The sequence below is a fragment of the Perissodus microlepis genome, chromosome 19 (assembly GCF_051167445.1).
Source record: "Perissodus microlepis isolate ML-2025 ecotype Zambia chromosome 19, ASM5116744v1, whole genome shotgun sequence".
NCBI classification, from domain to species: Eukaryota; Metazoa; Chordata; class Actinopteri; order Cichliformes; family Cichlidae; genus Perissodus; species Perissodus microlepis.
The window spans coordinates 19044734-19303600 of NC_140479.1; the positions used below are offsets into that span (position 1 = coordinate 19044734).

Genomic DNA, 258867 nt, shown 5'->3' on the forward strand with positions numbered 1-258867 from the left:
ATATCCATCCATATTTTACTTGTTTAACAGGCTATTTTCTTTACATCTCAGTTACTGCTTGTTTCTCCAACCTTACACAAGTATTTCCAAGTTGCAGACACAAGAAAGTGTGAGTACCTTTGATTTTAATCTTTTGTGTGCGACCACCTTTTCAGCATCTTCTTTTAAACAAGAAGCAGAGAAACAGAATAACCCAGCAAAAAAATGTAACTCTAAATCAAAAAGAGTGTGGCCTTTTTCCCGATACGTCAGGCGTAGATCATATCAAAAGCTATGAAGCTGACATGAGGTCGGGACACTGTGACCTCTCAGTATCCTCCTCTTGGGGTTTCCACAAATAGACAAAGGGTGTCCACCAGCCAGCAGCCCGCTGCTTATGTCTGTAGGTCATGTGCCATCGTCTTGCTGCTGCTATCCTCAGATGAACCACTCAGTCCCAATGACACTATGAGAAAGAGGAGCCATTGCTACTTCCACATCAGTGAACCACATCTGCCTGCTACGCACACATGTCCTCTCTTCCTCATTGCCCATGAAAAGCCTTCAAGCTGCCCCAAAGGGATTTGTTCAGTGAACATTTAGCCTTCCTGGAATCTGGCATTGGGCGACTCCGTCTAGTGGCATGTACGGGTATAGATGGTTGTTTGCAATAGTGAGGTAATAAAATGAAAATTATAAAACCACACACATGGTGCCAGATGAAGAATTCTATATGGACTATAGTCCCAAACATTTTGATATACTGCATGTATTTTTGCACGTTTAATTTAAAATACATTTGAAATAAAGTGAATCTAGATAGAATGGATATTTCGGGTTTAGCTTAGACCTTTGCATTGGTTTTTTTTTTTTAAACTCATACCTATGTCCAGCTTCTCTTTTAATGTATTGTTTTGCCATCTTAATAAATCCTACTAATGTGACTCTTTACTGCCATATAAAGGATGCTAACTGTTCCCAGGGGGCAAATTAAACAAGGACTTAGAAGTTACTGAGTAAAACCGAGCAAAGATCTCAGATACTAAATGTTAATACCTTTAATATTGTGTATTGCCTTCAGCTGAGCCTTAAAAGCTCATCATGAATTATCCTACTCTTACATCTCTAAACTTGTTTTTCTTTCCTTTTGTTTGATGTTCTGTTCTTGTAATTTGCATTTAAAAGCCTTATTATTATTATTATTATGTATTAATGCATAATGTAAATGACTTTAAATTGTCTTTGTGTAAGTAAACTTTCTTTTACAGGAAACGTACCAAAGTTTTTTCACAGAAATTACTTTTGATTTGTCACAGCCTCCACTCCACTCCATCACAGTGAAACTTTGAACATTTTATTAGTCCCAACTGCGTTTCGCCAGTTGAACTGTCTGCTTCTCTAAAACTGTTGATTTGACCGAGAAAGGATTGAAGGATACTGTTGTCCTCCCATCCCTTATTAGATACCAGAGACAAAGCATCGCAGGTACCAATTAGCATACAGAATAAGAAATCTAGGATAAAAAAAAAGAATGAAAAAGGAATCATAAATGTCTAAATCTAACAAAGGCACATTCACGAGTAATTTGAAGGGTCTGAACAGGAATGAACAGACTGTACAGGGAATGTTACAATCCATAAATATGTAAAAAAAAAAGAAAAAAAAAAGTGGGGCATTAAAAGAAAAAGTCTACACCAGCGTCAAGAAGTAAAACACACATTGCAGTTTAATTAAAATAGGTATAGATGACACAAGTGTTACTTCACCAGACCCCAAAGCTGGCTTCAGGCATCAGCTAATTACATGGCTGCTTGGGGCCCCACAGCCACCAGGGGACCCATAAAAGAAACAAAATAAAAACTAGGAAGTCTCTCCAGGTTCCTGTGTGTGTGTGTTTTGTCATTATTTTGTATTACACATAATGCTACATTTGAACAAGTTCAAGCCTTTGTGTGTTTCAGTGCCAATTCTAAAAATCCAACAATCATTTTCAAACAGGTAACGGCTTTCATGCTTGGTTGTTTCATTTTTCTCAACTTAGTATTTGTGTATTTTGATACATTTAAGAACTTATCTTGCATATTTTGTCAGTGTGTCACTTTTACGTGCACGGAATTTCAACAGCTGCTGGTGATAGCTTTAAATGATCAGGTTCATCAGGTTTTTGACATGTGAGATTTGGACAATCTTTTGAATATGCAATGAGCAGAAAAGGAGATGGGGACTACACACGCACATAAAGGACAAAACCGCTCAGGACTGGTTATGACTGCAAGTACATATTGTCATTTGGCACAGGCACGCAGAGACTCTCTAAGGGGCAGTGGTAAAAATGTGGTTTGGTTTACTGCTTATTTTTACCCTAAGGTCACATCACTGGAGCCAACCAGAGCAGCACTTAGGGGACATCTGGACCATTAAAATGTATCTGGTGTAAAATCAGTTTAGAAACTAAGCATAGTATTGTTCCAATTGTGCAATAATGCGTAGACCTGTAAATAAAGTTATAGAGGCATCCCTGCAGCCTTGTGGTCTTCAGTGCACACAGTGTGGTAGCACACTCAAAAAAATAATTCATTGGATGAATGTAATTTTATCTTGCCACTTATATTCCATCTAAACAAATCATGTTATATTAATCCATCTTGATTGTGTTGTGTCAACACGATATATGTGTGTAGGTTTAACATAATATTAACATTAATTTGACTTTTGTTCAATCAACATGTTTGCACCACGTTAGTCTAATTAAATTTATTTAAATCCATCTTATATTGTTTAAACACTTTGGCACATCAAAAGTCAGTCTTGTTACATGAACTAGTAAAATATTTGTTTGTTACACCAATGATAACCTTGTTGAATGAATGAAATGTAACTTATGTCTGTAGTACATGTTGTATTCATATTAAGTAATGTTCAACAAAAAAAAAAAAATCAATGGATTTACAGCAACTTCCAATCCACCCATCTTCTTATCTTTATCTGGGCTGCAGAAGTGATAGGGCAAGACGGACACGGTACATCCTGGACAGGTCGCCAGTCTACAGAGACAAACAATCATTTGCACTTTAACATCTTTGGGCAATTTAGAATAACCAGTTATCCTTACAACTGCAACTGTGGAGGAAACCAGAGTACGCAGAGAGAACCCACTGCAAACTTCGCCATATCGTGGATTTGAACCCAGGATCCTCTTGCTCTGAGGCAACAGCACAAACCACCATGGCATTAATCTGTCAATACAGACTTAACAAAAGTAGGAAAGCTATGCTTGATGATGCTTTATGTTGTTGTCCTTGACAAGTTAAACCATAAGAAATAGTAACAGCATACACGTGGTGTGGTTGTCTGCCTCTTGTAACCCCACTGATTTTCCTGTGGTTTGACATCTAATGTGATCTTGTGAATTTCGTGAGTCGACTCACAAAAATGAAATTGGGTGGTTGTTACATGCATACAGGGAGTGCAGAATTATTAGGCAAATGAGTATTTTGTCCACATCATCCTCTTCATGCATGTTGTCTTACTCCAAGCTGTATATGCTTGAAAGCCTACTACCAATTAAACATATTAGGTGATGTGCATCTCTGTAATGAGAAGGGGTGTGGTCTAATGACATCAACACCCTATATCAGGTGTGCATAATTATTAGGCAACGTCCTTTCCTTTGGCAAAATGGGTCAAAAGAAGGACTTGACAGACACAGAAAAGTCAAAAATAGTGAGATATCTTGCAGAGGGAGGCAGCAGTCTCAAAATTGCAAAGCTTCTGAAGCGTGATCATCGAACAATCAGGCGTTTCATTCAAAATAGTCAACAGGGTCGCAAGAAGCGTGTGGAAAAACCAAGGCGCCAAATAACTGCCCATGAACTGAGAAAAGTCAAGCGTGCAGCTGCCAAGATGCCACTTGCCACCAGTTTGGCCATATTTCAGAGCTGCAACATCACTGGAGTGCCCAAAAGCACAAGGTGTGCAATACTCAGAGACATGGCCAAGGTAAGAAAGGCTGAAAGACGACCACCACTGAACAAGACACACAAGCTGAAACGTCAAGACTGGGCCAAGAAATATCTCAAGACTGATTTTTCTAAGGTTTTATGGACTGATGAAATGAGAGTGAGTCTTGATGGGCCAGATGGATGGGCCCGTGGCTGAATTGGTAAAGGGCAGAGAGCTCCAGTCCGACTCAGACGCCAGCAAGGTGGAGGTGGAGTACTGGTTTGGGCTGGTATCATCAAAGATGAGCTTGTGGGGCCTTTTCGGGTTGAGGATGGAGTCAAGCTCAACTCCCAGTCCTACTGCCAGTTTCTGGAAGACACCTTCTTCAAGCAGTGGTACAGGAAGAAGTCTGCATCCTTCAAGAAAAACATGATTTTCATGCAGGACAATGCTCCATCACACGCGTCCAAGTACTCCACAGCGTGGCTGGCAAGAAAGGGTATAAAAGAAGAAAAACTAATGACATGGCCTCCTTGTTCACCTGATCTGAACCCCATTGAGAACCTGTGGTCCATCATCAAATGTGAGATTTACAAGGAGGGAAAACAGTACACCTCTCTGAACAGTGTCTGGGAGGCTGTGGTTGCTGCTGCACGCAATGTTGATGGTGAACAGATCAAAACACTGACAGAATCCATGGATGGCAGGCTTTTGAGTGTCCTTGCAAAGAAAGGTGGCTATATTGGTCGCTGATTTGTTTTTGTTTTGTTTTTGAATGTCAGAAATGTATATTTGTGAATGTGGAGATGTTATATTGGTTTCACTGGTAAAAATAAATAATTGAAATGGGTATATATTTGTTTTTTGTTAAGTTGCCTAATAATTATGCACAGTAATAGTCACCTGCACACACAGATATCCCCCTAAAATAGCTAAAGCTAAAAACAAACTAAAAACTACTTCCAAAAACATTCAGCTTTGTTATTAATGAGTTTTTTGGGTTCATTGAGAACATGGTTGTTGTTCAATAATAAAATAATTCCTCAAAAATACAACTTGCCTGGATCCAGGCAACTAACCGCTCTTACTAGATTGTATGATGTCATCTCAACAAGAACAAATTAAGTTGCTGAATTTCATGCAGATGCTACATGATTTCATTACGTTCACCATAGAAACATGGAATTGTTTAGTTCAAATTACAAGTTTGGATCTTATGCATGTAACAACCACCCAATTTCATTTTTTTGAGTGCATGAGTCCCAGCCTGAATTATCTTTGTTATACAGGATTCCCCTTTACCTGTCTCATGTTAGAGTATAAGGTAAAGGCCAGAGTTACTAAAGACTTGCATTTCCATTTGAGCTTTTTTTTTTTTAATTTTACTTTGAGTGTTTGTTTTCAATTCAATTCAGCTTAGTTTCATTTATTTTCACAGTCATGCACACATTACAATGTACACAAATCTCAATAGACGCATTCCCCAAATATTCGTTTAGTTAATTATAATAGCTTTGGTAAATACTCAAAATAAACATATGAAGGCATCCCAAATGTTCGGGGGATACACATGGAGTAGGGCTGGGTTTCAATTATCGATTTTCTTATTAACACAAAGACGTAAACACAAAGTGCAGACTCAACGCAGAAAGCCGACACCTCATAGATTTTGATGGTGCAGGTTTTGTCACTCTCCGACCAAAATTCACTGAACCAGCAGCAAAAGAAGATCAAACTACGCTTTAAATTTGATAAATACGGTCATTAATTACTCTTATTTTTGCTGTTTTGCTTCCACCAGGATAAAATCACACTTCCTGCACAGCTCTCTCTCTCTGTCAGTGTAGTTCAAGAATAGTTTCCCATCTTAAATCTCAGTTTTCTGCATTATTTTCTTGCTTATTGCTTATTTCTGCTGTTTAGTACCGAAGAAATTATTTTTAAGCTGTTTATCTGAGGCAAAATTTCAATCGAAATCCAATCGAATCGGGACCTTGTGAATCGGAATCTAATCGATTATATAAATCAGTGACTATACCCAGCCCTATTATCGTGCAAAAATGTAGATATTTGCAAATGTGTTGAGTCCACGATATATGACTGTTTCTAGGACCCAGAGAAAAGCAGGCACACTTCAGGCCCCTGCAGTCAGAGCGGCGCATCTGGAAGAGAGCTGGCCGGCTGGGGAGGTGGAGGACGGGGAGAGAAGAGGAAGGAGGCTCCGGGAGCAAGCAAGACAAAAAGGGTCAGGCCTGGGACTTGGGAAAACCGGGTAATGACACACAGTGACTCACGCATGTAAATTTGTTTAACCCGCCACGAGCAACCACGCAGGAAGGGTAACCTTTATGTGAACAAAAAACGTGAACGACCGGAAGGCGCTCGATGGAAATGGGGAAATAGCGATTTAGGGTTCGCTTTTTGCAGATGTGCTGATTGGACGTCGAGATGTGAACTTGACCGGGTTTGGAGCACGGAACCAGCATCGCGGCTTCTCAAAGCTGTGGCCTCATTAAAGGAAATAACGGGGGGTTATCCTTCAGTGTCCGTGGCCTGTAAAAGATCCACAATCCCCTGGGTCATATTGCAGACTTCCCCTGCTGTAAAAAGATATCTAAAACTTTGCAATTTTTAACGCATAGCCGGTTGAATAATATATGCACATCAGTCGATCGTAGTATGGTGTAAGCGTGTGGCCTGATTGCAGGCTGATGGCATGGAAATGCGGTGACACTGAACGCCTGTGTGGCCTTATAATAAATTATTTTTTAACACGTTCTGGTTGTTGCCTACGTTTATTTTCCACGAGCGTGGACGTAAATCCGGCAGTGTGTTTTACATACAGCATGTTTTAAATAAATCACAACCGAGTGTCACCAGTCTCATTTTAGCCCTTAGATTCAACACATCCTGTACGAATATAGGTTGTTTTTGTTTTTTTTTTGTTGTTGTAAATTTCCACGAGTGCAAAACAGTGTAACTGTGGCTTCGCTTTGCGCGTTAGGCAGACCGCTGGAGTAACTTTAACCCAGACTCTCACGATGGAAATGAAATATTAATGAATTTTGAAAAATGTCCCCACAAAAATACAAGTATTTTTGCGCTTAGTTTGGAGCATCGCGCTCTTTATTTTCAGGCTGCACGATGCACCCAGTTCATGTCGTCTACTGCACAACACACATTCAAGGGGCCTGTAGGCTATAGTGGCCATACAGTATCTATAGAAGCCTGTGAGGGTCCTATAGCTACATGACGTGTACTCAGCAAAGAGAAAGCTGATGCTCGGGGTAAAACAACTTCATTTTAGAGAAGATACATAAAATATGTCACTGGATTATCTAGTCTGCATGGAACTAAATAATCAACACATTAAAGACAAACTTGCTGAACATATCTTACCATTGCTTTTCTTCTTTTAACTTCCAGGAGAGCAGGAAGAAGAGGGGATCATCCGTGATTGCTTTATTTTCTTTTAAACTTTTCAACTTCCTTTTAACGTGAAAGTCCATATCTACACTACCCATCATCAGACATTACCCATAAGCTCATAAGACTCTCAATGATGCCGTCCAACACTCTCACCAACACCACCACCACTGCTGATTCACCTGGAAATCCAATGGTAAGAAACATGTGCGTGATAACAACAAAAAATGCGTCACTTGACACGTTGCGGAACTTAACTCATGATCTGGTGATTTTAAAAAGATGTCAGGAGGGTTTCTGAATCACTTGACTTGAGCTCAAGATTGAATTGGATTTGATCGTCTATCACTGAAAAGTGCTTCTTTTAATGTCTTCGGAAGCACTGATTTAAAAAGACATTATTCACCCCTGAGCTCATCCTGCAGTGATGCACTGCCTGTTTGTATTTTCATATGATCTTGGCACGGAGTATGTGTACATGAATTATATTTTTTATAGTTTTATGACCGTGCTGTTACACAGATAGAGCCTTAAAAATGAAAGGAAGTGGATTGGATTGGTTTCTATAGTCACTTCAGGCCAAAACCAATTCAAATCTTCCTCAATTTTACGATTCCCGTTAATCATTAACCCACACTCACTAATCTGTGCAGTCCAAAGAATTGCTAGAGCAGACCTCATTGCAATGAATTCCTCTATTCAGTGAAGAAATAGGCAAATTTTTACAGTAGAATCCAACAGCACGTGACGTGCCTTGTCACCTTTCATGATGCAGACGCACTTGTAATTTCAGTCCCTGTGTAACTGCAGCATCACCTGTGTGGCAGCAATAGCAGCGGCACCAAAGAGGCTGTTGGGAGGTGCAGCTGTATTCTGTGACATTTACTGGTATAATGGTGGTTGGTGACGTGGGCGTTGGCTGGTGTAGGTTGAGATGGAGCTGGAATGGCTCGACAGCTCTTTTGCTGGGGGGATCTGTCCTCTTCTTCTGTGTTCCCATTACACAGTACTGCCCTTAGTCTTGTTGCCTGGCAACAGACATTGCCTTAAATAACTGGCTACCCAGACGGAAATAGTGCAGAGATATTGACAGTGTAGTAGGGTTCACTCCAGGCAAGAACAAATTATATTCCAGGCTTTTTTTGTTGTTTTTCTCAGAAAATATTAGGGCGAAGCTGAATGTGAAAATGGCGTGTTGTCCTCAGTCGGAGGACCTCAGCCTGAGCTCTCTAACAGAGAACTGGAGGAGCGGTGTGCTGTGCTGTGCTGTCCTTGCAGAGATAGCCAGGCACCACTGAATTGTGTCATCCATGTAAGTGGTTCCCAAATGAGCCTGCACACCAGGCTGCACTCAAAACGTGCTATTATCTATGCAAATTCTGCCGCCCTGGTAGGGAAAAACCGACGCACCAGGCACTCTATTAGTGATCGCACAATGAACTGGAACCATCATCAAAACACATTCCCTTACAAAAGGTTTCAAATCTACGTGTAAAATAACCGTTCAAATGCTTATCTCTACCAAAATGTCATTATTTTCACTTATTTTATAACCATTTCTTCCAGTTTTAATCCTCTGCCCATCAATCAGAGTATCATTTACCTTGATTATATCTATTTCCTTATGCAAATTAGTTTATCTCCCAGGAGCATTGATGGCTATGGCAGACACTGAGGGCGAAACGTGGCCAGACGGTTGAAATAACTGCCTATAATGATTAAAACCCCTTGCCCTTAAATTATTTAGTAGACCTTGTGGTACTTTTATGGTATTTTTTTAAACATATTATATAGTTATAGTATTTCATCAGCACAGAATCGGATGAGTTGCAGATTTTACTGTAGGACTGACTCAAACCCAGAATGTCACAGCTACCAGGTACTTCATGAAATATGCTCAACACTAAGGCTACTGTAAAAACTCACTTTGCATACTGCAAGTTTTTTTTTCACATGGCAAGATCATCGTCAAAGGGCGCATTTTGTACGGCTAAGATAAAATTGTTCCTGTTTAAATAATTTTCTGACAAAATGAAGGAAATCCCGTCCATTTTGGTTTAACATATGAGGTTAATTTTTGACTTTCGAGACAGCAGTTGAAAGAATAATTAACTCCAAGGCCCAGTTAGCAGCTTGTAATCTTTTTGCCCAAATCAAGAACCCCTTACCCCCTAAGTGTTTAAAATTTGAACATTTAATTGACTTTTGAACCCTTTGTGCTGATAAAAGGAAATGATTTAATTAGATCTGATGCTGAATGGATCCTGTGGCCTCATTTCCTGTTCTTTAATTCCATTAATTTAATTCAATTCAATTATGACACTAGAGTATAATCTAAAAGGTTAATGTTTTCATGTAACACCAGGGTGGAAGACCAGATGAAGTCATGCAGTGTAAGTAAAAGACGTGCACATGCACTTTGAAGCAGCTTGTTGATTTGTGGGCTGCTTAGTCTCATTTTACTGCTGCCATCTTGTTTAAAAAAAAATGTAACAGGAGCGTATATGGACTCAAATTGCTTTCTTATTTACTATAAGCAGTGTTGGGAAGGTTACTTTTCAAATGTATTCCACTACAGATTACAGAGTACATGCCTCAAAATGTATTTTGTAACGTATTCCGTTAAATTACTCAATGAGAGTAACGTATTCGGAATACTTTGGATTACTTAATATATTATCATGCTTTTTACAACTACATGAATGTACTATTGCTGTGTGATTTATTACTGTTACTGAAGGATACTCTCCATACCAATAGCAACTCGATTTTTAAATCTTAATATAAAATGAGTAACAGTAGGTGGACATTAGGTAAGGCTGCACTTTTTGCAGCGATCTCATATAGAAAACTATTCCGCGCGTGTATAGAACAGGTCAGCGGCTCCGAACCGTTGTAAAGGGACCTCTGGCTAATACGTCGGGTTCATGTTGGGCTCGTAGCTGAAAACTAGCTTTACTTTGTTGTCTGAGTCCGCTTTGCTAGCGAGAGACAGAGAGAGGCGTTGAAAGGCTGCTCCAACGGAACTTATTGTTTCAGAGGAAAATATGATCACAGTGTACAGTCAAGTCTTAATAGCTTACTTACAACTGGGCTCATCAGGCACTCTTTTTGGCTGCAGTGGTTATTATTATATTTACATGCTTTCATCGCCCGTTTCTGCTCTTTGACAGCTCGTACTTTTCCACTCTCCTTTTTAAACGGTAACTGTAACGGAATACAGTTACTCATATTTTGTATTTTAAATACGTAACGGCGGTACATGTATTCTGTTACTCCCCAACACTGACTATAAGCCTCACCCATTTACACGAACATTCATAGAAGTGGTTTTTTCTAGTCCTAAACACTTATGACCTAGCATTCATATACTCACTCTCCAAAGAATACATCGGGAGGAACCTGGGGTTCAGTATCTTGCCCAAGTATGCTTCGAGTTGGAGGAATCAGGGATTAAATTTTCCAAAAAATAGATGACTCACTCTACCTACTGAACCACAGCCAATCCCCCCCCAAAATACCACACTATGAGTCAAATCCTAAAGCATAACCTGCTTTATTGTTAATTTACTGTAAATGGAACCATAATTTAAAAAAATGAACGTCAAGCTGTGTTAAACAGCACGCGAAATGAGTGAATGAGGTCTTAAACTCAGTAGGAGAGTGTTTACTGAGGTCATAAATTGAGTGAGAAGTAGGCCCATTTACTCATAGATTATACAGCAAGTCTTCTTTTTGCAACTACATAAGTCGCCTCCTGCTGGTCATTGTGAAATAATTAAGGTTCAAGGCATTTCCACCTTGGATTCGCTTTTCAGTCCCACAGTTATCCTGCATTCTGTTGGAAGCAGGAAGTTCCCAGTCTCTGAAGTTTTAGCTGGAATGCCCATTCAAGTCAACGTGCCACTTGGAAAGTTGGAGAATTCATGCCAGCGCCACCTTTGCACACAAACAGTATTGAAATGGCAACATGTCATGTGTATTTATGACTCCCTAAATAAGCCATACATCGAAAACCCACCAGGCTCTATCCATGAACGCGTCGCAGCCTTCCACTCCATGTATTGCTGAAGGATTGTGTTCATGGCATCACCTTCTTGATGAAGCGCAGACAGCTCAGGTATGAAATAATTCCCAGCACATGAGATCCAACATCCAAGGTTAAAGGAATGCCATAATTGCTTTTATCTTTAATTGCAGTTTGATACTTCCAAGGGATGGATATGAATATGTCACTAATGGGTCCATAGTCTGCATAGCACAGTAATTCTGTGTCATATTGAAATACACTAAATCCGACGTAGTTTCATATGTTCATTGTTGTAATTTTTAGTTAAATGTCTTTAAGATGACAAATTAACTGTGGATGTGCACTGGAGACTGCTTTTACTCTGGTTTGCTGCTTCTTAAAGTTATTAATGTTTTATACCACTTTACCTCCGTAATTCAGTAACTCCTCTTGCTAGACTTAACTCCACCCATTATATATAGACAAAAGCTTGTACTATCTCATAGTAACATTTTATCATGTTGTACTACGCCATCTCACTAGAGATTAGACATACATACACTTATCAACATGTCAGCAGAGGTTGGAGAATGCCTACAGTGCAGAGACCTCGTTTATCTTTGATGGAATTTCACATTCAGTACTGAAGGAATTTAATAAGGACCCGGCCCTCCATCCTCCACCCCCCCACTGCAGCTGTCAGGAATGGCGTTGCACTCTCATTTGCATTCAAACCTGTTACTGGTGGTTCTATTCAGTCAATATTGAAACTCAAAGCATCTACATTAGGATCATCTTTTCTCCCGTCAACCCCAGGGGTACTTGGTGATGGCAGACATGGGGCTTTGTTCATGGGGTTAGACAGTTTTATTAATCAAAGGGAAATTGCAGCAGGGGAAGGTGGGGGCCGATCTATGTCTTTGTAACGGTGTCAAGAGGGAATTGTCTGTGGAAGGTCAGCACTGCGTCCGAGGAGCTTTCATTTCAGCCTAGTTCAAAGGAATGTGTCATTCAGTTTCTATCTGTCTCATTGTCCACTCAACCAAAGACACTGGAGGACCTGCTCCAGTCCTCCCAAATGTTCAAGTGTTTCACTGTAGTGCAGTTGTCTCTGTTTCCTATAGATCTAGTATCACTTGTGCTGCATCTTTGGTGGAGGTGAAACTGCCATCTAGCTGATTGTACACAAAAATGCACTAATTAAATCCTTCAGTGTTACGTGCATCTTTACCCAAACAGCTGCAGGTACTTTGTCTAAATTGTTGCATGCATTTTTTCTTGATAGGGTGAGAGAACAATACTGGACTCGGACCTGATGGAGGAGAAGTCACCTAAAAGTAGCAAGCCTGGAAGAAAACGCAAGCAGTTTTCAGTGAGTGTTGACATGTCTAAACAAATTACATTTATAGTAGTTTGAGTGCATGAGTGCAAGTATACACGCGTGCATACTTGTTTTGCAGTGATTAGGTCTGATTCAACAAACCCAAAAATAGGATTAGAAAAATATTTGCAGATGATGTGCCAGAGGGCTTGTGTAAGTAATTTAACCTCCTAAGACCCAAACTCTTCCACGGCATGCATTTTTAATTTCTCTTTGATATTTGGTCACATTGGGGCCTGATGAATGTAAAAACAAAGAATTACCAGATTTTTTTTTAAACTTATTTTTGTTTTTAAGAAAAATAAGAGCCACATATGAGGATATTCGTTTAAAATTTTTGATAGAACAGTAGCAGTATAATGTCCTCGTAAGTGGATATCAGGCCCTTGTAGAGCAAAACTGAGTATTTTGGTCTAAATAACACAAAATGTGATGTCCACATATGTGGACGCCAGGTCCTAGGAGGTTAAAGCAGCCTGGAGTTAGTATTAATACCTGGTATAGTAACACTCTACTTCGAATCAAGGCACCTTAGTAAGTGCTTTCACAGCTGCGTGGGGAATTGACCACATGTACCAAATGCTCAAATGTTCACTGTTGCTGTTGTTGTAATTCATCTCTGAGCGAGACAGCCACTTCACTTTGTCACATATCAGCCTCCTCGCTGACTTGCGTTGTTTCCTGCCTTCAGTGTCAAATATCAAAAGAAAAGAAAGTTGCAAAGAAATAAATTTAGAACTCAAAATGGGTACTTTAAAGGTTTAAGTTGTCCAACCACGACTGAAGGCTTGCTGTTTCAGAACTGAAACTACTGAACTGAAACCCTCCTGGAAGGCAGAAGGACAGATGGCTGCCTTTTCACCTTCACATACTGTAGCTGGCCAGTCATCGCGTGAAGTGCTTGTCAGACTGTTGGTTTCAAAATTCAGCCCTTTTCCAGCATTGTCAGAACGATGTGTTTAACCATCTGACCAGTTTCAACATGATTGTTCTTGTGAATCCCACCTGGCCATATTCGGTTTCATTCACTGGTATTTATAAGCCCGATGTACTGAGTGAATCTCATCATTCCATTCAAGCAGAAAGATTATAATGGCGGAAATGCCTGTAAGGAAAGCCCATCTAAAAATGTTTGATATTATTCTTCTCCTCGCCGTGTTTTTGCCTCATCGTCAAGTAATCGTTTATCTGTACGCCACATTATTTGAGGCATGTACCAGTTTATAATGAAAGCTCTTGTTTTGTCTTTGCACATGGCACCTATAAGCAGTTTCAGTAGAAAAATAAGTGTTATTTTAGCTGTTAACCTGTAAGACACAACGTGTACTCCTTTGTACTCATGAATAAACATGACATATTCTTGAACCTTGTTTCCAAGATACATGCATGCACTTCACTAACACCATTTGCAGTCTGTTTGTGATGCCTTGTGTAGTTAAAAGCTCCGATTTAATAATGACTCTAAGGGCCAACATGTTTCTGGGTATTTTTTCTTTCCCTGAGATGTTATCATTTGCATAAGCTTCTGTTGAAAATCATCTTAATTAACTCTCACTGTGAAATTAAACAAACCAAAAAGGAAAAAAAGGATTAGACAAATATTTACAGATAATGTATGGTTGGACGGGATATGCCAGAGGGTTTGTGCCCCTGTTTTTAAAGAAGCTGAGGAGTGGTATCAATAACTGATTAAGAAAAGCCGTACGCAGAATCGGGGCGCCTCACTGAGTGTTTTCACAGCTGTGGGGCATTGACCATGTGTACCAGGCGTTCTGCTCACATAGATGTTTCACAGTTGTTGTTGTTATTCTCTGAATAAAAGAGTCACTCAAATGCCCGATTGGCCAACTTCAAATGCTGTCAGAAAGCCACTTTTAATTCTTTTGTTTGACTCTTTTGAAAAGAGGCTGACATGGAACATTGGTTTTAAAATGTTGTTTTCCATGCAAACTGTCAAAAGCTGAGTGAAAACAGAAGGTAATTGTTGAAAAGGATAGCGTAAACAAGCCTCTAGCCCTCTTCGTATGTTGCGTTTACCCACATGGACAAAGACAGTGGAGAGAAATTCTCAGAAATGTCCTTTCTACAAAAGTGTATGTATTTTATCAATGCACACTATATGGGTGAAAGTATTGGGTCAAACCTCTTAATCTTTGAATCTTAGCCCCATTGCTTCAGGTCTATACTTTTGTCCTTATTGTGTACATACTCACTCATTCTGCTCTTTACATATATTTGCGTTCTTTTTAAGTGTTCAGTGACAAGATCAATATACTAGGTAACAAAGTGAGTATGAAACTAAAGCCATCAAGGATGTTAGCATAGCTTAGGAGCTGTACACAGATAGCCATTTATATACTGACTATATTATATGTATAGAATAAGTTTGTATAAGGTGTGTAAAGTCTTTTTGATAAAATACTTGCTACAGCTTAATTCTTATTGTACAGACATGAGAACGTAGCACTTGGCAGGAATATGAATAAACAGGTTTTGCTTGAAAAGATGTTGAACTAATCCTTTAGAAAACCTGCCTGAACAAAGTAACATGACTAAGCTCTTTTTTAGGGCACCCAGCTTCTTTATTGCTGCACTGCACTAGTCTCACTTGAACTGATGAATTTCTGAAGTTTCAGGCTAAAATATAAAAAATCCAAACAAAAACTTGCCTGCAAAAAAGCCCTGTTGCCTGTTAAATGTGATGATTAGTTTTCTGTTAAACAGATCAAACACTGGAGTGGTATTAAAAAAAACCCAGAAAATAAAGAAAAACTCCCATAAACATCTTAATATTTCCTGTTCGGCTAGCTTTCCAGAAACAGAAGATCTTCAGGGCTCGCAAAATTTCAAAATCCCTGGTAGCCCTTCGGGCTGGGACTCTTCAGTTTTTGGTAGCCCAAAATAAATTTAAGTAGCCCGAATAAAAAAGAGAGCAATTTTTTGATTGATGTTTTGTTTCCTGTTTTGTTTCCGTTACAATATTATACTTTAATGTATAATATTGTAACGGAAACAAAACATTAATCAAAAAATTCTTTAAACACAAATTACAACATTGTATAAAAATTACAATCATCAACTCAAATACTTGGTTCTAATTGAACAGAAATTTCTATGAACTTGTAAGAACTGTGTAGGACATGAATCAGTCTGTGTCAGATCCTGAATTTGAAATTTCCACTGAAGTCACAGGAAAGAGGCAAGTGGAACCAAGATCGAGGCCATTTGCTTTTTGAAGTTTGCAAAGACTGCTAAATTTTGCCAGTGGTAGTTCACTCTTTGCAACATAGTACGCTATTCTAAACTGATTTTCAGGTTTATTTTTAGTATGTTATTTGCAATTGGTGTTTGTTCTGGGAAAGATATTGCAGACTGAGCAATAATGCATTTCTTGCATTTCTCATGGGTTCTAATGGGGGCCTTTCTTAAAATGACTGGTCCCAGTAACAAAGGCGCTTGTCGACTCAGAAATCGAGGGAAAAGCAACAACACACCCGGCAGAACATTATGTTATTTACACGGGTGCACATAAGTGGTCCGCATGTGCGCATTCGCTGTCAAAATAAAAGACGCGCACCAGATAAGAAGTTGCAACGCACGTTTGCGTCCATATAAAAGGCACTGTTTTTGTCCGCTAGAGTGGGATTTTCACGGCACATTCTGCACCACACCTCTGTGCGTTCATCATTTGTTTGAAGCCAGCTCACCTCCTGCAAACACTTTTCCGAGAATACGTGCTTCTTTTGTGGTTCGGACTCCTTCTGACATTTCTTTGGAGGTGGAGGAAAACCAAAGTAATTGCTTAAAGGAGTTTGCTTCTTCGACATCTTTAAGAGTTCTAAACAAATGTCTGTCCTCCTCCAGAAAATCTTATGTACGCAAACACGCGGTGCAACTTCTTATCTTGTGCGCGTTTTTTATTTTGACAGCGAATGCGCACCTGCGGACCACTTATGTGCACCCCTGGTTATATAGCTCATCATATCGCAGCCACAGAAATTCTTTTGTCCATGAAACCATAAAGCTGCACTTTCTTTTTGCCTTATAGTCTGATTTGTCATAACCTTTCCGTTTTGTGGTAAGCTTTTCTTTGGCTGTCACTTCTTCACCCTGACCTGTCTTATTTGGCTCAGCAGAACTAAAATATATATCCTGCTGCTTTTACACACGCACTCACATAACGCTCAGCGATTCTCTGCGCGATCAACCTCTCACATGTTTAAGCTTGCTGCGGGAGATTTCACTTGTCATGTTTGCATAGTAAGCTAACGATTGATAAGACGATGTCAGAGGAATTGGTGCGCAAATTATCATCACTCACCAATCAGTACTGTCGCTCTCTATACACAGTTCCCGCGATTGCAAAGTGAAAGCAAAAAACAAGCGCAAATTCAAACACGATTTCAATATGTCACATATTGACAGTGGCTCACCGATGCCAATGACATAATTACCCAGCTACATTTCCGAAAGAATGCAAAAGCATTGAAATATATTTTCCTATGATAGCCCGACGGGCAGGGCAGAGACAGATTTTGGTAGCCCGACTGGAAAAATCGCTAGCCCCGGGACGTCGGGCTAGCGATTTTGCGAGCCCTGATCTTCAATCAATGACAATAACACGTAGAAAGGCAGCAAAATACCTCTATTTGTGTAACAGTTTCCAGTTGCTGTTAACTGAATAACGTAAGAAGTTATCAGGCAGTGTAATGAATTATTAGCTCATACATCTGCATTTAATTTTAATTTCAATGTGTATTTTTAGAAACCTTTATAATCATATTATTACTGAACCTAGTTCTATGAGGGTGTGTGAGTGTAATGTTGTAGCAGTAAGTTGGTTGAGGTAATTAGTCTTTATTTTTTCAACCTCTCTCTCTGTCTAAGCTGCCTGATTTACCAACTTTGACTTTTGACCTGTAGCAGGGGCTGCATGTTGTTAACTATGTCACAAATATGTTGCGTAATTCGTTCACTGTGAGTTCTGTGTGTTGCTAGCATGTGTGTCTGAGAATATGAGTTTTTTGGGTTTTCTCTTTGCTTACTTCTTTTTTTTGCATGTGTGTGATATTTGCGTAACCGGCCCCCCACACACACGCACACACACACACACACACACACACACACACACACACACACACACACACACACACGCACACACACATACTGTAGCCTCTTTTTCTAGTAGTAAACTGAGTCAGAATATTAATAATGTCTGAGCTCTGGGTTGTTTTCATTCATCGTGTCAAGGAGATTTACTGGAGAGCTGTTCTTTGTAGGAGTGCAATTGTTCAGTTTACAGTTAATTTGTTCTCAGTTACTACAGTGATGAAGTCGTTTAGAGTTCTGCGGCCTCTGAAGAATGCTTTGAAACCGACTTTAACTTGCTGTAGATTTGTTTTACGATTCAGAGCAACTTCCACTGGAGCTTTTTTTTTCTTTTGCATGTCTGCTACTCATAATTTGCATTGCATCCATTACACAGACATTAAAACTTGATTTAAGTTGTTAAGTTGTGTTTGCTTATTCAGACTGTAAGAATCAGATTACGGATTTGATCCTTACCTTCCTGGAGAGGATCTTTGCTCAACGTCGTCCGATGACAGACAAGCCTCCTGAGGCATTGCTTTCCCCCTTCCTCAAATGCAAACTTCTGTAAATACCTGCAGATAAAAGTTTCAGATACTGTCGTAACTGCTGACAGTCTAATCTCACAAGACACGTTCCACTTTCTCCCCTCAGTGACCCTGTAGTGGGACTGTCTCACTAACTCTGTTTTTAGGGCTATTTTTAGGCAGTAGCAAAGACACTATTACATTGCTTCAAACATTTAGGACTTTTCTAGGTCTTCTAAGATAGTTGGTGTTTTATTTAAGGATTGATGACTGAGTTCCTGCCATTGAAACTTTCAGCTTCAGGTCAACTCTATTTGAATTTACTCCGCTTTATAGAATGAAATACTTGACTGGGCGTTCCAAACTGGCCGGAGAAAAAGCCTTCCCATTGTCAAACAGCCAACATTCTCAACATATTTCCGTGCTGCTGTAATGATGAATACATGACTAGAAAAAGTGCACTAGTGTACCTGATGAACTGTAATGTAATCCCTTTCCTTCTTGCAAGTTAATGGCTGTACAGCACATTTACTGGCACAGCTTTGAAGTTTATAAGTTTGCCATAATTCACTGATTAATACGTGCGGAGCTGAGCTACATGTTTGATTCTGTCCAGATAGAGCTGAGGAAATTTAATTAGGCTTGTCTAATATGAAAGAGATGAATGCTTTCATTCACATTCTCTTTGAAAAAGGCCATTTAGCCACCGCTGAAAAGTGCTTATCCTGACACGGATTGTGCCAACTGTTTTATTGTGGGTCGTTCAGATCCACTGGATGATTTGTTGTAAATTCAGAAAGGTTGTGTTTATCTCACAGCCACCTATCCAGTCATATTTCATGACTGCTGAGGCACAACTCTGTTGTACACTTCAAAACATCAATTTGTAGCATACAGCTGTAAGAATCTTTAAGGATGGTCGATCATCAGGATGTTAACATTTCGACCTCCACTTTTCCTTTCAGCAGGTTGAGAGCTGTGGCTCTCTTAAAGACAGTGCGAGTGTAGGCCACAGCTACACTATGGCAATGGCACAGGTCTTCAATGGGGACATGGGCGGGATCAGAGACAGGATGCCCGATGCCTGCTTCCCAAAACAGGAGAAGCGGGAAGTCGAGAATGGGATTCCCAGAGACCCTTCCTCCTGCCGTGCGGAGGACAGCTCTCAGGGCCAGAGTCTGAGTCATCCTCAAGAGAACGGATTCCTGTCCAGCCGGGAAGAACAGGACTTGGAGAAAGCCAATGATGACTGCCTGATGACGCCGCGCAAGAAACGAGGGAGGCGGAAACTGGAGCGCCCAACTAAATGTAAGATTTTGGCCATTTTCATTTGGGGTTTTTTGTTTAGTTTTTAGTTGAGGTTTACTATCTTTTGATCAGTCTTGTGTAGCTCCAGGAAGAAAAAATCCTGGGCGTGTGACAAGTACAAAATGTTGAGTAATGAACTGTAAATGGATGTCAGACCAAGTAGGCCGACTGATGCTGCCAGGATTAGTAACACTGGGCTCGAAGAGGTGCCTTCATGCTGCTGCACAGACTAGTCTGCAAAGCAAATCGGTGATGATGATCTCCACTGTTAACATTTATGCGAGACACAGTATGCAGAATGTTATGCATGCAATATGTCACTTATTTTGCCTCAGTTTGGGCTACCAAATGCTTTCAGTATGCAGAAGCAGTTGACATTTAAAAGCTCAGCGTGCTCCATATGACAAAAATGAAATTGCAACTGTAATGAAAAAAGAAAGGGATAATTACCAGATAATGTAGTGAAAAGGAGAGTGGATCACTTTACATTTATTACGCTATCCTCTAAGTTAATTACAATGTGCCGTTTTAGTAGGGTATAAAAGAATACAAATTTAATTTACCCCAAAGGATTCGACTCATCCAGCAGTTCATTAAAACATCAAAACGCAGACTACATGTACCAGCAGCTCTGACAGTATGAATTCACAAACTAATCTTGAAGACAACACTTAATTAAAAATTTAGGGAAAATGCCCAGATGTTTAACTTTTTAATAAGACAAGAACAGGCTCTGCTCCCAGTGTGCAGTTTTAGATTAAAGAAGCGATTATTTATTAATCTGTCTGTTCAGTTTTTCTAATAATTTCTCCATGCACAAGTAGTTTCTGCTGCCAGCTTCTCGAATGCGAATGTTCGCTGCATTTATTGGACTTTGTACAACGTAACAGACAGATTGATTAGTGCATGTAATTTATTACTCTACTCATGTTCATTTTGAAAATATGGCCACATTAACAGTTAAAATTACCGGGATTAAATCGTTTATAATAGAGGGATGCAAGAAAATTAGGACAAAAAGAAATGTCGTACTGAAGAATGCCTCAAATATTTATTTTTCAGGAAATAATTTGACAACATAATTATGGCAAATATAATTATTTTGTATAGATCAGATTTTTGTTCTGTTGGACTAAATCAGCACCAGTCGCAGTGCACCAGGAGATAAAACAACCATGTAAAGCGATGTAAATCAGTGGGGCATTGTTGTGAGAAAATACTGCTGACAGGTAGGTTTTAGGCCAAGATAAAGATTAACCATATCACTTAGCCCCCCCAACACACCCATCACAGCACACATGCACTCCAGTTTTTGTCCTATCTCTCCCTCAGCCACGTGCCTCTCCTGCTCCGCTCTCAGTCGGCAGACACACTGGCTATGACCTTGATGAGTGCAATAAATAAATCGAGGGGAGGAGCAAGTTCTCTCTTGGCAACGGGCCTCTGTTGGGAGCTGGCAGGTCTCTGTTGTGGCCACCTCCCTGTCGGGGGTCCTGCCAGGTGGATGGCTTTGTGCCCAGAACTCTTTACAAACTGAGTCTGCACTCTGCATACACCTGATCTGTGCTTCTAGGATCTGTTACTTCACTTCCAAGCAAAAGGCAGGAATATGCATATTGGCTGCAGGTGAAAAAGGGTCAGATTTCTTAAAGCTCAGTCCAGTGCCGCTCACCATTAGCATGGGACGCAGATGGCATGGAAATCTGATTTCCACATTTCTACCTTAATGATGGTAATTCTGTGATAAATCATAAAAGTTTTTTGAGCCAACCATTTTCTTCCGCTTATTTGATTCAGGGTCATGGGGAGAACTAGCCTATCCCAGCTGTCATAGGGTGAGAGCCAAGGTACACCGTGGACGGGCTGCCAATTTGGTACAGGGCTAACACAGTGAGACAATTTAATTCCACTGATTTTTTAATATAGTGCCAAATCACAACAGTTGCTTTAAGGCGCCTTATATTGCAAGGTAAAGACCTTAGAATAATAGAGAGCAAACCCCAACAATTAGATGACCCCCTATGAGCAAGCACTTGGCAACAGTGGTAAGGAAAAACTCCCTTTTAACAGGAAAACAACTCCAGGGGTACCAGGCTCAGGGAGGGGCAGCTGTCTGCTGTGACCTGGACAAAAGACAGGATAAAAAACACAGTGGAAGAGACCCAGAGACGGACAACCATTTACACTCACAGCCACAGCTGATTTAGTATTACCGGTTAAACCTGAATGTGTAAACTTCACACAGAAAGATCCCAGCTGGGATTCACACCCAGGGCTTTCTTGCTGTGAGGTGACAGCGCTAATCAATGCACCACATCTAATTTTTACAGTAAGGAGAAGCCTTAGAAGTAGACTGTATGAAGTGAAAACTATTAAGGAGTATACTATTAGGGACTGCATGAAGTTAAAACTACTGAAAAGCACTTGACCAGTCTGTCAAAAGGCTAATATTACTGTCAGAAAAAGTGTTACTCGTGCCTCTATTCAAAGAATGTGTCTTTTTTGAGTACACCGATTTGAAACCAGTGGAAAGTGCAACATTAAAGCACTGTTTACAACTTTAGTCTAATATAGGAGCATGCTAACTCAGAAAATTAACAGCAGCTTTGTAAATTCCCAGTGTTTCAGTGGCAAATGTGTTTGTAATTATTTTTCAAACATAAAGACCACATAAAGAATGACCTAATCTCTAAAATTTTGAAAGGGTTGTCAGCACTCTTTTCCACGATAACCACTTTTAATGAGCCCTGCCGTGATAATCTAGAGTGAATTGTGGGAGTTTGCAGGAAACAACCTATAAGCATTCCTTTCCACTTTAGCTGTGTAACAGAAATGAAAGGTCTCAGCAAAGTTTCTCTCACAAGATAAGACCAGTTGTCGACATGTCACCCAGTTAGTCAGACAGAGGAACTAGGTAGTGTGATAAAGCACCGTTAGCCACAAAGTCAAACAAACAACCTTCACAATCAGATACTCAGAGTAGAGGTTTGCAAGCACTCTGCAAGTCCTTCAAAATCTGCCGCAGATGTTAGCGACATGGCTGCATCATGGTGTTCACCAGCAGCTATGTGGGATGATACTGCAGAAAGTTTGCTTGAGATTTTAAGATTTTTTTTAATCAACATGGAGAAAGGATGGTCACATTTTACAGAAATGTGAAAGCAGCAAGGCGCTATGCAAACACTCATGCATGCGCATGTATGATGTTAACATTTACCTTATTGCATTATACTCAACAGCATATCAGACTGCAAAAAAAATCCCAAAACAATCCATGCAGGGGGCTTATTAAGGTTTTAACTAAACATTTAAAATGTGTTGGTATATCCTTTTTAGAGTGGAGAGACCTTGGTGGGGGGCACTGCGGTCGATCAATAGTCAGCTAAACAGGGTTTCTGTTATCCATCTGGAGGGTACAGGAAGGACTTTAGCTCCAGCAGGAGTTGAACTGAGCTCCAGCAATACTAGAGCTGGAACCCACTCAAACTGGCAAAGTATACTCTCTGTGGGCAACATTAGCCAGCTCCTCATGCAAACCCAGTGACCTTGGCAGTATGCATGCCTCACCGATTTGTTATATAGTCACTTATTCCCGATGAGGACAAGGAGACCAGTAGAGAGGGGTGGGGTCAGGGTGTGTGTGTGTGGGGGGGTGGTGGTGGTGCAGCAAGTTCAGCCACACATGGAACCAACTTGAAGAGGCTGCTAAGAGAGCGGACTATTGTTTGGACAGGTTTGCAGGGTACTTCACTAACAATCCTGTGCAGAAAACACGCCATCAAAAGTTGTCCTTAACCTCTTAGGACTCAAGTGTTATGATAGTGTTTGGGCTTTAAAACAGCAGCTAGTTATGTGTACTCTGGCTGTGCCATCATGATAATTCAGGCCACAGTTGCCTCAATGTTGTGTGTATGCTGCCCCGGTGTAATATCACTGAGCCAGGGCACTTTTCGAAACACGTGCCTTCATTCAGATTAAACATAGTGAAAGTAATACACGAGCTTCTGGTTTGAGCTTCTGTGATGAAGCTGATTTTGGCTTGCTTATCAATGTTTCTGCAGCCACTGTGGCAGAAAAACTTTTCATAAATCATGAATCCCTGCTGCCAGGCTAGCGTTTCAGTTGGGTGATATCCATGCTCGCAGGCTAACCTCTCGCTGCTCCGCTGAACACAGGCAAACAATGCCTTTTAAGAATAAATAACATGCCGTTGTTGGTGTGCACCCCCAGACATTAAATCATGGCCAAGTTAATGGGAAATCCCAACTGGAGCTTTTACTGTGTTTGAAGCATTTTTATTAGACTGCGGTTTCAGTGCACGTTTCAGCAAATATTTTCAGTGCCATTTTTGACAGCTTTGCCCCGCTGCTGTACCTCTCACTTACGGTTTCGCAACTTCCTCTGTACAGTTAGGCACTCTTTCCTGTGCAAAACACTGGACTTGCTGGTACTCTTTAAGCGTCTTGAGCAGTAATAATATATCAGCGGTGGGTAAAGCATGATGATTTCATGTAATTGCGTGAATGTTTTTACAGATTTTTAAAAAGAAGAGTAGAATTTTTCCAGTAGTAATGTTGGGAGGTTTGCATTTCTGGATCAAAATGCCATAATACAGCGGTTAGAGCTTTTCTTATATGAATATCTCCTCATTTCTTGGCAAGAATAGCAAAAATTTAGCTTCTTACACTGAGTTTCTGCCCACTTAAACCCACACATATCCATGATTAGTTGTCTTTTTGTTTATAAATGAAGGACTATAGTTGTTAGATTGACTCATCCACTTAAAATCTAAACATTGCTCAAAATTCTTGAATGCTTGCTTGTTTACAAAGATTCTTATTACTATATTATTACTGCAGCTGGTTATAGTTTGACCTAAGGCTGGGCCTTAGGTCAAACTACCGTTCACGGTAATACCGGTATAATGTTGGGCAACGATAAGAAAATGAAATATCGCGATAGAATATGGGTAAAACGCGCATGCGCAGTGCCTTTCTTTTCATACGCACATGGCGGAAAAAGCATGGCGGAGAATGAGAAGGGCGAAAGCGGGTCGTTGAATGAAACGGATGAACCAGAATTGGTTTGTAAAAATGCTGCAACTTCAGTGGTGTGGAACTGGTTTAGCTTTCATCCGTCAGATACACAACAAAGTACTATTTTTGGTAGCGCATGCTAGCGAGCCGTCGTTATTACCGTGTTTTTTGGAAAATACGGCACACTTAAAATCAATCCTTTGATTTTTCTGAAAATCGACAGTGCCCCTTATAATCCCGTGTGCCTTATGTATGAATTCTGGTTGTGTTTACTGACCTCGAAACGATTTTATGTCGTACACGGCGCTCGAAAATCTGACAAATGTTTTAGTACGACTTTGCTAAGCTACGAACCCGCACCGCTTGATGGATTGTCGGAGCATTACGGCTATCATAGGCAGGAGCCTGGCAGAGTGATGCGTACTGTGCTTCAAGATAATATTACCGTATTGTGTGTGTATAACCTCTTTTTAAGTTTTGTGGATATTATACATGGTTATGCTGAGGATATGTCGGCCAATTTCCACTGAAATGGTTAAACTGTCAGCAAGGAATTTGCATTTGCACTGTTAAATTTTTATATAACTTTAATGCACATAAAAACAGCTGCTAGTTTAAGTAAAAATACATTGATGGGATTTTCTTTGCACTAATAAAGTTGTGGAGTTGTAAAGTATTTTGTCTAGTGTCAATTATATCGTCAGTTATATCGTTATCGCAAATTTTCAAATGTATATCGTGATAAATATTTTTGGTCATATCGCCCTGCTCTAGTTTGACCTACTACTTACATTTGAACTACTTTTGTGCTGTTGTATAATTTAACGTGTGATATCATATTCTAAAAGCTGTACAGTGGCAGTCAGACATTTTTAACTGCTGCATGAATGTAGTCTAGTAAACCGTACTAATAATCTGTAGGAAGTCCCTCAGAAATATTATATCAAAACTGGTGATACTCATTTTATCTCATCGCCATGGATGCATGCGGGATTTCTTCTCTATAGTGTTGGCAGTGTTAAAGCCAGCTTGCAATTTTGGGGTGTCCAAGATAATGGAAATCCCAAAACGGTGGTCTTGTGTTGTACAGCGAGAGGCGTTCAATGTTGGCCGCCGTAGAAGTCTTTTTGTCTTGGGACAAAAAAATTCTCACAGTGTCTAATATTTAGGACATTTCTAGCACAGCTTCACCTACTTCCAAGGTCTGTGGAGATAAACAGTAGTTTTAGAGAGGTTGACAATCCAGGAAAACCTGTGGTACTTCATTACCTATTGGTCAAGTAAGCACTGGAGCTTCAACCTCTTTAGTGTCTTCCAACCAGCCAGCAGGAATGCATCATGAAGTGATGTGTCTAAATGGTATCAGTGGATTTTAAAATGGGCTAAACCAAATGACTGGGACAACCAAGAAGGAAAACTAGTTGAGTTGTGGCAGCAGCAGCGTATTTGTATGAAGTGTCCCCCCAGCTGTTATCCTGACTCCATCATGAAGAGTGTAGTGTGGAAAGGAATAAAAAAAACAAACCCAAACAATATATTTAAAATGGACAACTGAAGATAGGCTTGGAAAGGCGTATCAAACAGAAGTCTAATAAACAGGTGTGTGCAGGTAACTGTGTAAGTGTGCATGTGTGTCTGTGTGTAGGTGTGTGTGTTTATATGTGTGGACAAAGATATGACACTGCAGTTATTTTTTGGATAATTTAAGATGTCATTTGGACTGTAGCCAGCTGGCCTCAGCTGTCAGGTTTTCTTTTTATTCTTTTTTATTTTTCCATTAAATTGATTCAGTGGGGTTTATTAAAACAGTTCCAAATGTGAAAATAAATCTTTTCAAACTAAGAAAAAAATAAAAATAAAATAAAAATAAAAACTCCTACTGAATGAACTGTGAGGTGAAACCCTCCTGTTAACTGTGAAGTCTGTGATCTTTGAATGCCCAAATTTAGCTTTGACAAAATTGTACTCAGCTAAGGAACAAAGTAAATTATTCACTCCTCAGCTTTAATACACAAAATAGGAGGCTGTTTTTTTCCTTCCAAAATAATGTTGACAAGTACTGGCTATTGTGTCTCCTCACTACATACATCTCCATCTACACAAGACAACTGCAGGGAAATGAGAATCATGTGTCGATCCTTTTCAGGCTTTGGAGATTGGCAGGGAGATCATATACAGCCCCAGAGTCACAGACGTGAAGCAGTGTACTGTTGCCTTCAAAACTCACTCTCAGTAGTTAGGGAGGGGCCATGTTAATGGCAGCCAGCTGTGTTTCTCATGAGGGGGGGATATCAGGTCAGAAACACAACATTTGCAAGTAATCCTGGCCACCCTCCATCTTCATCATCATTTGGGCAGGCCCGAATGTTCGGAGTGGCTATGGTATCTTTCAGAAGTTTATTAACTTGACTTTAATTTGATCAAACACGTCATTTATGGGGGTCAGATTAATATATGTATAATATGGCTCAGTGATGGACGAGAGCTCACTGAAGCTCAACATTGATACAGCGAAAGCCGATGCCAGCTCCCTCTCTCTTATGAATGATTCAGGCCATCCATTGTGTCACTGTCTTCTCTCTAGATGTGGAGCACAAGGAGGAGGATGGGAGTGATGCGGTAAAGACTGAGGTAAGATTTCTGTCCTGTTGTGTCTTTATTCTTTGGTTAATGTAGCTAAGGTGCCTGTCCCACGTTGCAGAAGTGTAGCTTTATTTATTGAAGTGGGTGAATTACCTTGCTCGTGTCAAACCAGAAGTCAGACCGGTTGGGTTCTGAACTGAACATGGCAAAAATGAGAAGCTATTCCTTTAAACTTACTCATTAAACTTTTGCCACATGCCTTCCCATAAACGGAGCAAAGAAGCCTACACTGTATCAGCACCATTACACAACTGGAGGCTATTAGTTTTCTTGCCTTTGGACTTATGAAAGAAATGGTACCTGATGGTGTATAAATTTGAAATATCAAATACACTTGGGAGCTTGTTGTATAAGTCGGTATTGTTGGCCTTGAGTCTGTTAGACATGGTGACATCATTTCTTCCTGCCTGACCAATCACCAGCATGCGAGACATCATATTTTTAGCAATGTAGTTAACCCCATCATTTTAAGTTTATTATTACCCAGTTGTTACCTAAATTGTTAATTTGCAGGTTGTAGCGACAGATCAGTCATTTTACTACAAATCTGGATGCTTCCTTATGACAGAAACTCTCAGAAGAAGAATCAAAAACAAATAGCTAACTTTTTTTTTTAACGCCTTAAACAGGGAGGTCGAGGCAGGCTGCGAGGGGGAGTTGGTTGGGAGATCAGCCTTCGTCAGAGGCCCATGCCCAGAATAACCTTCCAGGCTGGTGACCCTTATTACATTAGCAAGAGGACCAGAGAGGAGTTGCTGGCCAAGTGGAAGATGGAGGTGAGTACCCCAGCTCTGTCCCAGCCACCACAGACGGCAGGATGAGTGACAGGCGTTGACTAAAGCCGCCAGTGTAAAAGACAGAGCTCGTAGTGCATTCATGCTCTGCCAAGTGTATTTGATGGGTCATTTGATATCTCATGAAGGTACCATTTATTTCAGTGGATTTCCAGGCCTTTCTGGCTCAGTAGGCTCCTGTGTCTCCTGGCTTAGTTCTTGTGTCTTGCATTTGCAGAGAAGAAATCACACACAGCTGTGTAAATAGCATCCGTTTGGTGTGTTGATATGATTCATGCCTCCTGGATGAAAATGTGTTACATTTCGATTTGCATCATTCTGACTGCTTTTGGTGTGTTGAAGCTGAGCCAGCCAATGCAGTCTCCTAAGGACAGATTCTCCCTTTGTCTTTGTTAATATCGAATGTACTTTAATTGGCTAGATCAGACTAAGTTTAGATTTAAAAAATGGTGTTTAAAAATTAAAGAAGTCCAGTGTGAGGATGATCTTGTAAGAGTAGTATTTTCAAAGCTTTTGCAGATGCTTGTATATGGCACGGGTTCATAATTTAATGGGAAAGGATTCAGGAGTAAAAAAAGTAACTATCAGTATATTAACCCATTTTCTTCCTGTGTATTCAGTCAAATAGAAAAAAATAGTGTATTATAGATGCACTTAAAAAAAATTCTAGCAATGTATTTGTAAGGTTGTTAACAACTTGATGTGAAGACACTGCTCGACTCTGCCCACCATCTGCTCAGCTGTGCTGTGTACTTTGCTGTATGTGCTGCAGAACGTATTATAGACAAAGTCAGAGTTCCTCTGCTGGACAAACACCAGCCGACTTTACTGCTTTGAAACGTAATCACAGTAGCAATCATTTCATCTTTCAGCCCAACAGTTGCAGAGTAAACTTAATTTGTATATATAGCTATATGTAGCACTAAATCATAACAACAATCGCCTCAAGGTGCTTTGTATTTTAAAGTAAAGCCCCCCTGACAGTATTGCCAAATCAAACATACTGAGCAACCAGCTGTAGCAATCCCTATTGAATAATGGGGCTGCCAAAAGTAGCTTTTATAGTGGCATGTAAATGCATCATGAGTCGAAAAGAAGCACTCAGTGCATCATGGGAAGTCCCCCAGCAGCTTCAGTTGGTAGCAGCATAACTAAGGCCTCAGTTGCACAGGTCTTCAGACAGGTTGGCAACCCCCTGCCAATCTCCAGTCGGTAGAGAAAAATGTGTATGCCCTGACAGGTTGCTGAGTGGTTCCTCGAGGTTGCTGGCTGCTACTGGGTGAGATTGGATGCAAAGAAGGTGCTGCATCAAAAACCTAATTGGTTTGTTCAGCAGCAGATTTCTGTGGCTGTGGTTGCATGGATTTGCAAACATGTGGTTTCAAAAGTTGAAAAAGTTCTACTTTTGCAAAGTGCAAAAGTAGAACTTTTGCTATTCAAGTAAAAGTTGTCCCTTTTTGCTGAAACCAACACACTTCAAAAGATGCAACTTTTACTGTGAAAATGAATGGTTTCCTTTTTATTGTTTGCATTCCACTCTTCACAGACTCCCTATGGTTTAGCATGTAGTTGGAGTGCTTTTAGACAAGCTGACCTCTTCTGTATGGGCGACTGCAGCGAAATACTAGCAACCAAAGCAGTTGTAAGAAAGTTTTTTGCATGTCATCATCTTTTTGACTAATTACATATATATTTTTTCTGATCAGGCAGTCGCCATTCAGTCTCTAGGTGATTAAGGGAAGGTCCAGGGTCACAGAGTACAGCGCTAACTCTAAGCTTTATCAAATATGATAGCTAGAGAGCATGCTTGTTTACCAAATGCAAACTGGGAGGTTCCACAGGTGAAGTGCCTGAAAGCTGAAGGGTCTGCCTCCCATTCTACTTTTACTCTACACTCTGAGAGTGAACTGCTCTAATACAAAAAATATGTTGGAGGCTGATGATTCAGGACTTTGTCAGAATAAGGATTTCAAAGTCATTCCTGGATTAAGAAGGAAGCCAATAAAGAGAAGCTGAAATAGGAGAAATATGATCTGTTTTTATGGTCCCTGATAGTACTCTTGCTGAATCAAACAGCATTTGCAAACCAGGAATTTCCACTTGTCTAATTTTACTGTTGGATGATGTTGCATTGTGGTACAGTTGGCCTTCCTTTTTTTCTTATTTTTGCCAGAACCAGTGGCCACTTCCAAATAAAGGAGGGGATTTTTACGCAGGTTTTATGAAGACCTCTGTGCTACCTGTTAACAGATTTCAAACAATTTCAACAATTTTATATCCATTAACTACACTCAGAACAATCACACAGCTTGCTCTTTTATCTTCTGGCAAATATTTTAGCCTTGATTTTTCTTTTTAGAACATTTATCATCTGTGAATGATGATAGATCATCCTTCATCATTGTAAAATTGTCCACATTGCTTACTTAATCCTCATAGTAATGTGATGGCACCTACCTTCATCTGTTACATAATGGGGAGTCTTCCATTTCTTCTGTTGCTCGCTTCTCCCTCTCCCATCCTCGGGACCGTAAAAGTGTCTCCAGAGAGAAAATATTGCCAAATTAGTCCTACGAGTGAAATGTCATAAAATACAAAGTGGGTAGTTCACGTTTTCCAAACAGAGGTGGATACTCTTGAAGAAGTAGCTGTACAAGACAGGGATTTACGGGGATTTGCAAGATGCAAATTTTGAATGTACCTGCTCCCCCCCTTCCCCATCCTTTTCTTATCTGGCTTTTTGCAAGCTTTGAACTCATTTGCATAAAAGGGTGATTTGTTTTGACATAAAAGCCCTTTCTTGATATGATTCATATCCCGTAATTTTGGTTCTGCTCTTGCTACAAAGATCTTTGCTGTTGCATTCTGCTGCAACAGGGGCCATATGGTGTTGAAAGGCTGTCTTGCACTTTCTCCAGGATCCCTGTTTGTTTCATTTGCCCTGTGTTACAGTGGACTTCTCGATCTCTCCCTCTCCTTTTCCCTGCTCCATTCTTCCAAGGACCCCTCCCCCAGCTATGGAAATGAACTCTGTGCTATGGATATGAGGGTGAAGATGAGGTTTGCAGCAAATTTCCAACCCTGCTTGCAAGAGAGCCTCTTGGCTCCTTGCCAAAATTTTGCAAGTCCTCTCTAGCCAACCAGCGTTCCTGTCGGCAATCACCTGACCCTGAATTCCCAGACAAAGAAATGTTCATGCTTTCTTTTTTTAAGCGATCTCTCCTACGCCAAGAGTGGGGGTGGAAAAAAAACTTCAGCCCCACACTGGATTATGAGGGTTGCACGCTGGCGTGTATGGGTATGTGCACTGCATTGTTTGTTTGATAACACAGGGGGATAGTGTGCATGTCTGATTAGCCTGCTTACAGTGAGGGGAATATGCTGACTTCAGGTATTTCCACGAGAATTGTTGTGGACCATCTGCTCTGCACGGCTTAAAGGGAAACGTCTCTTTAAAAAGGAAGAGGGAGCAGGGAGCTTTAGCCGTGTTTGGGAAAAAGTTGATTGGCATGAAAAAAACTTTTTCCCGTGGGTTGAATACTTGCTCAAACTATTTCCTGCTTCAGAGCAGCAGCTAGAAATGTTAGAATAGCATTGTTTTTAGAGGTGAAGTATATTTAACTTTTAAAAAAAATGTTTGTTTTTTATTTCCTCAGTGCCGTATCCTTCACCTTACATAACATGCACCTAGAAAAAGGGTGAAGTGAAGTTGCTGTGTAGGCCTCAAAGCCCTTTTCTTCCTATCTTTGTGCACTTTGTTCTGTTTGACTCCTAACATAGATTACTGTAAAAACTCAATCCCTTAGAAATATTTTAAGTGGCTTTTTTTGTTAACAACTCCAGTTGTGGATTAATGGAGAACTTGATTTATGTATTCATGGGTAGCTCTGTAAAATTCCTAGTTATCTCTTAAAAGGATGTAATACAATGAGAAACAGATGGCCTTTTTTAAAATGTATTTTCTGGGCGATGTGACCCCCCGCACCCCCTCTTCCGAGGACACTCATGTTGTAGGGATCAGTGCTAAAATCAGCCTAATGAAAGCAGTAGCCACTGAACCTGACATTTGTGCATTTTTGCAAAGTATTTCCACGCTAAAAGCTTTTTCAAAGCTTAGGATCAGATTATTCTCCATTTGGAGTTAACTACACCTGTTGTGGCTTTAGTTTTTATTATTTTGCTGCAGTTCTGCTCAGCAGATAAGCTTAGGTCTTTGCACTGAAAAGACATCTCACTGCATTATCCATCACACAGTCACACAAATGAGTCCCCGCTGTGCCTCCCCTGCCTGTTGCGCATGACAGACTACTGCATTCAAAGGTCACACTCTTTTGTGTTGTTTCAAAGGCTCAGTGTAATTTTTGTGACAGTGTATTTCATCTAATGTTTAGGATACCTGATTGTTTTGACTAAATGGCATTTTTTCTTGAAGTTTTAACACGCTTCTCTCTGTTATCAGATTTGATTTTCTCTTTGTAGCTGGATCATATTATTTTTAACATGCACAGTGTTGTTTCATCTCAGCAACTGCACTTTTAAGTCTTTGACCCGTAAATACTGAGACGTCTATAACTTGTAAAGTTAATAACCATATAATAGACAGTTGCTGACTGCAGCTATGCAGTAAAAGTGACCTTTTTGTTAACAAGTGCTGCCAGATTTGATAGTAAAGTATCATCTGCACACCCCAGAGACCAATATCACTTCTCTTTTTTTTCTTCCTCCGTTGCAGTGCACTCTGTCACCCCTTGAGCCCTCAGGGTATCATGCAGCACAGCCTCTAAGTCCGATTATCCCTTATTGTGCGCCCAACATGTCTCCACAGTCTGCCAGGGGCCTGCAGAGCTTCTGTTTTCTCTCTGCTCATAACAAAGTCCACGATCACTGGAAGCTTAGTCTTGCATGATACTTTTTAACATTTAACATCGTTTTTTGGAGGGCGGGGGGAGGGGGATTGTGTAGTTGTTTTCAGCACATTTATTTTGCAGTGTTTTTACAACTACAGTATGTCTGCTATCATTTTTGGTATTGTTGTTCAGCACGGCGTGACAGCGGATATATGGTATTTCTGGTATCTGGTATTTCTAAGCTGTCAGTGACGGGCAGGCGTGTGTAAGTGATAAAGACCGCATTGTGTCTCTGCTACCTCCTTTCGTATTTTCCCCTTTAGACTCTGAGGGCCTGTCTTGCTGGTGGAGCTGCACACACACTGTGAGGCCCCCAAAAGGGGGCAAGACAAATATCTGGTTCTTATAGCCACTGTACTTTCTCTCCTCCCCCCACTGGCATTTTCAGCGTCACTTTCTCATTGGCTCCGAGGAGAAGGAGTCATGGAGACAGCCGAGTCCTAAAAACACAAAAACGAATGCAGGAAAAAGGTTCTTCATTGGCTTTTACAGATAACTCTGTATACCTGCAATTACCAGTCAACAAATATGAAGAAACTCACTGTGCCAGTTTAATTCATTAAACCCCCCTTCCAGTTAGTCTTAAGTCAGCTCATTTCGTCACAGCTACACCAGTGACTGCCCTCCTCACTTGCCCATAACAACACAGATTATTCCACCACAAACTATGTCAGCTTAACTGGCATTTGGTAGTTTTTGTATTTTACCAACTGGAACCGCACATTCACGCAGGGCTCTCGAACACTAACTTCAGTGTTCTTGTACTGGAGCCAAGAGGCCTAACACATATGGCCGAGGGCTTTGAACCATCCATCCCGCACTACAGTACAGATATTTATAAACCACAGCAGAGCCTCTTGATTGAAGAGCACATGTTTCTACTCTTCTGCGCCGACACCCCTCCCCATGCTCGGCACTACCTCCCCTTAAAGGCGCTATTGTTTACTAGTCACACTGGGGGAGAGGACGGAGCGTTGTGCTATACTCTCTCTCAGCCTCTCTGCTGTTTGACTCTTTTTTTTCTCCTCTTCCCACAGAGCCTCTGAGTGAGATATGAGAACCTGAGAAACACTTGAGCAAAAGTAAGCACAGCTGTGCAGCACTGCTCTCACGTGGAGCCTATAGTATGACCAACACGTGTTTACATATGGTACTGCATATATTCTGTGTGTGACAAAGGAAAGGAAAGAAAGGAAGAAGAAAGTTAGCACGTGTTTGCAGTACAGTTCTACTGGGTGTGTTTGAGAGAGAGAGAGAGAGAGAGACATCAGAATGAGTGCAGCTGTTGGGGATTTGCTGTGAGAGGCTTAAGTCCCGGCTGTGTCTTGTCCTCTCTGATCGACCTAGCGGTTCAGTGTCAGGTACCACAAACCAAGTGAACGATACACTGCAGGTCTGTACGCTATAGAGTTATTGTATTCAGTGCTGCTGATGAATAGGTCTCAAACGCAGAGATAAAGACACGTTTGCAAAGGCTACCATTCTGCATTAACACAGCAGAAATGAGGCGTACCTCTTATGTTCTATAGCTAAATACCGTCAGCCTCTGTACAGATATATCTATATCTGAGGGAAACATTTCATGCATGACCAGATTTATGGAAGACTGGGCTGCATAACAAATTGTTACCCTTGTGAGTAAAAAACTGTGTCCATAGAACTTGTTGGCAGTTTTACACTTTTTTTTTTTTTTACTTCTTTGATATATTGCGTCTATATTTCCTTGAGGTTAGTAAGACACCCCCCCAAAAAAACAACAAAAAACAAAAAGAAACATCACACCACCCCCTATAAGCGAGCACTTTGTGACAGTAGGAAGGAAATACACTCTTCTAACATGAGGAAACCTTTACCACAAGCAGGATCAGGAAGGGGCAGCCATCTGCTGTGACCGGTTGGGCATGACGGCAGGAAGACAGGACAAAAGATTCACGATGGGAGAGATATTTAATAATTAATAAAGATTAAATGTGATTTAGTGATGTATTAACAGAGGTAGTGAAAACAGACTGAATGAGCAACAGGAAGCCCCCCCTAGCAGCCTAAGCCTGTTGCAGCATTACTAAAGAAGGGTTCAGTGTCACCTGATCCATCCCTTGCAGCGTTCAGGATCAACTGAAGGCTCTTCAAGGAGTTTTTAAAGTAACCTGATTATAACGAATTACAGTAGCTCAGCCTAGAAGTGCGGCACAGGTGACACATCATTTATCTACCTTTGTTTATTTTCAATTACTTTTTTAACTTGAAAATGTCAAACTGTGCCTATTTTTGTGGTTTAAGAATGTTGCAAATTGATAAAGACTCACTTAAAGGACGTTGGTAAATGATTAAGCTTCAGTTTAACACTTCAGTAGGTTGTCCATCAAACACAAACCACACAGTGTTATCAGGCTAAAGGGTCGCACACCCATGTTTAGCTGCAAAGCGTGGGGGTTTCTGCTCTGATAGCCAAGAGGTATGTTATATGAGGATTTGGTTCAAATAAGCTAGATTTTTCACAGCGTTTTGAGAAATATTGTAGTAAATGAAGTTAAGACAGCAAATATTTGAAATCTTGATGTTTCATCATTGCTTGGCTGATTTATTTTTTTTTGCAAGTACCTGGGTTTCCTGTGCTTCATTACATATCTTGACAAGTTGGTGGGGTATTAGTTAAGTTATTAGCTAGTGCTAACATGCTGAAAAAGACGGCTGCTAATTAGCGCCAAGTAACATACAAACAAAGTATCACTCACCAAAACTGGTGCACAGAATTTTTGAAAAGGTACAATTATTTGCACAGCAAGTCAGTATTTGTCACACAGTTGTAGGGCTGGGCAATATGGCCTAAAATCCATATCATGGTATAATTTGAAGCATGTGCGGTAACGATATATATTGCGATATATTCTTTTCTTCTGTATAACGTATTTTACACAGTATAAAGCACACTTAAAATCCTTTAATTTTCTCAAAAATCGACAGTGTGCCTTATGTATGAATTCTGGTTGTGCTTACTGACCTCAAACAGATTTTATGTGGTACACGACGCTCAAAAATCTGTCAAAAATGTTTTAGTACGACTTTGGTAAGCTATGAAGCCGCACACCTGATGGATTCTCAAAGCATTACGGCTACCGTAGTCAGGATCCTGGCGGAGTAATCTGGGTCCAAAACGTCATCTCTTCAGGTCCCAACGTCAAACAAACGCTGCGGCATCACTGAGAGTTAAAAACTGTCTAAATTATTTCATCTTTAATAAAATGATCAGCATTGCTGCTTTACCAGGTGTAACAATTAAGTTTAACATCCAGGCATCCATGAAAACAGAATTTATTAAATTCAACGGAGTTAGAAGTTAGCAGGAAGTTAGCTCGCTAGTTTCCACCTAAACATGATATGCCATGTTCTGACTGAGAGAAGAAATTTAATGAAGAAATTCAAACGTACAGCTCTGCTATCACTTCCAACATAAATGAAGACAGAAAACTAAGCAGTGACGTTTGTAGGGTTACTGAAGTTGGACTAGCTGGTATATAATAATGTCCTACGTGATTGCTAGCAAAACAGCTACGTTAGCATAATATTAGCACAGTGAAGCTGAAGGATGAACGCTAACTTTTTTTTCCACTCGATAAAAGTTAACGTGAGGGCTTCTGCTGGTTAGGGACAAATGCAATTGCATAGCAGGATGCTATAAACGGACCAAACTTCAGTCAGGAGAACAACTGAGATAATCCATCCACAATACGAGGTTAGTCATTAATATACAGCAAGAACATGGGAATAGAGCGGCTGCGAGAGAATTCGGCATTAATGAATCAATGGTAGGGAAGTGGAGGAAGCGCAGTTTTTGACTTTCCTCATATTCCAGAAGTGCTTCGTCTCTTTGCTATTACTGTCGCCCGGCATAATTTGCAGATGATGTTGTTTGCAGCCGCTGCAATGCTTTCGACCAAAACAGGCGCAGCTTGATGATGACACCAACAACATGCGCTATCGTGGTAGAGCGGTATAGTAAAAATCTCTACCGCTGGCCAAATTTATATCGTTTCTACCGTATACCGTTTATACCGCCCACCCCTACACAGTTGCATGAAAAGACACAAAATGAGAGATGCAGATGAGGTCTGGAACATAGCTAGCTGTTACAGCTCCGTCCACCTGTGATTCGCACTGGCCACCTCCCTAATTTTAAGGCTTAATAGTATTTAAAACGGAGGTGTTAACAAATCAGATCCTGCACAGCTGGTGTGAGGGCAGTAATTTTTCTATAAATACCAAAACCATGTTTTAACATGGGAGGGTATGGTTATTGAGTTGCTATTGGAGCCAGCCTCAAATGGCCAATCCAGAAAGTGCAGCTTTGTGCTCTTACTGGTTAGCTTCATCACAAGTGGCTTCTTTTTCTTCTTTTTTCACAGTTATTCTTCAGCTATTTGTATTAATATACATAAGTCTGATTTGGTCACATTAATACATATTTTTTGTAAATTATATTTTTTTAAATCCTCTAATAGTGTAAATTCCTGATATCTTGATATCTAGCTTAAACTTACTTAAACTCAGTGACTGCACGCATCACGTCCTCATCTCTATTATCACTTGGCTTTGTTTCAGGCAGAGAAAAAGGCCAAACAGATGTCAGCAATGAACGCGATGAAGGATCACGAGGATAATGAAACAGAGACCCGGAATGAAGAGGTCTCAATAATCAAACACCCACAGCCTTCAAAGCAGCAGCAGCAGCCGCAGCAGCAGCTGCAGCCGCAGCCACACACTAAGTCTCAGTCACAGCCTCAGTATCAACAGCAATCACCGCTGGTGCTGCCACAGCAACAGCAACAACTGCAACATCAGCAGCCACCTCAGCAGCAGCAACAGCAGCAACAGCCTACTGACCCAGCTTCCCCCACTGTGGCCACGACCCCAGAGCCTGTCGCCATCGAAGGAGAAGACAAGACATCCCCCAAGACTCCAGACACTGAGTCTGAGTATGAGGTAAGATCATTTTGGGTTTCCCACTGACTCGTGTCTGGTTGTAAGCTAGTCTGTACTGGATAAAGGATCCAGTTGACGGTGAGGGTTCATCTTTATCATGCCGGTCACGTTCTGGGAATGTATTCATTTCAGATATTTACATAATTTCCTCTGGGATTGTTAAGAATTCTGATTGTGACATCTGCAAACTTTAAAGGGCAAACGAAGCATTCAAATAAATGACAGGTTTTTAAATATGCACTAATTTAACGGTTATTTGGAGTAGATATGTGTAAATCAATTACTTAATTTGCCAATTATTCAACCTATTTTCATAAGCTGTACTTTTTTCATAGTTTTCTCCCACATAAAAATCCCTGGCATTGTTAAGATATTTTATGGGAAAGTGAGTTTAGCTTTCTCAGAAAAAAAGGTGATTTGTGATGTTGCTACGGTCACCATTTTCATATAAACTTTTTTATCTAAGCGATCTAACCATCCAAAAAGTAAAAAATATCCCTAGACAGGCTGTTGAAAAAAGGTTTCACAACTCTGCCCACAAGTCATAGCAGAGGGGATGATTTGTCTTTTATTTTGGCTGCAGGACGGTCGTGGTTTTGGCATTGGCGAGCTGGTTTGGGGGAAGCTCCGAGGATTCTCTTGGTGGCCAGGCCGCATCGTATCCTGGTGGATGACGGGACGTAGCAGAGCTGCTGAGGGAACCAGATGGGTCATGTGGTTTGGAGATGGAAAATTCTCAGTGGTGAGTCTTTAGAGCCAACATTAATATTGCTGTTAGGTCATTTTTTTTTCTTCTTCAAGCAAAACAGCCGTCTGTTTATAGTGACAGCCACAGACTTTTTAATGAGCTTATTGGTTTTATTTACTCAGCCAGATGATCCTTTAGAATATAAACAGAAAACTCAATGTCCGGAAAGTTTTTTTTTACGTCAACATGATTCCTTTAAACATGCGGTGTAAATAATCGTTTATTTTTATGTGTATTTTCACAGGTTTGTGTAGAGAAACTATTGCCTTTAAGTTCCTTTAACAATGCCTTTCACCAACCAACTTACAACAAGCAGCCCATGTACAGGAAAGCCATCTACGAAGTCTTACAGGTGAGCATGGGAGAAGATTTTAGGGCACAGCTTTCATTGTAGTTAAACCTTTAAACTTACACAGCGAATGTATCTGACATTCATATTTTTTACATGTGTAAAGTAACAATTTACATTTTTATAACACGTTTTCAATCTTTCATGTAAAGATTTCAATATCTGCTGTGGTATTAAACCAAAGCCTACTGACACTTAGCTTGGCATAACATAAAGACTTGAAGCGGGGTTGAAGCAGCTGCAATGGTTCTTTAGAAAGGCCACGAATATTAACATGGCACGTCTTGTTTGTGTCTTTGTGTCTTTTTGCAGATATAGAATAAGAAGTAACTTTACTCCATGTTCCCCGGTCTTTTTTGAGCATCTCAGGAAGAGGGTGTTTAAGAAGCTTTATGAAAATTGCAGAAACATTCCTGCAATTACCATAATTTGGAAATCCAAATGCAAAAAAAAAAGAAGAAGTAATTTCAAAATAAGTGCTCTCAATGAGAAATTCAAGAGCAAAATTATCCAAGACGCCCCGCAGGCAGAGCCCTCTCAAATTATCCACCCATTTTAGGCATAGTATTAAACTGAATGGGACTAAAGGATCTTTACTGTAAATATCATAGAATAAGAATACATTTTTGGTGAAAAACGTTTTGAATGTGTTTGTAGGTGGCTAGCAGCCGGGGAGGAAAAGCCTTCATGGCCTGCCCTGACAGTGATGAGACAGAGACCTCAAAATCCGTGGAAATGTTAAACAAGCAGATGATTGAGTGGGCTATGACAGGATTTCAGCCCACTGGACCCAAAGGCTTGGAGCCACCAGAAGGTAAGATGACATCACTATTTTAACCCTATTTATGACCCATCTGGAAGAGTTAAAAATTGCTATATATAATGGCATAGCAGATGTATTCTATACACTTGGTAATTAAAAACATCCGTAACATTTGCTGCAATATTAATTTTTTGCTTCTGTTGTGCACCCCAGAGGAGCGTAACCCATACAAAGAAGTTTATCCTGAAATATGGGTAGAGCCAGAAGCAGCAGCCTATACACCTCCTCCAGCCAAAAAGCCTCGCAAAAGCACAGCAGAGAAACCTAAGGTCAAGGACATCATTGATGAGAGAACACGAGGTAAGGTGCCTCATTTATTGGGTTATATTGGAGTCATGAACTCTGTGTCCAGCTCCTTGGGGAGGTTGCGGCGGTGTTTTACATCACTATAGTGGTCTGGGAGGTAAGTATGGACAAGAGATCCATTAGCAAGTGACGTGAGAAGGCAAAAAGATTCAGGTTGCTCTAAAGACAATAAGTAGATGCTATCTAGAAAGACAGTGCCCTGTCTTTATTACAAGTATTACTCATCCTCCGTCTCTTCCAAATGACAAAAGAAGAAAAGAAGTGTAATTCAATTCAGTTTTATTTATGTAGTGTCAAATCACAACAACAGTTGCCTTAAGGTGCTTTATAATGTAAAATAAAGATCCTATAGTAATACAAGGAAAGCAGAGGAAACTCCAACAATAACATAACCAAATGTGTATTTTGACTGACCCATCAAATGATCTGTTAGTTACATTATTTCTTTATATATCATGAAAGCATTTGTGCTGTCAGGGATTATCATGATGACTGATACTTTAAGTGGTTTCTGACATGTTTGGCGAAGAAGTTTTATTTGCGTGATACCATCTTAAATATTATTTTTATTTATTTTTTCCTATATTTTTCTGAATTTACTTCTAAAAAAAATGAAGGAACTAACACAGATTTCTTTACCCTTCATTTCTCTGTGTCAGAGCGACTTGTTTATGAAGTGAGACAAAAGTGCCGCAGCTTAGAGGGTAAGTGAAACGTTCTCTGTGTGCTCTTGCTTGCAGCAACACCTAAGGGCCTCTCAGGAGGCACCGACACACCTCTTATTTGTACCTGTTGTTGACGGGCAAAGCCGATGAAATGCATGCATCTGTGTTCACAAAATAACAATGAGTAAGAAGGAGGAAATGGGTTTTCTGTAATTTCATCTACATTATTAGCAGATTTGTTTGTTTTCTCATAACCTGATAGCTAAACTAACTAGATCTAGACCTACAGTTGTGTTCAATGTTTACACACACTTATGGTCATGAATAATAATTTGGGGCTCAAACATATACATACACCCCACTAACATTTCATTCAGTCTCTCTTAGCAAGTTGCAGCTCAACCCTTCTGAGCCATCAGCAAGCTTCTGGAATAATTATGGCTGTATATCTGACTGGTCTTCTAGGTGGTATTAACAGAATTAATTTCAATTTGTTGGTTTTCTGGTACATAGTACACACATTTTCAATAAGGTTCAGGTTGAAGCCTTGGAAAGGCCATTCCAGAAGCTTAATTTTAGCCTGCTTTATTCATTTTAAAATCTGTTTTGATGTGTATTTGGGATCGTTGCCCTGCTGGGACATCCAATTATATCAAAGTTTCAACCAGCTGTTGATTTGAGGTGAAGTTAAAGGATTGGGTGACGCTACCACCTAGGGCTGCTCAATTAATCGAATTTTAATCTCGATTAAGATCTGGGCTTTCAACAATCATTAAAAATGACTGAGCCAATTATTAGCCCCTCCCTCGTGCTTTACTCTCGCGCTGCTCCGTGTGGCAAATCGAGCGCACCTCTCTGCATTTCGAACACGCGTCACAACAATTAAGAGGACCCGAGGGAAGCTCGGAAAGCTAAGCAGAAGTTATTTGGAGAGGAGAGTGACTGCCGTTGGTTGAAAAGAGAGGTAAAAAAAACTTCAGTGGTGTGGAAACATTATGGGTTCGCGGAGTCAGACGTGGATCAAGTAGACATAGTGTGTAAACTTTGCTACAGTGTGTAGCTGCACCACAGAGCAACACTGCAAAGTTCACTAAACATAGATGTTTACATTTTTCATTTATTTTTTATATTGCAAACATTTGCACTGTTATCAGTATTTGCACACTATTTTATATTATTTTTTGACAATCTTTAAAGTCATTATTCAATACATTGTTATTGTTAAATAAATATCGTCAAATAATCGAGATCTCAATTTCAGTGAAAATAATCGTGATTATCATTTTTGCCATAATCGAGCAGCCCTACTACCACCATGCTTGACAATTACCTGACAGCTGGACAGCGAAGTGTTTCTAGGTTGAAACACTCACCTTTACTACTCTAAACATGCTTCTTGGTGTTGTTGCCTATCCTCTTTAATGCTGGCAAAGAGAAACTACCAGTCATGATCACTAATGAGAAGCTAACAGGCCTTGTCAAGTTAAAAGACATTGCAGAACCTTCAGCACCAGTTATTCAAAGATTTAAGTAAGTATATGTATACTTCTGACCCTGTTTAGATAAGGGAAAATCCAAAATAAATTCAAACTTGTGCAAAGATGTATGCTGTACAATCATCCCACTCTGGAAAAATAACAGGAAATCATTGAAAGTACAAATTACCCTTCGTGTCCCATGATGAGCGTATGGAAACTTCTGACCACAACTGTATCTCATAGATATTCAAATTGTTTCACAGAGGTGTGAGTTCTGGGTGCTCACTCCTCTCAGAGCTCTGCCTGTTAAATACTAACACGGTGTTTCTCTTACTGCAGACATCTGTATCTCCTGTGGAAGTCTGAATGTTAGCCTTGAGCACCCTCTTTTTGCTGGAGGAATGTGTCAGAGTTGCAAGGTAAGCTGCGATAAAGGCTTAGACTTGGACTCAACTAGGGTGTTATTAAAAGTCACAGCAAATTTCAAAGCTCCTATAAACAACACATATTTTAAGCAGCAACTGATGTGACCCCGTGCCTTAGAGTATATTTTGGATATTTTTTGCAGAACTGCTTCCTAGAATGTGCTTATCAATACGACGACGACGGCTACCAGTCATACTGCACTATCTGCTGCGGGGGACGAGAGGTGCTCATGTGTGGGAACAACAATTGTTGTCGGTAAGGTTTCTACCATGAGAGCCTGTGTTGCAATTAGATGGATGTGCATGGAGTCTGGTAGAACTAGAATTAGTCTACATATACAGCTACACATTACCTGACCTGAGCACAGCCTTTTTTATAGTTTTGATATGCTAAGTGGTTAGACAACAGTTGGATTTTTAAAACCATAGCTATGAGGGATTTTCTTGGTGCAAAGTTGACAGAAAGGCAACAGTAACTGAAATAACTGCTCATTACAACCGAGGTATGTAGAAGAGCATCTCTAAATTTGCAACACGTCAAACCTTGAAGCATTAGAAGCCTACAGCAGCAGAAGACCACACCAAGTGGCACTCCTGTGAGCTAAGAACAAGAAACTAAAAATAACTGACCTTCCATAACCTAAATCTACTGTTAGTAGAGTATGAAAGGGTCTTTAAAAAAACTTGCAATCTTTGCAAAATTCTCATATGCTTTCTTCACACCTTTATTACAGGATATTCAGCCAATTGACTTGTCCTCAAATCTCTTTGTCATAAAAAATACTTGCTTAATAAAGAACATTGTGAAGCTGTGTAGCAAATAACAGCAATATTTTTTATTTTTGAATAGGACAGTACTTGCCTCTAAATTTACAGTTGTTTTTCCAGCACAGATAGCAGGATTGTGCGTTCACTGCTCATATTGGATGCACAATAAAGGCTTTGTGATGGGTCACTAATCTCGTAGCAGTGATGTAAGGCAACATCGCGGCAGCCCAGTGGAGAACTTGCTGATAGCAAATATTTTATAAAGTGTGGTTGCACTGTATTTCTGTTGAATAGAGCATTGTTAAACATAAAGAAACAGACTGGTGTTCTCACACAGTTAGATTGAAGTCTAGAAAAATACCATTGAGAACAGATTGAGCTTTGTCAGAGGCAATGCTGGACTGATCACAAACAATGCTATTTTTGGATGGTGGCGTTTGACATTTGGATGACATTGTTGACAATAACTTGCTGCTTCTCAAAACCCACAAACCCCATTAAAAACCTTTTTATCTACACCTTTTAAATACAAAACAAAGAGTGATAATGAAACTGTGCACCTTTTCTTGACCTATGACTGATAAACTGATTTAGAGAGGAGAGACATGTCGGTCATGGTCATATTGTATAATTTTATTCAAAGGACACAGATATTCTCCTACGATCATTACGGTCAGCAAACCCCCTCATACGAGTCCTTGGTACTAATTGGTTGATTTTCTTTTTGATCTCAGCCTGTAAATATTTGGATTTGTATCTTGCCTACTTGATGAAGTATTCAAACCACCTTTGTGGTTGTTCTTATTACAGCAGGTGACTCCAGGGCAACATTTGTCTGTCATAAAACACACACTGATAGCTGGTGACTTTGGAGGCCATGTGAGTACAGTGAAGATGCTGAAGACGCAATTTTGAGATTATTTGTGCTTTATATCAAGGTACATCAAAAGATGGGTACACTATGATCATAAAGGGGGTGGATGAGGTCAGCAAGAGTAATCAAACTGACTATAGTGTTAAGACCAAATTCTGACCTTACCATCTGAACGTAGCACAAGAAATTGAGACTCATCAGACCAGGCAACAGTTCTCCAGTCATCTAGTTTCCCATTTTGGTGAGCGTCAGTTTCCTGTTCTTAGCTGACAGAAGTGGCACGCGATGTGGTCTTCTACCACTCCAGCCCATTAACCTTCAAGGTTTTAAGTGTCACATGTTGAAAGATGCTCTTCAGCATACCTTGGTTGTAACAAGTGGTTATTTGAGTAACGGTTGGTTTCCTATTAGTGTGAAGCAGTCTGGCTGTTCTTCTTTGACCTCTGATATCAACAAGGCATCTTTACCCAGAAAACTGCTGCTCACTGGATATTTCATCTTTTATGGACCATCCTCTGTATTCCTTTCTAATCTGGTAGTAAACTATGCCAGATGCATCTGGCTTTGCTGTTGGCTAATAATTACCCTGGCAATCAAATTTTCAACAGAGGCATTGTACCACTCTGTCTTCTGTGTGTGGGGGGCTCTTTCAGTCACAACTTCCTGTTCCTCTTCTAGTTAAACCATTACTGCTAGACCAAACATTTCTCCTTACAGTTCTACTGGCACAAACGAAAGACTTAACAGACTTATTTGTTGAGTTTTTTTTAAACGATTTTTCCTAAAAATGCAAATAACCTGTGTAGTGGAGGTATCAGGGATAGACACGGTTATGGGACTGATTCACTCCTTAGCACTACGGTCACCCTGGTGTGTCAGCCAGAACACCACTTCACCAATTCTCCCAGAGCATGGAAAAAAAAGCTTAAGGTTTGGTTTGGTTAAGTGATAAATAAGGTGAATAGATCAGTGACATATCCAGATATATGCATAATACAATATAGTTAACATAACCCTACATAAAGAAAAGAGCACAGTACTGTAAGGTAGTAATGCTAAACACAAAAAGATGTATCTCCACATAAATCTATCCTTTAAATGAGCAGAGCAATGTAGTACACTTCTACTGCTTACACTATGCCAACTAAATAGCATTACTGCAAGGTTAAGTTAACGTCAGTACAGAGGAACTACTTCCGGTAGCTGTACAGGGAGTGCAGAATTATTAGGCAAGTTGTATTTTTGAGGAATAATGTTATTATTGAACAACAACCATGTTCTCAATGAACCCAAAAAACTCATTAATATCAAAGCTGAATGTTTTTGAAAGTAGTTTTTAGTTTGTTTTTAGTTTTAGCTATTTTAGGGGGATATCTGTGTGTGCAGGTGACTATTACTGTGCATAATTATTAGGCAACTTAACAAAAAACAAATATATACCCATTTCAATTATTTATTTTTACCAGTGAAACCAATATAACATCTCCACATTCACAAATATACATTTCTGACATTCAAAAACAAAACAAAAACAAATCAGCGACCAATATAGCCACCTTTCTTTGCAAGGACACTCAAAAGCCTGCCATCCATGGATTCTGTCAGTGTTGTGATCTGTTCACCATCAACATTGTGTGCAGCAGCAACCACAGCCTCCCAGACACTGTTCAGAGAGGTGTACTGTTGTCCCTCCTTGTAAATCTCACATTTGATGATGGACCACAGGTTCTCAATGGGGTTCAGATCAGGTGAACAAGGTGGCCATGTCATTAGTTTTTCTTCTTTTATACCCTTTCTTGCCAGCCACGCTGTGGAGTACTTGGACGCGTGTGATGGAGCATTGTCCTGCATGAAAATCATGTTTTTCTTGAAGGATGCAGACTTCTTCCTGTACCACTGCTTGAAGAAGGTGTCTTCCAGAAACTGGCAGTAGGACTGGGAGTTGAGCTTGACTCCATCCTCAACCCGAAAAGGCCCCACAAGCTCATCTTTGATGATACCAGCCCAAACCAGTACTCCACCTCCACCTTGCTGGCGTCTGAGTCGGACTGGAGCTCTCTGCCCTTTACCAATCCAGCCACGGGCCCATCCATCTGGCCCATCAAGACTCACTCTCATTTCATCAGTCCATAAAACCTTAGAAAAATCAGTCTTGAGATATTTCTTGGCCCAGTCTTGACGTTTCAGCTTGTGTGTCTTGTTCAGTGGTGGTCGTCTTTCAGCCTTTCTTACCTTGGCCATGTCTCTGAGTATTGCACACCTTGTGCTTTTGGGCACTCCAGTGATGTTGCAGCTCTGAAATATGGCCAAACTGGTGGCAAGTGGCATCTTGGCAGCTGCACGCTTGACTTTTCTCAGTTCATGGGCAGTTATTTTGCGCCTTGGTTTTTCCACACGCTTCTTGCGACCCTGTTGACTATTTTGAATGAAACGCGTGATTGTTCGATGATCATGCTTCAGAAGCTTTGCAATTTTGAGACTGCTGCATCCCTCTGCAAGATATCTCACTATTTTTGACTTTTCTGTGCCTGTCAAGTCCTTCTTTTGACCCATTTTGCCAAAGGAAAGGACGTTGCCTAATAATTATGCACACCTGATATAGGGTGTTGATGTCATTAGACCACACCCCTTCTCATTACAGAGATGCACATCACCTAATATGCTTAATTGGTAGTAGGCTTTCAAGCCTATACAGCTTGGAGTAAGACAACATGCATGAAGAGGATGATGTGGACAAAATACTCATTTGCCTAATAATTCTGCACTCCCTGTAGAAAATAAAGGCTTCTCCATTATAATCCGCCGTAATGCTTTTATTGCGAAGGGGAAGTAGGAACATGGTACTTCCGGTCGAACTACGATCTGCATTTTATCCGCTATAAACTCCGTATTTTAAATTAAAGAATCACGAGCACCACATATACCATACAGGGAAGCTCTGATAACACAGGAATTACGTTAGAAACATATTGAGGATCGTACATGTGGCAAACTAAAGCCAAACCAGGATGCTTACTGTACTTAACACTGTGACTGCTTTTAATAGGTAGGGTTAGTTATCATTTTAGAAGTAAATGTCCTTATCCTTGGCGCAGGTGCTTCTGTGTGGAGTGCGTGGACCTTCTTGTTGGTCAAGGAGCCGCTCACGCTGCCATCAAAGAAGACCCATGGAACTGCTACATGTGCGGTCAGAAGGGTGTGTTTGGTCTGCTGGAGCGTCGTAGCGATTGGCCCAGCCGTCTCCAGCACTTCTTTGCAAATAATCACGATCAAGATTTTGTAAGTAATTGACCTTTAGGCCATAAATCTCAATCACCATCTGACTGAGGAGTCTGTCTCCTTTGTGTCTCACTGTTGCCCCCTCTGCCAATAATTTCAGGATCCACCAAAGCTTTACGCCCCAGTCATGGCGGAGAAGAGGAAGCCCATTCGTGTCCTGTCACTATTTGATGGCATAGCCACAGGTTAGACAATTTTCCCCAGTTTGTGTTGTCAAAAATTAGATGGATTTACTTTCTTCCTTTATTGGTCGGAACGTTGCCATGTATCAGTCACTGCACATGAGAATTTTCATGCCATATATAACTAGCTATACTAGCTATATAGCTATTAGCTATATTTGTGTTAGTCATCATAGGATTTATTTATTAGGGATAGCTCCTGTCCTTTAGATCAGATCATTTAAGTGGACAGATTTTTATCTCCTTCTTTTCTTTTTTTAAAAAATCTTTAACTACACCCTGCCCAGGACTGCTGGTGCTCAAAGAACTTGGCATCCAAGTGGGTCGCTACATAGCTTCTGAAGTGTGTGAAGACTCCATCACTGTGGGTATCGTCCGGCATGAGGGTCGCATCATGTACGTTGGAGACGTGCGGAACATCACGCGCAAACATGTAAGTGAGAATAAGTTACTAAAAAGAGACACCAAACTTGCAAATGGCTATGTCTGATTACAAATATATCATTTCTCGCTTGTACTAAGTAGCATTGGATATCATTTTCTATTGTGGAAAATCAGAAATTAAATGCAGACTCTTCTAAACAGAAAATGTGGATATTTTTAAGGCTTAACAGTATGGTTGTTTACCAGATGTACAAATGACCGACAGTGAGACCATGCCTTTCTTTGACACTTTACCTTGTCATATTAAAAGTCAACAGTGGAGAGTAGAAGACAATAAAGACATTATAAAACATTCAAACTCTAGCATCTGTATAGCTTGTTTTATTAGTATTTACTTCTCACTAGGAGTACATTGCTGGTTCAGTTCATAACCCTAATCCTGACTCTGACTCTTTTCTCTATACAGATAAACGAGTGGGGTCCTTTTGATCTAGTTATAGGTGGAAGCCCATGCAATGACCTCTCAATAGTCAATCCTGCAAGGAAGGGTCTTTATGGTAAGTTTAAATGAGTCCACTGCTCTTTTGCTTTGCTAATGTATTAGTTGGGAAATTCATTCATATATATATAAAGTCACTGGCCTAAATAAATCACTAGAATATAAGGAGTTTATGTCTTTTGCTTTGCTTCAGCACCTGGTTTAATACCTCTTTCTGTCTCACAGAGGGCACCGGACGCCTGTTCTTTGAGTTTTACCGACTGCTCCATGAGGCTCGGCCGAAGCAGGGGGAAGACAGGCCTTTCTTCTGGCTCTTTGAAAATGTGGTTGCTATGGGCGTCAGTGACAAGAGGGACATATCTCGCTTTTTAGAGGTTAATTTCTTTACTGATACTTATAATCTCTACCTGCTGTAGGCGGTAGATGTATGATGTGCCGTTGGTGAAGTGGGTATTGTTGGGCTTTGAATGCCCCCTTGTGGCAATAATTCATTATCTTTAGGCAAAAATTATGAGAACAGAGCTCTGACCTCTTGATCTTCATTCAACAGTTTAATATGCTATCTTTAATGCGCTGCAATCTACTCCTAGATGGTGGTTCTGGTTATCTGTTAGGTGAAGCCCTCATTAGCTGTTAGAATACTCTTTTTTTTTAAACGACTGTCCACTGAGGAAACTGACAATTTTGGAGTTTAATTTTGACTCTTTTCTGTTATATTAACATTGTGCTATATAATAAAATTGTTGTTGTTGTGTGGTTACACTTTTATTATTCTGTATGCAATCACAAGCTTTTTACCTTTGTTGCTTCCTGATTGGTGCTTGTTCTTCCTCGTCTCTGTTTTCAGTGTAACCCAGTGATGATCGATGCCAAGGAAGTGTCAGCTGCCCACCGTGCCCGTTACTTCTGGGGTAACCTTCCTGGCATGAACAGGTTGGTGTATGAATGGTGAGAGAAGAAGTAGTATTTAACAAAAAAGTAACACTATAAAGGGACTGCATATGTAAAATTATATGGTGATGTTACAACAAAGTACAACCTAAATTCTTTAGTCCGTATCAAGTCTTAAAATAATGCAAAAACTGTTTTTAGAAAAGTAAGCCCAGAAGAAAAAGTTGTGTGTGAAAAACTAATCACACCCTGTGATTCATTATAACTTTTAGGTGCCGTAATTTAAAGTGTTTTGTTTTCTGCATGACTTAATTCGTCTCTCATGTTGCTGTGGAGGAACTTCCTCCAGTTCATTGAGATTTGCAGGCATTTATATGGTAAATTTATGTGGTATAGCATTTCAGCTATTTCCTTTTTTAGTTATTCTGTTTTTGATTTGCTGCTGTGCTTGGGATTATTATCGTGTTGCATGACATCATTTTGGCAAGCTTCAGTTGTCAAACAGATGGCCTCACATTTTGCTTTAGAAATCTTTGGTGTACAAAGACTCAATGACTTCAACATGCCAAGGTCCTGTGGCTGTAAAACAAACTCAAACCATCACCCCTCCACCACCATGCTGACAGTTAGTATGAGGTGTTTGTGCTGATGTGCTGTATTTGGTTTTGTGCATTATAGCCACACATGTCCACTTTGGTCTCATCTGTCCAAAGGACATTGTTCCAGAAGTCTTGTGGTTTGCTCAGATGCATCTTTGCAAATCTAAGCCATGCTGCCATATTATTTTTAGAGAGAAGAGGATGTCTCCTGACAACCCTTCCAAGTAAGCCACATTTGTTCAGTGTGTTTTGAACTGTAGCATTTAACTATCTAATTAAGGCCTGTTGAGGCTGAGACGTAGCTCTTATTTTTTTGTCATTTCTCTGAGCATTGCATGGCCGGCCACTGCTGAGATTGGCAGCCGTCGTGAATGTTTTCTGATTGTGAATAATATTTCTCACTGCAGAATGAGAGACCTCAGACTATTTGGAAATAGCTTCTCTGCTGAAAATAATTGCTGATGTTTTTCCTCTTTGGCATTGTGTTAACACACATGTGAATGTTCCTGATGAACAAACTGCCTAAACCTTTTGTTTTTTAGAGGCGCTCGCTTGCTGATGATCAATGAATCGAGTGAACTTGATTAGCAGCACCTGGCTGCTACTTATTCTCTTAATTCCTGTTGAAGCAGTGTGGAAGAAGAAGTGTGGCCTTAGTTTCTCACACACTGCTTCTGATTTTTGATTGTTAAATAGATTTGTAGGCCCTTTGAGGTTTTATGTATCATATTTTAAGACCTGCTGAAGACCAGATTATTTATATTTTTAGTTTATTTATGGGAAAACAGAATTTTAAGGATCATACTGTCTTTTTTACTATGACTATAGATAAGGTAGTGATAGTGATAGATTTTTTTTTTTAAGAAAACTATTCTTGTCCTGGCAGATTATCTTCTGTTTTCTCTCCAACAAAACATTATAATACTGCATTCAAAGCATGGAACAGCAAATTAGATTAGATTATCTCCAAAATCATTGTATCAAAATGAAGTGCCATTCTGGCATGGACTGAAACTGATTTCAGTGGCTAGATTAGAAGTAATTTCATACTTCCGGCAGAGATTTTTTTTCTTGTTTAAAATTGCAGATAAAGGCCGATGAAGTAGAGACTTGTAGTATAGCAGATCCAATTCAGTCTATTATGCCCTACTTTCACATTTGTAAATGGGACCTTTTACTACCTCCAGCTCCATATTTTTATTCTTGGACTCTATTAGTGTAGCTTTGCATGATTCACAGTTCAAATAATAATTTGTTATCTTTTTCTGGGCCCCAGTTCCTCCCTTGGCTCAATCCCAATGTCTACATTTACAGACTCAGAGACTTAGGCTATCCCACTGTGACATTATGAAATGCATGAAGAGCTCTCTGCTAGACATTATCCATAGTTTCACAAGTCTGCATTTCTGTAGACTTTGCTCAAGACAGTTACTCAGAGTTCGTAGCAATGTGGCATTAAATGCAAGGTTGTAGGGGAGGGCTTAGAAAAAGGTAGAGTAATCAGAGGAATGTAGCATGAGCTTTATTGCACACCTAGTAATGAGAAAATTGACTGTTTTTGACTGTTACGTTTTGTTCACAAAGATTTGAACTCACCAGGGTTACTTGTACATGCATTAACAATTTAGAATCACCAGTTCCTCCCACAGCCCGTGTCCATCTAGAAAGGTCTGTGGCGCCCAGCTGGTGAACTCAAACCCACATCCTTCTTGCTTTGAGGTGACGGTGCTGACAACCGTGTCACCATACCCTGACCTATTATGTAATTGTTTGAAACTTAGTCCAAGTTTAATGTGAGCATCCACTATTGTAAGTGTATATAGGGAACAGGAAAAAAATGAAATGCATGTTAGATTTAAATAACGTGTTAAAGTGTAAATTGTTCATTCTCTCTTTCAGGCCTTTGACTGCCATGTGCACTGATAGGCTGGAACTCCAGGACTGTTTAGAACATGGCAGAACGGCCAAGGTACTTGCAGCTTGTCTTTCAATACACATCATGTTCGCTCACCGGTGCACACAAAAACTCAGTCTGGCAGCTGTAATCTCTGTGATGAATCTGATTCATTCAATTTAAATACAGTAGAATATCAGAGTTGATGGTGTGTGTTTGTAGACACTAAAGCTGGTGTGGCAGAATGTCATACTAGAGGATGGTTCTTTACATACAGCAAGCGAGTCAGAAACCCAGGGCACAAAGATGAAGCAGGTCTGATCAGAAAGGGTTTATTCCAGGCCAGGGAGCAAGAATGACAAACAATTCTAAAAGCCATAAGCAATAAAATGTTGTCAAGGTACTAAAATTCCCAGGAATAAACAAACCCAATATCAAAAAAACCTTATAAAACGCAATGTTCTATGCGCTCTAAAATCCCACCCCGTCACACAATGTAACTGTCCCACAGCCAAGGACGAATGTTTGTTAGGTGTTCACAAGCAGGGCAGAAATCCCTCTTCCAGAGCGGGGTCCATGCCAGCCTCGTCCCAGGAAGACGAGGAGAAGCCTTCTATCCCCCTCTCGTACCATCACATCCCTGCCCAGCTCGAATTCTGCACTGGAGTCCGTTGCTCGATGCCACCACGGCTCCCCTTGCATCATCGCCCTGTAAGTAAACAAACAGGGGCCAGAACCATCGTCCCGGAAGCTGGCCTGGCTTATAGCCATGGCGACCGTCTCCCAACATGGCTGCACAACGGTGGAGACACTACTCACAAATGCAGCCAGAGGTACACCTCTGCCCTGCTGTCAATCACACACGTTGTCTCCTACTGTCGCCATTCCTGCTGTTGGGACTGGGTCGCCACGTCACGCTGACCAGACTGTCTTCAGATGAGGTGTCGCACCCCTATGATCAGGCAGCGGGTCCCTCTTTATCAGCTGGCCTTCATGCGTTCCTCTCCATATCTGGGGCGTCTTTCCTTCCAGTGCTCAGCTAGCTTCCTTTTAATAGGTCCTTTAAACAGCTGATAGGCTGCCTTTGGACACACCCATGCCTCAGGAGGTGACCGCTATCAGCTAATTTGTCCCATGCCCAGCCAGTTCACAGTGGATTAAAACATGATTGGAAGGTCGGGGGTTCAAATCCACCGAACGGCTACCCCGAGTTACCCCTGAGCAAGGTACCGTCCCTACACACTGCTCCCCGGGCGCTGGATTGGCTGCCCACTGCTTCACTGAGTGAACGGGTTAAATGCAGAGAGTAATTTTCTTACAGAGGATTAATAAAGTATAAAGCATACAGAAAAAAACATGCAATACAACCAGAATAAAATCATGCAAATAAAAACTACACTCACAAATAAACACTAGAATCAGAATAAGACCAATATAAAAGATAAATGCAAATTTCCACTGTGTGACATGTTCGGATTTCGTAATACAGTTCATTTGATTCAGGAGTGTAAAACTCTGCACACTGGTGGCTCCATGTGGCAGCTAGATGTAATAGTTTCAAATTGAATTCATCCAACAAAAAAATCAGCTTTGACATGACTCAGAAACTAAGTTTAAACTAAAAGACAACTATATTGCAGAGCTTAAACTTCAACAAAGAACAAAGTACTCCATGTCCAAAAAACTAGGAAACAAAACTTTAACGAAAGAAGACACAACCATGAGGGCGGTAAACAAACATGGAAACAATACTGGGCCAGAAAAGGAAACGAGAGGCGGGAATAACCAAGGATTCTTAAACCAGCCTAAAACCAAGAAACCAGAACACGAAAAACTCATAACAGAGGACTAAAACCAATACAGAATCATGAAATAAAGATCAAAAATACAAAGTTGAAGACTCAAAACTCTGGGACCAAGATCCAGGGACAGGTCTTCACACGGGAACCTCATGTTTACCAAATTATCTGATCACGATAACCTGAACATTTTAGAAAAGGTATCTCAGGTTTTGTAAGTTTGTTACGCAGCAAGGACATAAAAATGGCATAAACTAATTTTTTTTTAAATTGTCCTCCAGTTTGGCAAGGTGAGGACCATCACTACCAGGTCTAATTCCATCAAGCAGGGCAAGGACCAGCACTTCCCAGTCTACATGAATGAGAAGGAAGACATACTGTGGTGCACTGAGATGGAGAGGTATGTAAACATAATGATTTCAACTACTGTGTAGGCTTTTTTCAGAGGTCAGAATTTCAAGATTTTCTTCCTTTGTCTTCCCCTGTCTGCTCGCTGGTTGCACGTGTGGTGTGGATGGTTGCTCACATCAGGGTCTTTGGTTTTCCAGTCCACTATACAGACGTATCCAACATGAGCCGACTGGCGAGGCAGAGGCTGCTGGGCAGATCATGGAGCGTCCCAGTTATCCGCCACCTGTTTGCACCACTCAAAGAGTACTTTGCCTGTGACTGAGCAGTCAGAAAATTAGCTCAGAACCATTTAGTATGAAGTGCCGTAAGGGGCATTATTACTGAAACGCTCTCAAACACACTACTGAACACTAAGGCATTTCAGCTGAACAGGAAGGTGTTTCAGTGTTGCCAACTTAGCAACTTTGTCGCTATATTTAGCGAGTTTTCAGACCCCCTTAGTGACTTTTTTTCTCTAAAAAACGACTAGCGACAAATCTGCCGATTTTTGCTTTTGTTATTAGAAAGACCTATGACCACTTTTTGACCTGAAAGCACATATCTCTCTTACTTTCAACAAGCAGCGGGTGCTGCCGTGGGCACTTCGCCCATGCCAAAGCGCTCACAGGCAGCAGTCGCCCCCAGCTGCTGTCAGAGCAGGAGATGCTGATCTCCCTACCCATCCAAACTGCAAATGAATCACGCATTAGCAAAGCCGCTGCTCCCACCCTGACTTTGACGCAGTCAGTTCTTCTTTTACTTTTTGTAAATCACAAGGTTTAAAACTACTTAAACACACACAGTGTGTGTGTGTGTAACTCCGCCAGAGTGCCTTTTTTGGGTCACTTTTGCCGGTACCAAGCCCGGATAAAGGAGGAGGGTTAGAATTGTTACATTAAAAAAAAACAATAATTACTCAAAGAATTTAATTTGTAGTTCTAAATATATTCCTAATGCATTTAGGGTGTTTTTTTACCCACTTTATGTCTCTTCCACGATGTTATTTCTCTCTCCTACAACATAGGTTACAATTACATAAACATGACCAATTATGCAAATTAGGCGATGACGTTATTTAGCAACTTCTGGCGACTTTTAGGACCGCTAATAGCGACTTTCCTTACTAAGGATTTGGCAACACTGCCCTATCCAGCTGAAACGCCTTGGTTTTAAGTAGTGTGTGTGACTGCATTTCAGTAGCGTGTGTGAGTACATTTCAGTAGCGTTTGTTAGAGCGTTTCAGTAGTGTGTGTGAGAGATAAAATTTTAGTAGTGTGTGTGTGTGTGAGAGCATTTCAGTAATAATGTCCCTTACGGCACCTCATAATTTAGGAACCACAACTGTATGTTGTGACTAGAAACAAGAGCCTTGATCCTCAAATTATACTCTGGTATAATTTGTAAGCGAAACATAGATTTCACATTATTTCTTGTATTTGAATTGCAATTCTTATTCTATTTAATTTTATATATCATTTTACAGTAGGGCCGCTGCAGTGTTATCAAGTATTGTTTATTTGTTTGTGCAAGCTATACTTGAGACTATGCTTTCTTCTCAAGACACGAAGACAGAAGAGTGCTAAATACGTCTTGTAAGAGAGAGGGATAGGAATACATTGGGAAACATCAGAAAGACAGGAAGTAGGATATTTTTTTTCAAGATATGTGAAATGCTTCTGCTGTGTGAGCGTACTGCGAGACTCCCACCTGCAGTGCAGCCATGCTTCCAGCTACTGAGCCTCACAGGGATGTTTCCTTCAGTGTCAAGAGAGCTGTGTCTCTGAGAATCCAAAACACCAGATCACATATACCTCTTTGTTTACAGTTTCTATACACAACTGAAGGTAATAAAGGTACTACTGTAATATGGTTACAATACCATGGTGCTCCAAGATGATATGAAACATCATAGCCCATGTGGCAATGCATTTTTAGACAATACGGAGCGTTTTAACCTGTTGCTGGATGAACTTTTGTTTGACGTTTTTACATTTAACGAAAAAAAATAAAATAATGTTGTATGCCGTTCGGTTGACCGACGTTTGACTGCAAAATAGAGCTTATACTCTTTTCTGCGTTTTTACAGCTATTACACAAGTTTGTACTGGTGCTCTTCTAATCTCAGCCTTGCTACACTCAGGCTCACTGTCTGGATCTGCACAAACAGAAAGTGAAGCTAGCCACATGGGAGATGATGTTTTCTGTCATTCAAAAGAAAAAACTTAAGATCAAAGTCTGTGATGAGCTACTTTTTTCTAGTTTCATCATGAACAATGACGTTACTGTACAACTGTTAGTAAGCGTGGTCGCTGTGAAGGAGGGAGAGCGACCAGGCCGGGTAACTCTCCTCCTCGGCTTCCACCTCTCTAAACTGAATAACTGTCAGGTGCAAATACTCAACAATATGGTGCCGCTTCACAGAGTTCTTCTACCTTTTTATAGCAATTTTGTGCTGTTTTATCAACATTATCAAGCACTTTTATACGTACACTTTCTTTTTCTTTTAAAAACATTTTTTTTCTTGTGAATTGGTTTATTTTTCGTTTAGTTTAATGATGTGAACTGATCAATCCTCGTGTAATATTTTTTGTATACAGTAGGGCTGTGCCAATAGAAGTGAAAGAATGGATTTTTTTTAATATGTGAAACCATGTTATTTGACTCGGTGTACAGTAGATGGATTGTCATTTCTAACCTCCAACTCCTTTTCTCACCTTCCATCATCCATATTGTTCTCTGTTTCGAAGCAGCGATACAGTATGTTGCCACGTAAATTCAAGGAATGTCTGTTGCTATTAAGATTGTAAAAATGTAAGGCAGCGTCAAAGAGCTGTGTTTCCTGCTTTGTAAAATATTTTGTCCCCTGTGAAGGACAGTAGGGCCGCTGCCATTTGCTCGATAAATTGTAGTCGTCATGTTGGCAAATTGTAAGCGCCGATCCAAATTATGGATTACACGCGCAAACTAAATTCTCTTGATTGTAATCCTTAAGCTAAACACAGAGGATTTAGGCTGCAGTTTGTCAAAACAAAAGCCTGACACAGTGTTTGACACGGATGTCAGCACTCAAAGAGTAAAGAGTAAGAGCAGATGCTATCGCTTCTCTAAATCATATTTAAGATTTGAAATTTAATTTCTTAATGTAATTAATTTCTTAAGTGACCTTATTGCCATCCTTTTTGTCCATGCATGGTGGTTCAATATGAGCTCTCGTGCTTTGTATTTTATCAGATGTTATCCCCCTCTCCACCTTTAATACCTAACGTCACATTCATGGTTGTACATTCTGTACATAGAGTTTTCTGGTTGCTGTTTTCAATTTTTTTTCTTTTCTTTTTTTAATTACAAATGAGATGTACAAATATAATTCTTTGCTAATATATATCATCAAATAGAAAGAAAATCTTAGGTTGAAAATAAAAATCATTGACAAATTTCATTCAAAGCTTCAAGCATTAGATGTAGAGAGATTCCAATTCTGCTTTTTTTTTTTTTTTTTTTTTTTTCTTAATTTTGATTTGTTTGTTTCAAGTGAATCCAGATTGGATGTTTTGTGATCTTAACATTGGCCTAAAGACAGCTTTAAGATTGACGGTCTAAACTTCACTGCACAGCCCTACACGGTGGTGTTTTTTTAAACTTCTGTTTCTTTTTGTAAGACTTTAAAAAGAGGGATTGTAGGCGTTTCTGATGGTGCTAAACATTTTACCTAATCAAGAAAAATGTATTTGATTGGAAGACAAATAAACATGTCTTGACAATGACTGTTTTAAGTTCCTTGTAGTAATGAAAAATAACTATTATTTCACTCATATAAATATATTAACAAAGGCATTTTAACTTTGTACTTGAAAAAATAAGGATAACAAATAATGAAAGGTTTGCTATATTGTTTTAGACTAGAGATTGCTGTAGTCGGTGCTTATCTGTGGGAAAATTGTGTGAGAAAAAAAATGGTAATAACTTTTACTGTAGCATAATGTATGCTTAATGCGCATTGCTTCTTAATCCTACATTCCATGCCACAATATTCTCCATGTCTGTTTTCCGAATGTTGTTTTGAACTGACGCTTACTTGTTTCTTTGTTTTTAAAAAAAAGAAGAAAAAAAAAATCAGAAACAGCATTTCATTTTACTGGTCAAAGCAGGCCAATACTTCAGTGATACTGTTAACGCTCTGTGTGACTTTCTTTCTGTCATAGCTGTTTTATGGCCTGTTTTGGTTTTCCTCAAGACCAGTTCATACAGCAGATGTAGCAGTCATTCTCTGCCCCATACCTTTGTTTAGTGTTCAAAGAGAAGATAAAGGCTTCGTATGTACTTGTGCTGGAGAACACTTGAATAAATGTATTGTTTTTGTGCAAAAAAAAATTCACTATGGGTCTTTCTTCTTTTTTTTTAAATTTATTGATATCTTGTAAAATGTATCTTTTGACGTTACACTAAGAAAATATATTTCAGATGTTCAAATTAAGTGTTAGAGAAATATGTACCATCACCTTTTTTTTTTTTTAAAGTTAGACCGTTATCTGGCCAAAAACTGAAACTGACTGTGGCTAATTAATGACAAAGGTACTTTAAAATAATATCAGTGTCACATTACAGTCAAACCAGTAGATGTGTTTAGACTTTTAAGGTGTCCAAGTAAGTAAGTCACAGGCTGTTGGACATGACAGCCAAAGTGATTCAAAAGTATGAATGATTTTTATTAACCAGACATGGCTTCATTGCTTCATTTGCTAGCACTTGAAGACACACAACACATTTTAGTCTTCCATTGTTATTATTTGTCCATTGTGCTAAGTTTGAGAGTTTGAGTTTGAGAGCCATTGATGTATTTATTAATGGCTTTATACATGATGCAATATCTAAATCAGTACTTTTGATTTAGTGGGAACTCCTTGTATATGAGGTGATTCCTTTTATATTTTCATGTCATATCTGATGCAAATATTACTAAGAATGGTTCTGCATTAGTGAATTAATGTTATGATTTTCAGTATTTGTTCATTTGTAACTGTAATTAAGATATAGCCTACTATATCTTAATTATGCTGAATAAAATAATAAAAGTATAAATCATAGTATAATTATAATGTTGCATAATTAGACAGTTATAAGCTTGTGACTGTCAGGAGCCCGTGAACATTGATATTCAGCTCCAGTTTCCATGCTCCCCCAGCAGAGGATCTCTCAGTGTCTTGGCACCTGAGTTCACTACGACTCACTGCTTTAAATACAGGTGACAGCCTGCAGCTCCCCTTTGATCACATTAAACCTGAACATGTTGCCATTCTCCAGCTTCTAATTCAGCCACCAATCAGAGCTGATGAGTCGCCTGCAGTTACACTTTCTGCTAGTACCATATTCTTGCTTGCAATAGAATTTCTTCTTCTTTCCCCCCTTTACCTCATTTATAGCTGTGGCAGATGAAGCTGAAGTCGTTGAAAGATAACGCACAAAAGGTAAACGAGCTACTTATACCTCAAGGTCAACCTCATAAAGATACATAATCCTTTTAATCCGTTACATTAGTACTAACTATGAATCCTAAGGGTACTTCAATCAGCCTTGCTGTACTGCTGTCTTCATAATCACCCTCTTGATCTGCTAGTGGTACGGCCTCCTCAGAGTGAACACGCCCTAAGTCCAAATTAATTGGGTGCTTGGGCAACCAAGCCTTCACTGAACGCTGCTGATTGGAGCGTCACACAGTCGCACGGCCTGGATGCTGCGAGCTGCGTCAAGTTAATCAAAGAAACACCGGAAGTGTGGTGATTTTCCTACAAAATAAAATATAGTAGCTATACCATCATAGTTATAGCGTTTCGATATAGGTGCTGATATAAATTACACTGATCGTATAATTTAGGTAATTTTCATTGAGTTATTTTATGCAAAGACAATATTAGTGCAGCTATTGGTTAGTTATAACTCAAGAGTTTTTTGTGAATCAGTGACAAAAATAAATAAATAAAATAAACAAATATTGCTATTGAAAAATAATAAAGAAAGAATTACCTCAAATTATTGTCTTCCATCATATGTATCTAAAAATTACTAGATACAATGATTTTTTTATTTATTTGATAACATTTGATATAAAGCTATAAAACATGAGCTGCTCTAACATATATTCTAACACATTTTTAACATCAATAAGTTGTAGAAAACTCCCTTTCTTTCTTTCTTTCTTTCTTTATTGAGCTTGATGTTAGGTAGCAGCTGATCAATTATATACAAATCATGATGAAAATCTACTCTATATTCGCATTACTTTACTAGAAGTTGCATTGGTCTCAACAACTGTTTTATTTTGAAAGTCACAATAAGAAGTCTTCCTTGCATGTCATTGCTGACTTCACGGTGATGATGCTGCCCCTGATGGTCCCGGACCGGCCAGGAAGGTATCCATCTGGTGTGTGTGTGTGTGTATATCTCCTTGGGAAGTGCCATCCACGGATTGTGTTGAATTGTGTTGAGAAAGTATCCAGTGATCCGAGTGGAGCAGCAGCAGGCCCATAGAGGAGGTATGTGGTCCACGTCGTCAGAATTATTAGGTCTGCTAGGCTGCAGTGACTGTGTCTGGGGTGCAAATCCTCTCCTGGAGCACGGAGACTTTGTTTCCATGCCCCTTGGCTACACGTCTGGTCCCTACCTGGTGTTTCTCCCATCCTCCCCGTGATCTATACACACCCTACAAGTGCAGCTGCATCCGTTCACCGTGCATGAGGGCAGTGTGATGATAATGTGAGGCCACTTAGATAGCAAACTGGTGCTCATTGTGGAAGAGGAGAGGAGGGCGGACTGAGAGTTAGGAGGACGCTTTTCTAGGTCGGTAATGAACGCTGTGAAGCCGATCATGCCGGATGGAGACCGGTTTCTTTGTGTCAAGTCGCACAAGTGGAAGTGTCATCATTTCACTGTGTTCACAGCTAATCAGCAAAATTGCCATATTTATTGGAATAATCATTGTGGCTGGCGCCAATTTAAAAGCACGTTTGGTTTTTACGAGGGATTTATTACATTTATTTTATGGACGAACAAGAAAAATATCAAATAAAGAGCATTTGAGCAATGTAGCCACGAAAGAAGCCTTGCGTTATAAGTTTGTAATTACCTTTATTTTATATTAAAGATTTAGTGTATCCTTATTTATCGTGCAGTGATTTCATGCAACTCAAGCTCCTATGTTTAATAATAACTAACCGCCGACAACTTCCGTACTGGTAACTGAGCTATAGGCCTCCTGATATAGTAATGACTTTATTATGCCTGTAGCTGTCCCCTCAGGCTTTAGGAGGGTAAAAAAGCACCTGTGAGTATCAATAGATGTACAAGTAATAATGGGATATCCATCACATTATCAGCTATCAGATGTGGATGTGTAAGGAGTCCATGCCTTGCAGTAAAGTTGCCGCACCCTCATACGCACGCATCCTGCATGCACACATGTACGCAAGCACGCAAGGATGGAAACACACTCACACACTACATCACACCATTAATACAGTGGTGTGGAGGGAAGGGAGGGTGTAGGTCTTAGAGACTGCTTCTTTGTCACAGATGAGCCGTTAATTACTGACAGTAATTATATCTGTGCTACCCAACAGCTGATTTAAAGAAAATATTGTGTGTGTTTATTTGTGACTTTTATGAGTTAAAACGTGTTTAGGACAGAGCAGATAAGAGTAGAGGGGCCTTTGGGACCAAGAGGCCTCGGATGGCCTTACTCAATAAAATTGTCTTTGGAGTAATAATTTGTTACTTACTATAAATTAATTTAATTTTACATGAGAAATGCCTAAAACCTTTGGAAGTTTTCATACTGCCTGGAATAAAACTGTGGATTGGTCCAAAAATAACCTGGTTTAAACATGTAAAACTGGAGTTAGCTGTTAAAATGTGAGGGCTTGCTACACCATCCAATTCACATGTGTGTGTATTTTTATCACAGCATTCACACCTGTGAGCAGTTAAAATCTAAAGGTGACTATTTCAGGTGATAACATGATTTTAGATAATGTAAGTGGAAAATGTGTACGTACCAACCATCAGTTTAGGAAATGGAGTAGAGGCAATCAAAACCATTCTCAGTTTAAGCTAAACATATTTTTACATGTTTAGCGTAGATTCTTGTAATATAACAATACAGTGAGCGTAAGCAGTGTCCATGCTCCTTCGGTCCTTTCAAAAATAATAGTCCCATTGACCCTTGCTTGCCCTATTGTGACCCTTAACTGGACGCAGCTTCTTTCTATTTATTATGACGCCTCTGCACACTGAGCTGTCAGGTCTCAGGCAGTGACTGACACAGCCTACTCAGCCTTGTAGCTGATGTCAGTCACAGTGTGACAGACTGGTTCCAGAGCAGCATTACTGATCCTTCTCTCTCCTCCGTCATCTTATTCTACTGTAAAAATGAGGTACTGTAAATAAGGTTTTTTCATAGAAATACTGCAGATTCCTTTGTCAGGTGGTTATAACTTTTCTTCTGTTTTGATGTACACTGTGGTTGCTTTGAATCAGATTGCCACCCTTTAGTATCTACAAAAAGCAAAAAGTATTCAGCTGTATGTTTCCCTCTTCCTCGCAGATCAATAGCCATGTCTTCCAGCTCAGCGATGGTGCGGATCCTGATAAAGGGTGGCAAAGTGGTGAATGATGACTGTACCCAGGAGGCTGACGTTTACATCGAGAACGGCATCATCCAGCAGGTGGGGAAGGAGCTGATGATCCCAGGTGGGGCCAAAGTGATTGATGCCTCAGGGAAACTGGTGCTTCCTGGGGGCATCGACACTAGTGTCCACCTGGAGGAGAGCTTCATGAATGCCACCACAGTAGATGACTTCTACAGCGGTACCAAGGTAACAGTCTTTTCATATTGTTCCAAATTTAGAGAAGCAAAAGAGCAAACTTCATGTTTTATCACCTTTGTCACAACAGGAAAGATTAAGATTCAGAGACCATTGAATTATTGAAAAAAAGGCTTTTTACTGATGTTAATTTTAGTCACACTGTCAGTAATGCATCATTATTCTGTTTTGATGCTTCTTAATATTTGGAGATCAAATATTTAGGTTATTTTAGGCAGGAATACTTTTGCTGTCAAAGTTAGAACTAAGAAGTCAGACCTCAGACACAAATTTATAGGTCACTCCTCCTTCCCTTAAGAGAGCCAGAAGTAATATATCTATTACTTTGCAAATAAGCAGAGCACAGAACTTACGTCAAAAACTGGCACATAAAATAGTAACGAAGCATTTAATTTTAAGATCTAGCTGCAAGCAGAAAAAGCAGACAAACCAGCTGTACTAACATTAACAATAGCTGTTACTAAGGATATAAGAAGCATATATAAAAATAAATGTCACTGGGTTGCATCCAGAGTTTATTTCTCCAAAATTAGACAAAGGTGTTTTGGCAATTTTGCTCTTGGCATGGGTGAATGTTGGAGGCTGATACGACCGGGATACCCCACTCTGCTTCAGGGCACCGTGATGACTCATCACTCTGTAGTATTTTCAGCTTTCTAAGAGGTGACGGATGCTGGGAGCGAACCAGCCGGTAGATGCTGGTGACAGACACAATTCTTTGCTGCTTTCCATCTCCGCCAGTCATTCCTCTTCTCTGTCTCTCTCCTGGCCCCTCCCTGCCTGCTCCAGTATAAGTCCAGAGAAAAATGCAGATCAGTATCTGTTTCCATGGATACCGGGGTGCTGCTGCAAAGATTGCCGCAAAGCCTTTTCACTCACGCTATTGTGCTGGGAGACAATGGTTCCCAGACCCACGCCCCCCTAACACCCGTACTCCGTGCACGCCACTCGAGTCTCTAGGGTCAGCTGACAGATGCTCAGTGAAGCATGCGCTTATACACAAAACACTTGTTTGGGTTATTAAGATTTTCCTTAACTTGTGTCTGAAACATCTAAATCTGCTCGTAGGAGGTTAAAAAGTAAGAAGTGCTGATGCTGTAAAGAAATGATATAGTTTGTAGGTTTTAAAAAAACATGATTACACTGTAAGGAGCACTCAGTCTTGTGCTTTAACTGCTGAAGGATTTATATTTCCATCAGCAAGAATGTAAAGATAACCATTAGTATTAATGGTAATTGAAGCTATCACTTTTATGCTTGGAGTCGGGGCTGTGCTGATTAGTAGGTTAAAGTTGTTTTAGTAGTTATAGGCTTCATAAATCAATCCATTTTGTGCTATTTAATCATTTTTAAAGAAGCAAATGATTAAGTTTAAGGATTTAATTTAAGGTCGTGTCATATAGTCTCAAATTATTTAAGTCTTAAATTGCAGCTGATGATTCTAAACAAACTGAATAACAGCTTTTAAACTGAAACATCTCAGTGAAAAAAATCAACTATTATAGCAAATGAAAGAATGTCAGAGCAGGAAATACACCACATGTTTTTTGCAAATTATTTGACAGAATTAAATTAGACATTATAAGTGACTTCAGAGCTACTTTTTGTTGTTTTTCCAGGCTGCTTTGGCTGGTGGCACCACCATGGTGATCGGACATGTTCTCCCTGAGAGGAACGAATCTTTGCTGGAAGCCTACGAGAAGTGCCGCAACTCAGCCGACTCCAAGGCCTGCTGTGATTACGCTCTGCACATTGGAGTTACTTGGTGGGGACCCAAGGTACTGGAACACTGTCGCTCTATGTCCACGAACACTTCTTCTAAAGTAAAAACTTAACTTTGTATTTTGACTTAAATTATTATAAATGACCAGTGTGTATAAAGTATTGCAATGGGTTTCTAAGCCCCTCCCAAATGCAATATTAAGAACAGTTAGCAGCATTTTTCACATTTCCTTTCTCACAAAGTACCAGAATCTATTCGAAATACCTGGAATATGTTTTAAAATCCTTGTTAAATTTGACTACCTTTGTAATAATGAACTTGATGCTCTTTAGCTGCTAATATGTCAAAGTACAAATATATGCAAGAGACTCTTATTTTTAAAGAGGACCTGTTATGCTAATTTCCAGCTTCTTATTTTAATTCTAGTGTTCTGCTATGATAGCTTTGAATTTACAGCTCAGATTAATCCTTATTCATATTTTGCTTGCTCATGAACGTCTGAGCTCATCTTTTGTCAGAAACGAGCTGTTTTCGCTCCCTTACCCCACCCTTTAAGACGGCTTCTTTTGATCTGGTTGCCCCTTTACAACCAGTGGGTGGGGCTGTTGTGCTCATAGCTAGCTGTGTGCCTGAGATGATAATGCTGACCTCATTCTTTGAATCTTTAGCCATGTTTAATATGAGCCTCCACCACTACAGGACAGTCAAGGTAAAAAGAAAGAGCATCATTTGCCAATTCTAAGGTTTTACACATCAGCACAAAAAAACAAAACAAACCCCATAAAAACAAAATCAGGTCCTTAGCAGGCATTAAAATGAGGTAACTGTAATCTACAATATATTACACATTACACTGTGTCATTATTTATTATATCCTTGGTATTATATTTGACAATAATACGGAAAAGCATAACAGATCCTCTTTAAAATAACTATTTTTGCATTCTCCTTAAATCAGGCTGGATTTCATAACTGACTTAAATTAACAAGTAAGAAATGACCCATATGTGCTTTATGACTTCAAAGTTGTTAAAAATAATACTGGAACAAACTATTTAATTCAAAAATACCAAACTTTTTTTGTAAAGATAAGAAATCCACTTTGATCCCACCTACTTACAAGAATAAATACTGTAACGCAAATAACGGCATTAAACACTCAAATTAACTACTTCAGTTTAACCTTTTTTTTCTGGATAAGGATATTTTGGAGGTTGAGGCCACATTTGAGCTTGTGTCGTTGTTCCCCTTGTACAGGTTCGAGCTGAGATGGAGAAGCTGGTAAGAGACAAAGGAGTGAACTCCTTTCAGATGTTCATGGCTTATAAGGACATGTTCATGCTGCGGGACAGTGAACTCTTCCAGGTCCTGCAGCACTGTAAGGACATTGGAGCCATAGCGAGGGTCCACGCTGAGAATGGGGAACTTGTGTCAGAGGTAAGGGATTTACTGGGAATTACAGTGTGTGTACGCAAATGAAAAATATTGTTAAAGTTATTTAATTACATTTCCTATATATATATTTAAAAAAAAAAACATTATTACTTTTTTGTCAGGGTGCCAAGGAGGCATTGGATCTTGGCATTAGTGGCCCAGAAGGGATTGAAATCAGCAGGCCTGAAGAGGTATAAAGATTTATAATTATAACTCTTAATGATATCCAAACTCTGGTCAAGGATATGAGATATTTTTTCTATGATTGAATAAATTCCTTGCTTTGATTTACTGTGATTTCCTTGCAGTTGGAAGCAGAGGCAACCCACAGGGCGATTACCATCGCCAACAGGGTGAGTAGGATGTCAGAAAAAATGCAGTATAGAAATCAAAATAAGGTCATTATAAACTCTAGGGATGTTAAACATAAAACATTTTAATCACCAATCTTAGCACTGCTAACACTGCAATTTAACTCCAATGATTAATCTGCACAGAGCTGTTTTTGTTGGACAAAGATTGCCTTTGTGCACAACCACAGTTGATTTTAAACCAACAATCAGGATGTGATTAAAGGGCAGGCTTTAGGCTTTAATTTAAGGGCTCTAACAAAACCATTACATTAGTTGTTTAGCAACCATTTTCATACACAGTGCCCCATTTTCAGAGGCTGAAATCTAACTGGATGACTGACTGACAAACAGTTTAAGTAGGGATTTTTACCCTAAATCTAAAACACCTTAAGACTACAGTTATTATCATTTGGTAATATATAAATAAAACTGAAATGAATTTAATTGAATTGAATTTGAATTGAATCAGCGTGACAGCAAAACTCTGGAAGTGGTCAAATCAACAATCTGGCACTTTCTTGGAAATAATGAATGCGCGGGCCAGCTCAGGAACACCTAAAAGCCTGAAACACCACAAAAGACAGCTAAAGTGGATGATTGCACTGTTCTTTTCTTGGTTAAGAAAACAACAACCCTTCAAAACATCTAGCCAAGTCAACAACACTCTGGAGGAGGTAGGCGTATCATTGCCAAAGTCTGCAATCAAGAGACGCCTTTATGAATATAAATACACAGAGGCTTTAAAACAGGGTGCAAACCACTGCTTACACCCAGCAACAGGAAGGTCAGATTAGACTTTGCCATAAAACATCTCAAAGAGCCTGTATAGCTCTAAAAAAACACAGATTTAGCAGATAAAACTCTAAATTAACTTGTACTAGAATGATGGTAAGCGAAAAGTATGTAGAAATTATTTTCATCCATGTAGTTTGTCCAATTACTGTACTTTTGAGACTTTGAAAATGAGGATCTATGAATAAAAATAACTGTACTTCTTAAACAGTTAATGTAGTGCTTTTGTATTAAAAAGTCTGTACAAGCACTTGTGGACCTAACTATATAACCTTTTTGTTTTCTGTTAGGCCCACTGCCCAATTTATCTTGTGAATGTCTCCAGTATGTCTGCTGGAGATGTAGTGGCTACAGCCAAGATGCAAGGTGAGGCTCTTTATCTTTTATATTTAGTGTTACTATCTTTGAAGCAAGTGATGTGCATTAAGGGAATGTATTTCTTTGATGAGATGTGGTCTACTGTTACTTAAATGTCTGCTTTGATGATCCTAAAGCCAACTCAAAATCAGTGTTTGCTTGTCTTTTAAGCTCCTTGCACTATTATTCTAGCTAATATATGTCCTTATTGAAATGTCTGACCACAGGTAAGGTAGTCCACGGAGAAACAACAACTGCCCACACTGTCCTGAACGGTATGCAGTACTATCATCAGGACTGGTCTCATGCAGCTGCCCATGTGACTGTGCCTCCTCTCCGCCTGGACCCCAATACTCCAAATTTTCTAATGAGCCTGCTTGGAAAGTGAGAAAAAAAATACTATAACATCTGTCATTAAGTTTAATTTAATATGAATGTTTCTTGTTTCTTCCACTGATTAAATAATTAATAATAAATATGACTTCCTTTGTCCTGCTTTAGCGACACTCTAAATGTTGTGGGGTCTGACCATCGTCCATTCACCATCAAACAGAAAGCCATGGGCAAGGATGATTTCACAAAGATCCCTCATGGGCTTCCTGGCATTCAGGACCGTATGAGCGTCATCTGGGAGAAAGGGGTGGTATGTGTGGCTCTTTTGTTCCTGTGTGGCTGTCAGAGAACTTTCACAAATAGGACATCTGTTTTGGTGGTTATGAATGTGAGCTTTTAACAAACAGACAGAACGGGCAGAAGAGACACAAAAACGTCTTGGTCTCCTTTTACTGGGTCAAATGATTTAGTAGCAGTTTGTGTTTTGTGTTTCTCCCTTAGAAATGGATTCAAATGTGTGTGCGTGTTCTCATTTTCAGATTGGAGGTAAAATGGATGAGAATCGCTTTGTAGCAGTCACGAGCTCGAATGCAGCCAAGATCTACAACCTCTACCCGAGAAAAGGCAGGATCATCCCAGGAGCAGATGCTGATGTGGTGGTCTGGGACCCAGAGGGATCCAAGTATGAAACTCAATCCATCCATTTATCGACCGGCTCGTCTCAGTGCAGCTTTTATATCAAAGCTGTAAGGCTGATCCAGCTTTTGCTTTGCTAAACTGGGTCACTTCTGTTTTTCAATCTCTGCCTACAGGGTCATTTCTGTGGAAAACCAGGTGCAGGGAGGTGACATTAACCCGTATGAAGGTCTGCGCTGCCACGGTGTACCGATTGTCACCATCAGCCGTGGACGTCTGGTCTACGAAAATGGCATGTTCACGTGCGCCGAGGGCTCCGGAAAGTTTTGCCCACTGAGGACTTTCCCGGATTATCTCTACAAGAAGATGGTTCAGAGAGAAAAGGTATCAGCCTGACCTGAAATACACTTACAAAGCATTGGTTACAGTTTTATAAACTTACATTTTATAATAGGATGATACGGCACAGTTGTTTCATGTATTTTTCTCTATCACCGGTGCCGCACTCCCTACTGTAATGATTAAACTTCCCATTCATTATAAAAAAAAGTAGGATAATTGACAAAACAGTACTAAAAAGGCAAATATCATAGAAAAGGTTGAAGGTTGGTTAAAAATAAACCAGAGCTGCACTAATTTAAGTTAATTATATCATAATTTAGAAACATGTATTTTTCACACTATATTTCTCCTTAGTTATATGTATAATTGTAGTTTATTGTGATTTTATGTCTCATCCTCCATAGTGGAACTACAAAAGATGGAAAGCTAGAAAATCAAAAACGAATTTGTATATTTAAGCAGAGTTGGCCAAATAGCTCTTAATCAATTGGGATATTCTGTGAGAGGGAAAATGTTAGAGATTGTTGGAGCTTCCACTACAAAGCTCAGTGTTTCCCACTGATTAATCTTGATTCTGGAGGTGTAGTTAGCATCTAAGAAATTTTGCAGTGGGGTTGAGAAATATACTCAGTTGCTAAAACATGCATTGCTTTCAGTGCCCCCTGGTGGAACATAAAGCCCCTGCTAGGGGACAACAAGGGGAGTTTGCTGATCCTATCATCTTCATATTTTTTCCTTTAAAATAAAATAAAATAAAAAATCTCAATAATTGATAAGAATTTTTGGATCAGGGTGTGTGAACTTTGTTAGATTCTGAAAAGGGGAAATGTCAAACAAGATTAGAGGATTTGAAGACTGTAATGAGATTCATTTATAAAGTCAATAAATATGTGCTACTTCAGCTTATGTTCTCTACATTTTTACAGGAAGCCTGCAGCGTAGTTTGTTGAAAGTATTGTTTTTAAGGAATACTTATTGCTATATGTTTCTGCCAGTGCCAGGCGGTGAAAGCTGTGGAGCGGGAACCCTACACAGGTGAAGTTGTTGCCGTGGCAAATTCTGGAAAAAGAGACATTGGCTCTTCAGATCTGGACACTCCAACACGCCCCTGCACCCGGCATGGGGGCATGAGGGACCTCCATGAGTCCAGCTTCAGCCTGTCTGGTGAGGACCAGCTGATTCATACACATGGCATTGTGAATTTTATAAAAGGAGGAATTTCCATGTTAATGGAAGCTACGGGACACTGGTAGCTTGTGATTTGGTGGCGCTGCTGCTGGTTTTATAAAATGTCTAATGACTGGCCTGATGAGGGCGATATAGTCAAAGTAACTTTGAATAACAGCACTTTCAGTAAGCTGAAGACTATAGTTGTCCCATGTTTGGGATAAAACTTGTTTGTTTAGGCCTGCATCATCAGAGCAGTACTTACTGGCAAGCTGCTGAGGTAGAAATGATGAATGACAGGCAGCAAAAAGTCTCAGTAGAAACAGAGTAAAGGTTTCTGACAGAATCTCACCTGCTTTCAGGGTGCATGCTGCAGAACACGTCTGAAAAGGTTAAAACTCCAATAATGATTCTAACTGTGCAACAAGTGTTGCTTTATGCCTGGGAAGTCACTTCACCTGGGAAGATAATAATTGGAGTGTAGTTATAGTGAACATTTATGCTGAAGGAATCCTTGTATTTGTACCTTACATCAAATTACTTACCAATAGTTTTATCAAAACCATAAATGCTTTGATTAAATGGAAAGCAAACAAACACTTCCATCCTTTTAGTTATGCTCCATTTCCTAAATCTCCCTGGAACTTAACATAAGCTCTTTAGAGAAGCCTTTACTGTACTACTGCAAAGTATGACTGAGCTTCAAGTAAGTTCTTCAAGGCAATAGCAGTTGTTTGTTTTTTCGCTGCCTAATCCAACGTGATCTTGTCCCCGGTTGCTCCAGGTGCTCAAATCGATGACAACATTCCAAAGAGATCCTCAGCGAGGATCCTTGCTCCTCCTGGTGGAAGATCCAGCGGGATCTGGTAACCAGTCAGAATGCCGCTACGTAAAGCAGAAGAATGATAGTCGAGGAAAATGTATGGCCAAGCAAGAAGACTTGTTTTACTTTAGAACATGTGTGGAGTAACGGAGTCATGTTTTCATTTTGAACTCAGTGCTGTTATTTAGAATTGTAAAATTGTATGACGTGGCTGTAATTATACTGCAATACGGCCAGGGAAAAATGTTTGCTAAGTGGTTATTGCTACCAAATTCCAGTGAAATGTTAACCAAATATAAGCAGCAGATATAAATTGAGTTGCAGTTGAGTTACTTTGGTTATTGGATTCTGGTAGGGGAAAATGTTGAGTCTTATTAACAGTTTTAGAAATATGAAGGTGAGTCAAGGTTTTTATGATGCGATTGTGTTACCTCACTGTAAAATACGATTTTGCACTTGTATCATGTACTATTTAGATGCCTTTTTACATGATTTCATGTCACAAGTGTCACAAAATGTCTTTTTACTCAGAGCCACGATGAATGAAAAGTGACAAATTCCTACAAGGATGTCGACGTGACATTAAAAAATGTCAGTTGTGAAAGGAAGAGTTGCTATTGATCAAATGATGAGGAATATCATAATTCAAGCTTACTGTTTTTTGTTATAATTTTTTTATATTGCATTATTTGTTATGTTCTTTTGATGCTACTATGTTGGAATGATTACACAAATAAGAACATGAAGTCTTTGCTCACTGGTTCGTCAGGTTCAACAGCCTTATAGCAGAATAGACTTCTGTTCCACCTCCACCAAATGTGAATGAAGCTATGCTGTGAGTACTGTGCATGTTAGCATAGTTAGAGGAACTTTAACAAGCACTGATACGAAACATGTTAGCATCTTTTCTGATCATATTTATTTCCACAGAGAGCAAACAGTCTCACCCAAATGGCCTTTTTCTCACCTGAGAACACATCATCCCGTACCACTGGTGCACTTTTAACAACTTAACAACTTTGGTTCACTGTGGTCAGGATGTTATCGGTCATCTGACTGACACGTCTAATGTAGCACGCCACTGTGAAGCACATACAGTGCTCAACAAACCTATTAGACCACCACACAGTGTGAGTTACCACCGCTGCCCCAAATTAACTCCTGAACTTTCAAATGTACTTTTACAAAAAAAGAGACGAAATAGTTAAACACATGATCATTTTTTGATTCAGATGCCAAATTACAGCTATTTACTTACATTCCTCAGTAGAAACATTTATTTTAGTGGTTGAATGTTGTGCTTGAATAATTTCTGACCCAAATTTGTGCCTGCTCAAAATTTGGGTATAAAAAAGTATATTTTACTTGCCTAACAAACAATATAATTTTAGTTTTAAGTAAGTTTTTGACAGATTTATAAAATATTTGTGTTTTCTTCTTTTTATGACAGGTGGTCTGATAAAATTTGTTAAGCTCTGTATAGAAGCGGTGAAGGGATCCACTTTAGTGTTGAAATCTTCAGAGGATCAAATGCCTTCTTATGACACTGAAAGTTTGTATGTTTGTTTAGCAACTACAGAAAAGCACTGATACTTTTTCAAGTTCTCTAATACTGTATTTTTACTGTTCATTTTGTAGTTACTACTTGTGAATATTTGTCTCGGTAACCGATTCTCTCTCTTTTTTTGTATTTTGATCATGCATTCAGGATTTAGCTCATTTTAGAATCAGTTATGTTCACAAGATCTTCATGCATGTTCTAGTAAAACTCCTCCATCACTGTTTCTTTTTGGACAGAGTTCACATGTTTGCTCCAGTGCATTATGCTGTGTCTTTTCCCCACCTAACGTACACTGGTGCTGAACAATGTGTCGTCACATTGAATCCTTTTATCTCCTTTTTTCGCCCCTTGCAGCTCTCTATCACATGATGTGAGTGCAAATAAACAACAATGAAATCAAATCCTGTGTCTGATTCCTGGCTATACTCGATATACTGCACATTCTTTCACATGAAAATTACAATTTTATCCAGTTTTATGCTTTTACATTACATTTTTCATACTTCTCTATATTTCGCAGACATTTGCCATTGCTAGTAACTCTTTTGGCTTGTTAGGCTCCTTTGTCACATTTCACCAATAACAATTTTCACTTAATAGGGCAAATGTAAATAACTGAAAACAGATGGCATATATAAATAGACAAAAAATATAAGAGTGCTTTTTCTTCTTTTTCAAAAAGGGTCTGACCACTTGATTGGAAACTGTCAAACTAAATCCAATTTATACTGTAGATATAATAGATACAGATCACAACTAAAATACTGGACCCAGCAGTATTAACAGCAGTTTGCACATTAAATCAACCCGTAGAAATTCTAAAACAGTTCTTTTGTAAAAAATGATCACTCCACTTTGTCCATCGTTCACATATCTTATCCAGCAGCAGATAAAACAGCAACATGTGAAGCCTGACCCCACAAAAACCTTAGTCACTCGCAGGCCTAAGATCCAACCAGACACATCATGTGTCTCTTAGCTGGAACAGGCCAAAGTCCTATTTATAATGAACCTTTAACAGCATGGAGTCGGGCGCACGCGCAGTAGAGGCTGAATTGTTGCAGCCCCAGACAGGGCGGCCCGTTACCAAGCACTGCACCGCGCAGGGTCTGACAACGACGACAGCAACGGGCATTGACATAAGGAATACTGCCAGCGTGATAACAACACACTCCTGAATACAGTGAGTATCGCCGCATTTACGCCCGGCCGACCCACCCCGCCTCTTAAATCTCTCCTTTTTCTGCACGTAAAGGGGTTTAACGGGGAGCTGTGCTTTATTCCCATGCAGCGAGGATATTTCCCGTGTGCTGACAGTCCTGAGGTATTCGGGGAGGCCTGTAGAGGGGGCCGCTATGAGAGCAGCACCCAGCGTTGCGGCTTTTTTAACCAAAAGCACCCAGCAAACGAGCACATTTATTGTTCTCAGCTCGGGTTGAAATGTCAGACCCCCGCCCATTTGCTCTTGCTTGACTTCAGCGGTTTGCGCTCAGGATTTTATTTATTTATTTTTTGCTGCAGTCATTATGGGAGCTTTTTCCAAGGCCCGATAGATTTTTGGAGAATAGATAGACTTCCCTTCGTGCCCTTATTTAATAAATGTACGCCCACTGCGTGGTCCTTTGCTGCTCATGTAGCTGAAACATTGTGATTTTTTTCCTCATTCTGGCTAGTAGTTGCTCATGGGGTTAGACGCTACAGCCATGCAATTTCAGTATAGCCAATGGCCCGTGGGAGAATGCGTTGCTGAAGGTGCATTCACAATAGAAGTGTTATCATCAGAAATCACAGCACGATTCAGCATCAAACTAAAAACTGACAGACGTGGTTTCATTAGTCTTTGGCTGTCAGGTGCAGACAGAGCGGCGTGTGACCTTAAAAAGCATCATTTTAAAGTCGCCACGTTGCCCGTGTTAATATGCATATTGGTGCAGGAAAGGTCTGAGGTGTTACAAGATCATTTGGACATGACACCGCATTAACAGGCAAGCAAAGTGAGCACAGAGAAGGCTGGAGATGCCAGATGTGTAAAGCTGCTGACAAATACTCCGGATTTTTTTCCCTCTGTATAATCAGGGAGGATTATGCTTGAAACACATTTTTAGATTAGAACTGAGAATAAAGATGCTTCTTAGGGACTCTGTTTATGTCTGAAAGTCAAATTTCCTCCCTAAAAGCTTGATATCCCCATTCTCAGTGGGCTTTACAGCTGCAACAGACTGTGGCCCAGCCCCAAGATTTACAGTCAGACAGGGGGTGAAAAAATAATTCCTAAAAATTGAAGAAACTGCAGTGCAGTTTTGGAATCTGCCTGTATAGATTATAGGGTTTAATATTAACATGGCCCAACGAAGAAATCCAGGTCAGTACAGTAAAAAAAAAAAAAAAGGATTCAGTGAAAGTAGTGCAGTGATGTAGATTCACAAGTTAATGGAGTCAGAAGTCAGTTTAACATTTCCTAATTCCAGCTTCTTGAATGTGTTGCTATCTCTTTATGTTTAACTGAGATAAACATTGTTTATATAGCGCCAAACCCCCGGGTGCTTTGATATTGTAAGTTAAAGACCTTATAATATTAGAGAGAAAACGCCAACAATCAGTTGACACTCTATGAGCAAGTGCTTGGTGACAGTGGGAAGGAAAAACTCCCTTTTAACAGGAAGAAGCCTCTGGCAGGACTAGGATTAGGGAGGAGCAGTTGTAGCTGGTTGGGGGTGAGGGGAAAGACAAAAGAGCAGAGGGGAAAGGCACACATAGGAGAAAGCCACAGTTTAAAAACTAATTAATAATGATTGTTAATTGTTAGTGATAAAAAACCATAGTGGTGTAGTAGATAATGGCATAATAATCATGTATAGTAGGTTTATATGTTTTGCAGTGTTTGCATGAGAAATAGGCACATTGTTTTTAGCAAGTAATTAATTGCAATAATAATCATTATTAAAGGCCTAAATAAGTCCTGTTTCAGTCTTTCAAATCCAATATAAGAAGCTTGGTAAATGTTATGTACAGTAGTTGGTAGCTTGGTTAAGGAGCATGTAGAATGGTTACTTTGCCTAGATTATACTACATTTTTATACTCATACCTTGCACTGACCAATCAGAGAGATGAATCATTGACCAATATTCTTCCTTCAACTTCCATTTAAAGTTTTCAAGTCTTGCTAACAGGAAAATGTAGCTGAGTGGTTGTTTCTCTCTTTTCGACTCAGGGATGGCAGTGAATGTGTACGCAACATCTGTGTCCATTGACAACCTCAGCCGACATGACATGCTGGCGTGGGTCAACGACTCTTTGCATCTCACTTACACCAAGATTGAACAGCTCTGTTCAGGTGAGGCCTGAGGTTATTTTTTCCCCTGAAATAAGCTGCTGAGGTAATTTTGGGGAAACTCTTGACCGAAATAACGAGATCGATTTGTTGTGTCTTTATGTTTTCAAGGAGCGGCGTATTGCCAGTTCATGGACATGTTGTTTCCGGGGTGCATTCTTCTGAAGAAGGTCAAATTTCAAGCCAAGCTGGAGCATGAATTTATACACAACTTCAAAGTTCTTCAGGCAGCTTTTAAACGGATGAGTGTCGACAAAGTCAGAATCACTTTATTATGGTTTTATTATTTATTTCATTCATGATACCTGAGATAATTAATTGTTTTACCTTTCATACTGTTATACGTGTGTGTATCAAGTGGAGCTTTTCAACTATTTCCTGTTTTCATTGTCCAGATAATTCCTGTAGAAAAGCTTGTAAAAGGGAAATTCCAGGACAACTTTGAATTTGTGCAGTGGTTCAAGAAGTTCTTCGACGCCAACTATGACGGCAAGGAGTATGACCCTTTACTAGCCAGACAGGGGCAGGACGTGGCCCCTCCCCCCAATCCAGGTGATCACTTTATCCACAAACCAAAGAGAAACCAAGGTAAAGCCAAACATTTTGCCTTTGCTGCACGGTCTTGCTGAGCTTTGGATGGCTCAAAAGCGCTCCCTGCAAGCAAGTGGCGTGAGCAGCACGATTCACAGAATGACTTCTTTGATCCATCTCACTGCCCAGCATTCGCAAAACCATGACACTTTAGGTACAAGTGAGTCATTGGTAATATTCTAGTAATCGTCACAGTGCCTAGTAGGATGCAGCGTTAGTTTGGCAGAAAATCCACCTTTGTTCTGATCGATCATGATCAATAATGCCCAAACACCTGCAGAAACAGCAAATATAGTTATTTCCCCAGTGTCCTGCATCGAGCGACTGATGCAACACTGTTGCAGCTTTGTCTCTATTAAAGCTGGTTTGATAACAACAAATTTTTCCCTTTCTACTAACGAGAGTGGTGTCAGCCTGAACAGCCTCGCCCTGTCTCTGTGAAAGCTTTTTGCTTGAAGATCATGGCAAACAATCTAATTTAAGCTGTAGTATGTCATAAGCCTGCTTTGTGACTTTGTCACTAGCAAGCAGTGTGTTATAAATGGGAAGAATGATTGCACTTATTTTTAAAACTGAAAATACCATAGACTGTATATAAAAGATGGATGTCACTTATTGCATTGTGGGCTGCTGTTTCGAAGCCTCAAGTCTGGCATTTACCTTATTTGAACATTAGTGTCCGTTTTTTGCCTGTTGCACCCTGAAGAATAGCAATTATTTTACCATTACTAGGCCCATAATTTATAAAATGAATATCATTTGTAATGTATCGAAGCGACCAATACATTGTGAGAATTAAGGGCATTTTTTCACTGACTTGTGCACAGTCCCAAAATCTATTTGCAACCAGGAAAGCCACCCCATCCTGGCCAGTAAAAAGAAAACAATGATAAATAAAAATAAGTTTGGCACTACTTGATTAGCGTTACTTTTAAGACCTGGAAGCCGCTTCCATCTTTTATATACAGCCTGTGGATAATGTGTTCGCATGTTTTGTCTTTGAGTTTATCTGAAACACCTTTGCTTAAGCACTTATAGAGGTTTAGTAGGCAACAGGTCTTTTCTTTTTAAGATCTTGAGTCAAATCAAAACAACCTTTGGTCATTTATATAAATAAATCGATAATTTGGCTATTTAACCTCAGCACTCTAAATATGTGTCATTTCTATCAGTTTAGTTGTAAAACAATTTGAAACCTTTTACATGTCAAAGGCATAAAATTCTTCTACAAGATGATTGCATCAGCGCTCTATAATGTGCTATATCCATCGCCACAACTGCTAACAAGCCAAAATAAGTGCAATAAATCTGTCTTAAATGAAATGCTGAACCACTCCCACCATCTCTAACCACTCCAGGACCACAGAGGACATCCCCAACAGTTCCCAAAAACATGCCAACACCGCAGCGGGTCCAGCATAACACTCCAGCCTTGAGGAAGAATCCGACTTTGTCAAGAAATGGGGGCAGTGATGCTGAAATCATGGAGCTAAATCAACAGGTAGAGTTGAACGGGAAGAACAGAAGGCCGTGTGGCTCTTTTGTTCTGATTTCATCCTCCAGACTAGTTTTTGACTACCAGCTTGAGCACCTTTTTCTGTTTTTCTAAGTTGATGGAGTTGAAGTTGACTGTAGATGGCCTTGAGAAGGAAAGAGACTTCTACTTCAGCAAACTACGGGATATCGAGCTGATCTGCCAGGAGCACGAGAGTGAAAACAACCCCATTCTCAGCAGGATAATTGACATTCTCTACGCAACAGAGGTATCTAGCCATTATAACAGATATATAACAGATTGCCATACTCTCTCCACTGTTGACAGTTAAAAGCAAGAAGAGCAGAAGACCTGATAAAATATTATCAGGTTTTCTGCTCTCCTTGCTTTCAATTCAGTTCAGTTCAATTCAGTTCAATTCAATTCAATTCAATTTATACAACGCCAAATCACAACATCAGCTGTCTCAAGGTGCTTTTTTTAAATACATACAGAGAAAAACCCAACAATCATATGATCCCCCATTAGAATTAGAATCAGAATCAGAAAGGGTTTTATTGCCAAATGTTGAACAGATTTACGACATTAGGAAATTAGGTACTTTGTGCGAGACATACGATAAGACAAACACTTAAATAAAAATAAAAAGTTCTAAGCAGATTGATATATACATGAATGCAGGTGATGATCAGTGCAAAAATGTAACAGGTGTGGAGAACACAATACAGGGTCATGGGAATCCCCCAGCAGCCTACACCTATTGCAGCATAACTAAGGGAGGATTCAGGGTCACCTGATCCAGCCCTAATTATAGAAAGGAAAGTTTTAAGCCTAATCTTAAAAGTTGCAATAGTGTGTGTCTCCCGAATCCAAACTAGAAGCTGCTTCCATAGAAGAGGGGCCTGAAAACTGAAGGCTCACCTTCCATTCTACTTTAAATACTCTAGGAACAACAAGTAAGCCTGCAATGCAAGAGCAAAGTGCTCTAATATGGTGATCTGATAATATATATATATATATTTTTTTCTGTATCTTAGGAAGGCTTTGCACCTCCAGATGATGAAGACCTCGATGAGCAAGCTCACCTGGACCAGGATGAATACTGAACCCATCGTGTCCCTCCCCTCAAGCATCTCCATCTTTCTTCCCCTCTTCTTTTTTCCCTCATTTTTTTTCTCCTGTTTGCACGCTTTCTGTAAATACTCACCATCATCCCAGCTTTCTGTCTGTGTTTTCCTTTCTTTCTCATTTGCATATCTGTTGGTAACCTCCCCCTCCATCCTCTGGCCATCTACACACTCTTCACAACATCTCCGTATCATCATTTGCTGCTCCCCCCTGCCTCCATTTACACAGTAACAATAACAGTAATGTATGACACATCCCAGTTATTTCAGCATGAGTAATGCAGTCTGTAAATATTACCGACATTTTGATTACCGAAGGAACAACGTCTTTGCTCTTTATGGAGTAACTTATTTGCCTTTGGTGCGTTGTTAATACTACTGTTAGAGCACAGAACAACACTGCTCCCATGTGCAATCAGGACACTCCTTGAGCTACTAAAACTGTAACAAAACTGACTTTTTATTAACACTTTATTATTTATTATTTATATTTCATTTAACTTTCTGTAGCAAAATTGGTGCAGACCTACTGTACGTGAACTGAAAGCTGAGGCCATGTGTGTTACTCATATCGGTTTGTGCTTCAGTCAAGCTTTTGGTTTCTGTGACGGTGGGTCCATGGCATGTAGAAAGGCTGAAGGAAATTCTTTGGTGTAATGACTCAAGACTTATGATAAGTGCTCTGCAATTATTCATTATTGATCAGCAACATATCTGAGCACGAGAATGTTACACATTGACTGTGAATGAGTGATATTTTGTATGTGTATTCTGTGTGCAGATTTTCTTGGATGTCGCACGATCCTGGTTAATTGCCATTGTATCTTTTTAGGCTGACATACCGCAGTCTATTTAGGTGTAAAATGTAAAGGTGGAAAGGCACCTGGATTCTGGCAACTTGGTTATCGAGTGTAGCAGATCTAAAGGTTTAACTCTACAATATGAAGAAGCCTGACACTGAATTAAAAACAGAGACATTTTCACATGTTTTACTGCTAATCATGCTGTGTTTATACTTTAAATTTGCTGTAAAGGGTTGCCCAGGGTTTTAGAGGTGTCTCAGAGAAAGTCATTATTTAGAGATCTAAGACCAGTTGACTGGTCATCAAACAAGGAATTCTCCTTGTCCTTCCCTAGCTATTTTTACTTTGCAAACTGGCTGTTATCTACTCTGGAACTCGCATTCATCGACCATATAAACATCTACAGAACACTCATCTTTTGAGTTTTGAATAAATAAATTGTTGTGAAACAAGTTGTTTTTGGTGTATTTGGGGTGATGCATTGTGGTGAATGACTGGGATTGTATTAGGAAAGTTCAAATGTGTTAACGTAGCTAAATTAAACCTTGCAAACTATACGTTTTTTTAGACTTTACCTGAAATTAGAAACTAATCAGCCAAGCCGTTAAAGATGACTGATGAAGTGAATAAAATTGGTCACCTTTCTGTGCTGCTTCATGACCTGAAATACAGCCCAGGGAAATCACAGTATACGTGTCAGAGATAATTATACCGCAAACTGTGAATTGGTTGTATAACTATAAAGCAAGGGTGTTGCTAGGATCTTGAAATCTCCGTGCTTCACAAAGGTTGAATTCACAGAATGATCCTGAAATAAAAAAAATAATCAGTGCAATTTCATGTCTTGGGAGCTTGGAAAGAAAGTCACTGGACTTCTGTAAGTTTGTTGAAGATGAGTTTCCTCTCATCAAAGAAGCTTCTTCAGTTCTAAAACCAAATGGTGGAGAGCCCCAGGTATTTACACCCTAGTGGGAGTTGTCATGACCCACTATTGATCATGTGCCTCATCCTTTTGCCAGTTAATGGAATTATCCAAAATGTCAATATTATTTCTAATATGACATTTGCCATATTTCCAGTCTTTTTTTTTTAATCTAATATTTTTTTCCTCAAGTGTATTAAGTCATAAGATCAAATGTGTGTTAATAACAGTTAATGTTCATAAGATTATTTTTGCAACATTAAAATGGTAAAAATTGACCACCTTCCCATTGATACTTTTACCCCTAAAATAAAAGTTCAGTCATTAATTCTAATGCTTATAATCATGGAGTCATGAAGCTACAGTGCATGACAATACATTTACATTTAATAGAATTCAATGTATCATATAAAAACCAGTAGATGAACATTAGTGAATGTTTCAGAAAGATATAGGGACTCAAAACGGGCACTACCAAGACCACTAATGAACTGAAGTACAAATAAATTCAGGTATGAAAATATTGATAAATCACAGGTTGGCGGATGGAACATTCATATACGCATTATTTGTGTATATACAACTATTAGTAAATATGGTCCAGTGACACTATACATTCTTTTAATGGCAGGAAAGAAATCTGCCACATTGTGTTCTAGCTGGTACAAGGTACAAGGAGATATGATTGAGAAAATATGCACTTTTCACAGCAGATGACATTTCAGTGATTATTTTAACATTTATCATTCCTTTCATTTAGATGAGATAATTTCAGGATCCTGGAAGTCTGCAGAACTAACTTCTGAGGAATTCTGGTATAAAATGATAAAGTTAACCCTGTAAAGCCTGAACCACGAAACAATTGCCAGAAAATTCTAATTTGTTTATTTATTTTTGAAAATGGAGTGGTTATTGAATCTTCTGACAAAATAAATAAATAAATATGTATTTTCCAACAAGTGTTGCTACATTTGGTCATTACTTGAAGATATATTGTGCAATTTGTTTAGTTTTTTTTTTGGGGGGGGCGGGATCACTCTGAAGACGTAGCAATCTCGAAAACCCTAAGAAACCTGTGTATCAAATAGGATATTTTTGGCATTAGAGGGTGAAGGCTTGCTCAAATCATGTGATTTGTGAGTAGATGTCATAATACAGATGGAAACCAGAAAACTACTGATATCAGAAATCTTGCCTTTGACTACAGCTTCTGTGTATTTATATTGAGATATCAGTTTATACTGCTTAGGGTCCTTCTGCTTGGCATAATGGCTGTCACACTCATGGCTAACTAAGGTAAAACTGAGACATCACTAGTGAAATTTATCTCACTGTGCTTTAGTATCACATGCACCTCAATAAGGAGACATCATTTTGAAGGAACTGAACATGATTTATTGAAATACATCTATTTAGCAATTACGCCCCCATAGTGCTATGTAGAACAGGAAGTAGAACAGGACCCCTGGAGTCTAGATGCTGGTGGTGGAGATGATGCAATAAAAAGAGGTATAAAACAGGAAAAAATGACTACAAAACACTACAAACAAATATGAGGTGTGGAAAAAAAAACACCAAAAGGAAATTGTCATGTTAAGCAATGCAAAATACTGTAAAATAATGTATGTAGATGCAAAATTGCAAAGAAACACAAACTCTCGACAAAGATCATTATAGCAATTATTATTATTTTTGATATAGATCACTAGAAAGAGGCAGGGCATATTTTTTTTAAGTCACTCCTGTAATTTTGTGTCTCTTTCAGAATCGCTCCGATGTCCAGTTTGCTTTTTGTATCAATTTGGTGGATTTAATTTGATGTGTATTCTCTTTTTATGACACAAGAGGGCACTATTTGTTTTCATATAAACAGAGGGGTATAATTTCCCATGCAGACTCTCCAGGTGCAGGTGTGTTCACTGACCCATGCTGTAATTTGAATATTTGCTATATATCCCATATTATCATCCCAGAAAAAAACATTTTTGAAAAAAAGTTTTTATTATGCGATGATAAAAAAATTTCTTTAAAAATATATTTTTTAAATATTTTACTGGACTGACAGCTAACCTAGCTCTGATTCTGAGACACAATTATCAACGTCTATAAAACAAGGCGATACCGTCTCTCCGAGCTGTACAGTCAGCACAGGTACCTGTAAAGAAATCAGCTCAAACCTGTTGGGTTTTTATAGATTTATGCTGTCATGAGTTGTGTAGAACTGAACATCTTTCAGCACATAGAAAAAAGATAATATTACATCAGTTTAATATACCTTCCTTTTAATTGATGTTCATGTATTTGCATTTAAATATAGATTTGGTTTGTCAGAATGAGCAAAATGAACCAACCAGTATCTGCCGACCAACTAATATGGGCCCTGTTAATGAGACAAATATAATGGAAAGGTTGAATGAGCCTCTCCTCACATGACCTCTGTGTTTTCTGTTTCATTGGGAGAGGTGGGTGGTTTCCTCCTACAGTGTGTTTTGCACACTTTCATGCATCACTGCTCCTCACAGTTTAAGTTCTGCTGTCACACATGCTCTCATTCACTTCCACTGAAAACTGAGTCAGGATGGTGTTTCCAATGTTTGTGGTTCTTTTGTTAGGCTTTCTGAGTCAGGGTGAGAGTTTTGAAAACATTTCTGACATATAAAACAAATTTTATGTTTGGTGACATGTTATCTGCTCTTTCTGTGGACATTGAGTTTGAGAGTTTAAAATGCCTTACTGATGTTTACTATTTGAAAGTTAAAAGATGCTGTTAAAGTCTTTGTTTTATTTCTTCATTTCAGAGTCATTTGCCAATAACTTTCTGACTCAGACTGATGAAGCCAAGTCTGTCAGTCTTGGTGGGACCGTGACCATCAGCGCCACAGGGAGTTCAAATATTGGTCCTGATCTCAGTTGGTACCTTCAGAAACCTGGACAGCCTCCCAAACTACTTATATACAAAGCATCAACTCGCTCCTCAGGAACTCCGTCACGATTCAGTGGCAGTAGATCTGATTCTCAGTACACTTTAACCATCAGTGGTGTTCAGGCTGAAGATGCTGGAGATTATTATTGTCTGGGTGCCCATGGTGGTGGAGTGTTCACACAGTGATATATAGCTGTACAAAAACCTCCTTCAGCAAGACTGAAGGTGCAGATAGCTGGTGCAGAGGCTGTGATGAAAGTTACTGGCCCAGTGAACACAAAAAGAGCACAAACACAAGAACATAAATACAACTGAAGAAACTAAAAGCTTAAACATGCCGATTTAACTCTGCTAAAAAACAGTAAATATAGTTTTCTTCTTGAACTGATCAACTAATAGAATAGAAACATATTATTTACTGTTACAAAATACACTAAATCACAGCTAAATCACAACAGTTGCCTCAGAGAGCTTTACTGTACATTGAATGCAAAAGTCACAAAATGGCAACTGAGACACAGACAGACAAAACATGTATAAAAACCTTAACAGAAATGAATTAAAGAAAATTACAATTGGCCAGAAGGAGACAAAGAAAATGTGTTTTTTCATCGATGTCCAGTCTGCTCTTTAGATCTGTGTATCAGAGTCAATTTTATATGTATTCTCTTATTTTGACATAAGAGGGCACTATTTGTACAGCAGCAATGTACAATTTCCACCCAGACTCCATTGGTGCAGGTGTGTGCTCACTGACCCATGCATTAATTTGAATATCTGTCGCACACCCTGGATGCAAAATAGTTTTCTATAGTTTCAGTATGATACAGAATTTTTTTCCCTTCTGTAAAATGACAGTTTTTAATATTTTGCTGGATGGACAGCTGTCTATAAGTGTATAAGGCCGTCTCTCTGAGCTGCACAGCCAGCACAGAAATCTGTAATTACCTCAACTCAGAACTTATGAAGATCTAAATTACTGCTGTGTTGAAACATATGTGTGAGAACAAGCACATTAGTTATACTAATATCAAATTAAACTAGGGACTGATGTGCTGCAGCGATGATCTCTCGGAGGAGATTAGAGACAACACTGTTCCATAGAAACTCCCTGATACTCATTAAGGGGTAGTGAAATTGACATTTGCGCTCCTTTTTCAGCTTCACACTTCAGTTATGCAAACAGTTTCCTTCTGCAGAAACAAACATTGTTCACAGAATCTATAGTTCCAAAGCACAAGGTAAAATAAACTCCAGAATACAGATTTTTTTTCTTTTGGATTAGATTAGTTTCATACCATAGACAGAGACTTGACTTTATAAGTAAACATGCAGTAACATATACAACCTGCTAGATTAGTAGTTAGTATGTTAAAACAAAACAAGTTTTACTTTAGAGTCTGAGGGTCTGGTCTTATTGAGCTTCAATAATTATTATCAGATGAGTTTAAAATCAAAAAGCTCTGTGAGGTCTGAGCAAAAATGCCAGCATCATCATGTTAATGCAATAATAATGCAGTTATTTTCAGGAACTCAAAATGCATCTGAAACTGCAGAGTGTGTTATAAAAAAATATAAAATATTAAAATATGTTACTCATTCTTTCTCAGTAAAATTTGAGGTCAAAAAAGGTGGTTCTTTTGTTAGTTCGTTTTTATTTTTTTCTTCATTTCAGGCTCATTTGCCAATAACTTTTTGACTCAGACTGATGAAGCCAAGCAACATTTCAAGCATGATGTGGTGCTTTTCCCCTCATTTATTTTTGTTGATAAATGAATGATTTGTTTTCTAAGCTATTACCACTCAATTACCTGTGGTAGGTCCATGTAATAAGCATGCAAAATGCAAAGCTGCCTGTTTCTATATAATAACATATTATTAACCTATTAAAAAACTTAATTGAATGAACTGGAAAAACATATGCAGAATCCTAATAATTAAAATTGAATGAAGAATACACATGAATACATTAGATTCACATATGCATGTAGAGGATACTCTTTCACAGCATAATTAATATCTAGATGACAATACATAAAATGGTAAAAAATATTTCAGGTAGGAAAGAAAGTAGAACACATTCAAAATGTCCAATAAACAAAAATAAGATATATAAATTTCCTTCAGTGTGTTGAGAGCAGAGAAATGATTTCCATAGAGAGGAGGCTTTGCATCATCAGCCTCCAGAGAACTGAGAAGGTTTATAGTCCTGTGACTTCAACACTGCAGGACTCACATCTGTCAGTCAACACAGCAGAAAGCACAACCACCATGACTCTCATCACCATCCTCATCTGGACGCTGACCTGCTGCTGTTTTACAGGTTCATTCACTCAGCAACATTTCAAACACGATGTGCTGCTTTTTCTCTCATTGATTTCTGCTGATAAATGAATGATTTGTTTTTGTCTGCAGGATGCAGCGGTCAGGTGACTGTGACTCAACCTCCAGTACTGACATCTACTCCTGGATCCACTGTGACTCTGACCTGTAGGACCAGCCAAGCTGTTCAGAGATGGTCTGATGGTGACGCCATGTACTGGTATCAACAAAAATCTGGACAAAGTCCAAAGCTCATAATAAAATTTGTGAAAACACTTCAGTCAGGAACGCCAACTCGATTTAGTGGCAGTGGAAGCAGATCTGACTTCTCTATGACCATCAGTGGAGTTCAGGCTGAGGATGCAGCAGTTTACTACTGTCAGAGTCAACATAACAGTGCTTGGGTGTTCACACAGTGATTTGTAGTCGTACAAAAACCTCCCTCAGTCAGACTGCAGAGACACTGAGCTGTTACAGCAGGAACTGACTGCAGCTGCTGAAGAGGAAGAGACTCTGACACAGACCTCACAGTAACCTCCCTGAGCAATAAACACATTCAAGGGCATTTTAACACAAGGATTTAAATAAATAAATAATTACATTTTAATGAAAATATTACAACTACTTTTTGGTTAGATTTCCTGACTGTAGTCACAACAAGAGTAGTCGTTCATATGAACAAATGAAATATATATTTATTACCTTTGTATTCATATCAAGTTTGCTCATTATGACACAAGAAAACAACAAAAACCAAGTGTCAGTTTCAAGTTTTTTACTACTGTGTTATGTCACATCATTTTCATACAATTCCTCACCATTTTCAAGCTATTGACACTCTACCAGGAGAAATATCAACTGAAATCATCTAGTAGATAGTTTTAATTGTAAATTATAAATTTAACCCATTGTGCTTGTCATTATATTTACGAACCCCCCCAAACAAACAAAACCTAAGATATCATAAAGAGAATTTGTGGTTATTGCAAAAAGTTTGTGCTATGCTGACAAACATGAGTCAACCAGAGATTAAAGTGAAATTTTGAAGGAGGGGGAGCCCTAAGAGTGGGTGTTGAGGTGCAGTGTGGGGAAAATAATTACTTAGAAATAAGTCACATCATGATTTGTGTTGTGAGCTCCAGTAAATTGCTTTTGCTTGTGTGTATGTGTGTGTAGCTGTGGTCAGCTGACCTGAACAAAATGTAAGTAGAGAGCTATATGACTGATTTCCAACAATGCAGAGACTATAAAGATAATATAAAAGACAAATTTACTATAGCACAGGGCTAACACACAGAGATAGACAACCATTCACACTCACATTCACTCACACAGGCAATTTAGAGTTACCAATTAACCTATCCCCAAGAACTGCATGTCTTTGGACTGTGGGAGGAAGCCAGAGTACCCAGGGAGAACCCACACAAACACGGGGAGAACACGCAAACTCCACTGGTGGTGGAACTGAATTCAGGACCTTCTTGCTCTGCAGCAACAGTGCTACCCATCGTGCCACTGTGCTGCTCCCCCCAATAAGAAAATTATAATGTGATCATTTCTAAGCTATTACCACTCAATTACCTGTGGTAGTTTCTGTGTTATAAGCATGCAAAATGCAAAGCTGCCTGTTTCTATATAATAACATATTAATAACCTATTAAAAACTGAACTGGAAACACTGATGCAGAATCCTAATAAGTTTAAATGAAGACTACACATGAATACATTCGATTCGCATATGCGTGTAGAGGATACTCTTTCACAGCATAATTAATATCTAGATGACAATACATAATATGGTAAAAATATTTCAGGTAGGAAAGAAAGTAGAACACAATAATGATGACCAGTACACAAAAATAGGATATATAAATAAAATGAAAAGATTAAATGATCCTCTCCTCACCTGACCTCTGTGTTTTGGGTTTCATTGGGAGAGGTGGGTGGTTTCTTCCTAAAACGAGTTTTGCACACTTTCATGCATTACTGCTCCTGACAGTTTAAGTTATGCTGTCACACATGCTCTCATGCACTTCCACTGAAAACTGAGTCAGGATGGTGTTTCCAATGTTGGTGGTTCTTTTGTTAGGCTTTCTGAGTCAGGGTGAGAGATTCTCACATTTAAGACACAGACTGTTTTATATTTGATGAAATTTTCTTTGTTCTTTTTATGTTTGTGTCTAAAAAACAAACTTGTCATTTTATTCTTCGTTTCAGAGTCATTTGCCAATAATTTTCTGACTCAGACTGATAAAACCAAGTCTGTCAGTCTTGGTGGGACTGTGACCATCAGCGCCACAGGGAGTTCAAATATTGGTGCTGATCTCAGTTGGTACCTTCAAAAAACTGGAGAGACTCATCATTAACTTTCTTCTCAGGAACTCTGACTCGTTCAAGTAGCAGCAGATCTGGTTTTCAGTACACTTTAACCATCAGTGGGTTTTTGTTTGGGCTACCATGGTGGTGGAGTTTTCACATAGTGATTTAGAGTTGTACAAAAACCCTCTTTCAGTCTGGCTGAAGGCTGCAGGTGCAGAGTGATAGACTGCAATGAAAAAAACTGGTCCATCAAACACAAACACAATGAATCTAAACAAAACTGAAGAACTACATTGCTGGGATTATAAAGATTTTTAATTAAATGTTCATAAGTAAATAAGGCAAAAAAAAAAAAAAAAAATTAAAAAAACTATAAAATGTTATGTAATATTTACTGGACTTCAAAACTGTCCATATTTCAGATAGAAATATGATGATTTAATAAGCATTTATGTGTAATAAAGTATTGGCACAATGATTACAGAAAATTGATTTTTCAAAAGCTTTTATTTTGTTATGACTTGTTTTTTTTAACAGCATATTTTTAAAGCAGAATATGGATAAGATTGGTTGGTGAAATTTGCATGCACATCAATAGAGAATGATTTTTTTTTTTTCAGAAATATTGCAACAGAGGAAACACAGTGTTATTTGGAGACCAGAAGTGTTGCTGAAGCTCTAGTCTGAGCAGTGGTCAGGGTCCAGGGTTTGAGTGACGGGGCTCTGTCCACTCAGACTGGCCTCACAGCTCACTGAGCCCGCCTTCCTCCACTGGTCTGCAGAGAGGCTCAGGGTGCTGCTCCAGCTGTAGCGACCATCTGTCCCCAAGACCTCCAGGCTGCTTAACACACCTGAGGATGTGCTGGTGCTCCCCACCTTCCAGCCCAGCTTCCAGTTTGAGGGGAAGCCGCCGGTGGCCAAACACACCAGAGTGGCACTACACTGCTTCTCTTCATCTTTGGAGGGAGGGAGGACTGTGAGGGTGGGCCTCAACACACCCACTGGAGGAGAGAGAGGGAAGAAGAGCAACCAAAGACATAAGAATGAAAGCAGGAAAGAAATACCTACATGGTGTTTAATCATTGTTGAATGATGAATATTATTATTTATTTAATGTTTTACAGTCAATAACTCATCTATGTGATAATTTTCAATGTTACACTCAAAGAGTTGAAACACTCATGTACACTTTAAACTTTGTCATCTGCTTCTTTCACTTCCTTTTAAACTACAAGTACAATCAATCATCCATGAACTCAAAGCTGGTCTGTGTTTACTGACACTTTTCTTTACTTTTGGGGAAATCCATAAAATACTGGTGCTTTTCTACACTGTGCAATATTTGCAATATTTGTTTTTTGTTTTGTCTTTTTTCTTATATTCGACTGTGCAATAATCACTGTGCAATATACTCACTCAAATGAGCAATCCTATTTATCCATATTGTATATTCTGTATCTATATATGTGTATATATGGTGTATTTATGCTTATATCCTTACTCTCATTCCCCTTAATGTATCTGTAACATGCAACTTCTTTCGGTGCTTTGCTACTGGAAACTGAATTTCCCGGAGGAACCCACCCGAGGGATTAATAAAGTTTCATCTAATCTAATCTAATCTCTCTACTGATATTTTCAAAATAGAAACAATAAAGAAATAAATCCACAAACACTATATTTGACAATCAAAGCTTGAAAATAACAAAGCCTGAAATATTTTAACTGGAAAATACTAAAAAGATATTAATTAACATTTCATAGAAACTTAAAAATGAAAAGGGAACAAAATATTTTTTTGTGTGTGTTTTTTGTGTTTTTTTTTTAACATAAATTCTGACATTTGTAAAACTGAATGAGTTTCTCAGGGAAGTTATTTTGCTGACTGTGAGATCAACTTTGTTTTATAAATAATGAAAATGATCAACAACAATCACCAAACTTGATCAAATATCTTTTCAAAATTTTATAAAATGTTTTGTAATGGTAGTAAATTAAAATTTCTGGTACTTACAGTCAACGATGAGTTTGGTTCCTCCACCAAAAGTCCACCACAGTGATACAAACTCATTAAGTGGCCGTACAAAAACCTCCTGCACTCTGATCAAGCATCTAACAACTGAAAATGAACCTTTTTTCATGTAAAACATCACAGCACACCTCATTAAATGCAGAAGATGATTTCACTAAAGTGACTTAAAGTGTTTAATAATTTTAAATCATGATTATCATAATCGTATTTTTAGGATTAAGAATTGAAAGACAAAACTTAATTTTCACCTCACACATACACAAAACTGTTTAAAACAGCAAAGAGAAACATTTCAAGAAATCATGAATTCTGAAACTATGAGAATATAATAAAGATGGCTTTACAGGTGTATTGTATTTGTTGATACTAAAATCAAAAAGTAAACATACAAACCAGAGTGCCATTTTAATCCAGGTGTTAAAAATATGTAAATATGTTTCCAATATATTTTTCTCTATTCCATAAAATCTTTAAAAGGTATTAGTTCAAAACTATTTTCTTTTGCTTTTGTGCCACAAAGTTTCCTTCAGTGTGTTGAGAGCAGAGAAATCATTTCCATAGAGAGGAGGCTTTGCATCATCAGCTGATCCTCCAGAGAACTGAGAAGGTTTATAGTCCTGTGACTTCAACACTGCAGGACTCACATCTGTCAGTCAACACAGCAGAAAGCACAACCACCATGACTCTCATCACCATCCTCATCTGGACGCTGACCTGCTGCTGTTTTACAGGTTCATTCACTCAGCAACATTTCAAACACGATGTGCTGCTTTTTCTCTCATTGATTTCTGCTGATAAATAAATGATTTGTTTTTGTCTGCAGGATGCAGCGGTCAGGTGACTGTGACTCAACCTCCAGTAGTGACATCTACTCCTGAATCCACTGTGACAATGGCTTGTAGGACCAGCCAAGCTGTTCAGAGATGGTCTGATGATGACGCCATGTACTGGTATCAACAGAAATCTGGACAAAGTCCAAAGCTCCTAATATGATTAGCAAAAAAGCTTGAGGCAGGAATACCATCTCGATTTAGTGGCAGTGGAAGCAGCTCTGGCTTCTTTATGACCATCAGTGGAGTTCAGGCTGACGATGCAGCAGTTTACTACTGTCAGAGTCAACATAACATAAACAGTGCTTGGGTGTTCACACAGTGATTTGTAGTCGTACAAAAACCTCCCTCAGTCAGACAGCAGAGACACTGAGCTGTTACAGCAGGAACTGACTGCAGCTAAGAAGAGACTCTGACACAGACCACTGAACACAGGCCTCACAGTAACTTCACTGAGCAATAAACACATTCAAGGGCATTTTAACATAAGGATTTAAATAAATAAACAATTACATTTTTAATAAAAACATAACAACTAATTTTAGTTAGGTTTCCTGACTGTAGTCACAGCAAGAGTAGTCGTTCATATGAACAAATGAAATATATTTTCTTTACCTTTGTATTCATAGCAAGTTTGTTCATCATGACATTTAAAAACAACAAAAACCAACTGCCTGCTTCAAGTTTTTTACTACTGTGTTATGTCACATTATTTTCATACAATTCCTCACCATTTTCAAGCTATTGACACTCTACCAGGAGAAATTCAAATTCAGGAGAAATCAACTGAAATCATCTAGTAGCTAGTTTTAATTGTAAATAATAAATTTAACTCATTGCGCTTGTCATTATATGTAAAAAAAACAAAAACAAAAAAAGCCCCCAAACAAACAAAACCTAAGATATCATAAAGCGAATTTGTGGTTATTGCAAAAAGTTTGTGCTATGCTGACAAACATGAGTCAACCAGAGATTAAAGTGAAAATTTGAAGGAGGGGGAGCCCTAAGAGTGGGTGTTGAGGTGCAGTGTGGGGAAAATAATTACTTAGAAATAAGTCACATCATAATTTGTGTTGTGAGCTCCAGTAAATTGCCTTTGCTTGTGTGTATGTGTGTGTAGCTGTGGTCAGCTGACCTGAACAAAATGTAAGTAGAGAGCCATATGACTGATTTCCAACAATGCAGAGACTATAAATATAATATAATAGAGAACTTTGCGAGGGCACTTTTATTAATAAATGGTGTTAGTAGTAGGATAATAAGGCAGAAAAAGAAAATAATAATATGTTAATTTCTAAGCTATTACCACTCAATTACCTGTGGTAGTTTCTGTGTAATAAGCATGCAAAATACAAAGCTGCCTGTTTCTATATAATAACATATTAATAACCTATTTGAAAACATTTCCTGGTAGTTTCAGCAGGAAATAAACAGAAATAAGAAAAAAGCAGAGCTGCAAAATGCAAAACTGCTTGTTTGTATTTATTAACACATTAATAACAACGTTAATACTGTTTTATAACAGACGTACAGAATAGCAATGACTACCAGGAAACACATGTGATGTTTTCTGTGTAATAATCTGTAATTTAATACCATGGTAATGATAACTCATTAAAACAAGCACCACCCAGACTTCACAGGTGCAGGTGTTCTCACTGACCCATGCTATAATTTGAATATGTATCGTGCATCCAGTAATGTGAAATTTTTCAATTTTTAACAAGACTGGTATGCAAAATAGTAATATTGTTTTATCCCTGTCACACTGAATGTTTTGTCATCAAAGTAACTGCAACACACTCTGGTGGACATAATATAACAAATTGACTAAAATGAGCTTTTTGGACGTAATTGGAAGGGAACTCACCACATCACTGGAGTTAGAAGACTAACCTATGTTAGGATGCCTGGGTCGTTGACCCAGGGTTTTTTGAGTTTATTATTATTTATAAATTCTAGTCTTTGGTTTCTTTGTTAGAGTTCTGTCTTTTGGTTTATGTCTCTGTCTTCTCTAGTCGCTCTGTCTCCCCTGTCAGCTGTATTCCCTTGTCTAGTTCGCGTCTCTGTGTATCCTTAGTTGCTATATCCCCGTGTCCAGTCAGTGTCTGTGTCTGCCCTGGTCCCACGTCTCTGTTCCCTCTGTAGTGCCTGCATGTGAGTCTTTGTCTTTTGTTCAGTCTGTGTTTTGTGTTTCCTGTTTTACTTTGAAGGTCTCTGTCTCATCTCAGTGTGTTCAGTTTACGCTTCCTTGTCTCGTCAGTTCTGATTTGCCCCAGCTGTGTTTCCCTCCTGTTACCCATTCCCTGATTGCTCCCTCTGTGTATTTAAGCCCTGTGTTTCTTTGTGTCTGGGTCGCGATCTACCGTTTACCTAGCTGTGTGTTCTGTCAGTCCTCCGGGTTAAGTTTATTTTGATTTTTTCCAGTTATGTTATATTTTGAGTTTTACATTAAAGCTGTTTTGAGTTCACGACTGTCTCCAGAGTCTGCACCTTGGGTCCTATTCCTGTCTGCACACAGCCACACATAACAACCTAACAGTATGCTCATGGGTAAAAGAGCAACCAACAAACAATCTAAGCAACAAAAAACAAACAGAAAAACAATTAAACTAAAACAAACAAAAAAACCCAAAACAAAACAAAACAAAACAAAATAATTTCTTTTATTTTTGGAAAGATCCAATTCACCTGTACATGGTTTAAAATATCAAATACCTGGTTTCTGTGCAGCAGATCTGGTTCTCAGTCTTTAACCATCAGTGGGTTTCAGTCTGAAGATGTTGGAGATTGTTACTATTTGGGCTGTCGTTGTAGTCGGATGTTTAAACAGTGATTTATAGCAATACAGGAACCTCCTTCAGTCTGGTTAAAGGCTGCAGGTGCAGCGTGCTGGACTGTGATGAGAACTAACACAAGACTCATCAACCACAAACACACTGAATAAAAATAAAACTAAAGAAGTATACAACTGTGTTTATAGTGATTCAACCTTTATATTTATCATTAAATATGAGTAAAAGTTCATGAGCATGTTTTTTAAGTGCAATGACAGAAACTGATGTTTACATATTTGTTGGGGACTTGTAGTAAACTACAAGCACAATCAATCATCCATGAACTCAAAGCTGTTCTGTGGTTACTGACACTTTAAATTTTTTTTAGTAGAAATCCATAAATCATTATTTGCAGAGGTGGAAAGTAACGAATTACATTTACTTGCGTTACTGTAATTGAGTAGTTTTTTTGTGTATTTGTACTTTTTAAAGTAATTTTTCAAGTCTGTAATTTTACTTTTACTTAAGTATATTTTTTAAAAAGTATTGTAGTTCGCTACGTTTTCAATCACACCCGTTACTGAGTAAATTAAAAATAAAAAAACCCCATTGCGCTTCGGAAATACTGCAGGGAACAATGGGTAGTAGAACAAATTGGCGCTAAGGTCACGTTAAAGATGGAGTCTGACATCGGTGTTATGGATCCAGTGAAAAAAGAAGCGCCGTCGAATTCTGCTGACCCTGAACTCGAAGAAACGGATGTGAACCCCTGGCCGTATTTGAGGGACCATTTCGGCTTCAAGTGCAAGAAAGGCAACAGCTTTATTATGCAGTGTAAGCTGTGTTTGCCCAGAGAGACCGAGTTAGCAGCTTTTAAAAATTCCACATCAAACCTGCGCAAGCATGTAGAGGTAAGTTAAATACAACTCGTACCATTATGGTAGCAAAAAGGCTGTGTTCAAATTAATCACATTAAGTTAAGACATCTGTGAAGAACACAGATAACGTTGGTTGGTACTAGCAACTTGCTGTAATCGGGCACGTTGTTGTCCACGCAACTTACATTTTTTTTACTGGGTTGGTAAATTGCCAAAAGAAAATGTGTTTACCTACGTTTTTCCTGTTTGTTAATAATAATAATTTATTTAAAAAAATAGTTAAATTAAAGACAGAAGTGGCTACTTTCTTACTTAACCCACATGTGTTCACACTGCAGGCAAAAGAATAACAGAGCGCTCACTTACCTTAGATTAGTCAAAGACAGCTGACTTCTGTTACTTGTTAATTAGCACTTGCAACCTCCCGTTAACTAGCCTGTTACTGTCCAATAAAAAAAAAAACACGAGGTATATTGGTATAATTTACCAGCGGTAGCTATGTAATGCATTGATGTCTTATTAGGGACGTCAAAAAACTTTCTCTCAAACTTAACACTGGCCTGCCTGCCTCAGCTGCCTTCGAGCGTCTCTTTAGCTGTGCTGGACTACTGTTCACTGCAAAGTGAGCAAGGATGAACTCTACTAACTTTGAAAATCAACTGCTCCTCAAAATTAACAGGAAGTTCAGAGAGTAACACTCTAGGATGGATACAAAGGAACTTTATTCTAGAGGTACAGTAGGGCAGGGCCAAGTTTAAAAAATTAAAAAACATTTTTAAAGCAGCTGCTGTTCAGTTCAGTACTTGTTCTCTTATTTGACAGTTTAGAACACATTCTCATGTGAAAGAATCATATGGTTTTGTATTGAAAACACTGTGATACCTGACAGTTTGGTTGATTGGTTTGGTGACCATTATCCATTTTCATGTATAGACTTGCAGTTTAACTGCCACTGCACTTTAATTTGTAAAGTTTTTCTTTTCACTAAAAAATAACTACTTTGAGATTTATATCCCACTGTCTTTTTTTGCACTACTCAGAAGCGGCTGTCCTCCTGCTGACAGAAAAGTAACTATGTAACTTTTACTCTGAGTACATTTTAAATGAGCTACTTTTTACTTTTACTTGAGTACATTTTTAGACAGGTAATTTTACTTGTACTTGAGTAAGATTTCAGCAAAGTAATAGTACTTTTACTTGAGTAAAATATTTTAGTACTCTTTCCACCTCTGATTATTTGAAAAAAGTCATTTTCAAAATAAAAACAATAAAGAAATAAACCCACAAACACTTTGTTTGACAATTAAGGCTTGAAAATAACCTGAAATATCTTAATTGGAAAATACTAAAAATATATGAATTAACATTTAAGAGAAATTTAAAAATATCCACATTTCTACATAAAATTAGATATTTGTAAAACTGAATGAGTTTCTAGGGAAGTTATTTGGCAGACTGGGAGATCAACTTTGTTTCATAAATAATGAAAATGATCAACAACAATCACCGGACTTGATCAAATATCTTTTCAAAATTTTATAAAATGTTTTGCAAATGTCCAAAAAGTTGATTCTCTTGATCTGGACGTAGCGTTTTGTGGGAGAAACATTTCGTCACTCATCCAAGTGCAAATGTTCGTAGTTCTGAAAAGAAAACATTTCTCCCTCAGTCAGACTGCAGAGACACTGAGCTGTTACAGCACGAACTGACTGCAGCTGCTGAAGAGGAAGAAAAACAGTTCAGTGAAGATAAAGCTGACACAAAGTCATGTTCTGCACACATTTTCTGAAAAGAAAAACAAAAGTTGGCTGTAGGAACGGCATTGGTCAGCTGGTGAGTTGTGCCAAATTTCCTCCACGCATGATGTCTGGGATTCAGGTTAAAGCGTTCTTTATTTCATCAGACCAGAGAATTTAGTTTCTCGTGGTCTGAGATTCCTTCAGGTGCATTTTTTTGGGGAATCACTATCATCGTGTTATTGGCCAGCTTCACGTCTAAGACCCTTCTACCCTGATGTCTGAAAGACTCATGGTGGTTTCAGTTCTTCAATATTTGGGAGAATGGAGGCCACTGCACTCTTTGAGATGTTCAATGCTGCAGAAATTTTTCTGTACCCTTCCTCAGAAAGAGAGTGTAACATACAAAATGTGGAAAAAAGGTTTTGACCTCCCAGGTGAAGAACTGAACACAAAAGAAAGGTGTTCACAGTAAGTCAGTGCAAAGACAGTAAACAGAAGTGTGAACAAGGGAAAAAAAAACCACAATGAAAACATGAAAAAACATACAAAGTATAAAATAACCACAAAAAGCCCACAATTATATAAAAATTGCAAGATGGCATAACACTATATAAGGAAATGCAAATAGGCAAACAAGCCAAATTATGCAACCACACTATAAAGAAATACATCAAATGCAAAAGACACAAAATAACAAGCGAGACACAGTCAGACAAAACATGTTCAAACAGAAATAATTTTTTTAAAATTAAAATTGATCAGAAGGAAAAAAAATATGCCTTGCATGGATGTGCAGTCTGCTTTTTGGATCCATGTATCAGAGTCAATTTTATGTGTATTCTCTTATTTTGACATAAGAGGGCACTATTTGTAAAGCAGCAATGTACAATATCCACCCGGACTCCAGTGCAGGTGTGTGCTCACTGACCCATGCATTAATTTGAATATCTGTCGTGCACCCGGAATGCAAAATAGTTTTCTATAGTTTCAGTATCAAACTGAAATTTTTGTCCTTGTGTAAAATGACAATATTAATATTTTGCTGGGTGGACAGCTGTCTATCTATCAAATTAAACTGGTTAGGGATTGATGGGCTCTTGCAGGAGATTAGAGACAGCACTCCAGAATACTGAGTTTTTTTCTTTTTTTTTGGATTAGATTAATTTCATACCATAGACAGAGACCTGACTTTAAAATTAAACATGCCATAACATATACAACCTGTTAAATTAGTAGTTAGTATGTTAAAGAAAAACACGTTTTACCTCACAGTCTGAGGGTCTGGTCTTTTTGAGCTTCAATAATTATTATCAGATGAGTTTACAATCAAACAGCTCTGTGAGGTTTAAGCACAATGCCAACATCATCATGTCAATGCAATAATAATGCAGTTATTTTCAGGAATTTAAAATGCATCTGAAACTGAAGAGTGTTTTATAAAAAAAATATAAAATATTAAAATATGTTACTCAATCTTTCTCAGTAAAATTTGGGGTCATCAAAGTAACGACAATACAGTCTGAGAAAAAAATAGCTGTGTGGAGGAAATTAGAGGAAAAGTCATAACATCATTGGAGAAAAGAGAGTTTTTTATTTATTTATTTTTTTCAGAAAAGATACAGTTCATCTGTACATGGTTCAAAATATCAAATACCTGAGTTATGGCTTTTACTATGGAGCATAAACCCCCTTTCTCAGGGTTTTACAGAGCTGTACAGGACTAAACTATTTAGAGAATTGAGTAATGTTAGACCAGCTTGTTATTCATTCCTTTAAACCACTATTCATATATTTTCTTTTTTCAAAAATAAAGTTCAGTTTGTCAGAATAATCAAAATCAATCAGTGTCTTTAGTGTCAGATGTATGACAGTAGGGGAACCATGCATCTGTTAATGAGACAAATATAATGAAAAAGTTGAACGATCCTCTCCTCACATGACCTCTGTGTTTTCTGTTTCATTGGGAGAGGTGGGTGGTTTCCTCCTACAGTGTGTTTTGCACACTTTCATGCATCACTGCTCCTCACAGTTTAAGTTCTGCTGTCACACACGCTCTCATGCACTTCCACTGAAACCTGAGTCAGGATGGTGTTTCCAATGTTTGTGGTTCTTTTGTTAGGCTTTCTGAGTCAGGGTGAGAGATTCAAAAAGGAAATAATATTTCAGGAGAATGTTGTTTGGTGAAATTTATTCAGCTCGTTTTATGAGTACATTCATTCTGAAGTTTTTGGTGAATAAAAATACATTTTAAAATGTTTTTCCTTTCATTTCAGAGTCATTTGCCAATAATTTTCTGACTCAGACTGATGAAGCCAAGTCTGTCAGTCTTGGTGGGACTGTGACCATCAGCGCAACAGGAAGTTCAAATATTGGTGCTGATCTCAGTTGGTACCTTCAGAAACCTGGACAGCCTCCCAAACTACTTATATACAGAGCATCAAGTCTCTCCTCAGGAACTCCGTCTCGATTCAGTGGCAGCAGATCTGGTTCTCAGTACACTTTAACCATCAGTGGGTTTCAGGCTGAAGATGCTGGAGATTATTACTGTCTGGGCTTCCATGGTAGTGGAGTGTTCACACAGTGATTTATAGCTGTACAAAAACCTCCTTCAGTCTGGCTGAAGGCTGCAGGTGCAGAGTGACAGACTGCAATAACTGATCAACTCGACACCACAAAAGCAAAAACAAAACAAAACAAAACAAAACAAAACAAAACAAAAAAAACAAAACAAAACTTAAATATATCTCAATGAACAAAACATCATGTGCAGGTCTGTTAGGTGCCCTGATAGAAACTAATACGTATAAAGAAATATTTCTGTATTTTTTATATTTACATACATAAATGTATAAATGTAAATGTATAAATATCTAAGAGAAATATGGAGGTTTGATCAAGTATTTCTATGCAAAGTAATGGAAAAATAACACAAAAGTGATTTTTCACAAGCTGCGATTTTATTTTGTGATATAGACTTGTTTTCTCTTTCTTACAGCATGGTTTTAAAGCACAACATAATATGAATAGCTGATGAATTCTGTATTTAGATTAATAGAGTCAAACGTCTGCAGAAATATCACAACAGAGGAGACATGTAGCTTCATCAAAATATAAAATGCTTCACAGGCATGAAATATTGTTGAAGCTCTACTCTGAGCAGTGGTCAGGGCCCAGGGTTTGAGTGACGGGGCTCTGTCCACTCAGACTGGCCTCACAGCTCACTGAGCCCGCCTTCCTCCACTGGTCTGCAGAGAGGCTCAGGGTGCTGCTCCAGCTGTAGCGGCCATCTGTACCCTGGACATCCAAGCTGTTTGACACCCCTGAGGATGTGCTGGTGTCCCCCACCTTCCAGCCCAGCTTCCAATTTGACGGAAAACCCCCACTGGCCAGACACACCAGAGTGGCACTGCTCTGGTGTGGGAGCACAGTCAGAGTGGGCCTCACCACACCCACTGGAGGAGAAGAGGGGGAGAAGAGGGGGAAGAAGATAAAAAAGAAAGGAATGAAACCTGGTAAACACATCTGAAAAAGTGACAGTAATTGTTGATAAAAAACATCACTGTTACAGTCAATAACTGATCTGTAGGATAATTTTCTGACTTTCAGCTGAATCATGTGAATATGGTTCAAATGTCACATCTGTTTCTTTCACTTCCTTTAAACGTGAAATAATTGAACCACAAAGACAAAACTGATCTGAATACACCGAAAAAATAATGTCCACAAGAGAAATTCACACTTATATACTTAAATACTTACTTTTGAAATTCATAAGTGAAAAGAAAATTTAAATCAAACAGTCATATTTCGAGAGGAACAACTTCACTATCACCAAACCTTAGTTTTAAATATTTAACTGTAAAATGATTATAGAAGAACAAATAATAACAAAAATAATATTGTTTTCAGCAAATTAAAACATTTTTTAAAGACTGAATAAATGTTGATCTCTGTGAAGTTTATTCTAATTCCACCTTAATAGTTAAAATGATTAACAATAATGACATAATTTTAACAATGTTCTGTTCAGTAATTTCTTTTAAAGAGCTACCATGGACTGCACAAAGTAAACGTTTTTCATACTTGCAGTCAACGATGAGTTTGGTTCCTCCACCAAAAGTCCACCACAGTGATACAAACTCATTAAGTGGCCGTACAAAAACCTCCTGCACGCTGAACAAGTGTCTAACTGCTACTCATCACAGTTTAAACCTCATTAAATGGATAGAATGATTTAAGAAAAAATAACTTAAATTTGTTGATGATTTTTAGTCATTTTCATAATTTTATTTGGACTATTACCAATTGAAAGACAAAAGTGCTGTTTTGATCCAGATATTAAAAATGCTGAATTATTTATTCTGTATATTTTACTCTATTCCATAAGACGTCAGTGGTATCATTCAAGTTTTATGTATAATAGTATTAATCCAAACAATTTTTCTTCTGACTTTGTGTCCCTCGTTGCCTAATAATGTTTCCAAATATATGGTATATATGTTCCTCTGTTCTATAAAATCGTTAATGTATTAGTTCAAACAAATTTTCTTTTGATTTTGTGCCACAAAGTTTCCTTCAGTGTGCTGAGAGCAGAGAAATGATTTCCATAGAGAGGAGGCTTTGCATCATCAGCTGATCCGCCAGAGAACTGAGAAGGTTTATAGTCCTGTGAGTTCAACACTGCAGGACTCACATCTGTCAGTCAACACAGCAGAAAGCACAACCACCATGACTCTCATCACCATCCTCATCTGGACGCTGACCTGCTGCTGTTTTACAGGTTCATTCACTCAGCAACATTTCAAACACGATGTGCTGCTTTTTCTCTCATTGAGTTCTGCTGACAAATGAATGATTTGTTTTTGTCTGTAGGATGCAGCGGTCAGGTGACTGTGACTCAACCTCCAGTAGTGACATTTACTCCTGGATCCACTGTCACTCTGACCTGTAGGACCAACCCAGCTGTTGGTGGCTGTAGTTACGGCCAGTGTATGTTCTGGTATCAACAGAAATCTGGGCAAATTCCAAAGCTCCTAATTCGACATGTGAGCATAAGACATTCAGGAACACCAACTCGATTTAGTGGCAGTGGAAGCAGCTCTGACTTCTCTATGACCATCAGTGGAGTTCAGGCTGAAGATGCAGCAGTTTACTACTGTAAGAGTGTGCATAGCGGGCCAGTGTTCACACAGTGATTTGTAGTCATACAAAAACCTCCCTCAGTCAGACTGCAGAGACATTGAGCTGTTATAGCAGGAACTGAGTACAGCTGCTGGAGAGGAAGAAACTGTGACACAGACCACTGAACACAGATAGATTTGTTTTGGGGTGATTTTAGAAAGGAATAAAAAAAAAATCCACAAAGTTACTTTGTCATTGCATTTCCAACTATTTACATGAAGAGTTGGCAAATTATACAAACAGATCAGATTTTTCTTCATATTTATATTCCCATTAAGCTTCTTGATGATTATAAAGAAAAATTATCAGATTTTTTAATACTGTATGAACTCACGTGTATAAACAAAACAAAACAAAAACAAGAACAATTTCCTCAACAGTCAAACTATTGACTGGACGTTGGTTGAGACCATACGATTTCTACTGATTTATATCAAAGACCAAAAACATTATTAGCAATAATAATCACATTAATTTAAAAAACTGGTAGCTTCATTTACAGTGCATAAGGAAAGTACCCACAGTACTTGTTTTGTATTGTGCCACATTACAGCCTTATTCCAAAATTGAATTAAGTCTTCGATGTCAAAATTCTACACAAAACACCCCATTATAACAAAATGACAAAATGTATACTTGTAATTCTTAGTAATTTATTATAAAAAAAAGAAACGGCCTTTACCATGACACTCAAAATTTAGGTCAGGTGCATCACGTTTCAAAAGATAATCGGGTAGATGTTTCTACAACTTGGAGTGTGTGGAGGCAGATTTCTTTTCTCATGTATCAATCACATATTTAATCATATCACATTAGTTATAGTAATATCACTTTCTCACTCTACTGTAGTAAGAACACTCCTGTCCTCCTTATCAGGGATGTAAATCTTTAGGTGACGGCCAAGCAGAAAACCAGGTCATAGTTCTCTGTGAGGGAGGGGGTATAGCCCCCCCCCCATGAGAGGGGCCAACATGAGTTTGTGGAATGTTCTTTTCTGTGTCTCTGTATGTAAGATGTAAGGGCGGTGGCCACAATTCAGAGATGATCCTAGTGTTTCACTGGGATGCTCTCTCCAAATTGCAATGTGTTTATTAAACCCACTTCACATCAAGCTCACTGGGTGTGTTGCAGGTTATTGTTAAATTTTCCATAACAAGTGCAACTGTGGTAAATTTAGTTGATTGGACATGATTTGGGTGTTGCAGCATAGGCTGTGAATACTTGTTATATATTTTTTTCAGTTTTAAACAAGCTTTTTTTTTCTCCACATTGTCATTAAAGAATATTGTTTCCTTGTTATACAAAGAGACAGTTCCAGACATTCTTGTTCTAGGGGTGCTTGAAATTTCACACAATATTGAAAGTCCCAATGAGAAGAATTTACTCCATCATAGCTAAAACAATGAAATTTGGAACCACCAGGACTCTTCGTACAGCAGGCTGCCTGGCCTGGTGGAGAGAACCACCTTCTACGGCACTCCACCAATCAGGCAAGTACAGCAGAGCGGTCAGATGACTGGTGTGAAGGTTCATCTTCCAACAGGACAATGACCCTAAGAACACAGCCAAGATAACAGGAGTCGCTTCGGAACCACTCTATGAAGCTCCTTGAGTGTCCCAGCCAGAGCCATACTTGTCTGAAGGGATCTGAAAATGGTTGTGCACTGACAGTAGTGATCCAAATTCATTGAACTTGAGGGGAAGAATTTGAGAAACTTTTAAAAAATACTACATCATTACAGAAAAAGAGTAGTGAGCAAAGGCTGTGAATATTTATACATGTCATATTTGCCTTTTTTATTTTATTTTTTTAATGCAATTTAATGCAGCCTTTTCTCACTTCATCATTATGGGGTATTGCTTAGGATTTTAAGGTGAAAATGACAAAAATATGGAACTGAAGCACTGAATACTTTCCAGATGCACTCTAATTCTCTCCAAGTTGTTGTTGGCAACAGTATAGTAGTGTTGTACCCTGCACACTGGCTCATGTAGAGAGACGAGACTTCCTGTGTTCATTTTGGATGCCCCTGCAACTACCCTCACAGCATAGCTTTTTAATAAGTTTTATTAAAAGGGATTCACTCAAAGAAAGAGTTAGACCACTGTTTCAACCAAACCAAAAACAACCACTACCTAAAATATCCTGGGAAAAGAAAACAAGATACTTAACCAAGTTACTGGTTTACTTCTGCTGCCAGCACAGACCAGATACTCAGTAGGTGCTCAACACCCAAAGCTGGCCCACTCGCTGAGTCAGCAGTGCTTCACTGGCTTCTATAGTTCTGGGTAGCTGATTGCTGAATGAATACAGTAGTGCACTGGTTCCTCAGGAGAAATGGGTGGCAGCTGAGCTCCTGGAAGAGACTGGGTACACCCACACAACACACTAAGCTGCTAGAGCTGTAACAAGGAGAAATGGGTAAAAAGCTGGACAGCCTTTCACTCGAGAGTAATAAAGTCCAACCACACGAAGATTTAAAGTACAGCGATATTAAGATAAAACCCATTATTCCAGCATTCTGTCTGAATCTATGTGTGACAAAGAGGAGAAAAGCAATTTTTCACATCAGGACTTTGGACAGTATGTTTTGCCATGTTGCTGCTTATTTTACCATTAGGAAGAAGACAAAACTGTATCAAGGACAAAAAACACAAAAATAATATGTCAGCTCAATCACATGAACATTCATAATATCTACCCTTTCTGCTTTACAAGAACAGATGTGTGTTTGCCTCCTTAAATGTGTTTTGCATGATTTTTATGCCTCATTGCTTCTCAGAGTTTAAGTTCTTCTGTCACTGAGTGTCTGAACTGTTCATTCACTCACACTGAAAAGTACAGCAAAATGATGTTTTCTATAACTCAGATTGTGATGTTGGATTTTCTGACTCAGGGCGTGAGACTTCAAATGTGAAAATTATATTGTTAGAACAATAAAATTGTTTTAACATCATATAGCTCTATATTTCTTTTGCCAAAGCCGTTCTAGATGATGAAGAATTTTGTTTAAGACTGAGTTTAGTGTTTTCCCATGTGATCAGTCTGAACCTGCTCATTGCGTGCCACCACCTGTTTGTAGAACAACCAAGCTAGTTAACGAAGAGTCTTAGCTTCCCTTTAAAAGAACACCTGCAGAAACGGCTGGTCCAGTTGGAGCCTCCTGGAGGCTGGGTTTTTTGTGAGTTTTTTCCAAAGACTGTGGTGCTTCTCCCTGTTTAAAAAACTGGTACGGGTTTGATAAAGCATTTATATTTAATAAAGTATTGTGAAAAGGACCAAAGAAAAGTGATTTTTGTTAAGCTGTGATTTTATTTTGTGATTTAGACTTTTTTTACAGCACGGTTTTAAAGAACAACATGGATAATATTGGCTGCTCAAATTAGCATGCACATCAATAGAGAGTCAAATGTTTGCAGAAATATTGCAAGAACAGAAACATGTAGCTTCATCAAACTATAAGACACATCATATGCAGACAGGAAGTGTTGCTGAAGCTCTACTATGAGCAGTGGTCAGGGTCCAGGGTTTGAGTGACGGGGCTCTGTCCACTCAGACTGGCCTCACAGCTCACTGAACCCGCCTTCTTCCACTGGTCTGCAGAGAGGCTCAGGGTGCTGCTCCAGCTGTAGCGGCCATCTGTCCCCAAGACCTCCAGGCTGGTTGAAACCCCTGAGGATGTGCTGGTGCCCCCCACCTTCCAGCCCAAATTCCAGTTTGAGGGGAATCTCCCGGTGGCCAGACACACCACAGTGGCACTACTCTGTTTGTCTTCCTCTTTGGAGGGAGGGAGGACTGTGAGGGTGGGCCTCACCACACCCGCTGGAGGAGAAAAGGTTGAAGATAACCGAAAAATGAGATACAAACGTGAAAACATAGGAATAAATATATTGTCAGTGATTATTTTTTTATCAGGTGTTACAGTTAATAACTTGACCCTGTGATCATTTTCTTGTTTAAAACTTTTTGTTCTTTTTTGACCGCAAAGCTAAAGCACTCATGAGAATACAGTTAAAACTTCACATCTGTTTCTTTCACTTCCTTTAAACTTAATTTAAAATTGATCAGCCATAAACAAAAAAGATCTAAAGTATTTTTTTTTGCTAACAGAAGTTCACAAAACACCAGTCAATATTTGTTTTTATTTTAAAATTCATAAGTAAAAATACATTTTAAATCAAAGTGAGCTAAAACAAAGTGAGCTGAAACACATTTTAATATTGTAACCAGATAATATATAAAGAAGCAAAAATAACCAAAAAGAACATTAAATTTTTTTTTTTAAATTCACTTCTTTCACAGACTGAATGAATTTTGATTTAAGAAAAGTTTCTTCCAAAATTGTGACATCAATTTAATAATAATCACTGAATTTGATCACAATTCTGTTTAGTAGATTTTTTTTTTTTTTAAAAAAGCTTAATAAATACCACATTTTTCAAAAATTAGAAATTTCTGGTACTTACAGCCAACGATGAGTTTGGTTCCTCCACCAAAAGTGTACCACAGTGATACAAACTGATTAAGTGGCCGTACAAAAACCTCCTGCACTCTGAACAAACCTCTAACCACTTTTTTTTCATGTAAAACATCACAGTACACCTGATTAAATACAGATGATTTAACTAAAGTGACTTGAAATTATTTAATGAATTTAAATCTTAATTATCATAATTGTATTTTTAGTTTTAAGAATCAAAAGGCAAAACTTAACTTTCACATTACACATATTTATTTAAAAACACACAGAAAACTGTTTTAACACAGCAACCAGAAAGGCTTCAAAAAATAATGTATTATGAGACTATGACAATATAATTAACAAATATACAGGTATACTGTATTTGTTAATAGCAGAATGAAAAAGTAAGCATACAAACCAGAGTGCCATTTTAATCCAGGTGTTCAAACTATGTAATAATGTTTCCAAATATATGGTATATATGTTCCTCTGTTCTATAAAATCGTTAATGTATTAGTTCAAACAAATTTTCTTTTGATTTTGTGCCACAAAGTTTCCTTCAGTGTGTTGAGAGCAGAGAAATCATTTCCATAGAGAGGAGGCTTTGCATCATCAGCTGATCCTCCAGAGAACTGAGAAAGTTTAAAGTTCTGTGAGTTCAACACTGCAGGACTCACATCTGTCAGTCAACACAGCAGAAAGCACAACCACCATGACTCTCATCACCATCCTCATCTGGACGCTGACCTGCTGCTGTTTTACAGGTTCATTCACTCAGCAACATTTCAAACACGATGTGCTGCTTTTTCTCTCATTGATTTCTGCTGATAAATGAATGATTTGTTTTTGTCTGCAGGATGCAGCGGTCAGGTGACTGTGACTCAACCTCCAGTAGAGACATCTACTCCTGGATCCACTGTCACTCTGACCTGTAGGACCAGCCAAGCTGTTTACAGAGATTCTGACGATGATGATTTTATATTCTGGTATCAGCAGAAGTCTGAACAGACTCCAAAGCTCCTAATAAAATGGGCAAAAACACTTGAGTCAGGAACACCATCTCGATTTAGTGGCAGTGGAAGCAGCTCTGACTTCTCTATGACCATCAGTGGAGTTCAGGCTGAAGATGCAGCAGTTTACTACTGTCAGAGTTTCCATGTAATAAACAGTGCTCCTGTGTTCACACAGTGATTTGTAGTCGTACAAAAACCTCCCTCAGTCAGACTGCAGAGACACTGAGCTGTTACAGCCGGAACTGACTGCAGCTGCTGAAGCTGAAGAGACACAGAACGCAGAGCTGAGATAAGATAAGATAAGATAGGATAAGATAAGATAAGATAAGATAAGATAAGATAAGATAAGATAAGATAAGATAAGATAAGATAACCTTTATTAGTCCCACACGTGGGAAATTTGTTTTGTCACAGCAGGAAGTGGACAGTGCAAAAGTTATGAGGCAAAAATTAGGATACAATAAGAATAAATACAGTACACAACTGTACAGAATAGAATAAAAATAAAATACTATATACAGTAGAATAAAATAAAATAAATATACAATAAGATAAAAATAGAATACAAATACAAATGCTATATACAACTGAGTAAAAAGGAGGAGGAGCGCAAGGAGGAGCGCAAAAAAACAAAAACCCCCCCACTAATATCATTAATCACTTCATACAGATTCATACGGAGTGTAAAGAACCTAAAGACATCAAATTATTTTATCTTCACATATAATCACCACAAATAAAACATTATGTAATATATAATATAACATTTATTATATCAAATATCACCACGTACAATGGAGTGATATACATTTTTTCTTTTGCATTTCACACTATATTGTTGGACAGATTTGTTTCAAAATAGTTTTCAAAATAACAATCTTTCGGTGTACTGTGTATTTTTGTCAAAAAAAGCAAATAAAGAAACAATAACAAATGTATTTCTTAAAAGAACACAAAAATCATTTTACTCATTTGAAAATCTCATAACTTTCAAAGATTAATGCTCGTGTTCTATCAGCTCAGAGATTTTAACACTAAGATGCCAAAAATTTAACAGAGTTTCAATGATACTGGTATATGGTGAGTCTATCACATTTGACCTCTGATCTCACTTTTGCGTTTCACATCTGCCTTCCTATCCAACTTAACACCAAAAAGCATTATATCTTTACAAAAAGCTTTGTAAAGAGAAACAGAATGAAATTCAAATATACTCTAGTATGATCTTATTATAATGAGCTCAAGTTATTTATGTCCAATTATATACAAACAATTAACTTTGTATGCTTTGAATTTAAACAGTAATAATAATAATAATCATAAATAATCATAAATGCTATCCCCTTAATTGTAAATAGTTCCCAGAGAGTGAGCTGCCTTCTGCCTCTTGCAATCTTGTTTCTTGTGTCTGACACAAATTGTCCATCCTGATTTCACTCTGACAGTCTCTCTGTGAAGGTTATCAGTCATCCATGTCATCGTAGTCTTAGGAGCTTGGAAAAGGCTGATGATGCAGGAGAATAATGTAGTATGGGAGTGTATAAAGACCCAGTGTTTACACAGAGATAATATATGTTATATAATAATAAAAAAAAAGTACTATTAAGAACTGTAATCAAAGTTAAAGATGTACATAGCCAGAGAGTCAGCCAAGCTCATTCAACTTTTAGGTGCTACAATCTGAAAAGTGTCAAAACAGAAACAGATCAGATGATGGTACAAAGTGGATCCTATAACAAGGTCATAGCAGTACAAACAGGACACCATGGAACTGCAAGGTTTTACGAGTAGAAGAATAATTGACTGACATCTCCAACGTTAATTGAGTATTACATGTGATGCAGTTTTTTTTTATTTTTTTAGGTCAGTTAAAACAAAACAAAAAAATCAACCGATCTTATTGTTAGAAATGAATCTCTTTAGAATAAAATTGTGCTTTAAAATTAAACTTTATGCAAATTCTTTCATTAGAATTGAGTAAATTTGCCTGCTTACATATTTGATTCTGATTTCATAATGCCTCAGTGTTTTTTTTGTAAACATGTTAAAAAATGTGAGCTTTTGTTTTCTAGTCCTTTGTGTCATTTTGTTGTAAACAGAATAATGAAATGTCTGAATACTGTCTTCCTTCTCACCATTGAAGAAAGACGAAAAAGTTTTATAATATTCTGGATAACTGCAAGCTTTATTGATGCAAACATGAATCATTAATACGACAAGTACAATCACAACCAGCTGTTGAGCTACACATGTCGCTCTTTAGCTTGTTGTTCTTGTCAACACTTTACATCAGTGTCGTTCTCTCACACACAAAGCTTTATTTCCTTCTACAAACAAAAACACATATAGATCACAGAGGCAGGTGTCTTTCTCCTGCTCCCCACACACCCGGCTCCTGTCCTGGGCTTCAGTAACTCCTCTAGCCTTCACACCAGCTCCTGCTCAGGGACTGGGACTGTGTGTGGCCATGATGGATGACCTTGCAGGAGTAAAGCTCTCCCTTCAACCAGCTTTTCTGGCTCAAGGTCAGGGTGCTGCTGCTGCTGTAGCGCTCACTCTTCTTCTCCTCTGAGCTGGTCAGGACCCCTTCTGTCACCTCTCTGCTGTCCACCTCCCATCTCACCTCGGCTCCCTCTGGAGAGTAGCCGGTCAACAGGCAGGCCAGTGTGGTCGTGCACCCAGAGAGATCCTCAGGGGAGGGTTGAAGTAGAGAGACTGAGGGTCTGACCATGGGGCCAGCTGGAAGGGAGAGCAAGAACACACAAGGAGCAGATTAACTTCTGCTGTAGGACAGAGAGCTGAACATTACACAGTTATGATACATGACAGAGATTAACAGCATTGTGGAAGAAATGGAAAAATAACAATGACAAGTAATGACAAAGTTGGAATTTTCCCCTAGGTTACACATCTTTTTTTCTAAACCTGCCATAAAAGTAATTATATTGTACAGCATCTAGTTCCTACATTTATTTTCTCAACTGAAAAAATAAAACTGTCTGTACAGACTGCCATCTGTTTGTTTCACTTCAGTTTTACTACCTCAAAGTACTGAACCATAAACTCGCGATGGAACCGTTAAATTGCATCTAAATAAAACTCTTTTATTTTTTAAGGCAAGAATGTAAAACCTTTTTATCCAGCTGTTTGTACAAATAAATAAAATCAAAGATTCCTCGTGCTATTTTCAGCCTCAGATTTTGTGAAAAAATATTTATTCACAGATAAATACAAAAAACTTAATTAAAATAGATTTATTCAAAATATAATTTTAATTTTCAGTATTATATAAACATTCAGTCATGATACTGTATTATATATTCACACTTTCTGTAACCCCATGTAACTATATATATACATATATATATTAAACAATTTATGATGATTTTTAACATTTTTCTTCTGCTGGTTGATCCAAGAAACTAAAATATATACTTACCATTTTAAACCAGATGTTAAAAAAACTGCTCTCATCTTTCCTGAACTATTTAGCTGTATTATGTTAGAATCATAATTCTATCATAATAATTCATTTTGATAAAGTTCAAAAGTATTCCTTCTCGTGTTGTTTTGTGGATGGTGAGTGTACTTTCAACCAAGAGGCAAATAACCAAGCCACATAAACATCTAATAAAAGATATAAATATTGAAACACTGATCCAACATTATTCTTGATTGACGGATCATTTGATCCTACGCTTTTACCTGAATGTTGCTCATGGGTTTAATATCAGCACATGCACATATGACAAAATAAGCAGCTTCTCTCATTCCATTTCAAACAGGACAGTGGTAACAACAGCAGGCTACGGACAATTTCAAGTTTTAGATTTTAAATAGGCTGTATAAATTTCAATGGGAGCAACAAGGCGGTCAAATGTCGCTGATTTTACTACAGAGCAGGACGGATTGTATAGAGTAGCAAACATTGTCGGAAAACATGTTTTCAACACTGCAGGTTACCTGGGTGTAAGGTTTTTCAGCTAAAAAGAAATATGGTCTGACTCCTACCTAACTATATAAAGAGTAACTGTAGGTTAAATGCAGCTAATATGTCCTGTTTTAAGCCAGGCACTTAAACCTCCGCTCTGCTGTGTCTCAGCTACCATCGCTCTGGCAGCAACGGCGCTAGAGCCAGAGTAGGGGAGAGGCGAGCTGGAACAAACCATTTGGGGTGGTGGTGGTGGTGGGGGGGGGGGGGGGGGGGGGGGGGGGGTGTTATCTATACTTTTGTTGTTAAAATGTTATGTCTCAAACAAGTACTGAATGCTTTTTATATTTTTAGTAGTGTGTCACACAAACAGTAAACATTGTCAAAAAAGTAAGAAATCTTTGGGGGTGCTTTGATAAAATCGCCCCCTGCCCTGTACACAGTTTTTACTTAAATAAAAATCATCTATTTTAATTTGAATTAGACAATGATTTGGTTTCATGTATCAAAATCTGTCCTGCACCAGTCCAACAGGGTTCATCAGTGTAAACTGCATTTACTGTCTAATAAAAAGTTTGAGTAAAGTGGAATATTTATCATTCAATTTGCTTTCAAAAACATTTTAGAATATGAAAAACCCAGATAACTACATTTTCTTATTACTATTGTTATAAAGAATTACTCATCTCATCTTTCAACTTTTATATTTTCACCCCTGGTTGCAATGATGATTCACATTTTCTTTCTTATATTATTTAAAATTGTTTAATAAACCAAAACTCTCATTTTCCACCATTAAAATAAATAAACAAATAAAGGACCAGAAGTTTCATTCAGTTGATTTGCTAATTACAAAAGATCAGTACATATTTGATTTGTCCAATTTTGTGTTTCTTTCTTCCTGTTTTGGATCTTTCATGTGTTGGTAAATAGGTTAATTTACAATACACTACACTCCAGTTAGTGTATAGCTACTATATTTAAAAATAATCCATATTTGATAGCTGAACATGAGATAGTTATGATACATGAGAGATATTAACAGGCCTGTGGATTAACTGTATTATGGTACTGTGATGAAACAGAGGGGAGGAATTGAGAAGTGAGAGGATATAAGGCTTTACCAAAGTATAACTAATCAGTAAATGTGTCGCTACATTTATTTTCTTATTATAAAAATTAAATGTGTAAAATTCATCATCTGTTCGTTTCACTTCTTTTTCATCACATTAAAATAAAGAAATGTAAACTCATCTGTTAAAGTGCATTTGTATAAAGCTAATTAATTTAGTCAACAACATAAACTGGTATATCCCCCAGGGTGAGGCTCAAAAACTTCAAATATCAAAATATTTCATATTAGATTTTCAGTGTCAGACAGCTCAGCATTAGACAGTTATGTTACACGACAGAGGTTAACAGCACTGTGGATTAAATGTGTGCGACACTGTGATCAACTTGAGGAGAAAAGGTGATAAAGATGAAAATGTAAGGTTTTAACAAATGTTACTAAATTGTATTTTCACAGTCAGTTAAAAATGACTGTGAAAATACAGTTTCTGTTATGATAATACAGAGATACTGGATTTTATCTGTCATGGTCCTGGATCGTTGACTCAATATTTCAGGCAACGCAGTAAGGATATAATATAAACCAGAGTACTGCGGTCTCACACCAGAGGAGTCATTGTACCTGTTTCTGGGATCAGTTGTCTCCTCGCCACCGAGTTCACAGCAACAGTTTGTCCCATTAACTAAATGCAAGTGGTCATCTCCAGCGAGCTAATAAAACTGTTTCCCACTTTTGAAGTGGCAGGATTTAAAACTGAGTTTCCTGTTTCTGAGCGGGCTAACTATTAAACTGTGCTGCCTAATATTAAAACTGTTTTTTTTTCTTCTCAACCAGTTAAAAATAAATCTGGGTTTTCTGGTGGTAAGCTGCCTGACAATAAAACTTCAATATATGTTGCTCTAACAACTAAAACAGTGATTCAACCCATAATTGCAAAGTCTGTTTCAGTCTTCAGAGACTGAGTCACGGCCACTAAGCCTATAGAGGCTGACACACATGTTGGATTTGATGTTGCCAAAGCCGTTCTAGATGATGAAGAATTTTGTTTAAGACTGAGTTTAGTGTTTTCACATGTGATCAGTCTGAACCTGCTCATTGTGTACCACCACCTGTTTGCAGAACAGCCTAACTAGTTAACAAAGATTTAGCTTCCTTGAAAAAACACCTGCAGAAACGGCTGCTCCAGTTGGAGCGTCTGGGGGACTGGGTTTTTTATGTGCTTCTCCCTGTTTAAAAGACTGGTACAGGTTTGATAAAGCATTTATATTTAATAAAGTATTGTGAAAAGGACCAAAGAAAAGTGATTTTTCTTAAGCTGTGATTTTATTTTGTGATTTAGACTTTTTTTAGAGCACGGTTTTAAAGAACAACATGGATAATACTAGCTGGTCAAATTAGCATGCACATCAATAGAGAGTCAAATGTTTGCAGAAATATTGCAAGAACAGAAACATGTAGCTTCATCAAACTATAAAAGACATCATATGCAGACAGGAAGTGTTGCTGAAGCTCTACTCTGAGCAGTGGTCAGGGTCCAGGGTTTGAGTGACGGGGCTCTGTCCACTCAGACTGGCCTCACAGCTCACTGAGCCCGCCTTCCTCCACTGGTCTGCGGAGAGGCTCAGGGTGCTGCTCCAGCTGTAGCTGCCGTCTGTCCCCAAGACCTCCAGGCTGGTTGAAACCCCTGAGGATGTGCTGGTGCTCCCCACCTTCCAGCCCAAATTCCAGTTTGAGGGGAAGCCCCCGGTGGCCAAACACACCACAGTGGCACTACTCTGTTTGTCTTCCTCTTTGGAGGGAGGGAGGACTGTGAGGGTGGGCCTCACCACACCCGCTAGAGGAGAAAAGGTTGAAGATAATCGAAAAAATGTAAAAAACATAGCAATAAATACATTGTCAGTGATTATTGATCAAATCTTTCTTTTTTTACAATATATTACAGTTAATATTTGGACCCTATCATCATTTTCTTGTTTGAAACATTTTTTTCTTATTTGAGCACAAAGCTAAAGCACTCATGAGAATACAGTTAAAGCTTCACATCTGTTTCTTTCACTTCCTTTAAACTTAAATTAACATTGATCAACCATGAACACAAAATTGACCTAAATGTACTTACAATATCACTTTTTTCTAACAAAGTCCACAAAGAATAATTCAATATTTTTTTTTCATTTTAAAATTCACAAGTAAAAATACATTTCAAATCAAAGTGAGCTAAAACTTCACAATCACAACTTTTAAAATCTTTTAAAACCACATAATTTTTAAAGAAGGAAAATTAACCAAAAAGAATATGAAAAATTGTTTTCTGTAAGTTCAGTTCTTTCAAAGACTGAATGAGTATTGATTTAAGAAAAGTTTCTTCTGAAATTGGGACATCAACTTCATAATAATCACTGAATTTGATCAAAGTTCTGTTTAGTAGATTTTAAAAAATTCTTATTAAATACAATGTTTTTTAAAAAATGAAAAATTTCTGGTACTTACAGCAAACAATGAGTTTGGTTCCACCACCAAAAGTCCACCACAGTGATACAAACTCATTAAGTGGCCGTACAAAAACCTCCTGCACGCTGAACAAACCTCTAACCACTGAAAATGAACCTTTTTTAATGTAAAACATCACAGTACAACTTATTAAATACAGAAGATGATTACACTAAAGTGAATTAACATTATTCAATTAATTCAAATTATAATTATCATAATTGTATTTTTAGTATTAAGAACTGAAAGACAAAACTTTAATTTCACATTACACATTAAAAAAAACCCACACGTACACAAAACTGTTTAAAACAGCAAAGAGAAACGCTTCAAGAAATATTAATTCTGAAACTATGACAAACTAATAAAAACAGTTTTACAGGTATATTGTATTTGTTGATACCAAAATCAAAAGTAAGTATACAAACCAGCCATTTTAATCCAGGTGTTAAAATATATATAACTATGTTTTCCTCTATTCCATAAAATCATTAAAGGTATTAGTTCAAAACAATTTTTCTTTTGATTTTGTGTCCCCACGTTTATTTCAGTGTGTTGAGAGCAGAGAAATCATTTCCATAGAGAGGAGGCTTTGCATCATCAGCTGATCCTCCAGAGAACTGAGAAGGTTTATAGTCCTGTGACTTCAACACTGCAGGACTCACATCTGTCAGTCAACACAGCAGAAAGCACAACCACCATGACTCTCATCACCATCCTCATCTGGACGCTGACCTGCTGCTGTTTTACAGGTTCATTCACTCAGCAACATTTCCAACACGATGTGCTGCTTTTTCTCTCATTAATTTCTGCTGATAAATGAATGATTTATTTTTGTCTGCAGGATGCAGCGGTCAGGTGACTGTGACTCAACCTCCAGTAGAGACATCTACTCCTGGATCCACTGTGACTCTGACCTGTAGGACCAACCCAGCTGTTTACAGAAATTCTAATCGTGATTTTATATTCTGGTATCAACAGAAATCTGGACAGGCTCCAAAGCTCCTAATAAAATATGCAACAACGCTTCAGTCAGGAATACCAACTCGATTTAGTGGCAGTGGAAGCAGATCTGACTTCTCTATGACCATCAGTGGAGTTCAGGCTGAAGATGCAGCAGTTTACTACTGTCAGAGTTACCACAGCGGTGGGGTGTTCACACAGTGATTTGTAGTTGTACAAAAACCTCCCTCAGTCAGACTGCAGAGACACTGAGCTGTTACAGCAGGAACTGACTGCAGCTGCTGAAGAGGAAGAAACTCTGACACAGACCACTGAACACAGTAACTTCACCAAGCACTAAATACTCATCGACACTTCTTTGGGGGAATTTTTAAACATCTGGTTCCACCAATTCACAGTTTTCTTGTTACATTCCCCTAATAGTTACATTACATTCAGATTTTATTGTTTGTTTTTGTATTTTTTAAGCTTTATATTCCCAATATCATCCCATGAAGATCATTAAAGCTTGAACAAAGCTTTTAGTTGTTGTTGTCAACACTTTTTTAGCAGTGTTCTCTCTCACACAAAGTTTTCTTTAAAACTCATAGTCATGCCCTGGGCTGGAGCCTCTCTGATCTTTGCATTACTACAGATCTGCTTTCAACCAATTCTCTTGGCTAAGCCTTGGAGTGCTGCTGTATCAGTAGTTCTGTCAGTACAAAACCTGAAGTACCAAAAGGACAACCTGTGGTTATCGCAATAAGCTCATGTTGACTATCGTGGGTGTCAGTCTGTCATATGTAAGGAATCATGATCTCGTCATCAGATCATGATGAGATTGGACTTAATAACCTTTCCTGCACTGGACATCAGGTTCCTTCTTTATTTTTTTGGGTTACGTCATGTGGATAAAACATGTGCATGTGACAAAACGAAAAAAGAAGTTTAATAGATCATAACAAGTTTAGGTAGTATGTTTTGCCAGCACACCAAAGCCATGTTCCTGTTTGGGTTTTTTTCCTAAAACAACTTGATTGATTGTCAGCAGATGAAAACACTGTAATGTCACTTTTTTCATTTAGTGTGACTGCATTTGCAGCCATCACACACACAGGCAGACATTATTTACTTGCTATGCAAAAGGACTGTAAGAAGTTCTGTATATACACCAATCAGGCATATCATTATAACCAATGACAGGGAAAGTGAATAACATTGATTATTTCTCCTTATCTTATCTCACAGTTTGTTGTGTATGTGGCTGCATAGCCACAGACCAGTCAGGGTGCCCACCACTAAAAGCACCAAGAATGGGCATCCGAATGTGGTCTGATTAATCACATGTTCTTTTAAATAACATGTGTGTGCATTGCTTAACTGGAGAACACAAGGCACCAGGATGCACTATAGGAGGAAGTGTGATCTGTTTGGGAAACCTTGGGTCCTGCCATCCATGTGGATTCTACTTTGGCACTTACCTCCTACCCTAAGCATTGTTGCACACCAGCTTATTAACCAACCACAGACCAAGACAGAGTTTTAATTCATTTCAAAGCCTGATGCTTAAACATGTTCACCCGGGCTGGAAACCCCCCCAAAAACAGTCTTATTTGTTCACATCTATCATCCACCTGGGCCTTACACAGAGTTTCTGTATGATTTCTCAGACTTTTTATCTGATTTAGTGCTCAGCTCAGATAAAATAATTATTGTGGGTGATTTTAACATCCATGTAGAAGCTAAAAATGACAAACTCAACAAGGCATTTAATCTGTCATTAGACTCAAGTGGCTTCTCTCAAAATGTAAAAGAACCCACCCACCACTTTAATCACACTCTAGATCTTGTTTTAACATGTGGCATAGAAACTGAACATTTAACAGTGTTTCCTGAAAACCTTATCTGGTCTAATCCTGTTCTAAGTACAATAATTGATTACACAGCAGTGGAGAGTAGACTTCATCACAGTAGATGTCTTTCTGAAAGTGCTGTAACTAAATTTAAGAATATAATCCACCCACTGCTATCATCTTCAATGCCCTGTACCAACACTGAGCAGAGCAGCTATCTGAACGCTGCTCCAACAGAGGTTGATCATCTTGTTAATAATTTTGCCTCCTCACTAAGTATGACTCTGGTTACTGTAGCTCATGTGAAAAAGAGATCCTCAAATCAAAAGTACTTGACTCCGTGGTATAACTCTCAAACACGCACCTTAAAGCAGATAACTTATAAGCTGGAGACAAAATGGCATATAACAAAGTTAGAAGATCATCATCATCAGGCTGACAAAAAGTTAGAGCGCTGTTGACTCAACCGTTCCTTTAATGTTAACTAGAAATGACTTCATGAACTTCTTCACAAATAAAATTTGAACCATTAGAGAAAAAAAAATACTCATAATCATCTCACAGATGTAACATTATCTACAGCTACTTTCAGTACCATTAATATTCATATAGAGTCTTTTTCTCCAATTGCTCTTTCTGAGTTAACTTCAGTAACTGCTTCCTCCAAACCATCAACATGTCTTTTAGACCCCATTCCTACAAGAGTGCGCAAAGAAGTCCTGCCATTAATTAATGCTTCAATCTTAAACATGATCAACCTGTCTCTAGTAATCAGCTATGTACCACAGGCCTTCAAGCTGGCAGTAGTTAAACACTTACTTAGAAAGCCTTCTCTTGACCCAGCAATCTTTGCTAATTAGTCTTAGCTTTCTTTCATATCAAAAATCCTTGAATGAGTAGTTGTCAAACAGCTAACAGATCATCTGCAGAGGAATGGCTTATTTGAAGAGTTTCAGTCATGTTTAAGAGCTCATCACAGTACAGAAACAGAATCTGCTTATAGCCTCCAGTGTTAGAGAGTAATGGAATACATGTATCGGCATCACATATTTAATACAAAATATGAGTAAATGTATTTTGTTACAGTTACCATTTAAATAGGTGTCCCTCACCCCAACCGGTCGCGGCAGATGGCTACGGTGTTATTTTTGTGCCTCTATTCTGAGCGCACATAAAGAAAACTTGCAAGTGCAAATGTTGCATTTTGAGGAGAAAATTATTTTGAGCGAAGAAAAGTTTAATTTGAGCAAACAAAATTCATTGTTGTGTGCAAGAAATGTATTTCAGTGTTTGCTATTATCCATATACACACATAATAACAGCCCCTCTCTTGCTCAGATCTCTGCTCTGTATCCTCACAAACATCTGCAGACCTAAAAGCTAAACAACCTGAAATATGGAAACGTAGCTGGAAAGACACTGGGGAAGATGAACAGGATGACCAACAGGCATGATACACAGAATGATAGGCAGACGCTCCGACGAAGAACAGAGGTAACCACGCACTAAATACACACACAAAAGTAACAAGAAAATGGCACACAGGAGGGAGACACAGCTCAACCTAATTAGACAAGACAACAGTGAAGCAAAACACAAAACACTGAACACTGGATGTGGGTGTTTTAAAAGAGGTAAAAGAGAAAATACAAGACAGAAAGCCACAATTCCCAGAATAAAACTTAAAACAAAAACAGAAAACATTGGGTTGCAGTGTAACTGCTGAAGCTCTACTCTGAGCAGTGGTCAGGGTCAAGTGATGTTACCAGTAACTCTGCTTATAATGTTTGGCTTTCTGAGTCAGGGTGAGAGGTTTTTTTTATTTGTTTATTTTTAATTCTGTTTGTGCTGTTCATGTTTCTCTGATTTAACCTGATACATTTTCTGTTGTTTTTTCCTCAAGATTCACATCATTTTAGTTCTCATTTCAAAGTCATTTGCCAACAGTTTTCTAACTCTGTTAAGTCAAGCCTGTCAGGGACTGTGACCGTCAGCACCAGAGGGAGCTGCTGGGCTTAGTTAGTACCTTTAGAAACCTGGACAGCCTCCCAAACTCAGGAACTCCATCTTGACTCCAAGGCAGTAGATCTGGTTCTCAGTACACTTTATCCATCAGTGATATCCAGGCAGTAGATGCTGGAGATTATTACTGTCTGGGTTACCATGGTAGTGAAGTGTTTACACAATGATTTATGGCTGTATAAAAAAATTTCTTCACTTTGGCTGAAGGCCGCAGGAGTAGAGCGTGTTCAACTGCAATGAGAATAACTAGTCCACTTAAACACAACACAAGTGTACCCCCCACCCCCAACCTACAGATTTCATTTCAGTCACAGTGAAAGTTTTAAAAAGCTAAACGAGATAATAAGTGAACAATCAGCAATTTCCCATCAGCTCAAAAGTATTTTTCATTAAGGACATTGCAACTTCAGTTTAATAAATAACCACTGATGAACACTGATCCTGCTGTTTCTTAGAAAAATTCCAAACATCCCTGATCTTTTGTTACTGCAAAAATTGAAAAATATCTAAACAGTGTGAAGCTCTATAAGCATATCTATTGATTTTGATCCTGTAATGAACTACTGAGATGATGGTCACTGATAACAGTGTTGACAGATTATATCACTTTACATCTAGCAATCCCCCCAACCCGCCACTCCCCCCAGCGCTCTCTCTCTCTCTCTTTCTCTCTCTCTCTCTCTCTCACACACACACACACAAACAGGTATTTGTTTGAAGGTTCTGTTTTGAATGCTTGCTGCGCTTCACTGATCCTCAACCAGTTTAAGAAGAACCATCGAGAAACATCTGTGCAGAGTCTCTGACAGTGAGATTTTTCATAATGATGATGATGTTGCTGACTTCACTGCTGATCACAATCATGCTCAGACTTCAAGGTGATGAGTGATGTGGTTCTGTGTATGTTCTGTTATGTTGTAATTTACATCACACTGTCATTTTAACAAAGTAACATATTTTAATTTCCAGGATCAGATGCCAGTTCATCTGTGACTCAGTCTCCTGTATTTAAAGCTGCTGCTTTGGGACAGACGGTCTCTCTGAGCTGTACAGCCAGTAAAGGAGTTGATGATGATCTCAGTTGGTATCTACAGAAACCTGGACAGCCTCCCAAACTGCTGTTTCACAAAATCAGCAGCCGTGAATCTGATACTCCGAGTCATTTCAGCAGCAGTGGATCTGAGCCTGAGTTCACTCTGACAATCAATGGAGTTCAGGCTGCAGATGCAGGAGATTACTACTGTATGGGAGAATATAGAGGCCCAGAGTTCACACAGTGATTCAGAGTCGTACAAAAAGCTCCCTCAGTTACTAGTTGCAGTGCTGCAGCTGTGAGCTTCTGATACAGACTCTAACATGCATCACTGGTTCACTGAGTCCATTTTCAGAGGTGGAAACTAAAATATTTATTCATTCCTGATCACATCATTAAGAAGATTTTAAATGAAGTAACACTGTTTAGAATCTGCAACATATGATGCTTATCTCACTACATTTTGTATTACTTCTAATTTGCTGTGCATAATAAGGTAATGTAAAAATAATTTTGTTCATACAATACATTTTAAATCACAAAGTTGCTTCACATTTTAAATAAAATCAACTTATATGAAATACATGTTTATATCACAGCATACATAAATACATATTTAAAACTAATTGGTGACAACAAAGGTCAAAATGAAACAGCCACATGATCAGGATAACGAAAACTAGCAAAAATTGCAGAAAAATGCATTTGGTTAATTTTATTAATTTGATTAGTAAAATTTTAATATTAATTCTACAGTTTGCCAGAAGGCCGCAAAGGGAGGCAAGAGAAGATCTGGTGTTCTTTGATGTTACTTTGAGTCAGATTTTTGCAGTATTAATTCCTTGAGAAAACCAGACTGGATGGGCTTAGAGGCTCAAAATTCAAGTCTTAGTCAAAAAACTTGAACAGAAAATTCATCTAGTCATCAAAACCAAATATTGAACCCAGACCCTGTACACAGTTTTTAACTTAATCATCTACTTTGATTTGAACTTAACAATGATTGCATTCCATGCATGAAAATGTTGTTTTTTGTTGTTTTATCCGTTTCCTACCACAGGGTTGGAATCAGGTGTTAAAGTTGGATTTGGGAGGTGGGAAGTTCAGCTGTAGCAGGGCAGCGACTTTACATTTTGCAACATATAAGACCATATTACATTCATGATGGAAATTTTCCAACTCTTCACCAGTATAAAGCTGGATTTTAGTTGGTATCTTTATCTTTTGTTTCAAAGGTCAACAGCAATCACCGACTTTGCACACAAATAAGCTTTTAAAAGCTTCTCCCCAAGAACAAAATAAAAGTGATTTTTCTTAAGCTGTGATTTTATTTTGTGATATTTGCTTTTTTTACACCATATTTTTAAAGTCAACATGGACATATTAACTGACAAACTTAGCATGCACATCAATAGAAAGTCAAACGTTTGCAGAAATATTGCAACAGCAGAAACATGTAGCTTCATCAAACTATAAAACACATCATTTGCAGACAAGAAGTGTTGCTGAAGCTCTACTCTGAGCAGTGGTCAGGGTCCAGGGTTTGAGTGACGGGGTTCTGTCCACTCAGGCTGGCCTCACAGCTCACTGAGCCCGCCTTCTTCCACTGGTCTGCAGAGAGGCTCAGGGTGCTGCTCCAGCTGTAGCGGCCATCTGTCCCCAAGACCTCCAGGCTGGTTGACACCCCTGAGGATGTGCTGGTGCTCCCCACCTTCCAGCCCAAATTCCAGTTTGAGGGGAAGCCCGCGGTGGCCAGACACACCACAGTGGCACTACTCTGTTTGTGTTCCTCTTTGGATGGAGGGAGGACTGTGAGGGTGGGTCTCAACACACCCACTGGGGGAGAAAAGGTTGAAGATAACCGAAAAAAGAGATACAAATGTACAAACATCTGAATAAATACATTGTCAGTAATTATTGATCAAACCTTTATTATTTCATAATGTGTTACAGTTAATAACTTGACCTTGTGATAATTTTCTTATTTGAAACTGACAAAGCTAAAGCACTCATGAGAATACAGTTAAAACTTCACATCTGTTTCTTTCACTTCCTTTAAATTTAATTTGAAATTGATCAACCATGAACAAAAACTTGATCTAAATATACTGAGGAAAGTATTTTTGATTCTAACAGAACTCCACAAAACATAATTCAGTATTTGTTTTTATTTTAAAATTCAGTGGTAAAAATACATTCTAATCAAAGTGAAGTAAAACGTCACTATCACTGCTTTTAATATCTTAACCAGACAATATTGAAAGAAGCAAAAATAACTAAAAGAACATTATAATTTGTTGTTTTGTGTTATGTAAAAGACTAAATGAATATTAATTTAAGAAAAGTTCATTTCAAAATTGTGACATCAACTTAATAATAATCACTGAATTTGTTCAAAGTTCTGTTTTGTGGGTTAAAAATATGTTTAATAAATACTACATTTTTCAAAAATGACAAATTTCTGGCACTTACAGCAGTTCAAAAAAGCGCCCCTCCGACAGCCAAACCCATCTGTTCTCTGATTGGATTGTTACATTTGTGATTGAGATGACATTGACCAATCAGATGAAAGGAAGAAAAATAGGGTCAAAATTCGTTCTTGTAACTTGCAGAGTTTCACGCGGTTTTTTTTGGCTAAGTCCACACACAAACCTTTTTTACACACACACAAATTCTTTTCACGCATACAAATCTTTTTTACACACACACAAATTCTTGTTACACATCCAAATCCTGATTTACAAGTACAAAATATTTATGACCACAATTTGAGCCCATACAGACGTCTCCGAAAACGTCGGAGCGCTTTTAAAAATATGTGGTGTCTTGATAAATTGAGCAGATGTTTGAAGTTTACACAGCTACATTCTCGTCTGGAAATATGTTAAACGTTTATTTTGTAACCCAGAAAGAATAATAAGAGTAACATTAAAACTAACTAGCTGCCGCCATTGTTGGAAACTGAGCAGGGCCGCGATGGGCCGCTATGAATTCTGGGACACAGTTTCTTCTTCTTCTTTGGCTTTTAACGACAGCTGGCACCCTTGTACATGCAGTGCTGCCATCTTCTGTTTCAGTCTGTTATTACACTCTTAAATCCTACTACTTATTCCTGCGTCTTTTGGGATCTTACAAAGTTTCAAAGGACGCGTCGACTATTAAATTAGTCGTCGACGATTTTGATAGTCGACGTAATCGTGACTAGTCAACTAATCGTGGCAGCCCTAGTTGTATGGGGTCTACATTGACCCTCTGTGTTGTAAGTTATTATGACTGTACAGTCATTAAGGATCAAATCAGCTTTTAAAAAATCTTCTCTTTTTTCTCCCTCTGCTTGCTTCTTACTGTCTTTGAGACTCGGGACCAGCTCTCCTGCTGTTGGACAGAAAGACATCAACTCAGTGGTAAGTATTTTGGTTTTCCAATATATTAGCAACTGTCAGTAACATTTATATTAATCAGGCTGAACTTTAATCATACTTTAGATCAGCCTGTTTTCTAAACGCCGGGTCTCTGTGGCTTTTAAACCCCAAAACACGCTGCGCCAAAAATTGGTCCACCCCAAGGATCGGGTCCCCCAACACAAACAGAGCAACATAGTGTACGCTGTTAAGTGCCAGGAGGATTACCAGGATTTATATATCGGGGAAACCAAACAACCTCTGGCGAAGCGGATGGCACAACACAGAAGAGCTACCTCGTCAGGCCAGGACTCTGCAGTCTATTTACACCTACAGGCCAGTGGACAATCTTTCAATGATGAGGATGTACAAATCCTGGACAGAGAGGAACGCTGGTTTGAGCTTGGAGTCAAGGAGGCCATTTACGTGAAAAGGAAAGACCATCTCTGAATCGAGGAGGGGGCCTAAGGGTACATCTTTTGCCATCTTACAATGCTGTGATTGCAGCCATTCCCCAACTCTCTGTGAATGGGACTCATGGCCATTGATCAGTGGTCTTTGATCAGTGGGTTTTGGTCAGTGGTTGTTGATCAATGGTCATGAGAATTTGCATAATTAAGATTAAGGAACTGACCTCCCAGCCCATTGTCCCTTCAGTGGGCTGGTTTCAGTCATTATGCAAATGTGCTGTTTATAAGATTTGGGGAAACCTGCAGTCAGCTGAGACTGAAGAAGTCACTTGGATGAGTGACGAAACATTTCTCCCACAAAACGCTACGTGCAGATGTACAGAATCAGCTTTTGGAGATCAGCTTGTTTTACTTATTGTTTTATTTGTGCTTTGGTTTGGGGAAGTTTTTTCTTCACTGATCTTTTCCTGTCTTCTGTTATTAGACTTGAGATATGACTGCACTATGCTGTTGCTGGTGACTCCAGTTAATTCTACAAGACATGCTGTGTAAGTAAACAAACAACAACAGTTTGGTCTGCATTTCTTGAAAGATCACATCCCCCAAACTTAGTTTAGAGGGTCTACACTGTATATAGTGAAGTCTGCAAGTTTTCTAACAGCAAAATTTGTTTTGTGCCCAAATCATTTTTGCAGATCATTAGAATGAAAGTTATTGGCCATGTTTGCATAGCCCTTTTTAAAATGATGCTTTCATGACATTATTATATGTTGGTTGCTGGTTAGGGCTATCTAGACTGACAAGTGGGACATTGAATGTCACCTCTCCGGTGGGGAGGGGGCCTGAGATTGTCTAAATTGGAGTCTGTTCTATACCAAATGCAGAAAAAATGTTTTAAGAAAGCAATTAAGTTCGTGTTCCAAAAAATATAATTGTTTGCTTGCAGGACACCAGGAAAGATGAGTCCGTCACAGATGGTGTGGTCAGTGAAGATGGTCGCCTGCAGGTTCAAGCTCATTGCATCTCCAACCCACATCCACTGCCACTGTACTTAAGGGAAGTTAAAGACTTTCTTCTGCACTTAAATTTGGATCACCTAAATCAGGGGTGTCGAACTCCAGGCCTCGAGGGCCGGTGTCCTGCAGGTTTTAGATCTCACCCTGGGTCAACACACCTGAATCAAATGATTAGTTCATTACCAGGCCTCTGGAGAACTTCAAGACATGTTGAGGAGGTGATTTAGCCATTTAAATCAGCTGTGTTGGATCAAGGACACATCTAAAACCTGCAGGACACCGGCCCTCGAGGCCTGGAGTTCGACACCTGTGACCTAAATCAATGACAATCATTCAGGCACTAATGCCTGGACTGGAAACAAGCCATCCTTAAAATATTACAACATTCCAGCTCCTGTGTTGGAATGAAAAACAAATGTGTTGTTTAAATGAGATACTGCACTTCTGACAGAACAATAAATATATTTTATTTCGGTTATATAACAAACTTGAGGTAGGCCTAAATTTATTTTCAGAATAATTAAATCTGAGACTTTGTTTCATTGTAAGATTATAACAGTGATGGCAATATAATTGTTTGTTGTTCAGCAGAACAGTGTCCAGTATGTTGGCTGTTATACTTTGTTGTGTTTGAAAATAAAAGTTGGCTGATTTTAACATCATTACAAAAAGTGTTGTTAATTATTTTTAATCATATTCAGGTTACCACAAATTGTTTTTTTCATTTAGTTGAACTTCAAATGTTTGTCAGTAGGTAAACAATTAGTATTGTACAGTCAGAAATATCAAGTTATTCTTAATACTGCAGACTTGCAATGAATAAGTTGTCCTAACAGTCATCTTAAGTAAGCTTTACTTAGTTTTTTGAGTTCTGGGAACTAACGAGGTTGTACAGTGTACTCAAAATGGGTAAGTTGCCCTAGCATAATCATCTTAAGTAAAACGTTACTCAATTTTTTTTGAGGCAACAAGTTTACATAGTTTTTTTGTTCTTACTACATACTACACAGGTCTTGTTCATGACCTGTGTAGTATGTTAACACTATTGGAAGTAAAAATAACTTGAACTCCAATTTTGAAAACAGAACTTTTTTTTTTTTCATAAAGCTCTGACTTGTATTATGAGTCTGTGGTCTGGGAGAGAGTCCTGTAACTCTCTGTCTGCAAAATACAGTATATAATGACCAATGCTGGGCAATTAATTATATAGTTACTTCTTCAAAAAAGTAACAGAGTTTTGCAAACAACAAAGTTTTTTGCAGCTGTTTACCTACAAATGCAGCCAAGACGTTTTTTTAAATAAACATTTCAAATTATTTACAGAACAATCAGCTGTTCCGCATCAAATTTGATGCCACACAAATTATTTGTGCCACTCCAAAAAATAATTTCTGTCCACTATGAGATGAAGGAGAACAACAGCCTGATACCTGCAGGCCTGACAACAGGAGATGACTCACTCCTGTAACACCTGTAGCACTCAGCAGTCGCCTCATTGTTCTAACACACACAACAAAACGATTGACTACACTACACACTAACTACACAAGATTTGCGCTAAATGTCGCAAATCTCTCACATCTCAAAACACCGCCGTCACTCCTAAAACTTCCCCCCTTCCTAAACAGCTAAATGCCATTTTGCCATATTATTTTTTGATTGGGCGACATGGTACATTTTTCCACCAATAGGAAAGGGTGGGGTTTTTTTGGTTTTGTTTTTGCTCACAGGCGGAGAGTGCTTTTGAGGCTTTCCTTATAAAAGGCCGTTTTTACCGTTTCTTCCTGCAGTAAATATAAACAACGATAGTATTCAGGAAGAAAACCAAACATTGCATATATTTTTATCACAACTCTGGTTTTACGTGGCCAATCAACACAATTTAAAAACTGGTATAAAGTCCACACTTTTCCCATCAATTGTTCCGTCTGTCCTGCTCACATCTCCAATGGTTGTACACGTTGTCATTAACGTGGCTTCACTTTACATCAGCCACGCCGCTTTGCTAGCTAAAACACCGGTGTCGGCACATAAGGACGCTGTCATAGCCTGTCAACGACGTTTAGCTGCGTATATACGAATGTGAATCGCCTTATTGGCTGGACTATGGGATAAGGTGGCATCGTTCTAATCCCATACGGGAGCAGCCAGTCACTTACTGACTAACACTGCAAAACAGAATTGTTAAAGTAAATTTTAATTTTTTTAATTTCAATTCAGGTTAGATTTCTTTTGTGTGTGTGCAACGCAGATTTTCTGTGCGCAGAGACCGTGCCAGCAGTGCGCAATTGCGCACACGCGCAGTTTAGAGGGAATATTGGCAGTGACCAAGGTTAGCACAAACTCTCCTACACCAGGCCAACAGAATTCATCAGTGTGAACTGAAACACAACACTGCAAACTATCCAAAAACTGATTGAAAAACAATAATAATAATATAATTATAATATAATTAGAACCCTACATATAAGCTTTCGATCTGGCTGAAACGCTGAATATGAAATGAGCTGCAATTTCAAAAAAAAAAAAAGTACTCTGATTACACTCAATTTACTTCTAAAGTCAGAACCTAGATTTAATTACTCATTAATTAAGCTGCTGGTTGTGACTGAAACTTTCTTAAAAATGTTGTAATGCAACATAAAACATTAGGTATTTCTAATTGTCTGGATCTCTTGGTAGTTTTAAATTAAACTGAAGAATTAATTTGCTGAATCAAACTCAAGTTTTACATTTTTTAGTAAGAGTAAGATTTGGAGATACATGAATTGATTTTTCATGTGATAGGCAAGCAGGTTAATTTATAGTACCATACGCTCCAATTAGAGAGCTACTACATTTTAAAATAAGACAAAAATACTTAATAATATGGATCACTGCAAGCTTTATTAAAAAAAATATGAATTGGCAGTTATTAGGCACACTCACATCCAGATTTTACATATGTCACTATCTAAGTTGTTGTTATAATAATGATTTCATGTGCAAACTTTCAAACTCATATTGATCAGAGCAGCAGGGATGTATCTCCTGCTTCCTCACACTAAGCTCCTGTCCTGGACTTCAGCAGTCCCTCTAGCCCTCACACCGGTTCTTGCGGAAGGACTTGGCCTGCCAGTGGTCATGATGGTTCACCCTGCAGGAGAACACCTCTGCGTTCATCCAGTTCTCTTGGCTCAACATCAGGGTGCTGCTGCTGCTGTAGCGACTACTCTTCTCTTCTTCTAAGCTGTTCAGGACCCCCTCTGTCACCTCTGTGCCATCTACTTCCCATCTCACTTCAGCTCCCTGAGGAGAGTAGCCGGTCAGTAGGCAGGCCAGTGTGACTGGGCCTCCAGGGAGCTTCTCAGAGGAGGGTTGAAGCAGAGAGACTGAGGGTCTGACCATGGGTCCAGCTGGAGGGAAGATCACAGACACACAAGGAGCAGATTAACTTCTACTGCAGGACAGATAGCTGACACGAGACAGTTATGATCCATGACAGAGATTAACAAACCTGTGGATTAACTGCATGATGAAGAGAAATTTCTCAGAGAAACTGAAAAATTGGAGGATATTAGGCTTTGACAAAGTATAAATAATTAGTGAACGTACCGCTGTATTTGTTGTCATGATGATAAAATTTAAGTGTGTTCAGGAAACGTTAAAGTTTGTCATCTGTTTGTTTCACTTCCTTTTCATCACATCAGACTAACGAACTGTAAACTCAACCGTTAAAGTGCATCTGTATGAAAACTAATTCATTTAGTCAACAGCATAAAACGTTATATCCAACATGGTGTCAAACATTTCAGTGAAATTCCTCATATCATATTTTCAGCGACAGACAGCTGAGCATTACACAGTTATGGTACATGACAGAGATTAACAGCATTGTGCATCACACTGTGATCAGACTGAGGACAACATAACACTTTAATAAAATTGTGTTTTCACACTCAATTAAAATCTTTGTAAAAGTTACAATAATTTAGAGTAAATGTCTTGTTGTTACAGTTATATTCTTGATGGAAAACAAACAGAGCTGGACTTTGTCATCTGTTTGTTTCACTTCCTTTTTACTACATCAGGCTAATAAACTATAAACTCAGCGATGAAACCATTAATCTGCAAATAAATAAAAAATCTTTAATACAAGAATGTTTTTAATCTGCTCACTGTTTGTATAAATAACTAAAATTCCTTGTGCTATATTTTCAGTCTCAGATTTTGTGAAAAAAATATTTATTCACAGATAAATACAAAAACGTTAAATAAAATTGATCAACTCAAAGCATTATCTACATTTTCAGTACTATATAAACATTCAGTCATGATACTGTATTATACATTTAAACTCTACCGATACCAAGTTTTCAATATCAGCCACTATGACCAAACCCAATCAAATACACACATTATTTAAAACACCCAGAATAAAATCTTGTTTATATTCTCAGGACATATTTCAAATAGTAATAGTATAACATTTTGTAGTAATGAGGAGATTTAGATACTTACAGTGAATGATGAGTTTGGTTCCTCCACCAAAAGTCCACCACAGTGATACAAACTCATTAAGTGGCCGTACAAAAACCTCCCACACTCTGATCAAGCATCTAACCACTGAAAATGATCTTTTTTCTCCCCAGTAAACTTCACAGTTTAGAAAATATTTGGCATAAAAGTGTTTGTGTTCAAATTGCTTTTTTAAAAAAATAATTTATGATCATTTTCATAATTTTTATTGATCTAAAAAGTAAAATATACACTTACCAACCAATCTGCCATTTTAATCTAGATGTTGAAAGTTTTGATGTATTTTCCAGTATTTTGTTAGGATCAAAATCATCCCATAATAATTCATTTAGATATCAAAAAGTATTGCTTCTCACATTGCTTTGTTGTTTGTTGAGAGCAGAGAAAACATTTCCATAGAGAGGAGGCTTTGCAACGTCAGCTGATCCCCAGAGAACTGAGAAGGTTTATAGCAGAAACCACAACCAACTTGACTCTTCACCATCCTCATAGGTGCTGGATTGCTGCATTAATGGTCAGGATTACTACTGGACACCTATCCTATCACAACTTATTATTGTTCATACTGTTGAATGCACAAGGCATTCAGAGTCATATCTGAATATGAAAATATATATATTTTTTTATATTTGTGGAATTAATCCAGAAAGATTTCAGTTGAAATAATTTGATTTCATCCAGAGAATATCTAGTTCAAAACCATGCAAATTACCATGATGGCACTTCGGTCCATTACACTGGAAACAGACATGTTGTCCAGAGTGTAAAACAAACTAGTTATTGACGGGGAAAGCAAAACAGACTTCAAATAGAAGAACCAATTTAATTCCACACATACTGTTAAGTGATTCAGAGCTGTGCTTACCAGTGGACGAATGGGATTCCAATTGAAGACGAGTCCAGAGAATCACCAGTTCATACGTGCACACACACACACACACACACACACACACACACACACACACACACACACACACACACGTACAGGTCAAACCAAGGGTACATAAGTAATCACAGCACATGGAAGATCCCACCAAAAAGCCCCCCCCCCCCCCCCCCCCCTACACACACACACACACACACACACACACACACACACACACACACCACACACACACACACACACACACACACACACACACACACACACTTTAGGCCTTCAGCTTCTGAAAAAAAAAAACACAAGAAAACAATCAAATACACGCCCTTGAGTTAACCCTACTGCAGAAATACACTGGTGATCTGCAGCTAATAACAGGGCCTCCTTCCAGTGGTCAAACAAAATTAAGAATTGACAAATCAATCATGTATCAGAAATCAAACATGCAGACACCAAATAAATTAAATCTTCAGTTTAGAGCAGTTGACCTATTTATTAGTACTGTGAAGATGTTATAGAGACAAATTGCTCTAAATAACTCAGTGCATCAAAAACACATTATTAAGCCTCGTTTGAGAAGAGGTTTTATCTTAAAATGGCATAGCAGGTTGGCTAAAACGGCTGGTGCCACCAGGACAAAGACAAGTGAGCTTCTGGAAAGCCTGTCTGCCTGCCTGCAGAGGGACATAACAGGCTTCCATATAAACCATATACATCTCAAACACTATTATAAAAAAGGCGACTTGAAAACCAGAGTAATGCACAAAGATCAAACATTGCGGGTCACCGCGAAATTCAAGTCAACTCTTCTTGGGGACACAATGTTCCTGCTTTTCCGGGCCATGGGGGGAAAACCCCCAAAAGTGATTGATATTGTGAAGACTAACATTTTTTTTTCTAGCTAAAGCTCAGTGATTGTGAGCAGGTGATAAACTGCCGTGCCAACTCTACCTTTTCTGCTTCACATGAACAGATGTGTGTTTGCCTCCTTTAATGTGTTTTGCATGATTTTATGCCTCACTGCTCCTCAGAGTTTAAGTTCTTCTGCTACTGAGGGTCTGAACTGTTCGTTCACTCACACTGAAAACTGCATCAGGATGATTTTTCCAATAACTCTGATTATTATGTTCGGTTTTCTGAGTCAGGGTGAGAGATTTTTATTTTTGTTTTATTTTTTAATTCTGTTTGTGCTGTTCATGTGTCTCTGATTTAAAAAGATCAATTTGTTGTTTTTCATTTCTCAAGACTGAAATGACTTTATTTTTCATTTCAGAGTCGTTTGCCAACAATTTTCTGACTCAAACAGATAAAGCCAAGTCTGTCCGTCTTGAGGGGACTGTGACCATCAGTGCCACAGGGAGTTCAGATATTGGTGCTGATCTCAGTTGGTACCTTCTGAAACCTGGACAGCCTCCCAAACTTCTTATATACTGGGCATCAAATCGCTTCTCAGGAACTCCGTCTCGTTTCAGTGGCAGTAGATCTGGTTCTCAGTACACTTTATCCATCAGTGATATTCAGGCGGAAGATGTTGGAGATTATTACTGTGAATTATACTGTGAATACACAGTGAATTATAGCTGTACAAAAACCTCCTTCATTCTGGCTGAAAGATGCAGGTGCAGAGTGTTGGACTGCAATGAGAATGACTGGTCCACTAAACACAACACAAGCACAATGACTGAAACTAGGCCACTGAATGAACTATGGGCTGTGAGGTCAGTTCCTTGATCATTAATGATCATTAAGATTTACTTACCTGGCTGATGGAGAGCATGCATCAAGACACATGGTGTTAAGCACTTTTCACAACCAGCTGCTGAGATATATCAGTCTCTAAGTTAATGTTGTCAGCACTCTCACACAAAAGCTTTGGTTTCTTCGACAGACTTTAAACCTATTATTGCTCATGCTCTCCACACTGTGAGCTCTTGTCCTGGACTTCAGAAAGCCCCTCCACTGTGCACACTGGCTCTTGCTGAGATTCTGGGGGATGATGAGTAAACTGACCCAGGACTATGACAGAATCAAAGTTGCATGATAACCTGATTACCTGAGTTTTAAGTTTAGACTTGAAGGAATTAGGTTGTGCATTGCCCTCTTCTTTTTTAAAAACACACCAAAAATGTCAGTATTTTTATATTTTATACATTTCTAATGTCAGTCCTCCAAGAAGAGGAGTTTAGAAGGTGTAAAATATCTGTAATTGTCTGTCCTTCTGGTATACAACAAAATAAATGCCAGCATTTCTGAGCCAAATAGAGATGTTTGGATGTGGATATATCAGAGACACAATGGGACCCTGTTGGGACAGTTAAACTGTAAACAAGTAAAAAGTTTGCCGACCTTCGGTGCAAAAACAGTAAGCCGTAGGAAGATTCAAAGTTCAGATTGTTGTTTATGTGTATATAAGACAGTACAAAACCCAAGGCAGGAAAAGTTGTGGTTATCACAACAATCACGATTGGCTATCATTAGTATCAAACTATTGGCCTAGGGAAATTCATGTAGTTGGTTAAATTATACTGAATGTATATATCTTTATTTTCTTCTTGGCTGGGAACCATGTTGGCTTTTCTGAATTGGAGATGATAGTTTTAAAAAAACAAAAATGTCTTTCAGTCTTTCACTGAAGGCTGTAGGTCCAGAGTGTCGATGAAGAGACTGTGATGAGAATGTCCATTAAACACAACACAAAAAGAGTCATCAAGCAGAAGCACAAAGAATAATAAAAAGTGAAACTCATGGTTTTTACATGAAGGATTAACTTACATTTATCTCATAAGAATTATTGTGCAAGAAATATATATTGCAATGACAACCTTGTACAATAACCTGTAATTTTCTTGCATACTTAAGCCAAAATTAGCTTGCTATTTTTTAATAACAATGTTATTACTGCAGATTCTGAAAATGATATTTTGAATAGTATTATGAATATGAAACAAAAAACAAAAATGATTTTTCATGAGCTGTGATTTTATTTTGTGATGAAGACTTTTTTTTTCTTTACAGCATGATTTTAAAGCACAATATGGAAAAGATTAGCTGATGAAATCTGCATGCACATCAACAAGAGTCAAACATCTGCAGAAATATCACAACAGAGGAAACATGTAGCTTCATCAAATTATAAAACACATCATTTGCAGACAGGAAGTGTTGCTGAAGCTCTACTCTGAGCACTGGTCAGTGTTCAAGGTTTGAGTGACGGGGCTCTGTCCACTCAGACTGGCCTCACAGCTCACTGAGCCCGCCTTTCTCCACTGGTCTACAGAGAGGCTCAGGGTGCTGCTCCAGCTGTAGTGGCCATTTGTTTCCAGGACCTCCAGGCTGTTTGACGCACCTGAGGACATCCTGGTACCCCCCATCTTCCAGTCCAGTGTCCAGTTTGAGGGGAAGCCCCCGGTGGCCAGACACACCACAGTGGCACTACTCTGCTTCTCCTCCTCTTTGGAGGGAGGGAGGATGGTCAAGGTGGGCTGCACCACACCCACTGGAGGAGAGAAATGGGAAGTAGAGAGGGGAAAGGAGTTTACAAAAAAGTTACAATTAAAGCAGGTAAAAACAAGTAGATGAAGCTAAAATAGTAAAAGTAAAATCTTTAAATTATTTTCATACAGTTTCATTACAGTTAACAACTCATCCCTGTCTTATCCCAGAAATGTTATTCTGTTCATCTGGATGTAGCATTTTCAGTGTGAGAAGCGTTTCATCATTCATTCATCCAAATGATTTCTTCAGTTTATTGCAGGTTTCCCCAATCTTAGAAACAGTACATTTGCTTAAAGCATCTTACAATACTGTTATTGCAATTATTCCCCGACTTTCTGCAAATGATTCTCATGGCACTGATCAATGGCAATGACAAGTTGTATATTAATGTTTGTGAAACTGACCTCATGGCCAATTGTTAGTCAGTGTCGCTGGTCATTATGAAAATGGATTCGTGACAAAATATTTCCCCCACTGTAAACTCTACATCCAGATGAACAGAATTAACTTTCTTGGATTTCCCTACCTAGATAATTGAGCATGCATCAAGACAACCCTGTGACAATTTCTTTAAGTTAAAGTGACAGAATTAAGACACTTGGGTGACTATGGTAAAAACATTGCCATCTGTTTCTTTCACTTCCTTTAAACTACTTTTGAAATAAATGAACCATAAACACAAAGATGATCTGCATTTACTGATGAATTCAGTTTATATTTTTAGAAGTCTATAAATACACTTTTCAAGTAACAGTTACTTTCAAAATTTAAAAAAAAGATGTTGCGTTAAATATTATGCTTTGGTGTTACAGTTTGAAAGAGTTGTAATTCCTATGAACATTTTCATAAGAAAATGCTAAAACAAAATTAGGTCATATTAAAGAGAAATGTAAAAATATAGACAATATATACATCTATCCATTCGTTCTCTTTCTCTTATCCAGAATATGAAAAGAAAGAGAATCTAAATACATTTTCAGTAAATTAAAATACTGGTAGCAATGAATGAGCGTTGAGCTCAGTCAAGTTCAGAAATCAACTTTGTTTTATAAATCATAAAAATGATCAACAACAATCACTGAACTTATCATATGTCTCTTCAGCATTTTATGAAACACGTTTTAAATGGTTCTATCTGTGCAAAGTAAAAATTTATAGTACTTACAGTCAACGATTAGTTTGGTCCCTCCGCCAAAAGTGCGCCACAGTGATACAAACTCATTAAGTGGCTGTACAAAAACCTCCTGAACATGAAACTCATTGCTCAAAATCACTTTCATGTTCAGAATCACTCAATACTTTCTTATAAATGACCAAAATGCATACCTTATGTTATATTAAAGTTTTTAATGACATGGTTTAGAAATTATTTTTTTAATTTTTTATGTATTTACCAATTTTTTTAGTTCTACATTTCTACAGCAGAAAATGACTGAACTGCAATTGAAAAGTGTCATATTCTCACTTCTAAGTAAATTGAAACACAAACAATTGTTTAAATAAAATTAACATCATGCCATAAAATCCTATTAATCTTCAATATGTCCTGTAAGCAACTTAAATCCAGGGGAAAAAATTTATAAAATACAGAATGGAACAAAACTTTACCTGCTCTTCTTTTGCTCTAATCTTTTGCTATAATCCATTATCATCATATTTAGTGTAAATCTATGAAGAGTTTCTTCTCATTATTTGTAACTTGTCTTCTGTGTGCTGAGACTAGAAAAAATAGTTTCTATAGAGGGGAGGGTTTGCATCTTCAGCTGATCCTCCAGAGAACTGAGAAGGTTTATAGTCCTGTGAGTTCAACGCTGCAGGACTCACATCTGTCAGTCAACACAGCAGAAAGCACAACCACCATGACTCTCATCACCATCCTCATCTGGACGCTGGCCTGTGTCAGAAGTCAGGATTATTTAGAAGTCAGCCAAAACCTAATATAACTCAATGTTTTTGCTATTTCAATGACTACTGATATATCTGAGGGAACATTTGAGTTATTAGTATTTGTATGTACAAGACTAGTGTTGGGCAAGTTACTTTGAAAAAGTTATTAATTTTGGTACTAATTACTTCTTCAAAAAAGTAACTGAGTTAGTAACTGAGTTACAAGATTCTAAAAGTAATTAATTACTAGGAAAAGTAACTATTATGTTACTTATAAAAAAATGTTTAACCCTCTGGGTTCCAGGGTATAACTGGCCGTTTTTGACTACTTTTAATTTTACCTCTACATTTCACCTCTAAAAACTATTTACTTTGCCTTGTTTGGTATCATTCTTTTCAGCACAACCTCACGTGTCTGAATTTACAGTTATGTTTTCATTTTGACGTACTGTATTAGCACAACTAATCTAAAATCAGACAAAAAACATAAACTCTGAGTAGAAAAGTTATATTTTTTACTGTAACAACCACAAACACACTAAATGTCACAAATCTCTCACATCTCAAAACTCGCTCACTCTGTCTCTTTTTTCTGCTCTCTTTCTTTCACTCCCTCTCTATCTCACCGCCACTCCTAAAATTTCCCCCTCTTCCTAAACAAGCAAATGTCATGTTGCCATATCATTTTTTGATTGGTCGACATTGTACATTTTTTCCACCAACATGAAAGTGGTGGTTTTTGTTTTGTTTTGTTTTTTTTTTTAATTTTTTGGTCATAAGCAGAGAGTGCTTGCTAGCGCTGCCCTTGGAGATTAAATTTAGGAAAAAACACCGCGAATATATTGTTATCGTGACACTGGTTTTACAGGGCACTGGTATATAGTACCTTGTTGCTTTGTCATCTTGAAGTGGTCATGTGATTGGTTTAGTAGTACTACTTTATTCTTCCTCAGTAAAACAGCAGCACTCATGTGATTGTTTTGCCCACCTAGCTCCAATTGACGATTATCTCAGCTGGTATCTCCAGAAACCTGGACAGCCTCCCAAACTGCTTTTTCAAAATCAGCAGCCGTGAATCTGATACTCTGAGTCATTTCAGCAGCAGTGGATTTGAGCCTTCAGGCTGATGATGCAGGAGATTACTGCTGTATGGAGTGTATGACAACCCTTTATCATGCGCATATTGATAGAGAGCCATACAAAAACCTCCCTTAGTTACTGTCAGTGCTGCAGCTGTGACATGGATGCCTGGTTCACTGAGTCTTCTTGAATCTTTTCTCTCCCCTTTCCTTTTGCTATTTCTCCAGTTTCTTCTCTCATCTTTTGCCAATGTTTTGCTTTACCCTGTGTCTGGTCTAATATCCACAAGACAATGATATGATTAAACAATACAAAGTAAATAAGTAAAACAAAAACATTAACAAGATGAGCCTACGGCGAGTCTATGGTGGCCCACTTGGGGCAGCAAATATGATTAGCACAACAAAGCATTCAGACCATAATTCTGCTGGACAGGTTAAAAAAATTCATGTGTAAATTTATTGGCTTCTTTGTACATGTGGCTGCTGAGTTCTGCAGACACAGGCTATTGAAATTATGCACAAACGCTTGAGTGAAATTGCGTGAGCAATTTTTAAGGAATGGCCTACCAAAATTACTACCATAGTGCATTAATGATTCAGTCAGAAGGTTAAAAAGAAAGCGAAAAAAGAACTGCATGCCTCGCTTGCCTCGGAGTTCATGATTCAACAATAAGAAGGAGACTGGCATCCATGGGAGAGTTCCTAGGCAAAAGGCCGCCAAAAAGAATTCAACAGCTCATCTTTACCAAAAAAACACTTTTATGATACCCTTTTAAAACTGTTGGGAAAATATTCTGTTGACTGATGAGACAATAGTTGAACTTCTGCTCTCTGTTAAAAAAGTTCTAACCTCTGATCCTATAAGTCTTACTCAGTAGGTAGTGCAGAGGTCAGCCGGAGCCGATATGGATGAGGGGATTCGCCCCAGTGTCTTTCCTGTTTTCTCTAATATGAAGAAACCTGCTTTGAAGGTCAAATCTTAACACCATCGTCACACCTGTTATGGCAGCTCCCCTCTACATCGTGGCAATTCTTGTTTTTAGGAGCCTGGACAGCAGGCTCCAAGGAAGGATTTTTTTAATAAGGCTAGGGAAACCTGCAAGAGCAATTTTCACTAATAAGGAATAAAGCTCAGACATTTATCTTTACTGTTTCATTAAAGGTTAAAAAGCAAATGTCATAAACTTAGACTTTAACTGCAGGAAATTTTATTACGGCGATTTAGCAGGAGAAAAGTAAAATCAAAATCATGTCTTAATCATCACAAAACAATAATCGCTTAAACAATTAAACAGTAACTTAAATTGCACTTATCTAACTAATCTACTCTGAACTAATGGTCAGTTTGTTCTTATCTTTGGTGAAGAGAGGTTGGAGGAATGATGAGCACAAATGAGTTGATGATAATCACCCAGCAGGAAAGCAGCTAGGCATCCGGTGGAAATGTGATGTACATCAAGATTATTCTGAGCCGGTCAGCAGGCAGGCCAGTGTGACTGGGCCTCCAAAGAGCTTCTCAGAGGAGGGTTGAAGCAGAGAGACTGAGGGTCTGACCATGGGGCCAGCTGGAGGGAAGATCACAGACACAAAAGATGTAGATGGTTTCAGTCATTATGCAAATATACTGTTTATAAGATTGGGGAAACCTGCTGAGATGGAAGAAGTCACTTGGATGAGTGACGAAACGTTTCTCCTACTGAAAACGCTACGTCCAGATGAACAGAATCAACCTTTGGAGAAGATGTAGATTAACTTCTACTGTAGGACAGATAGCTGACACGACATAGTTATGATACATGACAGAGATTAACAGGCCTGTGGATTAACTGTATGATGATATTTTGATAAAACAGAGCACAGAAACTGAGAAATCGGTGGATATTAGGCTTTAACAAAGAATAAATAATTAGTGAATGTGCTGCTGTATTTGTTTTCTTGATGATAAAATTGAAATGTGTACAGGAAATGTTAAAGTTTGTCATCTGTTTGTTTCACTTCCTTTTCATCACATCAGACTAACGAACTGTAAACTCAACCGTTAAAGTGCATCTGTATGAAAACTAATTCATTTAGTCAACAGCATAAAATGTTATATCCAACACGGTGTCAAACATTTCAGTGAAACTGGATTAACTCAAAAAATTATTTAAATTTTCAGTACTATATAACCATTCAGTCATGATACTGTATTATATATTCACACTTTCTAATACCAAGTTTTCAATAACAGCTACTACTAAACCCAATCATATATACATCATGTAAAACACCCAGAATAAAATTCCTTCTCACATTGTTTTGTTGTGTGTTGAGAGCAGAGAAATCATTTCCATAGAGAGGAGGCTTTGCATCATCAGCTGATCCTCCAGAGAACTGAGAAGGTTTATAGTCCTGTGACTTCAACACTGCAGGACTCACATCTGTCAGTCAACACAGCAGAAAGCACAACCACCATGACTCTCATCACCATCCTCATCTGGACGCTGACCTGCTGCTGTTTTACAGGTTCATTCACTCAGCAACATTTCAACCATGATGTGCTGCTTTTTCTCTCATTGATTTCTGCTGATAAATGAATGATTTGTTTTTGTCTGCAGGATGCAGCGGTCAGGTGACTGTGACTCAACCTCCAGTAGAGACATTTACTCCTGGAAACACTGTGACTCTGACCTGTAGGACCAACCAAGCTGTTTACAGATTTGATGATGGTGATGATGCTATGTACTGGTATCAACAGAAATCTGGAGAGGCTCCAAAGCTCCTAATAAAATGGGCAAAAACGCTTGAGTCAGGAACACCATCTCGATTTAGTGGCAGTGGAAGCAGCTCTGACTTCTCTATGACCATCAGTGGAGTTCAGGCTGAAGATGCAGCAGTTTACTACTGTCAGAGTTTACATGAAATAAACAGTGCTCCTGTGTTCACACAGTGATTTGTAGTCGTACAAAAACCTCCCTCAGTCAGACTGCAGAGACACTGAGCTGTTACAGCAGGAACTGACTGCAGCTGCTGAAGAGGAAGAAACTCTGACACAGACCACTGAACACAGTAACTTCACCAAGCACTAAATACTCATCTACACTTCTTTGGGGGAATTTTGAAATAAGGATTTATTTTTAAACATCTGGTTCCACCGATTCACATTATTCTTGTTTCTTTTTTACATTCCCCTAATAGTCACATTGCATTAAGACTTTGTTGTTTGTTTGTTTATATTTTTTAAGCTTTATATTTTCAATATCGTCCCATGAAAATCATTAAAGCTTGATCGAAGCTTTAACTTGTTGTTGTCTGCACTTTTTAGCAGTGTTCTCTCTCACACAAAGTTTTCTTCAAAAATCATATTGATCATATTGTTCGTTTTACTTTTCCCACTGTGAGTTCATGCCCAGCTTCTCTGATCTTTGCATTACCACAGATCTACTTTCAACCAATTCTCTTGGCTTTGCGTCGGAGTGCTGCTGTATCAGTAGTTCTGTCAGTACAAAACCTAAAGTACCAAAAGGACAACCTGTGGTCATCGCAATAAGATTATGTTGACTATCGTGGGTGTCAGTCTGTCATATGTAAGGAATCATGATCTCATCATCAGATCATGATGAGATTGGACTTAATAACCTTTCCTGCACTGGACATCAGGTTCCTTCTTTGGTTTTTTTGGGTTACATCAGGTGGATAAAACATGTGCATGTGACAAAAAGAAAAAAGACGTTTAATAGATCATAACAAGTTTAGGTAGTATGTTTTGCCAGCACACCAAAGCCATGTTCCTGTTTTTTTTTCTAAAAAACTGATTTTCAGCAGATGAAAACACTGTAATGTCACTTTTTTCTTTTCCATATATATATATTTTTTTTCATTTACTGTGACTGCATTTGCAGCCATCACACACACAGGCAGACATTATTTACTTGCTATGCAAAAGGACTGTAAGAAGTTCTGTATTCTGTATACACTGATCAGGCATATCATTATAACCAATGACAGGGGAAGTGATTGACTGATTCATTGATATACCTTTATTAGTCCCACAAGGGGAAATTTCACAAGGCTGCCGAACTATTGCACGCAATGGCGGCGCCATCTTACCCTCCGACCATACATACATTACACAAACATCACATGGGGAAGATAAGGAGAAAAAAACAACTCCCCCCAGACTGAGCTCCAACAGGGAGATCAGTTTGAGAACAGAAAAAAACACCTCTGCACATAGCACATGAAAAAACTCTTAATACACCAAAGAAACACATGGCAAGCAACAGTGGTGGGTAAAGGGTGAGAGACATCCAAATTAGACAGTACATCCGGGCCTGCGTGCGCTGGTCTCCTTGATCCACCGTCAGCATCGGAAGGGAATAAGCGTCGAAGGCGTTTGGAAAGGGAGCGGGGATGAGTGTGTGCATATCAGTGTATATGTATGTGTGTGCGTGTCCAGAGTTCAGCTGAGACAGTGTCCTTCGCCCTGGTAGGCTAAGTAAACAGTCTTCCAGCCAACCCAGGTGGCCTTGCATGGAATGGGAAGAAAGAGACTAAAAACAGTCGTTAGCAGCGTGTTGTTGTTCAGCTCCAGCCTTGAGACCGCAGCTGGCGCCAAAGGGGTATCCGCATAAGTGATGGTGGTTTTTACTTTAGTGCGAACAGCTCATATTAATTTCAAAGCAGTTCTACAGTCCAACACCGGTCTCTCAATCTCCCGTTGGAGAGCCGCGAGTGAATAACACTGATTATTTCTCCTTATCTTATCTCACAGTTTGTTGTGTGTGTGGCTGCATAGTCACAGACCAGTCAGTGTGCCCACCACTAAAAGCGCCAACAATGGGCATCCGAATGTTGTCTGATTAATCACATGTTCTTTTAAATAACATGTGTGCATTGCTTAACTGGAGAACACAAGGCACCAGGATGCACTATAGGAGGAAGTGTGATCTTTTTGGGAAACCTTGGGTCCTGCCATCCATGTGGATTCTACTTTGGCACTTACCTCCTACCGAAGCATTGTTGCAGACTTTTCGTAGAAATGATATTCCCTATTCGCTGTGGCCTCTTTCAGCAGGATAATGTGTTCTCCTGCCAGTCAAAAGTGGTTCAGAAATGGTTTGAGGAGCACAACAATGAGTTTGCAGTGTTGACTTTGTCTCCAAATCCCACAGATTTCAATCCCATCGAAACATGTGTGAGATGTGCTGCACAAACAATTCTGATCCATGGATGCCCAACCTTACAGGAATTGAATGATACAGCAGGACACTTTCAGAGATCTAATGGAGTCCATGTCTCTGTTCAGGGCTGTTTTAGCAGCAAAAATGAGACCAACAAATAGCAGATAGGTTTTTTGGCTGATTGATGTAGTCCTGCTGAAGACAATTCCAGGTCTGTATTAAAGGGCAGGAAGAATAAGTCTGAGTTACAGCAGGATGATTATGTTAGTTTAAATGAATCAACACCTCCAAGAATCCTCGAAGGCGGAGGTGTGCCAGCAATTTCTCACACCAGCTTATTAACCAACCACAGACCAAGACAGATTTTTAATTCATTTCAAAGCCATGTTCACCTGGGCTGGAAAACCCCCAAAAAGCATTCTTATTTGTTCACATCTATATTTATCTGATTTAGTGCTCAGCTCAGATAAAATAATTATTGTGGGTGATTTTAACATCCATGTAGAAGCTAAAAATGACAAACTCAACAAGGCATTTAATCTGTCATTAGACTCAAGTGGCTTCTCTCAAAATGTAAAAGAACCCACCCACCACTTTAATCACACTCTAGATCTTGTTTTAACATGTGGCATAGAAACTGAACATTTAACAGTGTTTCCTGAAAACCTTATCTTGTCTAATCCTGTTCTAAGTACAATAATTGATTACACAGCAGTGGAGAGTAGACTTCATCACAGTAGATGTCTTTCTGAAAGTGCTGTAACTAAATTTAAGAATATAATTCACTCACTGTTATCATCTTCAATGCCCTGTACCAACACAGAGCAGAGCAGCTATCTGAACGCTGCTCCAACAGAGGTCGATCATCTTGCTAATAATTTTGCCTCCTCACTAAGTATGACTCTGGTTACTGTAGCTCATGTGAAAAAGAGATCCTCAAATCAAAAGTACTTGACTCTGTGGTATAACTCTCAAACACGCACCTTAAAGCAGATAACTTATAAGCTGGAGACAAAATGGCATATAACAAAGTTAGAAGATCATCATTTAGCTTTAGTTTTCTGCATTATAAGAAAGCCCTCTGTAAAGCTAGAACATCTTTCTATTCATCACTGATGAAAGAAAATAAGAACAACCCCAGGTTTCTCTTCAGCACTGTAGCCATGCTGACAAAAAGTCAGAGCTCTTTTGACTCAACCGTTCCTTTAATGTTAACTAGAAATGACTTCATGAACTTCTTCACAAATAAAATTTGAACCATTAGAGAGAAAAATACTCATAATCGTCTCACAGATGTAACATTATCTACAGCTACTTTCAGTGCCATTGATATTCATTTAGAGTCATTTTCTCCAGTTGGTCTTTCTGAGTTAACTTCAGTACCTGCTTCCTCAAACCATCAACATGTCTTTTAGACCCCATTCCTACAAGACTGCGCAAAGAAGTCCTGCCATTAATTAATGCTTCAATCTTAAACATGATCAACCTGTCTCTAGTAATCGGCTATGTACCACAGGCCTTCAAGCTGGCAGTAGTTAAACAGTTACTTAAAAAGCCTTCTCTTGACCCAGCAGTCTTAGCTAATTAGTCTTAGCTTTCTTTCATGTCAAAAATTCTTGAAAGAGTAGTTGTCAAACAGCTAACAGATCATCTGCAGAAGAATGGCTTATTTGAAGAGTTTCAGTCATGTTTCAGAGCTCATCACAGCACAGAAACAGAATCTTCTTATGGCCTCCGTGTTGGGGAGTAATGGAATACATGTACCGGCGACGAAGAACAGAGGTAACCACGCACTAAATATACACACAAGGTAACAAGAAAATGGCACACAGGAGGGAGACACAGCTGAACCTAATTAGACAAGACAACAGTTAAGCAAAACCCAAAACACTGAACACTGGACATGGGTGTTTTAAAAGATGTAAAAGAGGAAATACAAGACAGAAAGCCACAATTCCCAGAATAAAAAAACAGAAAACACTGGGTCGCAGTGTAACGGCTGAAGCTCTACTCTGAGCAGTGGTCAGGGTCAAGTGATGTTACCAGTAACTCTGCTTATAATGTTTGGCTTTCTGAGTCAGGGTGAGAGTTTTTTTTTATTTGTTTGTTTTTAATTCTGTTTGTGCTGTTCATGTTTCTCTGATTTAACCTGATACATTTTCTGTTGTTTTTTCCTCAAGATTTACATCATTTTAGTTCTCATTTCAAAGTCATTTGCCAACAGTTTTCTAACTCTGTTAAGCCAAGCCTGTCAGGGACTGTGACCATTATTGCCACAGGGAGTTGCTGGACTTAGTACCTTTAGAAACCTGGACAGCCTCCCAAACTCAGGAACTCCATCTTGACTCCAAGGCAGTAGATCTGGTTCTCAGTACACTTTATCCATCAGTGATCTTCAGGCAGTAGATGCTGGAGATTATTACTGTCTGGGTTACCATGGTAGTGAAGTGTTTACACAATGATTCATGGCTGCATAAAAAATTGCTTCACTTTGGCTGAAGGCTGCAGGTGTAGAGTTTTCAACTGCAATGAGAATAACTAGTCCACTTAAACACAACACAAGTGTACCCCCCCACCCCCCCACCCCACCCCAACCTACAGACTTCATTTCAGCAACAGTGAAAGCTTTAAAAAGCTAAACGAGATAATAAGTGAACAATCAGCAATTTCTCATCAGCTCAAAAGTATTTTTCATTAAGGCCATTGCAACTTAAGTTTAATAAATAACCACTGATGAACACTGATCCTGCTGTTTCTTAGAAAAATTACAAACATCCCTGATCTTTTGATACTGCAAAAATTGAAAAAGTGTGAAGCTCTATAAGTATTTCTATTGATTCTGATCCTGTAATGAACTGCTGAGATGATGGTCACTGATAACAGTGCTGACAGATTATTTCACTTTGCATCTAGCAATCCCCCCAACCCGCCACTCTCTCTCTCTCTTTCTCTCGCTCTCTCTCTCTCTCTCTCTCTCACACACACACACGCACACACACAAACAGGTATTTGTTTGTAGGTTCTGTTTTGAATGCTTGCTGCGCTTCACTGATCCTAAACCAGTTTAAGAAGAACCAGCGGGAAACATCTGTGCAGAGTCTCTGACAGTGAGATTTTTCATAATGATGATGATGTTGCTGACTTCACTGCTGATCACAATTGTGCTCAGACTTCAAGGTGATGAGTGATGTAGTTCTGTTATATTCTCTGTTATGTTGTAATTTACATCACACTGTCATTTTAACAAAGTAACATATTTTAATTTCCAGGATCAGATGCCAGTTCATCTGTGACTCAGTCTCCTGTGTTTAAAGCTGCTGCTTTGGGGCAAACGGTCTCTCTGAGCTGTACAGCCAGTCAAGGAGTTGATGATGATCTCAGCTGGTATCTACAGAAACCTGGACAGCCTCCCAAACTGCTGTTTTACCAAATCAGCAGCCGTGAATCTGATACTCCGAGTCATTTCAGCAGCAGTGGATCTGAGCCTGAGTTCACTCTCACAATCAATGGAGTTCAGGCTGCAGATGCAGGAGATTACTACTGTATGGGAGCATATAGCGGCCCAGAGTTCACACAGTGATACAGAGTCGTACAAAAACCTCCCTCAGTTACTATTTGCAGTGTTGCAGCTGTGAGCTTCTGATACAGACTCTGACATGCATCACTGGTTCACTGAGTCCACTTTCAGAGGTGGAAACTAAAATATGTATTCATTCCTGATCACATTATTAAGAAGATTTTAAATTAAGTAACACTGTTTAGAATTTGCAACATATTATCCTTATTTCACTACATTTTGTATTAATTCTAATTTGCTGTGGATAATAAGGTAATATGAAAATAATTTTGTTCATACAGTACATTTTAAATCACAAAGTTATAAGGCGCTTCACATTTTAAATAAAATCAACTTATAAGAAATACATGTTTATATCACAGCATACATAAATACATATTTAAAACTAATTGGTGACAACAAAGGTCAAAATTAAACAGCCACATGATCAGGATAACGAAAACTAGCAAAAATTGCAGAAAAATGCATTTGGTTAATTTTATTAATTTGATTAGTAAAATTTTAATATTAATTCTACAGTTTGCCAGAAGGCCGCAAAGGGAGGCAAGAGAAGATCTGGTGTTCTTTGATGATACTTTGAGTCAGATTTTTGCAGTATTAATTCCTTGAAAAAAACAAGACTGGATGGGCTTGGAGGCTCAAAATCCAAGTCTTAGTCAAAAAACTTGCACAGAAAATTTATCTAGTCATCAAAACCAAATATTGAACCCAGACCCTGTACACAGTTTTTAACTTAATCATCTACTTTGATTTGAACTTAACAATGATTGCATTCCATGCATGAAAATGTTGTTTTTTGTTGTTTTATCCGTTTCCTACCACAGGGTTGGAATCAGGTGTTAAAGTTGGATTTGGGAGGTGGGAAGTTCAGCTGTAGCAGGGCAGCGACTTTACATTTTGCAACATATAAGACCATATTACATTCGTGATGGAAATTTTCCAACTCTTCACCAGTATAAAGCTGGATTTTGGTTGGTATCTTTATCTTTTGTTTCAAAGGTCAACAGCAATCGCCGACTTTGCACACAAATAAGCTTTTAAAAGCTTCTCCCCAAGAACAAAACAAAAGTGATTTTTCTTAAGCTGTGATTTTATTTTGTGATTTTTACTTTTATTACACCATGGTTTTAAAGTCAACATGGATAATATTAGCTGATAAACTTAGCATGCACATCATTAGAAAGTCAAATGTTTGCAGAAATATCACGACAGCAGAAACATGTAGCTTCATCAAAATATAAAACACATCATATGCAGACAGGAAGTGTTGCTGAAGCTCTACTCTGAGCAGTGGTCAGGGTCCAGGGTTTGAGTGACGGGGCTCTGTCCACTCAGGCTGGCCTCACAGCTCACTGAGCCCGCCTTCTTCCACTGGTCTGCAGAGAGGCTCAGGGTGCTGCTCCAGCTGTAGCGGCCGTCTGTCCCCAAGACTTCCAGGCTGGTTGAAACCCCTGAGGATGTGCTGGTGCCCCCCACCTTCCAGCCCAAATTCCAGTTTGAGGGGAAACCCCCGGTGGCCAAACACACCACAGTGGCACTACTCTGTTTGTCTTCCTCTTTGGAGGGAGGGAGGACTGTGAGCGTGGGCCTCACCACACCCGCTGGAGGAGAAAAGGTTGAAGATAACCGAAAAAAGAGATACAAATGTAAAAACATAGGAATAAATATATTGTCAGTGATTACTGATCAAACCTTTATTATTTCATAATGTGTTACAGTTAATAACTTGACCCTGTGATAATTTTCTTATTTGAAACTGACAAAGCTAAAGCACTCATGAGAATACAGTTAAAACTTCACATCTGTTTCTTTCACTTCCTTTAAACTTCATTTAAAATTGATCAACCATGAACATAAAATTGATCTAAATATACTGAGTTAATTTCTTTTTTCTAATATAAGTCGACAAAACATAATTCAATATTTGTTTTTATTTTATAATTCATGAGTAAAAATACATTTTAAATCAAAGTCAGCTAAAACGTCACTATCACAGATTTTATTATTGTAACCGGATAATATTTAAAGTGAAATGAACCCAAAAAACCATCAAAATTTGTTTTCTGTAAGTTCAGTTCCTTAAAAGACCGAATGAATATTGATTTAAGAAAAGTTTCTTCCAAAATGTTGCCATGGCATTAATAATAATCACTGAATTTAGTCAAAGTTCTGTTTAATAGATTTGATTTAAATGCTTAATAAATACTATGTTTATCAAAAATTACAAATTTCTGCTACTTACAGCCAACGATGAGTTTGGTTCCTCCACCAAAAGTGTTCCACAGTGATACAAACTCATTAAGTGGCCGTACAAAAACCTCCTGCACTCTGAACAAACCTCTAACCACTGAAAATGAACCTTTTTTCAAGTAAAACATCACAGTACACCTGTTTAAATGCAGAAGGTGATTTGACTAAAGTGACTTAAAATTATTTATTGAATTTAAATCATAATTGTCATTACTGTATTTTTAGTATTAAGAACTGAACAACAAAACGGAATTTTCACATTACACATATTAATTTTTTAAAACACACAAAACTCTGTTTAAAACAGCAACCAGAAATGCCTCAAAAAATCATGAATTGTGAAACTATGACAATATACTTAAGAACGCTATACAGGTATATTGTATTTATGATACCAAAATCAAAAATAAGCATACAGACCAGAGTGCCATTTTAATCCAGGTGTTAAAAATACGTAAATATGTTTCCAATATATTTTCCTCTATTACATAAAATCATTATTAGTATTAATCCAAACAATTTTGATTTTGTGCCACAAAGTTTCCTTCAGTGTGTCGAGAGCAGAGAAATGATTTCCATAGAGAGGAGGCTTTGCATCATCAGCTGATCCTCCAGAGAACTGAGAAGGTTTATAGTCCTGTGACTTCAACACTGCAGGACTCACATCTGTCAGTCAACACAGCAGAAAGCACAACCACCATGACTCTCATCACCATCCTCATCTGGACGCTGACCTGCTGCTGTTTTACAGGTTCATTCACTCAGCAACATTTCAAACATGATGTGCTGCTTTTTCTCTCATTGATTTCTGCTGATAAATAAATGATTTATTTTTGTCTGCAGGATGCAGCGGTCAGGTGACTGTGACTCAACCTCCAGTATTGACATTTACTCCTGGATCCACTCTCACTCTGACCTGCAGGACCAACCGAGCTGTTTACAGATGGGGTGATGGTGATGAGGGTATGTACTGGTATCAACAGAAGTCTGGACAGACTCCAAAGCTCCTGATAAGATATGCGAAAAAGCTTCAGTCAGGAACACCATCTCGATTTAGTGGCAGTGGAAGCAGCTCTGACTTCTCTATGACCATCAGTGGAGTTCAGGCTGAAGATGCAGCAGTTTACTACTGTCAGAGTTTCCATGAAATAAACAGTGCTTATGTGTTCACACAGTGATTTGTAGTCGTACAAAAACCTCCCTCAGTCAGACTACAGAGACACTGAGCTGTTACAGCAGGAACTGACTGCAGCTGTTGAAAAGGAAGAAACTGTGACACAGACCACTGAACACAGTAACTTCACCAAGCACTAAATACTCATCTACACTTCTTTGGGGGAATTCTGAAATATTCACTCACTGTTATCATCTTCAATGCCCTGTACCAACACAGAGCAGAGCAGCTATCTGAACGCTGCTCCAACAGAGGTCGATCATCTTGCTAATAATTTTGCCTCCTCACTAAGTATGACTCTGGTTACTGTAGCTCATGTGAAAAAGAGATCCTCAAATCAAAAGTACTTGACTCCATGGTATAACTCTCAAACATGCACCTTAAAGCAGATAACTTATAAGCTGGAGACAAAATGGCTTATAACAAAGTTAGAAGATCATCTTTTAGCTTTAGTTTGCTGCATTATAAGAAAGCCCTCTGTAAAGCTAGAACATCTTTCTATTCATCACTGATGAAAGAAAATAAGAACACCCCAGGTTTCTCTTCAGCACTGTAGCCATGCTGACAAAAAGTCAGAGCTCTTTTGACTCAACCGTTCCTTTAATGTTAACTAGAAATGACTTCATGAACTTCTTCACAAATAAAATTTGAACCATTAGAGAGAAAAATACTCATAATCATCTCACAGATGTAACATTATCTACAGCTACTTTCAGTACCATTGATATTCATTTAGAGTCTTTTTCTGCAATTGGTCTTTCTGAGTTAACTTCAGTACCTGCTTCCTCAAACCATCAACATGACTTTTAGACCCCATTCCTACAAGACTGCGCAAAGAAGTCCTGCCATTAATTAATGCTTCAATCTTAAACATGATCAACCTGTCTCTAGTAATCGGCTATGTACCACAGGCCTTCAAGCTGGCAGTAGTTAAACAGTTACTTAAAAAGCCTTCTCTTGACCCAGCAGTCTTTGCTAATTAGTCTTAGCTTTCTTTCATGTCAAAAATTCTTGAAAGAGTAGTTGTCAAACAGCTAACAGATCATCTGCAGAGGAATAGCTTATTTGAAGAGTTTCAGTCATGTTTCAGAGCTCATCACAGCACAGAAACAGAATCTTCTTATAGCCTCCGTGTTGGGGAGTAATGGAATACATGTATCGGCATCACATATTTAATACAAAATATGATTAAATGTATTTCGTTACAGTCACCATTTAAATAGGTGTCCCTCACCCCAACCGGTCACGGCAGATGGCTACGGTGTTATTTTTGTGCCTCTATTCTGTGCGAACCTAAAGAAAATTTGCAAGATAAAATTTTGCATTTTGAGGAGAAAATTATTTTGAGTGAAGAAAAGTTTAATTTCAGCAAACAAAATTCATTGTTGCTCAGTTGTTGGCATTTGCTCTTGCTCAGATCTCTGCTCTGTGTGCTCACAGACATCTGCAGACCTGCTCTCACACATAATAACAGCCCCTCTGAGCGAGAGGGGCTGTTATTATGTGTGTATATGGATAATAGCAAAACTGAAATACATTTCTTGCACGTAGCAATGAATTTTGTCTGCTCAAATTAAACAAATACACTGACACAGAGATGCACTCACCCCCCTCCCAAAGCCTCCCAATGCCTCCCAACGACTCCCAGTGCTTACTCCAACCCAAAGTAGGCAGGCTAATCCTTCCAGCGCCGGAACACTGGCAGCAAGACCAGACTGCTGTCCACATGGGCTAACTCTTGCCCAGCCCTCCACCCCGTTGCAAGTCATTTATGTTGCAAACAATTTCCCTAGGGACAAATTGATTATTAATCATCAATCAATCAATCAATCAATCAATCAATCAATCAATCAATCAATCAATCAATCAATCAATCAATCAATCAATCAATCAAAACTCCCTCAGCATGTCTGTTATTAAAATAAGTTTACTGATTGAAACAGTTGCACTTTTTTTTATTTACGTACATAAACTAATAAACTATAATGCATTCTAATGATTTACTAATGAAAAAATACTCTATGAACTATACAATGCTGATAGAAACTATAACGTGGAACATATCATTTTCTGTATTTAAAAAATGTATTGTTCTGATAGAAATATGAGGTTTGATGGAGCATTTGTATTTAATAAAGTTTTGTGAAATTTCCACAAAGTTGTTTTTCTTAAGCTGTGATTTTACTTTGTGATTTCAACTTTTTTTACAGCATTGTTTTAAAGCACAACATGGATAATATTCGCTGATAAAATTGCACATCAATAAAGAGTCAAACATTTACAGAATTATTGCAACAAATGAAACATGTAACTTCATCAAACTATAAAACACATCAGATGCCAACAGGAAGTGTTGCTGAAGCTCTACTCTAAGCAGTGGTCAGGGTCAAGTGATGTTTCCTGTAACTCTGATTATAATGTTTGACTTTCTGAGTCAGGGTGAGAGACTTTTTACTTGTTTGTTTTTAATTCAGTTTGTTCTGTTCATGTTTCTCTGATTTCACCTGATACATTTTCTGTTGTTTTTTCCTCAAGATTCAAATCATTTTAGGCCTCATTTCAAAGTCATTTGCCAATAGTTTTCTGACTCTGTAAAGCCAAGTCTGTGACCATTAGTGCCACAAGGAGTTGCTGGACTTAGTTAGTACCTTCAGAAACCTGGACAGCCTCCCAAACTGCTGTTTTTCAAAATCAGCAGACGCCAATCTGATACTCCAAGTCATTTCAGCAGCAGTGGATCTGAGCCTGAGTTCACTCTCACAATCAATGGAGTTCAGGCTGCAGATGCAGGAGATTACTACTGTATGGGAGCATATAGCGGCCCAGAGTTCACACAGTGATACAGAGTCGTACAAAAGCCTCCCTCAGTTACTATTTGCAGTGTTGCAGCTGTGAGCTTCTGATACAGACTCTGACACGCATCACTGGTTCACTGAGTCCACTTTCAGGGGTGGAAACTAAAATATGTATTCATTCCTGATCACATCATTAAGAAGATTTTAAATTAAGTAACACTGTTTAGAATCTGCAACATATTATGCTTATCTCACTACATTTTGTATTACTTCTAATTTGCTGTGGATAATAAGGTAATATGAAAATAATTTTGTTCTTACAGTACATTTTAAATCACAAAGTTATAAGGTGCTTCACATTTTAAATAAAATTAACTTATAAGAAATAAGTTTTGATATCACAGCATACATAAATACATATTTAAAAGTAACTGATGACAACAAAGGTCAAAATGAAATAACCAAATGATCAGGATAACTAAAATGAGCAGAAAATGCAGAAAAATGTATTTGTTACAGCCTCAAACGACTGACTGCAATAACATGTTGTTAGCAGTGGTGCTGCACAAACATCAGCCTGGCCATGAAGGGCTTTAAATTTGATTAAAAAAAATTTAATATTAATTCTACAGTTTGCCAGAAGGCCACAAAGGGAGGCAAGGGAACATGTGTTGTTCTTTGATGATACTTTGAGTCAGATTTTTGCAGTATTAATTCCTTGAAAAAAACAGACTGGATGGGCTTAGAGGTTCAAAATCCAAGTCTTAGTCAAAAAACTTGCACAGAAAATTTATCTAGTCATCAAAACACAATACTGAACCCAGACCCTGTACACAGTTTTTAACTTAAATAAAATTAATCTACTTTGATTTGAACTAAACAATGATTGTGCTTCATGCATGAAAATGTTTTATCAGTTTCCTACCACAGGGTTGGAATTAGGTGTTAAAGTTTTATTTGGGAGGTGGGAAGTTCAGGTGTAGTGGGGCAGCAGAGACTCAGCTACATTTTGCAACATATAAGACAAAGTTCCATTCACCATGATGGCTATTTTCCAACTCCTCACCAGTATAAAGCTGGATTTTGGTTGGTATCTTTATTTTTTGTTTCAAAGGTCAATGACGATCGCTGACTTTGCACACAAGTAAGCTTTTAAAAGCTTCTCCCCAAGAGCAAAACAAAAGTGATTTTTCTTAAACTGTGATTTTATTTTGTGATTTAGACTTTTTTTTTTTTTATTACACCATGGTTTTAAAAAACAACATGGACAATTTTAACTGATATACTTAGCATGCACATCAATAGAAAGTCAAATGTTTGCAGAAATATTGCGACAGCAGAAACATGTAGCTTCATCAAGCTATAAAACACATCCTATGCAGACAGGAAGTGTTGCTGAAGCTCTACTCTGAGCAGTGGTCAGGGTCCAGGGTTTGAGTGACGGGGTTCTGTCCACTCAGACTGGCCTCACAGCTCACTGAGCCCGCCTTCTTCCACTGGTCTGCAGAGAGGCTCAGGGTGCTGCTCCAGCTGTAGCGGCCGTCTGTCCCCAAGACCTCCAGGCTGTTTGAAACCCCTGAGGATGTGCTGGTGCTCCCCACCTTCCAGCCCAAATTCCAGTTTGAGGGGAAGCCCCCGGTGGCCAGACACACCACAGTGGCACTACTCTGTTTGTCTTCGTCTTTGGAGGGAGGGAGGACTGTGAGGGTGGGCCTCACCACACCCGCTGGAGGAGAAAAGGTTGAAGATAACCGAAAAAAGAGATACAAATGTAAAAACATAGGAATAAATATATTGTTAGTGATTACTGATCAAACCTTTATTATTTCATAGTGTGTTACAGTTAATAACTTGACCTTGTGATAATTTTCTTATTTGAAACTGACAAAGCTAAAGCACTCATGAGAATACAGTTAAAACTTCACATCTGTTTCTTTCACTTCCTTTAAACTTAATTTGAAATTGATCAATCATGAACAAAAACTTGATCTAAATATACTGAGAAAAGTATTTTTGATTCTAACAGAACTCCAAAAAACATAATTCAATATTTGTTTTTATTTTAAACTTCATTGGTAAAAATACATTCTAATCAAAGTGAAGTAAAACGTCACTATCACTGCTTTTAATAAGTTAACCAGACAATATTGAAAGAAGCAAAAATAACTAAAAGAACATTACAATTTGTTGTTTTGTGTTATGTAAAAGACTAAATGAATATTAATTTAAGAAAAGTTCATTTCAAAATTGTGACATCAACTTAATAATAATAACTGAATTTGTTCAAAGTTCTGTTTTGTAGGTTAAAAATATGCTTAATAAATACTACATTTTTCAAAAATTACAAATTTCTGCTACTTACAGCCAACGATGAGTTTGGTTCCTCCACCAAAAGTCCACCACAGTGATACAAACTCATTAAGTGGCCGTACAAAAACCTCCTGCACTCTGAACAAACCTCTAACCACTGAAAATGAACCTTTTAATATAAAACATCACAGTACACCTTATTAAATGCAGAAGATGATTTAACTTAAGTGACTTAAAATTATTTAATGCATTTAAATCATAATTATCATAATTGTATCTTTAGTATAAAGAATTGAAAGACAAAACTTAATTTTCACATAAACCTAAACATACTTTTAAAACACACACAAACAAACAAAAAACTGTTTAAAACAGCAAACAGAAACACTTTAAAAAATCATGAATTATGAGGCTATACTTAAGACAGTTTTACAGGTATATTGTATTTGTTGATACCAAAATCAAAAGGTAAGCATACAAACCAGACTCCCACAGGTGTTAAAAATACGTAAATATGTTTCCAATTATTTTCGTCTATTCCATAAAATCTTTAATGGTATTAGTTCAAACAATTTTTCTTTTGATTTTGTGCCACAAAGTTTCCTTCAGTATGTTGAGAGCAGAGAAATCATTTCCATAGAGAGGAGGCTTTGCATCATCAGCTGATCCTCCAGAGAACTGAGAAAGTTTAAAGTTCTGTGAGTTCAACACTGCAGGACTCACATCTGTCAGTCAACACAGCAGAAAGCACAATCACCATGACTCTCATCACCATCCTCATCTGGACGCTGACCTGCTGCTGTTTTACAGGTTCATTCACTCAGCAACATTTCAAACATGATGTGCTGCTTTTTCTCTCATTGATTTCTGCTGATAAATGAATGATTTGTTTCTGTCTGCAGGATGCAGCGGTCAGGTGACTGTGACTCAACCTCCAGTAGTGGCATCTACTCCTGGAAACACTGTCACTCTGACCTGTAGGACCAATCCAAAAGTTTATACTTGGACAGATGGAGATAGTAAAGTAGCTTGGTATCAGCAGAAATCTGGAGCAGCTCCAAAGTTGGTCATTTACTTGGGTACAACACCCACAAGTGAATTTTCTTCTCGATTCTCTGGCCGAGGAGATGGAGTGGACGCAGCAATGACCATCAGTGGAGTTCAGGCTGAAGATGCAGCAGTTTACTACTGTCAGAGTTTCCATGAAATAAACAGTGCTTATGTGTTCACACAGTGATTTGTAGTCATACAAAAACCTCCTTTAGTCAGTCTGCAGAGACACTGAGCTGTTACAGCAGGAACTGACTGCAGCTGCTGAAGAGGAAGAAACTGTGACACAGACCACTGAATACACAGCTGATGAGCACTTAAAGACTTAAGCAAGCAATAATAATCATTATTTACTGTATTTCTGAAGTTTAATTTATTGAAAGATATTTTAAAGACACCGCATAATTCATTTATGTTCCCATTTAATCACCACAAAACAAAACAGTTCTTACTCGAGTACACATTTCAGTTATTAAAACTGAAAAAAAAAAAACATTCTACTTTTCCCTGTTATCAAATATCACCAGATACAAAAGATATGGCAATCTAAATGTCACATTATTTTTTTTCACTGACTGGTTTAGGATTCCCAATAAAATAAGAAAAAAGGGAAAAGAAAAAGAAAACTCCACATTCTCAAACAGAGGCCTCAGGCATTTCTTTTTAATGTCTGTGAAAGATTTATAAGCAACACAATTATAACCATCAAAATTAGACTTAGTGAATCCAATAAATCTTTTCTGTGAGATTTCTAAAAATTAAAAAAAAATACCAATAACAAATTAATTTTCTATGTTAGGAAATGCAGTAAAAATCCTTGTAATAATTTAGATGATCTAATAATATTTGACCCATTTCAAAGCATAATGCTCGTGTGCTTTCAATTAAAAATTATTTCTTATGAAGATGCAACAAAAACTCAAGTATCACTGATCTTTTGTAGGGTGTGAACAGTCTGATGTTATAAGAGTTTTCTGTGATTTTGGTTTTTAACAGGTTCATCAGGTCACTAATGTAACAAAGCTGAATAATTATTTCACTTTGCATTTCACACACAAATTTTCTCTCCTCGTGCAAACACGGTATTGGTTTGACTGTATGGGTTTTGTTTTGAATGATTGCCAGTTTTACCAGTTTAAGAAAAGTTCATCTTTAATCATCAGTGATATACAGGCTGTAGATACTGGAGAGTGTTTTGCTGACTGTAACCTCACTAAGTACAAATTACAGATTTAGGTTGATTGATTGTATTACATGAATTTTGTCTGAATTTTGAAATAGGGATTTTAAAAATTCTTACACCAAGTTATGTTCTGTTCACATTTCCTGACAAAGGTGGCTGTTTAAATATAATAATTATAATAGTAATAGTAATAATAATATTAAAGGTCATGTTACGTTTACAATGTAACATGACCTGTAAGATTGCTGATCATGCTAAAAGCATGTCCAGCATGTTCCAGCAGTTCCACCATGACTCCCATTACCATCCTCATTCACACTCTGACTTACAACTATTTAATAGATCAGAAATGCTTTAAACACAGAAAATAATTTCATCGCCAAAAACCCAGATTAGCGCTCATATAAATTCATAAATTTGCAGGCACTATGTTAGTCTCGCAGATATAAGCATATTTTTGGCGTTAAATAAAGAAATAGTGCATTATCATTCGTCACAATGTTCAGTCAAAATTTAATTTTACAAATTTGAGGCAAAAATGTAAGTGCATAAAATGAAATTGTATGCAGATACAAGTGCATCTATTTTCCTTTCCAATCCAGGGTGGTGTTGACAGAAGACACAATATTGCTTTTACTTTTTAAACTTGAGGAAATGTTTGCAGAATATGCCTGCATTTGAAGCTGTAAAAAATACTTTTACAATTTTTACCAGTTGTTTGAGTTAGACCTACTCATCAATCACTGATCGTGCACTGTGGCACAATCAAAAAATAACTCTCACTTTGTCGTAATTTCGCTTAAATTCACAAGAGGGCAGTGTTGACATAAGCTAGGATTGCAAAGGGAAGGTAGGGGTCTGCTCGAAAAAGTAACGTTTTCCATTTGCGACACAGGTGAGTGCAGATATACGGAGGTGAAATACACCGAGCGTTACAAAAGCAAATGCACAGCGTGTGAGGTCTTGTGCAGGATTTCTTACTTCCAGTATGTGACTGAACTGGTGATTCCACCATAAGTTAAACAACCACAAAATATTTGAGGCTTAGTTGAGCTTCTATTACGTTTTTACAATAAAGAGGTTTCCGCGTTCTTACGGGAAGTTGATCTTTGGTCAGTGCGGAAGGGAAGTTTAACTAGTCTACGTTCCCGTGAAGACTAAGGTGCTTCCAGGCGCACGTCGTTTTATCAGATAGATTGTCTTTACTTTGCATAGACCCACAGAGGCTTCGCGATTCATTTATCATTATGTTATCTTTGCTTTAACGCATCCGCACCTGGCGTCGATTATTGCTCGCTCTCTTCTCTCGGCTTATATAGGCTACTCTGAAAATGAGTGATCCGAGAACAAACTGTTTAAAAACAGCACTTCAGTTGACTTCTCAACTAATGTTGGTAGGTGAGACTTTTTCAGCCTTGCTACAGTTTTTACTGTATTATCTTGTATTCTCCTTCCAATCATATTACCAAAATTAACTTTATTAGAGTGATTAATAGGGTTTTTACTTTTGCCAAGTGTTGATTCTTACTTCTGTTTAAAATAGTAAATACAGTATTTAAAAAAAAAAGCTACTGATATAAAAGATGTTGTTTGCGATTTTACATGTAAACCTTAGTGCCGAGTCACATGTCACGCGACAGAGAAGGTCATGTGAGAAACAGGAACTACAGAAAAATCAGAGTAAGGGAGAGTGGAATATTCATTATTATATTTCTTTTTATAATCATGCCTGTTAAAAACCGTATTTGTACATTTTAATAGTCCATGTTTACTTCCCTTTATTTTATTTTATTGTTACACAGTGCAAACCTATGATTAGTTCTGTGGTAACTGTATGAGTTTTTTAACAAAGTTAGTAACATAAAAAACAAGCTACACACCTGAGAACAGTAGAAAGAACCAATGCTCTCGTTGCTCTTCAAATAATTCATTTTAAGCCATTCATATTTGGATTTTCCTCTGAATTTCCTGGACAAAAGAATAAGGAACATGTATAACTGCTGTGAGTTATTTTTTAAATTTGATCATACCTCTGTGATTTTCTTGAAACAGTGTTGAATTAAATTAACGCACAGTTATAACAGGTAAGGTAAGCCAACAGCAATGCATCAGTGGGTGGAAGGTTGCCAGCTGAATTCCCAGAACTATGATGTGAGGCATGTAGCCCAACTGGTGTAGTAACACTTCTGTAGCTGCTAGGTTAGAAAGTTTCCAGGTGAAAATAGGTTTGAACAAAGTATCTTGTAAAAGAAAGAGTTATTCTCTTTGGACACGTTGTTGTGTGTAGGATGAAACCAGAAGAGTTGGCAGATATTGAGCTTAGCAAAGATGGCTTGGCAAAACAGGAGACCTCTTACTAAGTTATTGTCATAAAGAAAAGATGTGTGGTTATCTGTGGTGATAACCCATAAAGCTGTATATCAATAGCATGTGTAAATATAACTTTTATAATTTTTTATTCTAATTTATCAGGCAGTGGGGATACTGGTGTGGCTGAATGGAGTTTACCTGCTGATGAAGTATGGAGAGAATAGCCGCTTTTTTTCAGAGTCCTACATGACCCTGACAGTTTTGGTCACAGTCACTAGTGCTGCGTTGCTATTGGTCACCGGATGCCTCGGCTCCTGGGTGAGCCTCAAGGATTCCATCTGTCTACAGGGACTGGTGAGGCTGTCAGTCTGTTTGTGACTGTGATTATCTGTATGTGTATGTAGTGTTTGGAGTTTACATAAAAAAGTGTTTTCTTCTCCAGTTTGTTTACCTCCTAGTTGTGGTCTTTTGTGTGAAAAGTACGGCTTCAGCACTGGCTTATTTCCATTCAGTGACGGTATGTAAGATTACTTAAAAATTAATAAGCATTGGACAATTGTGCTTTCATGATAAGAGAAGATTATTCTCGGGATAAAGAGGCTCATGTGTTTTTGCTCCTTGTCTCTTCCAACTTTTTCTTTAGCTGGATACAGAGATGGCTCCCTTCAGTGGAGTGTTTGAGAATTACACCGGCAGCAGCGAGGACTCCAATTCTCGGTCTGTGGATGCTATGCAAGAGGAGGTTTGTACTTTAATATGTCACATGGACATGACTATGAATCCCTACAAAAGCTTTTTTTTGTTGTTGTTGTTGTTGTTGTAAAACTTGTGTAGCTTGTGCAGCAGTAATACTAAAACAACAGCTATATCTGATCCACTATGCATACTTCTAAATAGATGATGTTTTAAAAATCAAAATATATAATCTTTCCTTAATGGAAATTTTCACTCAAGAGGCTTATTTAGGTATTGACTGAAAGCATCCCATAAGATGCCTATAAAGTGTTATAATTTTCAGCCCTGATCTGCTTTACCTCATCCAGAAAAATCAGGCTTAAAGTAATTTGTCCATAATACATGGCACAGTCAGATATATTAAGAAATTCTAATAAAAAACAAATCCTGTTCATACTCATGTCAATCAAATATAATATATATACATTTTGACAGTTTCCACTGTCTTTTACTAACTTGTGGTGATTTTTTTGGTCTCCGTTAGCTCAAATGTTGCGGTGTGAAGAATTACACGGACTGGCTGGAAACCACCTGGTTTAATAAAAGTGGAGGGCTCAGGTTTCCTTACAGTTGCTGCAACATTACTTTCCCCACTTGTAATGGCACTGTTCACCAGCCATGGCAAATTTACACACAGGTAGACATGTGCATCCTGATAAATTCATCAAGCTTCTTCATGAAGGTTTGATGAGACCCATCTGTTTCTCTGATTTTCTTGTTCATTGTCTCAATCTTTCAGGGCTGCCAAGAGGAGCTGTCGAAGGTCATACAGTTTGCGCTGAAAATGGTCATGTGGAGCTCCCTATTGGTTTATGTGGTGGAGGTTTGAAAGACTTTAAACATTTCTGAACTGCATATTGTGTATACATTGCATATGAAATGCACACCTGAAAGAAAAATGAAACACTGGGAGACTGTTATCATGAGAGCAAGCTTTAATCTTATCTTTAATTTTAGTTTGGCCAAATATTTAGTACAATATCTAATATGTAAATTCAATTTTATTTATACAGCGCCAAATCACAACAACAGTCACCTCAAGGTGGTTTATATTGTAAGGGAGACATTATAATAACACATACAGAAGTCTTCTTCCCAAACTTGATTTTGTGAAAATTTGGATGAAAGAGTTAGATACTGATATTCTTATATTATCAGAAACCTGGCTTACTAAATCAATTACTGACAAAGACATTGCAATAACGGGCTATAATCTTTTCCGTTGCGACCGCCCCAGAAAGGGTGGCGGTGTTGCAATTTATGTAAAAAGCAAATTCCATGTTACTGTCGATTCATCGGTATCTGTTTGTAAACAGTTTGAACTTCTTGCCCTCAAGCTCCAACTTTTCAAGGGCTATTTTATTACCATTGTGGGCTGTTATAGACCCCCCTCAGCTAGTAGTGAGGCTTTAGTTTCACTTAGTGAAAAACTATCTACTTTAGATTTTAATGAAATTGTGCTGGCCGGAGATTTCAACTGGGACTGGTTGTCCTCTGCCTCAGACAGTTTTAAATCCATGTGTGATTCATATAATCTCACACAACTAATTTACAGCACAACTCGTCCAAATCTTAAATGCCCAGAAAAGTCATCACTTATTGATTTATTTTTAACTAATATGCCGTATAAATATTCTCACACTAGGGTTTTCGCAAATGATATCAGTGACCACTGTGTGGTAGCTGTAGTCAGACAATCGAAGCTCCCAAAATCAAGGCCACAGATAGCTTTTAAACGAGATTTTAAGCATTTCTGTGAGCAAGCTTTCTTTCATGATTTATGGGACTATAACTGGAGTAGAATCTACCTGATAACTGATCTTGAGCTGGCATGGAATTATTTTTATGATACTTTTATCAAAATTATAAATAAACATGCCCCTATCCGCAAATTTAGAGTAAAATGCAGAAACAACCCTTGGTTTTCTCCTCAGCTCTCCAGTCTACTCAAAAAAAGGGATGCTGCCTGGGCTAAGGCCAGAAAAACTAAATCCGAAGCAGATTGGCTGATTTTTAGACAGCTCAGAAACCGTTCAACTTCCTTAATTAAAAAGGCCAAATCAGAATTCTATCTTTCAAATACTACTAAACATTTGAACGATCCTAAAAAATTCTGGAAAATAATAAAATCTTCTTATGGGGACATAACTACAAATGAGATGCCAACTTTTGTTGTAAAAGACTCCTGCACTTTAACAGAGAAATGCGACATTCTAAACTGCTTTAATGAGCATTTTGTTTCTTCAGGATCTCTATTTGAATCTTTATATCCAGATTTAAAACAGCTTAATCAACAAGAGGCTCTCTCTGCAACCGCTCAAACTGAATCTGTGGTCAAACCCTTCAGTTTTTCTCCGCTAAATGTTTTTGAGGTCCACAGGGCTTTAAATCTGTTGGATCTAAATAAATCTGCAGGACCAGATCAACTTGATCCCTATTTTCTTAAGTTGGCTGCAGATTTTATAGCAGAACCAATAACTTACATTTTTAATCTTAGCCTCTCGAACAGTGAGATCCCTGTAATATGGAAATCTGCCTATGTTCTCCCTTTGCTGAAAGGAGGTGATCCTTCAGATGTTAATAATTACAGGCCCATATCTAAATTGTGTGTTCTAGCAAAAGTTCTAGAAAAGTTCATTAGTGAACAACTGAAAGACTTTTTGGACAAAAATTCAGTTCTTTCCCAACATCAGTCAGGATTCAGAAAACAACACAGCACAATAACTGCTGCTATTAAAGTGGTTAATGACATTGTTGATTCGATGGACTGCAAAAAATACTGTGCTGCTCTTTTTCTTGACTTGTCAAAGGCTTTTGATACAGTTGACCATGCTATTTTATTAAATAGACTAAACAATATTGGTCTATCTGTAAATGCTGTAAGTTGGTTTTCAAATTACTTGTCAGCAAGAAAACAGTGTGTCCATGCTGCTGGGTCTTCTTCCTCTTTTCTCCCAGTATCCAAAGGAGTTCCGCAGGGCTCCATATTAGGGCCATTGCTATTTTCTCTTTACATAAACAACCTTTGTGATAATTTGTCAAATGCAGCATTTCATCTTTATGCAGATGATACAATTATTTATTGTTCATCCCCTTCAATAGCACAAACCCTGCAATTTCTGCAGTCTGCCTTTGATGTCGTTCAGTCCCATTTAACTCAACTTAAGTTGGTGTTAAATCCAGAGAAATCCAAGCTCATGTTATTCTCAAATGGCAAAGAGTTGTTAGCTACATCTCCTAAGATTAAAACAATTCAAGGATCTGAAATTGAAATGGTCACATCTTACAAGTATCTAGGGATCATTATAGATCAGAATTTGTCATTTAAGACTCACATTCAAAGGCTTGTGTCGAAGTTAAAACTAAAACTAGGTTACTTTTTTAGAAACCAATCCTGTTTCTCCCTCCAAGTGAGAAAACATTTGATTCGTGCAACCTTTTTACCTTTATTGGATTATGGTGACCTGCTTTTTATGAATGCACCTGCCCACTGCCTAAAGAGGTTGGATACTGTGTACCATTGTGCTTTACGTTTTATTACTGGCTATGGAAATTATGTACATCATTGTTCTTTGTATGCTGCTGCTAAATGTCCATCTTTGCATATTCGCAGACTCTCCCATTGGTTGATCTTTATCTATAAATCTCTCCTTGGGCTGGTTCCATCTTATTTATGTGTTTATATGTGTAAAAACCACAACCAATACAACCTTCGTTCGAACAAAATCATACAATTGATTGTCCCAAAAATCAGAACAGAATTGGGGAAAAGGGCTTTTAAATACGCTGCCCCTGCTTCCTGGAATAATCTGCAGAAGGAACTGAAATTATCAGAATTGGTTACCTTGGGAGAGTTTAAGTCTGTCTTAAAGGAACGAGAGAACAGCTCTTTTACTCAGTGTGATTGTTTTTAATGTACTCTTAATTTGATCTGTTATTGTATATTTTACACATGTTTGTATGGGATATTGTATTTGTTTTAAATGTTATATACCTATGTGGTATGTGACTTTTGTTGCCATGATGCCAGGTCTCTCTTGGAAATGAGATTTTTAATCTCAATGAGATTTTTTACCTGGATAAATAAAGGCTTAATAACATACAGAGAAAAACCAAACAATCATATGACCCCCTATGAGCAAGTACTTTGGCGACAGTGGGAAGGAAAAACTCCCTTTTAACAGGAAGAAACCTCTGGCAGGCCAGGCTCAGTGAAGGGTGGCCATCTTTCTTCCACGTGCTGTGGAAGAGAACAAGAGATTAATAACCAGTATGATGTCAGAAAATAGACAAATGCACAACAAAATTTCCAAAGCCTGGACTGACATATTGAATTAACCTATTTTGTCAAACAAAAAAATCTAAAATTCAACTCAATTAGTAGCGACCTTTTAACATTAAGGACTGTTTACAAAGATGTGCTGCCAGCTGGATGCCGAGTAAAGCTCAACAACTTTCAGGTCCTAAGCTTATGACATTGGAAATAACATTTCACTGCGCACCATTATCACTGCCTGTGTGGAAGTCCATTTGACATATAGTGTTATTTATTCCATTGGCAAAACAAAAATGTTGTTTAAAGCAGTCGTTAAAAACATGAACAATAATTTGATAGTTTTTCATTAAAATCTTTAAAATGTGTTACATTTTAATGAATATTTAAACTTTTCACACTCCATTTTCTCTACATCACACATGTTAACTAAGGTGGTTAACGACATAAAAGCTCATCTGTTACAATGATAAATCCACCTAAACATCTTCTGCATCTGCATCATGCAATTTATAAATGGTTTTACTTCATTTAGTGGTGTTAGATTGCGCTTTTAATCATAAATTATTACACATGTTTAACACAGGCTGCAGAAGGTGATTATTTGCCAATAACCAAAATCCTGCTCTTTTTCTTTCTTCTCCTGCAGATTGGGTTGTTTGTGATGGTGACACAGCTCATGAGAACAAATAGATCTACGAGGTACCAAGTACTGGAGAAAAACTAAAGATGCTCTAATGGATGGAAGATCACTACACTTTGAATAGATATAGTTCAAATCTCAAAACTATTGAGTCATTTGCCGGTGCACTATGAAACATGTAAAACTGGAGAAAGTCGTTTTGTGTAATACATGTACAGATGTCTATTGTTATCACTGGATTGTCTATCACCAAAAGACTGACAGTTTTTTGCAATAAACATTAGAATCAGAATACTTTAATAATCCCTAAAGAACTGATGTAATTATGTAAACATACTGCAGAACTGGCTAGTGTGGACTTCTGGCCTGAAAAAATGTAGGCAAAGATGGGGCAAAGGGCTTAGAGATATATCCTAAATTAGGTTTGATGAATATGAGTTACTGTCACAGACTTTTTTGGCCTACAGAGAGCTGGCACATTTCTGCTATAGCTCTCTCAAGCAATATTTGTGTTGAGTGTGTGTGGTTGAATTGTGGTAAGTTTGTATCTTGATTGTCAGTGCATTACTGTATGTGGAGAATTCCGTCACTGCCTGTGTAATAATGTTTTGTTATTAGACTGAAAGTGGTGCATACAGAATTACTTTATAAAAGAAATATAAATGAAGTGGAAACTAATTGTATACTTTACATTGCATTTAGCAATTTATGCTTCTCTGCACTGATATTCACATGTGATCCCTATACCTATGGTCACTAAATTGTGACATGGACTTTTAAGATATAATAATATTTTTCAACAAGTCAACCAACAAACTATTTTTCGTTCTCCTTAAGACCCAGAGAAATATTCACCCTTTGCCAAAATCTGGGGTTTGTCCATTTGATGTAGATGAAAAATAAACCTGATGATGCCATTGTTGGAAAGCCAAATTATTATTATTTTATTTTCTATTTTATATAGACGTGCCTTTAACAATAATGTCCTCTGATCAAAGAAGCTTGGAAAGAAAGCAAGTTTTGTGAAGATGCTTTGCCTCTCATCCAAGAGCCTTCTTCAGTTCTAAAACCAAATGCTAGAAAGTCCCAGGTATTTAAACTCTACCTGGTTATCCCTTATTTATCAAGTGCCTCATCACGTGAGCCAAGGTGTGAAAAAAGGTGTGGACTATTACCACCAGATGTTTCGGCTGAACCACTATGAGATCCTATCATGTGATCTATTGAGGTCACCTGACACAGGAATGTAATGTCATGTATTTTTTTTTAATACTGTATAGATTTTCCTTACTAATTGAATTTTTGCTGCAAATGATTAGCCATTTCAAACTCCACTAAGTAAAAAAAGAGCAACTTTTCTGAAACGTTTTTATGTTGGATTTGCATGCTGGGAATTTAGTTACTTGTACTTCTTGATCCTACTCCCAGTCATTTGTCTGAAATGTCCGAACCTGTCAAAATCAACAATTTGGTTTTCAAGTATAGTAAGCCAGGTGAGAGTCATTTTAAATTATGTTAAGCAAGCAAAGAAAAATGCTCAAAAAAAGAAGGGGAGGAGAGGGCAGTGTGAGTGTAGTGCTAGGACTTTGGGTGTAAGTAGTGCTGGAATTAGCACAAAACATGAAGTTCTGATGGATGAGTAGCTTGTGTTTTTGTACTCATACTGTAATAGTGTGTGTGTGTGTGTGTGTGTGTGTGTGTGTGTGAGAGAGAGAGAGAGAGAGAGAGAGAGACAGAATATGGGATGCTGTGTTTTCAGGGCCCAAGAAAATATCTGCCTGTAGCAAATTTTCATTAGGGTTTGGGGTCAGTTTTTGTGGGAAGGTTATAAGGTTTATAAGCCAATAAGACTCCCTAATGTCAAGTATTTATTTTAAAGGGTTAAAAAATGAAAATAAAAATACATGTTACCTCCTTACAAAGATGTTTTAATGATAATGTTATTAATAAAAATATAATAAAAAACATAGATAAATATAATTACAAAATTAGAAGGATTGGTGTTTATATTATTGTTATTGTTGTTGTTGTTGTTGTTGTAATTATTATTATTGCAGAATTTAGAATTAGGTCGAAATTAAGTCGAAATTTCGAGATAAATCGTGAAATATTATTTTGAGATTAAATCTAAAATAGTATAGGAAAAAAAATCTAAATTATCTTAGTTTATTTTCAAAATAGTAATATAATATTCCTTTTTTCCCATACTCCTAGGTAATCTCTTTATCCCTAGAGTATTTGTGTTTTTATGTGTTGCAGCATGCCTTTTTACCGTTTCATGGGGTCCGGAGTTTATTCAAATTAATCATATCTACAGAGGAAATATTTTTAGCTGTGATCGAACTAGCCATATTGGATGCGGATCCCACCGTCGTCTCCTGCAGAGGCGTAGGCGTGCCGATTTAACAGCTCGTCTTTCAGATCCGTGAGGGGGCGTGGCTGTTTCCGTCACTTAGCTTCGTTCTGGGTTCCTTCGTTACTTGAGGCCGACTTGGAGGGAAGTGGACGTTGCCAAGAAGAAAAGAAATAGGCGAAGGGAGCAGAAACAGCAAAAAGCACCACTTAAAAGCTGGTAAGAGCTTCCATGGTAACAAATGCTTCCACGGAGTCTTTGAGCCTTTGCTTCGATATTTCGACGTGCAAAGGTTTGTCAAAGGCAAATGACTGCCATGCCGCTTTCGCGGCCTGTATAGCTGTTGGCTAGCGTTGGTTAGCGTTAGCCTCTGTGGCCTGTTAGCAGGCCGCTGGGGTTTCGGCACAGGGACAGAAAAGCATTCATGTGACGCTCTCAAAAATGGGGCAGCGGTGCTTTGTGTTAGCTATCCGGCGTCGGTGTCACTTTACTTTTCACATTGCGACCTATTACGGACCCTTATAACATTTAAGTTAGAATAAGAAAATTACCTTCTGTTTGCTAATCCCGATGTACACATTTGTCATTGTAATCATTATAAGCACAGAAAAGCGTGGAGTTTGCTAATGCTATTAAATGTTGCTAGCCGGGCCCGTGCACGTTTCCGATTTAGATTTTGAGCTCGCGAGTCGATGTGTTGTTCACCCGTGTGTTTAAAACAAAAGTGCAGTATTAAAGCGGAGTCACTGTAGAAAATAATCTAAGATTTCTCAATAATGCTTTTTTTTTATTTTAGCCGCGTTAAAAAGTGAGCACAGTAGCTCGCAGTTCCCTTGTTCTTGGAAGCTGTTCATTCAAATATTGCACATTCAAATTCTGATCTAACTCTGCTGCTACATCAGCTCCACTCCATTGCTCCATATCCGACTGGATAATATGGAAAAAAAAAATACTAGTGCGCTAGCCCAGTTTTTCATCAGGATTACTTGTGTTCATTGAAAAGATGTAAGAGCATCTTTAATTGAAACTTTCCATGCTTTCTCCACGTTAACTGTTAATATTCAGCAACTGCTCTAAAACGATTTATCTTGCACGGCAGTTCTGCTTGTCTGGACTCTTTAAGTTGTTATGTGGTGAATAGTTTTGCTGGTTTTTTGGTGTTGTATTCCCTTACCCCTGTCTTTGCACAGTCAACAAGCCCTTTCTGTTCTCACAATAGTTTGGTTTTATTTGGAGGTTATGTTAGGAAAATAAAATTTGATCCGAAAGTTATGTTTCCTATAAAAGATGTTTCACAGGAGATAAGAGTGGGATTGGCTGGTGACCTCCATGTATGCCCATTTTGAGACCCAATGTTTAGCTTTACTGCTAAACTATATCTATAGATAGAAAGATATGAGAGAGAGATGCATTTAATGTAAAATTAATTGCACTTTTTATGGTCTATTTACACAATGTGCATACCAGTCCAGTTTGTGACTTCATTCATAGGCACCCCATGTGAGAAACAAAGTAAACAGGAGAGCATTTAAGCTGGGAGAGCTGCCTCCTTTAAAGCATTATAGACAATCTGGTCAGCATGATTTTCAAAGAATTTGTAGAGCTTTAACGTCCAATACAATGTTCTGTATTATAAGGTGTGCTGCATCTTAGTGTCATGTTGATCAGATTGTAGGTTTGCTTGTTGAGTTGCCCTGACATTGTTTGATATTTGTTTTTTCTCCGCGTAGCTTCAGGAGCAGTGAAGTGTCTTCATGGCAGTTCGTCGAGGACACATTAAGTATATGAAAGTGAGTACGAATGCCAGCTTTCATTTCAGTGAGTACTGTAGTATCTGACCATATTGTTTGGCAGTATGGTCAGTGCACAACATATTAATGGCATCAATTACAACTTAAAGCAAGTTGGCTGTTATATAGTAGGTACAAGAACAGCGTAACAAGTTTGTAAAAGATAATAAAAATCCAAAAGGCACACTGCAATTCAAGCAAATAATCAAAAGTTATCAGCCAGATACACAAACAATATTATGTAGCTGAAATATTGACTCTTGGCCCAATCCCATTTCAGTCTTCAACTAGTGTATTCTGTAGTGCGGGCTGTGAAAACAACAATTGAATTGGTATTTAAAAAAAATCATTTTAAGACATTTTCTAGTCATCTAAAGTAATGTTAGTCTTATCAAATATGTCATAAGACCACATTGCAGATAATTCGTGTTAGACATAATCATGAGGATTAACGTTAGGTACCAGCTTTGTTATGTTTTTAAAATGTGCATATTCATGTTAGCTTAGTGTAAATCACTGCTTTGACATAGTTAAAGTTTACATCCATTCACATCTTTGTCTAATGTATTTGGGGTTATGACTTAATTGTATTCCAGTATTTACTATCCTTTCTAGACACTTACAAGCAGCATGAATGGTCTTGGCCTTTTTGACCAGAAAGTCCCAGGATTAATGAAGTTAAGGGAACTAAAGTGTGAATTCAAAGTCTCTTTTGCACCTAACAATTGGTGTCTCTACTGTACTTGACAGACTGGGATATAAAGTGAATCACACACAGGAAAGTTGAAAAGTTGTTTGGTAGGTATTTGGCATTTGCTTTCTATTACAGTTTCGGCTTCCAATGATTACAGAAACAAACAAGAAAAATCACATTTCTTTTCATACTCTCTTGTGGGAACCTGGTCTGCTGTGTGCTGTCACTCAGCCTGTGGCTGCCATGCAGATCACCTGAGACAAGTTTGCTTTAGGCAAACAGGGACCACTATTTCTCTTTAGGTGACAGGCTTTATGGTCAAAAATTGCCACGTTATAAGAGTCATGGACTTTGAATGATGGATAATTAAACTTCAAATAAATCTTCTGAAAAAGACACATGTTTTAAGTCCAGTAGATGGATAAGTGATGGATAACTAAGATTACCGTGTTGACTACAATAATCAGATTTTACTTGGTGTGACCTCTTTTCTTATTAACCGTATAGTTGAAAAGGAGGCATCTGGATCTTGTACAGGAGCTTTTTGTTAATTTGGTGCAAACCATTTTTTTTTCTTTAATTCTAGTAACTATCAAAACTGTCCAGTATGCCCACTATTATTACTAATTTTTACTGCATCATTTTGTTTAATAAATAGTTCAAAATCTAAAGGTTACTACAGGTCATGTACTTACAGTTAACGGCCTGGGGTAAGCTTTCAAATGACCGTCTTCTGTAAGTAATTAAATCGGTTTCAGCAGCAGTTCTGTTCTACCCAACGTGCTTACCTTGTTTTGTGTTTTCGGCCCACCTGGCTGACTTGCAGGAGGTGTATGACATGTCGAACGGTTATGAAGACCACATGGGAGGGGATGAGGGGAAGGATGCCAAGACCAACCTGATCGTGAACTACCTCCCTCAGAACATGACGCAGGATGAGCTGCGGAGCCTATTCAGCAGCATTGGGGAGGTGGAGTCTGCCAAGCTAATAAGAGACAAAGTTGCAGGTATGCAAAGTTTTGAAGCAATAAATCATGTCAGATCAGATCCAAACAAGATCTTGGATTAAATGGAAAAGGATTCCTGTTAGACTTGGCCAAAAATACATGCTGTGGCATTGCCAGATCATGTCGAGGTGGAGATTTGTCTTATAATAATTTTATTTATTTGGACGCTGTTTATTAATGGCCTGTTTTCTGCCCTCAGTGATTCTGTAACTTTTATTTGAGAGATCTCCCAAATTTATTTCCTGCTCACGCTGGGAAGTAGTTTCCTGAACATTTTTGATTATCATAGCCTTGTTTTATTGATTCCAACCAGCCCAGCCCTGTTTAATTGTTTATTCTAGCATGCAATGTTTGAGATTTGTTTTTATTTTTAATATTTATTTGTTTGCAGATTTTTTTGAACTATAAAACGTTTTTTTGTTTTATTTTATTGTTTTCCTTTTTTTTTCTCTAGGCCACAGTTTAGGGTACGGATTTGTTAACTATCTTAACCCTAGTGATGCAGAAAGAGCTATCAGTACACTGAATGGACTAAGGCTACAGTCCAAAACTATCAAGGTAACGTGCAATAAGGTGTTCTACAATTCTCAAAGCAAAGATGTTATGTCATTTAACTTTGCTGTGGCTCTTGTGCTGTCCGCTATCTAGCTAGTACATGTCAGCCCGAGGAAAGAAGTACTGCTTTTAACGCTCACTTACTGCCCTATCTTATAAGTCTCTGGTGTTTGACTTTAATTCAACTTATTTTATTTGACACATTCTGTCACAGTGAGTGTATTAAATGTATTTAATTTTCAAAATGATCAATTTGATTTCTTTTTTTTTTTATCGCTGTAATGTTCTGTTGCTTCTGATCCTCCCCCCTCACCCATTTTTGTTTTATTTTATTTTTTTTACTCAGACCAAAAACTTGATGTCTAAAACAACCAGATTATTTTGTAGTTTTTTAGTCCAAAATGTTGCTTTCTGATGGACAGACACAGCAGTGTTCAGCTGAATAAAAAGATGTATAAATATGACCAAACCACTGCTATATTAATCTCTGTTCAATCAAACTACTGTTTAGATGTTTTTGTTTTACTTTGGCAATTCTTTTTCAATTTCTGCATGCATATCAGAGTTTTAATCAGGCGTTTGTTGCTTCCTGTCGCCAGGTGTCATATGCACGGCCCAGCTCGGACACAATAAAGGATGCTAACCTGTACATCAGCGGACTTCCCAAGAACATGACCCAGAAGGACGTGGAGGACATGTTCTCACGTTACGGGCGTATCATAAATTCCCGGGTACTTGTTGATCAAGGTACAGGTACGCAAGGTGAATGGCTTCCTTGCTTTTTTTCCAAAAATTTTGTTGAAATTAAATAAACAGTTTGTAAAAACAAAGTGATATCAGTCACTGTTAAGTAGCTAAAAGTAGCTGCAGTTCATGCTGCTTGTGTCAGAATAGGTGGTTACAGCTGCTCTCTCAAACCTAGGTTCATCCCGTGGAGTGGCTTTTATCCGTTTTGACAAGCGTGCAGAAGCGGAGGAGGCTGTCAAAAACTTAAATGGTCAAAAGCCACCAGGAGCCTCGGAGCCAATCACAGTAAAATTTGCAGCCAACCCAAACCAAGTGAAGAACACACAGCTCCTCTCTCAGCTCTACCACAACCAATCCCGACGCTTTGGAGGACCCTTACACCACCAGGCACAGCGGTTTAGGTGAGGGAAGAGCTACATACATATAAACTGAATGGTTCTGATGCTTGAAATGTTACCATTTTTATATTTCATTGATTATTGTTTTTTTTTTCTTAGATAATCAGTCACGTTATCATTCTTAGTGACAGCAAGTATGCTAAATACTCTCACTTTCAGGTTTTCTCCCATGGGTGTCGATCACATGGGCAGCATGGGAGGCGTCAGTGTCCCTGGAAACTCCACCTCGGGCTGGTGCATCTTTATCTACAACCTAGGCCAGGACGCAGACGAGAGCATCCTGTGGCAGATGTTCGGTCCCTTTGGTGCCGTGACGAATGTCAAGGTGATCCGAGATTTCAACACCAACAAGTGCAAAGGCTTCGGCTTCGTTACCATGACAAACTACGAGGAGGCCGCCATGGCCATCGCCAGCCTGAATGGCTACCGGCTCGGAGACAAGATACTGCAAGTGTCCTTTAAGACCAGCAAGGGCCACAAGTAGAATAAGCCGGACAATCAGGTGTAGAAGAAAGCGGGAAGTAACCCATGTCAGGCTTTTATTGCAGAAAGCTTAAGTTTTCAAAGTTAGACACACCAGTTTCAGTTTCATCATATTCAGAGTTAAGTGACATGTTCACTCTTCTGCACCTTTGTAATTGTCTCAAAAGTGTCTAGGGTTTTCTTTTCTTTTCTCCATTGTTGTTTGTTTGGGGTTCAAGGACACTCAATTTTAATTTGGAGTGGATGGAGAGGCTAAAATCCCAAATTACCACCAACATCATTTTTTTTGTGAAACTTATCTCAAAAACTAAAATCCTGTCTATATGTGTTGCATGTAAAGCTGTAGGAACTGCATAAAGGAGGCAAACCAATGATTCTTAGCAGTGCACTAAAAACAAACAAATCAGAACATTGTAAAAGATCCAAGTGTGAACTTTTCAATGATTGATTTAGTGTAAAGATAGGGTTAAAGACTGCCCTCCCCCTTTTAATTAGACAGTTTTACTGCGGAAGAGCAGTGCTCTGTCCTGGTTCCTCGTCACAAGTAGAAATAGATGCCTTAAACTATCATACAGTGGACATCCAGTAGACCTTTTAACTACTCACTACTACAAGTCAGTCTAAGAGCATAGCACTTTTAGCCAGCCAGCTTTAGGTTGCTCTGTATATCAGTCTTTTTGATGGTAATCTATTACTTCTGTATACCTTCCAGGCAGGTTTAAGAGTTCTTAAAAGAAACAGTGAGCCCTAGGAGGGAAATGTTTGTTTTGTTATCCGTATGTAAAGTGTCGTTTGATGCGAGTTGCAAATGAACCCCAGTCAGTGAGTCACAAATTAAAATGGACCAAAGGCAGGGAGAGATACTGATAACCTCGCAAGAGTTTTTCTAAGCAGATGTTCAAGATAAATATTTTTGGAGCCCAACTGCTACTGGATTCTCATTGGCCAATGTTTGGTTTTTTTGTTCACCATAATCTGCAGATACTTCTGTGATTAAGCTGAGATTTACAGGTATCAGCTGAGCTCTACTTATTGAATTTTTTTTCTTTTGTTCTTTTGATGAGGTACTAATTATATACACATAATACTGATTCTTACTGAGAGCGACGCCACTAGCTGTTTGCTGATCTGTTGGTTTTTGTTTTGTTTTTTTTCCTTTTACTTTTGAGTTAATTTTCTTTTGATTATATTTCTTTGTAGATTCATACAGTTTTGTTACCGTATTAAGTTACAAACTTGTTTTAACGAGTGCTTATCTCGAATGGCCTTTGTTATGGATTTCAGTTTAGATTTAATTTTCTTCCTTTCTTTTGTTTTGCTTGTTTCCCTTTGAACATAAACCATTAAATTTTATTTTGTTTTGCTGCAAGTTTTGTTTGGTTTGTTTGTTTGGTTTTTATTTATCCTTTTAGAATTGTTTTTCAGTTTTGTTTTATTTCCCTCTGTAGCAAATTTAGAGCGCTCCTAACACTTTGCTCGTCAAGCAAAAGTTTCTTCACTGGAAGCTTTTACACTTTTGAGATGTTAACTTATGGACCAATGTAGGTTGAGAGGATTTGATGCTACTTAATCAAAACAGATATTTTAAGGCAAGTAAGCATCTGTTAGATGTTTTCCACAATGATTTTTGAAACATGACACAAGTTCAACTGCAGAAGAGCAGCAAACTGAATCAGTCTGTTGGCACTGCTGATAGTTTTGCTGCCTGTAGTTAATCTGATTTCAGTATCATCAATAGACATCTAGCTGTATGAAGCTGCTTTTAATATCTGGCTGTTTTGTATTCACACTAAATTGTCCACTTGTCAGTGTAGGTATCTAATGAAACTAGTGATTGTACACAAGCTAGTTTCCATATTTTAACTCGAAGTGTCAAAGATTTAGGCTTTTAAAACCAAACGCACTGCTTTGATCTTTAATGGAGATTACTTTTTACCACATGGCTTTGTTCACCTATTAGTAAAAGACTCACCCAGTTAGAAAAGAATTATGTCCAGCTTAGTGTATGTTTCTTTAAAAATGCCATTAGCATCGGTGCTGCAGTTGTTCTAATTCAAGCTCAGCAGGAGTTAAAAAGCATAACACTTGGAGTTGTGTTTCTAAGAAGATACTTGGCTACAAAACTTGTTCACAATTTTTCGGATTCTGTTTTTCCTCCCCAGCAATAATTCAGCTGACACTTGAGAATATAGTTAAAATTGTCTGGCCCATCATAAAGGAGTGCTCACATTGTGAGCTTCAAACTTTGGTCTTATTGTGCATCTTGATTTAGTATCTCCATGTTGTTATTATTGTGTCAGGATCCTTAACTTTGTGCAATATTTCATGACTTGCTCAGTGCAGGTAATAGACATTTGTTATAGTCATCGACTGTCATTTTGTTTTGTTTTTTAAAAATATATAAAATTTTCTATTTGAAGTTACTGTGTAGTTATGTTGGCAGTCTAGTTTGGTTTGCATGAAAGGTGCAAGTGAGTTTAAGGGGCAGTGAAAATAAACTGCATTCCGCCTTAATTTATAAGAGGAAATAGTGTATTTTACATCAGAGGAGGCGCATTTATTTATTTGACAGTGTTTGTGGTCATACTTGATGCTTATTGCAGTGTTTTTAATGGATTGTTTTGTTTTCTTGGTTTTGAACACTTTTGACACTAAGCTGAAGTCCGTTAAATGTCTTCTAACATTTCAATAAAAACATGGTGGCTTTTAAAAAAAAGATTAAAGGAAAATTAAATGTGTATTTAGAAGCTTGTTGTGGATTTGATCTACGTGATTCTCTTGAAAAAAGATGAGTAGATGTGCACTTGCACTTTTATGTACATGTTACTGAAGTTAGTATTGCTGTGATATGACAGTATTGTTGCACATTCCTGGAAATATGGAGATGTGATTTAATAGTAGACTTGACATGTAGATCGGAGTTGGAACCTTCTGCAACCAGATGGTGGGGACAGTGAGCAGAGTCTATCCTGAAGCTTATTTTTTCTGCAGCTCTTTGTCTCAGTTTTCCTTCAACTTTAAAATTAAAGCCAAAATGAGTTTTCTAAAGTAGAATATGAATATACAATTTCAGACACCTTATACAATATATCTTAAAAAACAAAACAAACCGCTTCTTCAAAATGGCTTGGAAAGGAAAGAGAAATTTGAAACCAGTCTGGCTATTCCGTTTTTAGTGACTTTGGAATGCTAAAAACTCTTTTATTCAGATACTTAAATAGCTAAGTTGTAGCAAATTTTGTCATTTCAAGCAGGACCCTTTTTCTTTGTCTGTTTTGAGACTCGCATCCTTTTCAGAAGAACTCGCACTTGTGAGCGATGATGTTTGAAAACTAGAAGTGAAAACTTTTCTTGGCAGTGAAATATGGTACAGGATGACCAGCATACAAGACAGTGCATGGGCTCATCCTGAACAACAACCAGCTAGAAGAATGCCAGAAATAGTGGTTTTATTTTACGTTTGTACTCCCCAGGCCTTGGTTTGGATGGATATGGTCCGTTTTGAATTCAAATTACCAAAACGTAAAGCATTGTCTTTGTCTTTTTGTTATTTAAATAATAAAAATTAAACCAAAATGCTGAAATGGTGTTTGTGGAAAATTTAAAGCACATCCTTACTGCTTCCACAGGAACTAAGACCGTAAGCAGCTCTGTACAAAGTTTTGGCAAATTGCTGGTATTGGGGTATTCATGTTGCCAAAGAGGAAAGACCTCAGCAATGATCTTACAATGATCTTAGAAGCAATTGTTGCTGCCCATCAATGTGGGGATGTCTGTCAAAATACAACTGTTAATGTGTTTAGAGTGTGGGATTAATCCCTGACCTTTGATTATACTTTTTTATTTTTAAGACCTAAGTTGTGCTCCTGAGCCACTAATTTTTGCTGCCCTGTACCAGTAATTTTTTTAAGTGACTGCATCTTTGTACATAAATCAGTGCACTGTTGGATCATTCAAAGAACTTTCCATTTCCATTGGTGTATTTCTACCAATGCATGATCATGCTAATTACCCCAGAGGGAGCTTTCAGTCACAAAATTAACAATGGGCCTTTTTGTAGACAACAGAGTTTTTCTAGAAACTTACTAAATCTTGCCCTAAATATCATGACAGCTTTGAACAATTATTTTGTGCTTGTCAACTTTCTTGCATGAAATAATCTATAAAATCCAGCTAAATTTCAAGCTAAGTGTACAGAATTTATTTATTTCTCTTAGGAAAAAGGGGAAAAAAGGAAAGTTGAGCACATAAATTCATACATAACACAATTTTTTTAAAATCATTGCTACTTTTAAGTCATTGCTGCTTAAGGTGGTTTTGCAAGCTGTTGAATCACTGGGTGCACTTAGTTTTTCACACACTGCTTCTGCATTTTGGTTTAATTTTTGTTTAATAACACTGTAATATGCCATGTTGTTGTTCATCAGAGGTTGTATTCAAAGAATTTTAAGATCTCCTGAAGGACCAGATTATGTAAAAACCTTATAACTGACAGATGCTATACTTTCTTTTTACCTTGCCAAGTATAATCCAGCATGTATCATGAGCACTGCATATACTTATCTTAAGCTTAATAGTCTGAGGTTAATTATTAAAATAAAAACTCTCACAGCACTGGTATGTAGCAGGTTTTTATTAGAAATGAACACAAAATTAAAAGCAGTGGTATAAAAACACAAATTATGCTATAATTTTCATTTGCTAGGGATATGTTAGCATATTTCTTAATGTTGCTTTAATATTTATGCATAAACACCTTGTCTAACAGAGAGAAAGCCCCTGTTCTGTTGCTCTTTGTCTATTTGCTCCTTATAACATTCAAGTCTTTCAAGGTCTCAGCATTATTGTCAAAAATGAGGCAACGTTAAGGCATTTCAAAACCTAGACTTAAGTTAAAACTGCAGTCATGTTTCATTATGACGGCTCTACTGTGGATTTTAATTGTCCCCCTGGAACTGATAAACACTGATCTCCATCCAATGCATGTCATCGTGACGTATGTTCATGTCTGCAAGTGCATTCAGACAATGTGCATTCAAGATTTAATAAAATGCATCTCCTCACACCTCTCTACATGCAAAGCTGAATAGAGACATGCTGTTTTGTACATTGTATCAAGTAGTACAGGTTTCTGCATGGCACAGACTTTGAGTGAACTTTTAGAGCCTCGGTTTGTGCCTTTGTAGGTGCATCTACGTGCTGTAGAAGGCATCGTGTAAAATTGTCTCAGACTTGACAGAGGTTGTAGCAGGGCACGGGTTTCTCCAGCACGTTGTCTCCATCCACTTCAAACACATAATCGCAGCGATGTGTGATCAGCGGAGCATCAGACAGTGCCACGCTCTGATTGCCAAAGGAGATTACTGTGTCTCTCTGTAGGGAAGATGACAGCGGTAGGTCTACAGTTAGGTCAAAGGTAGGAGGTGTTGGGGAGGACTGATAAGCCAGGGTTTTTGGCAACATGCGTACATATTGTCATTAACTATTTGGTTCATATATATTGAGCTGCAGCTATGGTGTTTTCATTTCCCATTGCCAAGTTTGACATTATATTTGATTTGTAGTTCAAAATAATTACAGCATGTACCTTACCTAGGTACTTATGGACCAAGGTTTCTCTACTGAAGGGCAGGTGGTTTAGCACCAGCCGCTTCTCCAGCTCTTTAAAGCTCACTTTCTCTTAATTGGCTGCCCCTCATAAACAAAGGGATGAACAGCAGGTGGGCGGGGCTTCTGTCCTCAGCAGAACTGTTTTCCTTAGATGACTCTGAAGCCTTAGCATTTGGTTTATGGAGACTACTTGTACATACCCCGACCATATATTTGAAACTTGGTCGTGGTTAATACAAACATAAGAAAATGAAAAAATAATAATTGGCCTCCTTTAATTTTCTCCCACCTTGATTATTGCGATTCACTTTTCACACGCTTCTCTAAGTCCTCCATAGCTCGTCTCCAACTGGTGCAGAACGCAGCAGCAAGACTGCTAACAAAGCCTAACCAGCAGTCACATATTACACCCATCCTTGCCTTCACTGGCTTCCAGTGGCGCCAGTGTCCGGCAGCCTCGCCTCTGTCAGTGCGCCCCAGGGTGGCTGTGGCTATAATATAGCTTGCCATCACCAGTGTGTGAATGGGTGGATGACTGATCTTGTAAAGCGCTTTGGGGTCCTTAGGGACTAGTAAAGCGCTATACAAATACAGGCCATTTACCATTACCATAAGCTCTGCGTGGACAGGCCCTTGCTTATATACCAGAGCTTCTAAGACCTTATCATGTAGCCGGCCTCTCCGATTGTCTAACAGGGTCTCCTAACTGTTCCAGTCTCTGATTTTAAAACCAGAGGTGATCATTGTTTATTCCGTCCAAACTGAACCAGATTTCTCAGTCAATCAGATCAACTGACTGTTATTTGTTTCAAACAATTGCTGAAAACTCAATTTTTTTGTTTGCTTAATCTTTTCCCCTTCATTTTTTGCCATAGTTTGCAACTATTTGCATGTATGTGTGTATGTTGGAATGAATGTATGTCAGTATGGCTGATTATGTGTCTGTATGTATGTTTAAACATGTACACGTATCATCAATATGTGGCTTTATTTAAACTGCACTTTGTAACTCTGTGTTTTTAAAAGTGCTATACAAATTGTTGTTGTTATTATTTAAGGATAAATACCTGCAAACTGAGGTTGCAGACTCTTGTTTCTAGTTCATTAACTATATACAGGATTGGATTTTGGGAGAATTTTTGAAATCTTTCATTTATGTGAACTTTGATATATACTAACAGAAACGGTCCTTACCCGTTCTTTATTGGCAACAGTAGGTACAGCAGCAGAAGCAGCTGTTGCTGATTTATCAAAGTCCTTCTTGCATATATGAGCCATAATCCCAGCAGCTAAGGCATCACCCAGAACATTGATCATTGTCCTGAATCGATCACTGATGAAATGAGAGGGGGAAAGTTCATCACAAATTGACCAATTTAGCTAAATAGTAAGACTTACTTAAAGATAATAACTTTTGTGGGACTTACAGCACCCAGTCAATGGCTACAATCAAGGAGATGTCAGCAGGTGGTAAACCCACAGAGGTCAGGACAATCACCATTGTAACCAAACCCGCTTGAGGTATCCCAGCTGCTCCAATGCTGGCTGCGGTTGCTGTTATACTGATGAGACAAAGGAAAAGATGTTAGGGAAACAGATTTTCAACACAAGGAACTTCTCAGGGGAGCATCTGTTCTCAGTATTTATTCTCACCTGATAGTGACCAGCTGGCCAAAGTCCAAGTCATACTCATTGACTTGAGCTATGAAGATGGCTGCCACTGCTTCATACAGGGCTGTTCCATCCATGTTGATTGTGGCTCCCACTGGAAGCACAAATCGAGCAATTTGCCGGTCAACTCCACAGTTCTCCAGGAGACACTTCATAGTGATTGGCAGCGTGGCTGAGCTGCAAAGAAAGAAATCAGAGGATATAAAAGGATGTCAGGTTAGTCAGCAGACTTCAATCTGAACCAAGGACTGGTAAAATGTCCCAGTTAGAAATGTAGAAAGATCTACATTGGTGGGATATAACACATAAAAATGTCTGTTTTCTCTTACCTTGAAGATGTAGCCAGTGCAATGACAAGAGCCTGCAGCAGCCCTCTGATGAAGATGAATGGATTTTTGCGGGTAAAGAAGAAATAAAAGAGAGGCAGCAGGATGAGGCCATGCACTAAGAGACCACACAGGACAGTGATGAAGTACATGCCCAGCTTCTCCCCCAGATGGCCTGGGTCGTGCATGTCCAGGATCTTTCCTGCCACCAGGAACACAATGCCAAAGGGAAAATACCTTCAAAGAAGAGAAGATAGGATATGAATTACATTCATTTTCTTACCACGTTGACTCCTGAAAATATATGAAAGTTTTTTTGTTTCTTTCTGTGTGTGCGTCCCTACAGGAAAGGATTTCCATCCTGACCTTAACCCCAAACAACTCCATTGGGATTATTTGAGACATCAACTGTGATCCGGCATCAGTTTGCTGACCTCACTAATGCTCTTCTGTCTGAATGGGAGCAAATCCCATGTTGTATGCTGCCAGGCATCAGAAGAGTGCCAGCTGTTATAGCAGCAGGCTGAAGCTCATAGACGTGACTTCACATGTTCAAAATCACATATTGTACACATGGATACAATCAGTCTTTGAAGCTTAAAGTTTTTTTCCGACATACACTGCATGGTGCTTAGCACAATTCAAGTGAGTTGCCTGATGTATTTACTTATGAGTTTGTAGCACTAATCTTATATAAAAGAGTCCTCTTTGCTCCATTCATATAACTGTATTTCAAGACTCAACTCATTTCCAATGAGAAGCTTTGAGGTCACTTTAGATACACCACTGAGTTTTCCTCGAATCGCCATGAGATCTATTTTTGGATGTAATCTGGCTCTGCTGTGTGAACTTCGTGTAGTCTGTCTTTTATTGGATGCATGTGCGTGATACAGTAGCATGTATCTGTGTGTGTGACAGAAAAAGAAAAAGGGAGACAGAGAGAGTGCAGTCTTACCACATAGCAGCATTGATGATCTTCATGACACACTCGTTGATGCACTGGCACACATTGACGAGTGGTGTGCCACGTTCCCCCATTTTCCCCAGCAGCAGACCTGAGAACAGATAACACAGTCGCATGGTTGTTTGTTAATAGTTGTGGTGCAACCTTCTTATCCCGATAAAGAAAAAACAGACTTTACAAAATTTAACTAACTGCATCGTAGTTAGTTGGTTAGTCATATAAATAAGCTATAAGGCAGAGCAGCGCTTGCTTTGCTGACATTGCTAATAAAGCTCAAATTTTTAGCTCCTTTTAGTAAGTCTCCATGATCTGTGAGAGTACAATATTTCAATGAGAAAATACTGTACTTTTTATTCCACTTCAGGTATTCAATATTATGATCAGAACTTCAGTACTTTTCAGACAAAGTTGTAAAAAACATAAATACCACAATGCATTGCTGCAAATGAAAACTAGTCTACAAAATCTTTTGCTTGTGCCACATTGCAAAATAAATATATATATTTTTAAAACCACACCTTCTTGTGCCCTTTCAGATGTTCAGATCCAATATTATGCACTTAGTGGATATAATTTACTTGTTCAACACACCCTTTTTTATTTCTTTTTTACTCTTGTATTAAACTTCCCATAACTTATTTTCCTTTATAGAGAGAACTATACAACTGAACTGTGTAAAGTAATTTTACTTTCTCTGCATATATGACATCAGCCAATGCATCATCACATTTACTTTTGAAACTTTAAGCACATTGTGCTGATAATAGAGACATTACTTCTGATATCAAAAGTCATTAGTTTATCACTTTTGAAATGGAGACGTGGAGAGATGGCATGAGACAACCTGCCAGTGCAAAAGTTGTTATGTCCTGTAATATAACCAATGCAATAATGTATCTATGCATTTGCATGGTCAGCATGTAACTTATTTATGATCTTGAATAGGCTGGCTTATTTTAAAATCCCATGGTTATTGTTATATAAAACATTAAAGTTGAATGGTGATTGTCTTACCCATTGTAGCTGAGAAGATGACAATCCCCAATACATTCATGCCTTTGCTTGTACTTGGGACAATCTTATACTTGATGTCAGGTGCAGGGGTGATCTCCAGGAAGACTGGATGACCCAGGCGAGGGTTGTGGTAATCGGGCATGACATATACATAGTTGGTCTGAGACACTTTTGCGTCATTGTTCTGTACAATGGGTACCAAATCTGTCCGGTACTGGCATGAAATGAAAGAACAACCATATAGATCTTTTACTACGGGCATCTTGAAATTTGAATATTTGAAATTAAATAATATTGCGCAGTTCTCAATCAGTAACTCCATGTTGTCGACTCACCTGCTGAAAAGTTGCTTCAATCAGGTTTGATGGGATCATGTTCCTGCAATGTACAATAAAAAGAAAGAAGCCATATGATCACATGTGTAGGATGATATACAGTTCAACTGATGGCAGCTAGATCATTTACTTGTGTGTGACAGATTCTGAAATGATGGTCAGCACTTATTGTTGACCTTAAAAACAATAATGGGTTGTGTTAGACACCAAATAAGCACGGACGAGAAGTGCTTGGATTACTCGGGTAAAAGAAAAAAACTTGCCGTAGGTGATTTTCTATAATTCTTTTACAACTGGCCTCATTTATGCATCTACTGGTAAATAGCATGAAAAGCTAGATACTAAATGTGTGTGGTGAGACAGCTTTTTTGAGTTTTTAAATATTTTTATCTTATGTTTGAAGAAAGTATGTACTGTTTGTGATGGTTTTGAGGGTGAAAAACATATTAAAAACAAATTGTTAGTATTTTTTCAGTATAACTATTGGGATGCACAAATACAGTTTTTCACAGTAGAAATCTTCAGAAGCTTAAAATGTAAAAATATGCAATGGGTATGTAAATAATTAGGCTCAAATCATCAATTAAAAAGTATCATGGTGTTCAGTTATTGAACATTTAGACTTTGTTATAATAATATGATAATAATAAGATCAATGATTAACCAGCAATTATACTGTAAACCTTATAAATAAAACACAGTCTCACTTTTGTTTACAGTAGGAAGTTCTTGTAGATGGTGAATCTAACTGCTAGTACTAAAAATGAAATTGCATATTTTGCATCATTTTGTAAAATAGATCAACTTATAATATACTGTTATCATTAAGATGAGCCAGTAGAATATAAAAAGCACCTTGAGTGGCTTGAACAGTACTGCCATTTCTCAATTCTCTTGCTTCTGGAGTATGTTAACTTTTGATACTTCCATTTATTCTTACAATAATAAGTTTTACATAGCGGATATTTATTTGGCCCACTACTTGTACTCATATGTCATCATATACCGTAAATATCTCCAGTGGCCGAACTCATTAAAGTAGAATAGTTTCCTAGATTTAATGAGTTTTTATAAGAATAGTGAGAAAAACACAGGTTACGTTTTCACACAGTATAACAGCACAGAGAGTTTCACATGTTAAGGTTGATGGAAGCTGAACAGGTAGACCCAGCATCATCAGACTGTTTTTATTCAGCCTGCGTCAGTGACACTGGCACCAAACACATAAGACGTCTGAAATGCGCACCTCACCACAGCTCTCCAGTTTAATCTCATTTAAGTGGATCTTTGACATGAATGGCCTGTCAATAAGCCTGAGCCTGTACAGGAGTACAGGTTCAATCTAACAAAGTGACTCTGCAGTAGGATCTTCTGAGAAAGTGTCAGCTTAAAGAGTCACAATTAACTCTTTCCCTATTCTTAGTCAAACTGCTGCAAGGGTAATGACATTGCAACAATGCTACAAGGATTTTAAAGGATGATGTTAAAGTTTACCATTGAAATTCTGTGTTAAAAATCCCTCCACTGTTGCCAGAAAGAGTTTAATATCAAATGTAAATTAATGTTTTGATGAATACAGATTTCTGCAAAGCTCTCATGTCTTTCTGGAAATCTAACCTATCTGAGGAGATTTTGTGATTAGGTAACCAAACCTGAATTAGGTTTTTTCTGCATATTAATAAAGTACTGCTTGTGGGAAATATGATTTTCCAAATAATACCAAATTAAGTCATTTTCTACTTATTTATGTATTTATTTATTTTAGTTTGAGATTAATTAAGGAATATGAAACAGATATAAGAGAGATCACTTTACTGGGAGCTCTAAAAGCTGATCTTGTGAAATGCTCTATTAAAACATATATATATATATATAAGAGAAAAAGCTTGCTGAAAAAGTAATTATTTACAGAGTTTGCATCTCTGTTAATGTTCACTGCAACAATATACAATTTAGATTCAGATTGCTGCTGAGTAATTTGCCATTTTTTATTTATTTATTTTTTTATTTTATTTTTTACCAAGCACATCCTGCTGACACAACTGCTAGCTTTCATCCAGCAGCATCAGCATTTTAAAATGTCCTGATTCAGTGAAAAATCTTATAATTCGTTAGATAATCTCTGGTGCCACTGTAGAGATGATATGTTTGAACGCCAGATATGGCATGGTTTGCTATGAATAGTAGTGTGAATAGATGAAAGACTGAAATCTTTTGTTTCTGTGTGAATGTTAACCTGATGAGGTCCAGCAGAGCATCAGCGGAGGTCATAACAGGCCCTGAATGTGAATGGTGACTGTCTTTTTCAGAGCCGGTCCCTGGGTGAACGATGATAACCAGCACGATACCAACGATGACAGCAATGAAGGTCGTCCACAGGTAATAAGTGATCGTCAGGACTCCCAGACGACCGCTTGCCTTGGTGTCCATGGCTGACAGGCCAGACATAAGACTGGATAGGAAAGTAGAAGAGGTATAATTATGGATGTTGGCTTTACAAAAGACTGGAACTGAAGTAGATTTGAATTAGTTGTTTGGTTTTCTAAGGCTGCAGATTTTCAATAGATGTAGTGACATTTAACTGGTGGTGTTCAAACTGAAGTGGAGCAATAGGAAATATGACATCCAACACATGTCCCAGACCAAATTCAAAGCTAGCATCTCAGCTCTTGAATGACTGTACCATTAATCTTTGTGACCAGGACATCCCACACCTCTAAATTCTGTAAAAATATTTTCCTTCAAATATATATTTGATTTAAAAATCAAAGCTATCATTTACCTGGAGGTGATAAGTGGGAGAATCAACATCTTCAACATCCTCATCAGCAGTTCTCCAGGGAAGGAGAAGTAGATCTTGGCCTGTTAAAGACAGGAACAGTTAAGCTTTGGACTTGTTTTTGTTTTTTGTTTTTGTTTTTTTTTTTGGGGGGGGTGCCTGCAATGAACTCAATACAGTTTAAAAAAATCATTATTTACAAAAAGTATATACAGAATATGTCACCTGTTGTAGTGTAGTGTAGTCAGGTTAGGGGTAGACACTGGACAGGTTGCTACCTCATTAGATGGTCAACACACAGAAAAAAGGAAACCACACACTATCGTATCCAGACTTAACCCAATCCTAGAATCACCAATAAATTACATTTAGGTTCTAAAATTAATTTAGTTAATCTAACGTGGATGACTTTGGACTGTAGGAGGAGGTCAGAGTATCCAGAGCTGGCACAGAGAGAACATCCAAACTCTGCTCTTGCATAAGTCACATGTAGTAATTTTGATTAATATCAAATTCTTAATAATAAAGAAAGTTAGTATTATGCTTGTGTTTCACAGATTCTTTCACTCATCATTGGATGAAAATAAAAATGTACTTTTAGAGCATTCCTGCTACTAGACAAGATTACATTGAGGATCCACACTGGACACATAAGCTTCTCGGTTTAAGAGCGTCTTACATCACAGTGACTTCATGGTTGTAGTCTGTAACCTTGAATGAGACATTGCTACACATGGAAATAAAATCATAAATACAGGCTGGAAAAAAACAAAACATTGAGAGAAATTCAGTATGGAATGACAGACTAATTCATTAATTTTCAACTACTCCTGGGAAACAAACTAAACTTATTGAATCTGGAAATTGTGTTTATTGTTTATTTTACATTATGAGGCTCAAATAATGGACAAGTTATTTCTTTATACCACTGTATTTGAAAGGAAACAGATTAATTTTTCTTTCTTTTGGTGAATCAAACCAATAACATTTCATAAACTCCATAAAACTGATTGAATCCTGGGTTATTTCACATACACAAAGTTGCATATAATCCAGTATTGATCTTTAAATTTTTTACAGTTGTTCAGTTGTTTATGCTAATCTTCTCCTCTTACCTCTGACCTGATTGTCTGTGTCTGCGTTCTTTCTCATTATTGCATAACGGACCTTATCTACAGCCTCAGTGCAGATATGTCAACATGTCAAGAGTACTCATTGCCTATTCCTTTTATCCTAACTGTTCTGGTAATTTGTACATATTCTGGACTACATTCTAATGTAACGAATGTCTGTTAGAGCCTAAGTGAGTCACTTTGTCGTAGTTTGATTTTCTCTCTATTCATACATTCATTCATCCATCCATTAATTCATACCTGTGTGGAGAGGTTGAATGACCGGAGTATAAATCCAAGCACACAGCCGGTCACTACCGCAAAGACCGAGAGTGTCAGCAGACCATTCCTCTTGCAGTAGTCCTTCACGTATGCCCTGACTTTCAGAGACACTGTATTTTCTAATAACTTCTGCAGACATTCCATCCTGATTCAGGCTCAGTCTGTATCCCAGCAAATCCCCCCCACCCCTGTCGCTGGCAGCAGATATCCGAATCTCTTGATGAGTGAGAATTGTCGGTATGTATCTCTCTAGATCCACGGCAGAGGAGAGCAGGTGTACCTGAAGAAATGTGGGTCCTGTTTAACTCTGAGGAGCTCATCCAGTCTGAAGGAGGAAACGTTGACTGACTTGTTCCTGGTAAAGCAGTGTCTAAAAGGATTATCCCTATCCCATACGAACATAGTCTCCTTTAGAGACACTCAGGCTTATTAAAGAGGCTAAAGGTAAGCTCATTATGAGTTATTACTACCTGTGTCCAAGTCATCCCATTCACAAATGCACCTTCATCCACTTTGTCATCTGCAACTTAAGCTCTTGAGTGGATGTTTACTCACATGTATGTAATTAAATAGTTACATTGTACTTGCTGAGAAGCATAATGTAAGAATTACAGGAAGGTTTTATAAATTAATCGCAAGGTCTCTTTTAAATAATACAGCAAAGCTTTCTACTCATGAAACTTTTTTATTAGACTGAGGAATGACCTGTCCTGGCAGGATTACCAGAGGCAAGGCCAAAGGCATGATGCCAGCATCAGCGCTCACTACTCAGACGTGAAACTGATTAACAGGTCTGGACATACACTGGGTAGCTTTAATGTCATGATTTGTCACTTAAACTAGTAAATAATACCATCTTGGTACAAAAAGAAGCTCAAATTAGTTTGAAGTTGAAGGCATGAACTTTAACCCTGCAGGCTGTGAAGGAAAAGATGACCACTCTCACACTAGCATGGTTTACACACTACAATCTACACTGTTGTTCAAGCAGAATTAAATTTATAGCTAGTGACACCAGATTGATCATATAAAGAATCTAAAGGAAAAATATAAAGTATTGTCTTATGCAGTGGAAAACTAGTGATCAATACAGCTGAGTACTCTGAGCTGCCAGCTGTCTGTTGTAGTGTGCTGTTTGCATGCTGTTTTAATGCTTTTTGTTGATGTCTGCTAATCCTTTTAGTCCACACTGACCTGGAAAGAGATCCAAATTTGACACTGAGCATTCTAACAATGTCTACCTACATCACCTTTAACCAGTCCAATAGCATTTAATCCTTGGACAATGCACGCAGTAAGATTAGTGGATGGAACAAACGGCAAACAAATACTTACTACTTTTCTTTTTATCTCTGCTTTTAAGTCTTAATCCTCCAGCCAAAAGCCCCAAATTACTTTTAAATGCATCATACACTAACATTAACAAACAATAACTATTATTCTTATTAAAAATATAATTTTATTTAAATATTTACAGAACCATCAGTGCTAAAACCTCAATGTGGGTGTAAAACCTCTTATAAGTGAAGCGAATAGCAAACCACCCCTAGTGTCTGTGTATGAATTTGTTGCTTTGTTAGCTGTCACCACTGTATCATCTAGAAACAATTTTATTTTATATGTATATATATATATATATATATATATATATATGTGTGTGTGTGTGTGTGTGTGTGTGTGTGTGTGTGTGTGTGTGTGTGTGTGTGTGTGTGTGTGTGTTTTTACACTATATAAGATAAGATAAGATAAGATAAGATAAGATAAGATAAGATAAAACTTTATTAATCCCTCGGGTGGGTTCCTCTGGGAAATTCGGTTTCCAAAAGCACAGCACCGACACAAGTTACAGAGTTACAGAATATTATATATATATATATATATATATATACACACACACATATATAAATACAGAGACATATACAAATAAAATATACGAAGGGGATAAATAGAATAAATAGGAATAAAAATAAAAATACAAGTGAATTGCACATTTAAAGTATTGAGGTCTATTGCACCATTGACTATTACTATTTAGAGAGATAACCTTTATCCTTTAAGTGTTTCTGATGTTGACGATAGAAATTGCAACAGTTAAAAATATCTCAAATGAAATGAAATGCAAATCTTGTCAGAAGTTTCATAATCCTTTTTTTAAGAATACATTGCAAGTTGTCATATGGGCTATAATTGAAGTCATCTGCAGTTGAAAACAAACATACGTGATGTGATGTCTTAGAAGTCAACTCTTTAACAAAGGGTTGACACATCTTTTCAGATGATCAGAATCAAATATTTAATTTAATGTATCTTTAAATAAGAAATGTATACTCAGTGAGGTTACTGCCAGCTCTGTGTTCAGTGGTCTGTGTCAGAGTTTCTTCCTCTTCAGCAGCTGCAGTCAGTTTCTGCTGTAACAGCCCAGTGTCTCTGTAGTCTGACTGAGGGAGGTTTTTGTACAGCTACAAATCACTGTGTGAACACATTAGCACTGTTTATTACATGGATACTCTTACAGTAGTAAACTGCTGCATCTTCAGCCTGAACTCCACTGATGGTCATAGAGAAGTCAGAGCTGCTTCCACTGCCACTAAATCGAGATGGTGTTCCTGACTGTCTTATGCTCACATGTCGAATTAGGAGCTTTGGAGTTTGTCCAGATTTCTGTTGATACCAGAACATACACTGACCATCACCACAGGTAGCAACAGCTTGGCTGGTCCTACAGGTCAGAGTGACAGTGTTTCGAGGAGTAGATGTCAGTACTGGAGGTTGAGTCACAGTCACCTGACCGCTGCATCCTGCAGACAAAAATAAATCATTTATTTATCAGCAGAAATCAATGAGAGAAAAAGCAGCACATCATGTTTGAAATGTTGCTGAGTGAACGAACCTGTAAAACAGCAGCAGGTCAGCGTCCAGATGAGGATGGTGATGAGAGTCATGGTGGTTGTGCTTTCTGCTGTGTTGACTGACAGATGTGAGTCCTGCAGTGTTGAAGTCACAGGACTATAAACCTACTCAGTTCTCTGGAGGATCAGCTGATGATGCAAAGCCTCCTCTCTATGGAAATGATTTCTCTGCTCTCAACACACTGAAGGCAACGTGAAACAACTGAAGAAAATATTTACATTGGGATTGCAACTGAGGTGTCCATGGCTGCAAATGATACGTTTTATTTCGAGTGTGATTAGTATGAAATCTAAAGTATAGAAAATTGTGATTTTTTTTTACTTTACTTTAAATTTGCTTTGTTAGTAGTCAGTATTGAGAAGCATTTTGTTAGATGCTCTGTTACAAAGACAGCAATTGTTTCTATTTCCAGTTTGTAGATAGTCAAGATATTATCTTTATTTGTAGGAAAAAAATTTTTTTCTTTTTAAAGCATTTTAGATTAAAACTAGCATAAATGTAGCTGTTTAGATTAAGTATTGGGGTAGCAGACATTTTCTAAGTGCTTAGATACTTGTTCTGAGTGCAGGAGGTTTTTGTGCGGCCACTTAGTGAGTTTGTATCACTGTGGTACACTTTTGGCGGAGGAACCAAACTCATCGTTGAAGTACCAAAAACTTTTACTTTGCAAAACATGTAGTATTAATAATACTACATATACTAATAATAATACTAATTAATCAACTTTAGGTTTTTGTATGTTGCTAATAATTAAGGTTAAATTGAAAAAATGCTGATATCACAAAATGAGAAAAAAACGTATTCTTTCCAAGCTGCAGTTAGTTAAATTCATTGAATCAATGAACAATTATCTATTTTCATCATACTTTATGTTTTTTAAAAATATTTAGAAAAGTCAAAATAAACTAATAAATTAAAAATGTAACACTGCAGAAGAGCAGCTGTAATATTTTAGCTCATTATTTCAATATCTGCTTATTTTTAGATTTAAAATGTGATCCGTAGTTTTGCCAAATTAAAAAGCTGATTTTTTTAGAGTAACTGCAGATCATCTTGGTGTTCATGGCTCATTAACTTTAAATGTAGTTTTAAAGGAAGTGAAAGAAACAGATGACAAAGATTTGACTGTTCACATGAGTGTTTCAGCTTGGTTCATTTATATATAGAACATTATCACAGAGATGAGTTATTCACTTTGAAGTATTATTCAATAGATATAGGAATAGATTACCATATAACCGCCTTTCAAAGTTTCTTCACCTTTTTGACTCTCTCCTCTCCCTGCGCTGTCTCCTCCAGTGGGTGTGTTGAGGCCCACCCTGACTGTCCTCCCTCCCTCTAAAGAGGAGGAGAAGAAAAGCAGTGCCACTCTGGTGTGTCTGGCCACTGGAGGGTTCCCCTCAGGTTGGAAGCTGGGCTGGAAGGTGGGGGGCTGTAGCCCATCTTCAGGGCTGTCAAACAGCCTGGAGGTCTTGGGGACAGATGGTCGCTACAGCTGGAGCAGCACCCTGAGCCTCTCTGCAGACCAGTGGAGGAAGGCGGGCTCAGTTAGCTGTGAGGCCAGTCTGAGTGGACAGAGCCCCATCACTCAAACCCTGGACCCTGACCAGTGCTCAGAGTAGAGCTTCAGCAACACTTCCTGTCTACAAATGATGTTTTCGAATCTACAGATCTCTGTTCCAGTGTGTCTGTAAAACTATGTTCATATTCATGTTCTGCTTCTTGCCCACTATAATAAGGAATGTAACTTATATATATATATATATATATATATATATATATATATATATATATATATATATATATATATATAATATTCTGTAACTCTATAACTTCTGTCGGTGCTGTGCTTATTTGGAACCGAATTTCCCAGAGGAACCCACCCGAGGGATTAATAAAGTTTTATCTTATCTTATCTTATCTTATCTTATCTTATCTTATCTTATCTTATCTTATCTTATCTTATCTTATCTTATCTTATCTTATCTTACAGCATGAAATAAAAGTACAATAAAACACTGTGTTTGTATTTACTTAGTTTTGCAATAGATCTTTTATGTTTAATTATTAAACCTTATGCTGCATTGTGAATCTCATACTTTTGCGCAACAGAGTTAAAGATAAAGCTTAACATGTTCATTATATTATAATTACAATAGCGGTAGGGGAAAATTAAGGGGATTTAATATTTTTTTCTATCAATGCATCCATCGCAGCAGCCATGTTTTAGAAAAGATAAAATTAAATGATATACATTTTTATGTTAAAACTTCTTATTATAAACTTTTATTTTGTGTATGTGTTTGATGACTCTATTGTTGTGTTCAGTGGACCGGTTATTCTCATCACAGTCTCTTCGCTGCACTCTGCACCTGCAGCCTTCACTCAGACTGAAGGAGGTTTTTGTGCAGCTCTAAATCACTGTGCGCATACTCCACCAGTATGCACACCCATACAGTAATAATCTCCAGCATCTTCAGCCTGAAACCCACTGATGGTTAAAGTGTACTGAGAACCAGATCTACTGCCACTGAATCGAGACGGAGTTCCTGAGGAGCGAGTTGATGCTTGATATATAAGAAGTTTGGGAGGCTGTCCAGGTTTCTGAATGTACCAACTGAGATCAGCACCAATATCTGAACTTCCTGTGGCGCTGATGGTCACGGTCCCACCAAGACTGACAGGTTTGGATTTATCAGCCTGAGTAAGAAATTTATTGGCCAAGGAATCTGAAATGATAAACAAAATTAAATCTGATTAAAAAAAAATCTTGATAATCACCAGCGAAGATTACGATAAAACTAAAACATTTAAATGAAAAAGTTAATAAATGTTTAGAAATTCTCACCTTGCATTAGAAAACCCAACACGAGAGTCAGAGTTGCTATCAACATCATCTTGATGCAGTTTTCAGTGTGAGTGCATGAAAACAGTTCAGACTCTCACTGAAAGGAGAACTTAAACTCCAAAGATCAGTGATGCATAAAATCATGCAAAATGCATTTGGGCACATCTGTCCCTGTGAAACTGAGAGAGGGGGGGAGTAAGATAACTCTGCATATCCCTGTGGACTGAATATGCAGAAATGTGACTTCCCACTTCCATGCCTGTGGCTTTCTTATCTTTGCAAGATTACCCAAGGAAGCCAAGGAAGGTCTTTTCAACCATAGATAGTCGCAGACTGCCCTCTGCTGACAATCCAAATTCACAACAACTCTTGGTAAATGTCCATGATCATGTGTATCAGTTAATCTTGGTGCTTCATCCGTGACGTTAGAAACACTGCAGAGACCAAGATTGTATCGCAACAACAGTGTTCCAAGCTTTAAATGTTCATGTATGAGTTTTCAGTGGCTCCTACATTACCATTAGTCATTAATATCATGTCAAAATCCCAGTATTACATCTAATTCTATAAACCAAGTTTAATGAGTCAAGAAACTGGTTTGGTAAAACCTTTCTGCAAAACTCTGAACATCTTCTCTTGCAGCCAAACACATTTTTTGTAGTTTTCCCATTGTGATGTATAATGATAACCACTGAAGGCAGAATTTCAACACAGCTTATCAATCATTATTGATAACCATTATTTCTTGAACAAACATCTCTAAAATTGTTGCATTTTGTTGCTACTGATGTGATGAAACTAATGTGAGTGAGTTCAGAGTAAAGGCAAATCTGAGCTGAAGGTGGATCCAGAAATAGATGGAAACCATTTGAAAGAAATGATGAAGATGAAGACGGAGACAAAGATCAGGAACAGCAATTTCAAATGAAATTTTTGTAACTGTGTTGGACTATATTTTTGCACATGCAATGAAAACCGAATTTTGAACAGAATTCAAAAAAGCACTGGCTATTTTATTAAGTACACGGGATGCCACAGCATAACACAAATATCTCAAGACACAATGACATGGCAGCTTCTCACTGTATTTAGGCACGTAGTCATGTTCAAGATGATCTGCTGAACTTCAAACTGAGCAGCAGTTAAATCAGGTGATTTAAGTGACTTTGAATTTGACACAATTGTTTGTGCCAGCTGTTTGTTCTGTTTCCCACAAAGAAATTTCTAGGGTTTACAGACAATCATCTTATGATCTGAAAAAGAGAAAATGCCTAAGGAAGGCAGTATCAATGTGTTTGTTTTCTTTATTTGCATGTTTTTGGGGAGTTTTTTGATACCAGAGTTCAAAGGAGAATAGGATAGGAAAGCAACAATAATTCAAATAATCATTCATTACAACTAAGTAATGCGGAAGCGATCCTTCAAACCTTGAACCAGATAGACTGCAGCAGTGGAAGGCCACACAGGATGCATCTCCTGTCAGGTAAGAACAGGAAACAAACTATAATTCACCAAAACTAAACAAAATAGGATTGGAAAATGTTTGCTGGTATAATAAGTCTCGATTTCTCCTGTGATGTTCGGATAGTTTGGTCAGAATTTGACATACACACATGAAAGCACAGATCCACACTGACTTGTATCAACAGTTCAACCAGTGCCAGTGATGTACAATAATGATATGAGTGATATTTTCTTGGCATATGTTGGTCCCCACCAGAGATGGGTAGTAACGCGTTACTTGTAATGCGTTACTGTAATCCGATTACTTTTTTCAAGTAACGAGTAAAGTAAGGGATTACTATTGCAAAAACGGTAATTAGATTACCGTTACTTTCCCGTAGGAACGCTGTGTTACTGCGTTACTAAAACCGTGATTTTTTTGCAAGAATGTCTCATGACAGTGATGTAAGCGAGTGCGACGTTTGTGGCAACAGCTGTGTGCAGATCAACAATGGATCATATATCGACTGCGGGAGAGAGTATGAGCCTGCAGCGTTTAAAGCTTGGGAGTACTGACCTTACTTTGAGTTTGACTCCATAAAAAGTGACAAAAACATTAACGTCCGTTGTGCGTGGGAAGAAAACTTCTTTTTACAGCGGAAAAAATCCCCCTAAACTTCCAAGCAAGCACCGAGTGCGCTATGACGTAATGGGAAATTCACAGAGAAACTCGCGAATTCTTCCACTGACCACTGCGACACACCTGCACCAGGGTAAACCTCCGTCTGCCCTACTCCTGCTTTACAGGTGAAAATAGAGCAAAAGGACCGCTGAGTATTTGACTTTATTTATTTTCTGCTGTGTTTTACTTGCATCTATTTGAAAGAGTGAGTGTTAACACAAAATATATATATATATTATGTGCTGGAATGTGCAGAAAATAGGTTTAAATGTTAAACAAATTTCTTCCAGTCAGAGAATGGTGCATATAATTAAATTTTTTCTTGATGCATAAAGTTAAAAGATTAAAACTAATAAAACAAGTTTTAAAAAGAGACTTTTTCATTTGATTACATTTTGTATGATGGATTATGCAGAAAAAGTAGAATTGGGCTGAAAGATCTATCGCTTTATCACCTATTCAGGCTGTAAATCGTGTTTTTAAAAAGTAACTAAGTAATTAATTACTTTTGAAAATAAGTAATCAGTAAAGTAACGGGATTACTTTTTTGGGGAAGTAATCAGTAATTAATTACTGATTACTTTTTTCAAGTAACTTGACCAACACTGGTCCCCACATCTTTATTATTTTTGTAGAACTGAAACAAGCAGAGTTCGGAAAGACCTGTGTTACAATTTGTGAAAACTGTTCTTTTATTTACATTTTGTGAAGTATTTGAAATGGTGTGTAATGAATCTGTTATTATTTTGGCTGGTTATTTGTATTATCTAATGACTGTTTTACAGTTTCTCTCTTAAAGCAGTTCTCAAAAGTGTAATGCAGATTTTTAAGCTCCTCATTCAAATTTCCTCTTCAATCACATCCCAAAGTTGCTCTACTCGACTGAGATGTGATGACTGAAGGTATCATGAAGTACTGTGTGCCAGGCAGTGGACCCAAATGCAGGACTCGCCCGACAGACTTTATTAGCTGGCAAATGGCAGACTTAATAAAGAGCTAGGTCTTCTGCTGCTGTAGCCCATCTGTGCCATGTGCGTTCATAGGTCTTCTTTTGCATACCTTGTTTGTAACAAATGCCTATTTGAGGTGCTGTTGCCTTCCTATCAGGTCAAGGTACTCATTCTCCTATGACCATGAGATGAACAAGGTATTTTCACCCGTTACCGCTCACTGACACTTTCTGTTTTTCAGACCATTCTCTGTATTGGATTAACGAGCAGTTTAGAAAGATCTGAGTTACATGTCCTGAACAATATTTGTTTTGTACTTTGGTTGTTTGCTGTAAGGTTTTGTCTACTCAGATTGCTGTGACTCAGCTTGTGAACACACAGAAATCCATGGGTGAGGTGGTTTTTGTTACACAAATGTAAAGCTGCGAGGCTGCAGGCAGTGGCTACTTCCACTGTTACAATAATTATTTTCTTTTATAAAAAAACACGACTGGTTTTATTATATAAAAATTTCAAACGCTTTTTAAAAGTTTACTTTACTGCAACAGCTTATTGCAGGTTTTTAATATATCCTGGTTGCCAACATTGAAATCACAAGATTTCAATGTTGCATAAACACCCTTTTTCCTAAGAATCAAGACCTGCCTAGACAATTACACTCTACATACAACTTTTATTGTCATAAGCTACTGGAATCAAGAGTCAACACTGGGATATTAAAGTTGTTCTCAATCACTTTGGTGTAATTCTCACATCAGGAGCATCACTCTTACCGTTCTTAATGCAGTTTTCAAAACAGTTAAGGCATTTTAACTGACTCATCCTTGCAAAAGGCTAGTAAATCACTTCATCTCTGTGATTACTGAATAAAAACCTTGAAATGACACAATTATGCAACTATATGCATCAGAAAACACACAAAACAATATATACAAACTGAGAACATAGCACCAATTACTGTGTAGTCCAGTAAAGTCATGCTAGTAAGATTCAGCAACCACTTTATTAGGTACAACAGAGTACTTTGAGCTGAGAGGGAAACAGTGACCACTTGTTATAAACAAGGTATGCAGAAGAGCATCTCTGAACTAACAACACATCAGACCTTGATGCAGATGGGCTACAGCGTCAGATGACCACACTGGGTGTCATTCCTCTCAGCTAAGAACTTTAAACTGAGGCTACATTTTTCACCGAAATTGCGCAGTAGGAGACTGGGCGGGGGGCTGTATTCAAATGACCTTCCCAATCACCAGATCTCAGTCCAGAAGAGCACCTTTGCCACGTGGTCAAAATTTGAATGAAAACGTGAGCGCAACTGTGTGATGTTATCATGCCAATATGAAGCAAAATCTCTAAGGAATGTTTCCAGCACCTTTTTGAATCTAATTCACAAAGAATTAAGGCAATGCTGAAGGCAAAAGGCGGTCCAGCCCAGCACTACCAAGATGTACCTAATAAATTGTTTGAAGAGTGCACATCTATATAATATATGCTTATGTGTAATTAACATTCCTTTAATGTGCACTGGTGACACAAGAGTATGTGTTTCTTTTTGTTTCAATAAAACCTCTTCTGAGAAAATGTGTTTGTATTTGCTTTCAGTTGAAGGGCAACTTCACTGCTACCACTGACAGTGACTGGCCTTACTCTTTCTTACATTGCAAGAACTTTTTATACATGTGTACAGCTTTTTAGTATATTCTGGTTAGCAACAGAGAGACGTTTTCTGATAGAAATGTGAACACCTCATGCAGATTTCCCAGGTTTTTCTTAAAAAGTCTTACCTGCCTGGACAAGTGTACTGTCCAAACAACAGTTAAAGTCATAGGCCGCTACGATCGAGAATTAGCACGTTTATTAGTGTGCATGGATACACACTGATAAAAACTTAGTAAACAGTCAAGCCTTGTAAGTCAAATATTAAATTCATCCGGTGTAACTGCAGGAGTGGATGTGTGGGGAAATTAAAGCATTTTAAGGATGATAGCGGCCCAACAGACTTTTTTTAAATTTTATTTTATTAGTAAAATTAACATATAAACAAAATGCACCATATATTACACATTCAGAGAATAAACATTCCTTACATATTAGCAACTTTCATACATAGGAAAAAGAAAATATAAAGATGGGGTCACATAATTTAACAGATTATTAACTCACTAACGGCCCAACAGACTAGCAATGTTTCCTGGACCTCCAAATGACTGAGCTTCTTCAAACGTGGGCAGCACAAACCGTTTATTTCATCAACTGTAGCGGCCAGCTTTTGTCAGTCGAGCTTTGTGATTGGTCAGACACATCCAGGCTCCTCCCCTCTGCCGCCACAGCCCGGTGGAGTCATCGGACACCCTCACAGCGGCAAGTTTCTGGGCAAGTTATCAAGCAAAGGTTAGTAAGTAAACCGCCCGTTTTCTTGTAAACTCCTCGAATTTGGGGTCATGTAACATTTGTTTTGTCTTCTGTACGGTTTTGTTTCGGTCGCAGGTTCGGGAAGGCCCGAAAATGAGTCACTTTAAGGAGCGCTTCGTGACTCTGCTCCATGAGAAGAACTTTGTGACTGATCAGTTGGCAACACTGGAGCAAAAAACGGGAGTGAAGAGAGAGTATATCGCCTTGGGTATGTTAACAGCTCACGAGAATAAACGAACAGCTAGCTACACAAATGTACTTTAAAACACTGGAGGTGTTTATTAACTTTTGCTTAGGAGTTACCCCTCTCCTCCAATACTTGGCACAATCTTCGTGTTAAACAAGTATGCCAACGTTAGCTTTTTAGCTGGTAAGCTGTCACTCAAACGGAAACTGGAACACAGTTGTGGTTGCAGTGTTCGTGAGTAGTAGATGTTTCATATCCTCCCTCTCTCTGTTAGCTTGCTCATTTTATTTCTCTCTCATGCAAGAATACCAAAGTTCATCCAGCTCAGGCCCTAATGCTTCACTACTGCGTTTGACCTGGTTTAAAAGTACAAACACACACACCTATATGTACACACACAAATCTATTTCGAAGCGTTGCTGCTGAATGAACTGCTTCTAATATTCGAGATCCACCACCAGCTGATCTCAGGGGTATTTTTATCATGTCCTGAAATATCCAGGGTCAGAAATGGAGGGAGATTCTAGGATGACTGGTTATACAGCTGCAAACAGATCCACTCCTTTATTGCAAACGGCGCCCCATACTCCTTAGCTGTTGGGAGTTTTGTTTTGACGCTACTTTGTAGTCAGTTTGCACAGTTAAAGTCAATAAATTTCAGACACCTCAGGCAAGGTTGTGCTTAGGATGCCACTCGGCTACAGGAAATACCAGGGTGACCTACATTCAAACTCACTGTCTTTACTCTCAATTGATCAAAAACGGTTGTCTGTTCATGGCAGAACAATGGCATGCCTTCAGGATAACCAATTTCAAGGTCGCAAAGGATGAGAATCTTTAGTACTGTATGTGAAGTGCGTTGTTTGAATACTACATACTAAAACCTGAATACAGGCAAAGATAAGAAGTTCTAACAAACAGTACTCCAACATAAGTAAAAATGCAAAGATGACTTTAAAAAAGTACATTTGGTGACTAATGTTGATAATTGAAGGTTTAAAAATCTCTATCACCAATATTTCATCAGCAGATTTATTTTTATGTAACAAATACTACATATTTTGGGAAGGATCCTTCAAAATAACTATGGCTTTTATATATGTGTATACACAAAACAAAACATGTCATACTTTTTCATTAATGTAAAAAAAAAAAATTAGACACAACATTTCAGATCTATACACACGTGTAGCATAGAAAAGCCAAACGTTGCAATTGAATGAGATATTAAGCACAAGCTTTTTTTTTTGTAGACTTTTTTGGGTTTTACTGGAAGTGGTTAACCATTAAACACGTGGCAGTAAGCCTTAGTAAGAACCATGTTGGGCATGCCTGCTGTTGTTGTATGGGCTTATATTTTCATATATATATATATATATATATATATATGCAAAAAGCCAGTAGTATAAGTAAGGCGATTTTGTACTCAAGTTGATGTTGAACACCGTCTATCTCAAGTACTTCAGAATGATTCCAGTTACGCAGTTGCTCTCAAAAGATTGATAAAACAACCGCTTGCACAGACAGTTGCTGTCAGTCAGTGTTTCTGTTTTAGATCTACATGCAAGTACATCCATGTTTTGTTTTGTTTTCCCACACCCTCCAGCAGACTGAATTGCAAAACAAATACTCTGGACTGTATGTAAACACTTCTACCTGTCTCTACCCTATAATTAATTAATAGAACCGTACAGAGCAGCCAAATTATACCATCCCCTGTCCTGTTTGCAGAAATATCTACTTAGCGTCTGGCCAATTTGTAAGTGCCGTTATAATGCTTACTTGATATTACGTTCACATTTTGGGGTAAAAATGTGTTGTACACTGAAAAACACTTGAGTACAATAAATTCTTTTCTGATTGCTCACTATAATGTACTGGACTTCACTTTGATCTGAGCTAGTTCAAGAACCAAGCTTTGCAACTGTGTGCTGTTTAGCTGAGAGACATCTCAAGTTCATGCTGACTCCTGCAACACTCTGAAGTGTGAATACTAATGTGCTGACTGGAGTAGAGATGCCTCAAGTCAGCTGTGTGCAGCCAGTTGACTGGGTGTTAGTAGTTGTGCATAAACGTCACATTTTTAAAGTCAACTTCCACCCCTCACCCACTGTACTCATAACAATGGATCTTTGTCATCATTTGAAATTAAGTCAAACTGGATTTTTAGCTGACCTTCAAAAATTATGTAAAAAATACTTTTGAGTCATTCATCACAAGATCACACATCTATGTAATGACTTCTGTGCACATTTTCAGTTGTTCCACAACAAAGATGTTAATGAATATAGATACACAATCATTGTCCAAGAGAACTCCATGAGTTTCTTTGTCCAATTATTTACTGCTATAATAAAAATCAAGCAGTTGTGGTTTCATTATTTATCCAGTTTCTTAACTACTACATTTCAGGGTTATGAAGTAATGACTCTATGTAAGCTGTCAAAATCTAGTGGGGAAAAAAGCATTTTCTTTATTGCTGGCACATTGGTTTGAAAATTACCATATGCTTTTAGTGCTTTGTGCTGCAGCTGGTGTGTTTATTTACACTGGCCATTGTCTGTAACCTAGCCTGGGGTCTTCGCTGTCAACCGGTTCTTCCAGTTTGGTCTTCATTAGGGAGAGAGAGAGGGAGAGGGCGTGAGCTGGATAGGCTGGGATCAGCACAGATATTTGTATATGAGCTGTGACAAACAAATGAGATGTAAAGAGCAGGCAATGGTTACAACAGGATCATATGCTTTTAGTGCTTTTGATAATGTATGACCTTTTATATTAGCTGAATTTAAATGAACAGTTGAGTTTTGCATAAATTTTAATAGTATATTGAAGTACTGACATCTACAGTACCTTGGAGATTACACAATGTTTGTTTTTGTTCTGTTTTACATCAACTCGCAACGGAGTCACCTTAGTTACATTTTATACTGACTCTCTGTGTGTTAATCAACTCTGCATTGCTTGAAACTCCACCTGCCTCTGAAAGCTACCACCCGTTCATCCCCGCAGAGATCCGTAGCAGGGATATAGTATTATTAATGTATTTAGTAAGCAGTAACTGGGCTACAAGCAGTGTCCCAATATTCCTCGTTTGTTTTCTTGACAATTTTGTGGTAGCAAATATTTTTATGATTAAAAATATTGCAAGTGCACATATAAATATGTTACAGGGATGAGAGGTGACCCCACTTGGCTTGTTTTTTCAGGTTTACATGAATAGAGTTCCTACGAAATTTTGATAAGATGTTATTCAAAACTCAGTGTTAAAAAAGCTGAAGAAATATTATTGGGAAAATCTCGAGTATGTGACAGAAATTGGTAGGTAAACCTTTGCATGCTAAACTGTAGTGTGTATCTGCTGTTTGTTAATTGAATTCAAAGTTACCAGTTGGCAGTTCTGTAGTATTTCTGGTTTTTCAGTTACATGTTTATTATCTTTATTCATGGCTATATCATGCCTTAATGCTGTGTTCTAGACCATATTATATTATCCATATACCGTATTTACTTTTTAGCATGGCAGAGAGTAATTTCGTGCCAGTCAATAAATAAGGAACTTGAGTCATTTCCACTCAAAGTCAGTCTGTTTCCTTAGACACAAAGTATACACACTGAATTGGGAAGTCATGTTTTTAAGATAGTGATTGAATTGTAGTTTCACATACTACACACTATCATAAACATATTATATTAAGTTGCATAAAACCTGTGGTGTTGTGGAGTCGATCATGCCCGAGGTGTGTAGGCTTGAAGTTTATACTTTCATGTGGCTTAATGAGCTTTGAAATGTATTTAAAAAAAATCAACTCTTGTTTTGGCTGCATTAATATCAGTGTTTGGTGTGTGTTCAGTGCTCCTCCTGATCCTGGTACTGTGTTTTCCTCATATCCTGTAATGTAGCTTGACATTAGAAGTGTTTGTAAAGTAACTGGATAACCTCACACTCCCCTCCCTGTCGCGCCGTCTGCTCTCAGCTCACTGCCGCCTCTCGTGTTTCTCTCTCTGCAGGTTTCCTGAGTTTTGTTGCGATATATCTTCTGTTTGGATATGGAGCCTCACTACTCTGCAACCTGATTGGATTTGTCTATCCAGCATATTTCTCGTATGTATGACATCTGTTCAAAAAAATGTCCACTCTAATATATGAACACTTCTTTTAGAATCCAAAGTTCAATGTCAGCCCAACCCAAGACTGCTATTACTAATACTAATTATGGCTTTTTCAAGGTAGTCAGTCTGATAATACCAGTTCATATCTGTGTTACTGATGTGTTTTAGTGGAATGCTGCATTGTTAATCATTAAATATCCTTGATAAGACTAGTGCTTTACCTGCCGTTACATGAAAAAAAGAACATGACAAAAGTCTATTTTGCCTCTTGTATTTAACAGACTTTTAGAGATTGCTGACCATTTCCTATTCTTTCAGTGTTATTATGAAAAGCAGGTTAGATTAAATCAGTGTAAACATGCATTGCTTGCATGCCTGTGTCTATGTTGAAGCATGTATGGGGCATTGTAATTTCTTTACTTCTTACTGGCTGTAAAATTAGGTTTTTCTATCCGATTTTCTTTCCTACAGGATTGTTTCTTTGTGTAACTGAAGCTCAATAAGACAATAATGCGGGAAAAGAAAAAGCTTTACTAAAAAAGGCTACATTGGAAAATAAGTTTGACTAACTTTGCTAAAGAATTTATTTTTACATATAAGAATTTTGGTGTGGGATAATTACAGTGGGCAGTAACTCATTCAGTGTACGTATTGGCATAAATTCTGATATTCATACTGTTGACCAACTTTCAGCTCACCAAATCACATCATGCATGTCCCCATGAGACCACCTGTACTACAGCCACGAATTTTTGTAGAAACTAACAGAGCTGCATGTAAGAACGTAAATGTCTGATGGAGTTAAACAGTCTTTATCAGCTCTCTAATACAAAGTGATGTGCAGTGATTTGCACTGATGGGAGAGAAGCACAGATAATAGTTGAATTTGTGGTTTTCAAGTGGTCATCGTATGTACCTTCTGCTTCTGGCAGCATTCTGGACTAAATGAAGCTACTTCCAGTAGTGAATTCATCTCCAGCTCTGTGTTTGGGAAAGGGCAACTTGAGACAGTGTCTCTACAAGTTTTGGGTTTTTTTCCCCTATAGTTCATGTAGCTTTGCAGAATACATTGACCCTCTCCTTTCGTGAATTTCTTGTTGTACAGTGCTGCTAATTGTCACATTCGCATAATATCATCATATCAGGTTTAGACTTTTAATGTTAATGTACCATGGATGTCGTGACCTCATCAGTCTCTTGTTCTCCTCTCCATTCAGTATTAAGGCCATCGAGAGCAATATTAAGGAGGATGACACACAGTGGCTCACCTACTGGGTTGTTTACGGACTCTTCAGCGTTGTTGAGTTCTTCTCTGACATCTTCCTCTTCTGGTTCCCCTTTTACTATGCTGGCAAGGTAGGCTGACATTTTAATATGGTTTTTGTGGTTATTTTGTACATTATCACTGTATGCAGCTGACACTGGCCCAAGTCTGCCCACACTGTCATGCCTTAGATAGTCATACTGTCTTGAATTACATAAGGGCAGATGGCTTTTCTTTTACAGTGGCGCTTGCCAACACCACCCTCTTGTGGATATTTTGTGTAACTGCTAAATAAAGAATGCACTATGCAGAAATGTTTTTACCAAAAAAAAAATAATAACAATAATAATATGACATAATGGAAACAAAAAGCCACCATACTGATGAAACACTGTGGTCTTATTGTTATGACGACTTTGGCTCACCTTCATTAAAACACTATGTTTATATTGAAAACCTTAATCCCAGTATACATTTGTTGATTGAACAACAACTAAGACTGCAGCTAACCCTTCATTTTCATTATCATTTCATTATATTATATTCATAAAATGTATAGCTCTCCCTTTTATTATAACAGAAAATTTGCTCTTTTTACAGTGTTTGTTCCTCATATGGTGTATGGCTCCAGTAACGTGGAACGGCTCCGAAATCCTGTACAAGCGCGTGATCCGACCATTTTTTCTGAAACACCAGGCCACCATGGAGAGTATGGTCAGCGATCTGAGTGCCAAGGCTAAGAACATAACTGAGACCGTCACAAAGGAGGGTGAGCCCTTCACAGTGTACATGCAAGTACAGCCACGTTTATACTCTGCATGTATCGCAGCAACACATTAATACACCAGACAAACTTGTGCATGACCACACAGTTTCACACTGTCAGAATATATCCTCATATACAGCAGTCTTATATTTTTCATGTATTTTCTATAAAATATTATGGGTTTTTTCTGTTCTGTTTTGTCCTTCCCTGTATTTTTCATCAGCTGTTAACCGGGCCCTCAACCACGAAAAGGACCAGTAAGAAACATGGGAAAGCTGAGTGACAGGAAATATGTGATTTCACTTTTGGATTGCCCTCCTCCTCCTTCTATGACACTCTGGTGACTGGTTTCCATCCTCTCTTCACATCATGGAAGTGTCACACTTCTAAAATAAATAAAGCCGTTTTTACTTCTACATCAGTTTGCTCCTGTTGGTACTGCTAAGGCAATCGGTGAAACTGTGACCTGTTTTGTGAGCTTTTCTTTTTGTTTGTTTGTTTTAGTGTGACAAAATATGTTAACATAAAAGAAAAATACAGTTTTATACCTGCAAGTACTCTGAGTAGTGGGCATGTCGGCAGTGTTGTCTAACTGAGCCACTAGTGACAGAAAACCATGGTTGAATAACAGTATAGTTATAAAAGCAGGTTACCCTAAGATGTGTTCTTTTTTTTTTCTTTTTTTTAAAATTGACAATCAAAACTGGAACACTTGGGTCATTGGTGTCTTCTTGCTTTTACAAGCTTTATTTTTGTTTATGCAAAGCAGAATTTAAAGCTCGTTATGAAGGTTCTCAGTCTTTAACTTGACTTCTGTGTTTTTTGATGTCTTAATTTATCACCTTGTAATGATGAAGCAATAAAACTGGACCCCTGCGTCTGTCTTTACTATCTGTTTCTTTGAGAATCCCTTTTCCAATCACTTCACATAGTGCCAAATGGGATTTTATTTGTTCTGGATTGCAACATTCACGCAACAGTGATTTTTATTTTTTATTTATTTTTTTAGCAGAGGTAGTGAATCGAGGAAATTGTGCCACTGGATCTGTACCCTGTGAGGATTTTGGTCTTTACAGCAGTATATATCTTTTTTTTTTTTTAATATAGAATTTTATCTGCAGTAATTTTAAAACTGGCATATACCTACCTAAGATTTACACGTTTACCAGTTTCTCATTTGTGTATAATAACTTATAGTGTAATTTCAGACCAGAGGTCACAGGAAATGTTATTTGATGTTTTTATTTTGGGGTTTGTTGCAGGGAAAATACCACTGTCACAGTCTCTTTATTACTTGATCTTTTGACCTGTCCCCTGTAGTACATTTACCAGCTTTCAGATAGCCCAACCACCCACGCATTAATTTGTGTTTTCCTCTTTATTCACGCTTGAGGAGCTCTGAATGGGAGTTCCTTTGTATTTGTGCGCTGGATATAATTCTTTGGAAATGGTGGATGGAGCCAGTGCGGTGGCCACACTCCACCTCAGGGAGAAAGGAAGGAACCCATCTGGAAATGGCTCCTGTGAAGATGTGCCTGCTGGGTGTTGTTGTTGTGTAGTCCCTCAGCCGATGGGTTATTGATTTAACAGAAATGGGACCCAGACACCAGTTATTGCACTTTGTTGCTGTGTGGTTTGAGAAAAGGCTTTTTATTGAGTGTGAGGGCTGTAATGGCTTAGGACAGTGGAAGAAGAGCTAAACGGAAGGAGACAGCATGTGTTGTACATTCACGAATCTTTCTCAACCACCTTTGTGTTTTCGCAAAAAGCTTCGTAAATGTGAATTATTTGTCACGTAGCTCCACTAGAAGGTTAAAGCTTTTGCTTACTGCTATACTAACTTACTCCTGTTTGCATTGCTGCATACAGGTAGAAAGTACTAATGAAAATGTGCCACAAATGTCAACATCTTCACACACTTGTAGGCAGGTCTGATTGTTTTGAAGTCTTGTTTTAGTTTTTTGGTTTGGTCTTGTCTTCTGTTTAAACCACCTCCTCCTCCTCCCTGGTGTTTTCCTCATTATCTCCTCTCCTCAATCGATGCTGCTTGAAAGAACCACGCACGTATGGATCTGCTTCTCCCCGCTCTCCCAAAGCATCTGTAGTTCCCCTTCTTACCGACAGAGGGGGACAAAGACAAGACCTTGCAGATGGAGTTGGTGAGTCATACAGCGAGACCGTCACGTACAGACACCACAGCTCAAAACAAGGCTTGGTCTGACTTGGCCTTGGACCTACCGTGAAGTAGATGCTTATTCACACTTAGCTGTGATGTTACCTGACACTGTCAAGCGGATATTGACATGGGCTGATGATTTATTTAGACTTACTGTTATATCGATGCGTGTTTGTCATCACGTCATTCATTTTTCCATTCTCCACGCTCTGGTTAGCTTTGTATTATACACACCAGTCTACTGCATTCATACGTTCCCGGCGCTCTCCACGGTGCTGAAACACAAAGGGGTCTCTGTCCGTGGTGCTGAAACGGCATCGAACACGGGATTTTCTTTTTCATTAAAATCTTTCCTTGTCACTTTAAATATATTTGATTCCATTACAGCTAGCTCTATAACATCACTGATTTAATATGCCAGCTTCACATACCTTTGCTCTAAGTGATACAGGACTGATTTGGATGTAATCTTTGAATTTATACTGGCATAGCTTATGTTAAATGTTAGCTTATGTTAAGGATTCTTTGTGTTGATGCCAGCCGAATATTAAATGAAAACCCTGGCCTAATAAATCCAACGAGTCTGACATTTTTCATCTTGCAATTTCCATCTCAGGACTTCAGCAGTCTGCAGCTTTTCATTTATGCGGCCCCAAGTCAACGGGAAATGCCACAAGTCTGCCATGGCCCTGGGAATGTCTGAAGGCTACAATATATTTATCTGTGGCTGAGACGTTTTGAAAGAAATAGGGGCCCTTGTTGGTTTATATTTTTGACCATAAATTGCATTTCACCCATTAACTTAAATGTGATTTGTTGCTTAGTGGTCACCAATGATTCTGCCTCCAGCTATTAAAAATATATTATATGCATTGATCCATATGTATCTCTATGCAGTGATATATTCTTTATTCATATATTTCAGTGCAATTTCTTTCCATTTTGGGGGGCAGGTGGTTGATTACATTTAATCAAATTCCCACACATCCAGCCTTCACAGAATATTTTTTAAGAGGAAGACGTTTTAAAATAACTTATTTTGCTAGCATCCAACCACTAGGAAGTGTATGAACCGAAAGAAAATCAAGTGTGGATAGAAAAGGGAGAGAGCATAGCACCTCCCACGTCCTATGTGCGAGAAAGAGAGAGGGAGAGACTGACAGAGAAAGAAATAGAGAGAGGGAGAGAGAGAGTCTGCTGTGGTGGTGTTGGGAATCGGACGACATGAGCTCTACATGAAACGAGTAAAATGCTCTAAGACGCTTTCGGCGTTTGTCTTTCATCCTTCCGAACCAAGGACGAGCCAGAAGCGGAGCCGTTCTTCACGATCAGGTATCGAGATGCTCCTCAGCCTCCACATCTTACATAGAGATCAGATGTTGGTATTCAGTGGCGTAACCGCGGTCCTTCTGGCTGGCTGGTTGTTATGCGCACACGATTCCTGCTGCTCACGGCCAACCCGGGACAGCAAATCTCACTTTCTGCATCCATCTCGCCGCTGTTGTATCACAAGTTACATTTCTGCTCGCTAACCTCGGTCGTGTCAGTTGTTACTGCCTGTATCCTCGTACAGCCATATTGGCAGTAAGCAGGAGAGGGAGATGGAGAGGGAGGGCAAATATATGAAGGTATTGGGGTTGTCATATTGCTTTGAGGAGTAAGGGAGGTGAGAGGGTTGGGAGGAGGGGGCTCGCTGCGACTGCGAAATGATGGCAGCACTGCGAGATGGCGATCCTCCGGTATTTATGAATGAACCACGCAGAGTAGGGTGGTCTGTAATGGCGTTGCGCACAAATCTGCGGAACCACGGCAAGCCCTCTCCCGCCACCGCTTCCCGACTACAATCGAGGCGGAGAATGCACGTCAACATTAATGCACATACACTAATAATGACGCCAGCGTGACGAATAAAGCTCGATTTCTGTGGCAAATGCTACAGTTAATCCTCCATCTGCATTTGTGCTCCCCTGGATCTGTGATCTTAGTTGTGGGTTTCAAGACTGGGAAGGAGATCCACCGTGAAATGTAAAGGAGCTGTGAATCATTTAGGTCCCCCGTGCGCCGGCGCGTGTGTGCGTGCTCGCACGCATATATGTGAACTTCCTGTATGGGTTTAACACTGCCAGTCATGATTGTATGTGTGTGTGAGAGAGAGAGAGGGAGAGAGAGATGGAGAGGAGAGCAGAGATGTATGGCAGTAAATCCTGTGAGTAAGCTTTAAAGTGTGTGGTTGAGAGTAGTTAGAGATGCAGACTGCATTAAAGCATTGTAGGAAAAGTGGACATGTAGGGGGAGTGTCCTGCCTGTCTGCCTGCCTGTCTGTCTCTCTTGAATGGCCACGGTTCAGTTGCATAAGAACATGTCTCTCTGCTGAAACAGGACAAAGAAGTGATTCAGTGATAACAAGCAAAACCAAAGCGAGTTTATGAAGGTGATGATGTTTGAGATGAGTATGGGAGTGGATACTCAGTGGTGATGACGATGATAAAGGACCAGTAAAAGCAGAAGTCTAATGTGAAAAAAAATCCATAAAAACCTAAAAGATCCAGAAACAATTGGATGACAGAAAGGTTGTTAGCTGATAAAATCTGAATAAAGAAAGTTTCTTCAGAAAAAAAAATCCTCTCTACTACTATTGTGTAATGTTTCATCCATGGACTGGAGCCTGTGTGTGGTTGCTGTGTGCTGGATGACTGCCATTTGTCAGTGAATGAAACAGTGAGAATTTGAACTAGTTTTTCAGAAAGCATATGTATGCTCAGTGAACAGTTTACAGCTAATTAAAAGATCAATTATGAATCATTTTAGGCATCTTTTTCATCACATTTGAACCCTTCTGTGGTGTCTTAAATTTACCATTTTATGAAATGGTCATTACATAAAACTAGAAAAAATCTATAAAATATAACATTTGAAGCTTCATTGAGAAATCAGCAAGCGCCATATTATGAAAGAAAACGTGGCAGCAGAGGCTTTATCTTCACCTGCTCATTTATAGTCTGTCTGTCGCTTTGACAGCACAAGTCTGGTCAAATGCACCATCCCCGCTGAGTACTTCTGAACTATATATGGCATAGTGTCTTCTTTAATATTGGAAAAGATCAATGCTAAAGCATTTTAGCTCTTCTGAAAGCATAAGCTCAGCTAAAAGATTTATATTGTCTTACTTATTAATATCATTAAGCAGAACTGCCTGAGTCTTGTGAATAACTAATCATGGCCCAGAATAGCTGCCATGGTCATTTAAGCACACTGCAACCTGTAGAATAACCAATATTTTGATTACACTTTTTTCTCACATATCAGCCTTTCAATGCCATCCATCTTCAACGCTCCTAAAAAGACATATATTTTTCTACAATTTGAGGTTTTAGATGAGGAAAAGTTAAAGGTCAGTTTCTTATAATCTCAACTGCGTCATGTCAGCATCACAAGCAGTCTGGACTGGAACGCCTGTGTTGTTTCCTCCTTTAACCATCTGCATTGTTATCAAACCTGGATCAGCTACTTATAAAAAAGAGAAAGAAAAGGGGGAAAAAACTATGTTCGGTTGATCTTGCCAGTAGAAACCATGGAGCCAATCCAAAACTACCAACCCTGTCACCATCTGTCACTGCAGGCAGGATTCTGCAGCACACTCCACCGGTCTGCAGTTAGTGCTTCAGTCAGGTCAGGGCCTTTACTGTGTCTAAAAATAGTCTTTCTTGAAAAAAATAAACCTGTGCACATTATGGCAGCTTTGACAACGAGCTTAAGTGTTTTGTCACAGAGTCAGAATCTCAGTTTCTTTACTTTTCCTCGGCTGAATTGCTGTGCGATTAGCCAGGTGCCTGTGTGTCTCCCAGATTGCCAGGCTGATGTATTAACAGGGTTTTACAAAGAAGCCAGACGGAGCAATCCATGGGTTCCCCCGGTCACACTAATACTCAGCGCAAGTAAACACTCAAAGACTAATTACACAGAAATGTTACACACTGTCCTGTGTAAAAGTGCTGCATAGCAACAGCATGATTAAGATTACAAATGCTGGTTACAGCTCAGGAATGAATCACCCTGAGAGGGAAACATTTTCCTCTTAAATTCTTTTTAAAAGTGCACATTTAGATATATTAAGGAGAAAGTGCAGGTAGAGGGGTGTTTATGTTAATCACAACCATTACCAAATCAGTCATAGTAGTATGGCAGCTTAAATGAATGCTTATCATCTCTCAAAATGCAAAGCTCTTTGGCTTATGTGTGAGGCTATCGCCATAAAACTGCTATGTGCAATAATCCAGACATTGTAAGTGTATATGTGTTTTCTTAAAACTTCTGAAAAAATATTTTTCATTATTTGTATTTTAAATGTTTCTGTGAAATCTAGGGTTATTTTAATGACCTCTTCTAATGATATTCTGACTTTGGATAGTTAAAGTAGTCATGTTGGTCAGTAATAAAGCATCTGAGCATTTTTTTTCCCTTTCCTACTCACTCAGAACAGGTCTGTACAGTGCACGCCACCTTGATGAACTTATGCCAAGGTGAGAAATTTGGGTGCTCTGATGAGTCCTTTTTGAACTACACACAGGCAGACCTTTACAGTTTTGTGGCTGAGCTGATGTTCCCGTGGCTCTATGTTAGTGTCAGTTCACATTGAATCAAAGAGATGCTCCAGGGATATCAGAGGGCCTCAGGGTACGTGTAGTCTTATACAGAGACTGCTGGTAACTTAAGTCCTGGGAATTGGGTCAATGCAGAGCTGGCCACAAGCACAGAGGAGGTTAAGCTCAATGATTAGCTACTAAGCCAAGACCACAGGGCGTTCAATCTCTTGGACAGTGTAGCACACACGCTCCATGCACGAACGGTGCCGTCTGCCCAGTCACAGTATAGACTGACAGGGGTGATACCTGTAGTCATACATAAATCATTTACATTGAGTCTAAACTGAACTTTATCAATTACCATCTGTATCATTTGTGATACATGAGTTTTTGTGAGTTTTTTTCCCCCCTGAAAAATATGCATAAATTGCACAATAATTTTTTAAGCAATAAATTACACAAAGTGCCAAATGTAAGGACATCAACACAAATTAAAATCCACATATATATCAGACAGTTCAATAACTGTTCAATAACTTGGTTTTGTTTTTGGGGGGGGGAGGTCAAACAGAAATTTTTGGCAATTATTTCATGGTTCAGGCATTACGGGGTTAAAACAAATTTTCTCTTGGACAGTAAAAGTTTTTTACAACCACATAGTTTCATACGGGGAACTACTTACTTGCTTTCCTGACAAGAACTAGATGGGAACATTAATGCCAAACTTATAAGTGTCCATTGAATATAAAACTGGAGCCAGGAGGCAGTTCATTTAAAACAAAGCCTACAAGCAGAGAGAAACTGCAAGCCTGGCTTTTGCCGGAGGTCACAAAATTTACTATGTTTGCGTAAATTGTACAAAAACTACGTAAGCCTTTTTTTCTTGGCTTGGCCGAATAACTCTCCAAACTTAGATGGAGTCAGGCTAACTGTCTTCTCTCATTTTCAGTCTTTGTGCTGAGCAAACTGGCTGCTGGCTGTAGCTTACCCTGAGAAAGGTATTGTTATTTTCATCTAACTCTCAACAGCTAATATCAGAATTCTCCAACCTAGTCTCCTAACTTCAAAAATGCACTGTCATCTAACTAAAGTGGCCTTTTTTCATTCAACAGAATCAGAAGAATCAGTGTTTGGATTCACTGGAAGGACAGTAGCTGTATCAGGGGATAATAATCCAGAAAGTAAATAGAGAAAACGGCATATTCTTAATTCTGTGCAAAGCACCACACATAATATTTTAACTTCTATGGATGCCCTGTCTGTGCGTCATCATACTCCAACAGACGCACACACAGACAGTAAAGGTGACAAAAATATGCAGCTTCGTCAGTTTCTTTTTAGGAAACTTATGGAGATGAGTTTTCACATTCAAGAGCTGTAAATGAAATCCAACAGAGACTCTAAGATAAACACATTCAGCAGGCTTTCCATGTGTGTGTTTTAGCAGGTGTGAGTGTGGCGAAGCAGAAGCGGCGACGGCGTGCCTGAATGTGTGAGACTGAATCAAAATTTATAAATCGAACCTCTACTGTCTGCTCAAACCTAATGAAAACACCCGTGTCTAAAAATTGCCTCGCCAAGAGCACAGATTACATCCCGTGGCAAAACACACACATACATACACACTTTTGAAAAGACCTGAGCTGATGTGTGCACCGAGAACAGGGAATCTTCTGCTTCACTGCACAGAGGCAGACACACATGACGCACACACACATTCATACAGCAACTGACAGGCTGACAGCTTAAGAAACTTTGTGTAGGTTTCACTGTGGCCAGAAAAAGACAAAATATTTCAGGCTGATAATCTGTTGATCCTGTAAAACACTCATTGCCAAATAGCAGTGTATTTTCAGCATTCCACTATGCACAGCCTGATTAAAATCCTTTCTCTACAAGATACCATGGGACCGCTTTGTGGGTGTCTATTTAATCACGCTCTTGATCTGTTGAATGGCATTGTGTTTGATGTTGGTTAATGCGCTTCCTTTGTGCCGCTGCATAAGTGGCTCTCTTGAGGGAAATTATGTGCATATTTTTGTTAAAGGTGACATTTTCTTGCTCGCTCTGTGAAATAAACGAGTGGAGAAGGCTGCGTTGCAGCTATTTTCTGGCGGAGAAGAGCAGAGGCCTCCTTGGTCTGTGCCAAATGCTATCTGCTAATGGAGTTTGGCTGCACTGATGCAGATGCATTTATAGTATACCATTAATTCATTAAAGAACTGCAGTCCTCTCATTTCAAATAAAACCAGAGAAGAGGACGGGGGAAAGGAGAGAGACAGCTTGCGTTTGGGAAGAGTGTCATAAATCTCAAAAGCCTGGTATCAAGGACAAATGGTGAAGGAGCGGAAGTACAGTATGTGTGCCACTATGAGGTTGCACCTGTGTGTGCAGTTATAGTTGCTGACAGAGGGAGGGAGAGAGCTAATTATAGTTCAGGTGAAAAGTGGGGGAGGTTTTGATGAGCAGGATCTTTGTCACAGAGCTAAAATCCACATCCAAAGAAACCAAACAGACACCAACCGCGGCAGGACAACAGACTGACGGGGCCCACAGAGACAGGGCCCCATCGATTAAAACCGGAGCGGCTTTAGTTTATTGATCAAACACCATGGAGACCTGGGGAGTGACAGAGCAGCAAGAGGAAGTTTAGGTAGCAGCTCAAAGAAAGACTAAAGTTGCGGATAAGTAAAGAGAATATTTAAGAGTTTATCAGAGCATGCATGTATCAGATGCACTGATATATCAGCTTCAAATCAAAGACATCATACCAGTCTGTGTGGCTTTGTCTAGATTGGTGGCTGAGTGTGGATCTTTGTGGATTTTTGTGATGGTGTTTGCTGCAGTATTTCATTAAAACTAGATCTGGTTTATTACCAGAAACTAGTAACTTGGGTCCTATTTTTACAGCAGTCACCATATTTTCTCCCTGTAATAATAATACTATACTCTTCACGTTGCTGAGCTCTAGAAACACTGCTGCACTAACCAAACTGTATACTTTGATTATCATTCCACAGTTTGCAGATGACTCCTTGGTTCTGTATTTAAATGGCATTTCCGACGCACTGTGAGATTAGCTCTATGTAACGTGTTTGAGTTCAACCGTTGGCTTGTTTCTGGGGTGTTTTCTGTTTCGGGCCTCTTGGAGGCAGCAAAACAAAATGGAAACAAAGAAAGCCAAATGCAAGTCAAATATTTACACTGTTTTTGTTTTGGTCTCTACCAGCTCCAGAGGGAAATATCAGATTCCCCCAGGAGCTAAATGCTCCACTGTGTTCACCAGTTAGGTGCGAACATTGTCAGTCTGCCATTTGGTGCCTGCTGCCACCACATACTGCACAGATTAGAGCAGGAAGCCAGACTGTACTGCAACACTCATGCCAGTTTTACATAATGAGTTAAAAGATAGATGAAGATGCTAAAATGCTTTGCAGATCTGAGATGGACTGCAGAGTTGTGTGTTGTATAAACAGCCATTTTAACCACCAGTAGGAGAAATATAAACTGTAGCAGCTTTAAAGACGGCAGCATTGTCTCAAGAATTAACTGTAATAAACAATTAATCCTCTCTAGATGCCGAATTACATCCAAGAAGGCCAAAATAAATTCACTTAGAAATTGGCTTTTTAAACTATGTTGAGGCCTCATTCCTGCTTATGTGTGTGTCTGTTATTAAGCAGGTTAAGCAAAAATCACTGTGCAGCTTTGACAGCTACATGGCAATTTTTAAAGTGTTACCTTTTTTTTTTCATCACTGACTGCCTCATTAAAGCTAAGAGTAAGGCACTGTAGACGACTATTGTTTCTGGCAATTTTACAGCAGCGCCTTGTAGTTATGTTGCACTTAAGAGTTGTAAAGGTTAACATGACCCTCACTGCACATGTTTTCATTACCGCAGCCACGGTCTGAAAGAGAAATACGACAGACTTGAAGTCCCAAGAGGTTAAACTTCAGTCATACACCCCTCTATCTAAAAAATGCAGTTTCAAGTTTATCACCCTTCTGAAGTATCAAGAGAGCCATTAGGGAAGATTTTCTGCTTCTTCCAGACCCGAGTAAAACAGTAGCCACAGGCTCACCTGAAAATTAAACTGTGGTGGTTTTCTCAGCAAGATATGAAGCAGTCTTATACATCACACATGCTTACAGCTGAGAGACGGTCTATAAAATTCAAGAGGCACTCCCCAAATCCTCATTTATTTCAAACTCCTGGACTGATATTATCTAGAACCCAGCAAAGCAATTACAGGCACCCTGCCATCAATAGTGGGTTCCTGCAGTGCAAGCATGACAGAAATCCACTTATTCCATATGGTATTGATGTCGATTTACTGTTTTCATTATGACTGCAGCTTAGAGAGCAGCATGATCACAGCTGATAGAATATCTTATTACAGAACATTAAAGCACGTTTAGCACCAAAGCGGATAAATAATGCAACAGATACGATGTGCAATCATGTGCAGACAGCACAAGCCCTCACAAAGATAGCAGTAGATTCTGTGCGAGGACATTGTTTAGATGCATATGCATGAGCTGCAGCAGGTAATGTTAGGAGTGATTAATTGTAGAGTCTTTCACAGCGCTGTGCTGCTGCTGTCTACAAACTGGGCTTTTTCAGTTAGTTGTGTTCATTTGCATGTTATCTTTATTACCTGATATATATAATCTGATATCACACAGTGTGGATTTAGCATTTTTAGTTTGATGACCGAGGATGAAATCTGCTGTGAATTATGCAATGCAACACTTTCTTTAAAGCCCTGAGCTTGTGTTGTTTTGTAAAGCAAACACTGAACCTTGACTCTTTTCAAATTTTTAATACCATTAAACCATCCTAACAAGCACTGGCCACTTGCAGCAGCAAAGCTGCAAATGTAACACTGACAGGTGTAACGCTGAAGCCAGTTTGGCTTGAATCAGTATGCCTTTGTGATGTGTTTAGCCAACTGGTGAATTCAAATCCAATAGTCCATCTATTTTCTCAAATAGATTTCTGTGTTTACCCTTCACACACAACTGGTTTTCATCTTTTTACTTTTAATTCAATTCACTTGTATTTGTACAGCACCAAATCACAACAACAGTTGCCTCGAGCTGCTTAATTTGTAAGGTAGACCCTACGATGGCTTTAGTTGCTCTGACTCACTCTGTTTGGATCCATATTAGTGGAAGGCACAGTGATCGGTGTTCTATGTTGGCTTGATGATTAATTAGAAAATGCGGGATTGTTTTTGGGGCTGAAACTGAAGAACCGTGACTATGCGAAGGGTATTGATTAGGGAAATGTCTGCATGAGGTGGAACACTTGGATCATCACCAAACTCATCTTCTTTAATTTGTATTCTGGCTCATAGTCAGACCACGAAAGATGGAGTGTTTTAAAACCCACTGGCCTGAGGTTAAGTTCTGCCAGCATATACTCCTCCTGTTCTGATTCATTAAACAAAAGCTCCAGATTTTCTGTTAGAATCTTATCTTCTCATGTTCCCTTTCCTAATCTTATAGGTGTAAGACTATCTTAAACCCGAGGGGACAGAATGCCAGAACAGAGCAACGACTATCGTGTGGTGGTGTTCGGTGCTGGGGGAGTGGGGAAGAGCTCCCTGGTTCTGCGCTTTGTGAAAGGCACATTCAGGGACACCTACATCCCCACGGTGGAGGACACCTATCGCCAGGTGATCAGCTGTGACAAGAGCGTGTGCACCCTCCAGATCACAGACACAACAGGCAGTCACCAGTTCCCTGCCATGCAGCGCCTTTCCATCTCTAAAGGCCACGCCTTCATCCTGGTCTACTCGATCACAAGCAGACAGTCCCTGGAGGAGCTCAAACCCATTTACCAACAGGTGAGGAGTGTTTGTGTGTCTTTGGATGGCTGAGCTTGTTTAATCGCGCTGGGCTTTTATACTAAAAAGTGCTGATGATTTTTTTTCTACATTGTACTAAATATAAAGAGCAAAAATAATGATGCTGTCTGGGGTAATCTGTATTGCATTAGTTCCTCAACTTTGTCACTGGTGATGTCTAAACCACAAACGCTTTCATTTGTAATGATGTACTCTCTTTGGGTGCTAAAACTACAGGCAAAATTCCCAGAAAATAACAAATCAAATCCATTTGCTTGCCTTTGCAGGTCCTGGCTATAAAGGGCAATGTTGAGGCTATCCCAATCATGCTTGTGGGAAATAAAAGTGATGAGACCCAGCGAGAGGTGGAAACTAAGGACGGAGAGGCCCAGGCCAACCAGTGGAAGTGCGCCTTCATGGAGACATCAGCTAAGACCAACCACAACGTAACCGAGCTCTTTCAAGAGCTGCTCAACCTGGATAAGAAGAGGAACATGAGCCTCAACATCGACGGCAAGCGCTCTGGGAAGCAATCCCGTGCCGAGAGACTGAAGGGCAAATGCAGCGTGATGTAAAATCCAAGAGAGGAAAGGAAAGGGAGGTGGAGGAGAGAGAGGGAGATGAAATACGGAGAAGTAAAGAAGAAGGACGCCAGACACCAAACGTATCATACAGAGCAACAAGGTTTTTGACGGCAGCGGGGTTCTCATCATCGACACGCTCCTCACAAACACAACTTACATACAGGAAACGTTTCAGTTCGGAGCATAAATCCATGCACATCCTTAATGGGGAAACAGATGAGTGGGATTGAGATGACAAGTAGTGTGTGACACAGATGAATACAGAAATGGCAGGGGTGTGGACTTTGTATCCTCCAAGTGTCACAAAAACCTGGATGGAGCACTCTTCGAGAACTTGGATGAGAGTACTGACCACGAAGACCAGAAGTCCATAAAAACGCAAAAGGTTTCTGATCAGTGCAAAACCTTAAATATCTTCTCTCACTTCTGCACCTCCCTGCTCAGCTCACACTTCACCCTTCTCATCTTTTTCATACCCTCTATTATATCAACTGTAGAGAAATGTAATGTACAAGTAAGCGAGTTCCAAAGCTCACTCATCTGGTAGAGACCCTGTTGTAAGTGACTGAGGTGTCTATCATGCTAGTACACAGAGGACTCAAAAGTTTGACACTGCTAGCATGAAGCATCACAGCAAAAAAACACATGACCCAGCCACACCCCAAGGACTTTGATGTATATAAATATGGGATATTTAGATATATTCCATCCAGTCTGCACATCCTCAGCCCCAACTAGTATATGATGTTGACTCAAGTTTGATGCTCTGAAGCTCAATTTTCAATTGCCATCGTCATATAAAAACACTTCTTTGCGTTTATCCCCCAAATGCTTATGGTAAAAGGTCATCTATGAACCCTCGAAATGTCCTCATCTGATGTGGAGAAACATCCAGCGGCAGGGGCTTCACGCATGCCATTGATACGACGCAACAATCCTTTTAAGACTCTCATCAAGTGTAGAATAACTCTGGCTGAAAGGAAGCTGGACTCTCATTAAAACATGAAACAGAAATACGAGTCTGCCTTGCCTACGAGGTTAATACACTTAGATAATCATTGCCAAGCTGGTAAGATGAAAGAGAACTTTTGGTTCTGAGAATGTCAGTTTGCTTTGGCACTTTTCATGTGAGAGTTTCTCTTTTGGCCTTTTTTTCTAGTTTTCTTTATGATGCTCTTATAAAGTTACATTTAAACACATCTCCTTTAACAAAAAGCACACAGGGGAGAAAAGGGGGAGGGTGGATCTTTAAAGCTCCATGCAGATTATCCAGTGCACCCTGATGCATCTCCGTACACTCATCACCTGTAACTCCAAGCATCAGGAAACAGAATGGGTCACAGAGATGTGCAGACACAACACGCACATGATGCATCCATGCAAAAAGAAAAGAAACACACACACATTTAGCTCTCTGATAGTCAATCTGAGTAACATCGTTGACTGAGTAAATGAAGAAGAACAGGGCTCACTCAGCCTAAATGCCCTCACATTGCACTTTATATCACCACACACAATTTTATTTGCCATGTTTCCGCCTACATGTGTATTAATAATTATCTCTGTTGTGCTGTATGTCCAAAGTGCATATATATATATATATACCCTTTTTTTCATGTAGGACCTCTAAAATTGTACACAGTGTATACAGAGCAGCCAAAAGCACAATACTTTTTTCCAACATATCTAATTCTATTTTTTTTTTGTTTGTTCTTTTATTGTATTTGGTTGCAGTTTCCATCCTTAGCTTTCATTCAACAGTCCTGAACATGAATTGCATAGGTAGCATGACCACAGGTAGCTCTCTGTCTTGATGTATGGCGCTTTATTTTGTCTGGTTCTTGGCACAATGAGGTTGTGGTTCTGCTGAACAACAGGGTATCGTGATGTGACCGGTTAGCTGTGGACACAAAGAGCGTAAACGTTATGTAACATCAACCCCCACACCACCCCCACAGGATCACAGGTTGTGGGACGACGATGAGGGGTCAGATTATTTGTCTACTTTTCTCCATCTCTCAGGCGGTTTTGACAACAATTAGCGTGGCGGATAATCTGCTCCTGTACTGTTAAACCCAAAGACACAGATGATAACCCCTTTTAACTGTGTGTTCATTTCTCAAGAAAAAAGGAAGAAAAAAGAGAATAAGCACAGCAACTAGTCTCGTCTGTCTCCTTCTCTGTCTTTATGTGTGCAGCAGGATCAACAACTGGGCACTTTAGGGTGACATTTTACTTGAAGACTTGCTTATTAATCAGCAACGCCTCATTCATAAGCACCGTGTAAAATGTCCTACCTTTATCATTCATGCCCACAAACCACTATAAAATGATTTCAGACGTGTAGATAAGCAGATGGAAATTCACCGAAATGTTCACAAGAGCTTCAAGTAAGATGTTACCCATGTAAAGAAATACTTTACCCACTGTCTTTCTGGGAAATGTTGTTACAGTAGAAGGTTCAGTGTTGCTATGTACTGTAATATACGGCTTAATAACGATACTCATGATCTATTGTATTTGACGCATCCACTCTTCAGATCTATCAATTAGATAGCACTAGCAAAATGTGAATATGTAACTAAAAGTTCCACTCCAGGCTGTAATTTTGTTTTTCTGTTTATTTTGAAAGCTGAATGAATCTGTTGTTATTACTGTGTTGTACTTTGCACTAATGTGAGGTCCTGTTAAACCCAAACATTTATATTGTAAACATACCCTTTACTTGTTAGATGCCAGGGATGCTCACTTGTACTCTCTTATTTTCTTTTTTGAAAATCTGTTTAAATTCCAAAAACAAGATGTGTAAAACAGATATATAAGTTGTATTTTAATCACTTTATTTTCTTTTATTAATTCATTTATTTTTAACCTGCTCTATATAGATAGAGTGCAATCTACAGGTTGTGGCCATTTGACGAGCTAAAATTTGAAAAAGAAAACCTTAAAAATCGCCTGCAATGATTTTCAGACCGAGTTCTTTTCTGGTCTGACGCAAAGCCACCGGCAGTGGTGCACACGCTGCATAAATATCAGCTTGACATGTCTGGTTGCCAGATTGTGTGCGCATGTTTGTGCAAACTGTTGTTCTGCTGACGTTAACAGGAGACTGTCATTGTTCATGTTCCTGCATAGAATATGATACAACAGGGAAGGAAAAACAACAATGAGGCAGCGTGAGAGAGCACTATGGACAACAGGGGGCTGTGCTATTAATAGACATAGAGCGAATATATGAAGTTCAACCGCACAAGCCGTGGCCTGTATAAGAATCGTTCGAGCTTTCATGTGGGAGCCGTTGAAAGAAGATGTTGTGCTTGTGGAGTGTGTGAGCTATTGAGTTTGTGGACTGTGTGAGTTAAGTGCTCGCAAGAATCAGGACAGACACTTCTGCCCCTGTCCCTCCATGGCGCATCTCATCTCATTTATCCATGAACCATATTCCCTGTTCTGTGTGTTTAACCGGGAGTGCATTCATGTACATGCACATTCATCCACCTTATTTATATATATTGTTTTCATGTTAATTCACTCCGGCCTGCACGGGTGTGTATGTGCGCGTGCTTGTGTTGTTGTTGCTGTTGTACAATCTCATGAAGTGTCTGTCAGATGTTTGCAGCTTTCCCGTGGAGAGTGCCTACACATTCTGCATGAGTCATCCTGCACAACACACACCCCCTATACGCACACACACTAGTATATAAATCAGGCATGGAACTGAAATAGAATGACTGCATGCCCTCGGTTGCACACACACACACACACACATACACGCATATTACATTCACACAGGCCTTGTCAGTGAAACATCATTCGCTCTCTGGCTGTTTAACGCTGTTGTACCTTTGTTAGCGTTACTTCTGCATAAATCTGCATAAATTGTGAGCCGTTTTCATATTCATTCTGTATGTTTTTGCTTGCCGTTTGCACTTACTGAAAACCAACCCTCCTCGCATCTGATTGTAGATAGCTGTAAATATTGTTCAAAGGTTTCAGAGAAGCGAAGGGAGAGCGTGCAGATAAAGGATGCCGTGGTGGGAGCGCGCAGTCTCCTGCGCATTCTTTGTATAGTCAAAACCTCCAATCAGAAGTAGGACAGTTAAAGTTTTCTTCATGTGGAAGCTTTACGTTGGGCTTTTTTTTTGTATGCTGTAGCAAGAGAAGCACTGACTTTAAAGGAGGAACTCTATGGAGACCAGCTATGTTAAAGGTGACTAAATAATAAGTTATAAAATGAATAATCATACGACTGGATGCAGAAAGATGTAATTGAACCATGAAATTGTGGAACTTGGTGGATCTTTTAAATTTAGAATAATTTTTGCAATTCCACACTCTTCTTTAATTAAAAAATGCTGCAGGTATTTTCATTAAAATGTTGCTTGTGCGATGATATTTTCATGGTTAAATTACACATTTAGTCTTAATATTGTTGGTATGATTACTTGTTTTATAACATTAAATATACTTATTGCCTAGTAACAGCTATAGTTTGGGCCTCCATAGATAACTACATTGGTGGCACAGATTTTTGTGTAGGACCAGGTAAAGTTTACTTGAGTTGTTTGTCACCAGTGAGGTCACAGGGTACTTTTTGTTCATCTTGCTGAGGAGTCTCATACAATAAAGGGAGTGGGGTTCGGATTTGTTCTTCTGTGGCTGCAAGGGAAACCTCAGACCATGTGAAGCTTAAAGAACGAGCACTAAGTTAAACCTTTATACTCAAGAAAAGCTGTGGTTTTCTGACACACCAGGCTTTTTGTTACCAGCGAGGGGCAGGTTGTGCTCCTGTCCAGCAGGGCTTCATGTCACAGGAGCTAAAGGAAATCGGTACCGGAGGATCAAAATACAAAAGAACTCCCATTCTTCCTGCCAATCACTCAGGCTCACCCCTTTACATTTCATCTGATCGCCTCAGATCCTAATGAGCAGTATACGGTGAGGAATTTGTGGTTTGGTACTATCGAGATGCTCTGGCCCTTCATTCCTGCATGGTCCCTATTGGTGTTCCAGCCAGCATGAGAACAAGGACACAAACTGTGAATCATCTTTGTATTTTTTAAATAAATTCCTCTGCAACATTTATGGCTTTGGTTTTGCAAATGGGTTATTTCTTTTAAGCTCTCATTGTTTTTGTAAATGATTTTTCTTTGGTTCTTCTTTTTTTCGTTTGGATTTTTTCATTTGACTAATTATAATGTATAGATATTTATTCTAGCAATAGTCTTCCTATTAAAATATACTGTGCTGATGCATCCTCTGAATAACTGAAACTAACATATATAAATATATATATATATATATATATACATAGAGAGAGTGTGAGAGAGAGAGAGAGAGAGAGGTGATAATAATAATCAAATCTGCAAAATGATTTTCTTAATAAAAATATGAACTGAGGAGTGTTTCCTGTCATTTTTTTAAACATTCTCACCTTTTGCTTGCCGTTTGTATCCATGCAGTGATGTGGATCTTAGAAAATCAGTGATATTATGGTCAGCCACTTCAGTCCAAAGCCTTAGGGAAATCACGCAGGATAAATACACATAAGGGGCAACAGGGTAACAAGGAACAGGTGGACATACGAAAGGGAGGGGAAAGAGCAAAGACAGGAAGTAAATACTTAGCAGAGAAAAAATAAAGCAGCCTTCAAAATAAGAGAGGAAATAACTGAAAGAATTAAAAGCATGCTGTAGAAACCCTCTGTGTAAGCATTATACGATACAGCATATTCCTTGAGGAAGCATATGTGGATACAGTTTAGGGGGGTTTACCCTGTAAAATGTACGATATTTAAAAGGGAGAACATAGCAGTGTGCAATAGTTCCATCTTATCTAACATACAAATAGAAAAACGGCTTCCATATGCCTCATTTTTCATTTAAGAGTACTAAAACACTTAGTATTCAGTTACATTTACAGTAGTGGGCCAATATTTTCCCACAATCCTTTGCCATTTACAGTACATTACTGTTAAAACCTACAATATATTGCTGTTTGTGTTACATTGTAGATGGTGTTTAAATCACAGGTTACAGTGCAGCAATCTTCTCTGCTTGTTGACTAACATTCATGTAAAAGCTCTGCTGCTGGCATGACTTTGGAAGGGGTTTATTTCTTTTCAGCGACTCTCAGTGATTCTCTTTGATAGTTCTTTTTTCTCATTTTTGAATTTTAAAATTTTACTATAATAATTTAAATTATTTTCCCAACTCGGGATTGTTGACTTCTTTCACCCATGTCGTGCTGCCATGACATGCAGACTCTTTACAGTTTATTAATTCATCACACAGAGATACTGGCTTCCCCCCTACTCTTTCTTTCATTCTCTCTTCTCTCTTAACCCTCCAACATCTGCTCGGAGATGCTGTGCCCGGCACGGTTGCTATGGAGACAGTGTGACGTTGACGGCGGTTGTCGCATCAGTGTGGTGTGACCCTGGTGGCGGAGATGCGGCGACAGGCGGGTCTCCCATCCTGCTCCTGGGAGGATTAAAAAACATGTCATTCCCCATGAAGGCCAGTGTGGCAACCCCTCTGCTGGGTCTTAATTAGACAATTATCGTATCCACATACACACATAAAAATGAAACACATGAGACAACCTGGGAAAGTCTGTGTTTCCGTTTGGGTCTAAGATTAGGCTGCAGGAGTACACGTGGCATATGACAAAAAAGGTGTGGGTGGGTGGATGCCACCTGTCAGCCTGTGAACATCTTTAAGTGGTGACTCATGGGCTTCCACCGTGGATTTCTTAGAAAATGAAAAGTATTGCTCTAATCCAGTGTAACCTATGCTGCTTCCTCACACACAGGATGGAGAGGGAGGGAGGGAAGCACGGGGTCTGAAATGGAAGAGAGAAAAATGAAGAGGGAAGAGAGAGCCAGCAAAGGGAAAAAAGGGGGAGATGAGAAAGGTGAGGAAATGAAAGGGAAATGTATAGGCATCAGCATAATTTCACTGGTCGCTGGAAACGAGGCCAATGCGGTACTCTGTGTGAGATATAAATAGTTCTTCTGTGTTTATAATAAGCAGGAAGGAAATGGTTGCTATACAACCACTGAGACGTATATGCGCATCAAAACCAGAACATAGATCAGAATTTCCATCTCCATCAGCACCACCAGGGTTTAAATGGACTAAAACAGAGAATTATTGTGTAAAAATGAGATCCTGCACACATCAGACCTTTTCCCTCTTAACGCAGTGAAACCGGCTCATGTTCAGCCAACAATCACGGAGCAGATGCAGCGCTTTTTAGCTCTGTGTGGAGGAGTGGACTACAGCTTGGTGGAAACGGAGTTTGCGTGTTTGTGGGGCCTGCCAGGAATAGAAGGAGAGGCCCACACCTCTCTTGAGAAAGTCAGAACAGCAGATGGGTCAATGGCGCCATCACGTGGTAACACAACGCACCGGAGTCACGTCGAAACCAGTCATTTTTACTGTAATGTAGGTACACAAATCCAGATGTGCATGCCACTATCTGTTATCCGTGGGGAATACTGGTGGGAAATGAACAAGCCAGTGGTCTTTAAGAGGACACTATCTGTTGTCCAAACGTGTATTTATTATAGAAGTCGTGTGGGTCGTGCACTGCAGTCTTTATTTAACGCATTTGACATGACTTAAAGTATTTTCTACCACAAAGAGAAACACGGTCATTACCATTTCTGCAAACAAAACTAAAGTATAAAAAGTATTAAGTTATTATTCATTTTATTTATGAAGGGAAAATAGTAATTCGGATTTTATGGCATTTCTTTATTTATCTGCAATCTGCAAACGGCAGAAAATTTACAGCAAATAAAAGGTCAGATTAGATTGGCCCAAAGTTCCTAGAAACTGAGATTTGGTCATCATTGTCAATATTATTATTATTATTATTATTATTATTATTATTATTATAACACTGAGAGGACGTAAAGAAATGCATTTTAACAAAATGTCAATGGGGCTTCAGTTCGTGCAAGTGCCCAATCTATACTTTACAATACTGGAGCCACTAGGAGCCCCCGTCATTTTATACATGACTTTCATTATTTATTTATTTATTCGTGAACGTATATCTGGCAAATCTAGTCTGCCATTTAAAATTCTGTTGTTTGGAGGATACTTTCCCAGGGTGTATATAGCTATAGATCATTAAAAATGCTTCTTTGGGAGCCCCTTGCTAAATCTCCTGTCACCCCATCGGATCGAGGGAGGGAGAAGGAGCGAGGGAGGAAGAGAGCAGGAGGGGGGTAGAGGAGTGGACAGGCACTGGTAACGGAGGGGGAGGCGTTTGGCTCGGTGAAAACGGGGAGTGAACGCGCAGAGAGGGTGAGAAACCAGCGGATCTGGCCCTTTAAATCACCAATACAGCACATTCGGAGGTGAGTTTGGAGATATTTGGCTATTTTTCTCCCCGTGCATAATATTTGTAGCGCCTCTGTGTGCTGCTGCAGCCCCGCATTCTCGCAACTGAGGGCGGCTGCAGCGAAAAGGGGGCTCGTCAGTGTCACGAATCCGGATTTCCCCAGCCCTTTGCCGGCAGAGAGGGTGGGGAGGACCGGGGACAGGGTCAGTGGAAGATTTCCTTCAGCTCGGCTGGACTCTGAGGACGCACGAGCCACAGTAACATGATCTTATATGCCGAAGTAGGCCGTATCAATTTGCATAATAGCGGAATATAACGGCATGCGCTCCGGTCTTGTGCTCGTTGTCGCTGGATGGGTTTATATTTGCCGGAGCTTGCCTCCCTCAAAACATGTCACCACCCTGCTCCCACGGCTAACAATCAGGGCCTATTTGCAGACCCGGAGCGGTGTAGTCTGGTATTCACTGGGATAAATATATCTGGCTTTGATATGTGCACTGTGTTTGCGCTCCCGTGCGTATTCGTCTGTATGTTGGCTCTGTTGAGTCTATGCGTTTATGTGTGTGTGGTACGTGGATAGCCACGGGAGAGAGGACATGCTGTTCTATCCATCAAAATGCCCGCATTGTGCTTTCACACGGTAGAGCAGCGAGCAGGCCCTATAGCAGAGGACATGGCTTCGTACTGTAGGCCCGATCAACACTCAGGAGCTGCTTGGATCAATAAGGATTGATGCAGTTTTGCGCGTCTTGAGAGCCTCTGTGTGCTCGCTGGTTGAGGCCTGTCCAGCTCTGGTGGTGTTTATGTTGTCCAGGCCGAATCAAATGATCAGCTTGGTGTATATGTTTTGCTTCTGCTAAGAAGAAAGGCGTTCAGTTTGGGGCAAGAAGGGAGAGATGTGGCTGTGTTGGGGGAGAATTTCGTCTGCTGTTTTTAAAGGCTTCTCTTCTCTCGGCACGGTATGCGCCATAGCAAAAAGTTTGAAAAATCAACAGGCTGAGGAAATTAAAGAACTAGGTTAGTAGTGTCTATGAAGTGATAAATGAGTCATTTAAGTATAGCTGGTACTTTTTTTGTATGCAGCGGCTCTGCCAGTTGAAACCACCGTGGTTTACCCACTTGATAGAACAGAAAAAAAGCACACATTTATGTTTCAAAGGTACAGCAGCTTATAACTAAAGATGATGCAAGTGCTGCCTTGTCCTTTAATGTTAGCATGTTTGTGTCAAAGGCATGCATCAGCATGTGAACAATCCCTGCAATGAGTCTTATAGAGTTGAGTTTTTATTATATTCATATGCATATACTCTGCGCTTGGCTTCCAGTGATGCTGCACGCTGTGATTTAGGAGCATTCATTAAATCCTGACAGATAATGAGAAGCGTAGAATGTGTTGTGAGGGAACAGGTGTTTGTCTCTGTTTATTTGCACTTGTTATAGACACATCTGAGGGTTATCTGTTTACACAGCCATAACCAAGGGACTCACCCCCCATTGTTGGACAGAGGCCCATGTGTGTACATTATATTTTAGTTCTGGGGTCAGTATTGGGCACTTGTGGTTAAAGGGGAAAAAAAGAAATCTAGTGCCAAGTAAGGCTAGGGTCAGTATTTCTGTCTCTTACAAGCAGTTCATTTAGGAAGATTCATGTGCCACAATTTGCCAAACATGATGCTTTTCTTTTTGCTATCTTCAGTTTCTATGAATATGTGTACTCCTAATCTAGAAATGAATCAAAATCAGTGCAACTCTTAAGTCCCGTGAGTGTCTAAATGTGAAAAGAAAAAAGACGGAAAGGAAAAAGAAATGAAGATATGTTGTTCCTGAATTAGGATTTGGGTTCAAAATTCAAGATTAGGATTAAAAATTAGAATTTGGATAGAGGAAAGTCGGCAAATATCCTCATAAGTCTGTTAATACCAACGTGCAGGCAAAGACAGGATGAGAATTTGTTCAGGTGTTACAGTGGTAATCTCTAGCTTCATTCACTCTCTCTCTCTCTTTCTCTCTCTTTCTCCCTCTCTTACACACACACACGCACGCACGCACGCACACACACGCTCTAATTACAGACATGAATCTCTGAGAGACTCCACAGCAGGAGTAATTAAAGCAGGAGTCTCCTCCTTAGAGAGGGAGACAGACAGAGACACAGACTGAGAGACCCGGTGGTAACATGCTCATTGTGATGTATTTGAGGTATGTGTTGTTCACATCTACAGAAGCAAGTTTCCTGCTGTGTTAATCTGAAGGTTTGTAGAGATTTAAAATGAGTTTGGGACCACCACCCCCCCACCCACCCCACCCCCCATATGACAGAATGTCCCACCACCCATTCAGAAAAGTGGTCTTACAGGTGCTTTGTGAAAGAAAATGAGGTTGTGATGATGGATATGATAGTTAATGGATATGATGAGTATGACATTTTCTTGTGTTTGAAGTAGCAGCTGTGTCATAGTAATATTTTTTTATTGCAGTTTTCATATTTGCAGTCGTTATCTCACCTTTAGTTTTTAATACTTTGCTAACTCATTGCTAAAACAGTAAAACCTCTCTGTATGTGGAGATGTGGAAGTAAAATTGAAACCTATTTGTAAAAGCAAACAGAAGCAAACATTTTGAAATGTGTATGACTACTGAACTGCCTGTTTATAACGTAGCTCAGCAGGCAGCTCACTTGTTTGCCCATTCTTCTTTTACACAGAGACAAGCCAATGTAAGCTCAGCCGCCGTCCAGCTCTGTCACTGTGACTGCTGTTCCTGCACTGCTCAGACCGCCTCCATCCATTCATATTAGTGTTCAGAGGGAGTCCTGTCTGCACACCATCAGTCAGGTAATACTGTGTTTGCTGTGGTCACTGTATCACGTTCCACATTCCCGGGCTGCTTAATCTGCAAAGTATCTTAAACTCGAATTTTTTTGTGAATTACCCAGTGGACTCAGGAGTCCCTGAGGCAGTGGAATGTGGAATGAATTTATTTGAATGTCTGGATCACAACATTCTCAATCCCAAAGATCTCACTGAGGTTTATTACAACAACCTAATAATGTATTCCTATATAAACATGTTGTTTGTGCAGTGTGTGAATTACATTCAGAAGACAAATATCAGATGCTGATGCGTATTAGCATCTTTAATATAAGGGCTTTTATTTAATTGCTTTTTTGTTAAATATCCAATTCATTTTTGGTTACATTGTCGTTACACTGTTGCTTTCAATCGTCATATTATGAATTAAAATGCTGCTATGTTTCACTCTAAATTTCTGCTGCACTACTATGTAGTCACCTCATGGTGGTGCTATAGCGCCGCAGCTGACGTTCCACACAATCCTCTTAACTGATTTAAATTTATGACCCATAACACTAAAAAGGGAATTTAAGCCATCATTTCATTTCTGATCTAATGGCAAAAAACCCAAAAAATTACACTCTTAGTTGTGCTTTGTTTATATTTGATCCTCTGCAGGCTTTCTTTTTTGTTTGCTTTTGTGCGATTCATTTTGATATGATATCACAGCAGCAGTGCCAAAAGGACAGTTTCAGGGAATAATCAATGAATTATCTAGTACTTAAATTCACATTTCTATTAAGTATACATGAAATTAATGTTTCTTGGTCTCTGACAAATCTAGTGAAGTAAACCAAACACAACTCATTCTGTTTTTCACTCCTTCAGTTTTCTCCTGTGTTGGTGTATTCTCATGGATCAGTATGTCTACCACTAATAATATCGCCCAGGCCAGGAAACTGGTGGAACAGCTGAGGATTGAGGCAGGGATTGAGCGCATTAAGGTAAAACAACCGTTTTCTGCTGTGTTAGCAAATGTGTGTGTGTAATTATTCATTCACATTTAACTGCTCTCCCTCTCTACTCATTCTTGTTCCCCCTTTGCTGCTTCTCCCTTCATTTACCCTTACAACTTTATTATTTCTTCTACCTCCAATGCCCTCATTTTAAATTTCACACCTTCTTATCGATCCCCTTTTTTGCCTTCCCCCATCCCCTTCCTCCTTTTCTCTCCCTCCCCCCTCTGTCCGGTCAGGTGTCTAAAGCAGCAGCAGACCTGATGAGTTACTGTGAGCAGCACGCTCGTAGCGACCCTCTGCTGGTTGGTGTTCCCACCTCTGAAAACCCTTTCAAGGACAAGAAACCTTGCATCATCCTATAGCTGCTTCCTGCTTCTCCTACCCCTCTCATGCACACACACACAAACACGCATTCTCACACACTCTTGCACATACATATACACACTAACACATAAACGTATACTTTTGCCATTTAACTAGATCCCCGCATTTACCGAGACACACCTTGGAGCAGCCATGTCTGATCTTACAGGGCTGTCAAGCATCCACACACACAGAGAAACACACACGCTCCCAGAATCGCCACTCTGGAAAAGCGCCATACACCGGAGCAACAGCTAGGGGGAGGGTATGCTGCGCTCACAGTGGCTGAGATCAGTATATCACTGAGTATGATCCAAGGTGCTTTGGTATTATTCACATATGCTGGTGAATTAACTACAAGTTTCAGCTAAAATTGAAAAGGGATTTGGACATTAATGATCGATAGGAAATCAGCATTTTCTTTTTTTTTTGTTATCGTGAAATGAGGTGTTGGTTCAAAGATGGGTAGCTGTGCCATAGGCAGGCAGTGGGAGGATGCATATGCGAAAAAACAGAATGAGTGGTAGGCGCTAGGCCAATCGTGCCAAACTGGACCTCGTGTCCCATTAAAAGTTCAATAAATGCTTCTTTTTCTGTGGGAGATTTTTTTAAAAAGTATGAAAGCTTCATTCTTGGGTCATTTTGGAGCAACTGGCTAAAGCCTTTGCCTTTATCAGGCCATAGCATGTTCCCACCCAAATCTGTATCAACAGACCTTCTCTGCCTGTGGCCTCACAATGGCTGCCTGCAGCCTTTGGCCAAGCCTCCAGCTGTGCCAACCTGTACAAAAATTCCTTTCTAGATGCTGATCTGCTGTCACTGATTCCACTGCGGCTCATGATAGCTGCCACTGGCTGATGTCTAAGCTGATCCCAGATCTGCACCTATGAGAGCAAGCAGTGAACGGCTCTACACAGAACTCAAGCTATTAACCGCAGACGTTTACTGCATTTTTTCTTAAGAAATACTTGTTTGTGAACTCAATGTACGTTTTAGATATTTTGTTGAAGCATTACTTAACAGATAGGACAATTCTTTACATTTTTTTAGATCGTTTTCTTTTCACGTAGGTGTTGCCCCTGGCGGATCAGGTTTGTTTTCCTGCTTGCATTAATGAAATAACAGGATATCTGGTTGTAAGCCAGGGGTAATACCTAACCAGATCTACTGTACATCAAGCCTCCCTGTGCTTTACCCCAAGAGAGGGCGAGGCCACAGAATGATCACATCAGAGAATCAGTCTGTAAGGGACTGCGAGGCTGGAGGAGATGACCCAGACATAGAAAGTAAAAATGAAGGTGCCCTCTTCCCACCCTCTCAGCCCATATATGAGTATTTCGATTACTAGTTCTTGTAGGGTGAATAGAATGAAAATGAGAGGAGTGGGTAGTCTGAAAATAAGTAGTCACCTCTCTGTTCAAGGGGTTTACTTGTTTTAATGCTTTGCAATTATGGCTATTAATCAGATTACCTGCCTTCACCAGTCTAAAGGTTCCAGTTTCCCCAGCATAAGAGCTCACTCTGACGTTACCCCAGCTTGGTCACAGGCTGGATCAGTAGGAGCTGGCAGTCTCCTTTCTGTGTCCCTCCATCCTCGTCTCCTCCACAGCGCTCCTCCTGTCTGACAAACCAAACTTGATTGTAAAAACTGAAACATGAAGAAGAAAAAAATCAAGTTAAGAGAAAAAAAAAACTAAGTGTATAAACTTTCTTTCAGACATGTGCAGAAGTGATAAGTTGAAGAGTAGCTGTTTTGGCTTTCTTTTTTTTTCTTTTTCTTTTTTTTAAGTTCTCTTCTTTCTATGGAGTCCATGGAACCTGGTCAGTTGAGTATTACCCTGTACAGTGTTTGTAAGATACAAACTCAGAACACAGATTTCCCCTCTGTGGATGTTGGATTTTTTTAGTACTACTTATTCTGTCAATCAGGATCACGTCTGTCTTTGCTTTTTCCTTTTTTACGTCAATCAGGTTTTAGAGGCCTGCGATAGCTGAGGTTGGTTTCGGCCACATATAAAACCGATGAGGATGAAGTAATGTACCGGAAACAAAAGCTGTGTTTGGTTTAGAGTCATGCCCCGTAAGAAGATGAATCAACATCGGACCTCATTACGGTGGTGCAAAACCAACCTCCTGATCTGACCTTTAACACCAAAGCTGTCCTTCTTTTTTTTAGTTTTTGTTTTTTTGGGGGCAACAGGCATCTAGACCAACATGCAACACACACCTACATCCTGTGCTTTGGGTGCTTTTCAAGCTTGAATGATGTTTATCAGAGGTAAAAGGTTAATAGCTGTAAGGAGAATTGGTGAGAGAGAGGATCTTCCTTCCATCATATTTACACTTTAGCATTTAGCTGAGGGTGGGATCATTTGGACATGGCTTATATCTGCTGACAGAGAGTCACAAGGGTTCATCCTACTAGTTTTCTGCTTTCATGTCACTTAAGGTCAGTGTGACCCAGCTGCTATACAGACTTTGGAGGTGGGTGGAAAGAGTTGTTTGCATCCACACGTGCTCATGCGTACCTGGGAATGTGTGGGGTTTAGACAAATCGGCATTAGAATAATTGTAATTGTTACCTTTAGCAATTTCAAACTGTGTAAAAGGGAACAAAAGAAAATAAGCATATTTCCCAAAATGTCAAATGATTCCTTTAAAAATTCAGCTTTGTGATTAATTACCAGTTTAAATCGCTGCTTAGCATCTGTGTTTTTGCACTGTAGCCAATGGCTTATGATACAGACAAAGATAGAAGTATAGAGAGCAGGAGCTGGAGAAAGGCCATATAGAGGGTGTGCAAGTGTGCGTGCGTGTGTGTGGGTGCTTGTGTTTGGTAGCTGAAAAGGGATGATTTGGCAGAGCAGTAGGTGGAGAGGAGAAAATAGAGGAGCGTGCAAGTGTGTGCTCGTGTGCATGGTCTGTGTGTGTTTTTGCGAGTGACACAGTGCGTAAGAACGAGCAGTGCCTCCAGTGCTGCAGTGTTAGACTGTAATGTTATAGTACTGCAGTCCTGCAGTTCTAGGTCAGGGTTAGTCTGACCAGAGGAGAGGTCATGTGATACCACAAGTCAGAACAACACATATGGCTTGCACTTCCTCCTTTTCTCACTTAATCAGTCTGCATATTTTGAAGAGTGAAAAAGGGGATTATGTTACAGGCTAAAATTGATCAGGTGAAATGTGGCAAAACAAATAATTTCATTACCACTAACGTAAGCCTTGGATACATAAAGGAACATGTTGACATTTGAGGAAATGTGTATATTTGCTTTCTCCTGCAGCTGGTTAGCTTACCTTAAAGACAGGAAACACGAGAAACTCCTCTGTTCACCTGCAAAAAAAGGCCACCTCTCAGCTCTTTTAAAGTTCTCAGTCAAGGTGTTATATCACTTTGATGTTTTGCCATTATCGCAGTGAGCCATAGAGGTGCTGGTAGACAGGTTTTGTTGCTGCTAGCCTGGCTGTTTCAAGCTGTTTATCTTTATGCTAAGCTAAAGCAGGTAGCCCTAGAAGCAGATATGAGGAAAGGGATGATTGAAGAGATTATTTAGGCTGATATAAATGAACGGTGCTCTTTTTTTTTTTTTTTTTTTTGAAAGGAACTACCTAAAGACATGTGATGGCATAGCAACAGTATTGATTTAACTCATATGTATTTATTTGGCCTGGGTTTGCTTTTCAAGGACCTGAACTATTCTAAGATGAAAGAACTGATTCCCTGTCAGTATACAGGAATGTGATAAACACTTTCCTTTCATTTCTTTGCAAGCTAAAGTGAAAGAGAATTCTTGCTGCAGAGGTTTAACACAAGGAAACATACATGCATAACTTATCATCAGACAAATGCACATACACACACACAACCACACACACAGATGTCCTGGTATTGCCGAACATATGCTATTTTTTTTTATTTTTATTACTATCATTCCATCCATGGTTGGGCTTCAATCAGAGACACACAGCTTGGATTGCTGGTTTGTCTGATTGATTGGTTGTTAGTTTGCCTTATAGTGGTGTATATCATGTAAATGCTGGACTTGGAGGTGGGGGGCATTCTTAAACAGTCTTAAAAGTGGAACACACGGCTCAAAGTGGAAATTTACTGGTGTTGTGCGCAAAAATGCAAGCCTCTCGAAATTAATTTCAGGCCTGGTGAGGAGAGCCGAGGCTCCTCCCTGTTGGACTTTCATATCAAGCTTCTCTGATTTGGCTCCGAGCCCTTCCTGAGAATCATCTTTTGTGCTCTGATCTCCTGTGTATGCATACAGTATATGTATCTTTTTGCCTTGATTGACTATGAAGAAAATATATCTATTTTTTGTAACTGTTCTCTGATGTGCCATAACTCATGTTTTCTTGCACACTGTTAATATTTTGTGGATATTGCTGTTTAAAAAAGATGATATTGAGAAGTAGATAACATTAATAAAAAGATGATATAATAACAGACTTTTCCTGTATTGTTTTTTTTTTTATTTTGTTTTGATGTTAACATCAGTGTATTTCAAGTTTACTGGGCAGATCACAAACATCAGATACAATACCAGTATGAGCCTCGCAGAGCTGCTGGTATAGCTGCAGAATATTAGTGTTTTTTTATTATTATCTGCAGTTTATTGGTTTAAAAATGCAACTGCAACTCTACAATGCACTTGCAGAAACATGCTCTCTGGCCTACTTGGTATATGATGTGCAGAGCATGATGCATGTAAGAGAATGCATCAAACAGAGTAAACAAAGAGCAGAGCTAGGTAAAAGTCTCCCAGTTTGGTCATTTCACAGGAATTCCATTGTTGTAGCCGTCTCAGGCCTTCACTGTGCCCTTTTGAGTGTGCTTTCAACCGTCACAAGCTTGTCTCCAAGTTTCAAACCATACTTCCCATGACCCTTCTGCAAGTCACAGCCAATCAGATTTAGGCTGGATGAGCCACGGCCTTTGAGAAGACACTCCCCTCACCAGTCACTACCCTGTGTGATTGTAAACAAGTGTGAGGTCCATGTGCCTCAATATGTTCCTCTCTCCTCTAGCTGCAGACAGGGCTGTGAACAGCCATGTGAGAGCAGAGGGTGGAATAGATTGCAAAGCAGAGGGAAGATCCTGAGATTAAGCAGAGATAATAGAGGGATCAGAGGCTTCACCCACACACACACGCGCACACACACATTAATACACATTATGTTATTTGCATGCAACATTGTTGCGGGGCTTTAGCTGCAATATATAATGCAAAAAGTACATTTTTAAAAGATTCTTGTTATGCATGTATGGAATCTGGCTTGGGAATAAATAAAAACACTTGACACGCAGGTAATGCGTCTTTCCTGTAATGCTTCATTACTTCCTGACTTGTAGGGACAGTAGGTCTGCATGAGCTTGTTATGCTTGTTTTAGTGAGTTTCTGTCCCCACCCCAGTTTCATTCTCACTGACTTATGCTCACGACAATAGAAGGGGCTGGCAATGACAAAGACTAAGTGTGCATGCATTTTCCATGACTTCAGCCCGAATGTAAACTGTAGTTGCGTGACTCAGCAGGTTCCATGACGCACACATGGCTTTTGTTTTGAAATCTGAGCAGAAGCCCCAGGAACAAGAAGAATTTATGAATAAAATAATTTATTTACTTAGATAACAGAGCACAAAATAGATTACAAATAACTACAAAAAAACAATACAATCAATAAATTAACAGTGTAGCCACTTTACATTAGTTATTTATGAGAAAGGCAGCACTCTTGAAGGCACAAAGAAGTTGATATTTTTACAATACATTTAAAGCTGACCTGTCCGGATCAGACAGCACAGGCATTCTGCATCATTGGGAATTTCGGATCCTGACTAAAATATATCATCCTCAGAGTCTCTTTACATTGTTTTTTCTTTTGTTTCTTCCGGTGTCAATAGGTCCTGTGTGTCTTTAACATTATTTCCATTTCAGTTTCCATGGTGACAATTCCCCAGCAGCTTTCAGCTGCTCATTTTAAGAATGCACACACTGCACACCCAGTCTTTTCTACAGAAAAATACAAGTATTGTAAATGCATACCACACATACAAACACACACCTCTCCTCTCCTTTTCTGGGACTCTCCCAGGAATGTCTGGTACAGTTTCAGCACTGCAACATTCCTGTCCAGTCAAACAAACAAGACTTCCAGGTATAAGATGGGTGTGGATGTGTTCCTTTCAAAACTACTACTCCTCTTAATGTTTACTATGTCACACCCCATAGACATTGTGAGCACCCAGAGAGCAACACAAAACAGATTGTGTTTTGATGGCATTGTAAAAACATTGTGACTTTTCTGTCTGTATCTTTTGCACAAGTACAGATTCTAGAAACCAGTGTCCAGTCCAGCTGTTTCACTAGTCTTTGAGTGGGAGTCCATGGTTTTGCTGGTCATTAAGGATAGTGGACTGGAGCGGCTACACTCCAGGTCATCCCTGCTTGAGCATAAAGATCCTTCAGTGTATCAGTATCTGGCCACAAAAGTTCCTGTATGCAGACCCTTCAGCGTTCCTGCAGGACTAGTTCAGGCACCCACTGGTCAAGGCGCCGACTCTCCTGGCAGTAGGTCCCCACTTCCTGCAGTCTGCAGTGCTCTGCCTGAGGATTCTGTGTGGGAGAAAAAAAGAATCATGTCCAGCGTTCAATTTGAATTGAACCTGCAAAGTAAGAGTAAAAATCACAAGGCGATGACAAAGAAAAGGTGCAATATCTTAGCTGAAAATTGTGCATGAAAAAGATCACCATCTGCCTTTCAGTTACATAAGAGGTAGCCACTATGCTGAGTCAACACACCGTAACCAGCATGCAGTGAAGGTCTCTGTGCTCTTCCTGGTTCCTGTTGGCATCCACAGCTCCCAGCAGCCGCTGGAGTTGCTGAAACCCAGAGACTCGCAAGATGGTGATGCCGCTGTCACAGCAGAAGGACTGTAGCAACGTGAAGTGGATCTGCAGCGCCACATCGTTTTCATCGTCGGCTGCCAGCACGCATAGCACCACGCTGTCTGGATCTCTGAGGGGGAAGAGAAAAGAAAAAAAATGAGGAAAACCCTGTATTCACATGTCTGGGATGATCAGTTTGGGCAATGAGAAGAGAAGCACAAACCAACATTAATACTTTCAACTCACACATTAAGAAGCTTGGCTGATTCATAAATGCCAACAGTGAGGCAGCCTTGTTTCTGAGCAGTTACCAGCAACTCCTCCAGAGCCAGACCTACAGACTGCATCCTAAGGGATAAGGACAGGACATTTAGCCTTTTGTATTCTGCAATATGACAAAACATTAGTGGTATTAAATATATGCAGTACTGCTTCAAAAAATTCCCCCTCTTCCATATTAATTGAATTAAAAGTCGTTAGAACACTGAAATACATGCTCAGATCAGTTTCATTATCAGTTTCATGCATGGGGATGATTGTGGTGATATAAAACAAGCCATAAATGCGCATTTTACAGTTTCAAGGAATTTCGCTGCATGTTGTGCAACGTGCATGCGTAGTATTGTGTATGCCAGTACAAAGATATTAATACTGTGGTCTTATGACTCATAATAATTCATGCATAATCTCTGGATTTTGGCTTTTACGCGCATGCGGGTGTCAAACTTTGACAGCACAGAAAAGATTGTAACATTTTATGCACCCAGATGTTAAATAACAGAAAGTCTCTGCGTTCCAGTCTCAAATCAAAGCTTTCAAAAAAGCACTTTAATTACATCAGCCTAAGCAATCCACACAACGGAGGGGTCAAAGGACGATCAACATACCCTTCCAGCACATGATCACGCACATGCACATGCGGAACCAACATAAAAATAGAGCTGAAGCAAGAAATCTTACTTGTTCTCGATGGAAGCAAAGCTTTCTTCGGGAATCATGATTTCAAATTAAAAACCGATCCCACTGCGTAAATGCGTGACAACTGCCGGTGTACCAAAGTTATGCCAGTCTCTTCTGCGTTTGTTGTTGGCAACGTTGCGTCACAGTTTTATAGTGAAGCTGGAAGGTGGGCGGCACCGAAACTAGGCGAGTTTTGCAATTGGCTCAAAGGAAAACCAACATATTTTCTTGTCATGTGGCCTCGTGGGTTTGTATGGTTACAGTGAGTGATGACTTTACGGGACAAAAGTACACTTGTCACTCTGACATAACTGATATTGTGCATAAACAAATACATGCATCTGTTCAAGTGAAATGATCCAACTAGCTCCCGTGTTGGACTATGAGATAAAATTGTGTAATAAGAGCCTCACCTTTTCATAACAACGTCTTTACAGGACTGATGTGATTATGTAATTATGACTGACATCTAGTGGCTGAATGAAGGGGGAACGTCTATGTAACCCTCCTACTACTGAAAGACTGCAGTCATGCATATAAAGCAAGCAAGCAATTCGTGGAAATATATCATCAGTAAAAATGGACCTAGAGTCAAATTTGCAATATGTAACAAACTGAAATAAAGCATATGATAAAGCATATTGACTTTCTCTGTTTTCCTTTATTTTTATTTTTTTACACAATAAGAGCAGGACAAGGATTAATTAATATTTTCAGAATATCCAAGTTAATTAAAATAAAAGAAGTGCACACAACAGACTCTGCTTCTAAGGATCTGAAACTCAAGCTTGACTTAAGGATCTACCTCAAAGCTGATCAGGACCCATGATTGGATCACGTGGCATCTGTTAATGACTTTAATTGAGCTCAATGATTTTAGCTTCAGAGCACAAACATATAGCACTTTGACCCAGTAGCTTTTAGTTGAGAGAAAGCAGCATGCAACGTGCTGGCACATCTTTGCAGACATGAAATGAACAGTGAATATTTATAAATGTTTTTATTGTTTCACTCATGAAACAAATATAGTTTCAGTTTGCCTACAATACAAGGGTTTTACTTTAAGATAATTTGTTGCAACCCTCTTGGAGAACCTAATTAATTGATCGTTTTGAAAAGGTCTGAATTGAAATGGTTTGGGACGCTTATATGTTTTGGATTTCAAATAATCTGATGTTCTTTCTGTTCTCCATAATCAGGGCAGGAAATATCACTGGATCTGTAAAGCTCCATCTGATCATTCCCTTCCTGAATTTCAGCCTGGTTCTCAAAAAAGCTGTCTGCAAAGTTCAGCATGTGCTGCACAGCACCAAACAGTAGAGTGTCAGTGTCCTGGTCCAGGTCCAGCTCCTCACTGTAGTTCTTCACCGGCAGTATACAGAATAACGGGATGCCCAGAGCCTCACTCAGCTCACGCGCCTGATTACACAGATAACACAGGTACACAGATTAAATGAGCATTATTGTCATGTCAAATTTTGACCTGCTACTGTAAATGCATCTAAAAACATCACCTTCTTCTGGATGTAAAAACTGCGATAAACATTCTTCAAGTCTTCCGCCACCAGTGGACAGGCCTCGTCTACTTTAGTCATCAGCAACAGCTGAGGAATTCCTTTGAGGGACCGGAAATACAAATCATGACTGAAACAGTTTACTGACACCAAGAAAAGGGTTACCCTTTGTTGTATTTCCCTAATATAGCCTTACATATTTACATATGTATAAAACTGCATGCTGCACGTGCTGTTTTCAATGTGTTCTAAAAAAAAAAAAAAAATCAAAAGATTTTCTGCAGACCCAGCTGATTAGTCTTTCTCCGGATGGCACAAAGTTTTTCCAGCATTTTCTGGCTGAGAATAGAGACCTTGCAGGTGTCGACCACATAAACCACACAGTGAATCCTGTCACTCAGAGTCACATGCTTCTTATAGCCAGGAGCATCTGTTAGGATAGGGCCAGATGTGCTAAACTGAAGTACAAAAAAACATAGTTGTTACTTATCAATCAGCTGCCTACGTTTTTTGTATTTAATTGTTTACTATTTAATCAGTTAACATGAAATGCACCTGGTAGCGATCCTTGATGTGACCTTTATAGATGTTGACCAAGTCCTCAATGTCCAAACCACCCTTTTCCTCCAGCCCCATTGTGTCACAGAGGATCAGTGGGACGACGCAACCACCTTTCCCTGCCTTGATGGTGTAAGTGCGAAACTACAGAAAAGATAGAAAATGTCATTTAATGGGAAAACACTGTACATTACAGGTAGAGCATGCAGATTCAGTTATACAAAAAATCCCGTGCCAGTACCTGAGTGGTCACACTCTCCCCCGCTGTGCCAGCGATGGCCTGGGAAGTCATGTTGCCTCGAAATGCTGAGTTGATGGAGTTAAAGAAGCTGGACTTGCCTGCTCCAATCGGGCCTACCAACAACACACGGGCTTGGTGTACTGTTTTGATGTCAGGCTTATAGTTCAGGATGGCCTTCATCAGTTGCTGTTTTTGTCTAGAAGAAAGAAAATGTACCCACACCACCCAGAGTGCAAGCATAAAAAAGTTTACATGATGACAAGCTAAAAAAGATATGACATAACTTTATACTGATGATGAACATATGATGAACAATTTAGTTTTTCTTAGAATTACAAAATCCAAACATAAATTTATATATTTTACACAAACACCACCAATAACTGTGCTGCAGGTTTCTACATACTCAGCTGTCCATTCGATGTTCCTCCAGGGCTTGGGCAAGAGATCTTCTAGGTCTATAAGTGAAAAATCGATTAATAAGAACAGGATCACTTTTTAATCATATCAATATTAATTCTCTAAAAAATGCACAGTAAAATTACAAGCCTTGGTTTAAGCATAAGCTCATGAGTGCACATGGCCATTTCTGCAAGTAGATGAGCACGTTTTTTAATGGTCATGAAATGTCTGTTTTGAAAGTATAACCATGGGAGACATCTTTTTAATTCTATAAAACTCAGGGATTACTTTTACACACCTTCAACTCGATACACCTCGAACTCTGTCAGTGTCAAGTCATTTCCATGCATATCTGCAGCCTGAAAGTTGAAGCCTGTGCCTGGATTTGACTGCACTTCAGGTTTGTCATCATGCAAGAAAACCAGAGCACCGTAATTTGGACCGGTGCCTCCATCAGTGAAAGCACACTGCCCGATGATAGCTGCTACCCTCAGTGGTTTGTTTCTCTCAGCACTGATACTGTAGAGAAATGTCTTCTCATCATTAACACCCTCTCCACCTTGAGTGTAATCTTTGGAGGTGTAGGCTCCATAGATGAACCCAGCAGCATTGTAGGCTACAATAACGGTGGGCCCTTGCTTGTCACAGTGTCTGTGGAAGACATCAGCAGTGAACCCATGGATGCTGGCTTTGTGGAGCAGATGGAGTTTGACACGACCGAAAAGAGAGAGGAGCTGCTTCTCCTGATCCTTAGACAAGGCGGATTTCATTGCTGCCATGATGGAAAATCACCTGATGATGTAGACAGATCAGATCAAGTTTAACAAGTTATCTCAGAAAACCACAACTGCACATGCAGATGTTATAACCTGTGACCATTTATATAAAATATTATTAAGGTTCTTTCATGTAAACCTGCAAGTGAATCATCCCACCCCCACCTTACTGAAAACTCTTTTGCTTGTGAAACACTTTCTTTTTGCAGGGCACGTTTGCTGTCTTTCATTAAAACATGTAAAATACAATCACCACCAGCCCACATAGCAAAATTGGTATGGCCCAGATCTGGCCCACACAATGTGCTTATACATGGCCCACATGCAGCAAAGAATGATGGCCCTTTGGTGGCCCAGATTTGGTTTGCCAGATGTGGCCCACACAAAGCCAGTTGCAGACACACTGGTGGTCCTGTGCTGGCCCAGAGCAGTTTCAGCTCTGGCCCCAGATGTCAGCCTAATGTGTACCTTAATTAAGCCATGTAATAACAACATGTGCCAGAACATGCAAAACAGTGCAAAAGTAACATGATGAAATTCTGTTCAGAGTGTGAATGGACTGATTCTTATATAGCGCTTCTCTACTCTCCCGGATTACTCAAAGTGCTCCACATTCACCCAATCACAAAGTTTTTCTAAACTGAGTGCTTCCTAACTATATTCATACACATTCACACTCTTGACATACAGACTGGAGGAGCCAGGGATCAAACCACTTACCTTGTGATCAGTAGATAACCTGCTCTACCTCCTGAGCTACAGCCACCCACTGGCAAAGGCGAGTAAACTGTCCGTCACTAGGTTCTGGATAAAGTGTACACTCACAAACTTGCATTTGAAACGTTGGCTACCATAGCAGTATAATATTGCAACATAGCATTTGTGTCTTCTAACTAAAATAGGAAAATAGGAACATAAATAGTTTCATCATTGCCAGACCTGGCCCACATCTGGTTGACATACACCCTGCCATGACACTGGTCAGTCAGAAGTGCCAGCTTACTTTAAAGTAACGCTCTGAGAATTTGGGGTTTTATTTATCTGACTTCACTTTTCCTAGTTTTCATATTTGCAGTCAGGAGAAAATGTGTTAATTTACAGCTACCAATTTTATTATGCAGGATAATCAGCACAGAAAACATTTCATGTTTGATTCTCAAACAAGAAATATAATGGAAGAAACATTTTCTCAGACAAAGAGAAACCGAAAGTAAAACCACCTTCAAGAAACCCGCTGAAGTGATGAGTCATACTTGCAGCAGAAAGATGCATACTGTGGATGAAGTTAGATGTTATCAAACCAAACTCACCTTCAGAAGACAAACTGATGCAGGAAAAACACAGTCCGTGCCACGCCGCAGTGGTTTAATGTGTGCTGTTGAGGTTCAAACAGGAATGAAAGTAAAAGTAAACCTTTTTTCTTTGTCCCTGTTGTGATTGGTCACATTGTAAAGGCTGTAAAATGACTGCAACCAATAAGACTTGACATGAAACATGATTCTTCTGTGAGTTTTGCAGTTCAGTCTAAAAGCTATAAAAGCGTCTTTGACGATACACCGAAAGAAATACAGTTATGAGGAATATACAGTATAATAAGCCTTGTGAATAAATTATTCAATTAGTATGTATTTGTTCCTTTATTCATGTGTATTTTAGTCATTTTCAGAGGTTTTTTTTTTTTAAGTATAATCAAATTCAGATGCATACACATACATACAGTATTGTGCAAAAGTCTTGAGTTACTCCTCTTTACACTTCGTCTTCAAGGAACCACACCTTGTTGATTTTTTTTAAACCGGTCTTAAGCAATAGTTTTCCAGGCAAAAGACTTTTAAACTTTTTCCTTTGGACGTTGGCTGTTTTTCCTCTAAAAAACAACCTTGTAGGTTTACCCCTTCCCCAATAACAACCTCAGTCGTGATTCCCTGTCCTGTTTTGTTCCTGAAAGACAAGTCAGTGAAAACCAAATTCATTTTTAAACACACTGACTTTTATGGTAACATATAGCAAAATGAGCAGAAATAAGAAACAGACTGCCTATACGAAAAGTGACCACACTGTACATTTACTGACTTAATCCAGGGGTTGTTACTATGTAATAAGATGCTTTGGTTGATCTTGTGTTATGTAGTATCCTAAATTACAGTTCTTTGTCTCTTTTAATCAAAATTTTATAATCCTAAGTATGTAACGCCATCCAAAGCATTTCCAGAAATATAAAATTAATTAAAATGTAGCTACAATAAGTAAAAGTGGGTAATTTGTTCTATTGTGTTGTAAGATTATGATAATTTGATTCAACATCCACAGGGCAACTCTCAGCAGACCTTTGAATGGTGATGCACATTCTTTATTCATACATTGCTCACTGCCCTGCAACCCACACATTTGACATTGTTATTGTATGTTCTTACAGACAATTACAAAGTGACACTTTCCCATTGCTCACAACACCTTGCTCTGCCCAGTCTCCCACAGTGCTTTGCTCTCTTTCTTCATGAATATCATGAATGAACAACAACATACAGTACATATTTTATACATGCAGGACACATACACATAGTTACAATTCACTTGGAGGTTCAAGTAGTCAATCGTTTAAAACCTCAAACTGGCGCCATTTTACAGAAAAAAGGCAGTCATGAGTTGTTATAAATTAGCACTGGACATCATTGTAACATTATTGGGATGAGTGATGAGAAATAAATCATTTTTTTCTCAAGTATAATAAGAACTTATGACTAATTTTTATAGCGTCTTTAAACAATTGAAAAAAAAAACTTGGATTTAAAAAGCAAAATGGGTCGTTGTGTCTTTGTGATCATTTGCTTTGGTATTAATCAAACTCTGCATTCCACATGCACATTCATGTAACAGGAACAGAGAGCACTGATGATTTCTTACACATCCCTCCATGGATTCGTGGATATCTAGTCTGGGCTCAAGTAAAAGAAGGACCTGTCACTGTGACTACACCAGTTTTTATGATGTGCAGACGCAATAAAAAATCAACACTTACTACTGAGAGACTGCACTGACGGTACTTTGGACACATTTCCTTGTACTTTGCACTTCCCTTGCAATTTCTTTGGCCTTTTGTAACGTCTGTGCAATTGATTTAATTAGTTTAGAATCTTTTTTTTTCAAGAACAATTTCCTTGAGGGTAGAGCTGCATTTAAATATTTAACTTCAAAAGTGATAAATTGCGCATTTATGTGTAGCCAGATTGGATTTAATGTCTCAGTTATAATAATTATAATCTAGATATGCATTGAATATGTTCTTTATTTTCCCTTTGTTTTGTTTTGGCTTTTTTTATAACTATTTTCAAAATGAACAAGAAATAAAAACATTTAAATGAAAAAAATTATGTCACTATATTAAACAAAGTGCCCTGTGTACTGTAGTCTACTTTATTAAAACTGTTCAGTATTAGGGTGGAGTGGGGGGGTGGGTGCTTTCCACCTTTGGGATGTCTTCACTGTTTAAATACAATCTGATTGTTAAGTAATTCTTATTTACACTCTGGCAAGCCTCTCTACAACAGACCGTGTGATCATATCCACAATCCAAATACATATTAACAAGTCTGAGCCTCACACGCTTATGATCATAAGCATTTTTAACTGATTACAATTGCAGGACTAATATTAATATCACGATTGCTGTAATGCTGTTAAATTTAATCTGGTACTCTAATCCCTTCTGGCAGATTTGCACACTCATTTTCAGTAATTGTCATTTTCAGTATTTCTGAGAGTCTGTTTGCTCAGCACAGTTGACACTGCCACCAATGTGGCGTAATACTTTTTTAAAGCAGTTAAAACACAAGCGCAGGAAACATCACATGTACTTACAGTGCTCAGAAAAAAAATGCTTTACCACTCAATATGAATATTTGTTGTTGGACTCTCATTAAGAAATAAATGATCAAATAAGTCTAATTAAAAGAAAAATAAACAAATGCACGGCTTTCATAATTAATAGTTTGCACACTTTCACCAGTTGCATGTAATATGGATAAATGTTGTTAGAAAGCTGTTAATGCTAAAAGCAGCAAAACGGGCCCAGGTACACAGCACAAACTACGATCACGTTTCAGTGCAAGCCTACACAAAGTGCCATTAACCCCGTGTACATTATTTTCAGCAATCTATAGCATCAGCTTTCATGTAAATCTACGTTTATGCAGGCTGACATGCTTCTCTTGCAGCCAGTATGACCTCCTCTCCTGTTTTGCATAGGGTCATGGGTCAGTGAAGTCATGCATTACCCCCGGAGGGAAGAGATCTAAGGGCCCCTCGGTGCAACAACATCCTAAAGGAAGTGTTATACCAAGAGGAGTGAGGCAAAAACCTCATATCGTTATCTACTCAGTCGTGAACGTGCAGAAAGAGTTGCACTTTTTTCCGTAATATTTGTTTCTAACTTCCTATTCTGTCACTCCATCAGTCCTCAAGCTCTCTACCTTAATGTCACAGTTTAATTTAGCCCAGATCCACCTTCCATCCTCCAGGCTGCAGATCCTAGTTTGTCTCAGAACTCTATTTTGCAGGCGGGGAAAGTTTCATCCTGCATGGCAACGGTGCTGTTAGATCCCAGGACGGTGATTCCTAGTTCACGCTGTTTGTCCAAGGTCTGCTGGTACCACTCCTGCATCGACACTGATTCGAAGGTAGGGATCACTGTTACCTGGAGAAATACAAAAGGCTGCCTTTAGCCATTCAGTAATAGCTGATGATTTTAGCATTTGGAGGGATCTACAGAGTGTGGTTTGGGATTCAGTAACAGCCCAATTTTCATGGAAATGATCTCTGTGATTGCATTTTACATTTTCTCATTTTGGGGGAAAAAACACTTACATAATAATCTACTGTATAATGTTTCTACCTGCATAGAGTCTGGCCATGATATCTTTCCATCCAGCAGAGCATCCAGGGTTTGCCTCATTAGTTCCTCCCGCTCCGGGCTGTCACCGCTGATGATGTAGCAAGAAGAGCGAACACACTTGAAGAAGTCCACACTCACTGTGGGAGAGGAGGCTCCAGAGGGGGTATAAGCCAGGTCCACATACACACTGACTTCCCCAGCAGAGGTAGCCTTAGAGCCTGTGGCCGAAAGGAGAGGAGAAATTACAGCCTAATAGCGCTCATACCGAGACACAACACTTAAATGTTGAAGTTGCCCTTAAATTACACAGGGTAAGAGAAAAAATCCCACTTCACAGCTCATACCTGGACTGGACGAGGATTTTGCTGGTGCTGATCGAGTGCTGGTGGAGGGGGTACGAGCTAAAGAGATGCTTCCTTTTGTGACTCCACTTTGGCTCCCTGTCCTGCTTTTCCCTGAGCCTGATTTTTGGGAGGCCTCAATGACCTGATCACAAAAAAGATCAAATGTAATACAAAGTTCAGTGGTAGATTTTGTTTAAATAGATTATGATTTAGACAATTTTATGGCCCACAATTTTAAAGTAATAATTAGGTTTTTTAGGTTACACTTTACAAATAAAAATAACATGAGTCAAAAGGTCCACTTTGAGTATTTTGATGGGTTTTATGAAGTAACAGAAAACTCTCCTTGTATCATATCAAAATGTCAGATATGTTGAAGCAGCCATTCATATAATGATCATTTTTACTCTTCTAAAATAAAGACACAGGCTTTAACCTGTGGCCAACACCAATGAGTTACGCTGATAGTATAATTAATCTTTCATATATTTTCATAAATCACATATTTTGCCTTCAATCTAGCAGACGAGACAAATTCAGTAATTGCTTGGACCTCTTTCATTAAGTGTGTGACAGCACAACAAAAAAGTTCAACCTGTCTTCAGCTTAGAAATACCACAATCTACCTGAAGCCACAATAAAACTCATACGTGGTCTTAACACAGGCATGTGTTTCTGCTCACGAGACAAACTCACCCCCGCAATTTTTTTTCCTCGCATGCCCGTGGCTTTTGCTCTCTTGCCATGAACATCTGAGTCAAACTGGGGAACTGGCATGGAGGCGTCAGGATGTGGAGGCAGAGGTGGACTGTCCCTGAGAGGTGCTGGAAGAGGGTCTGGCGGCAGAGCCTGATGTGTTAGGATGTTTTGTGGAGAATTAGAAGGCTCGCTACATGACTCATCCTCATCTGAGTCCAGAGCTCCATCAGCAGTGGTGGACGGGCAGTCCTCAGTGCAGACAGGGGCGTTTGAGTCACTGGGTGACGTGTCCTTGGTGTTGTTATTGTTGTTGCCGTGATGATGCGGAGTAAAGGCTCCTCTGGAGGCCTCGCTGGTGCCTGAGTCGGAGTCGGGCTGTTTAAAATGTTTAAACTCACAGGGAGAAACCAAACACAGGTCTACATCATGACCTGAAGCCTCGAAATGAAGTGTGCTGGGAGCCAAAGGTCGTGCTGCCTCTGAACTCTGACCTAAAGATTTGAGAGGCTTCTTCATTTGTAAAGACATTCCTGCATAGTGGCTGCCATTGGAGTGAGAGTGATAAACGCTGTCATCGCCCTCTCTCTGGCTCCCAGTGGTTGGTCCCTGCTCAAAGGACATGGACAATGATTCATCTACCTCTGTGGACTGAGGTGAGCTCACCTCTGCTGGCATGGAGTGTGTAGTGGTGGTGGCAACAGAGGGAGACGGGTCTGAAGAAACTTCCTTAAGTGTCCCCAAAGGAAGAAAACTTAAATGCTTCTCTCTGGGATGTGTGGGGTTCTCTGGAGTGCTTTTAGGATGGCATAGCTGCCCCTCACTTTGCCTGGATGACCCATTTGGCTGGTTAACATCAGCAGAATCTAGGGTACCCTGGGCTTGTAGCCGGCTAAGAGCAGACCTGTTGCACCAAACATCGTCTGGGGACAAACAGTAAGGAGTGTGGCCTGCGCTGTTGGGCCGTGAGTGGGGGGAAGCTGGTTCTACGGTCTCCTCGTCGGGGCTGACAGGAGCCTGGTTCTCTGGAGAGGATCGCGAGGGTGGACTATATTTCAAAGCCCCATCAAGAAGCGTGTACTCAGTTGGAGTTAAGTCTAACTGGACTGTGCGCTCATTCTTTGGTGCCTTGTTCAAAGGAGATGGAAATCCTACAACCTTTTCAGGTTTTGTAGCATTTCCAGGCTGGTCTACAAGGCTTTTCTGCAAGTCTGTATCAGCTCTCTCACCAGTTCCAGGCATATGTTGCACTCCATTATCACCACTCCCTCCGCTGCCTGCTGCTTCTTCTACTGATCTGTCAGCTGTTTCATTACAAGTGTCTTCTTGGCTCAGGCCTCCTAGGCTCTTTTCATTTTCTGGATCACTGCTTTTCTGCTTATCTACCGTTTCCACCGGTGCCTCTTCTCGTTCAATTTCCTCCCTCAGCTTAAGAAAATCAGCTGTCATATCTTCAGGGGTAGACATTTTGGAGCCACAGGGATTTTCCTCGGGGTCCATTTTTTTATTTTCCTGCTCAGTAACAGTGCACTCTGGATCAAGGATTTCTGGCACAGCTCCAGTGTCAGATTTGGCTGAGTCATTATTTGGCAGTGCACTGTTGACATGCAGCTTCTTGCTATCATTTGCTTCCTTTCCTGGTAGCTTTTTTGCTTTCTTCTCTCCTATTTTAGAGTCATTCTTTGCTTCTTTTTTGAGCTTCATTTTATTTTCGTTCTTTAATTTGGAGGGAACACCATCCTTCTTGCTCTGACTGTTCTTTCTAGCTATGCTCCCTTCTTTGTTGTCAGCCTTCTCCTCTTTTTTCCCATCCTTTCCTCCTCCTTTTTTGGAAGTATTCTTCTCTGCTGCTTTATCCTTTATGCCTGTCTCTTTTATTTTGGTTTTATCAGTATCCATCATGCCAGTTCCATTTAATGCTTTTCCTTTTTCCTTTAAAGACACATCTTTACCATCTCCACGCTCTTTCCTTTGTTTGTGTGTTCCCTCCTTTCCTTGTGACTTGACACTGTCCTGGCTCTCTGTCCTCTTGGTCTTTTTCTCTTCTCCTAGTTTCTCTAAGTCTCCCATTGTCACTGTGGGTTTCTGGAGAAAGGCCAGCCCCTTTAGCTTTTCCAGCCCCTGCAGCAGCTTTGCCTGTGGGGTAATGCCAGGGAAAAGCACCCTGACCACCTTCTCTTGAGGACACGCTGGATGCCACACAAGCAGAGCACACACAGAGGTGAGGGCGGTGAGAGGGAGAGTTTGGGATTTAGATGCTGATGATACTCCATCAGGCCAATTTTGCATGAATGTCTGGTATTCCTGGTTGTTTTTGCCTGGGTTTAGTATGTATAAATCCAGCTGTCCCACTCCCATCTTTTGGAAAAGGGTTAAGGGCTCAAAGGGGACTCCTTGCGGTCGAAACATTGGTTGCGGTCTGATGTCTAACTTCTTTAACAGCTGTAGGGTTAGAGCAGCCTGCTGGGTGCTCTTCAGTACATTGTCCACACCTGACAGGAGAATAATGATAACTTATATAACCAATCAGTCATATCATTGTTTTTAGCAGTTAAAAATGTCATGAGATAACATGCACAAGTAGATGTTGTTGGTGCTTGAACATTACACTGATTGCTTAGTGCAAAACAAAACAGAAAGTAAATAAATGAACAAATGATATTAATATAAATGAATTTATCAGAAAAATGATTGATAGCTGATATTAACAGTTTGGTTATTTTTTCACTTTTTACTCTATTGTTGTTTTATTGCAGCACTCACAGGGCTGTTGTTCCACCTGCAACCTGCTGGGGGCATTAAAGAACACAACCCCAAGCTCTGGAGAGATGAGCCTCTTACACGAGTCCTCTGTGGAGCAGTATAAAGAAAGAAAGAGAGACACAATGTGTTATTTCAGAAAATGAAACAAATAAAGAGAGCATAATTTTCTCATTATCCCCTGTTATGCTACCTATGACGTCAGTTCTCAGCTCCTGCTCAGCCACCTTCCTCTCCAGGAAGGAGACGACACCAGAGAGGTTCTCTGTCCCGACATGCGTCAACAAAACAGCATCAACTCTGTCGAGGTGGCGGACCAGCTTCCAGAAGCAGGCCTGAGAGTCCGAGCCTCCGTCCACCAGCACCGTAAACCCGTTAACGGCAAAGAAGGCACAATCACCACGGCCAGCAGGGAATACGTAACAGCAGGGGCGGGACAGCTTGAGGAAACCCACAGTGGTAGGAGGCGGCAGCAGGTCAAAGGGGGAAGAAGGACAAATGGTGCAAGAGATGAGTGACGTGAATTTCCCCAGAGCCTCCATCGCAGGCAGCACCTCTGGGGGATTGATGCAGAGAGTGAAAGGACCTTGCAGGGGCTGGTTTTCCACAAGAGTCTTTCTCCACTGGCCAATGTTGGGACAGCTGAGGGTCAGATGGATCCTGCTGGGTGGAAGTGAGGAGGCAGAGCTCTCCTGGTCAAAAAACTGAAGAGAGACAAGTTCCCAGCATTATATATACAATTTTTAATTTTATCCTTCACAATTTACAGTAAAGTCACTCAAAGCTATATCTTAGTCATGTCAGTGGATAGCTCCTCACATTTATTAAACAGGCAAATTTATGGGATGGTCATTTTAAATGCTGATCATATAATGTGATTATGATTTTTATAAAAAATGAGAGGATACTAAATATTGTTTGGGATCTTTATAAACTCTCAATATCAGGATCATCCTCAATAATACATTACAGCCCCGTTTTTAAAGCATCATTTGGATGTTAGGTCAAACCTCACTGTTGTGAAAACTTGATGTTTACCCTTCACTGCAAATGTTAAGAGTTTTGCACTATTTATTAAAAGATCATTTTTCAAGACCACAGTCCAGGAACTCTTAACAATTTTCTGACCCTGAAACTGAAAGAATGATCAGCAATACGAGAAGATAATCATTAGTCACTGCTCTGAATTAAGCCTGGATTTGTAGGTGGTAATAAAGGTTTACTTTAAAACTGTACTATTGTTACATGTATAATTTTAAAACCTCTGTTGTAATTTCAAAGAGTGTGCTTGAAAACATGATGCTTGTTTTTAAGCATGTACCCTCAACATATTCTAATATTGTCTATATGCAGTGTTACGGTCATTTGGGCTTCAAGGTGTGGCAAGTTTGTGCATTCAGAATTATAATTGCAATTTTGTGGTTAGGTGTTTACCTGTTCTGTTAAGATTTGTTTCAGTTGGTATGGTGAAAACAGTCCTCTGTTAAAAAGCACGTCTCCGCTTTCCTCCTCACTCAGGCCAGCCAAGATCAGCAGCTTATGAGCCGATTCTCTGGACAGGAACGCAAACACCTGACCAGGGAACAGAGATGCAAAAAATCAGGCCTAATTGAAGAAGAATAGTAAACAGTACTGTGAAAATGCATGAAATACTCTTAGGCAGGCTTTCTTGTAATTTCTTTAAGAAATGTTCTGCAAGCATCTTGAAAGAAATTCAAATCACCTGGTTAGTGAAAAAAAACAGTATTTTATGAATATCAAATTGTCTTAACTTTGGCATTATTTGTAGGTTTGACTAAAGAAATTGGAACAAATGTTGTGTTTTATAACAGACTGCTAGTAATGAAGTGCCTGAAGATACAATTTAAAATTGGCTCTTTTCTATGTTGTCTGTTATGTATTTACACCAATTGAATTAGGTGTTGTTTTATGCTTGAATGATTCATAAATCAGCATTATATAGCTTAAAAAGATCTTCTGAAATGCTCAGGTACAAGGACTGGACCGAAAATGAGTGAAAAGGCAATGTCAATGTCAAAAAGACAAACTTTATAAAAGCTTCAGGAATCCTGGAGAACTATTGCTCAAGACCACTTTTTTTAAACTATAAGACAGTTTGGTTTCTAGGAAGCAAATTATAAAGAAATGAAGGGTCTCTCAAGACATTTGCACAGCTCTGTACATCAAATGTCACACATGTCACAAATGTCACAGATGTCAAACCCTTGTTTAGCTGTTTTGTGATTACATTTCAGGATTACTCCATAACAAAGTAAATGAGAAGCTACAGGCCTCATTTTTACCATGCAAAAAAATGTGTATATTGAGTATAGACCAATCAGCCACCACATTTAAAACGCTGATAGTGTTTATCACTGATCATCTAATTGCAGCGCAATGTTGTGAATTGAAATCTTGGATTTGAATTTGTTGCCACTGTGAATTCTTTGTACTTTTTTAACTTTATGCACAATCTACTACATGGTTATTTTTATTTTTGGAGTCTTGCCGGTGCTTTTGATATGAACACGAGGTTACATACGAGGTTAGAGTTTTTCACAGAAAGCTCAACAAATCTGGATCCCACGTGAAAACAGGGGAATAGTGTTTATAGTTTGGGGGAAGAGGGTGCGTGTTTTGAGTAGCCCAGTTATAGTGTGGAAGTATTTGAGATAATAATGTTGTAATTTTGCATAGTTATTCAAGCCATCTACAGCCTAATGAAAATAATGTACATGTATAAACTCCTGTTGCACCTGCTTTAACATAGTGATGGCAATAAAACAACAATTCATACATTTGGGAAATTATTATATTCAACTTATTTCTGAATAACTGAATCATTTTAACACAGCATCATTTTGTCAGCTGCCACCCGAGGATTTATCCCCTCACCTCTGAATGAACCTGTTCCTGAGATGGACTAATCACCACCTGAGTGTCCAACACTCTGGTACAGTGACGTAGACACTTATACCCTGAAGAGGCAGAGAGAAAAATAAGAAGAGATATAAAGAGAAGGACAAACAGACAGCCACAGGGATGCAAACAAGAGGGAGATAAGCCGACAGGTCCGAGCATTGAGTGACAGATTGGAAGCAAATAGGAGAAGAGCTCAAAGAGGAGAAAGTGAACTGGGCTAATCGGACGGGTGATTGACTCACTGGGTGAAAAAGAGGAAGTAAGAAAAGTGGAACAGCTGAGTCAGAAGGATTGTCTGAGGAAGAGATGCCAAGTTTCCTCAATCTGAGAAGGACTTCCAGTCTGAGAGGCTGGACTGGGTGAACAGCTAAGAATACAGAGGCGTACTTAGCCGACTGGAATTTCATGACCCAAATATGAACAAATGTTTCTCAGTCTTTTTACACAAGGGGAAACAGAAAGGGCTATTTTCCCTATATAACATTTTGCATAATTCAACCAAACATTTAAAATTCTGTGAGAATATGTCTTTTCCTTTCCTTGACAATAATTAGACATATATCTCTGTTTCTATACACTAAAAAATGAAACTACAAACACCATCTGGCTAACTTAGCTTAGCATAAAGACTGGAAATGGGAAAATGACTAATATTTCTGTAACACATGTAAAAATTAGAAAATAGCGTCACATATGTGCCATAGCATGTGAAGGCTGGGAGCAGTGACTTCCTGGAGTCTCCACTGGTGGTTAATGTAAAACCTCAACATGCTGATTCACTACTCTGGTAAATGTGAGGGCTCAGGAGGCAGGATTGTTAGTGTTATTAGTATTATAGCAAGATACATAGTTTTGACACTGAATGCAAGTGAGTGCTATTGATTGTTGTCTAACTTTTGGACAAGAAATTAAATAAATGCATGCCTCACACTATTCATTTCTGTAGTAGATCTTATTATGGAAGCTATACTACAGTGCAGGCAACCTCTCTGGATAGACAAATGTCTGCTCTTGACCATTTTCATCACTTCACTTTACACGGATCAGCTGTGACACAACTGTTTAATTCTTTTTGTCTGTCTTTTTTCCTGTGCTCAGCTGTCCTTAATTGCCAACCATACAGAGAGAACGAGAGGTGGCAAAACTTGGCTGCAGGTTTCTATTGTTTTCTGTGTCGTGGGCCCACCCATGCTCAACAATCGCCCTGTCTGACTGCTTGTCCACTTTCCTTCCTTCCTTCCTTAGTGACCCCAGATTGGCTGAGCTGAAATATTGCCATGGCAATGGGAGTTTCCCCAGTAGGGCCAAAGAGTTTGGCAAGAAAGATGACTTAAATCTTACCTGCACCCTTGAAAGATGCCGTGTGATGGGAGAGGAATTCTTGGAGGTAGAGGTTCAGGTTACAGGATTTTAAGTCCACATCCCATGATCGAATACCTGACAGCAAGAAAGTTAGAGGCTATACTGTCACATGGTGCAATGTGATAAAAGCCTACACATGTCCAAGTATTCGCAAAATATTAAAACTGGCTGTTATAATCGTAGCTATCCCATAGTATATTTTATTTCAATATTTAATGCATTCAACCAAATCTGCTCTCTCTTTTTAACATAGTACAACGAGTATCATTGTATCTTGCAATCTGTCATATAAACACAATAAAGAGTCTGTAGCATTTCCTTTCAGCTAATTATACACATTAAAAACAGAATGTACCATCTTATATTGTACATTTAAATGTATTTGCTGTTTTTAGCTGACAAGTGAGGAGAATTTGAGGTTTTTCTTTGAAACACGTGACAGTAAGCTGAATGTGGTTGGCTTTTAGACTGCTAAAGACACATGATGAAGACTGAAAAACTGGAGGACACTATAGCAGATGATTTTCCCAATCTGTAGGACAAACAGTTGTTAAATTATTCTTTTTTATGATTAACCGATGAAGAAATAATCTTTAGCTACAGATGTACATTCAAAAAACTGGGCTGTTTGTTCAGTTCATGAAAAGTTGATGACATTTTTGAAGTACATAGCTTTCACCAGAGTGTAATGAAATGTTAATTGGCCCAGTTAGCTACAGTGCAGGAATATGAGTCTGTTTTTCTATCTGTGTCTGTCCTCGTGGTTTCTCTTCAATTTCCCTATCTATCCTGTTTTACATGAACTGTCTGCTACACATGCTGGCTTCCATAAAATGTCTACAGCTGCAAAACAGCAAAGCAATAAAACATAGACTGTAATGGATCGTTATGAGTACGCACTGTCTGGTCTGCAGCATCCACAATTACAGCTGTGCATAAATGCACAAAGGTTAATGGGACATCGCTTACAAGTAGCTGTGTGTGGACTGAAAATCCCCGGCGCAACATTTCCCTCAAAGCTTGTCCTTACATAACTAAAAACTAAAACTGAGGCGAAAGGCAAAGCACCCACTCCAGACAGCTTTTAATTACAATGTGTCCGGAGGGATGAGGGGGTGATGCTGATGGTGGAGTGTCGCCAGATGACGCATCCTCGGTCAGTACGGTGGGGAAAAATTGCATAAAAAAACTGCAGTGTGCTCAGTATATCACCGCCAGGGATGATTTAGGCAAGAAGAACTTGCAGGAAGCTGGGTTTTTTAGTAATACAATTGTATAGGAAAAAGCAAAATGGCACACAGCAGCTATGGGACGCGGGCTGAAATAAACCTACCTCGCTCTATCTCCCTGCTGATGTGTTCCGTCTGCCTGAGGCGAGCGGTCCGTCCGATTATGATGAGCAGGGAGTATTTATGGAGGCAAAAGTCGAGGTTTGCGGTAGCAGCGCGCTTCGGCTCCTCCTGGACCTCCCTCTCCAGCACCCGGCTGGACGCCATGTTGGAAAATTGCGCTTCTATGTGATGTCATTGAAAAAGCCTGACAGCGCCTTTTATTACAGGGATGACAGCTGCTGTGCTGGAATTCAGCCGCGCATCAGTGAATGGGCAGGAAGAGGCTGAATTATTGATCACACGTGGCAAAGGGATCAATATATATTTTTATTAATCGCCGATCCCATTGTAAATTACTTCCATGTATATTTTATAATATCCCATGCGATATTATTACCGCAAAGGTGCAGCAGTAACACTCTACAGACCCTTGAATTCAAGTTCATTTATTGGTATTTTCATCTTACAAATCTATTTATAAACTAACTGTGCGGTATTTCCAACAATCAGGGGAAAAGAAATAAATATAGTAAAATATTATGACCAAAAAAAGTCTTCCACAAGATGCCGCAATGATTAACACAATGATGTGACACAATAATTAACACGGACGAGAGAAATAAAAATTAAAACGACAGACTCACAAAAACCCTTATTCATAACAGTCAATGTTTATAAAGGCAAAAAAAAAGTCACATTCTACAGCATTTTATTTTCTATCACAAATGTATTGAACAGTAGAAGCAGACCTTCCTGTCATTTCTCACATTCATGTTTTTTATCAGCCCTGAACTCTTTCGTTATTTCTTGCATTTTGTGATCTTTATTTTTCCTCATCACAAACATTTCAGAACATAGAAGTTACAAGTAGTCCCCCGTGGACAGCTACACAGCGTGCCAATACGCGCGCCTTTACGCACGGCGCACGGCTCCCCTGCGTCACACTGAAAGGGTAACATAAAATTAGTACACTGAAGACAAAACATTGTAATTTTTTTGCGATTTATAGAATTTAAAAATCTTGATTAGATAAAAACAAACGTCTAAAAATCCTCATTTTTTTCTGACTGTTGTAAATTCAGAGAATCTTAAATAAGAAAATGAAATACTCTCTTCTGCGAATTAATTCGTTGTCCTGAAATCTAACAGGTTTCGTGCTGTTTTATTTCTCATTTGTCTGCTTACCGAAGGTAACCATCCATGCTTTTTCTCCAAGGGCATCTCTTTGCTCCTCAGCTTCTCCAGAACTTCTTGCAATGCGTCAATCTGCACAGGGGGGATAAAGAGTCATATTATCAAAAAACGTTTACTATGGACTTTGTTTTTAAAAAAAATGTTGTTCAAATAATTTAAATACCCTAAATACAGAAAAAAAATACACATCCTTCTTTATACAAATTAAATCGACTTAACCCACATCTCCAACAAAAGCTCTCACCAAGTCTTTCTCTTGTTGAGTTTTCAGGGTGAAATCCAGTGAGCGCGTCTCCAATGAGGAGTCCTCCGCGCGAACGAGGTACAGGTAGGCGTAGCAGCAGGTGACCGCGAGGAGGAGAGTCCGCGCACTGACCATTGTGTTCAGACACATAAAGGAGGAGTCCTTCTCTTCAGCGGGTGGAGCTCTTTTCCAGTAGACAAACGCTTCTTTGGAGTGTGGAGGATGGATGTCTTTTGTCCACAGATACTGTCTTTATAGGCTCTTTGCAAGTGCTGCTGACATCAGCCAGTCTTTGAAATATTCATGGAAACTTTGACATGAATGACACTGCTCGGCACCTTTGCATCTTTAACAGGAAGCGATAAGAGAAGATGAAAACCAAACGTCGATGTGAGACATTAAAATTTGTGAAAGTGATGATGAAACCAAAGAGTAATCAAACTCCTTTATCTAAAACTTTTTATTCCAGTCTTCCAATCAATTTCAGTTGACTGATCCCCTTGAATTCCCAACAAATCACATTTTTTTCACCTGTTTCTTTGGCCTTTTTGGTTAATCACATATCTGACTCACTGATGCGTCACATTGATGTGTCAGAATCAGAGTGAGAAATCAAGTAAAACAGCTAATCTGCATTTTGATTGCACAGTTATCGAAATAATAAAACAACAAAAAAGACAACAACAGAATTGTTTCCAATTTTTGAAAGTGGTGTTTTGCAAAGCCCTGATAATGTCACTGAAAAATACAATTTACTGCGTGAATGAAATGTACAACAAGGAATCCACTGATATTTTATGACTTGCATTTGACACAATAAATTACAGATTACCAATGAAAAAGTTAGGAATTTACAATATTAATGGGATAGCACACTCGTGGCCACAGTTATCTTGATGATAGGGGTCAGTATGTGCAAACAAAATATTTGTTTTTGTGTAATTTATTATTTTTCTTTCATGTTTGCTATTGGTGAAGTCAATAAATTGTGTTGTCTCATTCTAATTCAATTCTTTGTCTTTAAAAAAAATAGTAATAATAGCAGAAACAAAAATCCTTAATCTTAAAGTCAAACTTTATTCATATCTTCATATTCTTATTTAACGATCTGCCCTTCTGATGTCACTGCTGTTCTGCAAAGTTTAAATCAGACAGGCTGACCAACACAGAGACCAATATGTAATCAAGATACAATTTCCTTTTGTAGGAATAACCTTAACCCTCCCCTTACCCTCCCAAGAGTAATGGGAATGAATATGTGAGGCTGTCAGGCTTCTGTTTACACACCAAACCATATTACTGACCCCCATATCACTGACAAATCGTTTTACCCCATTTACCATGCTG

General features: G+C 38.7%; 13 protein-coding genes, 4 pseudogenes and 10 gene segments (V, D, J or C); 14 read left to right on the forward strand and 13 right to left on the reverse strand.

Moving 5' to 3' along the window:
* The first annotated feature begins 6061 nt into the window (after positions 1-6061).
* On the forward strand, positions 6062-58748 carry dnmt3ab (DNA (cytosine-5-)-methyltransferase 3 alpha b). 7 transcript variants are annotated; one of them, XM_084913888.1, is made up of 23 exons: positions 6062-6193; positions 7348-7543; positions 12642-12728; positions 19318-19660; positions 27281-27327; positions 27969-28115; positions 37640-38020; positions 38604-38762; positions 39013-39120; positions 39775-39931; positions 40094-40240; positions 40906-40950; positions 42729-42808; positions 42958-43070; positions 47552-47735; positions 47836-47920; positions 48205-48350; positions 48768-48858; positions 49026-49174; positions 49648-49748; positions 52190-52259; positions 54265-54383; positions 54515-58748. In XM_084913888.1, exons 2-23 carry the CDS (start codon positions 7481-7483, stop codon positions 54654-54656), a joined length of 2964 nt encoding a protein of 987 aa, XP_084770014.1. In that variant the 5' UTR covers positions 6062-6193; positions 7348-7480; the 3' UTR covers positions 54657-58748. The 7 variants fall into 7 exon arrangements, with proteins under 7 accessions (XP_084770014.1, XP_084770015.1, XP_084770017.1 ...); XM_084913889.1 differs by having other exon boundaries at positions 19321-19660; XM_084913891.1 differs by having other exon boundaries at positions 19321-19660; positions 49648-49733.
* A 1982-nt stretch (positions 58749-60730) lies between these two features.
* Positions 60731-73171, forward strand: dpysl5a (dihydropyrimidinase like 5a). Of its 2 annotated transcripts, none has more exons than XM_084915031.1 (13): positions 60731-60903; positions 62970-63240; positions 64869-65027; positions 66230-66409; positions 66529-66597; positions 66715-66759; positions 67842-67917; positions 68136-68292; positions 68410-68551; positions 68781-68923; positions 69054-69261; positions 70215-70383; positions 71171-73171. In XM_084915031.1, the coding sequence occupies exons 2-13, from the start codon at positions 62980-62982 to the stop codon at positions 71254-71256; spliced, it is 1695 nt and encodes a 564-aa protein (XP_084771157.1). In that variant the 5' UTR covers positions 60731-60903; positions 62970-62979; the 3' UTR covers positions 71257-73171. The 2 variants fall into 2 exon arrangements, with proteins under 2 accessions (XP_084771157.1, XP_084771156.1); XM_084915030.1 differs by lacking the exon at positions 60731-60903 and adding an exon at positions 62654-62799.
* A 651-nt stretch (positions 73172-73822) lies between these two features.
* mapre3a (microtubule-associated protein, RP/EB family, member 3a) lies at positions 73823-80570 on the forward strand. Of its 2 annotated transcripts, none has more exons than XM_084915139.1 (7): positions 73823-73953; positions 75983-76105; positions 76214-76359; positions 76498-76690; positions 78052-78194; positions 78304-78456; positions 79226-80570. In XM_084915139.1, the coding sequence occupies exons 2-7, from the start codon at positions 75985-75987 to the stop codon at positions 79292-79294; spliced, it is 825 nt and encodes a 274-aa protein (XP_084771265.1). In that variant the 5' UTR covers positions 73823-73953; positions 75983-75984; the 3' UTR covers positions 79295-80570. The 2 variants fall into 2 exon arrangements, with proteins under 2 accessions (XP_084771265.1, XP_084771266.1); XM_084915140.1 differs by having other exon boundaries at positions 76498-76654.
* Positions 80571-83604: 3034 nt separating this feature from the next.
* Positions 83605-84149, forward strand: LOC146365842 (Ig kappa chain V region 3381-like). The segment is given in 2 exon segments: positions 83605-83667; positions 83839-84149. Coding segments are annotated over 2 exon segments (360 nt in total).
* A 1959-nt stretch (positions 84150-86108) lies between these two features.
* LOC146365843 (Ig kappa chain V-III region TEPC 124-like) lies at positions 86109-86704 on the forward strand. The segment is given in 2 exon segments: positions 86109-86286; positions 86379-86704. Coding segments are annotated over 2 exon segments (504 nt in total).
* A 2578-nt stretch (positions 86705-89282) lies between these two features.
* On the reverse strand, positions 89283-89687 carry LOC146365844 (immunoglobulin lambda constant 6-like). The segment is given in 2 exon segments: positions 89283-89605; positions 89669-89687. Coding segments are annotated over 2 exon segments (342 nt in total).
* A 9239-nt stretch (positions 89688-98926) lies between these two features.
* Positions 98927-99448, forward strand: LOC146365845 (Ig kappa chain V region 3381-like). The segment is given in 2 exon segments: positions 98927-98994; positions 99134-99448. Coding segments are annotated over 2 exon segments (360 nt in total).
* A 559-nt stretch (positions 99449-100007) lies between these two features.
* On the reverse strand, positions 100008-101611 carry LOC146365846 (immunoglobulin lambda constant 6-like). The segment is given in 2 exon segments: positions 100008-100312; positions 101554-101611. Coding segments are annotated over 2 exon segments (363 nt in total).
* A 5605-nt stretch (positions 101612-107216) lies between these two features.
* LOC146365847 (immunoglobulin kappa variable 4-1 pseudogene) lies at positions 107217-107695 on the forward strand (annotated as a pseudogene).
* A 2241-nt stretch (positions 107696-109936) lies between these two features.
* LOC146365848 (Ig lambda-1 chain C region-like) lies at positions 109937-111626 on the reverse strand. The segment is given in 2 exon segments: positions 109937-110256; positions 111599-111626. Coding segments are annotated over 2 exon segments (348 nt in total).
* A 2405-nt stretch (positions 111627-114031) lies between these two features.
* Positions 114032-114610, reverse strand: LOC146365849 (Ig lambda-3 chain C region pseudogene; annotated as a pseudogene).
* Positions 114611-122373: 7763 nt separating this feature from the next.
* Positions 122374-132866, reverse strand: LOC146365850 (immunoglobulin heavy constant gamma 2-like). The segment is given in 3 exon segments: positions 122374-122696; positions 128774-129082; positions 132845-132866. Coding segments are annotated over 3 exon segments (654 nt in total).
* Positions 132867-133293: 427 nt separating this feature from the next.
* On the reverse strand, positions 133294-136459 carry LOC146365851 (Ig kappa-b4 chain C region-like). The segment is given in 2 exon segments: positions 133294-134581; positions 135746-136459. Coding segments are annotated over 2 exon segments (438 nt in total).
* A 10919-nt stretch (positions 136460-147378) lies between these two features.
* On the reverse strand, positions 147379-148756 carry LOC146365852 (immunoglobulin lambda constant 1-like). The segment is given in 2 exon segments: positions 147379-147889; positions 148531-148756. Coding segments are annotated over 2 exon segments (459 nt in total).
* A 481-nt stretch (positions 148757-149237) lies between these two features.
* On the forward strand, positions 149238-149716 carry LOC146365853 (putative non-functional immunoglobulin kappa variable 6D-41 pseudogene; annotated as a pseudogene).
* Positions 149717-153529: 3813 nt separating this feature from the next.
* On the reverse strand, positions 153530-155002 carry LOC146365854 (Ig kappa-b4 chain C region-like; the record flags this gene model as incomplete). The annotated part of the segment is given in 2 exon segments: positions 153530-154233; positions 154870-155002. Coding segments are annotated over 2 exon segments (456 nt in total), but the record flags the coding sequence as incomplete, so codon positions are not given.
* A 3026-nt stretch (positions 155003-158028) lies between these two features.
* Positions 158029-166219, forward strand: tspan37 (tetraspanin 37). The gene is made up of 7 exons (XM_084915264.1): positions 158029-158444; positions 159523-159714; positions 159803-159877; positions 160004-160102; positions 160580-160732; positions 160835-160918; positions 165018-166219. The coding sequence occupies exons 1-7, from the start codon at positions 158382-158384 to the stop codon at positions 165093-165095; spliced, it is 744 nt and encodes a 247-aa protein (XP_084771390.1). The 5' UTR covers positions 158029-158381; the 3' UTR covers positions 165096-166219.
* Positions 166220-167427: 1208 nt separating this feature from the next.
* elavl1a (ELAV like RNA binding protein 1a) lies at positions 167428-174407 on the forward strand. Of its 6 annotated transcripts, none has more exons than XM_084915262.1 (7): positions 167428-167583; positions 169095-169154; positions 170675-170855; positions 171310-171413; positions 172010-172163; positions 172333-172558; positions 172715-174407. In XM_084915262.1, exons 2-7 carry the CDS (start codon positions 169119-169121, stop codon positions 173037-173039), a joined length of 1026 nt encoding a protein of 341 aa, XP_084771388.1. In that variant the 5' UTR covers positions 167428-167583; positions 169095-169118; the 3' UTR covers positions 173040-174407. The 6 variants fall into 6 exon arrangements, with proteins under 6 accessions (XP_084771388.1, XP_084771385.1, XP_084771387.1 ...); XM_084915259.1 differs by having other exon boundaries at positions 167429-167583; positions 170663-170855; XM_084915261.1 differs by having other exon boundaries at positions 167429-167583; positions 170663-170855; positions 172010-172157.
* Positions 174408-178264: 3857 nt separating this feature from the next.
* slc1a8b (solute carrier family 1 member 8b) lies at positions 178265-187543 on the reverse strand. 2 transcript variants are annotated; one of them, XM_084915256.1, is made up of 11 exons: positions 187111-187543; positions 185741-185820; positions 185195-185410; positions 182959-183001; positions 182624-182837; positions 181601-181700; positions 180649-180882; positions 180302-180496; positions 180076-180210; positions 179843-179981; positions 178265-178411 (listed from the first exon to the last, which is right to left on the reverse strand). In XM_084915256.1, exons 1-11 carry the CDS (start codon positions 187273-187275, stop codon positions 178265-178267), a joined length of 1668 nt encoding a protein of 555 aa, XP_084771382.1. In that variant the 5' UTR covers positions 187276-187543. The 2 variants fall into 2 exon arrangements, with proteins under 2 accessions (XP_084771382.1, XP_084771383.1); XM_084915257.1 differs by having other exon boundaries at positions 182624-182885; positions 182941-183001.
* A 2507-nt stretch (positions 187544-190050) lies between these two features.
* Positions 190051-191663, forward strand: LOC146365858 (immunoglobulin lambda constant 6 pseudogene; annotated as a pseudogene).
* Positions 191664-198235: 6572 nt separating this feature from the next.
* LOC146365859 (receptor expression-enhancing protein 5) lies at positions 198236-205582 on the forward strand. Of its 2 annotated transcripts, none has more exons than XM_084914498.1 (6): positions 198236-198358; positions 198455-198587; positions 202575-202668; positions 203894-204032; positions 204541-204731; positions 204930-205582. In XM_084914498.1, the coding sequence occupies exons 2-6, from the start codon at positions 198473-198475 to the stop codon at positions 204934-204936; spliced, it is 546 nt and encodes a 181-aa protein (XP_084770624.1). In that variant the 5' UTR covers positions 198236-198358; positions 198455-198472; the 3' UTR covers positions 204937-205582. The 2 variants fall into 2 exon arrangements, with proteins under 2 accessions (XP_084770624.1, XP_084770623.1); XM_084914497.1 differs by having other exon boundaries at positions 198237-198358; positions 204541-204709.
* A 2435-nt stretch (positions 205583-208017) lies between these two features.
* On the forward strand, positions 208018-223302 carry diras1b (DIRAS family, GTP-binding RAS-like 1b). The gene is made up of 3 exons (XM_084914496.1): positions 208018-208214; positions 216978-217318; positions 217606-223302. Exons 2-3 carry the CDS (start codon positions 217010-217012, stop codon positions 217891-217893), a joined length of 597 nt encoding a protein of 198 aa, XP_084770622.1. The 5' UTR covers positions 208018-208214; positions 216978-217009; the 3' UTR covers positions 217894-223302.
* A 2836-nt stretch (positions 223303-226138) lies between these two features.
* On the forward strand, positions 226139-234885 carry gng7 (guanine nucleotide binding protein (G protein), gamma 7). 5 transcript variants are annotated; one of them, XM_084914447.1, is made up of 4 exons: positions 226139-226273; positions 228962-229091; positions 229938-230053; positions 230305-234885. In XM_084914447.1, the coding sequence occupies exons 3-4, from the start codon at positions 229973-229975 to the stop codon at positions 230428-230430; spliced, it is 207 nt and encodes a 68-aa protein (XP_084770573.1). In that variant the 5' UTR covers positions 226139-226273; positions 228962-229091; positions 229938-229972; the 3' UTR covers positions 230431-234885. The 5 variants fall into 5 exon arrangements, with proteins under 5 accessions (XP_084770573.1, XP_084770577.1, XP_084770578.1 ...); XM_084914451.1 differs by lacking the exon at positions 226139-226273 and adding an exon at positions 226293-226537; XM_084914452.1 differs by lacking the exon at positions 226139-226273 and adding an exon at positions 226293-226514.
* Positions 234886-236037: 1152 nt separating this feature from the next.
* On the reverse strand, positions 236038-238426 carry LOC146365862 (growth arrest and DNA damage-inducible protein GADD45 beta-like). The gene is made up of 4 exons (XM_084914446.1): positions 238286-238426; positions 237572-237673; positions 237239-237455; positions 236038-237052 (listed from the first exon to the last, which is right to left on the reverse strand). The coding sequence occupies exons 1-4, from the start codon at positions 238321-238323 to the stop codon at positions 236948-236950; spliced, it is 462 nt and encodes a 153-aa protein (XP_084770572.1). The 5' UTR covers positions 238324-238426; the 3' UTR covers positions 236038-236947.
* Positions 238427-238926: 500 nt separating this feature from the next.
* LOC146365863 (interferon-induced protein 44-like) lies at positions 238927-243227 on the reverse strand. Its single transcript, XM_084914445.1, has 8 exons — positions 243087-243227; positions 241299-241792; positions 241005-241056; positions 240599-240794; positions 240355-240501; positions 240086-240257; positions 239800-239900; positions 238927-239704 (listed from the first exon to the last, which is right to left on the reverse strand). The coding sequence occupies exons 2-8, from the start codon at positions 241777-241779 to the stop codon at positions 239447-239449; spliced, it is 1407 nt and encodes a 468-aa protein (XP_084770571.1). The 5' UTR covers positions 241780-241792; positions 243087-243227; the 3' UTR covers positions 238927-239446.
* An 877-nt stretch (positions 243228-244104) lies between these two features.
* Positions 244105-256305, reverse strand: LOC146365864 (microtubule-associated protein 1S-like). Its single transcript, XM_084914850.1, has 10 exons — positions 256085-256305; positions 254731-254826; positions 253363-253445; positions 251902-252039; positions 250661-251171; positions 250471-250557; positions 247708-250199; positions 247012-247153; positions 246668-246885; positions 244105-246469 (listed from the first exon to the last, which is right to left on the reverse strand). The coding sequence occupies exons 1-10, from the start codon at positions 256245-256247 to the stop codon at positions 246314-246316; spliced, it is 4086 nt and encodes a 1361-aa protein (XP_084770976.1). The 5' UTR covers positions 256248-256305; the 3' UTR covers positions 244105-246313.
* A 207-nt stretch (positions 256306-256512) lies between these two features.
* LOC146365865 (cocaine- and amphetamine-regulated transcript protein-like) lies at positions 256513-257939 on the reverse strand. The gene is made up of 3 exons (XM_084914851.1): positions 257521-257939; positions 257268-257348; positions 256513-257026 (listed from the first exon to the last, which is right to left on the reverse strand). The coding sequence occupies exons 1-3, from the start codon at positions 257668-257670 to the stop codon at positions 256919-256921; spliced, it is 339 nt and encodes a 112-aa protein (XP_084770977.1). The 5' UTR covers positions 257671-257939; the 3' UTR covers positions 256513-256918.
* Positions 257940-258867: the final 928 nt, after the last annotated feature.

Coding starts and splice junctions, on each gene's coding strand:
- dnmt3ab (XM_084913888.1), top strand. CDS start 7,481: ATGATGCCGTCCAACACTCTCACCAACACCACCACCACTGCTGATTCA. Junction 7,544..12,641: donor ATTCACCTGGAAATCCAATG/GTAAGAAACATG, acceptor TTTTCTTGATAG/GGTGAGAGAACAATACTGGA. Junction 49,175..49,647: donor ACATATCTCGCTTTTTAGAG/GTTAATTTCTTT, acceptor CTCTGTTTTCAG/TGTAACCCAGTGATGATCGA.
- dpysl5a (XM_084915030.1), top strand. Junction 67,918..68,135: donor GGCTACAGCCAAGATGCAAG/GTGAGGCTCTTT, acceptor GTCTGACCACAG/GTAAGGTAGTCCACGGAGAA. Junction 68,924..69,053: donor TGGGACCCAGAGGGATCCAA/GTATGAAACTCA, acceptor CTCTGCCTACAG/GGTCATTTCTGTGGAAAACC.
- mapre3a (XM_084915139.1), top strand. CDS start 75,985: ATGGCAGTGAATGTGTACGCAACATCTGTGTCCATTGACAACCTCAGC. Junction 76,106..76,213: donor GATTGAACAGCTCTGTTCAG/GTGAGGCCTGAG, acceptor TATGTTTTCAAG/GAGCGGCGTATTGCCAGTTC. Junction 76,691..78,051: donor CAAACCAAAGAGAAACCAAG/GTAAAGCCAAAC, acceptor TAACCACTCCAG/GACCACAGAGGACATCCCCA.
- tspan37 (XM_084915264.1), top strand. CDS start 158,382: ATGAGTGATCCGAGAACAAACTGTTTAAAAACAGCACTTCAGTTGACT. Junction 159,878..160,003: donor CTTATTTCCATTCAGTGACG/GTATGTAAGATT, acceptor CTTTTTCTTTAG/CTGGATACAGAGATGGCTCC. Junction 160,733..160,834: donor CATGGCAAATTTACACACAG/GTAGACATGTGC, acceptor TCAATCTTTCAG/GGCTGCCAAGAGGAGCTGTC.
- elavl1a (XM_084915258.1), top strand. CDS start 169,119: ATGGCAGTTCGTCGAGGACACATTAAGTATATGAAA. Junction 171,414..172,009: donor TACAGTCCAAAACTATCAAG/GTAACGTGCAAT, acceptor TCCTGTCGCCAG/GTGTCATATGCACGGCCCAG. Junction 172,173..172,332: donor TCAAGGTACAGGTACGCAAG/GTGAATGGCTTC, acceptor TCTCAAACCTAG/GTTCATCCCGTGGAGTGGCT.
- slc1a8b (XM_084915257.1), bottom strand. CDS start 187,275: ATGGAATGTCTGCAGAAGTTATTAGAAAATACAGTGTCTCTGAAAGTC. Junction 183,002..185,194: donor GCTCTGCTGGACCTCATCAG/GTTAACATTCAC, acceptor TGTACATTGCAG/GAACATGATCCCATCAAACC. Junction 178,412..179,842: donor CTGTTGCCAATAAAGAACGG/GTAAGGACCGTT, acceptor TCTTCCCTACAG/AGAGACACAGTAATCTCCTT.
- LOC146365859 (XM_084914497.1), top strand. CDS start 198,473: ATGAGTCACTTTAAGGAGCGCTTCGTGACTCTGCTCCATGAGAAGAAC. Junction 198,588..202,574: donor GAGAGAGTATATCGCCTTGG/GTATGTTAACAG, acceptor CTCTCTCTGCAG/GTTTCCTGAGTTTTGTTGCG. Junction 202,669..203,893: donor GTCTATCCAGCATATTTCTC/GTATGTATGACA, acceptor CTCTCCATTCAG/TATTAAGGCCATCGAGAGCA.
- diras1b (XM_084914496.1), top strand. CDS start 217,010: ATGCCAGAACAGAGCAACGACTATCGTGTGGTGGTGTTCGGTGCTGGG. Junction 217,319..217,605: donor TCAAACCCATTTACCAACAG/GTGAGGAGTGTT, acceptor TTGCCTTTGCAG/GTCCTGGCTATAAAGGGCAA.
- gng7 (XM_084914447.1), top strand. CDS start 229,973: ATGTCTACCACTAATAATATCGCCCAGGCCAGGAAACTGGTGGAACAG. Junction 230,054..230,304: donor CAGGGATTGAGCGCATTAAG/GTAAAACAACCG, acceptor CTGTCCGGTCAG/GTGTCTAAAGCAGCAGCAGA.
- LOC146365862 (XM_084914446.1), bottom strand. CDS start 238,323: ATGATTCCCGAAGAAAGCTTTGCTTCCATCGAGAACAA. Junction 237,456..237,571: donor TCAGCCAAGCTTCTTAATGT/GTGAGTTGAAAG, acceptor CTTCCCCCTCAG/AGATCCAGACAGCGTGGTGC. Junction 237,053..237,238: donor TTCACTGCATGCTGGTTACG/GTGTGTTGACTC, acceptor TCTCCCACACAG/AATCCTCAGGCAGAGCACTG.
- LOC146365863 (XM_084914445.1), bottom strand. CDS start 241,779: ATGGCAGCAATGAAATCCGCCTTGTCTAAGGATCAGGAGAAGCAGCTC. Junction 240,795..241,004: donor AACATCGAATGGACAGCTGA/GTATGTAGAAAC, acceptor TCTTTCTTCTAG/ACAAAAACAGCAACTGATGA. Junction 240,258..240,354: donor ACATCAAGGATCGCTACCAG/GTGCATTTCATG, acceptor TTTGTACTTCAG/TTTAGCACATCTGGCCCTAT.
- LOC146365864 (XM_084914850.1), bottom strand. CDS start 256,247: ATGGCGTCCAGCCGGGTGCTGGAGAGGGAGGTCCAGGAGGAGCCGAAG. Junction 250,558..250,660: donor GCTGAGAACTGACGTCATAG/GTAGCATAACAG, acceptor ACTGCTCCACAG/AGGACTCGTGTAAGAGGCTC. Junction 246,470..246,667: donor CATGGCCAGACTCTATGCAG/GTAGAAACATTA, acceptor GTATTTCTCCAG/GTAACAGTGATCCCTACCTT.
- LOC146365865 (XM_084914851.1), bottom strand. CDS start 257,670: ATGTGTCTGAACACAATGGTCAGTGCGCGGACTCTCCTCCTCGCGGTC. Junction 257,349..257,520: donor CTCAACAAGAGAAAGACTTG/GTGAGAGCTTTT, acceptor CCCCCTGTGCAG/ATTGACGCATTGCAAGAAGT. Junction 257,027..257,267: donor AGCATGGATGGTTACCTTCG/GTAAGCAGACAA, acceptor TTACCCTTTCAG/TGTGACGCAGGGGAGCCGTG.